This window comes from Hypanus sabinus, chromosome 7, assembly GCF_030144855.1.
Source record: "Hypanus sabinus isolate sHypSab1 chromosome 7, sHypSab1.hap1, whole genome shotgun sequence".
NCBI classification, from domain to species: domain Eukaryota; kingdom Metazoa; phylum Chordata; class Chondrichthyes; order Myliobatiformes; family Dasyatidae; genus Hypanus; species Hypanus sabinus.
Window position 1 is genome coordinate 86,508,957 of NC_082712.1, and position 288,358 is coordinate 86,797,314.

Consider the following 288,358-nt stretch of genomic DNA (forward strand, 5'->3'; position numbering starts at 1 on the left):
GACTTGGCTAGTGTGAGATTGGACTGATGGGTAACTGGTACGGTTGGGGTGATGACCTGGGTAGGGTGAAGAGTCAGGGAGGGATGAGGAGTTGGGGAGGGGTGAGGAGTTGGAGAGGAGTGATGAGTTGGAAAGAGGTGAGGAGTTGGGAAGAGGTGAGGAGTCAGAAGGGTAATGAGCTTGGGAGAGGTGAGGAGTTGGGATGAAGAGTTGGAGAGGAGTGATGAGTTGGGGAGAAGTGAGGAGTTGGGGAGGAGTGATGAGTTGGGGAGAAGTGAGGAGTTGGGGAGGAGTGATGAGTTGGGGAGGAGTGATGAGTTGGGGAGGAGTGATGAGTTGGGGAGGAGTGATGAGTTGGGATGAAGTGAGGAGTTGGGGAGGAGTGATGAGTTGGGGAGAAGTGAGGAGTTGGGGAGGAGTGATGAGTTGGGGAGGAGTGATGAGTTGGGATGAAGTGAGGAGTTGGGGAGGAGTGATGAGTTGGGATGAGGAGTTGGGGAGGAGTGATGAGTTGGGGAGAGAGGAGTTGGGGTGGGATTAAGATTCTGGGATGGGTGAGGAATCAGAGAGGTGAGGGATGAGGATGTACTGTCAAAGGTTACAGGGAGAACACATGACAATGGACGAGAGGGAAAATAAATCAGCCATGATAGAATAGTGGAGCAGACTCAATGGGCTGAATGGCCTAATTCTGTCTTATGGAGCTGAGGGGTGGGGTTTGGGTTAGTGTGAGGGTGGTGGTGTGGGGGGGGGGTGGAAATCGGAAACTCAAATGTGCCAGTTGCCAGAAGAGCAAGTCTGAGGGTGGGAGTCCCACAGCGAGTGACTCACCTCCTGAGCAACCAGAGCTTCTCCCCATCCACAAGGCACCATCAGTAGTGATGAGGATCACTGTCCACTTGCCTAGAGCTCTGCGGCCCCACACAGCCCTGAGGAAATCTTGACACTGTCTGGATGATGAAGCCTGCTCGAATGCAACGGTCAATTCCCATCCAGGCTGCGCCTACAGCACTTGGGAAACCCAAGGTCTCCTAGTCCTTCATGATCACTGGGTCTAAATCCTCAATCGTCTTCCTCAAAGGCACTCGTGAACATGATATGTTGGTGCTGGAATGTGTGGCTGCACTGGCGGCTGTCCCCAGCACATCCTTAGGTTGCGTTGGTTATTAATGCAATGACACAGCAATGTACATGCGATAAATAAAGAATATAAACCTGAAACACAAGGTTGCTGCCGGTCGCTCTTCTTTGATCCTCCTGGCTTCAAACCTCCACTTGACAGATTTTCCATCAGGACTTTGCACTGTAACACAGTGATATATTTATGATTAGTGGATTGTGCTGCTCGTGGTGGGTGCAGAGTATTAACAATAAGCCAATAAGTCATGCCTCCAAGAGGACCGCACCTTGTCGAGGGATTGGGAGCTTGCGAGCCTCAGTGACCCAGAGAGCGATGTTGGCTGGAGTCAGGGCTTTATGCTTTGGCTCTTGGTGGGGTCACCCATGCCAAACAGGTCAAAGGGTAGAGGTCAGACTGAGAGTGGTCCACCGGTCCTCCAGGTTCGGGGGTTCAGCTCTGGGCTAACAACCCTGACTGGTCAAACAAGATTGTTCTGGAAACAGCAATGAAGAATCCTTTTACATCTGAGTGTGACGGTATTCCTGAGTCTCCACCTGGGACTAGCATGACTGACAGTAGTGAAAACCGAGAGGAAGCCCTGAACTCCGCCAGAGATGGAGGACCTCCATTGCTGCCCTAAACGCCAGTCTGGGAGGGATGAGGAGTCAGAGAGGGATGAGAAGACGGGGGGGGGGGGGATGAGGATGTACTGTTAAAAGTTACAGGGAGAAGACAGACTTGAGAGGGAAAATAAATCAGCCATGATTGAATAGTGGAGCAGACTCAATGGGCTGAATGGCCTAATTCTGTCTTATGATGATGACAGGATAAAATGACAAGAGGAAAAGATTCAGGCTATGAGAGGCTCTGGGGAAGTGTACATTACAGTCGTGCTTATAAAAATAGGATTTGGCCCCTCATGAGTATTAGCTCTCAGTCAGTGAGGCTCTCTTGCACCACCTCAAATAGATTCTTGGTTCCTGGAATTCCTGTAACCTAAAAGTTAAGCCAACAACCCTTGTGCGGTGTTGGAGGCGTGGTGGTGGGTACAGAACCACCTCCCTGTTTAACAACAGAGTGTTATGTTTTGTAACTTCAAAATATTACAGAGGACTGAAACACTTGAGTGTAAGAAAGAGGATGTGCTGGGGCTTTGGAAAAACATTAAGTTAGATAAGTCGCTGGGTCCAGATGAGATATACCCTTGGCTACAGTGGGAAGTGAGGGAGGAGATTTCTGAGCCTCTGGTTATGATCTTTACATCATCATCAATAGGGATGGGAGAGGTTCCGGAGGACTGGAGGGTTGCAGATGTTGTCCCTTGTTCAAGAATTAGAGTAGAGATGGCCCAGGAAATTATAGACCAGTGACTTTTACTTCAGTAGTGGGCAAGTTGTTGGAGAAGATCCTGAGAGGCAGGATTTATGAGCATTTAGAGAGACTTAACCTGATTAGGGATAGTTAGCATGGCTTTGTCAAGTGCCTTACGAGCCTGATTGAATTCTTTGAGGATGCAACAGAACACATTAATGAAGGTAGAGCAGTGGGTGTAGTGAATATGGATTTCAGTAAAGCATTTTATAAAGTTCCCTGTGCAAGGCTCATTCAGAAAGTAATGAGGCATGGGATCCAAGAAGACCTTGCTTTGTGGATCCTGAATTGGATTACTCACAGAAGGCAAAGGGTCATTGTAGTTGGGTCATATTCTGCATGGAGGTCGGTGACCAGTGGTGTTCTGAAGGGATCTGTTCTGGAACCATTCCTCTTTGTGATTTTTATAAATGACCTGAATGAGGAAGTAGAAGAGTGGGTTAGTAAGTTTGCTGACGACACAAAAATTGGGGGTGTTGTGGATAGTCTGGAGGGTTGTCAGAGGTTACAAAGTGACAGTGATAGGATGTAGAACTAGGCTCAGAAATGGCAGATGGAGTTCAACCCAGATAAGTGTGAAGTGGTTTATTTTGGTAGGTCAAATTTGAAGACAGAATATAATATTAATGGCAGTGTCAAGGATCAGAGCGATCTTGGGGTCCATGTCCATAGGACACTCAAAGCTGCTGCACAGGTTGTTGCTGCTAAGAAGGCGTATGGTGTGTTGGCCTTCATCAACTGTGGGATTGAGTGCAAGAGTTGTGAGGTAATGTTATAGCTATATAAGACCTCAATAAGGCCTCACTTGGAGCATTGTGTTCAGGGCTGAGAAGTGGCAGATGGAGTTTAACCCGGAGAAGTGTGAGGTGGTACACTTTGGAAGGACAAACTCCAAGGCAGAGTACAAAAGTAAATGGCAGGATACTTGGTAGTGTGGAGGAGCAGAGGGATCTGGGGGTACATAGTCCATAGATCCCTGAAAGTTGCCTCACAGGTAGATAGGGTAGTTAAGAAAGCTTATGGAGTGTTAGCTTTCATAAGTCAAGGGATAGAGTTTAAGAGTCGCAGGGTAATGATGCAACTCTATAAAACTCTGGTTAGGCCACACTTGGAGTACTGTGTCCAGTTCTGGTCGCCTCACTATAGGAAGGATGTGGAAGCATTGGAAAGGGTACAGAGGAGATTTACCAGGATGCTGCCTGGTTTAGAGAGTATGGATTATGATCAGAGACTAAGGGAGCTAAGGCTTTACTCTTTGGAGAGAAGGATGAGAGGATGAGAGGAGACATGATAGAGGTGTACAAGATATTAAGAGGAATAGACAGAGTGGACAGCCAGCGCCTCTTCCCCAGGGCACCACTGCTCAGTACAAGAGGACATGGCTTTAAGGTAAGGGGTGGGAAGTTCAAGGGGGATATTAGAGGAAGGTTTTTCACTCAGAGAGTGGTTGGTGCGTGGAATGCACTGCCTGAGTCAGTGGTGGAGGCAGATACACTAGTGAAGTTTAGGATGACTACTGGACAAGTATATGGAGGAATTTAAGGTGGGGGGGTTATATGGGAGGCAGGGTTTGAAGGTCGGCACAACATTGTGGGCCAAAAGGCCCGTACTGTTCTATGTTCTATGGTAAGAGGCAGCTCTTGGGCGTTCGTCGATGGCGTCGACTTTGGTATGTTAGAACCATGCTTCTAGAAATGAGGAGCTGGACTTGGTGTTGGTCGTGCTGCTGCCTGTGTCACAGAAGCCTCAGGAGGAATCAGTGCAGGAAGGTGATAAGCAGTCTAACAGCGAGTGATCACTGGATCCTGTTCCAGTGTTGTGTGCTGCAAGTCTGATTCACTGATTTATTGGTGGATAACGTGGCCTTGAGTCACAGCAAAGACTAGACCTTACGGCACGGTGTTGGATGTTTATAGACACCCAGGAGAGAGGCGTCAGAGTCGTTGCACATCACCAAATGCAGCATGGCACGGCTGGAGTCGGTCACTCTGCAGAAGACAGGCTGTAATATGTTTAAAACTTGAACTTGACCACGTAATCTCTTGCTAACCCACTGGTTTCTTGAACTTTGCCAGAAGCACATTCCAGTTGTTAAAAAGCAATTTAACACTTCTGTATTTGGCATAGCATGAGAAATCTGGACTGAAGGTTTTGTGGTATTTCCGGGCCCATTATTGCCGCTCACTGTGCAGTACAGTGTTAGCGAGTACAATTTACACTAATCATGCAGTGACACAATGCTTGTGAATTAGGGTATAGTGTTCACTCGGGGTGAAGTTCAGAATTTGCCCTTTTCAATCATCTTAACCTAACTTTTCTTGCCCATGACCAAATCAAAGTATTGCTGCCCCACTTTTTGTACCTTTGGGCAGTCAGTTTTGCCAGAGTTATGATGAAGTCATGACTTACTCCTTTATTTATTGCAGTGCTTGAGGTTGGACATAAACACTGTGTGGTTGACTGTGACATTAATCCGTAATGGAATGGCGGAAGCAGACACAAACAACAAAGTGTAGACAGTATAGTGTGAAGTATCTGAAATATGAATTTACACTGTTACAAAGGTGGAGCAACTCTGAGGGGCCGAAGGGTACAAAGTCACCCCCTCCTTTTTGAGAATCGCAAGATCACTATTATTTCGGGTCTGAGACCCAGGAAATGAGAGAGAGAGACATCCAGAATACACAAGGTTTGGAATGTGTCCTGACACCAGCGGAACGGAACCACTGATAACGGCCATTGTCTCTTGGAGACGGAATTGTGTATTGAGTACTGTACTATTCATTGAAGCCCCTCAGGGGACAACCAGAGTGGGCTGGTTGAGGGATTGCATCATCCCAACCTGATTGACATCTGAGACCCTGTGAGTAAGGATAAAAGAGGGGTCTGGGGAACAACCCCTTCAGACGCACCAGGAGAAATGCTAGAAATCCCGTGACAGCGTTTTATAGCGAAAGCTGATGAGAGCTCGTGTGCATCCTCCCTTGCCTGGGTAGCGGGCTCACCACGGAAGAACGGTTTAGCTAAAGGAGAGGCCACAATTGAACAGCCACGGCAATGAGACACCTGACGGATCGAAATCATAAAGGAAGGTTGGAAAAAAAACCCGTAGCGGTAACTGTTCCCATCCTCTCTCTCTCTCTCCAACCATTGCAACCCAGCGGTCCCCAACGGCTGCAGCCTGCATGAACTGAGTGACTTTTATATTTCCATCGGACACTACATTATCCCCTAGGCAACGATAGAGCTTATTTCTTATTGATTATTATTATACCCGCACTTTTAGATTTAGTATTGATGACGTATATTACCTGTATATTTGCATTGAAATTATTTTTGTGTATTTTTACTAATAAATACTGTTAAAAATAGTATCATCAGACTTCAACGGACCTCTCTATCTTTGTTGGTAAGTGACCCAGTTACAGGGTTCGTAACAACAACAGTCCCAAGCAACCAACAGCAGTCAATGTGCCTGCTGTGTGAAAAAGTTTTTATCAAACGAGGCAATGAACCTGACCAGGCTCCTTAAACATTTGAAGAGAACACACTCTGATAAAGTACACAAGAACTTGGCTTGTTTTCAGTCACTCCATCAAAACTTTCAGCAACGGAAAACACTTAAAAATATATTTGCCAACTCTTCACAACAAAGCAGTGATGGTTTGCATGCTTCGTACAACATTTCACTGCTCGTTGCTAAATCTGGAAAGCCCCGTACAATTGGAGAAGAACAGATTCTGCCAGATGTCAGGGAGGTTTGAGTACAGCTTTGCATAAGTCACCAGACTAAATAAAAAAGAGATTCCACTCAGTGAAATCTTCTTTCAAAAATGAACAGATGTAATGTGGACGATACATTGTGCAATATACTTAGGACAACAGAATTTGCTCTAGATTTGGATGAGTCGACTTTACCAGGCAATGAATCTTTCCTTCTTGGTTATGGTTGCCTCAAATAGATGAAAGCACGGTTCAAGAGTTATTTCAAGGGGAATAGAAACAGATACAAAAGTGGAGGCAATATTTCAGATTGTTGAGCAATTTTTCAAAGAGAATGACTTTGAGGGAAAGTGAAGCAGTGGTAGCCAGGAGCTACAGGGAGGTAGTCATCCCAAGGCTACAAAAGACAGATAAATGGGAGACTATCAGGAGAGGGAAAGGAAAACGACAGATAGTGGAGAGCACCCCTGTGGCCGTCCCCCTCAACAAAGAGTTCTGCATTTTGAATACTGTTGGGGGGAAGACCTACCTGGGGAAGTGACAATGGCCGTGCCTCTGGCACTGAGTCTGGCCCTGTGGCTCAGAAGGGTAGGGAACTGAAGAGGGTAACAGCAGTTATAGGGGACTCTACAGTCAGGGGGATAGATAGGTGATTCTGTGGGTGCAAAAAGGAAATACAGATGATAGTTTGTCTCCCAGGGGCCAGGGTCCAAGAAGTTTCTGGACTCATTCACAATATGAGATTCCTGCTTGTGCCACACAATAGTGAGGATAGGAGTAGAATAAGGTGGTAGATAAATGCATGGCTGAAGAATTGGAGCTGGGGTAGGGATTCAGATTTCTGGATAATTGGGACTTCTTCTGGGTAGATGGGTCCTGTACAAAAGAGACGGGATGTACTTGAATCCAAGGGGGACCAATATCGTTGTGGGCAGGTTTACTAGAGCTGTTGGGAGTGGTTTAAACTAATATGGCAGGGGGATGGGAACTGGTATGATAGAGCTGAGGATGAGCCAGCGGGTTTACAAGTAGATGATGGATGTAACATGAATGTAAGGAAGGACAAGCCAGTGATTGCGTACAAATGATAATAGACAATAGACAATAGGTACAAGAGTAGGCCATTCAGCCCTTCAAGCCAGTTCCACCATTCAATGTGATCATGGCTGATCATTCACAATCAGTAACCCGTTCCTGCCTTCTCCCCATATCCCTTGACTCCGCTATCTTTAAGAGCTCGATCTAACTCTTTCTTGAAAGCATCCAGAGAATTGGCCTCCACTGCCTTCTGAGGCAGAGCATTCCATAGATCCACAGCTCTCTGGGTGAAAAAAGTTTTTCCTGAACTCCGTTCTAAATGGCCTACCCCTTATTCTTAAACTGTGACCTCTGGTTCTGGACTCCCCCAACATCGGGAACATGTTTCCTGCCTCCAGCATGTCCAATCCCTTAATAATCTTACACGTTTCAATCAGATCCCCTCTCATCCTTCTAACTTCCAGTGTATACAAGCCCAAGCAGAGGCAAAATTGAAAAGGGAAAAGAATGTAGGACTGAAAGTACTGTATTTAAATGCGAATAGTATTCAGAATAAGTTGGACAAACTTGTGACATAATTTGAGATTGGTTGGTAATGGCATTGTGGGTATTACAGAGTTGTGGCTGAAAGAAGGCCATAGTTGGGAGTTTAACATCAAGGCATAGGTGGTGGTGTAGTAAGAGATGTAATTGCATCTTTGGATTAGAGAATGTTGAATCTTTGTGGATGGAGTTAAGAAACGGCAAGTGCAAAAAATATTCTGGGAATCATATATAGACCTCCAAATAGTTGCCGAGATATGGGGTTGAGATTGCAAAGGAAACTGGAAAAGGATAATGACACAATTGTAACGTGGATTGGGAAAATCAGATCGCAAGAGAGAGAATTTGTTGAATACCTACAAGATGGCTTTTTAGAGCAGCTTGTGCTTGAGCCTACTCGGGGAAAGGCTATCTCAGATTGGGTGCAGTGTAATATCCCAGATCTTATTAGGGAGCTTAACGTAAAGGAACCCTTATGAGACTGTAATCATAATATGATTGAATTCATACTGCAATTTGAAAGGGAGAAGCATCAACTCAGATATATCAGTATCCATTGCAATAAAGGGAGTTACAGAGGCATGAGGGAGGAACTTGCCCAGGTGGATTGGAGGAGGATACTGGTGGGGATGATGGAAGAGCAGAGATGGCTGAAGTTTCTGGGAATAGTTCACAAGGTGCAGGATAGGCATGTCCCACCGGGGAAGAAGTTCTCAAATAGCAGGAGTAGGCAACCGTGGATGACAAGGGAAATTAACGGCTGCATAAAAGCCAAAGAAAGGGCCTATAAGGTAGCAAAAGTGAGTGGGAAGTTGAATGATTGGGAGGCGTTTAAAATCCAATGAAAGGCTACTAAAAATGCTATAAGAAGGGAAAACATGAAATATGAGGGCACACTAACCAATAATATAAAACAGGACACTAGAAGTTTTTTCATTTACATAAGGAGTAAAAGAGAGGCGAGAGTTGAATATTGAACCACTGGAAAATGATGCTGGTGAGGTAGTAATCTGGGACAAAGAAATGGCTAATGAACTTAATGGGTACTTTGCATCAGTCTTTACTGTGCAAGACATTAGTAGTGTGCCAGAGGTCTGTGAGTGACAGGGAGTAGGAGTGAGTGCCATTGTTATTACAAAGGAAAATGTGCTTGGCATACTCAAAAGGTCTTAAAGTATTAAGTCACCTGGGCCAGATGGACTACATCTGAAGTCCTGAGAGAGGTTGCTGAAGAGATAACAGATGCATTGGTCATGATCTTTCAAGAATCACTTGATTCTGGCATGGTCCCAGAGGACTGGAAGATTTCAAATGTCACTCCACTCTTTAAGAAGGGAAGAAGGCAAAAGAAAGGAAATTAAAGGCCAGTTAGCCTGACTTCAGTGGGTGGGAAAGTGTTGGATTCCATTATTGAGGATGAGGTTTCGGGGTACTTGGAGACTAATGATAAAATAAGTCAAAGTCAGCATGGTTTCTGTAAAGGGAAATCTTATCTGACAAATCTGTTAGAGTTCTTTGAGGAAGTAACAAGCAGGGTGGACAAAGGAGAGGTAGTGGATGTCATTTACTTGGATTTTCAGAAGGCATTTGATAAGGTGCCACACAGGAGGCTGCTTAACAAGGTAAAATCCTATGATGTTACAGGAAAGATTCTGGCATGGATAGCGGATTGGCTGACATGAGGAGGCAGCAAGTGGGAATAAAAGGGGGCTTTTCTGGTCGGCTGCCGTGAGTAGTGGTTTTTCTCAGTGGTCAGTATTGGGACTGCTACTTTTCACAGTGTCTGTCATTGATTTGGATAATGGAATTGATGGCTTTGTGGCAAAGTTTGTAGATGGTATGAAGATAGATGGAGGGGCAGATAGTGCTGATGAAGCAATGCGATTGCAGCAGGACTTAGACAAATTGGAAGAATGGGCAAAAAAATGGCAGATGGAATACAGTGTTGGGAAATGTATGACAATGCACTTTGGTAAAAGAAACAATAGTGCGGACTATTATCTAAGTGGGGAGAAGATTCAAACATCAGAGGTGCAGAGGGACTTAGGAGTCCTCGTGCAAAACTCCCAGAAGGTTAATTTATAAGTTGAGTCTGTGGTAAGGAAGGCAAATGCAATGTTGTTGTTTCTTTCAAGGGGAATCAAATATAAAAGGAAGAAGATATTGCTGAGGCTTTATAAGACACTAGTGAGGTCCCACTTGGAGTATTGTCAACAGTTTTGGGCCCCATATCTCAGAAAGCATGTGTTGTCATTGGAGAGAGACCAGAGGAGGTTCACGAGGATGATTCCAGGAATGAAGGGGTTGATATATGAGGAACATTTGTCAGCTCTGGGCCTGTACTCACAGGAATTTAGAAGAATGCGTGGGGATTTCATTGAAACCTACTGAATGTTGAAAGGACTTGATAAGGTGGGTATGGAAAGCAAGTTTCCTATGGTGGAGGTATCCAGAACTAGAGGGTACAGCCTCAAAATTTAGGGGCGACTCTTTAGAACAGAGATAAAGAGGAATTTTTTTTAGCCAGAGAGTAGTAAATCTCTGTCATAGACTGTGGTGGAGGCTAAGTCCGTGGGTATATTTAAGGTGGAAATTGATAGTTTCCTGATTGGTCAGGGCTTCAAAGGATATGGTGAGAGGGCAGGTATACGGGGTTGAGTGGGATCCAGGATCAGCCACGATGGGATGGCAGAACAGACTTGATGGGCTGAATGGCCTAATTTGCTCCTATGTCTTATGGACATTCTGCTCATCAACATTCTTGCTTATGCAACATGTTGGGCACCATCAATGACAGGACACCACCGTAAGGCTATTACATTCCAGAAAAAATCTTTACCTAACATATTTACCATTCACTGTGTAACTTACAGTGTCTCAGGCAGCGTCTCAGAAACTCGAGTGATTGGTTGCACAAATTATTAACTACTGATATCACAGCAGCAAATGAAACCAAGTCCCATGCTCTCAATTCTTGGCTAATTCAGGAGCTTTGCATGGAGAATGATGAACAGTTTGAATGTTTGCTGTTGCACACAGAGGTCAGGTGGCTCTCAATAGGGATCAGCCTGAGAAACTTCCATGTGCCTTTTGAAACCGTGATGAAAGTATTTGGAGATCAAGTGTTTAATTTAGCAATCAACTCAAGAATATTAGGCATGACACTTTTATTTGTCAGAATTATTCACAAAGTTTCATGAAATCAGTCTACAATTACAAGGAAATGATGTAAGCCTCATCAAAGTCAAATCAATAGTCTCTACATTTCTGTCCAATTGAAATGGGGACACCTCTTTTTCCCTTATTAGGGAGAGAGACAGCCCGTGCTATGTCAGATTACCGGGTGAACAAGTAGTCTTTGGGATACTGCAAGTCTGCGTTTTTATTGATGCTTTGCTGCAGGCTTGAGAGTTCGATGGAGGGTGCCGATGCTTTTGTGCTGGTGGGGAGGGAGTTGTTGCTGCTTATGCATGGGAGGGGGGAACTGGGGTTCCAACATTTAATTGTCATTCATTCTTTGGGGCACTCCTCTGTTTTTGTGGATCTTTGTGAAGAAAAAGAATTTCGGGCAGTATGTTGTTTGCATTTCTCCGACTTTAAATGCACCTATTGAAACCTGCCGAAGTTAACCCTGTTTAAGTGCAGCACTGGCTGTTGTAAAATTTTCCAATTTCTGACCCTCTTTGAGTTGGAAGAGAAAGATGATGATCTTGACGTTTACTGTGCCCACCTAGGTGGGCTGCATAAAGACATGTCAGAGAGGTTGAGGGTCTTCTGTCCATCCAAATTCCAGACTGGGTAATAAATCCATTCCTGGACCCTTGCCGATGAGGAGTTAACAGGAAAGATGGGGGAAGAACTGATCTTGTACAAAATAACTTCGAGCTGAAGCCATGGTTCAGAAATCATTTCAAGTTATTTAGTTCCAGAGAGAAATCTCTGAACACTATCCGACACTGTGGAAAAAGGTCAAAGTGTTCTTTATTGCCTTTCCAAAATCATATTTAGTGGAACACAGCTTACAGTTAATCAATGTCTTTCAAAGCAACATAACAGACTGCAAATTACTGAATGTGGGGATCTGAGACGCCTGAGTGACATTCAGCCTGATGTTGAGGAGTCGCTATCACTGCATCAAGCCCAACCATCTCATTGAAAGGCGGAAAAGCAATGAAGTGCTGATTAATTGGACTATTAACGTACGCTCTAAAATTGTTGATGAGAATTGTTTTTACCGTAATCAAGTAAAGAATTAATTTTATTTGTGGCTTTAAATAAATTTGAGTATTTTTTGCAATTGTTTGCATCTGTTATTGAATTTGCAGTTCAGATTTTTTTTCCACTGTGCATCGCAAATCAAAATTCCTTATGGTTTTTGTGTAATGGCTGGAAAGGGAGGGGGGGCACTGGGGATGTGGCCTGAGAGCCAGGGGGGTAGTAACCCAAAAAGGTTTGGGAACCACTGATTTAGACAGAGAGTTAAATAGTGATAGGCAAAGGTACTGGGAAATTTGGTATAGATGGTACGGATATGGCGATTCAAACTGTCTATGCTATACCACACTCTATGGATAATGTTGCTTGCTGTGGCAGCTTCCTCTACACAAACCAGTCATGTTTTTCACAGAGATTACATTTGGACCACTTTGCGATTCCTGGGATTTGTTTTTTAACTACTGTATTGACCTAGGTAATGCTATACTACTACAGACCTTCAGAGATCTTCCCCCAGGCTAGGGTAGATAAAAAGTACCTGGCTTCATGCCTGGTTAATTGGTGCTGGAGTATGTGACGTAATATGTGATGCAAAAATAACAGGGTTGTTATCATGGGTAACTTTAACTTCCCTAATATTGATTGGCACTTGATTAGTTCCAAGGGTTTAGATGGGGCAGAGTTTGTTAGGTGTGTCCAGGATGGATTCCTGTCACAGTATGTCGACCGGCCGACTAGGGGGAATGCCATACTAGATCTAGTATTAGGTAATGAACCTGGTCAGGTCACAGATCTGTTAGTGGGTGAGCATCTGGGGGACAGTGATCACCACTCCCTGGTCTTTAGCATTATCATGGAAAAGGATAGAATCAGAGAGGACAGGAAATTTTTTAATTGGGGAAGGGCAAATTATGAGGCTATAAGGCTAGAACTTGCTGATGTGAATTGGGATGACGTTTTTGCAGGGAAGTGTACTATGGACATGTGGTCGATGTTTACGGATATCTTGCAGGATGTTAGGGATAAATTTGTCCCGGTGAGGAAGATAAAGAATGGTAGGATGAAGGAACCATGGGTGACGAGTGAGGTGGAGAATCTAGTCAGGTGGAAGAAGGCAGCATACATGAGGTTTAGGAAGCAAGGATCAGATGGGTCTATTGAGGAATATAGGGTAGCAAGAAAGGAGCTTAAGAAGGAGCTGGGGAGAGCAAGAAGGGGTCATGACAAGGCCTATTTACCTAGGGTAAAGGAAAACCTCAAGGCATTCTTCAATTATGTGAAGAACAAAAGAATGACAGGAGTGAAGGTAGGACCGATTAGAGATAAAGGTGGAAAGATGTGCCTGGAGGCTGTGGAAGTGAACGAAGTAATACTTCTCTTCGGTATTCACCACTGAGAGGGAACTTGATGATGGTGAGGACAATATGAGAGAGGTTGATGTTCTGGAGCATGTTGATATTAAGGGAGAGGAGGTGTTGAAGTTGTTAAAATACATTAGGACGGATAAGTCCCCAGGGCATGACGGAATATTCCCCAGGCTGCTCCACAAGGCGAGGGAAGAGATTGCTGAGCCTCTGGCTAGGATCTTTATGTCCTCGTTGTCCACAGGAATGGTACCGGAGGATTGGAAGGAGCGAATGTTGTCCCCTTGTTCAAAAAAGGTAGTAGGGATAGTCCGGGTAATTATAGACCAGTGAGCCTTACGTCTGTGGTGGAAAAGCTGTTGGAAAAGATTCTTAGAGATAGGATCTATGGGCATTTAGAGAATCATAGTCTGATCAGTGACAGTCAGCATGGCTTTGTGAAGGGCAGATGTGTCTAACAAGCCTGATATTTGAGGAGGTGACCAGGCATATAGATGAGGGTAGTGCAGTGGATGTGATCTACATGGATTTTAGTAAGGCGTTTGACAAGGTTCCACATGGTAGGCTTATCCAGGGAAGTTTGGCCAGGTGGATTCAGAATTGGCTTGCCTGCAGAAGGCAGAGGGTCGTGGTGGAGGGAGAACATTCAGATTGGAGGGTTGTAACTAGTGGTGTCCCACGAGGATCTGTTCTGGGACCTCTACTTTTCGTGATTTTTATTAACAACCTGGATGTGGGGGTAGAAGGGTGGGTTGGCAAGTTTGCAGATGACACAAAGATTGGTGGTGTTGTAGATAGTGTAGGGGATTGTCAAAGATTGCAGAGAGACATTGATAGGATGCAAAAGTGGGCTGAGCAGTGGCAGATAGAGTTCAACCTGGAGAAGTGTGAGGTGGTGCACTTTGGAAGGACAAACTCCAAGGCAGAGTGCAAAGTAAATGGCAAGATACTTGGTAGTGTGGAGGAGCAGAGGAATCTGGGGGTACATGTCCACAGATCCCTGAAAGTTGCCTCACAGGTAGATAGGGTGGTTAAGAAAGCTTATGGGGTGTTAACTTTCATAAGTCGAGGGATAGAGTTCAAGAGACGCGATGTAATGATGCAGCTCTATAAAAGTCTAGTTAGGCCACACTTGGAGTACTGTGTCCAGTTCTGGTCACCTCACTATAGGAAGGACATGGAAGCATTGGAAAGGGTACAGAGGTGATTTACCAGGATGCTGCCTGGTTCAAAGAGTATGGATTATGATCAGAGATTAAGGGAGCTGGGGCTTTACTCTTTGTAGAGAAGGAGGATGAGAGGAGACATGATAGAGGTGTACAAGATATTAAGAGGAATAGACAGAGTGGACAGCCAGCACCTCTTCCCCAGGGAACCACTGCTCAGTACAAGAGGACATGGCTTTAAGTTAAGGGGAGGGAAGTTCAAGGAGGATATTAGAGGAAGGTTTTTTCACTCAGAGAGTGGTTGATGCGTGGAATGCACTGCCTGAGTCAGTGGTGGAGGCAGATACACTAGTGAAGTTTAAGTGACTACTAGACAGGTATATGGAGGAATTTAAGGTGGGGGGGGGTTATATGGGAGGCAGGGTTTGAGGGTCGGCACAACATTGTGGGCCAAAGGGCCTGTAATGTGCTGTACTATTCTATGTTCTATGTAATGGAATCAGGTCCCTGCTTTACCTCTGCATTGGAACAGCCTGTATGCTGTCAGAGAGCAGGGTATTTAAACAAGTGTCACTCACCCTCTAGTGAGACACAAATTAACTCATGCTCAGGTGAGAAAAGAACTTCCCGTCCTAATGAGAATGTTAACATCTTTGGCCAATAGAGTGCAAGTGGAGATATGTACTGGCTCTTTGGAAATGCTCTGTGCATGGAGTTTGCATGTTCACCCTCTGGTAGCGTGGGTTCCCCCCCACCTCCGGGTGCTCCAGTTTCCTCCCACATCTCACGGACCTGCAGGGTCGATGGGTTAACTGGCCGCCACAAATTATTTCTAGTGCTACACCACAGCGACCTCTGCTGTACGCAGACAACAAGCGCCACTGATCATAGCCACCACTTACACTTCTTTAAAACAAAACTATAAAAGTTTATTTACAACACATATACACAAAGGTTCAGATGATTAATATTTACAAGACAGTAAGTATACTCAAATTAAAATATGGCTACTATCACTGATAAAACGGTCAATACCATGGGGGGACCACAACTCACAGAAATCCCCCAACACCGCCATGACCACATGCTCCCTCTCCAAGGATAGCCGGGCACAAATATATCCTCGGAAAAGGGGCCTGCAGTCGGCCCAGGCAGTGTCCTCCACTTCCACTGCCTAGAGCTGTGAATGGCCATCTTAGGAGAACATCATACTCAACTCGAGTGATCACACTTCTACTCCCAGTGTGAGTAAGTGGTGGAGTCTGGGGGCTGGGGAGAGTGTAAAGTGTTAGATTAGAGTAAATGAGCGTTGAATGAGCGTAAAGACTAGGTGGGCCGAAGGGCCTGTTCGCTTGTAACCTAATGACTGTAACGAAAGGGTGGAATGTCCGCTGGGTTGACTGGCATGCGAAGTTGACTGTTCTGCAGTGGTAACAGGCATGAATGCCTTCATCTGGGTGTCTGTCCTTTAACTCCTGTTCCCTCACAACCACATCTGTCTGAATGGGCATCCAGCTTTGGTCATGTCCCGAAAATGTGGATGTTTGTAAATCTGATTTATGCACAATCAGTTAATGCACAATTATGTTTTCACCATTGTTGGTAGAGGGTTGCAGGGAAAGTGAAAGCAGGAGCTGCCTATTCATCCTCATTTCACCATGCTACCCCACTGTGCCAATGATACGTCTCGGGAGCCTGTTCCCGACTTCTCAGTACCTTAAATTCAAGTAACAGACAGGACAGGAATGGAGGACTATGGGCTGAGTGCGGGTCGGTGGGACTAGGTGAGAGTAAGCATTTGACATGGACTAGAAGGGCCGAGATGGCCTGTATCCCTGCTGTAATTGTTATAGGGTTTAATAGGTTGGTAGGTTAATTGGTCATTGTAAACTATCCTGTGATTAGGTGAGTGTTAAATAGGTGGGCGAGGTGGAGATGCATTTCTACCAAAGGAGGCATAAGGAGCTCCTTCTTCCACTCGCCCGCTTAGACCTCACCCCCCCCCCCCAATCAGGGTCACGTGAAGCCATGGGGGGGGGCAGGTGGTGGATGGTCGTATGAGCAGCCGGTGCAGATCACAAGTCCTGGTTATGTGACCACTGACACCAGGTAGACAATCTCTGAATAGCACTGATAATGGCTGGGGTGTCTTTTGCCATCCCTATTCTTCTTAAAGGTGGCAAAAGACACCTCTACTGACCAGCACTAAACTGGGCATGACAACCAGCCTCAGAGTATTGCAATGTTACGTTTATCCAGTTATGTTATATGGCTTAGAATGTTGGACAATATCTAGTAACATGAGGAAACTAATAGAAGCAGCAGAGATGTGGTTTTTGAGGAGGATGCAAAGAATATCATGGATGAAACGAATATCGAACGAGGTTGTCATGAACAAAGCAAGCACAAAAAGAGAAATAATGTATGAAATTGTGAAAAGGCAACGTAACTTCATTGGACATGTGATTAGGAAAGAGGAGTTAGAATGCACAGTAATTATGTGAAAGATTGAAGGAAAGAAAGCAAGAGGAACGCAAAGACAAATGATGATGGAGAAAGCAGCCAGAGAACTGGAAATGAATACCAATGAATTGATCCACTTGACCCGGAACAGAAGTGTGTGGGCCATGGCAGCCAAAGCTCAAACTGGGCACGGCACCTGATGATAATGATGATGATGAATAGCTGAGGTCACATGTCTTGTGAAGCCATTACCCAGAAGAAGCCAATGGCAAACCACCCCTGTAGAAAAATTTGCCAAGAACAATCATGGTCATGGAAAGACAGTGATCGTCCACGTCATGCGACACAGCAAATAACAGTGATCATGATGATAGAGGGGACTGAGGCTCGTTGGGCTGGAAGGGCCTGTTCCATGCTGTACTCTAAATAAAAAGTAAGTAAATAAAAGACCTCCCTGGTGCCACCTTCCCTTCAAACAGCAGAGGACTAGAGCCATTTGGCACCAAGACAAAAATACAAATAAAGGATTCAAGGTTGCATTTACTATTGTTCAATTCTTTACTAATTCTTAAGTCTTATTGGCGTTAACACAAAGATTCTATTGACCATCAACACCTGTAGTATTATAGAGCAATAAAGACTTTGAACATACACAAGGTCATCAATTTGATCAATAAAGGCATTCAACTGGTCAATCCTATATGAAAATGCCATCTCCCTGAACAGTTTGGTGACGGAGGCCACACCATTCTCCTTGTGCACAAGTAAATAAAGTGCATTTGAGGAATGAGTTCAAGTTTTCAGAGTCCAGTTAATCGCAATGGCTGTACCCTGGAGGGAACCCGTCATCTTCACCAGGAGGTGACCCCAGACTCTTTCAAAATGATCAACTGGGATCTGGTGTGTGGGAGAGGAGTAGAATCTGGGGGGAGGGGGAGGGGAAGGATGTTGATGGGAATTTTTGATGAATAAAATGTGTGGTTGATAGCATGGACTTGGTAGGCCAAAGGCCCAGTTTCTGTATTCTATCTCTTTCTGATCACTGCTGTGGGCCCTGGGCCCTGGGTACTAGTGTGGGGGGTAAGGCAGTGTTTGGACTATTTAAACACTGGCCCAGATAGACTGAAAAGGCTGTCAGGCCCGGAGGCGAGGGCCGGATTGTTCCCTCTCTGCGGTACTGAGACTGTGAGACTGCTCCAGGCTTCGTATCCGCGAGTTTCATGGTGATTTGCACAGCTGTGTGAGAACCGAGGCTGAGGCTTACGGGCCTGCTCTGGGCTTTGGGTTTACGGACTCAATTTCATTCTGAATGCTGTTGTTTGCTTTTATTGTTTGGACAGTTTTTTTGCTCTCTCTGCACATTGGGTATTGGTCTTTTTTTAAAAATTAGTGGCCACTTTATTAGGTACACTAGCTCTCAAATGCAAATATCTAATCAGTCAATCATATGGCAGCAACTCAATGCATAAAAGCATGCAGAAATGGTCAAGGGGTTCTGTTGTTCAGACCAAACATCAGAACGGGGAAGAAATGTGATCTAAGTGACTCTGACCACGGAATGATTGTTGGTGCCAGACGGGGTGGTTTGAGTATCTCAGAAACTGCCAATCTCCGGGGATTTTCTCTTTATAGTTTACAGGGAATAGTGAAAATAACAAAAATCATCCAGTGAGAGGGGTGGTTCTGTGGGCAAAAATGCTTTGTTAATGAGAGAGGTCAGGGGAGAATGGCCAGACTGGTTCAAGTTGACAGGAAGGCAACACGTTACAACAGTGGTATACAGAAGAGCATCACTGAGCACATAACACACCATGGATGGGTGGGCTACAGCATCAGACCATGAACATACACTCAGTGGCCACTTTATTAGGTACAGGATGTACCCAAGAAAGTGGCCACTGAGTATAGTTTTAAGGTTAGAGGTGAAGGTTAATACAAACCTGAGGAGAAAAATTTTACACAATGGGTGGTAGATATATGGAACCAGCTGCCAGAGGAAGTGGTTGAGGGAGCAACATTAGATACATTTAAGTATGTGGATGACAAGAGTTTACAGAGATACAGGCCAAGTGCCGGTGAAATGGGATTAGCTTGAAGATACATCATGCTGGGTCTTTCTCCATGCTGCTGGCCATGCAGTAATCAAAATATGGAAGAAAACATCGAACTGGATGGGTCAGGTCAGTGGATGCAAACAAACCAATTGTCTTTGTTCTTGCCATGAAGCTGAAGGAATGGAGGCTGCCATTTTGTGAAGCTGCTGTGCATCCTCCATTTTGTGAACTGGTTTTTGCTTGGCTGAATCAGTGTTTTAAAGTAGACACAATAGGTAATCTACTGGACTAGAGATAATATCAAAATAAGAAGTTACTTGTGAGGTGTTCTTTGTTATGATATAACATGCAGGTTTGTGAATGGTGAGCTCTGTGTCTGTCCTGAATGATTCGAGCTGGTGACTGGTTTGGTAACTGATTTAGAACAAAGAGCCATGAACTGCCAGTTCTCACTTGTGGAAGAAGGGGAATAAATGGATGCTGGCTTGGACCAGAGCCACTAAGAAGGTGACATAGATCAGTCAGATGACCTTAAGCCAACAGAAATGTAGCAGATCATTTGAACTGGTAAGTGTTTAGAATAAGGAGCTTCAAATGCAAAGGCACAACTCCGGAGACTAATCATTGCAAGAAGAACCCTGATGCCAGGGTCTGGGAAAAGAAACTATCAATCGTCTGGCCAATGGAGATCCCCTATTTCGGTGTTATACATTGAACAAACTGTCTGAGTGAGTATTGGTACAGAGGAACAGTAGAATTCATGTTTTAAGTTGTTGGCCCAGGATCAACATAGTTACGTTGTTGTTTGAGCAGAGACAATAAAATGTGAGCTTTGATTAATTACGAGTTACGTAGTGGATTTCCTAACCTAGTTCCACTGATGAATGGTTAATAGTGGTGCATAACTCAGAGAGGGAAGAGCAGGGAGGTGATTCTGGTTCAGGAGCAGGGGTGGGTGCAACTCTTCCGACACTCACTGCCTAGCACTAGGCGAGAACAACTTGAGCTGATTCCGATGCACAGACACACAAGAATGTTTCATCCCAATTTATTTAGAATTATAAAAGTCCATTGTCACCTTGTGACCTATACATTTGCATATTCTTCAATCATATTTAAGGCCAATAGTGTTTAATTTATTTCCATCCTCGCGCTGTTTCTTTTTAACCACCTCTCACAGCAGAATTCCCAGTTCAGGCCATGAGATGGTTGGCTTGTATGTTAACTTAAAACCTAGAAAGTATTGTTTTTTTCCTCTTTTTTTCCAAAATAATTTAAAACCAGCTTAAATTTAATATCATCTATAAAATAAAATAAAACTAGTTTTTTATTTGGGTTTCACTTTTGTTCAGTTGCAATAGGCTGATGAAAAAAGTGCAAAGAAGTGAATTAAATATTTTCGGAGAAATAAAGGGGAGGGAGGGCAGGATGGGGGATGGAGGGAGAGGGCAGGGTAGAAGAAAGGGAGGGGGAGAGGTGAAGAGATGACAGGGAATAGAGGGAGAGGAGCTTGAAGGACAGGATTAGGAGGATGGAGGCATGATGAGGAGAAGGGAGGAAAGAATGAGAGATGGAGGAAGAGGAAGAAGGGAAAGAGGGAGCGGGGAAGGGAGGGAAGGATGAGAAGGGCATAGAGGGGATGGTAGCAAGATGAGACAGAGGGGAGGGAGTGGAAGGAGGAGTGCAGGATGAGGATGACAGAGGGGGAGGGTGTGGTAATAGGGGGATGAATAAGAGAGAGTTAGGGCTGGGGGTTAGAAGACAGGAGGGAGAAAATAAGTCAGGGGGATTAAGGGAGAGTGGGGAAATGCTGGGGATTCAGCCCTGTGTAACCTGCAGCTATCCCCATCTCCTGCCATGGATGGGGGCAATGCGGGCAGGAGCCCCGCTGGGACAAGCGCAATGCAGTTGGACCACAGTCCCACTGAATTACAATTGTACACGTTTACCTTTGTAGGGGTGGGGGTACGGTTGTGGCAGGGCGCAGACCCTGTACCATCAAAATGCTTTCACAGTCAACGTTAAGTATTCCTTGGTCAATGCTGCTTTATGAAGAGCTTCACATTGTGGGGGGTGGAGGTGAGGTGAGGAGGGGTGGGGGTCTGAGGTGGCGCATGCTGTACCAAGTAGGGACGAGACAAAGAACAGAAAACAGTATCCTTGTTCCGTCTCTCCAAATCTACTGGGAGGGGAGAATAACCCCTTTCTTTTGTGTAATACGTTTTTCTGTGTGCTCTCTCACACACACAGCAGGCAGTAACTTTGTTTTTATACGTATGAAAACACACTAACTTGTATAAGAGCCAGCTATCACTAGAAAGCTGACAATGTTACAGATTCCTGAGACCTTTGGCCCCGATCCAGAGCGTGGGAGCTGAGGAAGGGAGGCCTCTGCTGGGGATCGGTGTAAACGTTCCTGCGTGACAGTAGGTGGGGAATTGTAGTGGGATTACGGCAGAATGGGAATTTGGGTTGGAAAAGGGGCAGGGATTATGGTGAGGTGGGTGTATCGTGTGTAGGAGTACAGAGGGACAGTGGAGAGTCTGGAGATCACAGAGGGTGAGGATTAGCATGGTTCTAACAACGTTCCACAAGTACGTGCCTGAGGGTATCTGGTTGCCAGCAAGATGCATTGTTCGGAGTTCCTTCTAACAAAATGAGCAGGGTGCAGGGGTTTAATTGAGCTGATCACTCACTAAGGGGGACGAGATGTAATCCAACAATTTTGCTTTGACAACGGGGACCATTCTCTCTGCAGTGACCAGTGTTTTTAATGCCTTTGGATAAAGTGCTGCAGATAGGGATGGAGTTAGAATTTGGGTCAGAGAGGGTTTCGCAGGCTCTGAAAAGGGGATGGCGGCGAACTCTGTTAGTAATTTAAAGTGGAGAATGTAGGAATATTTCCCCAAGGCTCTCAAGCCCACAGAAAAGAAGCTTGGGGACGAACCACAATCTACCTTTCAAAGGGACAAATGGCCTCCTCACTGGGAAGCCTCGACTATACATCTTTACTGGTCTGCTCTGGCCCATACACTGACCCACTCTTCCTCAGGCCATTGATCTGGGGATCTCAGGCCTCAGACAGATTTGCCCGGGGTGTGACAGAGGCTGAGGGATGACCATCCAGGGGTTTGTATAATGGGTGAGGGGTGGCAAATGTAAGGTAGATGGTTGCAGGCTTTTCTTCCCCCACTACCGAGGGTCAGGGAATCTAAAACGAGAGGATATAAGTGTCAGGTGAAAGGGTGAAGACTTAAAGGACAACTTATACACACAGAAGTTGGTCAGTGTATGGAACGAACTGCCAGATGGAGTAGTAGAGGTGGGTATAATTACAATGTTTAAAAGGTATTTGGATAGGTACATGGATAGGAAAGGTTTAGAGCAGGGGTTCCCAAAATTTTTTATGCTATGGACCAATACCATTCACCAAGGGGTTCGTGGACCTCTGGCTTAGCTTGATATGGACCAAATGCAGGCAGATGAGACAGGCTCAGGAAGGCACCCTGCCCAACATGGGCAAGTTGGGTCGAAGTGTCTGTTATTGTACTGCATTAACCCGATGACACCATCTACCCATGGAAACCGGGGGCACGAGGCTGCAGATGCCAGAATCTGGAGCCGAGGACAGACAACTGGAAGGAACTCTGCAGATCAACACAGAGGACGGCTGGTGCCTTGAGTCAGGACCCTGTACCAGGGTGTAGAGAAAAGGAAGTCAGTGTAAAGAGGGAAGGGGGAGACAGGGGCTGTAAGGTGACATGTGCTGGAGGGAGAGAGGGGAGAGTTGAGACCCAGACTGGTAGGTGATAAGGGGAAAAAATTTGGCAGATGGGACCAGCTGGGAGAATAGGCGGGGAAGGTTGAGGCAGTATGATGGGGTGGGGGGGGAGGACCAGACAAAGGAGGGATGATGGCAGACAGAATGAAGGTGGGAGGGGATAGGAAAAGGCGAACAAGGGAGAAGAAATGCGTGGGGGTGTGGGCGACAGGAAGGTAGAGCTGAGTGGACAGGTTGATGGGTTTGCGGAACCAGGGGAGGGGAAAAGGGAGCAAAGGGAGAGGGTACCTATGTCGACTGGTGGGGATGTGGTGGCAAGCAGAGAGGGAGTGGGTTAATGCACCCCCTTTCCCTTGTTCCTTTCCCCATCTCACCAGTCTGCACAGGTTGTCTCTCCCTTTGCTCACTGCTCCCATCAGCTCCCCCCTCCCATGTTACCCAGACCCATCACCCTCCCCCACATGGTTCTGCCTGCCCCACCTACATACCCAGCCTCCCTTGGTTCACCCTTTCTAACCCCCCCACCATCCCTCCTCCCCTATCTGGTTTCATCTGTCACCCTCCATCTCAATATCAGCCCCCCCCCACCTGCCTTTTATTCCCCTTACCATCTGGTTCCACCCATCACCTACCAGCTCCTGCCTCTCCCTCCCAATCTTCAACCATCCCTCTACCTCCACAGACCCCCTCGACCACAAGTCCCTCCAGACAGCTCTGCGGAGGTGAGGGCCAATTGGCCCAGGAGCTTTGGGTAAACCCCCGTGGACTGAGTCAGAAGCCTTACTAAGTCGGGGGGGGGGGGGGGGAAATTGGCCAAATAAACCCAGGAAATGGTGCCTATAGTAAACACCTTTACATGCATAGAAAACCTGAAGACTTGGATTCCTTTGGTAGCAAAGTGCAGTAGGAACCTGTTCCAACTCTGCCACTGATGGGCACAGCTTTGGTTACAGGGAAATCAGACCTGTGATAAACAAGGACCCAGCCTCTTTGTGTAACCTGGGTTCAGAGCATCTCCTAAACCAGTTCTGTTTATAGGTTAGGCTTGACCACTGTCACCTCCCTGTCTCTCGACTCTTTAAACTGTAGTGAGAGCACTTTGGTTCAATATCTGATCAGATTCCCTGGACCCTGCTGACCTCCGCAGCTTGCTGGCTGAGCTGGTTCCAGATTCCTGCCTGCGGGCGCAAAAACCCGGTGGATGATATGTCTTGTGTTTTAAGTGTTAACAGGACAGTGGCTCCAAGATCTGGACCATCCAACTAGCGGGTGGGGGTGAGGGTGTGTGCACGTGTTGTAGGAGGCTGGATCCGGTTGTGAAACAGTTAACCCCAAATCCCACTCCTTGTAAAAATGCCTTGAGCTGGTCTAAGTTATCCCTGCTCTTGGGAGATTAACAACTATATGGGAAAGAGGGAGAGAGGAAGTGAAGAGGGAAAAATAGGGAGAGAACAAGACAGTGATAGAGAGAAAAAGAGTGAAAACTGCACACAACAGAAAGGGAAACTGAGAGAAAGACACATGGCTACAGAGAAATCAGTGAGAGAGGGAGAGGTGGGGGGGGAGAGAGGGAAGAGCGGGGGAGAGAAGGTTGGGAAAGAGAGAGAAAGGGAGAGAGGACAGAGATACACACAGCGAAATACAGCCAGAGAGAATGCATTGAGGGCGAGACACACATACACAGAGGAACGTACTGTATATGTTGGGGGTTCGACAAAGAGCACGAGTGAATCGAGAATCAAAGACTTCCCCAGCAGTTCTTGTTGCTGTACGACACCCCAGTGCTGCTTTCCCAAATGTCCCTCTGTGTTTGATCATTTCGGTTTAAGATGAAATTCAGGCCCTATGTGCCTTTAACGATGAAATAGGAAATCACCAAAAATAGCCAAGCTATGCGGATTTCAGACAACCTGAGTACCCTTCTTCAAGTTGACAAATTGAACAAGATGTGGTTAAAATGGAACAGGGGGAATAAACAGGACACTATCCAGGCGGGCCTGTGTCCCAAGATGCTCCCTGTAGTGACCATTCCACCTGCTGCCGATGGGGAGGATACAGGAGGGGCTGTGGGAGGCAGAGGAAACAACTGCTTTGCTCCAGTGGGAGTGGCCTCAGGCCGAACCCTTCAGCCCGTTAGGTGGGTCAAGATGCGGCTGGTGGAGAAGGGCAGATTCCTATCTCTGACCCGTTCTGACCGGGCCTCAAGAGCTGACATGATTTCATCCTGATGCTGAGTGGAGGGAGGGAGGGAGGGTGATCAGGGCGGATCAGAGGCCTTGAGGGTGGCTCAGCCTCCATCCTGATGCTAGTCTCCCCTGAGTCCGTCTTGGCACCACTCCCCAGACCAAGGGCTCCACCAGCTTCTCTCTCCCTTTCCCCTCTTGACTTCCTTCTGTTTTTCAGTCCCCACTTGTTCCCCATTACAACATACCCTCCCTCACCAGTCAGACAACCTTAGAGAAGGGAGACTGGAATCACTTTATCTGCTGATGCCAGGACCTTGCCTCATCGTGCCCTTGGATCCGTGGCAGCAAGCAGGAGGGGAGGGGTTGGGGAAGGGTTAAAGGCTCCCACGCCCAAGGTCAGCATGATTCCAGATTGATACCGGCCTGAGGAGGTGGCTTCTCCCGGGCAGTGGAGCCACGATACTTGGGGACTTAACAGGGGAAGGGTGACTTGACTGGCTCACCAGCAGTGGTGACCTTGTCTTCAGGCGAGCAGACTTCTCCCCACTAGACCCACTCCTCTTATCTATCAAAAACACTGGAGATGAGAAGCGGAGGTATTGGTGGGCTTGGAGGGGCTTCTCCTGGCCCCCGGGGAACAAACGCTCACACGCAGGAACGGACTGTGTCCCCTTCCCTTCTTCTCAACAGATTGTACACAGGACAGTGGTTCTGCAGCTAATACTCTGGACATTTCAATTTTTATAGAAAACTGTCATGTCAAAGCTTCAGGGTGAGGGGAGGGGAGGGCAAAAACAAAAAAAAAATCTCCAAACTGGACAGGAAACTTTTTTTTTCCTGAAGTCACCAACTGGGATCTAGACTTTCTTAGGGCCCCAGGCTGAGGCCTGGCGTGGAGCGACGACTGTTCCAAACATCGGGAATTCTTCGGCACTGCTCACGTCCGGAGCCTGTAGAGAGAACAGACAAGACAATCTCAGCACCCAATGGTGAACCCACTCTTCTTTTTGTGCTGTTTCAAACTCCTCGTTGTAATTTATAGATGTTCCATGTACTGCAGCAGCAAAGTAACACATTTCACAACATGCCAGTGTTAATTCTCCCTCCTGCCCCTGTGGGCTCACGGCCGCTTGCGTCTCCTGCCCTTCCTTGATACTATACGCTATCAATCCAGTTTAACCTCTGATAAACAGCCCTCCCTCCGTAGACTCTGACTACCTCAGTAAAGAAGCCAGCATAATCAGAGAGCTCCCCACCCACCCCTAAACATTCTCTCTTCCTGGTTGCAGCCCGAACTGTTCAGAAATGAACGAGCTCAGTGTGTGGGAGAGGGTCACAAAAACAGCAAGGACAGGAGAGGGGGCAGTCGTGGGAAGAGCCTCACTGGCCCAGTGACTCTGAGTCTGCTCAGTGCTCCCAGAACCGCCTGGCTCTGCCCTGCTCCCGACCGCTGTACCTCAGGAGAGGCCCAGGTAAAGGCCCTTTCCCGCCCGGCAGAAAATGCCTGCCGCAGCCGGTAACTCTGTCCCTGTCCATCCCACCAGTCTCCGTATGTACCGCATGTCCGTAAGTCATGCTTTGTAAAGAGCAGCTGCATTGGGGGACAGGGAGAGGATTAACCATCACTCTCATTAATAAGTAGGTGCAGGAGGAGGCCACTTTAGTCTGAAGTAGCAGAGGCTGCCAGCTTTCTGCACAAGATCTGGGCTGGTCACTTCTGCCTGCCAGGTCGGATCGCTGCCTCAGAGTTCCAAAGACCCCGGTCTGATCCCAACTTCGGGCACCATTCGTGATGGAGTTTGCACCTTCATGCCATTTCCCCCAAGCATCCTTCCACTTCCCAAAGATGCATGAGCGGATCAAGGGACTGATTTAAATTACTCCCAGCCTGGAGGTAAAGTCATAGCTCAGAATCAGGTTCATTGTTACTGACATAAGACATAGGAACAGAATTAGGCCATTCAGCCCATCAAATCTGCTCTGCCGTCATGCCATCATGGCTGATTTGTTATCACTCTCAACCCCATTCCCCGATTTAGTGCTTGGACAGGGTACATGGATAGACAGACTGGATGAAACTAGAATTGAGGTCATGGGTTAAGGGTGTAAAGTGAAATGATTAAGGGAAATGTGATGGGGAACTTCTTTGCTCAGAGGCTGGTGAGAGTGTGGAATGAGCTGCCAGTGGAAGTGGTGGATGTGGGTTCAGTTTTAACATTTAAGAGAAATCTGAATAGGTACATGGATGGGAGGGGTATGGAGGGCTATGGCCTGGGTGCAGGTTGATGGGATTAGGTAGATTAATAGTTCTAGATGGGCCTGTCCTTGCGCTAAAGAGGTCTATGATTCTGTAGGAAGTGTTTAGAGGGATAATGGTCTAATGCTGGCATTTGGGACTGCTTAGATGGGAGTCTTGGTCAGCATGGATTAGTTGGGCCGAAGGGCCGGTTTCCATGCTGCGTGATTCTGACTCTCTCTACGGTTCAGATCTCTCTTTGGAGGCTCTGGAACCAAACCCCTTCACTCCATGTGGCAAAACCTCTCATGACCATAAGACCATAGGAGCAGAATCAGGCCATTCGGCCCCTCAGTCTTCTGCCATTCCATCATGGTTGATTTATTATCCCTCTAAACCCATTCTCTGCCTTCTTTCCGTAACCTTCAATGGCCTGACTAATCAAGAACCTATCAACCCTCACTTTAAACATGCCCAATGACTTGCCTCCACTGCGACAAAGAGGTCCACAGATTCACCACCCTCTGGCTTAAGAAATTCCTCCTCATCTCTGTTCTAAATGGATGTCCTTCAATTTTGAGGTTGTGTCCTTTGGTCCTAGATACCCCCATTAGAGGAAAGATCCTCTTCATGTCCACTCTATCAAAGCCTTTCAATATTCAGTAGATTTCGATGCGATTTCACCCCCCCCCATTCTTCTAAACTCCAGCAAGTACAAGCTCTACACTCGTGATATTTGTTGTCTTGTGGCAGCAGTAGACAGTGGAGGCATAATGAATTACTATAAACATACAGCATAGTCCAGGCCCTTTGGCCCACAATGTGTGCCAGAATTTTAAGTTACAATAATCAATAAGCAGTGCAAAGGAAGAACAGTGAGTTGGTCTTCATGAACTCATGGACTGTGGGGAGGAACTGACGAGTGGGATGGGTTCGATGGGATTGGTCTGAGAGCTGGCCTGAGCCCAGAGGGGCAAATGGCTTCTTGTATGTCATAATAAAGTAATTCAGTGAATCTGTGTTGTTGCAAACCCATCTCTCCACATTGACTTCATATCCCTTAATACTTAAAGCTAACCTCTATTTTGATACATCTTTTCACCACTCTCTCAATAAGCCATTTCCACTCCATCTCTCCTCAGCAATATCCCAATCATGCAGACTTGCCATCCTCCCCTTCCTCAACCATTATAACCAAACCCCACTCCCTAACGTCCCCAGTTCAACATTCAACCTCTGCTCCCTGATACCCAGCTTTCAAGTCAGCCTAATTTCCCTACCAACCTTCTCTCCCCAACCACCTCCATCACCCTATCACTTCACCAACCTCCTTATGTCCACCCAACCACTGTCCCATCTCCAATACACAACCATCATCTTCCCCAATCACCCTCATCTCGCTCAACCAGGTACCCCATCTCCCAAAACTTTCCCCAACCTGTCACCTCGGTATCCCACTGCTTCATCTCACCGATCTTCCAACTTTCCCGACTGCCTCATGTCTCCCAACCCCTCCTTCAGCCAACCTCTCCAACTGCCCCCAACCAATTGTCCCACCCTCCCCATTACCTCTCAGCCTCTCTGATCAACCTCCCCAACACCCACAAGAGGCAGCAGAGAGGAGATGACTTCAGATTTTCACCACCCTTTGTGTGCAGGTCATGGAGGCCCTTCAACCCACCACATCCATGCTAACCTTCTGTCCACCTACGCTAATCCCATCTTTACGGTTTCTTCTGTGCCTTTCCAATTTAGTTATCTGTCTACAGGCCTCAGAAACGTGGCAATTGTATCTGCTTCCATCATCTTCTCTATCAACCACTATCCAAAACATAGCCAAACTCCTTCCTCTCACCTTAAACCTATGCCTTCTTTTCTCCAGAAACAGCCTGGCTCCATAATCATCCTCCCCTCTGTTCTGGATTTGCTTGTTCCACCTCCATCCACTCCCCAGCCAGGGGAAACAACCATCTGTCCACCTGTCAGATTTTATGTTCACCCCAAGTAATCAATCAATCAATCGATTAGTTCACCTCTTAAGCTGGTTAACTGGCCCCAGTGACCTCTCCTGTCTCCCCAAGGCAGCCTTACCTTTGTGGAACAGGGCACTTTGGGACACAGTCCCAGCCCTCCCAGTTCCTGGCCCAAGTGCTCACCTTGTTGCAGGGGGCATTCCAAGGGGCGTCCCTGACGACAAACCCTTTCGCCGAGCCTCGGGGTTCCTCCTCCACCTTCGAGGGCGGCTTCATGTAGGCCGCCATCGTCTCCGACTCTACGATCGCCATCATCTGCACCACCGCGCCAACGAAAGCAAGAGACACCATTACCACTTCAAGATATCCCAAAGCCCCCTTTTATAGCTGCTGCCTCATGCCTCCAGAGACAAAAGTTCAAGTGTGCGCGCGCGTGTGCGTGAGTATATACACACACGTGTCTGTGTTCGCCTGCAGGTTTGCATGTCCACCCAATTCCCCCCCCCCCCCCCCACCAAATGACCATATGGGTTTCTCTCAAGGGCTTTGGTTCCATAAGACATTATGGCACAGGAGAACAATTAGACCATTTGGCCCATTGTGTCTACTTGCCATTCGATCATGCTGATTTATTATCCCTCACAACCCCATTCTCTTACCTTTTCCCTGTAAATTTTGACGGCCATACTAATCAAAAACCTATCGCCCTTTACTTTAAATATACCCAATGTCTTGGCCTCCACAGCCGTCTGTGGGAATGAAATCCACAGATTCACCACCCGGTGGTTCATATACATGTTACATATATGTTAATATAAAATATATATGTAACCTATGTTACATGTACAGTGGCCACTTTATTGGGTGCAGGTGTGGAACCCAGTAGCCATTCACTTCAAGGTTCGACGTGTTGAGCATTCAGAGATGCTCTTCTGTACACCGCTCTCGTAAAGTGCAGTTCTTTGAGTTACTGCCTCCTTGACTCAGTCTGGCTATTCCCCTCTGACCTCTCTTATTAACGAAGCGTTTTCGCCCACAGGACCGCTCCTCACTGGATGTGGGCTTTTTTTTTGCTTATCACACCATTCTCTGTAAACTCTGGATGTGAAAATCCCAGGAGATCAGCAGTTTCTCAGATACTCAAACCACCCCATCTGGCACCAACAATCATTCCACAGTCAAAGTCAGTTCGATCACATTTCTTCCCCATTCTGATATTTGGTCTGAACAAGGACTGAACTGCTGGACCATGTCTGCATGCTTTTATACATTGAGTTGCTGCCACATGATTGACTGATTAGATATTTGCATTAACGAGCAGGTGTACCTAATAAAGCGGCCACTGAGTGTATATTTTACCTGTAAATAAGGTTGCCACTCTCTGAAGATGCGTGGCGTCAGTGAGTTAATTGCCCCCTGTAAGATGTCTAGGGTGTGGGTGAAGGGTAGAGTCTGGGGGGTGGGGGAGGAGTTGATAGGAATGCAGCACGAACGGGTTACAGGGAAATGGGACTGCTATGAATGGCGGCAGAGTCTCACAGAGTTGGAGTCGCAGTGCACAGAAAAACTGATTCAGCCCATTGTTTTCATGCTAGCCCTTTTGCTCATTTAGATTTATCTCATTTGCTGCATTAGGTCTATATCAAGTCAAGTTTATTGTCATTTAACTGTATACATGGATACTGTCAAACGAGACAATGTTTCTCTGGACCAGGGAGTAAAGCACTAACACACAATAACTTAGGAAAGTAAGAGTTCAATCTACAAATGAATTATGCATAAATAAACAAGTAAAAAGTTGTAGGGTACAGAACAGATTAACCGGTGATACTTCAAATGCAGGAAGTTCAGAAGCTAAGTGGCTTGAAGGAAGAAACTGTTTTCCATCCTGACCATTCTTGTCTTTATGCATCGTAATACTTGAGGGCCTGAGAACACAGCGCTCCTGATAAATGTCCTTAATGGATGATAGGTAGGCCATTCTCACAGTCCTTTGTAGGGACTTCTGGTCCAACACTTGGTTGCTCTCATACCAGATGGAGATGCAGCTCGTCACTTTCAGTAGCGCTCCTGTAAAGTTCAGTTAGATTGGGGTGTGGGTGGGGGGAGGGAGTCTCACTTGCCTCAACCTCCTCAGGAAGTGGAGGCACTGCTGTGCCTTCTTATCTCATGCTGACCTCTCTCTGGCACCATGTTCCGGATAGCAACCTCTCTTTGTGCAAAAAAAAACCTTTCTCCTTCAAATCCCCTTTAAAAATCCCTCCTCTCATCTTAAACCTGTGCCCTCTTGCTTTGGAAAGGGCTTCAGTGTTGTGGAAATACACAGGCTGATGGGGAAGATATATCACAGCCAAACAAGTGGTGCCAGCAACTATATTCCATTTCAACCCTCTCTTTACCTCTCACTATCCTCTCTTCTCTTCCTCTTTACTGACTCTCCTCACTTCAACACTGCTCATAATTAGTTTCACCAGAGCTTCTCTGGAATTATCAGCTACCACACATTCATGGCCCTCTTCTCCGTACGAACACCAGGAAGGAGGTCGGAGACCATGGGAGCAGAATCAGGCCGTTTGGCTCATTGAATGCTCCGCCAATCCATCATGGCTGATCCATTTCCCTCTCAACTTCAGTCTCCTGCCTTCTCCCTATAAACTTTCTAATCAAGAACCCACTAACCTCTAACTTAAATGCACCCAGTGATCTGGCCTCTAAAGCAGCCTGTGACAACAAATCTCACAGATCCACCACTCTCTCCGTTCTAAATGGACGTCTCTCTATTCTGAGGCTGTACCCTCTGGTCCCAGATTCCTTCACTAAAGGAAACATCCTCTTCACATCCACTCTATCTGAGGCATGAGGACAGACACTCAATGTTTTAGGAACAGCTTCTTGTCCTCTGTCATCAGATTTCTGACTGGTCCATCAACACTGCCTCATTATTTTGCTCTCTTGCAGAATATTTTTATATACTTCTTCTCTAACATAGTAATATTTTAAGTATTGCTCTGTACTGCTGCCACAAGATACATCAATGATAACAAACCTGATTTTTTCTCTCTAATATGCCCCTTACGACCTTGCTCCTGGGTGGTTATCTAACCTAACCTCCAAATGTTTGTGTGCACGCTTGTTTCATGCAGTCCTTCTCAGGCTGAGGGTGTGAATGTTACTCAGAAATGTGCATGAAATGTCTGTCTTTAGTCCCATGTCACCAGGTTCAAGAACAGCCTCTTTCCCTTCAATGCTGGCTCTGGTCAGGGTCCAAAGGAAGTTTATGAGAATGATCCTGGGAATGAAAAGGTTAACGCGCGAGGAATATTTGACGATTCCGGGTGTGTATTTGATGGAGTTTAGAAAAATGAGGGGAGGACCTCATTGAAACCTCCCAAATAATGAATGGTCTGAATAGAGTTGGTGTGGAGTGGGAGAGTCTAGGACTAGAGGGCACAACCTCAAAATATGGGGATGAGCAGATATGGGGAGGAATCTCTTTAGCCAAAGGGTGGTGAATGTGTGGAATTTATTTCAACAGACACTGTGGAGACCAAGTCATTGGGTATATTTAAAGCAGAAGTTAACAAGTCAGGGCAGCAAAGGTTATGGTGGGGGTGGGGAGTAAGGCAGTAGAATGGGGTTGAGAGGGAAAATAAATCAGCCATGGCAGAACAGACTCAGTGGGCCGAAAGGCCTAAATCCACCCCTATGTTCATCATACGGTCAACCATTTGCTCCTTGGACCAACCTACACCCTAATCACCACCTCAGTATGGCAAGACCATGACCACTTCAAACTACACCAATGGCTTTCTTGCATTATTGTGTATAATTTATATTGAATTTCAGTTTTTCTTGTGTATGTTGTGCCTGTGGTGCTGCTGCAAGTTGGGTTTTAATGTAACTGTGCACGTGCAAGAAATAGGACTGTAACTACAATATCCGCATTCACAACTCATTTGCACACCCTTGTGTCCCACCCCAGGGCTCTGGTCCTTGGTCTTACCAGGAAATCTCAGCGAGCAAGTGGGGACTTACATATTCTTCCTCCAAGTTGAGGAGGTGATCGATGGCGTTATCGACGTTGTCAGGTAGCCCGGTCACCGTGACGCGGTTTGGGTCATCCGAGCCGGGCGGCGGGAACCGGATGTCCACCTGCAAGGAAACAGCGGGAGCATCGCCAATGAAGCGCTGGGTCAGGGGGTCGCGTGTTAGAGTGGGAAGCAGGGGTGGGTTGCACGGCCCAATGAGTGTCATCCACAATTCAGCGAGACCACGGCTTGACCTTCCCCCCTCAGCTCCATTCGAAAGATCAGCAGCACAGATCAGCCACAGTCCTACGGATGGTGGGGCAGGCTTGAAGGGCCGAGTGTCCTACGCAGACTTCTTATTTTCACAGAGAGCACACAAGAGCAGACTAACAAACTGGATAAGCATTCCAGTTTAGTCAACGTGCAGACCAGCTAAATGAACTGGGTGCCATGGTAGCAACACTATTCTAGCTCGAGGAGCTCCCGAGTTCAATCCTGGCACTGCTCTGGAAGGAGCCTCTCCCTCCTCCACATGGAATGTGTGGTTTTTCCCAGGCGCTCTGGTTTCCTCCTACAGTCCAAAGGCAAACTGGGTAGGTTAACCGGTTGTTGTAAATTGCCCCATGATTAGGTTGGGGTTAACTGGGTTTGACAGGCCGGCATGGCTCGAAGGGCCGGAAGGGCCTACTCACTAAACAAAAATAAAAACTTAAATAGCTTAAAATGATTACTGATTAATATTAATGATGACTTTCAGTAACAATCTCTGGTTCAGATTGCCTGCCTGAGTAACGCAGGCAGCATAATCCACCCATACGGATATTCTCCTTTCACCCTCTCCAGTCGGGCAGGAGGTACAGAAGCCTGAAAGCAGATACCAGTCTTCCCGTCCACCATCAGATTTCTGAATTGACAATGAACCCATGAACACTACCTCAAAGTTTCCCCCTCTCTCTTTTTGCACTATTTAATTTTTAATATATATTTCCTATTGTAATCTATAGTATGCACTGGACCATTGCTGCAAAACAACCAATTCCATGTCATAAGCCAATGATATTAAACTTGATTTTGACTCTGAGACTCTTGAATGGACGTCTTGCATGATAAATTGGACTCCTGGCCTTACAATTTACCTCGTTATGATCTTACACCGCATTGTCTGCCTGCACTGCACTCTCTCTGTAGCTGTTACACTTTATTCTGCATTGTTACTGCTTTACCTTGTTCTACTTTAATGCACTGTGTAATGATCCGATCTGTAGGAACAATATACAAGATTGTACCTCGGTAGATGAGATGAGACGAGGCCTCTGTCGGTCAGGGTCGACGTGAATGTTGTATCCTGGCTGTCTAGATACACAAGTCTGGGCAGTACGATATGAAGAGCAAGCTGTTGCCCATGTAAACAATGCAGAATAAAGCGCAACAACTACAGCGAAAGGGCAATGCAGGTAGACAATAAGGTGCAAGACTGTAATGAGGTAAAGACTCCATTTTATTGCATTAGGGAACCTCCAACATGATAGCATGAATATTGATTTCTCTTTCTGGAAAAACAAAAATCTCCTTTTTCTCTATTCTCCACGCTAACCTTTTACTTCTCAGCTGTCTATTACTTCCCCTGGGTCCCCTCCTCCTTCCCTTTCTCCTATGGTCCACTCTCCTCTCCTATCAGATCCTTTCTTTTCCAGCCTTGACCTTTCCCACCCACCTGGTTTCACCTATCACCTTGCAGCTAGCCTCTTTCCCCTCCCACTAACCTTTTAATTCAGGGAACTCATCTCCTTCCCTCTCTGTCCTGAACAAGGGTCTCGGCCAGAAATGTCAACTGTTTACTCTTTTCCATAGATGCTGCCTGGCCTGCTAAGTTCCTTCAGCATTTTATGTGGTGATGCTTTGGATTTCCAGCATCTCGTCTTTATAATTAACCACCTCCCTTCATCTGCTTCTTATTACCGAGGGATAGAAGCTGGCCTTGAGCCTGGTGGCACATGCTTTCAGACTTCTGTATCTTTTGTGCTTTATATTTCTCTGTAGATCCTTGTATTTTGCATCTTTTAAAGAAAAGATTTCCTTTTCCATAAACCTAAAATGTTTAAGTCTCAGAGTTTAAAACTCAACACTTAAACCTAAAACTCAGGGTCAGAGTCACAGAGAGCAGCTTGCGAGGGGCAGCCATCGCCCCTAGTGAACTGGGAATCTCACCTTGAACTCCTCCATGATTTTGCGGATGGCCTTGCCCCTGCCCCCGATGATGCGGGCATGCACCCGGTGGTCAAGGTTCACGTCCTCACTGACCATCTCCTCCAGGTCGGCGACAATCTTCATGATGGCGTCCCGGGCAGACTCGGTGTTTCTCTCGTAGCCTGTGATGGTGATCAGCTCCTGCCAGGAGAGGAAACTTACTTGGGTCAGCTCAGTTGGAAACACATGGGCAATGTGTCCAGGAATCCAGTCAGGGTCAGAATTAGACTTAACATCACTGACAAATGTGGAATCTGTTGTTTTGCGGTAGCAGGACTGTGCAATACATAAATCATACTAAAAATTACAGAAAAAATCTAGGGTAAAATTAAATAAGTAGTGCAAAAAGAGTCAAAAATAGTGAGGCAGTGTTTGTGGGTCCATTGTCTGTTCAGAAACCTGATGGAGGGGAAGAAACTGGTCCTGAACTATTGAGTATGTGCCTTTAGGCTCCTGTACCTCCTCTTCGATGGTAGCAGTGAGAAGAGAGCATGTCCTGGCTGATGGGGTCAGGATGGCATAAACAGATTAGATTAGTTTATTGTCATATTCCATCGATTGCTGTTATGGGGGGGTGGGGAAGAGGGATCTACTTCACAGGATCCAAAATAAGCTACAGAGAGTTGTAAACTCAGTCAGCCCCATCATGGGCACTAGCCCCTGTAGCATCCAGGACATCTTTAAGGAGCGATGCCTCAGAAAAGTGGCTTCCATCACCCAGGTCATGCCCTATTCTCATTGCTACCTTCAGGAGGGAGGTACAGAAGCCTGAAGACACACACTCAATGATTCAGGAACAGCTTCTTCCCCTCTGTCATTTGATTTCTGAATGGACGTTGAACCCATAAACACTACCTCACTATTTTTTAACTTCTATTTCTGCACTATTTATTTAATTTAATGATTTAATATATAGCATACATACCCACTCTAATGCACATTTTTCCCTCTATTATTACGTATTGCATTGTACTGCTGCGGCAAGGAGAACAAATTTCACGACATATGCCGGTGACATTAAACCTGGTTCAGATTAAGGAAACGACAGCTGGAATTTCTGGGACATGTACTGTGGAAAGAGAAGCTCGAACATCTTGCAAACTTGATAGAAGAAGTTGGGGTCGACAGGGCATGACATTCATGAGTTACATCGAGGTTTGGACAGACAAAGGTTTTGAAGAGCTTATTAGAATTTCTCAGATGAAAGAGGGATGGAAGACCGTGATCGGCCCTGTCATATGACACAGCACGTGATGACGATGGTGATGGTTGTCAGTGAAATTTCTTGTGAAGCTCAGGGAGTAAACCATGTATGTAGCAATAATGAATATAACAAACAGAAAACAATAAAAAATAAAACTACAACAATGAATACAGAAATCAGTGCTAAATAGCAGAGCTTGTAGCTGAGTCTGAGGTAGTGCAAAAGAGAATGGTAAATAACAACAACAGCATAAGTGGGAAAGATAGGGTTCAAAGAACAAGAACACGGCAGTGTCCCTGGGAAGGAGACGTGAAAGGGGTAACTAGTTCAGGAGTCTGATGGCAGTTGAGAAGTTGTCCTTGAGTTTGGGACATCTGGGCTTTCAAGCTCCCATATCGTCTCCAGAAAGTAGGAAAGAAAAACCTGAATGGCCATTTTAATTCCGATTCCCATTCCCCATCCTGACATGCTGATCCACAGCCTCCTCTTGTGCCAGAATTAGGGTGGAGGAGCAATGCCTTATATTCCGTCTGGGTAACATCCAATCTGATGATATGAATATTGATTTTTTCTTCCAGTGATTAAAATCCCTTCCTCTATTCCGCACCCTGACCTCACCTGCCTATCACTTCCTCTTGGGCCTCCCCTCCTTCCCTTTTTCCTATGGTACACACTCATCTCCTATCAGATTCTTTCTCCTCCAGCCCTTTTCCTTTCCCATCCACCTGGCTTCATCTATCACCTTTCAGCCAGTTTCCTTCCCCACCCCCCACAGGCATCTCACCCCCTTCCCTCGCAGTCTCAGCCCAAAGGCCCCGTTTACTCTTTTCCTCAGATGCTGCCTGACCTTCTGAGCTCCTCCAGCACTTTTTGTGTGTTGCAAGGGAACGGTTAGGGTGGGAGGCATCCCTGATGATATTGTTTGCCTCCTCGAAGCAGCACATGGTGAAGCTGGACTGGGTGGAAGGAAATGATAAGTCTGGGATGAATTGGGCAGTGTTTGCCACTCTCTTTAGGTTCAGTCAAGAGCAGAGAGTTCCCATACCACGTGGAGGTGCAGACCTTCAGGATACTTCTAGACTGTAGATGTTTGACAGAATCCTTGTGAACGTGCCAAACCTTCTCAGATGCCTAAGAAAGCAAATATTCTAATGTGCTTTCTTGATCACCACATCAGGAAAGGCTGCTGGTGATGTGATGCCAAGGAACTTGTGCTGTCTAACAACTCTACAGCAACACCACTGAGGAGAACAGGGCTGTGCCCTCCCTGACTACTTCCCACCTCCACCACTTCCTTAGCTCAACAACCAGCTCTTTTGTCCTGCCGAGGTCAAGGGAGGGGTTGCTGCTCTGGCTCTGCGCTCTCCTGGAGGAAGGCAAACCTGTGCGACCAGAGGCACCCCCTGGACTAGAGTGGATGAGAGGTCTGCCCCTGTACATACCGACCCACTGAATGTACAGAATCAGAATTAAGTTTAATATCACTGGCATATGTGGTGACATTTGTCCACTTTGCAGCAGCAATACAATGCTAGATAGAGATATAAATTAATTAACCGCAGTAAGTAGATATATATGTATATTAAATAGTTAAATTAAAAATAGTGCAAAAACAGAAAAAATAGTGAGGTTGTGCTCATGGGTTCAATGTCCATTTAGGAATCGGATTGCAGAGGGGTAGAAGCTGTTCATGAATCACTGAGTGTGTGCCTTCAGGCTCCTGTACCTCCTTCCTGATGGTAAAAAAATCAAAGAGGGCATGTCCTGGGTGACAGGGTCCCTAATGACATTGACTTGCTGAGGCACCGCTCCTTGACAATGTCTTGGAGACTACAGAGGCTAGTGCCCATGATGGAGATGACTAATTTTACAGCTTTCTGTAGCATCTTACGATTCTGCACAGTAGTCCCACCCACCGCCATCCCACTCCCCAGCAGAGGGTGATGCAACCTGTCAGAATGTTCTCCATGGTACATCTGTAGAAGTTTTTGAATCTGCTCAAACTCCTAATAAATATAGCCTTTGTCTTGCCTTCTTTATAGTTACATTGATATGTTGGGTTCAGATTAGATCCTCAGAGATACTGACATGCAGGAACTTGAAATTGCTCACTCTCTCCACTTCTGATTCCTCTGTAAGGAATGTCTATGTTTGTGTGTGAGCTTTGCCTACATTTCTGATTTACGGTAGTCCATCTGCCTGGCCACTAACAGGCTATCTTTAAAAATGTTTGTTTTTATCTTTGACCCTCTGCTCCCTTGTTTCACTCACACAAGGCTGCTGTTCAGGCCTTGTTCGGGGACCCCTGACTGACCCCTTGTCACTTCTCTCCCTCTTCAAACCTCCCTCACGGTCCGAGGAGTGTTCCTAAAACATTTTTTCTCGTTTGCCTCAGATTTCTGAGTGATGTCCCTGTGTTGCTAAGTATCAAATTTTGTTTGCTAACATAGTGGCCTCTTATGACTTTTCTCTTTTAAGAGTACCTTATAAAGTAGCTCAACACCAAAAATATCATCTGTATATAATCCTCATTTCTCAGCTCTGAGTATCTCTCTTGGGTCTAACATATTGGTGCAATCAAAATGGCAGAGACTATGCAACACACACAAAATGCTAAGGCAGCATCTAAGGATCTAGTTGATGCTTCAGGCCGAGACCCTTCATCAGAACTGGAAAGGAAGAGAGAAGTCAGAAGATGGGGGGACGGGAGGAAGAAGTACAAGGTGGCAGGTGATAGGTGGAACCAAGAGAGAGGGAGGGGTGAAGTAAAGAGCTGGGAAGTTGACTGATGAAAGGGATAAAGGGTTGGAGAAGGGGGAATCTGATAGGAGAGGGCAAAAGACCATGGAAGAAAGGGAAGGGTGAGGAGCACCACATGGAGGTGTTGGGCAGGTAAGGAGAAGAGCTGAGAAGGGGAAACTGGAATGGTGAATGGGGGCAATTACTAGAAGTTCAAGAAATCAATGTTCATGCCATTATGTTGGAGACTACCGCCAGTCCATGGCCTCCTCAACTACTACGATGAGGCCACACTCAGGTTGGAGGAGCACTACACTGCCCATCCATCGAGATGTTCCCACAACCAATGATTTCACTTTCAAGGACTCTTTTATCTCACATCATTATATTCTTGTTATGTATTGCTATTTATTTATATTTGCATTTACAGTTCATTGTCTTCTGCACTCTGGTTGATCTTACATTGATCCTGTTATAGTTACCAAGCCCACAGGACAATGAATCTCAGGGCTGTACGTGGTGACATATATATACTTTGGTAATAAAATTTACATTTGAAATTCTACTTTGAACTTTGCAGTACAGTAGAAGCCCAATAATCTGGCTCAATACACAATAAACAATCTGCTAGAGGAACTCACTGGGGGTTGGGGTGGGGGGGGAAGGAGGAGTGGAGAAGGAATAGTCAACATTGTGGGCCGAAACCCTGCACCAGGGCTGAGAGAGGAGAGGAGAGATGGTCAGTATGGGGGGGAAAGAGGAGTGGTGAGACGGGGATTATGGACTAAAGAGGGGTGAAAGATGACAGTCAGGTTATGCCAGGGAGGGGAATGGGATGGATGACGGGTAGATTATAGACAGAGAGAGACATAAATAAGAGAAGCGAGGTAGAAGGTATAGATCTTTCATAATTTTGTGCACTTTTATCCCCTTTTGCTCTGAGAATAACCAACACACCCTCCTCAAAGGTAAGATGTATCTGTATGCAAAAACTCATTCAATCAAGCCTCTGTAGCGATGGGGAAGTGTTACCACCAGTCCAGGGTTACCTGATTTTCATCGCCTTTGTCGGGAAACTGGATGTTGACATCATGGTCTTTCCGAATCTGCGAAATGACAGCTCCTTTCCTTCCAATGATCTTTGGGTGGTACTTGGGATCGACTGAGATGGTCAGCTTAAAGCCCCGTAAAGCCTAGAGGAAATATCGCAATGTTACCAAGAGGGTGGGGGGGGGGGGGGGGGTTGGTTTCAAGTCCCACTCTGGATTAACATACTAGACCCCCAAAATGTTCCATTATGGAACAAACTTAATCTGATTTTCATTAGAATGACCACCAGGCTCCTGAACAGGCATGGATAACTTCACTCACCTCAACACTAAGCTGGCCTATGGACTCACTTTCAAGGATGCTACAACATGTGTTCTTAGTTTTATTTAACATATTGAATTGTTTGTCTTCTTTTACACATTGTCAGTCTTTATGCATAGTTTTTCATTGGTACTATTGTATTGTTTTGTTCTCCTGTGAATGCCTGCAAGTAAATTAATCTCAGGGCAGCAACAGATCGATCTCTAATCTATCTTTCTGCATACAGTGTGGAATCAGCTCTTCTGGCCCTTTGGGCTGCGCCACCTCAATTTAATCACAATTACAATGACCAATCAATCTGATTCAGATTCATTTATTGATCACATACACATCGAAACAGACAGTGAGATGCGTCATTTATGTTAACCACCAACACCACCTAATGATGCGATGGGAGCTGTCCGCGAGTGATGCCACATGTTCCGTCATTTCCTCAAAAGACATTGGAGGCAGAGACTTTGAATACTTTTCAGGCAGAGTTTGTTTGATAGGTGAGACAGGAAGCACTTAGACATAGCTGAACAGGCAAGGAATGGAGGGATTATAATCTATTCACAGGCACTTGTGCAGTTTAAATTGGCATCATACACAGCACAAATATGGTGGGCCAAAGGACCAGCTCCAATGCCATATTATCTGATGTGAGGGATCTCCAGTTCCCTTTGAGCTGGATGACTGATTCTATGCCCAACATCTTCCCCGACAGCAAGGGAACACATAGCAGTAAAACCTTGAGCTACCAGATCCAGACATTATGGAATGCACCTCCCAAACCACTCTATGGGTGTCAGGATGGAGCTATGTCCCTAGCACCCCCAATAAGGGTCACGTGAAGCCATGGGTTCAGGTGGTGGATGGTCGTATGAGCAGCCGGTGCAGATCGCAAGTCCTGGTTATCTAACATCAGGTTATCTAACATCTTATGAGTACTGATAATGGCAGGGGTCACCCGTTTTGTAAAGACACTGCCCAGATGAAAGCAAATGGCAAAGCACTTCTGTAGAAAAATTTGCCAAGTACTATCATGGTCACCGAAAGACCATAATCATCCACGTCACATATGACACCAGCATATAACGAACGAACACAACCTCTTTGCCTCCACCCCTCTCTTCTTCATAACACACATTTGAGGCTGATATTTGAACCAGTCCTTCAACATCTGTGATTCACTATTTATTTTTCCTGATACCAGCTCCTGCACTGCAGGGTCCCTGCGTGCCTCAACATAGACAAATGTACAAATCGCAGACATCCCACCCTGCAAAAACTCATGTCAGGGAGGTAGCACCCCCGCCCCTCGCCGACCTCCAAGTGTGTATGTAATACTTCATTTAGTGATTTTGTCTAATCTGTAAACTAAGTTGGGTATATGCAGAAAATATGACCTAAAAATATGTATTTATATTATATTATCATGGAATTTAAATAACGTTACCTATGCTAATGAACGAATGACACCTGTTAAACTCACCTCAGCATATCTTTTACATTTTAACCCACCATGGCCAATAGAAAAGTCACTGTTGCAAACAGTGCAGCGAGCAACACTGTCATTATTTTTGAGGTTGACTGTAAAGCCCACCCACAGAGAAAACTGATAGGCCTACTTAGCATGAAGACAGACCAATCAGGATGCTCCCTCCCCTGTCAAAAAAATCGATTTCTGGGATAGTTTATATAACTTGTGGGCGTCAGGGAGCCGCTATCAATATGCGGGAAACTCCCAGAACTTCCGGGACAGGTGGGATGTCTGACAAATCAGGAAGAGGAATCAACTATTCAGTTCGATCTTGGATAATCCAGCAGCAGCCTCTGCCACCCTTTACCCACTCTGTCCATCAAGAATCTATTGATCACTGCCTTAAAAAGATTCACAAAACTCTGCTTCCACCCGCTTCTGAGGCGAAGAGTAAGACTGCAGCCATCCGAGAGATAGAAAATTCACGTCAGCTTTTTAAAATGGATGGCCCCTTATTTTCAAGGACCAAGGATCAAATTTATTTGTGGGTGACTCCCTTGGATGTTTCTCTGATGATCACAAGACCCTGTTGGACATTAATAACGTAAAATGCCTCAGGCCTGTTTCCCTTGTTTGGTGGCGCGACAGACAGTGTGGGGAGTTGCCTGGCTTCGATTGTAGTGAGTCCACTAGGCCCCAAGCTGCAGGCTTGCCTACTACTGCAGTCCAGGAGAGGAGATGCTGGAGACAGGGTAGCATGGTGACCGTGGTTGATTGGGGGCAGGCCACCCCTGTTGGTGCTGCCCTCCAGTGTTCAACTGATGGAATGACATGCTGGATTGTGTGCATACCATCAATTTGCCCGACATGTTGCTCAAGTCAAGTACTTTTTATTGTCATTTCGACCATAACTGCTGGTGCAGTACACAGTAAAATCAAGACAATGTTTTTCAGGACCATGGTGTTACATGAAACAATACAAAAACTACACTGAACTACGTAAAACAACACAAAAACTACACTAGACTACAGACCTACCCAAGACTGCATAAAGTGCACAAAACAGTGCAGGCATTACAATAAATAATAAACAAGACAATAGGCACAGTAGAGGGCAGTAAGTTGGTGTTAGTCCAGACTCTGGGTATTAAGGAGTCTGATGGCTTGGGGGAAGAAACTGTTACATAGTCTGGTTGTGAGAGCCCAAATGCTTTGGTGCCTTTTGCCAGATGGCAGGAGGGAGAAGAGTTTGTATGAGGGGTGCATGGGGTACTTCATAATGCCGCTTGCTTTGCAGATGCAGCGTGTGGTGTAAATGTCCGTGATGGCGGGAAGAGAGACCCCGATGATCTTCTCAGCTGACCTCATTATCCACTTCAGGGTCTTGCGATCCCAGATGGTGTAATTTCCAAACCACAGTGACGCAGCTGCTCAGGATGCTCTCAATACAACCTCTGTAGAATGTGGTGAGGATGCTCATATATATACATATATATTTTGGTTTTTTTTAACATGACTGTGTTTTTCAGCTTGCTACTTTGAATGTGCTGCGTATGCTTTGCACCTTGGCCCCAGAAGAACACTGTTTCGATTGTGGTGGTGCATTGGTACAAGAGGTTAAAGTAGAGATATGGAATAAAATGTGAATACATAAGTACTGGCATGTATTTACAATATAAACAGCAATATTAAATGTGGTTTGATGTCTAATTCTAGATTTTAAGGGGAAACTTCCTCTTCATATCCACCCATTGAGACCTCTCAGGACTTTTGAGAGGGAGATGTTCATTTGGCAGTGACGGGCAGAGACTTGTACATTGAATGATGACCAACATGTGGCAGAGTTTTATCTCGCACTCTCCCCACGCACTACAAACCTGGTTAACCTGGAGCAGTTGCGGTGGCTTCTACGCGGCAGCTGGGGGCTTGGGGACTTACCCGGTCCTCCTGCTCCGCCTGCAGCTCTCTGACCCGCTCCAGGACCCCGGCCCGAGCTCGCTCCAGGTTGGCCGTCAAGCCCGTGATCTTGATGACATCGGACTGTTGGTCTGGAGGGGGTACTGCGATATTCACCTGCAAAAGGTGGGGCAGAAGGTGTTTGCTAGATTATTGAGTAAATTTAGAGTAACACTACCTTCATGGGCCTAAAGACCCACACTCAGTGCATTAGGAATAGCTTTACCCCCTTGGCTATCAGATTTCTCAACGGTCTACATCACTATTTTGCTTCTACACCATTTATTTTTGTAACTTATAGTCATTTTTATGCCTTGCAAGGTACTGCTGATGCACAGCAACAAACTTCATGACACAGTAAACCTGATTCAGATACAGTACAGAAGCAGGTTTCTCGGACCACCACAACACCCATGCCAAGCCCTCTCTGCTCATCCTATTCTGCATATTTGGTTTATTCTGCCCTTGAGGCAACTGATTGTTTCTAAGCTTTTATTTTGAGTTTCAGACCTGTATTAGGTCACTTCCTGTGCAGCCAGGAAGTAGGAAAGCATTTCGATTGGCAAAAAGCCAGAGGTTTGTGATGGGAGTTAAAGAAGTTTCTACCTGTTGTTTACCCAGCAAAAGCCTTGCTTGTAAGTGGTAACCACGAGGAAATCTGCAGATGCTGGAAATTCAAACAACAATACACACAAAATGCTGGTGGAACACAGCAGGCCAGGCAGCATCTATAGGGAGAAGCACTGTCGACATTTCGGTTAGTCCTGACGAAGGGTCTCGGCCCGAAACGTCGACATCGCTTCTCCCTATAGATGCTGCCTGGCCTGCTGTGTTCTACCAGCATTTTGTGCTTGTAAGTGGTGTTATGTTTAGAAGTTAATCTAAAAATATCAATAAGATTTTGCTAAATATTTTTGAGTTTACTAGACACTAACCCAGATGCTAATGGTTTACACATATTATTTAACTGTAGTACTTACTTGTCAGAATCTTATAATATTTAGCTGGAGGAAACTTAATTACGTTCTTACTTATCTGTGTATATTTACTTGTGTAAATGGAAGAAGCATCGTTGTTTTTCAGTTTCACCCCTTATTCACCAAGTCATGCCACCACTGAGTCTGCAATAAAACCAAGGAGCACGGAGACTACATCCTGACTCTCATGTCATCTTCGAGTGGAGTTTGGCTTACTGTCTAGTTGATGTTACAACACCTCAGTGAGGGCAGTACCAACACAGCATTCTCCGGTGCGTAAGTGCCCATAAGTGGTGTCTAAATTCTGCTTATATATTGTGATTGTATCTGATCCCATAGGTGGCACCTGCCACATGTCAGCCACTTTCTTATCCCTCAGATCCCCTTTAGAACTCCTTCCTCCCACCTTAAACCCCTGTCCTCTTGTTTTAATATAGGTATTGGTTTATTATTGTCACGTGTACAGTGCTGTGGAAAAGTCTTAGGCACATAGTACATAGGGTGCCTAAGACTACTATGCAGTACTGTATTTGTAAATGTGGAGAGGAGAGTGAGTTTCTAAATCTGGCAGGAGCCAAGCTTGTTGGTAACGGTGAGGGTGGAGCGCCACGCGAGGGGTGTGGGACAGGTGGCAGAGGAGTCCCAAGGGCAGGGGATGGGGGTGATACTAGGCAAGGTCATTTGATTCCAAACAAATGGTTTATTATTACAGAATGTCTCTCTAGTGCTTCCCGGCCCCTCTCTTCCCCCCCTCCCCAACCATGATTCCCCTCTCCCTGCCCCCTTCCCACCCTCAGTCCATAACAGAAACCCATGTCAGAATCAGGTTCTTCATCACTCACATGTGTCATGAAATTTGTTATTTTTGGGGGACAGCCGTACAGTGTAATACATAATCTTGTATCAAGATACAGTTAAAAGCTGGCCTTGCATACTGTTCATGCAGATCAAATCATTACACGTTGGATTGAGGTAGAACAAGGTAAAACAACAATGGAATACAGAGTAAAGTGCACAAATCACTGACCAAGTATAGTGCAGGAGAACAATAAGGTGCAAGATTATAACCAGGTAGATTGTGAGGCTGAGAATCTATTTTATTGCACAAGAAGGCCATACAGAGTCTGTTAACAGTGGGGTGGAGCCTGGTGGCATGGGCTTTCAGGCTTGTGTATCTTTTGCCCAGTGGGGGAGGGAAGAGAGAATGCCCAGGGTAGGTGGGGTCTTTGATCATGCTGGCTGCTTTAACGAGGCAGTGAAAGATGTAGAGAGTCCACACTTCTATTGATCCAATCGTTGCCTCTCCTAATCTTATACCCTTCAGGTCACCCCTTAGCCTCCTTTGCTCCAGGGTAAACAAGCCCAGCATGTCCAATCAATCCCCATCACTAAAGTTTCTCCAGTCCAAACAAGACCCTGGTGCTATTATACTGCCTTGTCCTGACAGCACCACCAAGTGGCCTGCAGTCCAACCTGATGTTCAACTTAAAGTTATAGAGAGATATAACACAGAAACAGGCCCTTTGACCCACTGAGACTGTGCTGACCCATCAACCACATCTGTAACCTTTCAACCCTCACCACCTGGAACATACCCTTTTCTCATTACTACCTCAAGAGGGCTTTAAGGACCCTCCCCATCTGGGACATACTCTCTTCTCATTACTACCATCAGGGAGGAGGTACAGAAGCATGAAGCTGCACACTCAACAATTCAGTAACAGCTTCTTCCCCTCTGCCACTGGAACCCACGAACACCAACACATTACTCCATTTTTTGCACAATTTACTTTTACACTGTACTGCTATCAAAAAAAAAACACCAACAGGTTTTACGACATATGTCAGTGATAATAAACCTGATTCTGAGTCTTGGGCAGTGTGAGAAGGATCAGATCTGGAATATAAATGGCTGCAGTATGACCACCAGCCACTTGGTGCTGCTGCTGTGCAGGGCAAGTCAATATCACAGCAAACCTTGTGAGAAAGAGCATCTTCGTGTGATGCAGGCTATTCTGCCCATCAAATCCATGCCAGTTGTCAGCAAAGCAATCCCCCTTTTCTATCTTGGCACCCCTGGAAACCATGCTCCCTCAGATGTTTAAAATCCACTTTAGGGGATTTGTACATACATAACTGGCCCTGCATTTACTGCCCTTGGGAAGGTGGCAGTGAGCTGCCTTCCTGAATGGCTGCTGCACGTTCAGAGATATTCTGGAATTTGGGCACAGAGTAAACATTAACTTCAGCAACCAATCTTTAGACCTGAATGTGGATTGATGATTAAATTTAAAATGCAGCCGTTTCCTGGAGCTGTGGATGCGAACGAGGAGCTGTGAAAGATGTATGAAGTTCAAAGGAAGCATTGTGGATATATTGTAACTATAGATCTTCAAGCATATCAAATATCATGTAATATCGTATCAAACAGGTCTCTTCCTCTGAAAGGGTCTCAATATGACGCCTGTCGCTCATCATTGTTGAAAAAAACACTTCTATATCCAATAGCTTCAGTGTCTCTCTGGTGACTCTGTTCACGTTACAACACCTAGAGTGTAATGGAAGAGACACTCCCACAGTAGGGATCAAGTTCCAGGATTTAGAACTAGCACCAACAAGTGATTCTCTTGAATTTCTACAGGTTTGCTATAGACGGGTTATACTTTGTAAACACGAGATTCTGCAGATGCTGGAAATCCAGAGCAACACACACGAAGTGCTGGAGGAACTCAGCAGGTTAGGCAGGATCTATGGAAATGAATAGACAGTCACTCGTTCAGGTTGAGACCCTTCAATAAGGGACCGATGCCAGAATAAAAAGGTAGGAGGAGGAGAAAGAGAACAAGCTAGGTGATAGGGTGAAGCCAGGTGGGTGGGAGAGGGGAGATGAAGTAAGAAGCTGGGAGGTCATGTGTGGAAAGCCTGCTGTGGTAACAGCTCTGACCGGCTGAACTTGTGGAGAATAGATTGCTCAGCCCATCACATTTCCTTCCATCCAGTCTAAATACAGCGCTTCAAGTGTATTGGGTGCTAGACTCCTCGAGCCTTACTAATTTTTATCGATGCACCATAGAAAATATTCGGTCTGGGCAGATAATGGATTGGTATGACAACTGGTCTGCACATGACTGCAAGAAACTGCTGAGAGCTGAGGACTAGCTCAGCACATCACAGGGAACAACCTCCCCTCCATGGACTCTGTCTATAGGTCTCACCATCTCAGTAAAGCAGTCAGCATAATCAAAGACCCTCTACCCACTCTCCCATCACAGGAGATACAAAAGCACATACCAGCAGGCTCAAGGACAACCTTTAACTGGTTTAAGACTTATTATATATAGCTCACTTGCTCCATAAGATGGACTCTTGAAGTCACATAGTTCAAAGTACATCTATCATCGACGTATGTATCCATTACACAACCTTGAGATTCATCTAACAGGCTGCCACAAAACAAAGAAACTCAAAGGAACTCATATAAAAAAAAAGACCTGCAAGCACCCAACGTACAGAGAGAAGGATGTGCTGAGCTGTGTCCAAAACACACTGAGGTTTCTTGTGGTTATGTGCAGAGCAGTTGCCGTGATTTGATCTGTATGAAAAATGTGCAGATAAGCTTTGCGCTCTATTTTTGGTACATATATAAGTGACAATAATGGTTGGTTTACTGGTTTCCAACCTTATGCATTCTGTACATACCTCGTATTCTTCCATCATTTTGCGAATGCCGCTGCCCTTCTGCCCGATGATGTACCGATGCAGGTCAAATGGAACTTCAAGATCCACAGTGACAGGGACCAGGGCCTGGGCAACACAAGAGCTGAATCAGGCTCAGCCTAAAGGATTGTCCTTCACTCAAAAAACACGCACGCCATATTACTTTGATGCTCAGCAGATAAGCAGTGACAGCCCTCGTCTCTCAAATCAAAACTTCACCCAGGGCAAGGATAGAATGGGTCAGACACAGAGTGAAGCTCCATCTACACTGTCCCATTACACACTCCCAGCATCAGACACAGAGTGAAGCTCCCTCAACACTGTCCCATCACACACTCCCAGGGTCAGACATAGAGTGCAGCTCCCTCTACACTGTCCCATCACACACTCCCAGGGTCAGACACAGAGTGAAGCTCCATCTACACTGTCCCATTACACACTCCCAGGGTCAGACATAGAGTGAAGCTCCCTCTACACTGTCCCATCACACACTCCCGGGGTCAGACACAAAGTGAAACTCCCTCCACATTGTCCCATCACACACTCCCAGGGTCAGACACAGAGTGAAGCTCCCTCCACACTGTCCCATCACACACTCCCAGGGTCAGACACAGACTGAAGCTCCCTCTACTCTGTCCCATCACACACTCCCAGGATCAGACACAGAGTGAAGCTCCCTCTACACTGTCCTTTCACAGTCCCAAAGCACAGCGTAGAGAGGTCTCTACACCCATCACACAACTAGCAAGAGGAGCTTTCAGAGATGATCGTTCTTTATAGGAGACTTCCTCAGCAAGTTTGACAACTGATTTTTGTTGGCTCATGTTGTCATGGACCTTGATGAGTCTGTATTCCGTGTACACAAAGAAGGCAAGAGATTACAGGCTCTCAGTGACTATTTTAGGGACCTACCCTCTAGGTGGCACACTTCACCTCTAAAGCTCCTGGTCTTTGGCAGCTGTTATGGAGGGAGGATAGGTTTGGGAATCTCATCAGTCTGTTCTGAGCCTTGCTGAGTAGGTCCTGTTTGAAAATGACCACATTTTCCAACCTTGTGCTCTGCCTGGCCATCTTCCAAGGTTACGGCCCCATGTGGGTGTCCCTGGGGAATGAGTACAGGGCAGCACAATAGCATACGCTATTACAGCGCCAGTGATCCAGGTTCAATTCTTCTGCTGTCTGTAAGGAATTTGTACGTTTTCCCCGTGACCACAAGATTCCCATCAGGTGCTCTGGTTTCCTCCCACATTCCAAACAGATAGGACGAGTGAGTTGTTGGCATTGGAAGGGTGATGACACTGGCAGGCTGCCCCTCACCCACCACCCCCATATTCAGCCTCAGACTATGGTGGTTATTGACACAAATTGTGCATTTCACTACATGTTTTGATGTACATATGACAAATAAAACTAATCTTTATCTCTATTTGATCTTTACATGATGTTTACTGGATTACACAGCGCACACGTGCACACACACACACACAGAGTTAGATGACAATAAACTTGAATTTGAAATTGTGGCTGGGTTGGAGGGACGTCAGGAGAGCTGGATTTCCTCTTTTCTGTCCTGGAAGTTCCCCTCCAGACTGGGCCATGATGGACGACGGTACCCCAGGAATCTCAGAATAGCCTGAAAGGTGGCAGACGCCAGCCGCCTAACTCTCAGGCACTGGTGAGATACCGGGACCAGGACAGCAGGCCCTTGGTTGCCTGGCTGACGGTTTGACCTACCAGCAATGCTTCACGAGCTGCCTCGCACTTCTCCTTCCGGCCCGAGATCACGATGACGTTACACTTCCTGGGAGGGTGCTCCGTCTCCCGAAGGTCGGAGCTCAGGTCACCGTTCTCCTGAGGGTGCAGGTCTGGACCTGTTTAACAGATACCAGCACTGGTCAGACTGCCCCCATCACATTAGGCAGAGAGAGACTGGCACGTTAGACTATCCCTGTCTTGGCAGCCTGTGCCTCTGTTTGATTATATGTTTCAGGCTCCTTAAGGTTTTTATAGCCGGGGTGGTAACGGGATCAAGTTCTCCTACCTCTTAAATACTCCCAATGGCGTGTGCCTCAAATAGCGTCTGACAGCCAAGCCCAGCTCCTGGCCTTCACGTGTAGCTTAGCTACTAAGCCCGGTGATTTTATTTCTACTGACAGGAGAAGGGACAAAGGTGGGTTACTAACACCTTAAAGCCAGTTGCTTCGGGCAGATGGGGCTCGTCAGCTGTGGTTGGCAGCTCACCTAGGAGAAGGAAAACTCTGATCTCAAACCTCCGTTGCCTTGCGGCTACACCCACTCACGGGGAAGGTTTCAGGAGTAAGCCCCGAGGGAAAAATCTGGAGCTGGAGTCCCTCAGGCTGTCCTACATTGAGTTCAACATTGACTGGCAACCCCTGATGTCAAACTGTATCGGTATCCGCTGTCCCTCTGGATTCAGCAGCTGCATGGAGAGAGGGAGCTTGCTCTCCATATCGTACTGCCCAGGCTTGCTTATCTACACAGCTAGGACACAACATCCATAGATGACTCTGAGTGACGGTGGCCTCACGTTTACATGCCTGCGTGTCATAAGCCCATCTCTAGGGCCAAAAACAGCCTTCCTCTCCCAGCATTCACAGCTCCCTGGTGCTGACCTGCTGAGTTCCTCCAGGTGGGTGTGTGTTTTAATCTGGTTTCCACTGGTTTTTAATGATGCACCAAACAACATCGAAGGAGGTCCTTTGGACACACCAACCATTCAACACCCGTTTACACTGACCCTACAGTAACTCCGTTGTATTCCGTCAGGTCCGACTCCTCACCTACACACTTGGAGGAAATGTACAACAAGCAATTAACCCACCACCCTGCACATCTTTGGGAGGTAGGGGAAAAGCCAAACTGTCACAGGGAGAGCATATAAATTTGATGTGTTCTCCCCACAGTGTCGGAGGCTGAGGGGAGACCTGCGGAAAAGGAACAGGCCAATTGGCCAAATGTTTTGCCAAACCAGTGAAGCAAATCAAAAACATGTAAACACTAACCCCTCCTACCTACAGCATGTCCACATCCCTCCCCTCATCCTCCTCACATCCAGGAGCCTTTCCAAACGTCACTTAAAAGCCTCCAATATGTTTGCCTCTACCACCATACCGGGCAGAGCATTCCAGACATCCACCCCTCTCCGAGTAAAACACTTACCCCTCACATCCCCTTTGAACCTACCCCCTCTCACCTTCAATGCTTGCCCTCTGGTATTAGACATTCCAACCCTGGGAAACAGATATTCCCTGTCCACTCTATCGATAATCTTATAAACCTCTGTCAGATCTCCCCTCAGCCTCTGCTTCTCCAGAGAAAACAAATTTGTTCAGCCTCGCTGGGGTGAATGGCCTAAGTCTGCTTGTATGTCTTATGGTTGAAACGTCTAATACTAGAGGACATGCATTTAAGGTGAGAGGGGTGTAGGAGCCATGAATTTATTCCATCCGTTGGGGCCATGTATCTATTTTCTGACAGCATTGTAGCTTGTGGTGCGTTTATTATGATAATCTGTCATGTGGGGTGCAGTGGAAGCAAATGAGTATAGTTATATATTCTCATTTTGATAGTTGTCTAGTTTAATCTAGTGGAGAGTAAGCCAATGACATTGTTTTTTTTTTGTTGACTGTTAATTGTAACTTATTAGACAGTTTAAATACACTAACTTCGTTACTTTGCTACCAGATTGCTAATTGGGAAGTTATTAGAATGCTTAGCTATGCTAATTTGAACTCTACACCACCAATTTAGTTTTATTTAAATTGCTACAAGATTGTTCCTCTTTGCTGGTTTCCATGAGGATCATAAAATATTGGAGAAGCATTAGGCTGTCTGCTGCACCATTTCATCCTGGCTGATCCATTTTCTGTCTCAGCCCCAATCTCCTGCCTTCTCTCCATATCCTTTCAAACCCTGACTAATCAAGGATCAATCAACCTCTGCCTTAAATAACATAAAGACTGGGTTTCCACAGCTGCCTGTGGCAATGAATTCCACAGATTCACCACTGTCTGGTGAATTCCTTCTTATCTCTTTTCTAAATGGATGTCTCTCGATCCAGAGGCTGACCCTCTGCTCTTAGACTCCTCACCACAGGAAACACCCTCTCTGCCATGGTTTCACTATAAAGGATCGAACGTACTTCTTATCGATTTGGAAGTGGGTCGTATAGAGCCGAGTACCCTGGCTCAGTCTCTCAGGTCTTTTTTTTTGTTTTCAAGTAACTACGACAAGGGGGAAAAGTTTAAAGGAGATGTGCGGGGGTAGCGGTGGAAGTTGATATGACAGGTTTTAAGAGGCATGTGAATATGCAGGGAATGGAGGGATAGGGACTGTGTGCAGGCAGAAGCAATTTAGATCAACATGGTTTCATGTTTGGAACAGACAGGATGACGCAAAAGGCCTGTTTCTATGATGAACTGTCTTGTGTTCTTAACCATGCTCCCCTAAACCTCCACTGAGCAGACAACCCACGGACGACACAATCTCAACTAACCAGGCCTGATATCCATTTAACTACACACTCTCCCATCTCCAAAACTAGACCTGTCCCCAGTTAGCTCCAATCTTCCCCTGAACTACACCCTCCTCTCCCAATCAAAATCAGCATCAGGTTTAATATCACTAGCATATGTCGTGAAGTTTGTTGTCTTTGCGACAGCAGCACAATGCAATTCATAATGACACAGAAAAAAAAACTGAATTACAGTAAGTATATATATTAAATAGTTAAATTAAATAAGTAGTGCAAAATAAAAAGAAATTTAAAAAAGTAGTTAGGTAGTGTTCATGGGTTCAATGTCCATTCAGAAATCGGATAGTAGAGGGGACGAAGCCATTCCTGAACTGTTAAGTGTTTGCTCCTGTATCTCCTCCTCGATGGTAGCAATGAGAACAGAGCATGTCCTGGGTGATGGGGGGGGGGGGGGGGTGGTCCGTAATGACAGATGCCGCCTTTTTAAGGCACCGCTCCTTGAAGATGTCTTGAATACTACGGAAGCTATGTCCTGGATGAAGGGGGTTCTTAATGATGGAGCTAAATAAGTTTACAACTCTCTGCAAGAATGGAGTAGCATGATTAAACATTTTCACTGTTTAGTGCTGCCACATGCTGGACAACCTGCAGTCAGCGTCCTAACATTACCTCTGCGTCCTCAGCGTCCCAGCAGATGAACCAATGGACGATTCATCAAGGGAAGAGAAGATTCCCAGTCCACTGACCTCGACATCAGCTAACCAGCAAGGCACAGAGACAGAAGCTACGCGCCCCCCCCCCCCCACCATGGAAGCCCACAAAGGAGCACCAACCAGTTGGCTGGTACCAAGCTGGTGCTGGAGAAGAGTCTGTGTGGCCTATTGTTGATGTCAGCTCGCTGTGCCTGGATTGTAGGCCTCAGCGTTCGCTTGGTGTCTCTCTCTTTTGATGATGCTGGAGGATGTTACCGAGGTTCTACGTTTATGGATTGGACCGTAGACATTTTCCAGTCTTATGATTTTTATATTTTGTTTCTGCCCATTCTTTGTTTGTTTAGTGTGGGTGGAGGAGGTTGGGGTGGGTTGATGATCATGCTGCCATTTTTTTTTTGTGTGTGGGGGGTGGGTTTGATGTTTCTCTTTGAACAGCTTCCATGGTTTTTCCTTGTTTGGCAGCTATCTGGAGAAGACAAATCTCATACTTGTGTATGGCATACATATTTGGTAATAAATGAACCTCTGAGACAATTCATAACTTTTCTCAGATTACTCATTTATTTTCTTCCTCTGGGGTCCCCATCTACAAGGGAGAAGTTTGAACTGTATCGGATCAATTGGGCCTCTCACGTGTGGAGGGCTCTCTCTAGGATTTTGAGTGTGCATGCTTTCTCATCGTTGGGTCTGGTTTGTAGCTCCCGCACAGTGAATTGCACAGCATGTACTGTGGCTAACATGATGCAGATAAATGTCAAATCATAACACTCTGTTGTCACCACCCTTGCTCCACACATATCTAACACTGCCAGCCTTTACTATGAGTTTCACGGGAGGAAGACATTTCATTACATCCTGATGTGCACAAGAAGAAACCGAATCTGAACGTCAATTGCCTCAACTTCCTCCACACTCCTCTAATCCCCTCCTCGAACACTCAGCACTCTGTTCCAATCCCAACCCAGAGGGAGATGCTGCTCAACACATGGCCGAACGATCAGTATTTTTAAAAATTGTTTTTTAAATTAAAAAGACAACAACAAAAAAAATTGGCATAGTAGTGTAGTGGTTAGCGTAACGCCTGTGGTAACATTGGGGTATTTATGTAAGCTTCTATTTATTTATTGATTGGTTGATGGATTGTCTGAGTGACTGACATACAGTGTTGATATGGCCCTTCCAGCCCTTTGAGCCATGCTCCTATCAATCCCCTAGTTTAATCCTAGTCCAATCACGAGACAACCTACAATGATCAACTAATCTACAACTGGTATGTCTTTGCGATGTGGGAGGAAACCAGTCATGGGGAGAACGTACAAGCTCCTTACAGGCAGCAGTGGGAAATGAACCCTGGTTGCTGGTACTGTAAAGCGTTATACTAACCACTATACCATCGTCTCCTCTGGGTGCTCCGGTTTGCTCCTACAGTCCACAGACATATGGGTGAGAATTCGAGTAAGTAGTGGGCATGCTATGTTGGCACTGGAAGTGTAGCAACACTTGCGGGTTCCCCCTCGGCACAATCCTCACTGATTTGATTTGATGCAAATGACACATTTCACTGAAGGCTTTGATGTGCAAGTGACAAATAAAACTGATTCTTATCTTTACCTCTCTCCAGCAGATCTAAAATAACGAGTGAGTCGAGTCAAAGTTCACAGAGACACAACTAGATGACGAAATCGCAACGGGTCAGGCAGCATCTGTTGTGTTAATGTTTGGGATCGAGACCCTTCATCTGGCCTTGACCCAAACGTTCACCGTCCACTCCCCTCCACACATGCTGCCTGACCTGCCGTGTTCCTCAGCTGATTCGAACAACACACACAAAATGCTGGTGGAACACAGCAGGCCAGGCAGCATCTATAAGGAGAAGCACTGTCGACATTTTGGGCTCAGACCCTTCATCAGGTCTCACTGAAAGGAAAGGTAGTATCATCTGATTGTTGTGTTGCTCTGGGATGTGAATCATGCTGATGCTTCCCAGGCTACTGAGGCCGCAGGACAGCCATCGGAAACGTACCTTGGTTATCATCTCGCTCAGGGAATTTGATCAGTACGTCGCAATCCCTAGTGATCTGCTGCACCTTGGAGCCCTTTAGACCCATGACCGCTCGGTGGAATCGCTGTGGGATCACACACTCCAGGGTCACCTGTGCCTCCTGTGAAGACATGGTCAAAGAAAACACAGAAATCAGAACAAGTACAGGGCGATGATGAGGGGCCTGAGGAAATGGCCTACATCGATTTTCCATAACGTTAAGCCTCAGCATCTGTGCCTAAGTTAAGAACACTAAGTTCCCTAGGGTGGTTACAGCTGGAGGGGAGGGAATGGTGGGAAGGAAGATAAGTTCCCACTGCCTATGAAATGCTCCCAATGGTGTGCATCTCTGACAACCACGTAGCTACTAAGCCTGGAGGAACCATTTCTACTGACAGGAGAAAGGGAAAAGGTGGTTTACTGGTATTTTATCACTTTAGGCACACAGAGCTTGTCAGCCACGGTTGCCAGTTCACCTACAAGAAGGGAAACTCTGGTCTCAAAACTCACTTACGGGGAAAGCTTTGGGAGTAAATCTCAAGGAAAAATCTGGAGCTAGAGTCTCTAAGGCAGTCTTAAGTCAACTTCAATGCTGACTGGCAACTCCAGCGAAGCCACAGGTGACAAACTGTATCGGTCTCTGCCGTTCCTTTGGATTCATCACCTGCATGGAGAGGGGGAGCCTGCTGCATGGGCAACAGCTCGCTCTCCATATCGTACTGCGCTGGCATGTTTATCAAGGAGACAGCTGGGACGCAACATCCTTGGTCAACTCTGACCCATGGAGGGCCTCTCTCACTTTTTTAAAATCCAAATTCAGTGGGACTAGGTTTTACACCACAACATATAGAAGCAGAATTAGGCCATTTTGGACCACCGAATCTGCTCTGCCATGTGATCATGGCTGATTCATTTCCATCTCAGCCCCAATCTCTCGCCTTCTCCAAGTATCCCTCCATGCCTTGACTAATCAAGAACCTATCAACATCTGCCTTAAATATACCCAATGATTTGGCCTCCACAGCTACCTGTGGCAATGAATTCCACCGATTTACCAGTCTGTGGCTTAAGAAATTTTCTCCCTTTTCCAATAGATATCACACTCTTAAACCAGCCCGCACAACCCTAACATTACCTCAGCACCGGAACTCTAGGGACTGTCATTGTCTCGTCTGTGATTGCATTTTTTTAACTAATGACTTATGTTGCTTTGCAGTATTGTGTAATGTGTGCATAATTTATGTGTAACATATTCTACAGTGTGTTTTGTCTGCTTTTATGTGCCTGTGCTGCTGCTACAAACAAGTTTTGCATGGTACAGGTGGCCCCCGTTTTTCTAACGTTCACTTTACGACAGCTCGCTGTTACGAAAAACCAACATTAGTACCTGTTTTTGCTAACCAAAGAGGATTTTTGCTTTTACGAAAAAAGACGCCCGCTTTATACGTGTGTTTACCCCTAAAAGACTACCATGACTGTGAAGCTTTGTGCGTGTACATGCCGATTTTTTTTCTTCAAATCAATTTTGGCCCGATTTTGATAAGTGAAACTACACCATAAATTCAATATTTCTACTTTATATAGGCTGTATATTTATCATATCATTCCTGCTTTTACTATATGTTTGTGTTATTTTAGGTTTTATGCGTTATTTGGTTTGATTTGGTAGGTTATATTTTTGGGTCTGGGAATGCTCAAAATTTTTTCTCATATAAATTAATGGTAATTGCTTCTTTGCTTTACAACATTTCAGATTACAACAGTTTCATGGGAACATTCTGCCTTCAGATAGCGGGGGAACCTGTATCTGTACCTCACTACTCATGCATATAACAATAAGCAACCACACACCCCCATATTCTGTATCTGTATACACACTAGTCCTCACTGAGGGCTTAGCAGTGGAGAGTGAGCAGCTTCAAGCTCCTGGGTGTCAACATCTAAGGATCTGTCCTGGGCCCAACCCACTGATGCAATCACGAAGAAGGCATGCCAACGGCCCTACTTCGTTAGAGGATTGAGATTTTTGTCACCAAAGACTCTTGTAAGTTTCTAGAGATATTCAGTGGAGAGTTTTTTGACTGGCTGCATTATCACCTAATATAGGTGGGATGGGTAGAGTGGAGAGATGTCTCTACCACAGGAGGTTTAATCTGCTCCTTCCCTCTACTAGCCTGCAGGTCACCCTTGGGCAAGGTGTAGCACCTGCTTAGCAACCCCCCCACCTTCTCCCATCTCCTTCACCCCCACCCCCAGATCAGAGTCATGTGAAGCCATGGGAGCAGGCGATGGGTAGTCGTATGAGCAGCCGGTGGATATCACAAGTCCTGGCTATGCAACCAGTGACGCCAGGCAGCCTATCTTGAAGATACTGGTAATGACTGGGGTCACCCATCTTGTAAAGACACCACCCAGAAGAAAGCAACGGCAAACCACTTCTGTAGAAAAATTTGCCAAGAATGATAATGGTCATGGACAGACTGTGATCATCCAAGTCATATGACACGGCACGAAACGATGATGACGACGATGATAGAGCCTACAATGCACAGTATTACAAAGACTGTAGAGGGCTCCATCAATGGCACAACTCTCCCTACCATCAAGGTCATCTTCAAGAGGTAGTACCTCAAGAAGTTAGCTCCTCTAAAAGGCAACACAATTTGGAACATGCTCATTACTCCCAATAGCAAGCAGGTGCAGGAGAATAAAATGCACATTCATCGGTTCAGAAATAACTCCTTGCCCACCTGCCATCAGATTCCTGAATGCTTCATCAACACCTCATTTTTCCTTTAATTTTGTATTATTTAATTTGCTGTGGAGCGCATTCTAATTGGCCGCATCACCGTCTGGCATGGGTGGGGGGGAGCACCGCACTGGATTGAAATGAGCTGCAGAGAGTTGTAAACTTGGTCAGCTCCGTCAAGGGTACTAGCCTCTCCAGCAACCAGGACTTCAGGGATCCCCATCACCCAGGACATGCCCTCTTCTCATTGCTACCATCAAGGAGGAGATATAGAAGCCTGAAGACACACACTCAGCAATTCGGGAACAACTTCTTTCCCTCTGCCATCTGATTTCTGAATGGACATTGAACTCAAGAACACTACCTCACTGCTTTTTTGCACTAGTTATTGAACTTAACTTTTTAATACATATCTTAGTGATTCAGAGTTTTATTATTTCTATTGCAATGTACTGCTGCTGCATAACAACTAATTTCATGACAAAAGCTGGTGATATTAAACCTGATTGTGATTTTATAATTTTACACTGTACAGCAAATTCCACTATCGTATACAACAGTGATAGTAAAACTGAGCCTGTTGTCTCAGATATTTTGGATGGTAATTTATGAATTTCCACATGGGGTCTCAGTCATTGGGTTCTACTGTGCACAGTGGTGACTATGACACAAGATAAATGAATGGGTGGGTGGTTGTGAGCGGTGGTACAGACTGTGTGACGTGCTCACCAGGTCCCCGATGATCTCCTGTATCCGGCGTTTGGCTGCCTCCACGCAATCCTTCGCCCCCTTCAGTGTCACCCTGTCACTCTGCACCCCGGTACGGGGGAAGCTGACGGTCACACCCCCGTACTCCTCGGCGATCTCCCGCAGCACCTGGCCCCGGCGTGCCACAAAGTGCCGGTGGTACTTGGGGTCCACGATCATCAGGTCTTCAATGACATTATCCTGCAGGGTGCGAAGGGTGGGGGAGAGAAGGATGATCAAGATATGAGCTCATCCCGTGTGTGTGTGCCTGGTATTTGTGATACCTTCTCTTTCTATAAACCCCAACATCCAATTTCTGCCTCCCCCCTCCCTAACTCACACCCACTCCCTTTCACCCGTCACCGACCCTGTTCAGTCCAAGTTCAAGCTCAGTTTATGGTCATTCAACCGTACACGTGTACATCGCCAAATGAAACAATTTTCCTGCGGACCAAGGTGCACAACACAGTATATATAACTCGCACACATAATACAAAAGTTAATAAAATAAATTAACAAGTAATAAAACATATTCCAGATTTCTGCTTCAGACCTGAGACCCAATTTCAGAATAGTAACACGCTGGAAAAATTCAGCAAGTCAGTGAGGGAAATGGTCTGTCATTTGCATGATCTAAGTGCTGGATCAGATTGTAAAGGTCAGGGTGTTGGGGCTGGTTCAACTCATTGCTCTGCAAGGTTTACCCGTCTCTGCTCTGAACTGTGGCCTGCAACTAATGGGATTTTGATTTGGCTGCAGTAATGACTGGCTTTGTGGCTGCGGACTCACTTTCGAGAACTTCAGTCACTAGTTTGCCTTTGATGATTGCACGATTTGTTCTTTTTCTGCACATTTGACAGTCTTCTTTTAAAATGGGTTCTATTAGGTTTCTTTGTTTCGTGGCTGCCAGTAAGGAAATGAATTTCAAAGTTGTATGAAGTATACATTGATAATAAATGTACTTCGAACTATTGAACTTTGATACTGATTCTGATTCATGCATGGAGGGAAATAAACAGTCGACTTTTCAGACCAAGTCGTCCTGATGAAGGGTCTTGGCCCGTTTATTCATCCCCGTGGATGATGCCTGACCTGCAGAGTTCCTCTAGCATTGTGTGTGTGTTGCTCCTTCCTATTTCTGTTAATTAGATTCCATGTAATATTATGCACCTCAATTATGTCTCCACAGACTCCTCTGATCTAAAAGAAAAAAAAAATCCAAGCTTAAGGGAGACTGCAGATGCTGAAAATCTGAGTAAATATGCTGGAGGAACTCAGCAGGTCAGGTAGCATCTGTGACTGAAATATACAGTCCAGGACCAGTTCAGATGAATTTCAAGCCAAGCTTACCCTGCTGAGTGCCCCCAGCATTTTGTGTGTCATTTCAACTTTTCTCATAGCTATAATTTTCTAGCCCAGGCAGTGGCTTTGTATGGTGAGAGTCCTTTATGTTAGATGTTGCCCTTTGAAGGTACTATATTGTTGAAGCACTGCCTCTTGAAGATGTCTTTATGGTAGGGAGGGTTATAGCAGCAAAAGAGCCCTTTACAGTTTCTTATAATACTGTGCACTGGAGGCATCATCATCATCACTATGTGCCGTGTTGTATGGCGTAGGCGATCATGGTCTTTGACTACATTTGTTCTTGGCAAATGTTTCTGGAGAAGTGGTTTACCATTGTCTTCTTCTGGGCAGTATCTATACAAGATGGGTGACTCCAGCAATTATCAATATTGTTCAGAGAATTGTCTGCCTGGTGCCAGTGGCCACATAACCAGGATTTGTGCATATTTGTGATATGCACCAGCTGCTCGAATGACCATCCACCACCTGCTCCCGTGGCTAAGCAAATGCCACGCCTCGCCCAAGGGTAACCAGCAGGTTAGCTGAGGGAAGGAGCATCTTACACCTCCTTTGTGTTACTACCCGTTACGCCACTGGCATTTGGGGCAGCAATGAAGCTCCTCCATCTCTGGTGGTGTTGGTAGCTCAGTTTTCACTACTGTGAGTCATTCAAGTCCCATGTGGAGACTCAGGAATACTGGTGCACTCAGATGTAGAAAGATTCTTCGATGCTGTTTCCATAACAGTTTTGTTTTACTAGCCCTGAGATGAAAACCCAAACGTGGAGGACTGGTGCACCACTCTGGCCTCTATCCTATGACCTATTTGGCATAAAGCCCTGACTCCAGCCAGCACAGCTCTCTGGATCATTGAGGCATCAAGCCTCCAAACCCTATGACATGGCTGTGGTCCTCTTGGAGGCTTACACCTCCTTTGGTAGAGATGTATCTTCAATCTGCTACTCGGAGGAAAAGGTACAGGAGCCTGAAGACCCACATTCAACAATTCAGGAACAGTTTGTTCCCTCCTGCGATCAGATTACTAAATAGTCCACAAACACTACCTCATTATTCCCTTACTTTTTGCACTATTTGTAATTTATGGTAATTTTATACCTTTGCTTGGTACTGCTGCAAAACAACAAATGTCATGACAGGCAAGTCAGCAATAATAATCCTGAATCTGATACAAGATCTTTCTTGCAACACAGTGGAGAGAGGGGGTGAGATGATGAGGGTACTCACCAAGTTCTTGATGAGAATCTCTAGCTCTTTGTGTGCCTGCTTAATGGCTTCCTCTTTGCCGACAATGGTGATCAGCTCCTGGTCCCTGTCATCGGCTGCTGGGAAGATGATCCTGGCCCCGGTACGGTCGCGCACCTTGCGGATGTTGCCCCCGCCGCGGCCGATGAGGAACTTGTGGTACTCTGGTTTGGCGTGCAGCTCCACGGTGCAATTGTTGATTTGCTGTAGCGTTTGGGGGGTGGGGGGGAGAAGGGAATCTGTGAACAGAACTGGAGGTCATAGCTTAAGGGTGAAGGGTGAAATATTTAAGGGAACCTGAGGCAGAACTTCTTCACTCAGAGGGTGGTGCAAGTGTGGAATAAGGATTCAGATTTGATTACGACAAGCTTGGAGAAGAACATAAGATGGCAGCGATGTGGAGGTAGCTATGGTCCAGGTGCATGGCAATGAGACTATGCAGAATATCATGCACAAAATGCTGGAGGAATTCCCATTCCAACGTGTCGTTCCATGGCCTCCTCTTGTGCCAAGATGAAGCCACCCTCAGGGTGGAGGAGCAACACCTTATATTTCGTCTGGGTATACTCCAAAAAAAGATGGCACGGATATCTATTTCTCCTTCTGGTAAACAAATCCTCCCTCCTTCCTCTACTCCCTGCTCTGACCTTTTAACTCCCCTCCTTCCCACTCTCCTCACTTATCAGATTCCGTCTTCTCCAGTCCTTGACCTTTTCCACCTACCTGGCTTCACCTATCACCCTCCAGTTATCCCCCTTCCCCTCTCCCCACCTTTTTATTCTGGCATCTTCCCCCTTCCTTCTCAGTCCTGAAGAAGGGTCTTGGTTCAAATCGTCAACTATCTATTCAATTCCGTAGATGCTGCCTGGCCTGCTGAGTTCCTCAGCGTCTTGTGTGAGTTACTGTGGATTTCCAGAATCTGCACACTTTCTCATGTTTATGGCAGCAGAATAAGTCTAGCATGGTCTAGATGGGCGGAAGTGACTGCTTCAGTCCTGTATGTTGGTTGTCAATGCAAACAAGGCATTTCACTGAACGTTTCTATGTGCATGTGATAAATACCTGAATCTGAGTAGTGCTCTATGACTCTATTAACGTTGAAGCTCCCCCACCACCACCAAATATGGGACAGTGCAGGGGTAACACACACAAAATGCTGGAGGAACTCAATCAGCAGCTCAGGCAGCATCTACGGAAAAGAGTAAACAGTCGGAGTTTTGGGCCAAGACTCTTCGTCAGGACTTCTGATGAAGAGGTAAATTATGTGAGGGGCTGAGGTGCGTCCAGTGTAAAGCAGATGGATCAAACCAGTCAGCCTTTCAGTCCAGTGCTCCAAGGAATCTCTTTGGTAGGACCATCCGAATCATTCCTTGTCTAGTTTCTCATCATATTTCACCTTTCATCCATTTTCTTAAACTTACTATTTTAAAGTAGTTTTAAAGTTTTTAAAGTAGTGGATTTACAAAGCATAATAAGACACAGGAGCAGAATTAGGCCATTCAGCCCATCCAGTTTGCACTGCCATTTGATCATGGCTGATTTATTATCTCTCTCAACCCCATTCTCCTGCCTTCTTCCCATAACCTATGACACGGTTTCTAATCAAGAATTTCTCAACCTCGGCTTTAATATACCCAATGACTTGGCCTCTACAGTCAAACCATCCTCTGGCTGAAGAAATTCTTCCTCATCTCAGTTCTAAAGGCACCTAGTTCCATCCTGACTCCCCCATAGAGCCGTTCAGCCCACCACATCTATGGCACCCGTCTATATGAATCTCATTAGCTAGCACTCAGCCTGCAGCCCTCTTTGCATTGGTGATACAACCTGCTTGTCTAGATAATCTTAAGTGTAGTGAGAATGTCTTCCTCCAACACCCCCTAGGGCTTAGGGGGCAGATTCCAACTACCCTCTGGGTAAATAAAAATTCCTCCTCAGATTCCATGTGAACCTTTTCCACAAGATGGCGCCAGTGAACCACAGCGATGTTCTGCAGCCTGCGGACAACACATCTTTCAAATTACTCTCAGTGCAATCTGCAGCACTTAATTTCCCTCTGAGCTTCTGCACACTGGTTGAACGCCCAAGTTGGGCAGCTATTCATTGATCCTGTTACAGTTATTATTCCTTACACTTATTGAGTATGCCCATAAGATAATGAATCTAAAGGTTGTATATGGTGACATATATGTACTATTGAAATCAGTTTTTTTTGTACTTTTTGTAAGATATTATTTGAATTAATGCAAGATTTTAATAGTTTTAATTGTAGTTTCCTTTTTACTGACATAATTTGTACTTTTAACAATTTGTATCTTAACAAACTCATGTATTTTCAACAATATGTAGTGGCTTGCCTTCTCTTATTGGCAGAATTTGGTATAGCAGTTACATAATGATTTATTGCCCATTTTAATTTTTAATTGGCACATTACCAACGTGTTATAATTGTGCAACCGTTGATAGGGTTATTCTTATTTAATGAATTTCTATGATCTGGAGTATAAAGGTGACAGATTTTTCAAAAGTGCCTTATTGAAGCTATTGAATCTCTTTAATTTTTCATCTTTCATTTGCCCTCTACCACCAGGTTTTTGTTTGCTTAGTATCTGTTCTTCAAAATAAACCTTAAAATAAATGTTTGTGAAGAATTAAAGTTTATCGCCCATTCTTGAGCTCCTAAAAGAACCCAGGGATCGAAAATTACCAAGATCTGACAGTACTTTGATAATAAATTTACTTTTGAAATTTAGTTTGAACTAAACCTGTGTCATCATGTTTAGACACCCCTGCTTTGAGAAGAATTACCATTCCCCTATTTAAGCCTCGTTATTTTCTCCACACAGACTGCACTGGAGGTCAGGATCAAACCATGACCCTGGGGTGTGAGGCGGCAGCTCTACCAGCTGAGTACAATACAAAAGAGGGAGATTCACTGGAATTACTGTAAAAGGTTTAGTCTAATTCCCTTGCCTTTGATCTGGCTCCTTATTAATAGATTCTTGAAATCACATTTAACAGGCCTTTTGGGGAGTCATGAAGAGTAGATTTCATTTTATTTAGTGACGCAGCACGGCTCTTCGAGCAATCCCACAACTCCGATTAACCCTAACCTAATCATGGGATAATTTCCAATGACCAATGAACCTACTCAGAATATCTTTGGACTATGGGAGGAAACCAGAGAACCACAGAAAACACATGCATTTTACGGGGAGGACTCCTTACAAAACAGCACCAGAATTGAAGTCCGAACTCTGGGACGCCGCGAGATGTAATAGCATCGCGTTACCGTGGCGCCTTGCAGTGAGATTGTGAGATGTTGAGACTCTGGCAGATACACAAAAGGATTTCTGTGACACAGTCTCCGTTCTGTATGCACCTCAGCACTCCAAGCTCAAGGTCACTGAGGCGGAGGAGGTGATTTAAGTGCTTGTACAAAAAGTTTCTTTCTCTTGCTCTGTAACTCAGTGAAGAACTAGGAATGTGAAGGCTTTATGGTAGCATAGTGGCTTAAATGGCTTTACAGTGCCAGCGATTGGTGATCGGGGTTCAATTCCCACCATGATCTGTGAGGAGTTAGCACGTTCTCCTTCTGACCGTGTGGGTTTTATGCTGGTGCTCCAGTTTCCTCACATATTCCAAGGACATATAGGTTAGGGTTGATAAGCTACAAACGTGCTATACTGGTGCTACAAGCATGGTGACACTTGGGGGCTCCTCTCAGCTAATCATTAATGCAAATGGCTCAATTGCACCATATGTTTCCATGATTCAAACAACAGCAGTCTTTAGTATGCAGTAATGTCATGCATTGGTGTTGATATTAGGAGGTGGCACGGCAGCGTAGTGGTTAGCATAATGCTTTAACGCACTGTATCCAGAGATACCGGCCATGTGATAGACACACTGCCACCTGGCTGCTCGAAGGACACACCACAAGCCAATCAACATTTGGTCCCTTCCAACTAATCAATGCACACCTAAATTATTGGTCACCTTAATTGGATTATCTCGCCTAGCCCCATGCTATAAAAGGTGAGACATGTACCTGGCTCGGCCTCTCTTACAGACCACCTCATTGAAGGTAAGTGCATTGATTTATGTTTGGGAATGTTTATTGTTGGTCCTGGTAAGGGAGCCGCAGCTATCCAAGGTCAAGGGGGATAGCTGTTGTAGTGCTTTTCCCTTGTTCTCTGTATGTGTAACTGTACTCTGTCCCCACACCTCTTTCTGTGTATTATACAGCCAACCCGACCTTCCCCACACGTGTTAACCCTAAACGTTTTTTTGTTAGAATATTATAGTTGCTTGTGTTGACCTGACTTCCCCTTGTAAATAAATTCCTTCTTGTTAAAACTCTGTGTGTCCAGGCCTCTATTGTTGAGACTCAAATAACCAGTTATTTTCCATCACAACACGCACCAACTGTAAGAGTTGAGGTTCAATTTTCACCACTGTCTGTGAGAAGCTTGTACCGCGTGATATGCTTCAAGTGCTTGTTTGCACCCAGTCATTGTCATTTAACTATATACATGTATACAGTCGACCCTCCTTATCCGCGAGTTCCGCATGTGCGAGTTCAACCAACCGCGAATCGAGAAAACCTGGAAGTGCTCTTCCAGCACTTGTTGTTCGAGCATGTAAAGACTTTTTTTTTCCTTGTCATTATTCCCTAAACAATGCAGTATAACAACTATTTTACATAGCATTTACATTGTATTAAGTATTATAAGTAATCTAGAGATGATTTAAAGTATACGGGAGGATGTGCGTATTTTACTGTGGATCGGGATTGAAAAAATCGGAAGTTCTCTTACTATGTAAGTTGGAACAGGTACATCCAGTATTGTTTAGCGTCAGTTAGTCAAACGTTTGTCTTAGTATATAGTATATATTTTACCTTTCTATACACTTAAGAATGTATGTTTCAGCACTGGGCTCAGGAAGTTCCCGAGTTTGATTCAGTGACAGACCACTTCTGAGCACGCTCTCCTTCCATCCTGGTTGATGTGGAGGATCAAAAACCCAAAACCCAATAATTAAACCACTGCGTTGCTTAGTAATAATTGTAGCTTTCATCAGGGCAGGGCCTTTCTCATTTTATCCTTTAAAATTGTTGACCGACTATAGCCTAACGCTTTTCCAATGACCGATGGTGTTTCACCTCTTTCTGATTGCTTTATTATTTCCACTTTATTTTCAATCGTGTTTGTGATTATTTTCATGAACAGAAACACCGCAGATTCAGGGCTCGGCTGCCAGGTCCTAATGTCCACTGCACTGAGACAGGTTAAATAAGGCCTGGGGTTCTGCTGGGTCCTAAGGTCCACCGCATTGAGCCCCATTGAATAAGGGACTTAAGCATCAGCATTTTTTGGTATCCGCGAGGGGTCCCAGAACCAATCCCTCGCGGATAAGGAGGGCCGACGGTACTGTCAAATGAGACACTTCTTGGGACCAGGGTGTAAAACACTGTAGCACACATAACACAATAATTTAGGAAAGTAAGGGTAAAATCTACAGTGTGCACAAGTTAAATATTGTACAGTACAGAACAGATTAACCGGTCTTACTTCGAATGCAATGCGGCTGGGAGTTCAGAAGCCTAATGGCCTGAGGGAAGGAACTGTTTCCCATCCTGACCGTTCTTGTTTTTATTCATCAGAGTCTCTGCCTGATGGTAGAAAGTCAAAAAGGATGCTGAATGGGTGGGATCCTTGATAATACTAAGGGCCCTGCATATGCAGCACTCCTGATAGATGTCCCCATCGGATGGCAGGGAGACCAAAGATGTACGGGTTAGGGTTGGTAAGTTGTGGACATGCTATGTTGGTGTCGCAAGCATGGCAATGTTTGCAGCTGCCCCCAGCACATCCTTGGATTGTGTTAATCACTGACAGAAACAATACATTACGCTGTATATTTTGACGTAAGTGCGACAAATAAAGCTAATTTTTTTTAAAAATGAAGATGGTTAGTGAAGTAAGTACCTTCTCCTCAGCCAGCTGAAGCAGCTGTTTCTTTGCCTTCTCCACTTCCTCCACAAGACCTCTGATGGTGACCTTGTCGCTGCCTGATCCTTCGGACGGAAAGTGAATGTGCACCCCTCCGCACTCCTCCATCAGTGATCGCACCAGACGTCCCTTGGCCCCAATCAGGGAGTTGTGCAGCTTGGCTGGGATCAAGACATCCACTTCCTTGATGTTTGCCTGAGGTAAATGTGGCAAGGGTTAAACAGAAGAAATCGAAACAGATTTCACTTAACAAGCACAGGGGATTCTGGAGGTAATCTTGAGCAAGATACACAAAATGCGAGAGGAACACAACGGGTCAGACAGCATCCATTGAGGGTGACACTTCAGTCAATGTTTTGGGCTGGAGCTTTCATCAGGACTGGAATGGAAGGAGGCAGAAGCCAGAATAAGAAGGTGGAGGAAGGGAAAGGACTGCAAGCTGACAGGTGAAAAGTGAGGAGATAGGTGGGTGACTGGGCTAAGAGGAGATGAAGTAAGAGGCTGGGAGAGGTGATAGGTGGAAGAGGTAAAGGACCGAAGAAGGAATCTTATGGGAGAGGAGAGTGGACCATGGGAGATAGGGAAGAAGAAGGGGCTCAAGAGAAGGTGATAGGCAGATGAGGAGAAGAGAAGGGGTAAAAGGGGAGCCAGAATGGGGAATGGAAAGAGAAGGGGAGAAAAGTCTTCACTTCCTTGGTAAGTGCACTGAATTTCCCCAGCACTGGAGATTCCTAAAATATGCAGGTTAGAATGAGTTGTGAATTTACAATGATACCAAGTCAACAACTCCTAGGGTTACGGTTGGTCAGGATGGTGGAGGGAGGCGAAAAAGTGCTGGAGGGGGAATAAAACTTAAACACAGGGAAAAGTCTCAGTGACGTAAAACATTCTACAGATGCTGGAAATCTGGAGCAAAACACAAAATTTGTATGTGTATTGGACCATAAGATGTACAGTAGGAGAATTAGGCCATTTGGTCCATCAAGTCTGCACCATCATTTCTCTTTGGCTGATTTATTATCCCTCTCAACCCCATTCTCCTGCCTTCTCCCCTTAACCTTTCATACGCTTACTAATCAAGAACCCATCGACCTCCGCTTTAAATATACCCAATGATTTGGCCTCCACAGCTGTCTGTGGCAATGAATTCCACAGATTCACCACCCTCTGGCTTAAGAAATTCCTCCTCATCTCTGTTTTACAGGTACTACTTCTATTCTGAGGCCACTTTTAGAAGCATCCTCTCCCACATCCACTTATCTAGGCCTTTCAATATTTGATAGGTTTCAAAGATCCCCAATCATTCTTCTAAATTCTAGGAAGGACAGACCCAGAGTCAGTGCTACATCAGCAGGGTGGTCCTGAGCCCAAGTTTGTGAAATGGCCCTGAATTACTTCTGTTGCTTTGTGGAGGCCAAAACCTTGTAAATAATTAAAATATATTTCCGCAGCCTTGTTGTCAGTCAGCCTAGAATTCAGTGACTGCTCTGTACATCTCTCGTGCATCACCAATTCCAGCTGAAGAGTAATACGATATCTGCAGCACCGAGGCTAATGTGCAAATATCCTCATACAGGATCAAAATGACCAACTTCTATAGGTGTGTAGTGGAGACTGTATTGACTGGCTGCATCATGGCCTGCAAAGGAAACACCAATGCCTTTGAATGGAAAATCCAATAAAAGATAGTGGATTCAGCCCAATACATCATGGGTAAAGCCCTTCAAACCATTGAGCACATCTAATGAAATGCTACCATAGGAAAGCAGTACCAACATCAGAGATTCTCACCACCCAGGTCGTGCTCTTTTCGCGTTGCTGCCATCAGGCAGAAGGTACAAGAGCCTCGGGATTCACACCACCAGGTTCAAGAATAGTTGCTACCCTCCAACCATCAGGCTCTTGAATAAAAGGGGATAACTACGCTCACTTTCCCCATCACTCCCCAGGCTGCTGGAGGCCTCTACTCTCTCTCTCTCTCACAATGGTGAGGGAGAGTTTGCTGCCAATTCTCAAGTCAGGGAACTTGAAATTAAAAAAGCGACCCTGCAGACTGTAACATTGGTATAGTGAGCTGTTGATTTGCCTTCTCGTTGTGACAGGAGTGATACCTCTCTCTCCCTTGTCAGTCAGAGAGAGAGAGAGAGAGCGAGCCTGTGGTATGTCCAGCTGTCAGATGAACAGTGATTTTGATGGACTGCAGATCATGGTCTCTTTGCGGGCTTTGCTTTTCCTTGCATGGTGGGTGGGGGGGGGGGAGGCTGATGATTTTTGTTGGAATAAGTGAGGGGAGGGGAGTGGGAGGGTTGATGATTTGCTGCTGCTTCTGCATGGGAGGGGTGGGAAGCTTTGGGGTTCTAACATTTTTCCTTTCATTCATTATTGAGTATGCCCACATGAAGATAACAATCAGGGTTGCAGATATGTACTTTGATAATAAAAATATATTCTGTACTTTGTAAAGAGTATTAGTATAAATACACTTTAAGACAGAAATCAGTTAGTCCAAGTATTCAGGTTTATATGATGCTGTCTTTCTGTGCTTCTTGTAATTACTTCTCACAAACTGCTCTCTTCTCTGAACCAGCCACTACTTAAATGACAGGATGAACTTCAACTAAACCGCAGCTGAGTTGCTGTTGAGACAGGTAAAGGTGAAGGAAAGTGATTATCAATTGAAAAAGATGCTTAAAACCCGAGATAAAAACAGAAAGTCTTCGAAATACTCAACAGGTCAGGCAGCATCTGTGGAAAGAGAAACAGAGTTTACACTTCAGGGTACGTTACCTAAAATATAAACCTAACTCTGAGAGGAATTCTAATTATTTATGAGGCTTCCACAAAGGAATGGAAATAGTTGAGGGACATTTCATGACTTGGCGGCCATCATCACTTGATGCTGTCAATCAGAGGTCCAAATCAAACCCTGTCTGGAAGGCCGATTGGAAGCCCAGAGGTTAAGGAACTGTGCAGGAGCCTGGGTCTGCGAATTTCTGAGAGTCCGCTGGGGAAATTGTGGCCTAGTGCTTGCAAGAGTATGCTGGAGGCTGAAGACGGCCTTGTTCCTGCGGTTAGAAGACTGTGTGGGTGGGTGGGAGAAGGGGATGAATGAGGCTTGTTTTGTTGACATTGCATTGTCACTTGATTATGTTCTGTTTTGTTGTGTTTGTGTTGTTCCTCCCAGCACTGCGGTGTCAGAATATGTGGTGACACTTGGTAGCTGTCCCAAACACAGCTTCAGGTATGTTCGTTGCTAATGCAAATGAAGCACTTGACTGTTTGTTCCAACGTACCAGTGATAAATAAATCTTAATCTGTATTTTGTTTGCACTGCAGTGAAGTAATATTTATTTAAATCCATAATTTGCACATAGCCACTGGGTTATGGTACCACACAAGACTTAAGAGCTACAGACAGAGAGGAAGGAATGTTGGTGATCAGCAGAGCTTATAAAATTTTGGTTAGGCCAGATCTGGAGTACTGCATACAGTTCTGGTCACCCTACTATAAAACAGATGTTGAGACTTTGGAGAGGGTGCAGAAGAGGTTTACTAGGACGCTGACTGGTTTAGAGGGCATGTGCTGTCTGTCACTAGAGGCTGGATAAACTTGGGTCGTTTTCTCTGGAGCAGCAGAGGCTGAGGGGAGATCTGATAGAGGATTATAAGAGTATGAGAGGCATCGATACAGTGCACAGGGGGTATCTGTTTCCCAGGGTAGGGGTGTATTATACCAGAGGGTATGCATTGAAGGTGAAAGGCAGCAAGTTCAATGAGTATGTGAGGGGTAAGTTTTTACTCAGAGTGGTGACTGGCTGGAATGCGCTGCCTGGTAGGGTGCTAGGGGCAAATACAGAGATGTTTGGATAGGCACATGGATGTGAGGAAGATGGTATAGATAGGAAGGATTAGAGTTTGGGTGTTTATGATTTGCTTTTCATTTGTTTTGGTACAACATTGTGGGCTGAATAGCTTGACCTTGTGCTATACTGTTTAAAAGGCAGGATCGGTAGGTTGGATGACCCAGCTCTTGGCAGAACAGGCTTGATGTTACACGGGTTGCTTATTTTTGTAGAATTATGAGTTACGGAAAACTTGTTAAAGGTGCTAACTAGTTAAGTAAGGACACGAGTTGCAATGAAGCTTAAAGAGTGGACAAAAACCTCCCGGTGCGATGTACCAGTTCTCGCTGAATGGACAAGATTCGGTCTCGGGCAGCCTCACAGTTTGCTTTCTTTCCCGTGATGAGGATCACTTCCGAGTTGCTGTTCTCTGTGGGGAGGTCAATCTTTGTGTTTGTTTCCTCGCGAATCTGGCGAAGGAGAGCAGAGGACAGGTCAGAGGGAGGCAAGCTTGCAGCACACGTGGTCCAGACACAAAGGCAACAGACGCTCAACAACTGGAAGCCACAAAGGCAAAACTAACACCAGCATATATTACCATGTAAGAGAGGGAGAGAGGGAAGGAGAGGATAGGACAGATTAGAGGTCAGTGGGAGGGTGGGGGGAGGGAAAGGGAGTGCAGTAGGGTTGAGGGGGGAGGGAAAGGGAGAGCAGTAGGGTTGAAGGGGAGAGGTGGGGGGAGGGGGCAAGGGGGAGGGAGTGGGGATAGGAGGGTAAGGGGAGAGAGGAGAGGGGTGGAAGGGGGAAGGGGGATAGAAGGAGAGCTATAGAGATAGGGGTAGAGAGAGAGAGAAAGAAAGAGAGACTATGTGAAAGATACAAAACAGATACAGATCCTTCTCCCCACTGTCCACCATGACCTCCCAACCCCATTTTGTTCTTCCCACTTTTGAATGGAGGGACTTATGAGACCTTGTAAGTCTATCTGACAGGACGGATAGAGACGTGCATTGTTTGAGAGACGCTCTGTCTGAAAGGTGATGGCCTTCAAGAGTGCAGCACTGCCTCAGATTCAGCACCGACTGTCCGCCAGGGTGATGTGCTATTGCCAAGCATGCAGTCTCCTGGCTCAGAGGCCAGACTACAACCCAGTGGTGCCCCAACTGACACAAACACAAACCTGGACAGTTACATTTCTCTCCAGCTTGTACCTTTTTGATGTTGGCCCCTCCTTTACCGATGATGTTCTTGTGGAACTGCTTGAAGATTGGGATGGAGACAGAGTAGCTGTTCTCAATCTGGGGAGAGCAAAGACCACAACAGCAGATCAGCGGTGGGCATTCAGTAATACCAGTGCTCAACACTTCACATGGCTCATCGTACTCATGGGAGTCAACATTACCAACAGCCTGTCCTGGCCAGGCCCTAATCTTGCTACAGAAGCCTTAGATCCCACACCACCAGGTTCAGGAACAGTCATTACCTGAAAACCACCATGGTCCTGAACCAGAGTGGATAACTTCACTCACCTTACTCTGAACAGACTCCACTCACTTTCGTGGACTCATTATTGAGAGATACAACACAGAACTGCCCCTTCCGGCCTAATGAGCTGCAGTGTCCAGTAACCCACCGATTTAATACTAGGCCAATTATAATCAAATCAAATCATCGGCATATGTAATGAGAATGTCGTCTTTGTGACAGCAGAACAAAGAAATACGTAATCCTGTCAAAAACTACACCACGAAGACAAAAGAACACTCTAAGTGACTTCACGAAAAGGTTATTGAAAAGCACAAGTCAGGAGATGGATACAAGAACATTTTCAAGTCACTGAATGTCCCTTGGATTACAGGTAAGTCAATCATCAAGAAATGGAAAGAATATGGCACAGCTGCAAGTCTGCCCACAGCAGGTCGTCATCAAAAACTGAGTGACCGTGCAAGAAGGGGACTAGTGAGGGAGGCCACCAAGAGACCTATGACAACTAGAGGAGTTACAAGCTTCAGTGGCTGAGACGGGAGAGACTGTGCATACAACTGTTGCCTGAGTGCTTCACCAGTCACAGCTTTATGGGAGAGTGGCAAAGAGAAAACCATTGTTGAAAAAACTCACACAAAATCTCAGCTAGAGTATGCCAGAAGGCATGTGGGAGACTCTGATGTCAGCTGGAAGAAGGTTCTATGGTCTGATGAAACCAAAATTCAGCTTTTCGGCCATCAGACTAAACGCTGTTTGGTGTAAGCCAAACACCATACATCATCAGAAACACACCATCCCTACTGTAAAGCATGGTGGAGGCTCCATCATACTGTGGGAATGGTTCACTGCAGCAGGCCCTGGAAGGCTTGTGAAAGTAGAGAGTAAAATTAATGCAGCAAAATACACGGAAATCCTGGAGGAAAACCTGATTAAGTTCGCAAGAGTACTGTGACTTAGGAGATTTGCTTTCCAGCAAGACATTGACCCCAAGCATAAAGCCAAAGCTACACAGGAATGGCTTAAAAACAACAAAGTTAATGTCCTGGAGTGGCCAAGTCATAGTCCAGACTTCAATCCAACTGAGAATTTGTGGCTGAACTTGAAAAGAGTTGTTCACTCACAATCCCCTTGCAATCTGACAGAATTTGTGCTCTCCCACTCATGGACCCCATTCCTGCGCTCCCTTCCACATGGCAAAATTCTGGTTCCCATGTTCTCTCTCACTTACTGGAAACCCAGTCCTCCAATGCTCCCTTCTGTCTCACCAGAGCTCCAGTTTCCCATACTCTCCCATTCACTGGGCAGAGTCCTGTGCTCCCCTTCTCTTGTCAGGTCCCTGTATGTTCCCATGTTCTCTCTCACTCAGTAGCTCCCTAGATCTCACTCTCCCTTCCAACCCATCAGAGCTCCGGTTTAATTGCTCTTGTCCCGTTTCCTGAGCCAGTTTCTCTGCTACCTTTCACTCACCTTGCTTCATGCACTCTTCAAACTGACAAGCGACCTGTTTCACCATGCTCCCTTTAAGTGAATTAAATATGTGCTGGTGTATTACAACTAACAAATCTGACAGTCTAAGACCACCAAAGTCCCAAGTGTGACAAGTTTTCTCAGTTTTATTTTGGGTTTCTGACGTCTGCGGAATTTGACCTCACCATTGTTATTCTATACAGGATGTTTCAATGTCCCCAAAGAACACTTTGGGAAAGCTGAGGAGCAGGCAGAGGTGGGAATACCTGATGAGGCCTCGGCCTGAAATAGCGACTGTTGAATCCTTTCCATAGACACTGCCTGACCTGCTGAGTTCCACCAACATTTTGTGTGTGTTGGAGGTGGGAAGGAGATAACAGAAAACAGAGGGTAAGGGCTGTAGACTAGGGGTTTGGAAGATGTGATGGGGGCATGGTGAGGGAGATGTGGAGAAGGATGAAGGAGGTGAGGTCAGAGGGTTGGGCTATGATTATATAGAGCTACGGTGGGCAGAGGATGGCAAGGGAATGTGTTTGTAAGGGTTTGCATCACCGGGGAGACCCAGCAAAAGGCTTTTACCCACGAGTCACTGCTTTAAGTTGCAATGGGATGTGGGAACTGTTCAGACTGAAGAGGGCCACTCACCAAATCTGCGATGACTTTCTGAAGGAACTTGCCACATTTCTCCACCTCATTCTTCGGACCACGCAGCTGCACGATGTCACTCTTCTGCGCAGGGTCCGGGAAGTTGATAATCACCTGGGTGGAAAACAGATGATTTTACTTGTTACAGAATAGAGGGGCAAAACCCTTGATTAATAAGAAAGGAACCAGAGGCCATTAAGCTGCACGAGGGGGACTGAGGGATAGCTCAAAGTAAATTTTATTATTGCAGTACATGTATCTCATCATATACAACCCTGAGATTCATTTTCCTGCAGGGATACTCAGCAAATCTATAGAATAGTAACTACAACAGGATCAATGAAAGATCAACCAGAGTGCAGAAGACAACAAACTGTGCAAATGTGAATATAAATAAATAGCAATAAATAAGTAGAACATCAAATAACAAGATAAAGAGTTTGAGATTATTGGTTGTGGGAACAATAGACAATAGGTGCAGGAGTAGGCCATTCGGCCCAGCACCGCCATTCAATGTGATCATGACTGATCATCCACAATCAGTACCCTGTTCCTGCCTTCTCCCCATTTCCCTTGACTCTGCTATCTTTAAGAGCTCTATCTAACTCTTTCTTGAAAGCATCCAGAGAATTGGTCTCCTTTGCCTTCTGAGGCAGAGCATTCCATAGATCCACAACTCTCAATGGATGGGCAAGTGAGTGTAATTATCCCCTTTTATTCAAGGGCCTGAAGGATAGTAACTGTTCTTGAACCTGGTGATGTGAGTCCTGACACTCTTGTACCTTCTACCTAATGGCAGCAGCATGAAAAGAGCGTGACCTAGGTGGTGGGGATCTCTGATGATAGACGCTGCTTTCCTATGACTGCATTTCATGTAGATATGCTCAATGATTGGGAGGGCTGTACCCATGATGTACTGGGCCGAACCTACTACCTTTTTAGGATATTCCGTTCAAAAACGTTGGAGTTCCCATACCAGGCTGTGAAGCACTCAATACACTCTTCCTCAACCCTTTGAGTCTGTTGTAGAGGGAAGTTCTCACCTCACCTCATCCCTTGTAACAAAGGGTCCTGAACCTGAAACATTAGCTGGTTTGCTTTTTCAGAGGCCGCCCGACCTGCCAAGTACTTCCAGCATGTGCAGTTTTATTTTGGATTCATTCATCCCTGCCAGCTTGTTATTTTCATCTTGTAAGCCACTAGGCCCTATGTGTCTATACCAGTTCACATTAGCTCATTTCCCACCCCTTTTCCTTTAAGCTATTCCCTCTTATTTGCCCATCAGCTGCCCCCACCTCCCTGCAGCTCTCTGCTTCTCCTGCCACCATCTGCACTAGGGACAATTTACAGCGAACAATTAACCTGCTCACACGCCATTGGGAACTGGAGCACTCGGGAGAAATCCTCGTGGTCACGGGGAGAACATGCAAACTTCACACAGACAGCACCAGAGCTTGGGATCGACCCTGGGTCACTGGAGTCACACAACACTGGTACTAACTGCTGCACCACTGTGCCGCCCCATGTAGGTCTAGGAAGAGGCCACAGCACTCAGAATCAGGTTTAATACATAATTTAAAAACTATAAATTACAATAAGAAATGTATATTAGAATTAAATAAGTAGTGCTAAAAGAGAGTAAACCAGTGAGCCAGTATACTTCGGTTCATTGTCCATTCAAAAATCTAATGGTGAAGGGGAAGAAGCGGTTCCTGAAACATTGAGTGTGTGTCTTCAGGCTTCTGTATCTCCTCCTTGATGTCAGCAATGAGAAGAGGGTATGTCCTGGGTGATGGGGATCCTTAATGATGAATGCTGCCTTTTTGAGGTATCACCTTTTGCAGACGTCCTTGATGCTGGGGAGGTTAGTGTCCATGATGGAGCTGGTTGAGTTTATCTCTATAGATATTGCTATAATCCAGGTGATCCAAGACCGAGTGGAGAGCCAGTGAGATTGCATCTGCTAAAGACCTACTGTGGCGTGTCCCACCACCCAATGAAATCCTGGTTGATTTGCACTTTAATTTTCTCTGCTCATGTTGGTTCTGAAAACTTTACAATAAGCCAATATCAATATCCTTAAGGAGCTAGATATCCACCAGGAACTTGGTAAAAGAGTGTTCCCTGACTCATTTCCAATGGCTTGACCCTGAGTTAATGTCCTCCCATGTTTTGTATTCCTTCTAGCACCACGAGCCCAATCTAACTGGGTCAGAACTCAGCTGGTAGTTGTATTCACCTTATCTGAACCTGGATCCCTGGCACAGAAAGGTGGGCACCTGCTCCTGCTGCAAGGACTAACTTGAAGATCTGGGATTCCTGCCTCCAAAAGTGATTTGTGCGATCTGGAGAGAAGGATAAGCTTTAGCATTAGCTTAGTGCAGTGATCACAATAAATTTTAGTGCCATTACTAGAAACAGATTTAAAATAATTTGGCAAAGGAACTGCACGGTGAAGGATGATTTGCCATTGTAGGAAACAGGCTTAAGTTTTCATTCATGGATCACTGGATGGCACTTGGTGAAAGAAGACAGCCTGTCCTGTAGTTAGAAGACTATGTGCGGGGGTAGTTGGGTGTTAGAGAGGGAGGAATGGGGCTGTTACTTTGTTGCTTGTTGTGTTCTGTGTTGTCCAAGTTCCTGTCATTTAACCATATACGTGTATATCATCAAATGAAACCATGTTCCTCTGGACCGAGGTGTAGAACACAATACAAATAACTCACACACATAAATACCACAAATAAATAAATAGTAAAATATATTCCTGAAGATTGAAGATTGAAGTACATTTATGACACAAGTTAAAAAGATCTTTTCCTCCCCTCCCCCCACCTTCTTACTCTGTCTTCTCCCCTTCCTTTCCAGTCCTGAAGAAGGGTCTCAGACTGAAGTGTCCATTGTTTACTCTCTTCCATAGATGCTGCCTTACCTGCTGAGTTCCTCCAGCATTTTGTGTGTGTTGCTTAAAAAATGTAGATGGCATCAGAGGGCGACTTTTCCCAGTCCATCAGTGGAACAGTTTAAATTCTTCTTCTAATGCCTCTTTTTTCCCTTTCAAGGTGGTTGGGGTCCTGTTGGAGTCTGTGTTCTACAGCTCGACGCTAACTGCAGTTCTTCATGCTGGCAGCATGTTCCCATTCTAGGAACTCGCTGATCAGCTGCGTTATCTCCAGGAGCGGCCCGGAAAACAAAAGCCTTCAGCGCGCGACCTTGTGTGGCTCTGCGGACCCAGTTTCTAGTCAATATCACAAACTGAAGTGTCATGGGGAACTGGAACATCGAGCTAGTAGGTGTGGACGTCGGAGACTTCTAATTCAGGCAATCTCTCTCTCTCTCTCTCTCTCTCTCTCTCAATGGTGAGTGAGAGCTTGCTGCTGGTTCTCGAGTTGGGGAAAACGAAGTAAAAACAGCACGACAGGCTGTAACATCAAAATAGTGAGCTGTTCGTCCCCCTCTCGCTGTGGAAGGAGTGACATCTCTCTCCCTCATTCGTGAGAGACAGAGAGAGCCTGTGGGATGTTGAACAGTTGGAACAGTAGTTTTTGATGGACAATCTCTCTCTGGGACTGTGATGTTGCTTGCATGGTGGGTGGTGGGAATAAGTGAGGGGAGGGTTGATACTTTTACTGCTGCTTGTGCCTGGAAGTGGGGCAGGGAGCTTTGGGTTGTAATGTTTTTTTCTGTTATTCATTCTTTGGGTCCTTTCTTCTGTTTTGAGGATGTCTGCGGAGAGTAAGAGTTTCCGGTTCTATACTGTATACATGCTTTGTTAGTAAATGGAACCATTGAAGTAAATGGTATATTGCTACCGGTGTAGTGAGACCTGGGTAGTGGCAGGGAGTTCAATAGTCTCGCAGCCTTTGGGGAAGAAGTGTTTCCCAACCTACAGTCCTTGTCCTAATGCTATGATACCTCCTACTTGATACTGGAGGTTCAAAGAGATTGTAGCACGTGGGAGGGGCCCTTCACAATGCTGTGGTCCCTGCGTACGCAATGCTCCTGATAAATATTTCCGATGGGTGGAACAGAGACCTTGATGATCCTGTCAGTGGTCTCCGCAGTCCTTTGTAGGGTCTAGTGGTCAGGTGCAATTTCCCTACAGACGGTGATGCAGCTGGTACGGGCATTCTTAATGATGATGTGGTAAAAAGTGGTTAGAATAACTCACCTCAATCTCTTCAGGAAATGAAGACGCTGCTGTGCTTTCTTGACTAAAGAGGCAGCACTGAGGGATCAGGAGAGATCATCCGTTATGTGCACTCTCAGAAACTTGGTGCTTCTAACTCTCCCTTTATGTGCAGCGAGGAGTGGTCTGTCCACACCTTCTGCTGAACATTGTGAGCATGCCATGCTGGAGTGTTTAGGAACACTTGTGGGCTGCCCCAGGGGCAGCTTCAGGTGTATTGGTTGTTCATGCAAATGACACATTTCACTGCAGGTTTTGATGTACGCATTACAAATTAACTTGAACTTTGACTCAAAGTTCTAAATTCATCTCCCATTCAAGGCACTCAAGTACAAGAATTTCATCTGACAGTCTTGGTGTCATACTAAGGGTGTGCTGCAGCGCTGATGATACCACCCCTTGGTTAATGCTCGGCCCCATCAGTCTCACAAGTGGGCAAAGATACCACAGCCATGAGAAATTCTGCAGATGATGTAAATCTAAAGCAACACTCAAACTGCAGAAGGAACTCAACACATCAGGTAGCATCTATTGAAATGAATAAACAGTCGAGACGTTCTGGGCCGAGGCCCAACTTGGCAGTATGCAAGCATCTTGATGGGTATTCCGGTCAGTTCTTACGAGTATCACTGAGTAGTATATAATCTGGTCATAAATATAGACATGAGAGATTCTGCAGATGTTGGAAATCCAGAGCAACACAGGTAAAATGCTGGAGCAACTCAGCAGGTCAGGCAGCATCTATGGAGGGCAATCAAGAGTTGATGTTTTGGGCTGAGACCCTTCATCAGGACTGGAAAAGAAGGGGAAAAGAAGCAAGAATAAGAAGCTGGGGAGAGGGACAGGAGTATGGGCTAGAAGATACAGAGAAGGCTGTACCAGGTGCACTGGATAGAGTAGATGACCCTGACAGATTTGAAAGTGAAGTATTGCCTCATCTGGAAGGACTATTTGGGTCCCTAAATGGTGGTATGGGATGAGGTGAATGGGCAGGTGTATCACTTGATCTACTTGCAAGGATATGTGCCAGGAGGGAAGTCAATGGGAAGGGACAAATGGATGAGGGTATCACAGAGAGAGCAATCTCTGCAAAAAAAATAGAGTGCGGTAAAGGTGTGTTTGGTGGTAGTATCCCAATGGAGTTGGCAGAAGTTGTGGAAAATGTTGAGCTGGATGCAGAGGGTCATGGGGTGGTAGGTGAGGAGAAGAGGACTCTATCCCTATTAAGTCAGTGGGAAGATGGGGTGAGGGCAGATGTCCAGGAAATGCAGGAGATGTAGGTGAGGCAGCATCAATGTTAGAGCAAGGGAAACCCCATTCTTTGAAGGACACCTCAGATGTTCTGTAAGGGAAGGCCTAATCCTGAATACAGATGCAGTGGAGATGGAGGAAGTGAAAAAAGGGAATAGCATTTTTACAGGTGAAAGGGTGGGAAGAGGTGTAGTCAAGACAACCCTGAGAGTCAGTAAGCTTATAAAAACTATCAGTCTGTCTCCAGGGATGAAGAGAGAGATTGATAAATGGGAGAGAGGTGTCAGATGGATCATAGAGAGCAGGGTGGAACCTGGAGGCTGAGTTGATGAAATTGAGAAGTTTAGCATGGGTGCATGCAGATACAGCAATGCAGTCATCAACATAGTGTAGAAAGAGCTGGGGAACATTACCATTAAAGGCTTGGAACAGAAGTATTGATCCATGTACCTGCTGAAAAGGCCGGCATATATGGGTACTCACAGCTGCACATTGGACTTGGAGAAAGTGGGAGGAGCCAAAAGAAGAATTGCTGGGTGTGAGGACCAGTTCTGCCAGCCAGCGAAGGATGGTGGTGGAGGGGAACTGGCTAGCTCTGCCATCTGGAAGGAGATTTAAGGCCTTCTTGATGGGAGGGAATAGAAGTGTATAGGGATATCCATGGTGAAAATGAGGTGATTAGGGCCTGAGCACTGGAAGTTATTGAAGAGATCGAGAGCACATGAAGTGCCACGGACGTAAGTGGCCTAATACATTGCTTAGGTGTTGCGACGGTTGGCTTCTTGCAAGAGATGCATGCTAGGGTGGTCCAGAAGGATAGATCACATGGCTGAGTTAGTCAATGGGACACAAAATTGGCTTGGTGCCAGGAGGCGAGAGTGTTACTCACAAAATGCCGGAGGAACTCGGCAGTTAGGCTGAGGGGAACAACCGCTTGCCACCCTCAGGTTGGAGGAGCAATGCCTTATATTCCGTCTTGGTAGCCTCCAACCTGATGGCAAGATTCATGTTTTTGAGGGTGTTCCTGCAAGGTTGTTTCTCAAATTGAAAGTCTGTGACCAGTGCTGTGCCACAGGGATTGGTGCTGGGTCCATTGTCATGTATATTAATGATACAGCATGACTACGAAAGTGGCATGATTAGGAACTTCACGGATGACATCAAAATTGGTGGTGCGGTGGATGGTGAAGGAAGGTTATCCAAGGTTATAACAGGATATTGTTCAACCAGGAAAGTGGGCCAAAGAATGGGAGGTAGAATTTCCCATTCCTATTGGTGCTGCCTTCCAGTGGTTGATCGGTGGGATGACAGGCTGGATTGCCAACGTCTGCTCACTGCCGGGAAAACGTACCATCAATTGAGGGACATGTCGCTCTGTCTTGGACTACATATGTTTTTTTTTTGCGTGAATATGTTTCTTTGCCCGCTATTTTGAAGGTGTTGTGTATGCTTGGCACCTTGGCCCCAAGGAACACTGTTTTGTTCAGCTGCATCTATGCATGGTTAAATGATAATTATACTTGATTTGATTTGAAAATTTGAATGTGAATGATGCATTAAACTGACAGACAGACATATTTTATTGATCCCGAGGGAAATTGGGTTTCGTTACAGCCACACCAACCAAGAATAGTGAAGAAATATAGTAATATAAAACCATAAATAATTGATTAAAAATAAGTTAATCATGCCAAGTGGAAATAAGTCCAGGACCAGCCTATTGGCTCAGGGTGTCTGACACTCCGAGGGAGGAGTTGTAAAGTTTGATGGCCACAGGTAGGAATGACTTCCTATGACGCTCAGTGTTACATCTCGGTGGAATGAGTCTCTGGCTGAATGAACAAGAGTAGAGCATGCACAGTGAACAACAGGATAGTGTTGAACAGAGAGACTTGGGGGTAAAAGCACACCGTTCTCTGAAAGTGATGACACAAGTAAACAAGGTGGTCAAGAAGGTATATGGCGCTTCTGTTTTCACTGGGCAGGGGGCTAAGCTGGGACATTATGTTACAGATGACCAAGATGCTGCCAAACTGCACCCGAAATGTTACATTCACTCTGGGTAGTGATATTCTTGGAAGGATGTTATTGAGCTAGAGAATTGCAGAAAAGAGTCACAAGGATTTTGCTGGGTCTGAAGAACTTGAGTTACAATCAGAGATTGAATAAACTGGGACTTTTCCCCGAAGTGAAAGAGTCTGTGAGGGGTTTATAAAACCACGAAGCAGATAAATAAAGTGATACTCACAGCCTTTTTCTCCCCAGAGTAGGGGAGTGTAAAACCACTTCTCCCCAGAGTAGGGGAGTGTAAAACTAAAGGGTGTAGAGCTAAGGCGAGAGGGGAGAGATTTAAGGGGGACCTAAGGGGCATATTTTTCCACACAGGTGGTGATGTATATATGGAACAAGCTGCCAGGAGAAGTGGTAGAGCTGAGTACAATTGCAATGTTTCGGACTGAGACCATTCCCCTCCACAGATGCTGCCTTACTTGTCAAGTTCTTCCTGTACTTTGTGTACATTACTCAATATTTCCAGCATCTGCAGAATTTCTTGTGTTTATAGTACAGTTAGCCATTTTGGGTGGAATGCTTGAAGGGCCTGTTTCAGTGCTGCTTCATTCTATGACCCTATGTTTGGCAATGATTCAGAAAGTACTTCATTGCCTGTAAGGTGCTGTCAAATGACTGAAAGGGATATAGAAAAATGCTATAGGAACATATGCTTTTCTGGCTATTCAGCAGGCAATTACAACTTTGAAAAGGGAATTGGATAAATATTTGTAAGAGAAACTTGTATAAATGTGAGGATGGAGGAAAGGGAGAGTGGGATAAACAAGAGAGATCTTCTCAGCAGCGTGCAGAGACACCTCCGTGTAGAATGAATGACCTCACCTCAGGAAACTTGTCACGGATCTCTTTGATCTTCTCTCCCTTCTGACCAATGATGGATCGGTGCAAACGCTGCTCGATGATCAGGTCCTTGGTCCGCTCGTTTTCCTAGTAATGAGAAAGGAGTTCAAACACAGAGCGGTAAGCCAGATGTACGTACCTGTTCGCATCTGCTTCTCCCCACTGGCCCTTTTAGAAACCCATTTTTATGTTCCCAGATATATCAGTGTAGTTTCCCCATTTATTCATTCTGTAGGAAGAATGCCTGTGAAAAATCTAGCAGAGATTAATACCCAAGCAACCAAATCATCTGCAGTTCCTGCAAACTCAGAATCTGAGTTATTGTGTTATGTAGTCACATAAGACCTTAAGATACAGGAGCAGAATTAGGTCATTTGGTCCATCGAGTCTGCTCCGCCATTTCATCATGGCTGATCCATTTCCCCCTCAGCCCCAGTCTCCTGCCTTCTCCCTGTAAGCCTTCATGCCCTGACAAATCAAGAATTTATCAATCTCTGCCTTAAGATAACCCAAACACTTGGCCACCACATCTGCCTGTGGAAACGAATTCCACAGATTCACCAGTCACTGGCTAAAGATATTCCTCCGCATCTCCATTCTAAATGGTCAACCCTCTATTCTGAGGCCTCCCCCCACCGGAGGAGATATCCTTGCCTCATCCATGTCTGTGCCAGTGGTGTAGTGGTATCCACACCCAGACTTTGGAACAAGTGATCCTGGGTTCGAATCTGGCCTGCTCCTTGCACGTTTTTCATTCGTGCTGAGTTCAGTGTTCATTTAGCAACTCAGCCTTGTAAAACAGATAAATGCTAAAAGAAATGGCCAGGTTGCCACCAAGTGTGCTAAACAAGGCGCAGGGAGGAACTTCTCTCCACGTCCACTCCATCGAGGCCTTTCAACATTCAATAGGTTTCATATTAAAAGCAGAAGGAGTTGATCAAGCCCTTTGAGACTATTCTTCTGCTCAAATGCATCACACCTGACAAAATTCACAAATCACTTCTCCTTTCTATACTTCCTATACCTGGCACCTTTATCTATAGATAATAGCTGATATTATAGCACAATAAAACTCATCTGATCCCTTGCCAGTATTTTGGGGGAGAGTATACCAGATTTATATGACCCATGGCTCCATTAGATCAGTTTATTGTCATATAACCAGGGTGCAATGAAATTGCTTGTTCGCGTGAAACTCGCAGAGTGAACAGGTTACATGGGAATAATAAATATAAGAAATACCACAATGAGTGTTAAACAGTAACATGGTGCAAAGATTGAAGTGCAGAATAAAGTAATGCAAAACATCCAAAGTGGTTGTAATGCAGCCTTAGGATTCACACCACCAGGTCCAGTAATTGTCGTTATTCCTCCATCACAGATGGTTCTTGTCCCATCATTGAACCGTTGTCATTACCTATGAAGACTTTCAAGGACTCTTCATCTCATATTCTTGATATTTCTTGATGATTTGTGTTGGCCAAAGTAAATTGGAAGGAGTTGCTAGCAGGGATGACAGCAGAACAGCAATGGCTTGAGTTTCAGGGTAAAATGATACTATATATATCAAAAACAAATAAATACTGAAATGGGAAAATAGTACAACCGTGGCTGACAAGGCAAGTCAAAGTTAATGCAAAAGCAAAAGGGAGGGCATACAACAAAGCAAACTTTAGCAGAAAGAAAGAGGACTGGGAAGCTTTTAAAAACCTACAGCCTAAAAGAATCATTAGGAGGGAAAAGTTGAAATATGAAAGCAAGGAAGCAAACAATATCACAGTCGATGGGGGAAAAAGCTTTCTCAAGCATATAAAAAGTAAAAGAGAGATGGCAGTGGAAATAGGATTGCTAGAAAACAAGGCTGGAGAAATAATGACGGGACAAGGAGCTGGCAGATGAACTAAATGAGTATTTTGCAACAGTCTTCACTGTGGAAGACACTAGCAGTGTGCCAGGTGTTGAAGGGTGTGAGGGAAGAGAATGAGTGCAGTTACTATTACAAGGGAGAAGGTGCTTAAAAAGCTGAAAGACCTAAGGATCATAAGTTACCCAGAACAGATGAACTGCACCCTAGGGTTCTGAAAGAGGTAGTCGTAGAGATTGTGGAGACATTAGTAAAGATCTTTCAAAAATCACTGGACTCTGGCCTCAGGTATGGGCATAAACAATAAATAACAAGATAAGAGTCCTTAAAGTAAGATCATTGATTGTCTCAATAGATAAGTGTAGTTTCCCCTTTTGTTCAAGAGCCTGATGGTTGAGGGGCAGTAACTGTTCTTGAACCTGGTGGTGCGAGTCCTGAGGCTTCTGTACCTCTTGCCATGGCAGCAGTGAGAAGAGAGCATGACCTGGGTGGTGGGGATCTCTGATGATGCTTTCTTATAACAGTGTTTCACGTAGATGTGCACAATGGTTGGGACGGCTTTACCCGTGACGTATTGGGCAAAATCTACTACCCTTTGTAGGATTTTCTGCACAAAGGCATTGGTGTTCCCATACTATGTCATAATGCAGTCAGTCAATACACTTTCCACTGCACATTTATTGAAGTTTGCCCAGGCTTTTGATGTCATGCAGAAGCTCTGCAGACTCCTGAGGAAGTAAAGGTGCTGTCTTGCTTTCGTTACAATTACATTTATATGATGGGTCCAGGACAGGTCCTCTGAGATGGTGACACCCAGGAATTTAAAGTTACTGACACTCTCCACCTCTGATGCTCCAATGAGGACTGGCTCATGGACCTCTGGTTTCCCTCTCATGAGGTCTATAATCAGTTCCTTGTTCTTGCTGACACTGAGTGAGAGGACGTTGTCATGACGCCACAGCTAAATTTTCAATCTCCCTCCTGTATGCTGATTCATTACCACATTTGATATGACTCACAAAAGTGATGTTATCAGCAAACTTCAACATGGTGTTGGAACTGTGCTTAGCCACACAGTCATAGGTGGAAAATGAATAGAGCAGGGGACTAAGTACACATTTCTGTGGTGCTCCTGGAGATTGTGGAGGAGATGTTTTTACCAACCCAAACGGAGTAGTTTAGCAGGACATCTAGAGACATGCCCAGCTGGATGACATTGGAACAGCGGTCCTCATAAATAAACGGCTTTATTAATATTAAAGAATTGAAAGAAGCACTGCTTAAAAATTGGGATAAAAGGAGAGGGAAGGGAATTGTATAGAAGTGATACAAGGACTCTATGGTGTTACGTACCCTGTAACTGGGTGTCAGACCAGCAAAGATAGAAGTATCCGTTGGAGTCTGGTGGTACCAAACTAAAAGTGTTTATTAGTAAACTACACAATACAATATCAAAAATGCAAATATACATATAAAACAAGTTAGCAGTAATAAACCTAAAAGTGTAGGAATAATAATAATCAATAAACAAGCTCCATCAACGTCTAGGGGTAAATGAATTGTCATAGAAAAGTATAAAGTTCAGTTCATAAATGCTGAAGTAGTTATGGTTGCTATGTTGAAATCGGAGAGAGAGAGAGAGAGGTAACAGCTACAGCAGCCAAACCTTCCTTTGCTTTCTTAATCCGTTGTATCGTTGTGGTCATTCAGTTATGACCCCTCTGGTCTTCAGCTAGACCGTTCTTCTGTGGTGGACTCGTCACTCTGGCATGAGTGGACACACACACACACACAAGTCCCCACTGGCCCTGCTGTAACACTGTGAGCCTTACTGACTGATCTCCTGGTTCGGTCTTCGAAGCCCCCACCTTTCTGTGGGTTCCCAACACTCAGTCAGTGTCCACTGGTGTGTCTGAAGGGTGTCTCTCCAGACCTGTCTTTTATCCCCACTCACGGGGTCTCAGCTATCCATCAACTCTGAATGACTGTGTCCATCAAATCAGGCCACTCCTGCTATCTCCTGAGGAATGTTAACGAGCCAAGTACAGTCCTTGTAGTAGAAAGTAAATAATCCAGGAAGAGTCATAATACAGTTAATCAACAGTCTCTCTCCCCCTCTTATCTGTAGCAAATGTTCTTGCCTGTGTTTCATCTCTCTCTATCATGAGCAGCATAGCAACAGCAATAGTTCATGGTTCTCGGGGGGGGGGGGGGTTGGGAATGGTTAACTCTGCACCCCATTGTCCATCAGGTCTGTTCATCACTCATAACAATGGAAAATTCAAATAATAGCACTGGAAAAAAAATGAGCAAGGACATAGGAAAAAGACTATAATCAAGACTTCTAACCAAGGAGCAATGGGGGGTGGGGTGGGTAACGATTCCCAAGTGTTCTATTAACATAAACTACAGTGGATAAACAACAAATACAAAATGCTGGAGGAACTCAGTAGGTCCGGCAGCATCTATGGAAATGAGTAAACAGTCGACGTTTTGGGCTGAGACTTTTTTTCAGGAGTCAGAAGAAAATTATAAGCCTTAAGGATGATTATACTTCTTTCAAACTCTCCCACTGCAGTAATTTACAGTCTTTAAATGCAAAGTTCAAAATAAATTTTATTATCAGAGTACATATATGTCACCATATACAACCCTGAGATTACTTTTCCTTTGGGCATACTCAGCAAATCTATAGAGTAGTAACTATAAACAGGATCAATGAAAGATCAGCTAAAGCATAGAAGACAATAAAAAGTACAAATACAAATATAAATAATTAGCAATAAATATGAATATGAAATAACAAGATAAAGAGTCCTTAAAGTGATATTATTAGTTATGGGAATATCTCAATAGATGAGTGTAGTTTCCCCTTTTGTTCAAGAGCCTGATGTTTGAGGGGTTATAACTGTTCATGATCCTGGTGGTGTGAATCCTAACGCTCTTGTACCTTCTACCTGATAACAGCAGGGAGAAAAGAGCATGGCCTGGGTGATGGGAGTCTCTGATGATGGCTTCTGCTTTCCTGTGATAGCATTTCATGTAGATATGCTCAATGATTGGAAGGGCTTTACCCATGATGGACTGGGCCAAATCCACTACCTTTTGTAGGATTTTCCATCCAGGGTAGGGGGAAGGTCACTTGTATACTAGAATTTCCAGAAGACATTCAATAAGGATGCATGTAGTTGGGGAAAATGTATTGGCAGGATAGAGGATTGGTTAACTAACAGAAGGTAGAGAGTTGAAATAAATGGCTTTCCCTGGTTGGTAGTCAATGGCAAGTCAGTACTATATATCGTAAACCGCAGTTGTTCATGATACACAATAACGATTTGGAAGAGGGCACCAAGCGGACCAAGAGAAGTGTATCTAGGTTTGCTGATGAGACTAAAAAGTGTGGAAAAAGCAAATTGTACGGAAGATACAGAGAGTCTGCAGAGAGATATAGATAAGTTAAGTGATTGGGGAAGGGAGGACAATGTTGGTAAATGTGTGGTCATCACCTTCGGAAGGGAAAATAGAAGATCGTTATTATTTAAATAGCGAAAGATTGCTGCCTGCTGTTGTACAGTGGGATTTGGCAGAGCTTGTGCATGAATTGCAAAAGATTAATTTGCATGTAGGTGCAACAGGTTATCAAGACGACAAATAGGATGTTGGTTATTGTTAGAGGGATTGAATTTAAGAGCAGGGAGATTATGTTGCAACTACATAGGATATAGAAGAGGCCACACCAGGACAACTGTGTGCAGTTCTGGTCTCCTTACTGTTATCAAGGGAACATGGATCGGGAAGTTTATACCTTGAGATAACGACAGAGCAAAGGGGGTGTTGGATTTCTTTTTCTATTTGCACAATGCGTCTTCTTTTGCACATTGGTTGTTTGTCAGTCTTTATTTACGTGTAGTTTCCATAAATTCCATTGTATTTCTTTATCTCCTCAGGGTAGTAGATGATGTCATAGGTATATGTACTTTGACAGTAAATTTACTTTGACTTTTTTTTGTATTTGCACAGTTTGCCTTCTTTTGCACATCAGTTGTCAGTCTGTGTGTGCAGTTTTTTATTTATTCTACTGCATTTCTTTGTTCTATTGTGATTGTCCACAAGAAAATGAATCTCAGGAAAGTACGTGGTGACATATGTGTACTTTGGTAATAAATTTGCTTTGAACTTGGACTTGGAAGGAGGAAGAGCAGGCTTTCTGTCTCCTTCTAGGCACCAGGAAGTAGTTTGCTCAAAGAGGGGGTTGAGCCCAGGAAGCAGGGAAATTGAGTTCCTGTGAATTGAGTCAAGGATTTGTGGTGAGAGAGTGTCTGAGTGAAATGTCAAGAGAGCTTAAAACAGTTACAAAAAACGGAAGAAGTAATAGGGAAATTGGTAGTAGTAGGCTTGTGTGTGATATAAGCCAGATTGAAAGAAATAGGAAACCACAATTACCATTCTGACCACCATCTCAAGCAGTTCCTTCTTGGCCAGCTGGACACCTTGTGGATCTCCCTCAATCCGAACCAAATTGCTCTTCTCGTTATCTGGTGGGATGCGCACGGACACCTTGTACTGCTCCTTGATACGATTTACTGTGAGAAAAATAGAGAGAGACAGAGGTGGTGTGGCATTAGGGCAGAGGAGTGAGGAAGCTAAAAATCCAAGCCTTTTAACAAGAGTCGGGCAGACATATATAGCTAGGGTGCCTAAGACTTTTGCATAGTAGTCTACTAATTTTATGGATTGCACTTTACTGCTGCCACAAAAAAACACAGTTCATGGCAAATGTGAGTCATGATAAACATAATTCTGATATAGGTCTCTATGGTGGACTGAGAACGGGAAGGGGGCAGGGAGAGGGGAATCATGGTAGGGTAAAGGGAAAGTGAAAGGGGAGGGAGTGGGAAGCACCAGAGAGACATTATAGACAATAGGTGCAGAAGTAGACCATTCGGCCCCTCTAGCCTGCACCGCCATTTTGAGATCATGGCTGATCAACTACTATCAATACCCGGTTCCTGCCTTGTCCCCATATCCCTTGATTCCCCTATCCATAAGATACCTATCTAGCTCCTTCTTGAAAGCATCCAGAGAATTGGCTTCCACTACCTTCCGAGGCAGTGCATTCCAGACCCCCACAACCCTCTGGGAGAAGAAGTTCTTCCTTAACTCTGTCCTAAATGACCTACCCCTTATTCTCAAACCATGCCCTCTGGTACTGGACTCTCCCAGCATCTGGAACATATTTCCTGCCTCTATCTTGTCCAATCCCTTAATAATCTTATATGTTTCAATCAGATCCCCTCTCAATCTCCTTAATTCCAGCATGTACAAGCCCAGTCTCTATAATCTCTCTGTGTAAGACAGTCCGGACATCCCAGGAATTAACCTCGTGAATCTACGCTGCACTTCCTCTGCAGCCAGGATGTCCTTCCTTAACCCTGGAGACCAAAACTGTACACAATACTCCAGGTGTGGTCTCACCAGGGCTTTGTACAAATGCACAATCCTATCACTGCTATCTAGATATGCCACTATTTCATCCTTAATAATGGACTCTAGCATCTTCCCCACCACCGATGTCAGGCTGACAGGTCAATAGTTCTCTGTTTTTTCCCTCCCTCCTTTCTTAAAAAGTGGGATAACATTAGCCATTCTCCAATCCTCAGGAACTGATCCTGAACCTAAGGAACATTGGAAAATGATTACCAATGCATCCGCAATTTCCAGGACCACCTCCTTTAGTACCCTAGGATGCAGATCATCTGGACCTGGGGATTTGTCAGCCTTCAGTCCCATCAGTCTACTCATCACTGTTTCCTTCCTAATGTCAATCTGTTTCATTTCCTCTGTTACCCTATGTCCTTGGCCCATCCATGCATCTGGGAGATTGCTTGTGTCTTCCTTAGTGAAAACAGATCTAAAGTACTCATTAAATTCTTCTGCCATTTCTCTGTTTCCCATAACAATTTCACCCAATTCATTCTTCAAGGGCCCAACATTGTTCTTAACTATCTTCTTTCTCTTCACATACCTAAAAAAGCTTTTGCTATATATTCCTGGCTAGCTTGCGTTTGTACCTCATTTTTTCTCCATGTATTGTCTTTTTAGTCAAGTTCTGTTGTTCCTTAAAAACTTCCCAATCATCTGTCCTCCCACTCACCTTAGCTCTGTCATACTTCCTTTTTTTTAATGCTATGCAATCTCTGACTTTCTTTGTCAACCACTGTGGCCCCTTACCCCCTTTGAATCCTTCCTTCTCTGGGGGATAAACTGATTTTGCACCTTGTGCATTATTCCCAAGAATACCTGCCATTGCTGTTTCACTGTCTTTTCTGCTAGGATATCCGTCCAGTCAACTTTGGCCAGCTCCTTCCTCATGGCTCCATAGTTTCCCCTGTTCAACTACAACACTGCCACCTCCGAGCTGCCCTTATCCTTCTCAAATTGCAGATAAAAACATTCTGTAATGATCAATAAACCAATTGTTTGGAATCATATGACCTTGCCTTGTGTCTCAGAGCTGGGTGTGTCTCCACACCCTCCCCCCCCCACCCAGCACTCTTTCTCTGCCACCTGTCCCACACCCATCCATAATGTTCCACCCTTGCCATTCCCAGTAATTTGTAGGAAAATTAATTAAGAGGGAAAAGGTAAAAAAGTACAAAAGGTAGTTAAGTAAGTAGACCAATCTCATTGTCATTCTACAGACAATTTATTTATTTATTGAGGTATGGTGCAGAAAAGACCCTACCCAGCCCTTTGAGCTGTGCTGCCCAGCAATCCCCCAATTTAATCCCAGTCTAATCACTGAACAACCGGTACATCTTTGGAATGTGGAATAACACTGGACCACCCAGAGGAAACATACAGTCACGGGGGGAAGAAAGTACAAACTCCTTACGAGCAGCAGCAGTACTTTAACCTGGATCACCGGTACTATACAGCTTTGTGTTAACCACTGCACTACCTTGCATGGAATAGAATGTTGTGAAGCAACTAAGAATATCAGATTTGGACAGAAAAACAATCTGAAATAAAGTGGGCTGCGGAACCATAAGGACAATATAAAAAATGAAACAGGTCCTTTCCAAGACCTTTGCCTTACCTTCATCACTGGAAAGTGTGATTAATCTCTTAAAGACCTAATTTTCTAGGATTAGCTGAAAGCACCATCATCACGTACCATGTCCTATGACATAGGTGTTCATGGTCTCATAACCGTGAGTATTATTGGCAAATTTTTTGACAGAAGTGGTTTGCCATTGCCTTCTTCTGGGCAGTGCTTTTACAAGGTGTGAGTTCCCAACCATTATCAATACTCTTCAGAGATTGTGGTCACATAATTGTGGTCTTGTAATCTGCCCCAGCGACTCATAGGACCATCCACCACCTGCTCCCATGGCTTCATGTGACCCTGAGTGGGTGGGGGGGGGGGGTCTAAGCAGGTGCTACACCTCGCCCAAGGGTGACCTGCAGGATAGCGGAGGGAAGGAGTGTCTTACACCTCCTTTGGTAAAGGCATATCTCCACTCCACCACCCAGAGTTGGAAGTAGGGGCCTGTAAACCCATTAATCTGGCAGCAATTATTAATAAGATAAAGCTCAAGGGATCACAGGGTGGCCCTTTTCCTCATCAGGAGAGCAAAGGACCTCTTGAGGATATTCAATGCAACGTGTGGCAAAGGAGGTCTTACCATTGAGGGGGTGAGGGGTAGAATCTAAGGGTAATTAATTGGTTCATTAAGGTTGTTATAGCTGGGGGTGGTAATGGAGACAAGCTCCCACTACCTATTAAATGCTCCTGATGGTGTGAAACCAGGTCCAGCTCCTAGCCTTTACACGTAACTTAGCTACTAAGCCTGGCGGAACTAGTTCTACTGACAGAAGAGGGAAAAGTGGGTTACTGGTGCCTTAAAACCAGTCGCTTCAGGCAGATGGGGCTGGTCAGCCGTGGCTGGCAGCTCACCTAGGAGAAGGGAAACTCGGATCTCTCACCTCCATTGCCTCATGGCTATACTCACTTATGGGGAAGGTTTCGGAAGTAAATCTACAGCCGGAGTCCTACATTGAGGACAACACTGCTACTGCTAAACTCTATCGGTCTCTGCTGTTCCACAGGGTTCATCAGATGCATTTGAGAGGCAAAGCTTGCTACGTGGGCAAGAGCTTGCTCTCCATACTTGACTGGACTGGCCTGTATATCTAGACAGCTAGGACTCCACACCCCTGCTTGACCATGACCACCAGAGGCCTACTAATGTAGATTAGTGTAGATGGGGGGGCGGGGGTGGGAGTGTTGATGGTCACTGCTGACTGTGGGATGAAGGGCATGCTTCTGTCTCTCTCGAATGACTTTCTGAAATGAACTCTATTAGGCTAGTGGATGCCTAGCAGTTGGTGCAATCCTTTACAGTGCCAGTGTGCTTGTGATCATGTGGGTCTCCTCTGGCTGCCCCAGCTTCCCCCCACATTCCAAAGACGTACAGATTAGGGTTAGTGAGTTGTGCAGGCCCTGGAAGCATGGTGATACCTGTGGGCTGCCCCCAGCACATCCTCAGACCGTGTTAATCGTTGATGCAAAATTTCACTGCTCGCTTCAATGTATATGACAAAAATAAAGCTAACGTCTATTCTCTACACGGCCAAGGTATAAATGCCATGAAAGTGAGTTTTTTTTTACAACGGTAGCACAGCACATTACAAACATGCCAAACGCAAGTCAAAATAAATATAAAGGTAATCTTTATAATCTTAAAGCTCAAAGCAAAAACACTATCTTAAAACTTAACTCCCCCAGGCAAATAATCCGACCCCCCACACCTCCCTCTATCTATTGGATCCATAACTTTAGTGTAAACACTTTATAACGCTGTTTACATTGTAAATACATGTTGGCATTTTGGACACTTTATTTCACAACTGTATTTTAGCCTCTAGCTTTATTTTTTATATAATTATTTTATTCTATATAATTGTTGGAAATAGAAATTGTCAAAAGGGCATAAAAAAGAAAAACTGTTTAAATGAGTAACAAATTATGTATTTAAATGAAATACTGAACGGATTAGAACACTACCAATACGTCTACAGTATTATAAAACAGTGTATTCGTTCCCAATAGTTATCGACAGAGGAACTGTGCATGCTGCCAGTTTCTATTGGTTTACTGTAAGTAAACAAAATCTGCGCTGACACCTAGTGCAGATAATAGACTGCTTTCAGACAATTATTTCCTCCAAACCTTTATTTTAGTTGTAAAATTCAAGGTGATTGTTGGTAGCTTAAAATTTTTCCACAGTTCCTAACTTGTTGAAGTTATGAGATAGTTTCAATTTCATTCATGTCTGTTTCTGGTATCTCCAAGTCTGAATGCTTGAAATTACAGTGAGCAAAGCAGTTCTGAGTTTTCTTATTGCTTATTTCTCGTCAACTGTCAGTGACAAAAATCACTGCTTTTTGAATCCAAACACACACAACTGGCGCTATTTAAGAACTGTTCACTCTATGCACGGTGTAGAGTCCAAATGCCACACAAATGCACACAACTGGCACTAGCGCAAAACAGTTGAGTAATTCTCCTGCCCGAGTTAAGTGGCAGAATGACCCAAATAAGGGAGCTCTGGCTATCTTCCTGAAGGCCCAATTAACTCGAGTCCACTTTACATGTGAGAGTATATAAGGGAAATAAAGTTGACCCTTGATCCTTTATAATCTTTCTCAATAGACAGTAGGAGCAGAAGTAGACCATTCGGCCCTTCGAGCCTGCACCGCCATTTTGAGATCATGGCTGATCAACTACTATCAATACCCGGTTCCTGCCTTGTCCCCATATCCCTTAATTCCCCTGTCCATAAGATACCTATCTAGCTCCTTCTTGAAATCATCCAGAGAATTGGCCTCCACTACCTTCTGAGGCAGTGCATTCCAGACCCCCACAACTCTCTGGGAGAAGAAGTTCTTCCTTAACTCTGTCCTAAATGACCTACCCCTTATTCTCAAACCATGCCCTCCAGTACTGGACTCTCCCAGCATCTGGAACATACTTCCTGCCTCTATCTTGTCCAATCCCTTAATAATCTTATATGTTGCAATCAGATCCCCTCTCAATCTCCTTAATTCCAGCGTGTACAAGCCCAGTCTCTCTAACCTCTCTACATAAGACAGTCCAGACATCCCAAGAATTAACCTTGTGAATCTACGCTGCACTTCCTCTACAGCCAGGATGTCCTTCCTTAACCCTGGAGACCAAAACTGTACACAATACTCCAGGTGTGGTCTCACCAGGGCTCTGTACAAATGCAAGAGGATTTCCTTGCTCTTGTACTCAATTCCCTTTGTAATAAAGGCCAACATTCCATTAGCCTTCTTCACTGCCTGCTGCACTTGCTCATTCACCTTCAGTGACTGATGAACAAGGACTCCTAGATCTCTTTGTATTTCTCCCTTACCTAACTCTACACCGTTCAGATAATAATCTGCCTTCCTGTTCTTACTCCCAAAGTGGATAACCTCACACTTATGCACATTAAACGTTATCTGTCCACTCACCCAGCCTATCCAAGTCACCCTGAATTCTCCTAACATCCTCATCATATTTCACACTGCCACCCAGCTTAGTATCATCAGCAAATTTGCTGATGTTATTTTCAATGCCTTCATCTACATCATTGACGCAAATTGTAAACAGCTGTGGTCCCAATACCGAGCCCTGTGGCACCCCACTAGTCACCACCTGCCATTCCGAGAAACATCCATTCACCACTACCCTTTGCTTTCTATCTGCCAACCAGTTTTCTATCCATGTCAATGTCTTCCCCCCGATGCCCTGAGCTTTGATTTTACCCACCAATCTCCTATGTGGGACCTTATCAAATGCCTTCTGAAAATCGAGGTACACTACACCCACTGGATCTCCCCCATCTAACTACCTGGTTACATCCTCGAAAAACTCCAACAGATTAGTCAAGCATGATTTACCCTTGGTAAATCCACGCTGGCTTGGCCCAATCCTATCACTGCTATCTAGATATGCCACTATTTCATCCTTGATAATGGACTCTAGCATCTTTCAGTAAGGAACCATGTAACAGATTGTTCTGAAAGGCAGGATCTGTGATGTGAGTTGGAATTCCCTGCAACAGATGGTATTTCCATCAGGAAAAATGTTGCTGCTAATGATTTACGGATGCACTTGGAATTCACTCACCTAGGATCAGAATATGCTGATTTTCCTTTCATTATATGACAGACATACAGGAGCACTGATGGGAGAGACAGAGAGAACAGCCAGTTGGGAATTGGGGAGGGAGAAGGACATCATCTCACCAGAAGAGAGTGAGAGAGGTTAGGGGAAGTTTTGTTTGTGAACTTTGAGGACAGTCATGTAAAAGAAGGAAATGCCTGGTCAGAAGCAGAATCTTTTGAAAGGGAAGTGGATAAGTATTAGGGAACTATAAAGAGTGTACAAAGAGGCCAGGGCAAAACAGTTAGGGAGAGTATAGATATTGGAGGAGCTCGCAACAATGGGCTAGACGGTGAAGTCCGCGTGCCCGCACTTTGACCAATGGCAAGGACCCACGAAAGGACTTACTGTTCGTTCCGTTCTTCCCAATCAGATGACGGTGGAACTTTTGGTCGACTGTGATCTCTGTGTAGTCCATTCGGCTCAGCTGGAACAGAAAAACAACACAACAGAGTGACTGCGAGCCTGAAGAACTGGCTCTGCTCAGGTCAGCCTTTGGGAAGGGAATAAGAGTTGGTGACTCCATGTCTAACTAGAAATGACTCCAGTGAAGAGGTGAACATTCTGACAGCCCCACTGAGCTTGGATTCTGTGAGACTGGATGGACAGAGTGTGCCATGAGTCTTGGCACAGATATCTCACCGTAGCTCTCATGGGCGCCTATCCAATTCCAATGAAGGAGGGGTGCTTGAGGGAAGAAAGCGATAGCCCTCACAGGCTGGAGGTGGATTTCTCTTTGAAATCTACCAAATGTTGAAAGGACTTGATAGGGTAGATGTGGAGAGGATGTTTCCTATGGTGGGGGTATCCAGAACTAGAGGGCACAGTCTCAAAATTGAGAGGTGACCTTTTAAAACAGAGGTAAGGAGGAATTTTTTAGCCAGAGAGTAGGGAATCTGTGGAATGCTCTGCCACAGACTGCAGTGGAGGCCAACTCCGTGGGTATATTTAAGGCGGAAGTTGATGGTTTCCTGATTGGTCAGGGCAACAAAGGATATGGTGAGAAGGCAGGTGTATGGGGTTGAGCAGGATCCAGGATCAGTCATGATGGGCTGAATGGCCTAATTCTGCTTCTGCGTCTTACGGTTAGAAAAGTGGGTGGTGTGACATGGAAACATTAGAGGTTGCTGATATTTGGAATCACAAACATTCTGCTGGAAGAACTCAGTGGGTCAAGCAACATCTGTGGAAGGAAAAGTACTGTCACGGATTTGGGTCAAAACTCTGCATCAGGAGCTAATGAAACGAATATCCAATATCCATGATGGCACAAAGCACTAATTGACTGTGGAAGGTTGTTTGTCATACCGGAAACCCAAGAAAGATGTGGTGTGTGGAAAATGCAACAAGAATTACATAGGCCAGACAGGACATAAACTCTAAACTCATTTATGGGAACATAAACTGGCAGTATGAAGACAGGAGCCAATACCGCTGTTCTCAGTACATGAAAACCAAGGATGATACCACTTGAACTGGGACACTGTGGAGGTTCTAGTGCAGGGAAACATGAAGCACTCATGGAAACTTTTAGAAGCGTGGTTCTTTTCTGATAACTCCGTAAACAAACATATCAAAACAGACACCACCTACAAACCTCTAAGAGCCAAAGAAATGTGAGCCAATAGAATTCAAAGGCCAACTGAAGGGCTGGCCTATCAGGGCAGAGGAAAGCGAATGAGGGCCTATATAAACGCGAGGACTTCCCCAGGGAGAAACACCAACAACTGTGCACTGAGGATGTCACCTCGACCAGTGATGAAATGTCTGCAAGCTACTTGCCAAGCTCGGTGAACACGGCAACATCAGACAAGTGGTATTTCCTAGTGACCAGTTCTAGACCTATTCCTATTTGTCATCTATGTAAATGATTTGGATAAGAACACACAAGGCACGTTCAGTAACTTTTCAGATGACACTAAAATAGATAGTGTCATTGACAGGGAAGGTGGTCATCAGGATTTGCGGAGATCTTGATAAGTTGAGTAAGTGGGTTGAGAAATGGAAAATGGAGTTTAAGATTTCAACATCTCCAAGAGCAGCTTGGAAGGCATTGCCTTCGGGTGCGGCTCTGCGGCTGAACCGATTCTATGCTGGTGTTGCTAACTGAGGGAATGCGGGAGAAACGGAACATCGTGACAACAGATGCAGCTGTCGGAGCCCTCCGTAGCCGGGCAATCACTCTCTCTCTCGATGGTGCGGAAGAGTTTGCCACCAATTCTTGGGTCAAAGAAACTCAGAATAAAAGTGATGCTGCAGACCATGACATTGTAACAGCGAGCTATTTGTTGGTCTCCCCTCTCACTGTGGAAGGGGGCGACACCCCCTCTGTCCCGTGTGTGTGTGTGGGGGAGGAGGGGGGAGAGAGAGAGAGAGAGAGACACACACACACACACACACACACACACAGTGGTGTCGCAGGTAGACAGGGTGGTGAAGGAGGCCTCTGGCAAGCTGACCTTCATCAGTCAGGGCACTGAGTATAGAAACTGGAATGTTACATATACCGCAGTTGTACAAGTTATTAGCGAGGCCTCTTTTGGAAATGTCGTGTTCAGTACTAGTCACTCTGCTATAGGGAAGATGCCATTAAATGTGTTGAAGGGACTGAACCCGACAGTTAGAAATGAGTTAAGCGCAGGGCCTAAACGGAAAGGTCAAATATAGGCCAAATTGAGGTGTCAGGGTTCTAGGTCCCAGAGTGCATCAAAGCAACTGAACCCAACGTTTGGATGACAACTTAAGCACTGAGCCTTTTTATATAACTGGTTTCACAAAGGGATTAGGTATATAGGAGACTGTTTTGAAGGAGGTATATTAATGTCATTTGGCCAATTAAAGAATAAATATAAAATATCAAATAACACTCTTTTCTGTTATTTCCAATTAAGGGCTTATTTAAGAGATAAACTGGGTCAAACAATGTTATTGCCGAAACCTAATGAAATAGAAACTTTAATTCATAAAGGAAAAACTTAAAAAAATATTTCTGGTATGTATAATTTGATTCAAAAACAGGCAATTAAACAAGGAATTCATAAGTCAAGACAAAAATGGGAAACTGATTTGAATATTAAAATTGGTGAAACAAGTTGGTCAAGATTATGTCTTGACAATATGACAAATACAATAAATGTTCAACTAAGATTAGTACAATATAACTTATTACATCAAATATATATTACACCACAAAAAACAAATAGATAAACTCAAATTTATCTGATCAATGTTTTCGATGTAATCAAGAAATTGGTACTTTTTTACACTCTACTTGGTCTTGTTCTAAAATTCAACGTTTTTGGACAAATTTAAGAGTTTTATTGGAACGAATTATTGGAATACAACTTCCACACAATCCAATATTATTTTTACCAGGCGATATTGAAGGGATAAAATTAAAATCCAAATTGAATAAATATCAGAAAGAATTCATAAAAATTGCATTGGCAGTAGCCTAAAAGGCTATTGCAGTTACTTGGAAATCGGATTCATACTTAAGTATAGATTGTTGGAAGAATGAAATTTTTAGCTGCATTCCACTTGAAAAAATTACTTACAATTTAAGAGATAAATATGAAATATTTCTGAAAATTTGGCACCCTTATTTACAAAAAATAGGATTAAATATATAGGTGCTCCGAAGATAAAATTATTGGTTATCTGGGGAAAGAAATAAATATACATATTAAAGCTATTATGAACTCCATGGAGCATGTGGGGATCTTCCGAAATCCAGGCATTCTTCCTTTCTTTCTTTTTTCTCTCTTTCTTTCTTTTTTCTCTCTTTCTTTCTTCTTCTTTTTTTCTATAGGGATATGTTGGGGGGAGGGGGGAAAGGGTCGATAATTTTCTTTTTTCTTTCTGTAACCTATTTGAAAATTCAATAAAAATTTTTTAAAAAAGCACTGAGCCAGATTGAAAAGGTCAAGGTGTCGGGGCTTGAGACGAGGGTCATGTCGGTTCAGCTCGTTACTTGGCTCTGTGCTGAACTAAGGGTCTGTGGATGGACTCTTGGATTCCAGTTCGCAATGCTACTTGCTTGAGTTTATTGTTTGCATAGTTTGGTTTCCTCTCTCTGCACAATGGGTGTTCAACAGTCTTCTCTTTGTTTTAATGGCTTCTTTTGAGTGTCTTTGTTTCACGGCTCCCTGTTAGGAGACGAATCTCAAGGATGTATACTTCGATAATAAACACACTTTGAAAAGTGCAAAGGAGATTTACAAGGATATTGCTGGAGCTCAAGGGACTGAGTTATGGAGAGAGGCACAGCAGGTTGGGATTGTTTACACTACAGTACAGGAGAATGAGGGTGATCTTACAGAGGTGTATAAAATCATGAGGGGCACAGATGGGGTGAATGTTCAAGGATTTTTCCCTGGATTAGAGAATCAAGAACTAGAGGGCGTAGATTTGAGAATAGAGGGGGAGAGATTTAATAGGAAACCGAAGGGCAATTTATTTTTCACCCATAGGGTAGTCAGTAGCCCAATGACCTGCACTTCACTATCCATGTACCTGAAAATAGTTGAGGCAGGTATAATAACAACACTTACAAGGCATTTGGATGGGTACATGGATAGGAAGGGCTTAGAGCAGGGGTTCCCAACCTGTTTTACGCCTTGGACCAATAGCATGAAGTAAAAGGTCTGTGGATCTGGCATTAAAATCAAAAAAAGTCAGGATGGGATATAGTTTCTTCCCTGAACTCCCTGCCTCATCACATTTGAAATATCACAGGTTAATCTGCTTCATACCTTACAATATTTAATTTATACACTTCAGTTTGTTATTCATGTGTGATCCATCTAGAGGATTTTATCATTACCTTCATAAGTTACCCAGTGTTATGTGTACTACTGTGCTTTGTATCCTGATTCGGAGAAACATAGTCTCATTTCTATGTACATTATATGGTTAGATTTGTTATATACATGTATATAGTTCAATGACAAGAACTTGACTTGACCCCAGATTGGGAACCTCTGCTTTAGAGCGATATGCGCAAAGTGCTTGTAAATGGGACCAGCTTAAATGGGAAGCTTGGTTGACATGGACCAGTCAGCTCGAAGGATCATCTGTGCTGCATGACAGTCAGTGGTGTGCCATGCCTTGCCCTCAGTGCCAAGACAAAAGTGGGCAGGGTCAGACACATGAGACAGTGGAATGCTTGGAGCTGAGCTGTGGGAGAAAGTCTCAGTGCTTCTTGACCAAGATAGAAGTTCAAAGTACACAGTATATGTCACCATATACTACCCTGAGGTTTATCTTTCTGCAGGTATTCACAGTAGAAAAAAGAAATACAACAGAAACAATGAAAAATTACAAAGATTGACCATTACAACAGACAAACTTGCAAATAAATAAATGAACAAACAAATGAATACACGGATAGGTAAATAAATAAATAAGGAGGGCATGAGTTGTAGAGTCCTCATAAGTGAGTCCACAGGTTGTGGAATCAGTTCAGTGTTGTGGTGAGTGAAGTTATCCATGCAGATTCAGGAGCCTGGTGATTGTAGGGTAATAACTGTTCCTGAACCTGGTGGTGTGGGGCCTGAGGCTCCTGTACCTCCTATCCAATGGTAACAGCTAGTAGAGAGCAAGGCCTGGTGGTGGAGATCCTTGACGATAGGAATGGTATATCGGTGATGACAACTTAAGTATCAGGCATGAACAGAGAGGCAAGGGCTCCTTATTCTCTGGATAACACAATATGGTGTCAGCAGCCCAATTAACCAAGGTGGGAAGAGGGTTCTCTTTGTTACAAGTATTTTATAATCAGCATTTTCCCACTGGAAATGGCAACTGTCAAGTAACAATTGGAAGTATTTTGCTATTGCCCCACCCTAATCACAGGGGCTAACGCATAATACAGCAGGCACCCTGGGGCCGGCCCAGTTCTGCAACACACACACACCTACTGTGACATGAGAGGGGGCTACTCTGGAAGACACTGGGTTTTGTTCAATGAAAATCACAAGCCAACGTGGAAGGTGAGGTGTAGAGCAAGAATTGATTGACAGGAGCTGGGAAGTGGCTCTATTTTTAGGGGAAGAAGTGAAGAACAAAGTACTGACCAGATCATCAATGATCTCCTGGATTTGGCTTTGAGCAATTTCCACTTCCTCTGTTGGACCCTCCAGTGTGATTTTCTCATCTCCATCAGTGAACTCAATGTGAACCTGCAGAGACAAGTCACATATATTGCAAAGACACAAGTTACTATTGCTGCATTTCATTACAACATCAACAGAGGGCACTTTGGCCCATCAAGTCCACACCAGTGAAACAGAGACAAAATGCTGGAGGAACTCAGCAGGCCAAGCAGCATCTACAGAAGAGAGTGAACAGTTGACATTTCGTGCTGAGACCCTTCATCAAGACTGGAAAGGATGGGGAGAAGTCATCAAATTGCCAGATTCTACTACTATCTTTGGTAACCTATTCCAGGCATTTACCAGTCTCCTTGTGTAAAAATCTTGCCCCTCACATAACCTTAAGCTTCCCTCCTCTAACTTCAAAAGCATGCCCTCTGCTGCTGGACATTCCCTTCCTGGAGGTAAAGGTTCTGACTATTTATTCTATGCCTCTATCACGTCTCTCCTCAGCCACCAACTTTCTACAGAGAGCAACTCAAGTTTGTCCAACCACACCTTTTGGCTCATACTCTCTAACCTGATGTGGCAGGTTCCAAGGATACAAATCAATAGGGAGCAGAAGGTGGCTGCTTGGCCTCTCTGGTCCACCCCAACATTCAATATGAACATGGCTGATCTATTGACCTCATGACCTCAACTCCCCTTGTGTGCCAGATCTCCAGTGTTCTTAACTCCACAATTTCTAAATGTTTTATCGAGGTCCACCACCAAATTTCATCACACCTCCCTTTTAAATGACTAGCCTCTTTCCTTCTAACTATGTTTCCTTGTACAGGACTCCCACTTGTGTAAAGATCCATGCCCAAAGATGGTGCAGTGCATTGGCCAGAAAGAACTACACTCTACAAATCAGTGAACTCAAATGAATTATGGGCTGTGGAAGTAGACAAACTATTCTTGCCACACGGTTGAAGGAGATGGAGGCAGCCCTTTTGTGAAACCGTCCTTGCACCTCCCCATTTTGTGAACTGTTTAATGAACTGATCCTTGCTCTGGGATAACTTAATCCGAACAACTGAATGTGGTCACAGGGAGTTTTGGCTAATGACCTGCTAAACCCGAGACCATTCTCAGGCAAGTAGCTATGTATCACGTAAGGTGGCAGTCCTTTAGGAGGAGGCTCAGTGTGACTGCTCTAAACCAGTCAGAGCTGAGAAGAACAAAGGCACGAGGCTGAGAGCAGGAACCACAGAACAACACACACAAAAAAAATTGCTGGAGGAACTCAGCAGGCCAGGCAGCATTTATGGAAAAGTGTAAACAGTCAAGGTTTCGGGCTGAGACCCTTCATGAGTCCCACTGAAGGGCTTCAGCTCAAAAGGTTGACTGTTAACTCTTTTCCATAGATGCTGCCTGACCTGCTGATTTTCATCCAGTGTTTTGTGTGCGTTGCTTTGGATTTCCAGCATCTGCAGGTTTTTCCATGTTTCTGATACCATGGAACAATGCTGGTTGTAGCCCTGCACCAGAGCCAATAAGGTGACATAAGCAGGTCAGGTGACCTTGAGCCAATGGGACAGAGATGCATCATTTGAACAGATGAGAAACACAAGAGGAAGAGCTTCAAATGCAGAGGAGCAACAACCTCAGAGACCCATCATCATGGATGTGGAGTACTGCACAGACTCCTTCTCTGGGTATTATCATTTCTAATTTTTGATTGCTCATGGAGAGTCAGGAAACTTAGTAGGTATGTACACAGGCATTCGGTTGTGTAAACTTGTGTGCTTTTTAGTTGAGACAATAAAGGCACCTGCCGGTAAATTCAGATTCTGTCTGTGCCTCTCCGATCATTATTACTAAGGAGTGAATCCTTATAACAAGGTGCTTACCTTGGGCAGCTGCTGGGTGATCCGCCCAATGTTTTGTCCTTTTTTGCCAATGATGAAGCGGTGGAGCCAAGCTGGTGCGGTTACCTCAGCCACCATCACACTCTTTGCCTTAAAGTACACAGGGAAAGAGATCATAGACAAGTAAGTCACGGTACATGCTGGGTAGGGGCAGGACTAACTGAGGTGAAAAAGCACAAGGAGGGAAGACAATATCATTACTGTGAGAACCAATCTTGAACCCATGGAAATAATAGAAGACATGGCAACACACACAAAATGCTGGAGGAACTCAGCAGGTCAGGCAGCGTCTACTGAAAAGAACAAACAATCGACGCTTTGAGCTGTGACCCTTCTTCAGAACTGAGAAGGAAAAGGAAAGATGCCAGAATGCACTGGGGAGGGCCACTGAATTCTGAAAGAAATCTTAATCATAAGATGACCCTTTACATCATCTGGATAGCAAAGCAGCGCAAACTTAGCAGAACCACAGAGAAATACAGCACTTTGTGGGCAAGCTATGTTGACGCCAGAACATGTGATCACACTTGTGGGCTGCCCCCTGCACATCCATAGGTTACACACACAAAATGCTGGAGGAACTCAGAAGGTCAGGCAGCATCTATGGAAAAGAATAAACAGTCGACGTTTCGGTCGAGACCCTTATTCAGGTTGTGTTGGTTATTAGCATAAATGATGCATGTTACTCTATACTGTGATGCACGTGTGATAAATAAATAAATTTGAATCTGAAAATCAGACCCCTCGACCACCAAGTCCACACCAACAACACTGGACAACAAAGATTTTGCTTCCTGAATACTCTTGGGTGTATTTTACAGATTTTGTGCTGTTGATCATAAAACACACATCGAAATTTCCCTATCATGCACCAATTTTATTGAAATCATCTATACTTGTTATTTCAATTCATAATTCAAGTCAGAATAACTGATGCCAAGATTAAGGCAGGCATTTTTGTTGGTCTACAAATCGAACAGGTCATCAATGACCAGTAATTTGAAGAAGTTCTGGTGGGACCAGAGAGAATCACAAGGAAGGTATTCAAGAATGTTGTTGAAAATTTTCTTGGCAACTACAGAATGACAAACTAGTTGACAATATGCTTCAAGCATATAAAACCATGAGATGCAAAATGGCACTAAGGCTTCACTTTCTGCAACCCCATTTAGACTTCTTCCCTGCAAAACCTGGCACTGTCAGTGACAAGCTTGGTGAAAGGTTTCACCAGGACATTGTCGTCATGTTGAAAAGCTATCAAGGCAACTGGAATCCATCAATGCTGGCTGATTATCATTGGACGCTTAGGCGAGAAGCCTCAGACATTGAGAGCAAATGAAAATCATCAGTTTAGTTGAACTTTTGCAAAGCGTCAGCACTGTTATGCAATTAAACACACTATATTCAATAAAAGTTAATTTCTTGTTTCTCAAAATTCCTACATAATAAAAATAGTCTGAAATTATTTTTGTGTTCAGCTTCAAGCAGTCTTTCGTAAACAAAAAAAAAATTCCAAGGAAGCAACACTTCTGAAAAAATTTGTTGTCCAGTGTAATAAATGCCACTCACATTATTCTGGCATTAGTCCCATTTTAATCTCCCACATCCTCATTAACAGCTCCCCAAGATACTACCACTCACCTATTCACAGAGTCAGAGAGTTATGCAGGCCATGCTGACCATTTGCTGGCATTTGGCCTAACCTGCTAAACCTTTCCTATCCAAGTACCGACACTCTTTACTGTCTTAAAAATTGTTATTGTACCTGCCTCAACCACTTCCTCTGGTGGTTCATTCTACTTCGTGCCGAGCTGCCCCTGGAGTTCCTATTAAATCTTTTCCCTCTTTCTTTAAACTTGTAACCACCAGCTCTTGATTTCTACCAACTCTGTGTGCATTGAATTTTAGTCAAACAACATCCACAGTTCCATGAAAGTGCTGTCACAGGTAGCTTGGATCATAAGACAGCTTTTAGCACATTGTCCTTCATAATTCAAAATACTGAGTACAGGAGATGGGATGTTATGTTGAAATTGTATAAGATGTCGGCAAGACGTAATTTGGAGTAATGTGTACAGTTCCAGTAAATAAGGTTGAAACAGTACAGAGAAAATTTACAAGGTTGTTGGCAGGACTGGAAGATCTAAGTTATAAGGAAAGATTGAACTGGCTGGGACTTTATTCCTTGCAACACAGAAGATTTGACAGAAGTATACACAGTCATGAGGGGTATAGATAGGTAAATACAAATAGGCTTTTTCCACTGATGTTGGATGAGACTAGAACTAGCTGTAATAGGTTTAGGGTGAAAGGTGAAATATTTAAGGAAACCTGAGGGGGAACTTCTTCACTCTGAAGGTGGTGCGAGTGTGGAATGAGTTGCCAGCTGAAGTGGTGAATGCAGGGTTGATTCACTCATTCATTTATTTATTTATTGAGATACAGTGCAGAATAGCCACAGCCACACTGGGCAGCAATCCCCCGCTTTAATCCTAGCCTAAGCAAGGGACAATTTACAGTGACCAATTAACTTACCAACCGGAACGTGCAAACTCCTGACAGGCAGCGGCAGGAATTGAACCCGGGTTGCTGGTAGTGTAAAGCATTGTGTAGAGACTGACTATTGTCACAACCAATTTCGCACACTTAATTCACTAATGTCTCTCCTTGGCTTTGCTTCTAATGCTTGTAATGGCTGACTGATTACCCTCTAAGCCCCATTCTCCTGCCTTCTCCCATAACACTTCGTGTCCTGACTCATCAAGAATCTATCAAGCTCTTCGGGTGGCAGGATGGAGATATGCCTCTATCAAAGAAGGTGCTCCTTCCCTCCACTAGCCCACAGGCCACCATTGGGCAAGGGATAGCATCTGCTTACCCCTCCACCTCCGATTAGGGGGATCAGGGTGACGTGAAGCCATGGGTGCAGGTGGTGGATGGTCATATGAGCAGCTGGTGCATATCACAAGTCCTGGTTATGAGACCACAGATGTCAGGCAATCTCTGAAGAGTATTGATAACGGCTGAGGTCACCCGTCTTGTAAAGACACTGCCCAGAAGGAGGCAACAGCAAACCACTTCTGTAGAAAAATTTGCCAAAAAAAGTCGCGGTCACGGAAAGAGCATGATCGCCTATGTCATATAACAGCATATTACAAATTAAACGAGTTAAGAAGGTGTATGATGTGTTGGACTTCATTAGTCAGGGGATGAAACTCAAGAACTGTGAGGTAATGTCGCAGCTCTCTGTGGTTAGACCACACCTGGAATAGGGTGGTTAAGAAGGCATATGGTGAGTTGGCTTTTATTAGTTAGGGGATTGAGTTCAAGGGCTAGGAAGTACTGTTGCAGCTCTATAAAACCCTGGCAAGACCACACTTGAAGTATTGTGTTCAGTTTTAGGCACCTCATTATAGAAAGGATGTGGAAGCTTCAGAGACGGTGCAGAGGAAATTTAACAGGATGCTGCCTGGATTAGCAAGCATGTCTTAAGAGGAAAGGCTGATTTGTTCCCTTTGGAACAAAGGAGGATGTGAGGTGATTTCATAGAGGTGATAAGAGGCAGCCGGTGACTTTTTACCAAGGCGGAAATGCATAATACAAGAGGGTGTAATTTTAATGTGATTAGAGGAAAGTATAGGGGACATCAGAGGTGGGGGAGTGGAATGCGCTGCTAGGGCTGGTGGAAGAGGCAGATACTGTACATTAGGTTCATTTATATGACTTTCGGATAGGCACATGGATGAAAGAAAAACTGAAGGCTATGTGCGAGGGATGGATTAGATTGATCTTGGAGCAGGTTAAAAGGTCAACACGATACTGGGTCAAATCAGAGGATCAGAGGTGGAGAGGGTCAGCAACTTTAAATTTCTCGATGTTATTATTTTGGAGGACCTGTCCTGGGCCCAGCACGAAAGTGCAATTGAGAAGGAAGCATGGCAGCATCTCTACTTCCTTAAGAGTTTACAGAGACTTGGCATGACATCTATAACTTTGATAAACTTCTATAGATGTGTAGCGGAGAGTATATTGACTGGCTGCATCACAGCCTGCTAAGGGAACACCAATCCTCTTGAACAGAATATCCTACAAAAAGAATTGGATATGGCCTAATCTATCAGGGCTAAAGCCCTTCCCAGCATTGAGCACATCTACTGTCATAGGAAAGCAGCATCCAACATCAGGGACCCACAGCACTCAGGACATGCTCCCTTCTCAATGTTGCCATCAGTAAGAGGTAGAAGAGCCTCAGGACTCACACTACCAGGTTTTGGAACAATTATTACCTCTCAACCATCAGGCTCTTGAACCAAAAGGGATATCTTCACTCATCCTTACTTGCCCTATCATTGAAACGTTCCCACAACCTATGGATTCATTTTCAAGGACTCTCATCTCATGTTCTTGATATCTATGTATTTATTTATTATTACTACTACTACTTCCCATACTCCTATGAGCAAGTTGCATTTCTATCCACGGGGAGTTACTGGCACGAGCTGGTAACTGAGCTCCTTTAGAATGGCTGGTGCTGCACACAGACAAGCATTAGGCTTTCTTTGTAGATTCAGTGAGTCAAGGGTCAGTGGCTTAGCCCAGGAGGACCTTTCTTTGACCCATTAAATAGAGTCATTGTGTCACAGAGCGCAGAAACATGCCTTTTGGCCCATCTAGCCTGTGCCAATCATAAATGACCAATTTTACACTCATCCTGCATAATTCCTCTTACACTCTCCCCACATCTCGATCAACTCCCCCCCCCCACCACCAGATTCTGCCACTCACCCACAGCCTAGGGGCAAGTGACAGAGACCAATTATCCCATCGAGCATCTCTTTGAAAACCAAAGCACCCAGGGGAAACCCACACAGTCACAAGGAGAAAGTTCAAGGTACATTTATTATCAAAGTGTGTATGTGTAATATAACATTGAGATTCATCTCCTTACAGGCAGCCACAAAACAAAGAGACCCTAAAGAACCCATTAAAAAAAAGACCGTCAAACACCCAATGTGCTGAGAGAAAAAGAAACACATTTTGCAAGCAAAAAAAGTAAAGAAATAGCTTTCAGAACACAAGTGAGTCCAGACACGAAACCTGGAGCAACCAGAGGAGGCCAGATCCTCTGCCTCAGTTCAGTGCAGAGTCGAGTAAACATCGCGGTGTAGAGAGCAAAACTGGCCCGACCCTCGTCTCTAGTCCCAACACCTTGCCTTTTCAACCACACACCGAATCTTCAACTGAGTACACACAGACACAAGATCAGAGGTCAGGGCCGAACCCGTGTCCCTGGTGCCATGAGACAGCGCCGCTACCAGCTACACCACTATGCCACCCATTCTTGAAGGCCCGGCATTTACACTCATGGATCCACAGGTGACACAATAATTTCTGTGCAGTCAGGGATCTGGCTTACCTTAGCATAGACCTGGGTCAGAGCTGGCCCGAGTTTGTCAGGTTCACCTCGGAGAATGATGGTCTCAGAGCTGCTCTCCAGTGACGGCATTTCCACAGAAACTCCAGTCATGTCCAGTATCTCCTGCAGGGTGTTACCTTTCGGACCTATGATGTACTTATGCTGAGATTTCTTTACCTCGACTGATATCGTTGTGGTCTTGCGTTTCTGTTGAGAGAAAAAAATACCGCTGAGATTCCTCCCAGTTGTTGGACCTCAATGCTAAGCAAGGTTGTAACTATACAACAGAAAATATTTCAGTCTCTTCTTTTCCTTCTTATCTTGAGACTACTAGGTTCCTCTAGGCTAGAGTTTAAATTATCTTTCTTTACAGAACTATCCTCAATGCATGGCGACCTACTTACAGGAAAGATGGAAACAGGGTTGAAAGAGTATAGAGAAAATATACAAGGATGTTGCCGGGTCAGGAGGAACTGAGTTATATGGAAAGACTGAACAGTTTAGAACTTTATTCCTTGGAATGTAGAAGATTGAGGGGAAATTTGATAGAGATATACAAAATTATGAGGAGTATAGGTAGGGTAAATTCAAGGCTTTTTCCACTGAGGTTGGGTGGGACAACAACTTGAGGTCATGATTTAAGGGTGAAAGGTGAAAAGTTTAAGGGGAACATGAGGTGAAACTTCTTCACTCAAAGAGTTATAAGAGTGTGCACTGAGGTGCCAGAGCAAATGGTGCATGCGAGCTTGATATCAACATTTAAGAGAAGTTTGGATAGGTACGTGAATAGTGGGGACATGGAGAGCTGTGGTACCAGTGCAGGTCGATGGGAGTAGGCTGTTTCAATAACTCAGCACAAACTAGATGGGCTGAAGGGCCTGTTTCTGTGCTGTACTTATCTATGACTTTGTGATGATGAGCCTACAGAGTGGAAGAGCGTCACTGGCCATTTAACAGCAAGAAGCATCACAATACAACTTACATTTATTTTATTTCTCTCATCATCACCACTCCCCAGTCCACCTTCCCCCTCAGCTGGTCTCAGACATCACCTGCCGGTTTGTACTCCTCTCCCTCACCCCAACCTTCTTACTCAGGATTCTTCCCCCTTCCTTTGCAGCCCTAATAAAGACTGCTTATTTCCCTCCGTAGATACTACTTAAAGTGCTGAGTCCCTCTAGCACTTTGTGTGTGTTGCTCAGCCCTTGAAATGTTACCGTTGATTCTGCTTCCACCAACCCTATTTATTTATTTATTGAGAAACAGCATAGAATAGGGCCTTCCAGCCCTTTAGCCACACCACACAACATTCCTCCAATTTAACCTCAGCCTAATCACAGGAGAACTTACAATGACCAATTAACCAACCAACCGGTACACCGTTGGACTGTGGGAGGAAACCCAAGGGAAGAACGCACAAACTCCTTACAGGCAGTGGTGGGAATTGAACCCAGGTTACCTGTACTGTAAAATGTTGTGTTAACCATTATGCTGCATATTCCAGATCACAATTAAACTGTACTTCAAGAAAAACTGTACACTTCATCAGTTATTTCAAGATTTAAAATTGATTAGCATAATTTGTCACATCTACTTCAAAACATTACAGTGATTTCCATCAAATCAAGCCACGAAGGATTTTGCTGGGGAATGCTCGCAACTATCAGCACACTTCTGGTGCCAACATAGCATGGCTACAACTTACTAACCCTGACACAAGAAGATGGAAGGAAGCTGAAGCACCCAGAGGAACCCCACGTGGATTGTGTTCTGCATTCTGTTATTGCTTTCCCTTGTACTACCTCAATGTACTGATGCAATGAAATCATCTGAATGGATGACATGTAAAACAAAGATTTTCACTGTACATCCGTTCATGTGACAATAATAAACCTATTTACTAAGTACCCATTTATCCAATTAGCTGCACGGTTCCCAGGAGCATAACACCATTTAAATAGATTTAGACTGCGAACGATTACAGCAGTAATGTGTCACAGGAGAGATGACTGTGTGTATGGGGGGGGGAGAGAGAGAGGAGGAGGGAGAGAGAGGAGGGGGAAGGGAGGGAAGAGTGGGGGAGAGAGAGTGTGAGTGAGAGTGGGGGAGAGATATAGAGCAGAGGGAAAGCAGGGAAAAGGGTGCGAGGGGGGAGGGAAATGGGAACGGGAGGGTTGAGAGAGAGGGGTAATGAAGGAGAGAGTAAAGGGGGAGAGGGAGAAGTGGAGAGCAGGAGAGAGACAAGGGGAAGGGGAGGAGAGGTGCGGGGGCGAGAAGGGGAGGGAGAAGTTGCGGAGGGGGAAAGGATGGAAAGGAGGGGGAGAGTGGAATCTCTCTAATCTATAGAAAAGTAACTGTTATCTGCTTTTATTCAAGAATCTAATGGCTGAGAGGGGTAGTAACTGTTCACGAACCTAGTGGTACTAGTCCTGAGGCTCTAGTACCTTCTACCTGATGGCAGCAACGAGAAAAGAGAATTGGTGGTGAGGATCTTTGATGATGGATTCTGCTTTTCTATGGCAATATTTCATTGTCTGAAGAAAATTTCTATCACAGAGATATCCCTGTGGATCAGTGGGTTCTGTCACAAACACTTCATTCATACTCAGTCTGAGTTAGACCTAGATCTGTTGTCAGAGCACAACAGACAAAACTGCTGGTTTGGTTAAATTCAATTTACACGGTGACAAGAGGCATTTCTTTCCATTGTGCAGCCTTGCGACATGGGACAATGGGACTGAAAATGGCTGTCACTGGGTTGCCGCATCACCTCGGAAAATTGAGCAAATAGTGCAGGCTGGCCCGTAACTCACTGGAGGGCCGTTCAAACATTCTGAACAGGTTAGAGGCACATTGACACTGACTGTATGTTACTTTATAATTTTATGAGTACTGTAGTCTTCTGTTGTTAGTCTGTGCTGTGGGATCTGAAATCAGAATTCCAGCCATGTTGATGGTGAGGAATGTTTGTTGAGGAGACATATTAGGCCCATATTAACTGAGTTGGATTTGGGCTGGGAAATATCCTCTCTGGTACTCTGGAGCTGACACTTAGACCACAAGATCATACGATATAGGATTAGAATTAGGCCATTTGGCCCATTGTCTGCTCTACCATTTCATCATGGCTGATTTATTCTCTCTCTTAAAACAATTCTCCTGTCTTTCACCGTTTACACTCTTTACTAATCAAGAACCTATCAACCTCTGGTTTAAATAGCCGTCTGTGGCAATGAGCTCAGCAAATTGAGCTCACACTCTGACAAAAGAAATCCTCATCTCTGATATTCTGAAGCTGTGCCCTCTGGTCTTACACTCCCCTGACAACTGGAAACATCGTCTCCATGCCCACCCAATCCAGGCCTTTCAATATTTCAGTACGTTCCTCGAGATCTCTCCACTCTGCTCATTCTTCAGCACGTACAGGCGCAGGCTAGCGATTTCATTCATGGGATAATTCTCGTGGACATCCTCTGGACCCTCTCCAATGTCACATGTAGAATTAATAATTCAATTATCAATTGACATCTATGGAAAACAGGTTATACAACAGTGCATAAAAAACCGCCTGGAACATCTGATTCTCATTTTTAGACAGAGCCCCAAACTCCAGGATTCCCAGAACAGCAGCGATAGCTTACCTCTGCCAATTTGATCAGACCTCCTTAATATCTAGAAATTTAAAAATCACCTCATAAGCTAAATTCAAGGCCACACGATCTTAATTTGTTCAATAGTAACTGAAGCCTTGGAATCTAAGTATCGTTCTGTTAAATCTGCTAGGGACTCCTGCCAAAGACAGTTTACCCTTCCTAAGCTGTATTGCGAAAGGCATCCAAGCTCTGACAGGGAGGGCAAGGGATTGATGTGACTGGAGACAGGGCTCGGAGGTGGGTGAAAACAGGGGTCAGACTGGACTGAAGATGGGGGGGGGGGTGGAAGTGACTGTTGGAGGTGATGGGAGATGGGGGTGGGGGTCAGAGGTGAGCGGGGATGGAGGGGGATTCGGAGGTGACAGGAGGCGGGGGTTGGAGCTGATGGGAGACAGAGGTCGGAGGTGGGTGGAGATGGGAGTCAGAAAAGACCAGAGTTTTGAGGGGAGGTGGAAGTGCCCAGAAATGGGAGGCGGAGGTGACTGGAAATAGGGGTCAGAGCTGACAGAAGACAGGGGTCGAAGGTGACCAGAGGTCAGGGGTAGGTTGAGACAGGGGTTGGAGGTGACTTGAGATAGGCGTCAGAGATGACAGGAGACAGGAGTCAGATGGGACCGGAGATAGGGGTCGGAGGCAACTGGAGGTGAAGGGGGGAAAATATTGAAGAATGTATAACCATCAGACTAACAGACACACCTCAGGTGGAAAGTCAGAAGGAACTGGTAGGGTGGTTATTTAGAGTCAGCGAGCAGGTAACAGCAGTTGATGTGCGATGGGGTGTCAGAGGTACAAGGGGAAGCTATCACATCATATTCCGGGAACATGACTGGGAAATTGTGGGAGAGGATTGTGACTTTTTAATTAGCAAGAGTTTGCAAAAACCAGCTGGCACGTTGATCTCTGCAGGGAAAATTGGTTAAATTACATAAGCACAAAAGTGTCTGCAGATGCTGCCTCTGACAATCCACACGATCAATGCCTTCCATCATCTTATACACCTCTATCAGGTCACCTCTCATCCTCCGTCACTCCAAGGAGAAAAGGCCTAGTTCACTCAACCTAATAAGGCATGCTCCCCAATCCAGGCAACATCCTTGTAAATCTCCTCTGCACCCTTTCTATGGTTTCCACATCCTTCCTGTAGTGAGGTGACCAGAACTGAGCACAGTACTCCAAGTGGGGTCTGACCAGGGTCCTATATAGCTGCAACATTACCTCTCGGTTCTTAAACTTAATCCCACGATTGATGAAGGCCGATGTACCATATGCCTTCTTAACCACAGAGTCAACCTGCATAGCAGCTTAGATTGACCAATGGACTTGAACCCCAAGATCCCTCTGATCCTCCAAACTGCCAAGTTACCATTAAAACTATATTCTGCCATCATATTTGACCTACCAAAATGAACTACCTCACACTTATCTGGGTTGAACTCCATCTGCCACTTCTCAGCCCAGTTTTGCATCCTATCAATGTTCCATTGTAACCTCTGACAGCCTCTCCACACTACCCACAACACACCCAACCTTTGTGTCATCAGCAAATTTACTAACCCAACCTTTCACTTTCTCATCCAGGTCATTTATAAAAATCACAAAGAGTAGAGGTCCCAGAAAGATCCCTTAAGGCACACCACTGATCACCGGCCTCCATGCAGAATATACAACCTGTCTACAACCACTCCTTGCCTTCTGTGGGCAAGCCACTTCTAGATCCACAAAGCAAGATCCACTTGGATCCCATGCCTCCTTACATTCTCAATAAGCCTTGCATGGGGTCCTTATCAAATGCCTTGATGAAATCCATCTCCACTACATCTATGGCTCTACCTTCATCAATGTGTTTAGTCACATCCTCAAAAAATTCAATCAGGCTCATAAGGTATGACCTGCCTCTGACAAAGCCATGCTGACTACTCGTTCACCTGGTAATTCGACATACCATCATGTGTATGTGTCTCTCTCCCCCCTTACTTTCTCAATAAGCCTTGCATGGGGTATCTTGTCAAATGCCTTGCTGAAATCCATATACACTACATCTACTGCTCTAGCTTCATCAATGTGCTTAGTCACATCCTCAAAAAATTCACTCAGGCTCGTAAGGTATGACGTGCCTCTGAAAAAGCCATGCTGACTATTCCTAATCATACTATACCTCTCCAATTGTTCATAAATCCTGCCTCTCAGGATCTTCTCCATCAATTTACCAACCACTGAAGTAAGACTTACTGGTCTATAACTTCCTGGGATATCCCTACTCCCTTTCTTGAATAAGGGAACAACATCTGCAACTCTCCAATCTTCCAGAACCTCTCCTGTCCTCATTGGTGATGCAAAGATCATCACCAGAGGCTCAGCAATCTCCTCCTTCACTTCCCACAGTGGCCTAGGGTACATCCCATCCGGTCCCGGTGACTTATCCAACTTGATGCTTTCCAACAGTTCCAGCACATCCTCTTTCTTAATATCTGCATGCTCAAAGTTTTCTGTCCACTGCAAGTCATCCCTACAATTGCCAAGATCCTTTTCCGTAGTGAATACTGAAGCAAAGTATTCATTAAGTACTTCTGCTATTTCCTCTGGTTCCATACACACTTTTCCATTGCACACTTGATTGGTCCTATTCTCTCACGTCTTATCCTCTTGCTCTTGACATACTTGTAGAATGCCTTGGGGTTTTCCTTAATCCTGTCCACCAAGGCCTTCTCATGGCCCCTTCTAGCTCTCCTAATTACATTCTTAAGCTCCTTCCTGCTAGCTTTATAATCTTCCAGATTCATATTATTATCTAGTGTTTTGAACCTTTCGTAAGCTCTTCTTTTCTTGACTAGATTTACACCAGTCTTTGTGCACCAAAGATCTTGTGCACTACCATTCTTTCCATGTCTCACTGGAACGTACCTATGCAGAACCCCTCGCAAATATCCCCTGAACATTTGCCACATTTCTTCGGTACGTTTCCCTGAGAACATCTGTTTCCAATTTATGCTTCCAAGTTCCTGCCTGATAGATCCCCTTATTCCAATTAAACGTTTCCCCAACTTGTCTGTTCCTATCCTCCTCCAATGCTATCTATGATAAAGGAGATAGAATTGTGATCACTATCTCCAAAATGCTCTCTCACTGAGAGACCTGACACCTGACCAGGTTCATTTCCCAATACCAGATCAAGTTCAGCCTCTCCTCTTGTAGGAAACCCAAAGCCACACACACACACAAAATGTTGGAGGAACCCAGCAGGTCAGGAAGCATCTATTGAGGGGATTAACAGTCAACATTTTGGGCTGTGTTACTCGGGTTACATTACATTGCACTTCCATGTGCAGCTGCAAAGAAAGTAAAGCAGCAGTTCTACTTCCTTAGCAGATGCAGAGACTGGCATGACATCTAAAACTCTGACAAGCATCCATAGATGTGCAGTGGACAGTAAATTGACTGGCTGCATCACGGCCTGGTATGGAAACCCCGAGGGCTTTGAACAGAAAATCCTACAAAAGGTCATGGATTCAGTTTGGTATGACACAGGTAAAGCCCTCCAAACCATTGAGCACATCTACATGAAGTGCTGTCGTAAGAAAGCAACATCCATCATCAGAGACACCCACCACTCAGGCTGTGCTCTCTTCTCACTGCTGCTTCTCTGGTAAAAGGCACAATGTGTTGTCTCACCAATGCCCTGCACAACTGCAGTAATATGGGACAACAAAGATTTTGAGCTACTGAGCATGAAAATCATCATGAAATTTCCCTATTACACACCACTTTTTGAAATTGCTTATAATTGTTATTTCAATTCATAATTCAAATCAGAATAACTGATGCCAAGACTAAGGAAGGCAGTTTTTGTTGGTCCACAAATCAAACAGGTCATCAATGACAGGCAACTTGAAGAAGTTCTAGTGGGATCAGAGCAGGCATACAAAGATGTTGCTGAAAAAATTCTGGGAACTACAGAGCACCAAACTACATGCAGTTGGTTGACAACATGCTTCAAGCATACAGAAGCATAAAGTGTGACATGTCACTAAAGATTCATTGTCTGCATTCCCATTTACAGTTCTTCCCCGCAAATCTTGGCACTGTCAGTTACAAGTACGGTGAAAGGTTTCACCAGGACATTGCGGTCATGGAGAAACTGTATCAGGCAACTGGAATCCATCAATACTGGCTGATTATTGTTGGACACTTAAGCATGAAGCCTCAGACACTGAGTACAAATGAAATATTTATGTAATTAAATGCATTATATTCAATAAAAGTTAACTTCTTGTCTCTTCAAATTCCTACATGATACAAGTCGTCTGAAATTATTTTTGTGTTCAGCTTCAAGTGGTCTAATAATCAAAATAAAATTCTGAGGAAGTAACACTTTTGGAAAACATTTGTTAACATAGCAAACCTATGAAATTGCAATTGAAGTGTTGAGGAATCTGAGTGGTGTGTTGAGGTGCGGTATAAATGTAAGGCTTTCGTTGTGATGCAAGGATGCAGGACTAACCTTCTCCTCGTAGATCTTTCTGATGCGGATCCCCGCCTGGGCCACGGGCTCTTTCTCACCGGTGATGAAGATCTCATCCTTATTGATGCTAGGCGGCGGGATATTAATGCGAGCACCAGTCTCCTGCATGATCTCCTGGACCAGCTTGTTGTAGGCACCAGCAATGAAGGGATGGAAGACTTTCTCGAGATTTATTCTCTCCACGGCCCGCTTGTCCTAGGATCAGGGCCAGAACACTTCCGTTTATCTGAGGACAGCCTCTGCACCACTCCCTTCCCAGCCCCTCCAAAACATTCTCCATAAACACAATAGAATAGTTCGGTTAAAGGTGGATAATGAGTGGTTGGGTAAACGCCATTAGTTACTGTCAGATGTGCATACTACATATTGGCAATAAATTCAGTGTATGACTTCATCTTCCTCCTCGACCCATTTCCCTTCCCCTCACCTGGCTTCACCCATCACCTTCTACCTTTCATACTCCTTCCCCATGCCCCACCTTCTTATTCTGACTTCTTCCCACTCCCTTTCCAATCCTGATGAAGGACCTCAGCACAAAATGTCAATTTCCATACATGCAACCTGACCTGCTGAGTTCCCCGGCCATTTTGGATGACACGTTTTCACATAGTCAAGGAAAAGAACAACACAGAAACAGGCCCTTCAGCCCATTTATTCCACACATAACTATTTAAACTGCCTATGCCCATCAACCTGCATTGGGTCCATATCCCTCCATACTTCTACCATGCATATATCTATCCAAACTTCTCTTTAACATTGAAATCGGGCTCACATGCACCACTTGCGCTGGAATCTTGTAAAGAAGACCCTCTGAGTAAAGAAGTTCACCCTAATTTTCACCTTAAACTTTTCATCTTTTACCCTTAACCCATGACCTCTGGTTGCAGTTCCACACAAACTCAGTGGAAAAAGCTTGTCTATATTAATCCTACCTATATCCCTCAAAATTCTGTATACCTCTATCAAATCTCCTCTTAACCTTCTACATTCCAAAGAAAAAAAGTCCTAGCCTATTCAAGCTTTCCTTATAACTCAGGTCCACCAGACCTTTCAACATCTTTGTAAAGTTTCTCTGTATTCTTTCAACCTTATTAACCTCTTTCCTGTAGTTGGGTGACCAAAACTGCATACAATACTCTAAATTAGGCCTCACCAATGTCTTATACAACTTCAACATAACATCCCATCTCCTATACTCAATACTTTTCGTCTGTTAAATAGACTTTTCAGAGCCATTTTATACTATTGCTTCTATGAGAAAATTCTATAAGGACAAACACTTGCAAATCAACTCTCACCAAACTTCAGTGGATGAATCCTAGCCAGAAATACCAGCCAGAGAGGCATCAGAGAGCCACAAAGCAGCCTCTGGACCACCAGGTCCATGCCACTCATCAAATACTGAGGACTCTGTCGGCTTGGGTTGACCATGGATGCTGTGTCCTAGCTGTCTAGATAGAATGGCCAGAGCAGTACAATATGGACAGCAAGTTGTTGCTCCACGCGTCTGATGAACCCAAAGGAATGGCAGGGACTGATACAGTTTGGCCACCAGCAGCACTCCAGGAGCTGAACTAAACACAGGACTGCCTTTGGAACTCTGACTCTGGATTTTTGCCTCAGTTTTTAATCCCGAAGCCTTCCCCATGATTGGCAATAGCCGCCAGGCAGCAGAAGTTTGAGATGAGAGTTTTCCTTCTCCTAGATGAGCTGCCAAGCATGGCTAATGAGCCTCATCTGCCCGAAACGACTGATTTCAAGGCCTTCTTCAAATACCCATCTACATTTATCCCAATTGCCAACTCTTAGTTTACAGCCTTCTGTGCCTTGATTCTAGTGCTTGCCTGGGTAATTTTTTAATACTGGGAGAGCACTTGCCTTCATTAGCCCCTAAGTTAGTGCTGTTTTTAAACACTCACACAAACAGCATCTTTGTCCTGACTCATCATGCCGCTGAAAGAGACTTCCTGAGGTAATCCCATTTGCCTGGATTTTTGCTACACTTCTCTAAACCTTTCCTATCAGTCAACCGGTCTAAATGTCTTAAACATTGTAATCGCACCTGCCTCTACTAGTTCCTCTGACACCTCATTCTATATACCCATCATTCTGAGAAACTTCCCTCGCAGGTCCCCTTTGAATCTTTCCACTCTCACCTAAAACCTATGCCCATTTCTTTTTAGACTCCCCTGCACTGGGGGAAAAATACTGTGACAATCCATTTTCAGCCTTCTCCATTTCTGTGTTTACTTTAGTAAAATTTTCATCCCTGAAATAACCTTGTGAATCTTTCTGCACCCTTTCCAGCTTAATCCCATCCTCTTTGTCGAATGGCAGCCAGACTGTGCACAATATCCCAGGTACGGTCTTGCTTATATCTTGTACGGCTGTAACATGAAATCCTAGCTCTTGTGCTCAAGGAAAGAGTGCAACTACTTGCTTATATTCATCATGTTCAGCTGAGGCTTTCTAAGACACTGGTGAGGCCTCACTTGGAGCATTGTGAGCAGTTTTCGGCCCCTTATCTAAGAAAGGATGTGCTGATTTTGAAGAGGGTTCAGAGGAGGTTCACAAAAATTATTCCAGGAATGAAAGGGTACCATATGAGGTGCGTCTGATGGCTCTGGGTATGTACTCTTTCAAATTTAGAAGAATGGTGGAGGGTTGCGGTTTAAAGGCTTCGAATGTTAAAAGGCTTTGATAGAGTAGCTGTGGAGAGGACAGTTCCTATGATGGGGAGACAAAGACCAGAGAACGCAGGCTCACTGAACCTGTTTTGGTTACTATCCTAGGGATTTGTTGAGTATGCCTGCAGGAAAATGAATCTCAGGGTTGTATATGGTGACATATATGTACTTTGATTATAAAATTTAATTTGACCAATCTTTTCCTGGTGCTTATATGGAGGAAACTCCTCCCCCCTTCCCATTCTATAATGGATGCCAAAAGGATAGTGTATCAGTACCTTAGGAGAATAGCAGCGACAGTTCAGTCCATGAAGAAGTACAGAAAGTGTCAGAACAGACATGAAATATAGTAATCCAACAGGAAATGTGTACCTGCTCTGCAGAGATAAGCAGAATCTCGTGCCGAGACTTCTCAATACCCTCCTTCGTTCCTGTGATCTTGATTTGGTTGCTGGGGTCGTCCGGCCGAGGGATGTTGATTTTGGTCGCTGTCTTCAGTTCTAGCTCCTGCAGCTTTTCGCCGTTCTTGCCGATGACAAACCGATGGTGTTCTTTTGGTATGATAACAGTAGCTGAAGCCTGAAGAGATACAAGACAGCAGTGATGTAGCGGGCAGTGGCTAAATCCTCTGGTCAGAAGACTGTGCTGGTGCAGAAACATTATTTCACTTGCTTTCCACTGAGACATTGGTACTGATAAGATAGCAATTCTAATGGGAAACCCATCTACCAGCTACAGATACATTGCCTGAACTACAGTGCACAGCTCACATCACCCTCGTTTAAGGAAATGTATCTTACGGTAGAGTGTACTGACATATAAACACTTTGATAACACTGGACAACAAACATTTTGCTTCCTGAATACCTTTAGGAGTAGCTTATGGAGCTGGGGCTGCTAAACATGAAATTTCCATATCGTACACATTTTTTTTGTAATTGCCTATATTTCTTATTTCAATTTATAATTCAAGTCAATTAAAATGTTGCCCAATGTAAAATGAAGTTTTCCATCTTGTGCAGGCATGCCTAGGTATGCTTGGGCAGGTTAGTTTCTAGAAAGGCTATATCACGCACACACTGTTTATGCATGATGTTTACATGTATATCGGTTTGCCAACACATTGATGCATATGCCCTAAGTGCATAGCATATTGTGTGTACAGTCTGCCCTCCTTATCCGTGGATCCTGCATGCGCGAATTCAACCAACCGCGAATTGTGAAAACCCGGAAGTGCTCTTCCAGCACTTGTTGTTCGAGCATGTACAGACTTTTTTTGTTATAATTCCCTAAACAATGCAGTATAACAACCACTTTACATAGCATTTACATTGTATTAGGTATTGTAAGTAATCTAGAGATGATTTAAAGTATACGGGAGGATGTACGTAGGTTACCGTGGCTTGGGATTGAAAAAAAATCAGAAGTTCTCTTACTAAGTAAGTCGGAACAGGTACATCCGGTATTATTTAGCGTCAGTTAGTCAAACGTTTGTCTTAGTATATAGTATATATTTTACCTTTCTACACATATAAAACAATTAAGAACATATGTTTCAGCACCAGGCTCCGGAAGATCCTGAGTTCGATCTAGTAACAGACCACTTTCAAGTGCACTCTCCACCATGCTGGGTTGATGTGGAGGATCAAAAGCCCAAAACTCCAAAACCTAATAATTAAACCACTGTGTTGCTTAGTAATAATTGTAGCATTCATTGGGGCAGGGCCTTTCTCACTTTATCCTTTAAAGTTGTTCCGATCGTTCTTTTCCACTGTCTTGATAGCACCAAGTTCCAAGTTGTTACGAGCACAACCAGCTGCAAGATGGGCCTACCTCTCTTTGATAGCAAGTCCCGTCATTATTAGAGATGAGACCAACTACAGTTGAGTCATGTACAGACTATAGAATTTTCACGGATTTGTCTTCTGGTTACAATTGAATAATCAAATCCCAAGGTTACTGATATAATGAGAAATTCAACGTAAAACCCTTTCCAGAAGAGACTGCTTTTTCACAGTTAATACTGTACAACAGCTTTAAAGTTGTAGAGGATTGTGCCAATAATGTGAGCTGTTAAATATGTCAATTCTTTGGAGGGTTTTTATTGTATAGAACTAACTGTGGTTTCAGTTTGTTTCACACTAAATTTTCTATAGATTAAAAACTAATTGATCTTAACTTGGCTCCATTGTAATTATGTAATCTTATACTTAAAAATGGGATATTTTAGCAGGTGCAAAGGAAATTATACTTAGTTTTTCTAATGTTTTTACGAATATTCAGTACATGGCCAAACAAAATCTGGAAAAAAATCATTCCGATTGTTGACCGACGTAGCCTAACGTTTTTCCAATGACCGATGGCGATTCACCTCTTTCTGATCACTTTATTACTTCCACTTTATCTTCAATCGTGATCGTGACTACTTTCGTGAACATAAACACTGCGGATTCAGATCTCTGCTGCCGGGTCCTAATGTTCATCGCACTGAGACAGGTTAAATAAGGTCTGGGGTTCCGCTGAGTCCTAAGTTCCACCACATTGAGAGTGGTTGAATAAGGGATTTGAGTATCTGCAAGGGGTCCCGGAACCAATCCCCCGCAGATAAAGAGGGCAGACTGTACTCATTATAATGAAGTATTTTCAGAACTATTTGTAATATCAAAATGTCTCAACAATGTTGTAAATAGCCAGGATACTTTCTGTTATATTTGTAGCAAATATCTGCTTAAATGTCAAAGACAGAGCAGGACTCCTCTCATTTAAAACACCTATGTGCTCTATTTTGGGTGTAAAATTGGTGACCAAGACAAAGCCTAGGCTCCTTAAATTTGTTGCAAGCCTATTTAGACTTCTTCCCTGCAAATCTTGGTGTTGTCAGTGACGAGCATAGCAAAAGCTTTCACCAGGACATGGAGAAACCGTATCAGGGCAACTGGAATCCATCAATGCTGGCGATTATTGTTGGACACTTAAGCAAGAAGCCTCAGACACTGAGTACAAAAGTAAATCATTAACAAAACATTTTTAGCTTAGTTGGAATATTGCAAAGCGTCAGCACCATTATGCAATTAAATGCATTGTATTCAATAGAAGTCAACTTCTTGTTCCTCTAAACTGCGAAGTGCTACAAGTTGTCCGATACTATATGTGATGAAGCACTCTCATAGCTAAAAAAAAATCTGAGCAAGTAACATTTTCCAAAAAAATCGTTGTCCAGACCAATAAATTTACTTTGACCTTTGAAACCTCTTACCTCCCAGATGCTCACAATTGCTCTAAATGATTAGGAAGAGAGAAGTGAATTCTACACTAAGTTTGTAAACATTACAGAGCCGGGTGGGAGTGTGAGCTGTGAGGTGGATGCAGAGAAGCTCCAGTGTGGCTTATTTATTTGTTTAGAGATCAGGCACAGAACAGGCCCTTCCAGCCCAACGAGTTGTGCCGCCCAGCAAATCACCTGTTTAACCCTAGCCTAATCACAGGATACCTCTCAAAGTCCACCTCGACGTTTTTGTCGTGAGAGGTGGAAATGGGTAAGCCCAGACAACAGGGCTCTGGTGAAGCTGTAAAGGCCAATTCCCTGTACATGGATACACTGGAAACATCGATGAACTCCAACCATACCATCAACTCTGGACGATGGAGACGCGAGGTCATTAACAGCCAATGCTCCATCGAAGCTAAAGGCCCCAAGAAGAAGAATCACGGGACAATTTACAATGATCAATGACAAATTAATTGGGAGGAAAACCAAGTCTTCATGGAGAGAATGTGCAAACCCTTTACAGAGAGCACTGGAATTGTACTCCAACCTCTGATGCTCCAAGCTGGAATACCGTCTCATTAACCAGCTGCAAAATACAGTGGATAAACATGAGGTTTATCTACTTCAGAAATTTGCTTGATGACACTTTATCTGAAAGGTGTTAGATTGGAACTGGGATGTTGTTGGACACCAGTAAGTAAATAAACTCCAAGTTCAGCAGACAGTTCAAAAGGCAGATGGATGGTCCCCTTCACAGCAAGGAGTCCTGAAGATAGGAGCAGAGGTTGCTGCAGTCATACTGGAGCTTGGTGGGACCACATCTTCAGAACTGTGTGCTGTTTTGGTTTCCTTATCCAAGGAAGCATGTTCTTTAAAACAGAAGTTGACAGGTTCTTGATTAGTAAGGGTTATGGGGAGCAGGCAGGAGAATGGGGATGAGAGGGATAATAAATCACCCAAGATGGAATGGCGGAGCAGACTCAATGGGCCGAACATCTTTCTGCTCCTATCACAAACGTGAGAAATTGTCCTGTGTTTAAGCTTGGATTAAATTGGGGGATTGCTGGCATCTCTGTTTTAAATGGACACTCCTCTATCCTGAGGCTGAGGATAGACTCCCCCACCATGGGAAACATCTTTTCCACATCTACTCTGTCTTGGCCTTTCAACATTCCAAAGGTTTCAATGAGATTCCCCCTCATCCTTCTAAACTCCAGCAAGTACAGACCTAGAGCTATCAAATGTTCCTCATATGATAATCCTGGAATCAACCTTGTGAACCTCCTCTGAACCAAAGCTGCTGACAATATTCAAGATGAGGCCTCACTAGTGCCTTATAAAGCTCTAGCATCACATCACATCCCTCTTGAAATGAATGCTAACATTGTATTTGCCTTCCTCACCACTGACACTGCCTGCAAGTTAACCCTTAGGTTGTTCTGCACATGGACTCCCAAGTCCCTTTTCATCCCAGATTTTTGAATTTTCTCCCTGTTTAGAAAATAGTCTGCACATTTATTTCTACTGCCAAAGTGCATGACCATGTATTTACTAACACTGAATTTCATTTGCCTCTTTCTTGCCCATTCTACTAATCTGTCTAAGTCCTTCTGCAGCCTACATGTTTCCTCAACATTACCTGCCCCTCCATGAATGAATGACAGAAAAACATCAGAACCCCAAAGCCCCCTCTCCACCCTCCCCCCTAACTGCTTCAACAAAAGCATCAGCCCTCCCCCCACCATGCAAGGGACATCAAATCCCCCAAAGAGACCATAATCTAGAGTCCATCAAAAACCACTGTTCATCCCAACACTTCAACATGCCAACAAGGGTGGGAGGTATCATTCTTGCTGCAGAGAGAGGGAAGACCAGTGGCTCATGTATCAATGTTAGATGACTGAAGGTATCTCAAAGGAGGGAGAATTTTTTTTTCCAAAACATTGGGAAATTGAGGACCGTAAGGAGATGTCTCAGGAGTTGAGGGCTTGAGCACATCAGCTACAATCATATTGAATGTTGGGGAAGATTTGTGGGACTGAGAGCTCTTATATTTAGTTCTCTTTTACTCCTTTTACAGCCAAGTGCACCCAGTTGGGATTTAAATTCTAAACGTTTACAACCTGCAGTTGTATAAGAAGCATAGAAAACCACAGCTCTTCAGACCATGCTGAACCATTAAACCTGCATAGCCCCATTGACCTGTACCAAGACCATAGACTTCCATATCCCTCCGATCTCTGTACCAATCCAAACTTCTCTTGAAATTTGAAAACAAAATCGCATCCACCACTTTGCACTGGCAGCTCATTCCACACTCTCACTACTCTCTGAGTGAAGAAATTACCCTTTGCGTTCCCCTTAAATGACTCACCTTTCACCCTTAACACTCCAGTTGTAGTCTGACCCCTCGGTGGAAAAAGACTACTTATAGGTATGACAGCAGTTGGTGTATTGTGTGTGGTTGTGGTTGCTCAGCTACAAGGATCTCATAAAGCTAGAAAGTGCAGAAAAGGTTCAGTGCATCTTGCCAGAATCAAACTAGGGTTATTTTCCCAGGCACTCCTCAGTGAGTGACTTTATAAAGGGACACAAAGTCACGAAAGTTCTCGGTCTTCTCCCCAGATAGGGGACTCCAAAACCAGAGGGCATAGAGTGACAGGACTCTAAGGGGGCAAGTTTTCCCCACACAGAGGTGAGATTTCAGGACGATCGGGCAATTTGGCACTTTGCTGTCCCCAAGAGTGTTTCATGAGGTTTCGCCCAAAGTGTGCAGCATAGTGGCCAAGAAGCCAGGAGACAGGGTGTGAGCCCGTGATCGATTCCATCTCTCGCCGATTAAAGTACCCAGGAAGATTGAAATCATTGAAATGAGTGTGAAGAGCGAGATGACTGCTCCTGAGGGAAGATCCTTGCATTTGAGTGATCTCTCTCTCTCTCTCTCTCCCTCGATGCTGTTGGTGCAAGGTTTAATTGATGTGGACTGTAGCTTTACACTCTAATTCAGGATTGTGATACGTTCTGGTCACTCCTTTTTGTTTCTTTCTGGACAATTTTTCCAATTGGGGTGGCCTGCAGATAATGAACACAGAACTGTAATGAATTGAAATAATGTCTTTTGATTTTGAGTCCTATACTCTGCGTTTCTGCTAATTACGTTTGTTGCTGTTTGCGCATGGGGTGGGGGGGGTTGATGATTGATGTTTTTCTTTGAACGGGTTAGTTCCATGGTTCTTCGTGACTGTCTGTGGGGAAGACGAATTTCAGGGTTGTATGCCGTATACATACTTCGATAATAGATGTACTTTGAGGATTCAGATTCATTTATTTATCACGTATGCATCGAAACACACAGTGAAATGTGTTAACAACAACACACACAAAATGCTGGTGGAACACAGCAGGTCAGGCAGCATCTATAGGGAGAAGCGCTGTCGATGTTTCAGGACGAGACTCTTAACAAACCAACACAACCTGAGGATATGCTGGGGCAGCCCACAAGTGTCACCTCAAATTCTGGCACCAACGTAGCACACCCCTAATGCTCAAAATTCAAAGTAAACTTATTATCAAAGTGCATATATACCACCATATCACTGAACAACACAGAATGCAACAACACAGAACACAACTAACAAAGCAACAGCAATCAAGAGCTGTTCTTCCCTCCCACCCACTCACACACACAGACTGTCCCCCAGCCCCAGAAGATATTTTATTTTACTGAGATACTCCAGCTCTTTGAGCCACACCACCCAGCAATCCCCCAATTTAATCCAAGCTTAAACACAGGACAATTTTCAATGACCAAATGGTAGGTCTTTGGGAGGAAACTGGAGCCACATAGTCGGGGAAGAACGGACAGTCCTTACAAGCTGCTGTGGGATTTGAACCTGGGTCCACTGGTACTGCAAAGCATTGTGCTAACCTGATATGTGCCGCCTGATATTTCCAACCCAGGAATATGTGGAATGAGCTGCCAGAATGAGCTACAAGTACAACATTTGAAAGACATTGGATGGGAAAGGTTTAGGGTAGTTGTCACCAACCTTTTTAAGCCCAAGATCCCCTACCTTGGCCATAGTCAAAGGTGAGATCGACCCCCAGATCGTTTAGTTACACGCATGTGCACTGGGGTAGAAGAGACCAGAAGTAAAACCCCGGAACCCAGAAGCAGAAATAATGTATATAACACCAGGGGTACACACCCTTTTTTTGCACCGCGGACCAGTTTAATATTGACAATATTCTTGCCAACCGGCCGGCGGTGGGTGGGGGAGGTGTTAAACTCGACTGGAATATAGCGATACTTGAAGCAGGTTCCTTATGTCCAGTCTGTTCCGCGATGTAGTTTAGCGGTTCTTGGCACTTAGCTTCTGTCCTGCTTGCCTACGTTTTTTCCGCTCAAAAAACTCAGCAGGTTTGTCTTTAAGTGCAGGGTGCTTGGACCCAGGGTACTGAAGCAGTTTTGAGAGCTTAATTGCCTCATTAGACAGCCTCTGCCCGCCCGCCGTCAGGTGCCCTGGCCAGGTGTGGCTGGTTGTGGGTGGAGTGAGAGGACAAGGTCAGGGCCGAAGGTCCCCGTGCCGGAGCCGCGGCGGTTCCAGTCTGGAGAGAGCTACCGAGCGAGGAGTGTGACAGGGCACCCCCCCCCCCGCCCCCATAGGGTCTATTGGCCGACAAAAGTTTATTTCAGTAGATCGCAGTGCAGTAGCTGCTCTGATACTTATGGAACCCTGAGCCCGAATTAGATCGTCTGCGAATATTTTAACACCAGGTTCCCCACAAACATTCAGTGTGGTGAACAGGTTTAGAGGCGGCGCCCATCTGTCCGCGCTCCGGGCCGGTAGAAATGGCACTTCCCGCTGGCCGCGCTCTAGGCCAGAAGCATCGGCGGTTCTTGCCGGCCACCCGAGGCGAACCAGTGATTCCTGGCGCGAGGGTATCACCGCATTTAGGTGACTGATGACCTCGTGTGCATTCAAGTTCAACAGTGGGCAAGACAGGGAATGAGGAAAGGTGTAGCTGACTCATTTTGTTTCCTCGCGGCCCAGTGGTTGGGGACCACTGCATTACACTGTGTAAACACAAAGTACACTTCAGATGCTGTGGTCAAATCAACACATACAAACAAGCTGGATGAACTCAGCAGTCAGCAGGTTGACAGCTCCTTTCAACGGATGCTGTCCGACCTGCTGAGTTCATCCAGCTTGTTTGTACGTGTTGAATTACACCCTGTAGTGCGGGGAGCTACACACACGCACACTGGGCAGAAAGAACGGAACTAAAACCCCACAACCCGGAAACAATCTCTCAACAGTATTTGTGTATTTATTTTTGATTTTTTTTCGGGATCTACTGGGGAAGTCTCAAAGATCGACCAGTCGATCGCGATCGACGGGTTGGCGACCACTAGTGTAGAGGGATATGGGCCAAATGCAGGCAAACAGGATGAGCTCAGGTAAGCACCTCGGTTGGCATGGATGAGTCGGGCTGAAGGGCCTGTTTCTGCACTGTGTAACTCTATGACACTCTCAATTTTACTTCTTGATGTACTTATTGACATACAGTGCAGATTAGTCCCTCTGCCGTCTGGTGTTTTGTTATCTCCAGGAAGCAAACCCTCCCCCCCCCCCAATATTTTTTCTGTTTTGTGGATGCTGCGAAGAGTAAGAATATCAGGTTGTATACTGAATACATTTCCTGAAGTTAAATTGAACCAATAAAGCATTAACCTACCAAATGGCAGGTCTTTAGACTGTGGGAGGAAACCACAGCACCCGGAGGAAATCCAGTCGGTTACGGGGAGAACATACAAACTTAATACCAGCAGTGACTTGAACCCCGGTTGGCGGCACTAAAGCATTGTGCTAACCACTACACTACCGTGCTGCCCCAAATGTTGAATGTTGACACCGAGGGGATAAAAATTACTTCAGCAGAGACTTATGAAGGAGATTATTTATTTATTTGTGCATGAGCGATAATCCTGTGTAGATAGCTGGGAGGGGAATCAGAATGGAATAACAGGCATGTGAATAGCAGTGAGCCCAGCTGACACACAAGGATTGATGTCAGCTTCATCCTAATGACTGACTGTTGCTGAAACCTATTTATCTTCGCTGGCTGCCTCATGTTCCAACCCACTGGCTTGCACTTGCCAATAATCACAATTAATAATATTCTTCTCCTGAGATGGTAATGGGAATTAATAGCAAGGATCAGTTGTCAGATAAGACACTCAAGTGATATTACTGCAGGAAACAAGTGAGTTAGTGAACGGGTTTAAAGGTATGTCAGAGGTAGTGGAGTTTTTAGTCAATCTGAACAGGAATAGGTTACTAACACAATACAAGAAATACTGCATCATACACAAAACACTGGAGGAACTTAGCAGATCTATGGAAATGAATAATCAGTTGATGTTTCGGGCCAAGACCCTTCTTCAGGACAGGAAAGGAAGGAGGAAGACGCCAGAATAAAAAGGCGGGGTAGGGGAAGGAGGATAGCTAGAAGGTGATAGGTGAACCCAGGTGAATGGGAAAGGTAAAGGGCTAGAGAGGAACATATTGATGCAGGTACTAAAAAGGCAACACAGTAGGAGTTTGAAGAAATTTGGTATGTTAGCAAATACACTCAAAAACTTCTATAGTTGTACCGTGGAAAACACTCTGACAAGCTGGATCATTGCCTGGTATGGAGGGGCTACTGCACAGGACCAACTGAAGCTACAGAGGGTTGTAAATTTAGTCAGCTCCATCTTATACAAAGTACTCAGGACATCTTCAGGAGTGGTGTCTCAGAAAGGCAGTGTCCATTATTGAGGACTTCCAGCATCCAGGACATGACCTTTTCTCACTGTTACCATCAGGTAGAAGGTACAGAAGACTGAAGGCACACACTCAGCGATTCAGTAACTGCTTCTTCCCCTCTGCCATCTGATTCCTAAATGGACATTGAACCCTTGAACACTACCTGACTTTTTAATATATATTATTTGTTTTTTGCATGATTTTTAATCAATTCAATATACGCAAACTGTAGTTGATTATTTATTTATTATTACTTTATTTTTACTTTTTATTATTTTTTCTTCTTCTATATTATGTATTGCATTGAACTGCTGCTGCTAAGTTAACAAATTTCACAACACATGCTGCTGACAGTAAACCCAATTCTGATTCTTTCTTGAATTACTTTGCGTAATTTACGTGTATTTTTGTGAATGTTATGTTACTGATGCTGTGTGACATTACTGGAAGGAAGTTTATCATTGCGTTTGGTGTGCTTGTGCATGTGACAATAAACTTGCCTTTGACTTTGACAGAGTGGGAGGGATCTTTGCATTGCTCAGGGAAATGCAACGATTGGAGATGTTGGAACCCACTTTTTTTTTTAAATAATACTTTTTTTAGATAAGATTTCAATTTTTTAACAAACGTAAGTTTCACATGAGTTTGTGGTGGTTTATTACCATTTACTAGCAGAAAACAGTATAGTAGTTAATGGTTTATCACCTTCCTCATTTTTCATTGGCTAAATAGCCTGAAACCCATTTTGTGCTGAGACCCTTCATCAGGACTGGAAAGGAAGAGGGCACAAGCCATGGGATATAATTGCTTTAATTATGTACCCTATTAACTAGTTTATTTCTATCCAAGGAATTTTCCTTAACTGTAAAATTGATGGCTTTTCAGAGGCACCATCTTTTTTCTTCACATTCTTTCCCATTAATTTCCTCTTAGCATTGTTTCTCAGCTCTTTATTTAGTTGGCTTAGTATTTGTATGTTTATTTCTGCATTAAAATAAACGATCATTAGAATTAGAATTAAGATTACAGAATCAGGAAAATAAACAAAGATCAGAGATCACCAATAAAATGTGAGCTTCTTCTTCATGGACATCTGGTAGCAACTTTCAACTGACCTGGGTCTGAAGCCGAGCCACAATTTCCTTCCGTGCTTTCATGACAGAGTCAAGTTTGCCAGTCACCATGATGGAGAGGCCCTGATCCTTGGCTAACGAAAGCTCAATGTGGGCTCCTGTTTTCTGCATGATGTCCAGGCACACCTTCGCCTCTTCACCTTCGCCAAACTGACTGTTGTCTTTGTACCTGCGCTCCTCCAGAGGGACGTGAAATACCTAGGCAGAGAAGAGACAATAAGGCAGAAATGTTAGGTTGTAGATGCTGGAACTCAAAGCAACAATAATCTGCTGGGGGCACTCATCTGGTCAAGTAACATCCATGGGAAGAATGGAATTGTCGGTGGTGCACATTGAAACCCTGAGTCAAGACTGAGGTCGGTCAGATGCTGCTCGAGTAAGTTCCTCCAAAGTCATGAAACACATGTAATACCTGATTTACCTATTGTCCTGGCTGGGGACAATGAGCTAAAGTGAGAGGAAGAGAGTTAGAAGTTTTCTAAGGGGAGGTGGGGATTTATTTTCAACAAGACAGTGGCTAAAATCTGGGACTGACTGCCAGAGGAGATGACAGAGGTAGAGACTCACACAACTTCTTAAGATCCACTAGAATCAGTAAAGAAGACTGCAGATCAAATATGGGTACATAGAATTAACATGGAAAGGTACAAAGATGAGTATAGACACAGCAAACCCAAGGACCCTTCACTGAGCTTGATGACTCTGCATAGTTATGCTAGGTGACCACTTTATTAGGCACTCCAGTACATCTGGAGTATACTGGCCTTCATAACACGGGGAGTTGAGTGTAGGAGCAAAGAAGTCCTTCTGCAGTTGTACAGGGCCCTGGTGAGACCACACCTGGAGTATTGTGTTCAGTTTTTGTCTCCAAATTTGAAGAAGGACATTCTTGCTATTGAGGAAGTGCAGCGTAGGCTTACAAGGTTGATTCCCGGGATGGTGGGACTGTCATATGTTGAACGATTGGAGCGACTGGGCTTGTATACACTGGAATTTAGAAGGATGAGAGGGGATCTGATTGAAACATATAAGATTATTAAGGAATTGGACACGCTAGAGGCAGGAAACATGTTCCCGATGTTGGGGGAGTCCAGAACCAGAGGCCACAGTTTAAGAATAAGTGGTAGGCCATTTAGAATGGAGTTCAGGAAAAACTTTTTTACCCAGCGAATTGTGGATCTATGGAATGCTCTGCCTCAGAAGACGGTGGAGGCCAATTCTCTGGATGCCTTCAAGAAAGAGTTAGATAGAGCTCTTAAAGACAGCGGAGTCAAGAGATATGGGGAGAAGGCAGGAACGGGATACTGATTGTGGATGATCAGTCATGATCACATTGAATGGCGGTGCTGGCTAGAAGGGCCAAATGGCCTACTCCTGCACCTATAGTCTATTGTCTATTTGTTCATTAATGGCAATATCTACTCATGTGGCAGAAGCTCAATGCAGACATGGTTCAGAGGTTCAGTTGTTGGGTTTAGATCAAACATCAGAATGGAGAATAAATGTATTCTAAATGACATTGACCGTGGAATGATTGATGGTGCCAGATGGGGTGCTTTGAGTATCTCAGGAACTGCTTATCTCCCGGGATTTTCCATCTCCAGACTTTACACAGAATGGCATGAAAACAAAAAGTATCGACTGGAAGGCAGTTCTGTGGGTGAAATCACCTTATTAATGAGGAGAACAGCCAGACTGTTTCAGGCTGAAAAGAAGGCAGAAGTAATTCAAATAACCACATGTGCAGGAATGCATCTCTGAATGCACAACATGTCGAACCATCAAGTGGATGGGTTGCAGCAACATTAAGACCATACTGGGTTTCAGTTCTGCATATTACTAAATTTGTTCATTCACTATGTGTTGTGTCTTATGATGTAGGTGATCATGGTCTTTTCTCGACCACAATTGTTCTTGGATTGTTCTCACTGAACTAAATAAAATTACAGGGCTCAGTGACATTTTAGCTATGTTACTTATCTGGAATAGATTGAGGAAGTGGAGCAGCTGGTGGCTTGGTTCGCAAAGAACAACCTAAGCCTGAAGGTGGAGAGGACAAAGTTTGCAGACTTCCAGAAGGCGCAGACAAACCATCCCCCTCGGTAAATACGTGGCTTCTCTGTAGAGAGAGTTAAGTGCACCAAGATCCTGGGAGTTCACATCGTGGATGACCTCACCTGGTCCCTTTATATCATCTCCCTGGACAAGAAGGCACAGCAAGTGCTTCCACTTCCTAAGACGGCTGAGGCAAGCAAGCCTCCCCTCCCCAATTTAACTGCATTTTACAGGAGCACCATTGAGAGTGTCTTGACAAGTTGCATCTTCATCTGGTATGTGAACTGTCAAGCATCGGACTGGCAGTCCTTACAAAGGAAGGTGAGAACAGCTGAGAGGATCATAGGGGTCTCCCTACCATCCAACAGGGACATTTATCAGGAATGCTGAGTACACAGAGCCTTTCTTCTTATCAAGGATGCCACCCATCCATCTAGTATCCTCTTTGACTTTTTACCATCAGGCAGGAGATTACAATGCATAAAAACAAGAATGGTCAGGATGAGAAACAGGTTCTTCCCCCAGGCCATTAGGCTTCTGAACATCCAGTCGCATCGTATTCGAAGTGCCTTTGGTTAATTTGTTCCATACTTCACAATATTTAACATTAATGCACTTTAGTTTGTTATTTACATGTGATTCATCTGTAGATTTTATCCTCACCTTCATATTATTGTGTGTTATGTGTACTTCTGTGCTTTACTCCCTGGTCTGAAGAACTGTTGTTTTGATTCTATATACATTATATGGTTATATACATTACATACCTGTATATAGTTAAATGACAATAAACTTGTCTTGACTTGGAAGCCAGAAACTGGGACCACAGAATGAGACACAAGTGATCAAATTCTACCATGATGCAGGGGAAGTTAAATTTATGATTGAATAAATCTGGAATTAACAGAAGCATGCAACCAAATTGTCATAAAATCAATCCAACTCATTGGTTCTTCAGGGAAGGAAATTTCCCATTTTTATCAAGCTTAGCCAAACTACAGCCCTAAAACAGCTAATATTGTTCACTATTTTCAGAAGTCCTTTAACAAGGTGCCGAACATGAGGCTGCTTAGGAAGATAAGAGCCCATGGAATTACAGGGAAGTTATTAGCATGGGTGGAGCATTGGCTGATCGGCAGAAAACAGAGAGTGGGAATAAAGAGATCCTATTCTGGTTGGCTGCTGGTTACCAATGAAGTTCCACTGGTGTTGGGACTGCTGCTTTTTATGATGTATATCAATGATTTGGACTATGGGGTTAATGGATTTGTGGCTAAATTTGCCAATGATACAAAGATTGGTGAAGGAGCAGGTAGTGTTGAGGAAACAGAGACCCTGCACAGAGACTTAGATAGCTTTGGGGAATGGGCAAAAAGTGGCAAATGAAATACAATGATGGAAAGTGTATGATGTTTAGTGGAAGAAATAAACAGGCAGACTATTATTTAGATGGGGAGAGAATTCAAAATGCAGAGATGCAAAGGGACTTGGGAGTCCTTGTGCAAGATACCCTTAAGATTAACTTCCAGGTTGAGTCGGTGGTGAAGAAGGTGAGTGCAATGTTGGCATTTATTTCTAGAGGTATTGAATATAAGAGCACGGATGTGATGTTGAGGCTCTGTAAGGCACTTGTAAGACCACACTTGGAGTACTGGGTGCAGTTTTGGGCTCCTTATTTTAGAAAGGATTACTGACATTGGAGAGGGTTCAGAGAAGATTCACGAGAATGATTCTAGGAATGAAAGGGTTACTGTATGAGGAACATCTGGCAGCTCTTGGGCTGTATTCCTGAGTTCAGGAGAACGAGGAGGGATCTCATAGAAACATTCCGAATGTTAAAAGGCCTGAACAGATTAGATATGGCAAAGTTATTTCCCATGGTAGGGGAGTCTAGGACAAAACAGCACAACTTCAGGATTAAAAGACGTCCATTTTTAACAGAGATGCAGAGAAATTACTTTAGTCAGAGGGTGGTAAATCTGTGGAATTTGTTGCCATGAGCGGCTCTGGAGGCAGAGATAGATAGATTCTTGATTAGCCATAGCATCAAAGGTGGTGAGAAGGCAGGGGAGTGGAGATGACTGGAAGAATTGGATCAGCAGAGCAGACTTGATGGGCTGAATGGCCAACTTCTGCTCCTATATCTTATGGTCTATGAGCAATCTTCCCAATCAGAAAATAGAGCATAGAACTGTACAGCACAGGAACACAATGTTGTGATGAACGAGTTAAAAGGCAAATCAAAAACCCCAAACACTAATCCCTCCTACCTACACAATGTCCATATCCCACCATCTTCCTCACATCCATGTGCCTATCTAAATATCTCTTAAAAGAGAGATGCCTCTGCCACCATACCAGGCAGCACATTCCAGGCATTTACCACTTGCTCCTCACAGCCCCTTTGAACCCGCCTCCTCTCACCTTCAATGCATGCCCTCTGGTATTAGACATTTCTCCCCGGGGAAACAGATATTCTCTGCCTACTCTATCTAAGCCTATCATAATCTTGTAAACCTCTAACAGATCTCCCCCCAGCCTCTACTGCTTCAAAGTAAACAACCAAAGTTTGTCCAGCCTCTCATGACAGCACATGCCCTCTAAACCAGGCAGCGTCCTGGTAAACCTCTTCTGCACCCTCTCCAAAACCTCAACATCCTATTGTGGGATGACCAGAACTGTATCAATACTCCAGGTGTGGCCTAACCAGAGTTTTATAAAGTTGTAAGATAACCTCCTGACTTTTGAACTCAATGCCTCGACTAATAAAAGCAAGCATTCCATAAGGCTTCTTACCCACCCTAGCGAACTGTGTAGCCACTTACAAGGAGCTATGAACTTGGAACTCAAAATCTCTCTGCTCAGCAACATTTAAGGATTTTGCCCTTATCAGTGTACTGTCTTCTTGCATCTGCCCTACCGAGGTGTATCACTCACATTTAACTAGGTTAAATTCCATCTGCCATTTATCTGGCAATTTGTGACAATTCATAAACACTGTCACCTTTAGCCTCGTCTGCAGCCCATAAACAAATAAAATCCATGGGGAAAGTGGGCTCAAACAGTTCTGCAGAGAGCAACACAGCAGAGAGCAGGCTCTTTGCTCCAACTCAACAAAGATGTCTATATTGAGGTTACTTGAAAATAAACAGAAACTGCTGAGAGAATGAGTACGGGAAACAACACTGTATGACATGCTTCCAAATGACCTAGTACCAAGTCGAAAAAGGTACATACAATCCTTCATTACGAAACCAGCAAAGACGAACAATCTTAGAGCGATATTAGAAATTAGCATAACAACCCTATCAACTAAACCAAACTAACTAGGACAAAGCATGAATACTTGACTATACTCATTTGCTTGTAACCCATAATAAACATGCAACAGAAAATATGATACAAAAAGAAAGTAGATACACAGCTGCTACAGTCTACTTGAGTTACTTCCGTTTTCCTGTGCTTTGGCCCATAGACCTCCAAAAACTTTCTATCAATGTACTTATCCAAGTATTTTAACTGTGGGGATTTTTCCCACCGGACTACCTCTTCCGATGACAACTCACTCCATGTACCCACCATCGTCTACGTGGAAAAACTTCCCCTTCAGATCCTTGGTTGCGGCAGTTAGCACAACGCTCTATAGCAAAGGTAATATAGCAAAGCCAATTCCCACCGCTACCTTTAAGGAGTTTGTTCGTTCTCCCTATGACAGTGTGGGTTTCCTCCAGTTGCCCTGGTTTCCTCCTACATTCCAAAGACTTACTGGTTGGTAGGTTAATTAGTCACTGTAAGTTCTCCCATGATTTGGCTAGGGTTAAATCTGGGGATTGCTGGGTGGCATGGCTTGATTGGCCAGTAAGGCCTACTTTGCGCGCATCTCAATAAATATATAATAAATTTTAAACCTTTCCCCTCTTAACTAAACCCTGTATCTTCTAATCATAAAAGCTGCATAAGATTGTAAGCTCAGCCAGCTCCATCATAAACACTAGCCTCCCCAGCACTGAGGACCTCTTCAAAAGGCGACGTATCAAAAAAGGGTGGCAGCCAACATTAAGGAGCTTCACTACCCAGGACATTTCCTTTCCTCGTTGCTACCATCAGGAAGGAGGTACAGGACCCTGAAGAAGCACACTTAATAAGTCAAGAACACCTTTCCTTCCACCATTAGATTTCTGAACAGACAATGAACTAACCCCTGAACATTAACTCACTATTTTTATTCTCTTTATGCACTGCTTATTTAATTTGGGTGGTGGAGTGGACATACATCTCTACCAAAGAAGGAAAAACAAAACAAGCTTTTATTAATACAACATGATTAAATTAGAATTATTAATCCTCATTAATAGAAAGGACTTCCATCATGTGGGTCATGCTCTCTTTTTCTTGCATCTGTCGGGCAGGCAGTGGGTACAGAAGCCTGAAGTCAAATGCCATCAGGTTGTGACAGGTTGGGCAGCATCTGTGAGGGAAACTCCTTACTTGTGATCTAACTTAGACTGGCAAACCAGTAAACCTCTTAGCTCTCATTGGAAATGATTAAAACTAAAGCAACATCAACTTTTTAATTTCAACAGAAAGAGAATGCAGATTAGAGAAAGGTTGCATCCAACACTATTCAGGGAATCAAGTAAAGTCAAGAGAGGAAATTTCAGCCATTAGAAATGGAGGAAAAATGAAAAAAAAACTCTTGGAGCTTTATACACACGAAGCGCTGGAGGAACTCAGCAGGTCAGGCAGCAACTACGGAGAAGAATAAACAGTTGAGGTTTCGGGCCAAGACCCTTCATCAGGACAGGAAAGGAAGGGAGAAGAAACCAGAATAAGGTGGTGGGTGGAGAGGAAGCTAGCAGGTGATTAGTGACACCAGGGGGAAGGTGGGAAGGTGTGTGGGGGAAGAAGCGAAAGGCTGGGAGGAGATTGGTGAAGCACTGAAGAAAGAGGAATCTGATAGGAGTGTGGACCATGGGAGAAAGGGAAGTAGGAGAGGCACCAGGGGGAGGTGATAGGCTGGTGAGGATAAGAGAAAGAGAAACAATGGGAGCCAGAGCAGGCAATGGAAGAAGAGGGAAGGGGAAAGAGGAAAAATTACCAGAAGTCAGAGAAATTGAACCTTTGTACCAGGGAGCACAGTGAGCTATTCTGCTACTGAGGAGAATGGAAAACTCACTTTTGCTTACTCCTTCCTCATTACTGTTATCACCCAGACTACTCTTGCATCACTAACAGAGCTGAATTTGTACAATAAACAGATCTTACTGCTCATAAGTGGATTGTTTATGAGAATCCTGCCAATTCTGTAACAGCAGAAACCAGATGTAGTGTCTGTCAGTATCTATTGCGAGATGATTAACCTGTTTTTCTCCCCTGCAGCAACTCACAATTTCCAAACAGCTGTAGCTCTGAACTGAGGCGACTACAACAATAGCTGCTCACATCATGCTAGGGTCTTTATTGGCAAATTCGCTATGAATCCAGGGACAACAAGGGACAGCTTAGTCTCTCCTTAAGGTCCGTAAGATTAGCTAACTTTGGCTCCTTGAATTAGAGCTGTTCTTACACTCAGTGGCCACTTTATTAAGTGAAAATATCTAATCAGCCAAACATGTGGCAGCAACTCGGTGCTTAAAAACATGCAGACATAGTGAAGACGTTCAGTTGTTGTTCAGACCAAACATCTGAATGGGGAAGAAATGTGGACTCAGTGACTTTGACTGTGGAATGATTGTAAATGCCAGATGAGGTGGTTAGAGTATTAATTTATTTACTTATTACTGAGATAATAAATTCAGGGTGGAACAAAGTTAAGATGGTACTAAACGGCAACTCCTTTGCTTGCATCTTCAGAAACAACTTTATTCTAACTTTGATAACTCTTTTTTTTCTTCTTGTCAGGTGTGCTGGGTTCTTCTGAAGACCCTGACCTAGAGTTACACACTGAGTTTGGTTCTTTGCAGGAATGGGACCCGCTCTCAGGGCCTCACGACCGGCTGCTTTTTGGTATCCCAAGAATGTGGCCTGGAAAACGAGCATGGAACACTGGGAGCAGAATGTTAGCTGCCGGGGGTTGTGTGCCCGAAGAGTTGTGCCTTTCTGGTGCCAACTCTCCAGGCGCAGAGTTCAGAAAAAGCGATGCAACAGATTTCTAACATCATATGGAGAGGTATAATACGATTAGGAATAGTCAGCATGGCTTTGTCAAAGGCAGGTTGTGCCTTATGAGCCTGATTGAATTTTTTTTGAGGATGTGTCTAAACACATTGATGAAGGAAGAGCATTAGATGTAGCGTATATGGATTTCAGCAAGGCATTTGACAAGGTACCCCATGCAAGGCTTATTGAGAAAGTAAGGGGAGAGAGAGAGGGAGAGAGAGAGAGAGAGAGAGAGAGAGAGAGAGAGAGACACACACACACACACACACACACACACACACACACACACACACACACGATGGCATGTTGAATTATCAGGTGAACGAGTAGTTTTGGGGTACTGCAAGTCTGTGTCTTTGCTGATGCTTTGCTATATGCTTGAGTGCTCGGTGGAGGGTGCCGATGCTTTTCTGCTGGTGGGGGGTGGGAGGGGATGGTCGCCTTGCTGCTGCTTGTGTGTGGGAGGGGGAGTTGGGGTTCTAACTGTCATTCATTCTTTGGGGCACTCCTCTGTTTTTGTAGATGTTTGCGAAGAAAACGAATTTCAGGGTATATATTATATACATTCCTCTGATATTAAATGCACCTATTGAGGTACAGCATGGAATAAGCTTTTTGAGCCACACCACCCAGCAATTCCTAACCTAATCATGGGACAAGTTACAACATCCAATTACCCTACAAACTGGTATGCCCTTGGACTGTGGGCAGAAACCAGAGCACCTGGAGGACACCCACGCGATCACATGAAGAACATTCAAACTCCTTACAGGCAACAGCAGGAATTGAACCTGGGCTGTCTGTACTGTACAGTGTTGTGCCAACCACTATGCTGACTTGCCACCCTCAGTATCTCTGAAACTGCTGATCTGCTGGGATTTTTGCTAGATTGTCGCTAGAGTTTACAGAGAATGGTACAAGAAACAAAAAAACTGTGAGTGAAAATGTCTTGTTAATGAGAGATGTCAGAGAATGACCAGTCTGGTTCAAACTGACAGGAAGGTGACGGTAATTCCAATAACCATGCGTTGCTACAGGGGTGTGCATCTCTGAATGCACATGTTGAACTTTGCAGTGGATGGGCTACAGCAGCAGAAGACCACACTGGGATACACTCCTGCCCCTAATAGTGGCCACAGAGTGTAAATCTTGCTTACTTCTGTTTCTGTCTTTGATTTTAAAGAAAAACCTGTTTTGTGCTATAAGGAGTGTGACTGTAGTAGTGAATGAAAGGATATGCACCCTGATAATCGTATGATGTGTAATGTGATGAATTATCATATCCTCTGCTTCCAAGAGAGACCTTGTGACCTATGGTCAGATCTTGCTTTGTGCTAACCTCTGTACTTCAGTTAGAAAAGTGCACAAGTTTCAAGAAGTTTGACATAGATAGGTCATGAAGCGTAACAACTGAAGATTGAAGAATACATAATTCTTGCCTTAGCAAGGACCTGGACCCACTGCAATTTGCCTGTCACCACAAGAAGTCATCGGGAGATATAATCTCAAGGGCTCTTCACACGGCCTTAGACCACCTGGACAACACAAACACTTATGTCAGGATGTTGTTCATTGACTACAGCTGAACATTTACTAGCATTATTCCCACAATTGTGGTTAAGAAGTTGCAGAACCTGGACCTCTGTACATCCCTCTGCAATTGGATCCTCGACTTCCTAACCAGAAGACCACAATCTGTGCGGATTGTTGATAACATCTCCTCCTTGCTGATGGTCAACACTGGTGCACCTCTGGGGTGTGTGCTTAATCCATTGCTCTACTCTCTCTATACCCATGACTGTGTGACTGGGCATAGCTCAAATACCACCTATAAATCTGCTGATGATACAGCCATTGTTGGTAGAATCTCAGGTGTACGAGAGGGCGTACAGGAGTGAGATATGCCAACTAGTGGAATGGTGCCGCAGCAACAACCTGTCACTCAATGTCATTAAGACAAAAGAGCTGATTGTGGACTTCAGGAAGGGTAAGACGAAGGAACACATACCAATCCTTATAGAGGGATCAGAAGTGGAGAGAGTGAGTAGTTTCAAGTTCCTGGGTGTTAACAGCCCTGAGGACTAAACTTGGTCCCAACATATCGATGCAGCTATAAAGAAGGGAAGAGAGTGACTATACTTCATTAGGAGTTTGAAGAGATTGGCATGTCAACAAACACACTCAAAAACTTCTACAGATGTACCATGGAGAGCATTCTGACAGACTACATCACTGTTTGGTATGGGGGGTGCTACTGCAAAGGACCGAAAGAAGCTGTGGATGTATCTGTGGATAAAGTCAGCAAGACAAAGGTAGACTGGGCCTTAGTTTAACCTTCATGTGTGAGTTGGGGCCTTGAACAATGCAACACTCTTTCATCACTGTACTGGACTGTCAGCCCAACTTGCTCTGAACTAAAAAAAGCAGAACAATATTATGACTTCTCAACAAATGTACTTGCAGGCTGCCCTGCACAATGCACGTTGATATGATTTAACAGAAATGACACATTTCACTGTCTGCTGTGATGTACATATGATAAATAAAGCTAATCTTTCTTTTAACCACTAGCAACTCAGTCACATCTGATGCTTATGGCCTGAGGCATTGGTGGATGATAATGTGGTCATTTCTGCCTGCAGAGAAGAGCTAGTGCTAGACAACATATTGGTGCAATTACAAAGAAAGCATGGTAGCAAATATACTTCATTAGGATTATGAGGAGACTTGCTATGTCACTAAAGACACTCAGAAATTTCTTCAGATGTTCCAACTGGTTGCAACATCTGATATGGAGAGGCCACTGCACAGGATCAGAAAAAACTGCTGGAAGTTGTAAGCTCAGCCAGGTCCATGGACACTAGTTTCCCCAGTGTTGAGGATACTTTAAAAAGGCGGTATCCTTCTTCAAGGACCTCACCAGCCAGGACATGCCCACTTCTCATTGTTACGACTAAGGATGTACTGGAGCCTGAAGACATACACTCAACGTTTCAGGAACAGCTTAGAACATAGAACAGTACCACACAGGCACAAGTCATTCAGCCCACAGTGTTGTATTGTACTGGCTAAAAAGCAAATCAAAAACACCCAAACACTAATCCCTCCTACCTGCACCATGTCCATATTCCTCCATCTTCCTCACATCCATGTGCCTGTCCAAACGTCTCTTAAAAGCCTCTAATGTTTTTGCCTCTACCACTATACCAGGTATCTACCACTCTCTGAGGAAAAAACTTATCCCTTTGAACCTACCCCCTCCCACTTTCAATGCATGGCCTCTGGTATTAGACTTTGCAGCCCTGGGAAACAGATGCTTCCTGTCTACTCTATCTATACCTCAGATAGTCTTGTAAACCTCTATCAGATCTCCCCTCAGCCTCCAGCACTTCAGAGAAAACAGCCCAAGTGTATCCAGCCTCTCATGACAGCATATGCCCTCTAAACCAGGCAGCATCCTGGTAAACCTCTTCTGCACCCTATACACATAAATGTAATTTATAGATTTTTTTAGAAAATTATATTATTTCTGGTTTTCTTCCTATATTATCATGTATGACATTGTACTACTGCTGCTAAGTTAACAAATTTCACACCATGTGCCGGTGATAATAAACTTGATTCTGATTCTACCATGTACTGCTGTCACAAAAACAACAGATCTTACAATGTATGCCAGTGATATAAAACACAATTCTGATGGCGGTTGTAACATTGCTTGGAACTTGAGTAAGGCTGCATTGGTTCTGTGAATGAAAACTGAATGGAAATACCTGGGGATACGAATTGACAATAAACTGGGCTGGTCAAAAGAACACTGAGGTTATCTACAAGAAGGGTCACAGCTGTCTCTACTTCCTCAGGAGACTGAGGTCCTTTAACATCTGCTGAGAATGTTCTACGAGCCTGTTGTAGCCAGTGCTATCATGTTTGCTGTTGTGTGCTGGGACAGCAGGCTGAGGGTAGCAGACACCAACAGAATCAACAAACTCATTCGTAAGGCCAGTGATGTTGTGGGGGTGGAACTGGACTTTCTGACGGTGGTGCCTGAAAAGAGGATGCTGTCCAAGTTGCATGCCATCTTGGACGAGGACTCCCATCTACTCCATAATGTACTGGTTAGGCACAGGAGTACATTCAGCCAGAGACTCATTCCACCGAGATGTAACACTGAGCGTCATAGGAAGTCATTCCTACCTGTGGCCATCAAACTTTACAACTCCTCCCTCGGAGTGTCAGACACCCTGAGCCAATAGGCTGGTCCTGGACTTATTTCCACTTGGCATAATTTACTTATTATTTAATTACTTATGGTTTTATATTGCTATATTTCTACACTATTCTTGGTTGGTGCGACTGTAACGAAACTCAATTTCATCGGGTTCAATAAAGTATGTCTGTCTGAGTGTCTGAAAACACAGTTCAGTAGGAGATACTTCTCCCTTTGAATATGGTCAGAGCTCTAATCCCTTTCCAGTCTTGAGCATGTAATCCAGGTTGACAGTTCCAGTGAGGGAACGCCATGCTGATGGGAGATGCCTAATTCAATTACCTCATGAAAGCAACACTATTTTGTCACTCAGCCAAAGAGTTAATTGTTGACTGCAGGAGGAAGGTCCATGTGCCAGATCTAATTAGAGAACTGGAGATAGACAGGGTCAGTAACTTTAAATTCCTTGGCATTTTTTTGTATCAGAAGATCAATCCTGGGACCAGCATCAATGCTATCACATAAAAAGCGCCTCTGCTTTCTTAGAAGTTTTCATAAATTTAGTATTTCACAACAAACTTTGACAAACCTCTATAGATGCAGGGTGCAATTCTTCTGACGGAACTGTCGTTCACTTGATGTCTTTTGTTTCTCACTCCATTCTCTGTAAACTCTAGAGACTGTTGTGTGAAAATCCCAGGAGTTCAGCAGTTACTGAGATACTCAAACCACCCTGCCTGGCACCAACAATCGTTCCATGATCATAGTCACAGATCACATTTCTTCTCCATTCTAACGTTTGGTCTGAACAACAACTGAAGCTGGTCAGCATATCTGCATGTTTTTATGCATTGAGTTGTTGCCCTGCGATTGGCTGATTAGATATTTACATTATGGTATACCTAATAAAGTGGGTATTAAGTGTATGAACTTTGATAATAAATTTACTTAGACTTTTGTGTAAGATCTCCATGAAATCCATGGTGTCTTGGTCAATGCTTATCAATAGCATTGCTTAATGATGCTTAATCAATAGCAACAGAGACAGGCAATCTAGTCATTAACTGCTTGCGAGACTGCTGTGTGCAATTTTTTTGTTGTTTTACACTTTACAGATATTTGCAAAGTCCTTAAATATTAAAAGTTTTCTACAATAGTTCATGATTCAACTTAATATCAGAGAATTATACAGTATACAACCAGGATTCCTTACTCTTCACAGACATCCACAAAAAAAGACAAAAAAACCCAAAGAATGAATGGCAGAAAAAGGTTAGAACCCCAAAGCTCCCATTACCCCCTCCCATGGGAAACACAACAAAACCATCAACCCTCCCCACAACTGTTCCAGCAAAAAGCACCAGCCCCAACTACCCACCATGCAAGTAACAGCATGCCGATAGACACTATGATCTGGAGTCCATCAAAAATCACTGTCTATCCCAACACTTCGACATCCTCAATAGGCTCTCTCTCTGACTCTGGAGGGAGAGAGATATTGCTCCTGCCGCAGTGAGGGGGGAGGCTAACAGCTCGCTGTTTCAATGTTACAATCTGCTGCATCACTTGTCGGAGTTCCCTGACTCGAAAAGCAGCAGACTCTCTCTCACCATCGAGAAAGACAGAGATTGCTTGAGTGCAGAGGCCTTCTTTAAGGAAGAAAAATTCCAAACCTGTTGCATACCTGTGTGATTACCGAGGACTTGATTGGTCGGATTTTGCTCCATGCTCCAACTGGCTCACCGGACTTGTCCCCTGGCGCTCCCTTCTCAGGGAGGGGAGGGAAAGCTTCCAGATACGTCGGGATATAAGCTTCGTCCTCTGGCACTCCACCTGCAAACAGACAGGTGACAACCATCAACGGGCATGAGCAGCGCAGACAGGCACTGCACTTAAAAGGGAAGAGAAGGGTACGGGGACCATTCTATCTAAAGTGCACTCCCCACCCTCCGTTGTGTGAGTGTGAATTTAAAACTCCTACTTCATTCACACTTGGTGCCTCAATATCCCACACCCTTCTCACAAAGACCCAACTTGAGTTAATTGGGAGCATGTAACTCAGCTTGTTGAGGCTTTGGAGAGGCTGCAGAAGAGGTTTACCAAAATGCTGCCTGGTTTAGAGGGCGTGCTATCATGAAAATCTGGACAAACTTGGATTGTTATCTCTGGAGAGGCAGAAACTGAGGGGAGATATATTAGAGGTTTTTAAGATTATAAAAGGCATAGATAGAGTAGACAGACAGTAATCTTTTTCCCAGGGTTGAAATGCCTAATACTAGAGGCATACATTTAAGGTGAGAGGGGGCTAGCTTAAAGTGAATGTGAGGGGTGAGTTTTTTTTAAACACAGAGAGTGGGGGTGTCTGGAATGTGCTGCCTGGGGCGGTGGTAGAGGCAGATGCGTTAGGGACTTTTAAGAAATGTTTAGATAGGCACAGGAAAATTAAAGAATATGGACATTGTGTAGGCAGAAGGGATTGGTTTAATTGGCCATTAGATTACTAATTTAATTGGTTTGACACAGCATTGTGGGCTGAATGGCCTGTTCCTGTGCTGTACCAGCAAATCTTCCCAAGGACAGGTATAAGAGCACTCTAGGACCGCCCACATTCTCACCATATCTCCTTCACTCCAGAGATAAAGCGGTTCTTTTGGAATTGAGTTTCGAGATCAGAGCGACACACACAGATGCTACTTTACTGCATGTTTGACATGACTGATGTGAATTCAAATTTAAAAGGTGATTGTACAGAAACAGTACAGCCAGTGCAGATTTTGGTGTGCTCTGATCCCATACACATTACAGTGGGATCAGGACCTGTGAGCTGGTATTTATAAGCCATCACTTAGAAGAACTCTAAAGAGATGGAGTCCAGGGCTATGCCACCAGGATTCACCAGTCAGAAGGTTATGGATATAAAGCAACACACAAAAAATGCTGCAGGAACTCATCAATCCAGACAGCATCTATGGAAAAGACTGAACAGACGACGTTTTGGGCCATTACCCTTAATCGGGACTGAAAAGGACGACAGAAGTCAGCATAAGAAGGTGTGGGGAGGGGAGGAAGAAGTACAAGGGGAAAGGTGATAGGTGAAACTGGGAGAGGGGGAGGGGTGAAGCAAAGAGCTGGGAAGTTAATTGGTGAAAGAGATAAAAAGGCTGGAGAAGGGGGCATCTGATAGGAGAGGACAGAAAGCCATGAAAGGGAGAGGAGCACCAGAGGGAGGTGATAGGCAGATAAGGAGATAAGATGAGAGAGGGGAAAAAAGAATGGGGAATGGAGAATCAGATTCTCCCCCTTCTCCAGCCCTTTATCTCTTTCATCAATCAACATCCCAGCTTTTCACTTCACCCCCTCCCCCATCACATGCCACCTTGTACAATCTGTCAACTAACATCACTTGAAAAGTCATCAATACATTGTTTTCCATGGGGCTTTCTATGCACAAACAACGGCATTACTTCCAATACTGCAGACCACACATTAGAATTACTTAGTGGCTTCAAAGGTACTTTAGGACATCCCAAAGATCCACAGGTCTGTAAAGCCCATCCCACACCACTCTGAAGCTCAGGGCCCCATCTCCCAGAACATGCTCTCTTCTCATCGCTACCATCAGGGATGAGGTACAGCAGCATGAAGATCCACACTCAAGGTTTTAGCAAGTTACTTCCTCTCTGCCATCAGGTTTCTGATTAGTTCATGAACACTAGCTCATTATTTTTGCTCTCTTATTACTTATTATTTTGTTACTGCTTATTAGAAAGAGATAAATATGTATAAATAGATATCTGTGTGTATTTGTGCATTTCTTATTATAATTTATAGAATATTTTATGTATTGCACTGTACTGATTCTGCAAAACAACAAATTCCATGACAACACATAAAAAATGCTAGAGGAACTCAGCAGGTCAGGCAGCATCTATGGAAATGAGTAAACACTCGACGTTTCAGGCCAAGACCTTTCTTCAGGACTGGAAAGGAAGGGGGAAGACACCAGAATAAAAGGTGGGGGTAGGGGAAAGAGGAAAAGGGGGCAAGGTGATAGGTGAAGCCAGGTGGGTGGGGAAGGTAAAGGGCTGGAGAGGAAGGAATCTGATTGGAGAGGAGAGTGGGCCATCGGAGAAAGGAGGAGCGATCCAAGGGGAAATGATAGGCAGGTGAAAGAGGTAAGAGTCCAAAGTGGGGAATAGAAGGAGAGGGAAGGAGGAGGGATTTTTTTAACTGATAGGAGAAATCAATATTCATGCCATCAGGTTGGAGGCCACCCAGATGGAATATATGGTGCTACTCCTCCACCCTGAGGACTGGCCTCATCATTGCACAAGAGGAGGCTGTGGGCTGACATATGTCAGTGATGTTAAATCTGACTCTGGTCCTGAATCCAGTCACTAGCCCACACATGGAGCTCCCAACAATATATAAATGATGCTTCATCATGAATGTATTTGTAACGTAAAGCCTTTAAGCATACTTTAGCAGTGGAAGATCCACGCGATCTTCAGCCTCCCTTTCACTTGGAAGCACTGGGGATGAGAATGAGGATGGTGACCAAGTACCAATGTTGCTCACTTTCTTTCTAGAGAGTCCCAGCCACTTACCTCTGGTCTCCTGGTCTCCCAATCCACTACGATGCTCAGCAAAGCTCTCTGGTGTAAGCACAGCGACCGAGCTCATGGTTCCAAACCCAGATTTGACAGATTCCGATATTCCACTGGAATGGAAATTGAAGACCATGGCATCAGCACAGGCCCAGCAGTATTTCACCACTGGAAACAGAACTAAGAAACAATTATTTTCTAACAGTTGGGGAATCGTAAGTTAGACCGCAATGGTTTAAGATGACGGAGATTTTCAGTAGGAATCAGGGGAAACTTCTTCACTCAGAGGATGGTCTGGTAAAGGAACAAGCTGCCAGAGGAAGTGGTTGAGAAGGCTACATTAATAACAACTTGTGACAGCTGCCTTCCTTACCTTTCTCCCATGGTCCTCTTTCCCCTCCATCAGCTTCCTCCTTCTTCAGCTCTGCTTCTTTCCCCCCATCCCGCCACTGTAGGAATTTGTATGCCCTCCCTGTGACTGTGTAGGTTTCCTTTGAGTGCTCTGGTTTCCTCCCACCGTCCAAATATGTACTGGTTGGTGGGTTAATTGGTCATTGTAAATTATCCCATAATTAGGCAGGGATTAAATGGGGGAGGGGGTTGCTGGGTCACAAGGCTCGAAGGGCGGGAATGCCCAATTCCGCGCTGTCTCTCTTTAAATAAAATAACAAGCTTCTCACTTCATCTCTCTCCCCCAGCAACCTACCTTCACCCCACCCGCCCACCTGGCTCACTTTTCACCTTCTAACTCATACTCCTTCCCCACCCCCCCCACCTCCTCTTCTTCCCCCTTCCTTTCCAGTCCTGATGAATAGTCTCAGTCTGAAATGTCGACTCTTTCTTCTCTTCCATCGATGCTGACTGACCTGCTGTGTTCCTCCAACACTTTGTGTATGTTTAAAGACACTTGGACAGGTACAAGGATAGGAACTGTTTAGAGCAGGGGTTCCCAGCCTAGTGTCCACAGACCCCTTGCTTAATGGTACTAAAATGGTTGGGTACCCCGATTTAGAGGGATATGGACCAAATGGGACCAGCTTAGATGGGTTTGCTGGTTGGCATGAATCAGATGGGCCAAAGGGCCTGTTTCCATGCTGTATGACTCCACAGGCAGTATCAATTCTACAGATGTTGGAAATCCAGAGAAATGCAAACAAAATGCTGGAGCTCAGCAGGTTAGGCAGCATCTATGGAGGGGAACAAACAGTTAACATTGCACGTTGAAACTCTAAATCAGGACTGGAAAAGAAGGAGAAAGAAGACCACAATTGCCTACGTCATATGTAGCAGGCACCCTTCGATCCCAGGAATCACGGGTTTGTGCTTCTGGTGGACTGTGTCCTCTCAAGCCTGGGAGGGAAGATTTGAAGAACCGGCTGTTGCCCATGCAGCGGGTTCCCCCCTCCACGTCACTGATGGAGACCAAGGGAAGGGCAAGCACCAATACAGTTTGGCATCAGTGTCATCGCAGAGGTTGCCAGAGTGAAGCTGTAAACAACATCAAACTGCCTTAGGGGCCCTGGCTCCGGATTTCTTCCTCAGGGTTTACTCACGAAGCCTTTCCCATGGGTGGGTATGGCCGCAAGGCAGCGGAGGGTTAAAACCAGAGTTTTCCTTCTCTCAGGCAGGCTGCTGTCCAAGGCTGACAAGCCTCACCTGCCCGAATACGTCATATGTCACAACGTGTAATGGTGATGATCTTACTAACTGTGAGAGAGAGGTGTTAGGTATTGCCAAATCTTGTGTGTGCATGGTGGAGGAGAATGGTCAGGGGGTTTGAGGTTGGGGATTTACTTAGAATTATATGCGTGAGAATGCATGTGTGGTAGAAGTGGAGGGGCTACGAGTTAGGGGTGTTGCTTAGTGTTAGGACGTGTTTAGTGGGGGTTAATTAGGGTTAATGGGGTATTGCTCAGGGCTATAGGGTGTTGCTTAGTGTAAAGGGATTTGTTTAGGATTAGGAGGTGGGTTTAGGATTGGGGCAGTGTTTGGGGCCAGCAGTGTGTGTGTGGCCGGGGGGTGGGGGGGGGAACATGTTTGAGGCTAGGTTAGGTTTACGTAGCTATTAAATGCGCACTCTCTACATTACAAGTGGCTGCGATCATCTTCAGGACGAACTGAGTTTGGTGAAGTCACCAGGTACTCCTTTTTGTCACCAGTTCACCTTCCCAATCATTTTTGCTCTGACTCACTCAATCAACCACACTAAACTTACCTGCAAAATGGTCTAAAGCCAGATAAGTCCGTCCTGAACAAGGCTACCGGTGTCGCTTCAGTGTGACTCTATGTCTTTGGTCCTGCAAGTAGCAAAAAAAAAGCTGTCAGTGCCATAACTCTTCCTCGCTCATAACACGGCTGTGTGGACATATTAAACACTCCTGGCAGATATCTGTGGGGAAGAAAGAAGTCAGGCAGTTCCTACCCCAATAAAATCTGCAGCTTATGTATTGCCTTCAATGTGGTAAGCAAATGTGTTCTGTTCTCAAGGAAGATTTCGCATTACATCGCTATTAAATTGTCCAGCCAATATTTTACAAGAGCAGGCAGTAATCAGCAGCTGAAGCTTCTATGCAGGTTACTAATGGCAACTTGGGTTCTGAATTTCCTCCACCTCCTGCCACCACTTGATTTACTGGCCCCACAAATGACTACGAGCAAAGTGAGCCTGTGATCATTTGCTGTGGATCTCAGTGCAGAACATCACAGATTATAGGTGAGAATGACATTCTGCTCTCAAGAGAACATCACCCTTCAACCAGATCATGGCATCCCCCAAACCGATTTATCCTCCACAGTCCCATTTCTTCTAATGCCCCTATACTAATACATCAGGTGGTGGGGTGTAAGGAGGTGTAAGGCATTCCTTTTCTCCGCTGTCCTGCAAGGTGTAGCACCTGCTTAGCCCCGTGATCAGGGTCACATTAAACCATGGGAACAGGCGGTGGATGGTCGTATGAGCAGCCGATACATATCACAAGTCCTGGTTATGCAACCACTGACACCAGGCAGACAATCTCTGAAGAGTATTGATAATGGCTGGGCTCAGCCATCTTATAAAGACACTGCCCGGAAGAAGGAAATGGCAAACCACTTCTGTAAAAGAAAATTGCCAAGAACAATCACGGTCATGGAAAGACCATGATTACCCACATCATATGACACAGCACACCACAAACAGACAATACTAATACAAAGCTACAACTCAGAACCAACTATGGCCTATCACGACAGTTACTTGAGAAGCTGCTTATCACTCCAGCAATCCCTACCTCCGAGGCTGCACGTGACGAGTTTGGGGGGGGGGGGGCAGTGCTTCTGCTAGTGTAAGTGGGGGAATGGTAGGCTTTGGAGGTTTGATGTTTCTATCATTCATTCTTTGAGGTTTCTGTCTTGTGGTTGCCTGTGAAGAGTTAAGAATTTCAGCTTGTATACTGTATACCTTCTCTGATATTAAATTGAACCACCTGATCCATTTTTGAACCCACATCGAAAGCCATGTGCAGCAGTAGGCTGCTGGGAAGAGCCCCTGGTGTGTAGATGTATGTTAGCATCTGGGGAGAGTTGATGAGAACATGGGGGGTATAGGGAACAGGGAAAATTACTGGGGAATGGGATTGCTCTATGAGTTTTAATAAACAAGTATGGCAGAAATGACACATCTTTGGTTATCTCAGGATGATTTTTGAGCATTTGCTAGGTGATCTGCCATTAAGGCATATGGAAAGACTCATTCACGATAGTGATATAATGCTCTAAATAAGCCTCCTTCTCAGCTGATATTTCATGACTACAGCTCCGCCTTAAGTACCTTAACTCCAAACAAACTCATCACTGAACTGCAGACCCTGGGAGCCAACAGCTCCCTCTGCAACTGGATCTTTGACTTCCTGACTGACAATACGCAGTCAGTAAAGGACAGGCAGTAACACCCCTGCCACAATTATTCCAAACACTGGTGTTCAATCAGATTATGTCCTCAGCCCCGGCTCTACTCCCCGCACATTCAAATTCTGCTCTAACTATCTACGAGTTTGCAGATCACACCACTGTAGTGGACTACATCTCAAATAATGAAGAGTTGGAGTACAGGAAGGTATTAGAGGGCATACTAACGTTGCAATGACAACAACCTTTCCCTCAATGAGGAGATTTGGTATGTCACCAAAGAGACTCGCAAATTTCTACAGATGTACCATGGAGAGCTTTCTAACTGTCTGCATTACCGTCTGGTATGTGGGTGGGGTGGGGGAGACACTGCACAGGATCAAAGTAAGCTGCAGGGAGTTGTAAACTTAGATCCATCAAGCGCATTAGCCTCCGTAGTACCCAGGACATCTTTAAGGAGCGGTGCCTCAAAAAGGCAGCATCCATCATTAAGGACCCCCATCACCCAGGTCATACTTGTTCTCATCGTTACCACCAGGAAGGAGGTACATATTGCTGTCATAAAGACAACAAATTTCATGACATGCGTAGATACATTAAACCTGATTCTGATTGTGAATGTCCACAAAACAAAAGGACTGGTCACTAATTTCACAAGGGTGCATATGCTCCTGTCTACATTCGTAGTCTTGAAGTTTAACAGTTTCAAATCTAAGGCGTGAACATCACCAATAACCTGTTCTGGTCCAACCATGCAGAGGTGATATCTCTACTTCCTCAGGAGCCTAAAGAAAGTCAGCATGTCCCCATGGCCACGCAACAATTTTTAGGTATTGCCTCACAGAAAGCATCCTATCTGGATGTGTAACAGTTTGGGATGGCAATTGCTCTGCACACAATTGCAAGAAACTGCAGAGAGTTGTGGACACAGCTTAGCACATCACAGGAACCAGCCTCCCCTCTATGGACCCGGTCTACAGTTTGCTGCTTCTGTGAAGCGGCCAGCATAATTAAAAACCCCACCCACCCCGACATTCGCTCTCCTTCCCTCTTCCACTGGGCAGAGGACATAAAAGCCTGAAAACATGTATCACCCACCAGGCTTAAGGACAGTGTCTACCCCAATATTACAGAAGACAATTAAACCTTGACCATACTATCTACCTCGTTATGATCTTGCACCCTATTGCCTGCCTACACTGCACTTTCTCTGTAGCTGTTACACTTTATTCTGTTATTGTTTTAACTTGCTCCACCTTGATGCACTGTATAATGATTTGACCTGTAAATAAGATGTGAATAAGGTTGAAAGTGTGTAGAGAAAATTTACAAGGATGTTGCTGGATGTGAAGGACCTGAGTTATAAGGGAAGACTGAATAGGTTAGAACTTTATTCCTTAGAACATAGAAGATTGAGGGGAGATTTGTTACAGGTATACAAAATTATGAGGGGTATAGATAGGGTAAACGCAAGCATGCTTTCCCTACTGAGGTCGGGTGGGACTACAACCAGAAGTCATGAGTTAAGAGCTAAAGGTACAAAGTTTAATGGGGATCTGAAGGAAAACTTCCTTCACTCAGAGTATGAGTGCGTGGAATGAACTGCCAGTGTAAATGGTCCATGCAAGCTCAATTTCAATGTTTAAGAGAAGTTTGAATAGGTACATGGATGGTCCAGGTCAACGACAGTAGGAAGTGTGAATGGTTTTGGCATGGACTAGATGGGCCAAAGGGCCTGCTTCTGTGCTGTACTTCTATATGACTCTTGTGAACAATATGCAAGACAAACTTCTGTCTCTTAGTACGTGTGACAATAATAAAACAATTCCAGTTTTCTATCTCATCTTATTAATAAACCCTTCTTCTTGTTTACTGAGCTTGTAACGTCACCATAAGTAAATCCAATACTGCTCTTTTGGTCATACCAACCCTATTGTGAAGTATTCAAATTTCTGTTACACTCAACAAACTATATCTCATACGAGGAAATCTGCAGATGCTGGAAATTCAAGCCACACACACCGAACTCAAATCATCTACCTGCCTTAGACCTTTCACTCTTAAAAATTTTGCCTATCATTCACATCTTGATGAAAAGTTCAATTGTACCCCCAGCTTCCACACAACCCCTCCACGGTTTGCCGTAGGGTTTGGAGGCTTGCGTTCCTCAGTGACCCAGAGAACTATGTTGGCTGGAGTCAGGGCTTTATGCTTTGGCTCTTGGTAGGGTCACCATGGCAAACAGGTCAAAGGGTAGAGATCAGACTAAGAGTGGTCCACCAGTCCTCCAGGTTCAGGGGTTCAGTTCACGGCTGACAACCCTGACAGGTGAAACAAAACTGTTACAGAAACAGCAATGAAGAACACAGCTACATCTGAGTGCGACGGTATTCCTGAGTCTGTACCTGAAACCTGTGTGACTGACAGTAGAGAAAACGACGAAGGAAGCCTTGAACACCACCAGACATGGAGGAGCTTTGCTGCTGCCCTAAATGCCAGTGGTGTAACAGGCAGTAAGCAAGTATCCCCACAACCATAGAAGACATCGAGAAGCCATCTTTTCCAGATGCATCAAGAAACCGCAGATAGCTACGGACACAGATCGGCATATCACAAAAACCAGCCAACATGTTAAACGGAGGCTGCTTGCACCACTCGCTGCTCTGGGAAAGTCGCCAATGTAATCAAGGACCTCCCATTGTGGACGTTCTCTCTTCTTCCCTCTCCCCCCAGATCAGGGAGAAACTCAAAGTTCAAAGTACATTTATTATCATTATCCATACTACAGTTGGCTCTCCTTATCCGCGAGGGATTGGTTCCGGGACCCCTTGCGGATACCAAAATTCGCAGATGCTCAAGTCCCTTATTCAACCTGTCTCAGTGCAGTGGACATTAGAACCCGGCGGCAGTACTCTGAATCCACAGTGTTTCTGTTCACGAAAATAATCACGATCACGATTGAAAATAAAGTGGAAATAATAAAGCGATCGGAAAGAGGTGAAACACCATTGGTCATTGGAAAAGTGTTAGGCTACGTCGGTCAACGATCAGAATAAAGGATAAAGTGAAAAAGGCTCTGTCCCAAAGGAAGCTACAATTATTACTAAGCAACGCAGTGATTTAATTGTTGGATTTTGGGCTTTTGATCCTCCACGTCAACCCAGCACAGTGGAGAGTACACTTGGGAGCGGTCTGTCACTCGATCGAACTCGGGAAATTCCGTTCCCAAGCCCAGCACTGAAACATACGTTCTTAAGTGTTTTATATGCATAGAAAGGTAAAATATATACTATATACGAAGACAAACATTTGACTAACTGACGCTAAATAATACTGGATGTACCTGTTCCGACTTACATGAGAATGTGAAGAGGGTAAGGGGCACGTGTAGAAGGGGTGGGCGAGGGGTAAGTGTAGCAAAATATGCAGACAGTACCAGGGAGAGGATACGTCATTGGGGAAGTGTAGGAGGACAGGGAAGAGGTAGCTAAAATAAGATGCCAGACAGCATGTGGCAACCACAAAGAAGAGGAACATTGTGACCACAAGACAATGTGTTCGGCAAAGTATTTTAAGCTATATACCTATTTCAAGTGTTTTGCTTGTGTCCATACTCGGTAACCATATTTGCGAATGTAGTACCCTGCTTTTGGATATAAGTATGACCTTTGTAAACCGACAAATTGGGAGTTGGCTACCTTATGCCCGAAGTGCGAGGGGCTGCGAACTCCTCTCTGAATAAAAACCGCTTCAGAGGTAATTTCGTGTCTCTGGTGTTTTTCCTCAACTGAGCAGGTTAACAATTTCAGGTTGACATACATAGTAAGAGAACTTCCGATTTTTTCGATCCCGATCCACAGTAAAATACGCACATCCTCCCGTATACTTTAAATCATCTCTAGATTAATTATAATAGCTAATACAATGTAAATGCTATGTAGAATGGTTGTTATACTGCATTGTTTAGGGAATAATGGCAAGGAAAAAAAGTCTGTACATGCTCGAACAACAAGTGCTGGAAGAGCACTTCGGGGTTTTCACGATTCGCGGTTGGTATAATTCGCGAATAAGACTGTATATACGACCTTCAGATTCATCCACTTGCAGGCAGCCAAAAAACTGTGGCTGGCACAGTAGTATAGTGCTTAGCACAATGCTTTACAATACCAGCAACCCAGGTTCAATTCCCGCCACTGCCTGTAAGGAGTTTGTACGTCCTCCCCTTGATCGCGTGGGTTTCCTCCAGGTGCTCCGGTTTCCTCTCACAGTCCAAAGATGTACCAGTTGGTTGGTAAATTGCCCCGTGATTAGGCTGGGATTAAGTCAGGGGACTGCTGGATGGCGCAGCCCGAAGGGCTGGAAGGGCCTACTCCACACTGCATGTCGATAGATAGGTAGGCAGACAAATAAATAAAATGAAGAAACCCAATAGAAACCATTAAAACAAAACACTGTCGAACAGCCAATGTGCAGAGGGAAAAAAAATGGTGCAAACAATAAAAGAAAGCAAAGAGCATTTAGAACTGAAGTTCACAAAAGTGAATCCACAGACACGAAGCCAGCAGCCGATTCAGGGGCCCGTTGGTTGCAGGCCACATCCTCAGATCAGCGCCAAGACGAGTGGTACTGAACCACCTCCAGCCCTGACACCCTGACCTTTTCAATCACTTGAGGACGGATACCACCAGGCTCAAAAGCAGTTTCATTCTGCTGCCGAGCAGACAAAGGATAAAGATGAACTCTTGATCTCTCAATCCACCTCATTGTGGCCCTTTCACTTTGCGTGTCTGCCTGCACCATTCTTTCGCAGTAACAGTAACTCCATGTCCCGTGCATTGTGTACCTCGATGTACTCATGTACACAACGCTCTATGTGGATGGCATGCAAACAGGAGCTCTTCACTGTATCTCAAGTAATAAACCAATCTATTTTGACATAAGACTCTGAAATGCTCTTGAGCCCACAGCTTTCCCCCTTCTGTCCCTGGTCAGAACTGGTGTCTAATGCTAAGCTGGTTCTTTCTATGGCAGTGCAGAACATCTGATCTTGCGAATGGGAAGGTGAGGGGTGAAATCTGCCTTCATGTCCCCTCCAATATCTGCTCCGAGGCTTGAGTAGGCACTGACACAGGTTATGGTAGCCTTGTCTCAGCTCACCTTTGCACCAACAGCACACTTACATTACCTGAAGCTGGCTAATGGAGAAGGGGCTTCCTGACAAAGCAGACAATACCCATAGGAAACAAACTCATTCCCAGTGTCAAAAGCAAGGAGGACAAAATCAGCACCATGCAAATGTACTAACCATGAATTGTCTCAGCCACCCAAAGTATTCATCAAGTAAGTCTTTTCCAAAAAGCTCATACACTTGTGAGGTCACCTATGACAAGGAGAGAGTCATTGTTACATCCTTCTATTTTCCTGTGTCTCTGTGACCTCAACTGAGAGAGACTGGACATACATAGGGAAAAGGACAAACACAGTAATGGATGAACGAGAGAGCTTTCAAACCAGGGGGCTTCAGGAGCATGTGATACCAACAGTATTTGTTCCACAGTTTTATAAAACATTGGCTAAATCCTCCTTCTTGTTCATAAATACACAGGTATGAATACAGACAATCAATTCATTATAGTCACAACTGGCAGCATCAGTCTTCAAGACATGAGAAATTTACACCATTCGGGCCATTGAGTTTGCTCTGCTATTCCATCATGGATGATTTATTTTCCCTCTCAATCCTATTCTCCTGCCTTCTCCCTGTAACCTTTGACACCCTTACTAATCAAGAACCTATCAATGTCTGCTTTAAATACACCCAATGACTTGGCTTCCACAGTCATCCACAGATTCACCACCCTCTGGCTAAGGAAATTCCTCCTCATCTTTGTTCTAAAGGTATGTCCTTCAACTCTGAGTCTGTGCCCTCTGGTCCTAGACTCATCCACTCAGGGAAGCATCTCCACGTCCATTCTATCTAGGCCTTTCAATATTCGTTAAGTTTCAATGAGATTCTCCTCCGCAGCTCATTCTTCTAAACACACATGAATACAGGCCTAGAACCATCAAGTGTGCCTCGTGAATTAACCCTTTCATTTTTGGGACCATTCTCATGAACTTTCTCTGGACCCTCTCCAGTGCCAGCACATCCTTATGCAGATAAGAGGCCCAAAACTGCTCTGAGTTAGAGGCCGTGGGCTCAACCCTGACTGCAGAAACTTAAGTGTTAAAAATTCAATCTAACAGTACAGAGGGACGGCAATACTATCAGAGACATGTTAGACCATCTCCTATTCGACTGTTGCAAACTATCGAATAAAGCAGCCAGCTTTATCTAAGGCCGCACCCTCTCCAGACGTTCTCTCTTCTCCCATCAGAGAGAAGATAAAGGCCAAAAAGCATGTACCATTAGGCTCAAAGACAGCTTCTATCCCACTGTTATAAGACAGTTGATCAGACCTCTTGTATAAGATGGACTTTGGACTTCACAATCTACATAAACATAGACTTGCACCTTATTGGCTGCCTCCACTGCACTTCCTCTGTAACCGTAACATTAGCCTCAAAATTTGGGGGAGTAAATTTGGGACCAACTTGTGGAGAAACTGCTTTTCCCAAACAGTGATGAATCTGTGGAATTCTCTGCCCAATAAGTAAATGTATTTAAGACAAGCTTGAATAGATTTCTGCATAGTAGGGGAATTAAGGGTTATGGGAAAAGGCAGGTAGATGGAGATGAATCCATGGTTCGATCAGCCATGATCTTATTGAATGGCGGAGCAGGCTTGATGGGCCAGATGGCCGACTCCTGCTCCTATTTCTTATGTTCTTATACAGTACTGTGCAAAAGTCTCAGAGTGAGAGATACTCTGTGTGTGTGTGTATGAGAGAGAGAGAGTGAGGGAGCACACGAGCGAGCACTAGGATGCCTATGACTTTTACACAGTATTGTACTGTATTTGTCAATGTGGAGTGGACAGCAAGTTTGTAAATCTGGCAGTACCAAAGGACTTTTGGAATGGTAAAAGAGGTGTGTCATGGGAGAGGTGTGGGACAGGTGTCAGAGGAGTGCCAGGGAATGGTGCGGGTGTAGACACATCCAGCCCTGAAACACCAAGCAAGCTCATTTTAGATGAAGATGAAAAGCCATCCTCTTTTCATCTTCAGTTTTTTTTTACAGACGATGTGATGTTTGCTTCCAGAATTTGCTGGTATTTAATAGAATTCATTCTTCCCTCTACCAGTGAAATGTTCCCCGTGCCACTGGCTGCAACACAAGCACAATGCATGATCAATCCACCCCCGTGCTTAACATTTGTAGAGGTGTTCCTTTCATGAAATTCTGCACCTTTTTTCCTCCAAACATACCTTTGCTCATTGCGGCCAAAAAGTTCTATTTTAAATTCATCAGTCCACAGGACTTTTTTCCAAAATGTATCAGGCTTGTTTAGATGTTCTTTTGCAAACATCTGATGCTGAATTTTGTGGTGAGGACACAGGAAAGGTTTTCTTCTGATGACTCTTCCATGAAGGTCATATTTGTGCAGGTGTCGCTGCACAGTAGAACAGTGCACCACCACTCCAGAGTCTGCTAAACCTTCCTGAAGGTCTTTTGCAGTCAAACAAGGGCTTTGATTTACCTTTCTAGCAATCCTATGAGCAGTTCTCTCAGAAAGTTTTCTTGGTCTTCCAGACCTCAACTTGACCTCCACCATTCCTGTTAACTGCCATTTCTTAATTACATTACGAACTGAGGAAATGGCTACCTGAAAATGCTTTGCTATCTTCTTATAGCCTTTTCCTGCTTTGTGGGCATCATTTATTTTAATTTTCAGAGTGCTAGGCAGCCGCTTAGAGAAGCCCATGGCTGCTAATTTTTGGGACAAGGTTTGACGAGTCAGGATATTTATAAAGCTTTGAAATTTGCATCACCTGGCCTTTCCTAACGATGACTGTGAACAAGCCATAACCCTAACAAGCTAATTAAGGTCTGAGACCTTGGTAAAAGTTATCTGAGAGCTCAAATCTCTTGGGGTGCCCAAACTTTTGCATGGTGCTCCTTTCCTTTTCTCACTCTAAAATTGTACAAAACAAAAATAATACACTAATCTTGCTTAAAATGTTTAAAAGAATGTTTCATCTTTGACCTTATGACTTTTGGAGATCAGTTCATCTTTTACTCACTAACTATTCACAGTAAAAGAAATTTTGACCGGGGTGCCCAAACTTTTTTTTCTCTTTCGACAATACTTTTATTGATCTTTTTAAATAAAGAGAACATAGTGTAAAGGAGAATTGTGCAGTGCATAACAAATGTACAATTCACATTCATGAAAGAGATGTACCCATAGTACAAACATTATCACCCCACCCCCACCCCAGTCCCCAACTCCAAGCCATTAATGCATTGGCAAAAAGGGTTAAACAGAACCTTTGTCCCCACAGAGCTGCATTGGTATAGAGAAGGTGTATTTTTCTAATACATAGGCTGTTGTACGATAACAAATATGAGTCTGAAGAGTTTTACCAAAAAATGCTAGTGGTCAGGGATTTATGGACTGAGGAAAGGGAGAAAGAATGGACCTTTAGTCTGTCTAGGAGTTTTGAAAATATTCAAGAAAGGGTCCCCACACCTTTTGGAACTTTACTTCCAAATTTTTGCATGCCACTGTATACGCATTTGTGCATAAGACTTCTGAACAATAATGTATTATTGACACCACCTCAATGTACTGATGTGATGGAATGAACTGTCTGAAAGACAGGCAGAACTAAGATTTTCACTCCTACTCAGGGGCTTTAGCTCAGTACATGTGACAATAATAAAACAATTTATAATTTTGTTCCCCAGGTGTACAAAAGGCAATAATTATACCTGAACATTTATAAGGCATAAAACTGATTATGCGGTGGGTATTCCATTGCTCTGTACACTGTAAGATTTCTTGAAGGCCATCATAGTGCTCATTGATACCCCGAGATAATAAATACCACCACACAAAGCAAGTCTATTTTAATCTGGTGAGATAGATGGCATGATAGCATAACGGTTAGGGTAAAGCTTTACAACACGAGCAACCAGAGTTCAATTCTTGCCGCTGTCTGTAAAATGTTTGTACGTTTTCCCCATGAGTGGATGGGCTTTTCCAGGTGCTCCAGTTTCCAAAGATGTATGGGTTAGGGTTAATAAGTTATGAGCATGCTATATTGATGCAGTAAGCAAGCTTCCCCCACACATGCTCGAACTGTGTTGGACATTCACACAAACAACATATTTCATTGTACTTTGATGTATATGTGACAAAAATGGCCATCTTTAATCTAATCTTTTGAAACTTTCTACATTAGGTCAGAAGGAACTGCATGTAAGGTCTAGACCAGGGATTCCCAACCTGGGGTCCACAGACCCTTCAGTTAATGGTTGGGGTCCATGGTATAAAAAAGGTTGAGAACTTCTGGTATAGACTGTGATAAACCAGGACTATGCACTTAGAAATTAAAGTCAAAGTAAATTTATTATCAAAGTAAAAAGATGTCTCCACATACAACTCTGAGATTAATTTTCTTGTGGGCATACTCAGCAAATCTATAGAAGAGTAACTTCAACGAGATCAATGAAAGATCAACCAGAGTACAAAAGACAACAAACTGTGCAGTTGCAAATATAAATAAATAGCATTAAATAACGAGAGCATAAAATAATGAGATAGAGTCATTAAAGTGAGATACACACGCAGATACAAACACAGTGAAGGTGTGCCAGCATCTTTACTTTCTTAGGAGGTTAAGAAAGTTCTGCTTGTCATCAAACACTCAACTTCTACAGAAGTCCAGTTGAAAGTATCCTATGTGGTTGCATTTCTAACGTGCAAAACCATAAGAATCTGGATTGTACTCAGCCTAACACATCCCTCCCCACCACCGGTAGTACCTATAGGAGGTACTGCCTCAAGAATGCAACATCCATCATCAAAGATCCTCACCATCTCGGCCATGTCATCTTTTTACAGCTACCATCTGCCAGGAGGTACAGAAGCCCAAAGTCCCACAACACCAGGTTTGAAAACAGCTACGCAAAACCTTCAAATATTTGGGTTCTTGAACCAATCTAATCACTAATCCTAATCGCTAACTCACAATTGCAACTTTGTGATCACTTTGCACACCAATTTTTTTTGTTCTAATTGTATTCTTTCTTGTAAAACTTTTGCACGAATGTTGCATATTTAATGCTATATGCATGTGGTGTTTGGGGTGTCCGGGTAGGGGTAGCACCTCTGGTAATGGAGCTTGTCTTATCCATTCTGGGGCAGTTCACTCAACTTTGGTCCCCACTGGACAATCAGCTCTCACCTATGGCTCCAAGCAGCTGTTTGCATGTGACAGTGGCACCACCCTGTACATCATTTTGACAGATGGGCTAAACCAAGTGAGGGTAAATGGTGGGTCTCATACCCCGGTGAGATAGGGACATGCATGTCCTAGCAGGCAAAGTCAGCTCTAGTGGACTAGACGGATGAGATCTACAGTGAGATCTAATGACCAGGAAGGTGGCACGGCAATGTGCCATGGAGAGTCAAGGGCATAATAAGGCACACAAGACATCATGGTCATCCACTGCAACCAAGGATGACCCCAGCTTGTGATGCTTGTTTACATCACTAGACCTGGACTTTTGAGGTCAAGAGAGAGTAACTACTCCAGTGCAATGGCTTTTCCCACTTTAAAAGCTCTCAGGCCCAGGTTTCCTGTCATCATCAGACACGATGGACAACCACACCTGTGGTGCTGCTTCAAGTAAGCTTTTCATTACACTTATGCATATGACAATAAACTTGATTTCAATTTTTCACCAGAAAGTTGTGAATCTGTGGAGTTCATTTCCATAGACAGCAGTGGAGGCCAAGCCAATGGGTATACTTAAAGTGGAGGCCGATAGGTTCTTGATTAGTCGGGGTGTCAAAAGCAATGGGAAGAAGGCAAGAGAATGGGAGTAAATAAATCAGCCATGATAGAATAGCAGAGCAGGCTCGACTGATTGAATTACCTAATTCTACTCCTATGTCTTATGATCCTACATCCAAAGTCACCGAATACTGTCCTTCTTTTGCTATTCCCCAAGTTACTCAGCCACGTTACTAACAAGAGTATTCCGTAATATACTTCTCAGTAATACAAACATTGTAGGCAGAATTTCAGATAGTGATGAGAAGGCACAGAGGAGTGAGATATATCAGCTAGTTGAGTGGGGTTGCAGCAACAACCTTGCACTCAACATCAGTAACACCAAAGAACTGATTGTGGACTTCAGAAGAGTAAGATGAAGTCACAGACACCAGTCCAATAGAGGGGTCAGAAGTGGAAAGAGTGAGCAATTCCAAGTTCCTGGGTTCAATATATCTGAGGATCTATCCTGGATCCAACATATCCATACTACTACAGGCATGACAGTGGCTATACTTCATTGAGAGTTTGAGATTTGAGATAGTCACAACATGGAGAGCATTCTAACTGGCTGAATTACTGTCTGGTATGGGGGGGAGGGTGCGGGGAGAGATCACTGCACAGAATCGAAATAAGCTGTGAAGAGTTGTAAACTTAGTCAGCTCCATCATAGACACTAGCCTCCATAGTATTCAAGACATCTTCAAGGAACGGTGCTTCAAAGAAGGCAGCATCTATCATTGAGGACTCCCATCACCTAGGACATGTCTTGTTCTCATTGCTACCATCAAGGAGGAGGTACAGAAGCCTGAAGGCACACACTCAACGATTCAGGAACAGCTTCTTCCTCTCTGTCATCCGATTTCTGAATGAACATCGGACCCATGTTGCACACCTTATTTAACTATTTCATATATATATATCCATATACGATGGGGTGATTGATAAGTTCATGGCCTAAGGCAGAAGGAGTCAACTTTAGAAAACCTAGCACATTTATCTTTCAACATAGTCCCCTCCTATATTTACACACTTAGTCCAGCGGAAGTGGAGTATACGGATCTTGGACCTCCAGAAAGTGTCCACAGATGGGTGACTGATAAGTTCGTGGCCTACGGTAGAAGGAGATGAGTTATACAGCTCTCGTTACATGCACATGCAGTTCAACTCTTTGAGTGATTATGCAGAAAGTTTTAAGTTAATAACTCATCAGGGGTAATTGATAAGTTCATGGCCTAAGGTAGAAAGAGATGAGTTATTACCTTCTTCCTGATGACAGCAGCGAGTAGACAGCATGACCTGGATGGTGGGAGTCCCTGACAATGGATGCTGCTTTCCTGCCACAACGTTTTGTGCAGATGTGCTCAATGGTGGGAGGACTTTACCCGCGATGGACTGGGTTGTATCTACTGCTTTGGATATTGTGTTCAAGGCACCAGGCCGTCATTCAAACAGTGAATATATTCCCCACCGCACATCGATAGAAGTTTGTCAAAGCTTTAGAGTCATCAAAGTTAATATATTATCAATGTACATATACGTTACCATATACAACCCCAAGATTCATTTTCTTGTGTGCAGACACAATAAATCCAATAACCATAATGGAATCATGCCCAATCTTCTCAAATTTCTAAGGAAATAGGGGCGCTGCCCTGCTTTCTTTGTAATTGCACTTGTGTGCTGGGCCAGGACAGTTCCTCTGAGATTATAACACCAAACGATTTAAAGTCACTAATCATCTCTACCTCTGATCCCCTGATAAGGACTGGCTCATGGACCTCCAGTTTCCCCCTCCTCAAGTAAATAATCAGCTCCTTGCTCTTGCAGACATTAAGTGAGAGGTTGTTGCTCCGGCACCAACTCAGCCAGATTTTCAATCTCCCTCTTATATGCTGATTCATCACCACCTTTCATTCGGCCAATGACAGTGGCGTCATCATCATACTGAAATATGGTATTGGACCTCTGCTTAACCACACAGCAAATAGAGCAGAGGGCTAAGCACACAGCCTTGGGGTGCACCTGTGCTCATAACGACAGTGGAGAAGATGTCGTTGCCAATCTGAACTGACTGGGGCCTGCAAGTGAGGAGATTGAGGGTCCAACTGCACAAGGAGATATTAAGGCCAAGAACTTGAAGCGTATTGATTAGTTTTGAGGATATGGCAGTACTGAACGCCAAGATGTAGTCGATAAAGAGCATCCTGGTGTTTGCATCTCTGCTGTCCAGATGTTCCAGGGTTGAGTGAAGAGGAAATAAAATGGGATCTGCTGTGGACCTGTAGGCAAATTGGAGCAGATACAAGTCACTTCTCAGGCAGGAATTGTATGTTTCACTACCACCTCTCAAAGCACTTCATCACAGTGGAAGTAGTGCTACTGGATATTAGTCACTGAGGCAGGCACCAGTATAACTGAAACCTGTTTAAAGCAGGTGGGTACCTCAGACAGCCGAAGCAAGAGGTCAGTGAACACTCCAGCCAGCTGATCAGCTCAAATTTTTGATATTCAGCCAGGCGCCCCAACCAGTCAGATGCTTTCTGTGGGTTCACCCTCCTGAAGGATGGTCTCACATCAGCCACAACGACTGAAATCACGGGGTTATCGGGGGCAGTGGGAGTTTGTGAAGCGAGTAAAGAAGGCAATTTAGCCCATCTGGGAGCAAAGACCTGCTATCATTAATGTATGCTGCTTGATTTCACTTTGTAAGGGGTATCAGCATTCAAGCCCTGCCACCACTGTTGAGCATGCTTTAGTAATTCAAGTTCGGCCCAGAATTGCTACTTCGCTATAAGATGGCTTTCCGGAGATCATACCTGGGCCTCTTGTATTTACTTGGTTGCCAAACCTGCATGCATCTGATCTGGCCCTCAGCAGACTGTGGAACTCGTGATTTATCCAGGGCTTTTGGTTAGGGAACACTGAATGATTTTGTGGGAACTCATCCATGACTATTTTTATAAAGTCCATGACAACCATGATATGTTCATTCAGATCCTCTCATGAGTCTTTGAACACGGCCTAGATTTACCAACTTGAAGCAAACCCATAGCTGCTCCTTTGCCTCCCACGACCACCTCTGTTGTCCTTATCAAAAACAAGAGAAAATCTGCAATGCCTGAAATGTGTGTCTGTTGTCCTCATCTCTGGAGCCTTGCTCTTTAAGTACCTGCCCACATGCAGGGAGGAGAAGGGTAGTCAGGTGATCAGATTTTCTGAAATGCGCTCTGGACAAGGCATTCCTTATCGTAGTATAGCAGTAGTCTTGTGTTTAGGGATCTATGGTGCTACAGGTGACTGGGCAGAGATTTCTTCAAGCAAGCCTGATCGAAGTGCCCGATTATGATTTGAAATGCCCAAGGGTGGACTATCCCTTGTTTGGTGATGGAAGCATGCAGTGTCTCAAGTGAATGATTACAGTTAGCCAATGGTAGTCAGGATCACAGTGGAGGACTTTTTTGGTAAATAGAACAGTCATCACTTTATCAGTAGGTGTCCTAGGTCAGGGTAACAGGAGTATGACAGAATCGCCACATCAGAACATCTCAGGCAGTTTATCATGAAACATACACCCCCCCATCTTCTGCCTTTTCCGAGTTAGAAGTTTGGTCCATCCTGTGAATCGAAAAGCCTTTGAGTGTGATCACTGAAGTTGGCATGCTCGGAGTAGGCCATGTCCCAGTAAAACACAGCGCATAGCAATACCTCAATTCCCTTCGATACAGCAGTCTTACCCTTAGCTCCAAAATAGCCCTTTGGTTATTTTGCATCACCTGGTATGGGGGATGGGGAGGGGTGCTACTGCACAGGATCGAAATAAGCTGCAGAAAGTTGTAAACTTAAGTCAGCTCCATCGTGGGTAATGGCCTCCATAGCATCCAGGACATCTTCAAGGATCAATGCCAAAAAGGTGAAGTCCATCAAGGATCACCATCACCCAGGTCATTCCCTCTTCTCATTACTCCCATCAGGGAGGAGTTACAGAAGCATGAAGGCACACACTCAACAATCCAGGAACAGCTTCCTTCTCTTTGCCACTGGATTTTTGAATGGACATTGAACCCATAAACACTACCTCACTACTTTTTTATTTTCATTTTTTCAGTACTCATTTAACTATTTAGTATAAATACTTTATGTAATTAATGTTTTTTTCTATTATTATGTATTGCATTGTACTACTGCTGCAAAGTCAACAAATATCATGATATATGCCGGTGATATTAAACCTGATTCTGATTCTAAATTGATGTATAATATGTTAATCTAAGTCTAGCTTGTATACATTTGCCATACTGTGCTGCTGCTGCAAAAAGCTAGTTTTCATGAACTTCGCACACAACAACATAAACTAGGATGGCACCATAATGTAGCGGTTAACGCAATCACATTACAGTCCCAACGATCAACGATCAGGGTTTGATTCCCACCACTGTCTGAAAAGAGGTTCTATGTTCTCTTCATGACCATGTGGGTTTCCTCCCATATTCCATATGAGCTTGGGATAGTGAATTGCCATTCTTTGTTAGCACCAGACAGATGCATGCTGTTCCTAGCACAACCCCTCAGAATGTGGTGTTTCACTGCGTATTCTGATGTACTTGTCAAATAAAACTAATTTTAAAAATTAATAAAATATAGGAGCAGAATTAGGCCATTTGACACATCAAATCTGCACCTGATTCATTACCATCTCAGTCTCAATCTCCTATGAACCTGAGTATAATATGGTCGAGAGTATTTCAAAAACCTGAAGGTTGGGACAAACTTAGAGTTGTCCTATCCTCACGGCAGGAGGTGTGGCTGTTGGAGGCATCTGCACTTGAATGGTCGCTGTTTCTCTCTTGATGGTGAGAGCGAATTCAAGTTGGAGAAATAAAGTGATGCTGCAAAATGTAACATTGGATCAACGAGCTGTTGAGTCTCCGTTCTTGCTGTGAAAGGGGAGGGAAAGAGGGGGAGAGGGATGGGGAGGGAGAGGGAGACAGACCATGTAATTTTTGATGGTCTCCAGATCATGGGCTCTTTTGGGACTTTGCTATTGCTCTTGGTGGGTGGTGGGAGGGCCGATGCTTCCTGCTAGAACAAGTAAGGGCGGGGGGGGGGGGGGTTGATGCTTTGCTGCTGCTTGCACATAGGAGGGGGTAGGGGAGCTTTGGGGTTCTAATGTCTTTCTGTCATTCACTCTTTGGGGTTTATCTGTTTTGCAGATGTCTTTGAAGAGCAAGAATTTCAGGTTGTAAACTGTAAACATTCTGATATTAAATGGAACCATTGAACTGATTGAACTTTTCTACACTCTCCTCAGGAATTTACATGCAAGTTAACACTAGTGTATGCAGTCCTACCTCATACTGCACGCAAATCGTTCGTTGTGCTGCTGTGTGTTTGTTGCTGTATTTATTGGTGGATCAAATGGGTGGCATGAGTCAGCAACTTCAAGGTTCAAACCTGCCTCTCAGATTGATAATTCCAGTATCAGCACTGGAGGACTTTCACACTGTATGAGGAGCCCTCCTTCAAATGGGAGATAAACGGAGAATTAGATCTTCTCTCTGTGCTCCTACAGAGGGCAGGGAGTTCATCCACAGTATTCTGAGCAAATGATTGTCCTGACTCATTGTTATGTGCTATGTCGTATAACATAGGCGATCATGGTGGCCATGACGGCTCTAGGCAAATTTTGCTACAGAGCCTTCATAAGATGGGTGACCCCAGCCATTATCAATACTCTTCAGAGATCGTCTGCTTAGCATCAGTGGACACATAACCGGGACTTGTGATCTGCACCAGCTGCTCATACGACCATCCACCACCTGCTCCCATAGCTTCACATGGCCCTGATCATGGGGAGCAGAGGGGGCTAAGCAGGTGATACACCTTGTCCAAGGGTGACCTGCGGGCTAGTAGAGGGAAGGAGCTCCTTACACCTCCTTTGGTAGACGCATATCTCCACCCCACCACCCATTATCAACAAACATCTTTGAAAACTGGGGTACCTGGTTATTTATTCCACTGCTATTTTTTGGGATACCACTGAAGATTAGAAGAATGAGGGGAAATCACACTGAAAGCTATCAAATATTGAAAGGCCTAGATGTGGAGAGGACATTGAAAGGACGTGGAGAGAGTCTAGGACTAGAAGGCATAACCTCAGAATAGGACAGCCTTTTAGAACAGACATGAGGAGCAATTTATTTAGACAGAGGGTGGTGAATCTGTGGAATTCATTGCCACAGAAAGCTATGCAGACCAAATCATTGTGTATCTTTAATGTGAAGGTTGACAGATTCTTGATAAGTAAGGACATCAAAAGTTACAGGAAGAAGGCAGGAGAATGGGGTTTAAAGGCATAATAAATCAGTCATGATGGAATGTCAGAGCACACTCGATGGGCCAAATGGCTGAACTCTGCTTTTATGTCTGATGGTCTAAATTGGTTGTTTCGCTCAGTTATTGACTTCAGAGGAAACCAGATGTCCGTGAGCCAGTCCTTTTTGGAGGACCAGAGTGGCAAAGGTCAGCAACTTTAAGTTCCTTGGTGCTATTATTTCTGTGGTCCTGTCCTGCACCCAGCATGAAAGTGAAATACAAAAAAAAACATAGCATCGCCTCTACTTCCTCAGCAGTTTGCAAAGATTCAGCGTGACATCTGAAATGTTGGCAAAGTTCTATAGATGTGCAGTGGAGATATATTGGCTGGCATAAATTGATTTGTATGGAAACACCAATGTCCTTGAAAGGAAATTCCTACAGAAGGCAGGAAAGGCCCATCCATCTCAGGTAGAGCCCTCCCCACCATTAAACACATCCACATGGAGCACTGCCGAAGGAAAGCAGCATCCATCATCAGGGACCCTTGCCACGCAGGACATGCTCTCTTCTCGCTGCCCTTGATAAGTCACTCGCTCTATCACTGAGTTGTTTCTACAGCTTATGGACTCCCTTTCAACAACTCTTCATCTCATATTCTCGATATTTACTGCTCATTGATTTATTGTTATTATTTATTTCTTTTTGTATTTGCACAATTGTCTCGTTCACACTGGTTGAACTTCCAAGTTGCTTCAGTCTTTCATTGATTCTATTAAGGTTATAACTCTACTATGAATTTACTGAGTACGCCTGCAAAAAAATAAATCTCAGAGTAGTAACTGTTCCTGAACCTGGTAGCATGCATCTTGAGGCTCTTGTACGTTCTTCCTGATGGCACTACTCTTTGTAGGATTTTCCATTCAAGGGCATTTGTATTTCCATCACTGGCCATGATTCAGCCAGTCAATATACTCTCCACTACACATCTACAGAAGTTTGTCAAAAGCTTTGGATGTTATACCAAACCCTAAAAGATAATGTTTAATTGGGGTAGTGGAGAAACACAAGCAGCTTCCCTAACTCTATAAGGGTTCCTTTCTGGAAGCATGCTGAGACTCGGTGGGAGCGCCTGGCTGTGCCGACAACAACAGCAACTCGAGGGCCAGGTACAAAGCAGGTGCCTGCACAATCACACATTGCAGCGTAAACCCTCAGGAGATCTGTAGACATCTGGCCAGAAATAAACATCTTCACATTTATATAGCATCTCTAATTTGGGAAAAACATCCCAAAGCTCTTCACGGCAGAGATTATTAAACAAAAAATTTAGATCACATTGCAGAAACAGAACTTAGCTAAAAAAAATGCAGCTTATAAGGACTGATAACCTAGAGGCTGAAAGAAGTTTAGAAAAGTGAAATGAGAAGCTTATGTTCAGTGACATAAATATGATTACTATACAGTTAAGCATTTCTGTTGAGAACCATCAAACTATTTAAAGTAGCTGGTAAGGTATGAATCAGAGTCAGGTTTAATATCACCAACATACATCCTGAGATTTGCTGGCTTTGTAGCAGCAGTACAATGCAATACATAATAACAGAAAAAAACGAATTACAGTAAATATATATATTAAACAGTTAAATCAGTAGTGAAAAAATTGAAATACAAAAGTAGTGAGATAGTGTTCGTGGGTTCAATGTCCATTCAGAAACTGGATAGTAGAGGGGAAGAAGCTGTTCCTGAATCGTTGAGTGTGTGTCTTCACAGTTGTGTACCTCCTTCCTGATGGTAGCAAGGAGAACAAGGCACGACCTGGGTGATGGATAATGATGGACACCAGCTTTTTGAGGCATCATTCCTTGAAGATGTCCTGGATACTATGGAGACTAGTGCTCATGATGGAGCTGACTGAGATTACAGCTCTATGCAATGACCAGACAATGATGCAGCTAGTTAGAAGGCACTCCACAGCACATCTTTGGAAGTTTTTGATGTTTTAGATGGCACAATGAATCTCCTCAAACTCCAAATTAAATATTGCTGCTGCTGTACTTTCTTTGTAGCTACATCAATATGTTGGACCCTCAGAGATGTTGACACCCAGGAACTTGAAATTGCTCACTCTTTGCACTCCTGATCCTTCTATGAGGATTGATTTGTGTCCCCTCGTCTTTCCCTTTCTGAAGTCCACAATCTGATCTTTGACCTTATGGACGTTGAGTGCAAGGTTGATACTGTGACACTACTCAACTAGCTGATATTGATCCTGCAGTTTTAATGTGCAAGAGTATGACGCAGATTTGCTTCAGTCATTACAATGCAAAAGGACATTTGGCTAATTATGCCAAATGTCATGAAGATGCTACCCAATTAATCCTGCATCCCTCCTCTTGCCCCTTAGCCTTGTAAATCTCCTTTCAAACATATACCAACTGCGTTTTGCACTACTGAACCCACCTTCATCATCTTTTCAGGGCAGTGCATTCCACACCTCAAAAATCTCTGATTTTTTTTTGCCTTAAACCTGAGTCTTCTGGTAGTCACTCATTCTATCATTTTCTCCTTCAATATTCTATCAATTTTGAAATAATTCATTAGATTTGTAGCTCAGATAGTTGGGTTGAGTTGTTCTTCGATCTTGGCAATTCACTTGAACTTAACAATTCGTCACCATCAGAGAAGACATTGTCGGTGCACTATAAATTGCCAAGATTGGAGAACAACTCAACCCAACTACTTGCGTATTTATTTAGACAGACCTTTCCATCCAAACGAGCTACGCATCCAGCAAATTCTAGCCTAATCACAGAACAAATTACAATGACCAATTAATCTACTAACCAGTATGGGAGGAAGCCTTTACCATTTAGTAAGCTTACTTTAAAATTCCCCTTAAGCTTTGTTGCACTAACAGGAGTTACTGTGTGTCCCTTCACACATTCCAGGTTTCTGAAGAACAAAGCCAATCAAGTTAAAGCATTATTGGGCAATTCGGTGGATTATATTTTCACTGCCAATTGCCAGTCAGCATTTAACACAGAACCGCAGAAATGGACCTCAAGATACCGTATTGACAATAAATTTACTTTGAATTCTGACAGTGCCCAGGTTGAGCACAAGAGCTCTAATATTACTCCAGAGTGATACCAATGAGGAAGGCAAATGCAATATTAGCATTCATTTCGAGAGGACTAGAATATAAAAGCAAGGAAGCAATTCTGAGGTTATATAAGGTATTGGTCAGAGTGCACGGAGCATTGCAAGCAGTTTTGGTATTTAAGGAACGATGTGCTGGCAGTGGAGAGGGTTCAGAGGTGGTTCATGAGAATAATCCTAGGAATAAAGGGTTAACATATTAGGAGAGTTTGTTCAAAGTACATTTATAATCAAAGTGTGTATAACATATACTCCTTACAGGTGGCCACAAAAGAAACCCAGTCGAACCGATTTTAAAAAGAGATTGTCAATCGCCCAATGTAGAGAAACAAAAATAGTGCAAACAATAAAAGTAAGCAAATTACATTCAGAACGTGAGTTCACAGCCACGAAGCCAATAATCAGTGCAATCGATTCAGGAGGGTGACTCTCATTGAAACCTATCAAATACTGAAAGCCCTAGATAGAGTGTATGTGAAGAGGATGTTACCTATAATGGGAGTGTCTAGGACTAGAGGGCACAGCCTCAGAATACAAGGACATCCCTTTAGAACAGAGATGAGGAGGAACTTCTTGAGCCAGGGGGCTGTGAATATATGGAACCCATTGCCACAGACAGTTGTGTAGGCCAGGTCATTGGGTATATATAAAACAAAGGTTGATAAGTTCTTGATTAGTAAGGGTGTCAATGGTTGCAGAGAACAGGCAGGAGAATGGGGTTTAGAGCGATAATAAATCAGCCACTATGGGCCAACTGTCGTAATCCTGCTCCTATGTCTTATGGTCAATAAAGCACTTTTTTGAATGAGGCACAGCTCAAACCAGAACCCACCCTTGCACTGCGAAGTTTACCTCTTGATGGTGCTGCGGAATATTCTGCCATGAATTGAGCAGACATGGATCATTAAAGATTAGTTTTATTTGTCACATGTACATCGAAGCATATAGCATCATTTTGCGTCAACGAACAAAGCACAGTGCTGGGGGCAGCCCGCAAGTGGCGCCATGCTTCCAGCACCAACATAGATAGCACGCCCACAACTCACTAACACTAATCTGTCTTTGGAATGTGGGAAGAAACTGAGCACCCAGAGGAAACCCACCTGGTCATGGGGAGAATGTAAAAACTCCTGACAGACAGCAGCATTATGAAGTGTTATACTTGCCCCTTGGCTGCATGGACACCATCTTATTTCGAGAGCCTTGGGCATTGGTTGCTGTACCTTTGTTCAGACTTTTCTACAGAAGTGGTTTGCCATTGCCTTCTTCTGGGCAGGGACTTTACAAGACGGGTGACCCCAGCCGTTATCAATACTCTTCAGAAACTGCCTGGAGTCAGTGGTCACATAACTAGGACTTGTGATATGCATCAGCTGCTCATATGACCATCCACCACCTGCTTGTGACCCTGAACGGGGCTGGGGGGAGGGGGGGTGCTAAGCAAGTGCTACACTTTGCCCAAGGGTGACCTGCAGACTAACAGAAGGAAGGAGCACTTTAGTCCTTCTTTAGTAGAGATACAGCTCAACCCTGCCATCCAGCCCTTCAATGCAAATTTTAAGAAGAGCAGATACTGAAAATTTTAAAAAAAACTGAAAAATGCAGAGGAAAAACACCAGTAGATCAAGTAATAACCATGGAAGGAGTCATCGTTAACATTTCAGGTTGAAGATGCTTTAAAACTTTCCAGCATTCTCTGGTTTTATTACATCCCCTTAAATAGTATTTTAAATGCCAACTTCCTGGCAAAAAATGTCCCAACTGCATTGATATCAAATACATAAATCTAACTCAAGGAACAACTTCTTTTGTTCAATCAGCAGTTTAATATTTCCAAACTAATCTGAACAGTTCCACATGTCTGCAGTTAAAATCTTAGGCTAAAAATTGAACCCACAAGCACAAAAGAATCATAGGTGACTAAATTCTAACTGATCAAATTATTTCAAGGAGAGATTCTGTAAAGTACTGAATACAGGAGATGGGATATAATGTTGAACAAGTATAAGACATTAGTGAGGCCTAATTATGTGCAGTTTTGGTCATCTAACTACGGGAAAGGTTGAAAGAGTACAGAGAAAATTTACAAGAATGTTGCGGGTTTCAGAGGACCTGAGTTATAAGGAAAGATTGAATAGGTTAGGATTTTATTCCTTGGAATGTAGAAAACTGAGGTGAGATTTGATAAAGGTATACAAAATTATGAGGGCTATAGATAGGGTAAATGCAAACAGGCTTATTCCACTTTGGTCATGGGTTAAGGATGATAGGTGAAAAGTTTAAAAGGAACATGAGGGGAAACTTCTTCAATTCAAAGGGTCATGAGACTGTGGAACGAGCTGCCAGCATAAGTGGTGCGTGCAAGCTCAATTTCAATGTTTAAGTGAACATTGGATAGGTACATGGATAGGAGCGATATGAAGAGCTATTGTCCAGGTGCAGGTTGATGCGAGCCAGCGGTTTAAATGGCTTGGCACAGACTAGATGGGCTAAAGAGCCTGTTTCTATGTTAAAATAATAAATACAAAAAGTATAGCTTTATTTTCTGGATAGTGATACAACTTAATAATCAGAGGAAGAAACAGGCCTGTATACACCCATCTACATTGAAACTACCTAGATCACATTGTATTCTTATCAAATACTTCCAGATTCTACTCACCCGCACACCGGCTGTGACCAACAATGGCCAGCTAACCTACCGACCTACACGTCAATGTGGGAGGGAACTGGAGAACTCTCAAGTCACAGGGAGGACTTGCAAACTCCATACAGAGGTCAGGGGTGAACCTGGGTGTCGGGCATTTGTGAAGCACTGGTACTGACAGCCGTGCCACTGTGCCACCAGTCAACTTAATTAACTGACTTTCTTTTGTTTGCTTCATAAATTTATTTATTTATTTGTTCGTTGACATACTGCACAGAATAGTCCCTTCTGACCCTTTAAGCCACACCAAACAGTAATTCCCTGATTTAACCCTAGCCTAATCATTGGACAATTTACAATGACCAATTAACCTACCAACTGGTACCTCTTTGGACTGTGGGAGGAAAGCAGAGCACCCGGAGGAAATCCACGCAATCACGGGGAGAATGCACAGACTCCTTACAGGCAGTGGCAGGGATTGAACCCATGACATATGTACTGTCAAGTGTTCTGCTAACCACTACACTACCATGCTGCCCAAATATCCAAGACTCAAAAGAAACCCAAAAGAACTCATTTAAAAAAAAGAACATCAAACTTCCATTGTGCAGAGAAAATAACAACAAATCATGCAAACAATAAACACAGGCATCACAACTGAGGTTGACAAAGAGAGTCCATTTCCCCCAGACCCTTACTTCAGTGCAGAGTGGCGCAGCAAACTGCGTCCCTCACACAAGACCCAACTCTCTGACCTTTTCAATTTGGCCCGGCACCTAAATCATCATGTAAACACTGGGTTCAGTTGCTTCAGTAGCCACACAGTCATGGGTATAAAGAGAGTAGGGCAGTGGGATACGCACACATCCCAGGGATGACTGTCAATAAGGTGGAGATGTTACTTCAAATCCGCACAGATTGTGGTCTTCCAGTTAGGAAGTTGAGGATCGGGTTGCAAAAGGGTGGTACAGAGGCCTGGGTGCTGTGGCTTTTCAATCAGGACTGTAGGAGTGATGGTGTAGAGCTATGGTCAATAAACGGCATCCAGACATAGCTACTTGTATTGTCCAGGTGACCCAAGGCCGCGTGGAGAGCCAATGAGTTCACGTCTGCTATAGACCTATTGTGGCGATAGGCAAATTGCAAAGGGTCAAGGTCCTTACTAAGACAGGAGTTGATTCTAGCCATGACTAACCTCTCAAAGCAAACGTCTCAGAGATGTTCTATGTACAGGAGTTTGAATGCCTTCATTGATAGATGACCAGTTACCAATCTATATTATGGCTTTAAACCATATTGTCTGCCTGAACTGCACTTTCCTTGTAACACTCTTATTCTGTGAAACCATTGTGGATAACTTCGATCATCACTGTTAGGAATAATTCTGGAGTTATGCAATATAGCAAATATTAATTTCAACAGCAACTGGTCTTCAGACCTGAATGTGGACTGTAAATTGAATTTGAAATGCCAGGTCTTGCTGCTGCTGTAGACTGGGGTTCATTGCAAGGCCATTCACCTGCGGTCTCCATATGCATGAAGGCAGCTAGAGAAACAGATGATTAAGACTCATTTTGGGTGTGGTGTGAAGATCTTGGGATTTGAAATTATGTCCAACTCAAAGGAAGCATTATGAATGCACTATAACTATAGAAATTGTCCTAGTGTTACCTTTGTTCTTTAACATATAAAACGTGATGTAATATTGGGTCAGTAGCCTCTTCTTCCAAGAGAGTCTCCAGAATGATGCCTGCTTGCTTTGCTGAATAAAGGCTTATATATCCACCAGCTTCAGTGCCTATCCGGTGATGTTTTTCACAGTCATAACAACCACTACTCTGAACTGATTCTACAAGCTACAGGCTCACTTTCAAGGGCACCTTACAAATCATGTTGTCAGTATTATTTTCTATTTGCAGTTTGTCTTCTTACATGCACTGGTTGCTTGTTCATCTTTGTTTCATTATAGTTCTTTTGTAAATTCTATTGTATTTCTCTTTCTCCCCCTGCAAAGGTCTGCAAGAAAATTAATCTCAAGGTAGTATGTGGTAACAGATTTACTTTGAACTTTGAGATTCTGCAGATGCTGGAAATCCCAAGCAACGCACACAGTAGGTCTGATGAAAGGTCTCAGCCTGAAAACACCAACTGTTTAATATATTACCTACACAGTAATATAGTGATCAGCATAAGGCCATTACAGCACCAGCAACCCGGGTTCAGTTCCCAATGCTGTCTGTAAGGACTTTGTACCTCCTCTCCGTGACCATGTGGGATTCCTCCTGGTTCTCTAGTTTCCTTCCAAAGGCGTACGGGGTCAGTAGGTTAATTAGTCACATGGGTATAAGTGGGCAGCACAGGCATGTTGGGCTGAAGGGCCTGTTACCATTCTGTCTCTAATTTAAAAATAAATATAACACTTCCCTTCGTAGATGCTAGATGACGTGCAAGTACAATTATGAAGAAAGTACGAGGGTTGATTGATAAGTTCGTGGCCTAGGTAGAAGGAGTCAATTTTAGAAAAGCTAGCACATTTATTTTTCAACATAGTCCCCTCCTACATTTACACACTTAGTCCAGCGGTCGTGGAGCATACGGATCCCTTCTTTGCAGAAGTCAGCGTTTTGGACCTCCAGAAAGTGTCCACTGCAGGGGTGATTGATAAGTTTGTGGCCTAAGGTAGAAGGAGATGAGTTATACAGCTCTTGTTAAATGCACATGCAGTTCAACTCTTTGAGCGATTATACAGAAAGTTTGAAGTTAATAACTAATCTCCTTCTACCTTAAGCCACAAACATCAATCACCCCTTGCTGTGGACCATTTTCTGGAGGTCCAAGACTCCGACTTCTACATAGAAGGGATCTGTATGCTCCACGACCACTGGACTCAGTGTGTAAATGTAGGAGGGGACTTTGTTCAAAAATAAATGTGCTAGGTTTTCTAAAATTGACTCCTTCTACCTTAGGCCACAAACTTAGCAATAACCCCGGTACAGCAGCGCCTCTACGTCCTTAGGAGTTTACAAAGATTCATCATGATATCTAAAACTCTGACAAACTTGTATAGATGTGTAGTGGAGAGTATATTGACTGGCTGCATCACAGCCTGGTATGGAAACAGCAATGCTCATGAACAGAAAATCTTACAAAAAGCTGTGGATATGGCCCAGTCCATTATGGGTAAAGCCCTCCCCACCATTGAAACACTGTCACAAGAAAGCAGCATCCATCATCAAAGATCCCCATCACCCAGGACATGTTCACTTCTCACTGCTGCCATCAGGTAGAAAGTACAGGTGTGTCAGGTCTTACATCACCAGGTTAAGTGACACTTACTACCCCTCAACCATCAGGCTCTTGAACCAAAAAGAGCAACTTCACTCGCCCCATCAATGTAATGTTCCCACAACCAATAGACTCACTTTCAAGGATTCATCATGTTCTCAATATGTATTGCTTATGTACTTATTATTCCTTTCTTTTTGTATTTGCACAGTTTGTTGTCTTTTGCACGCTGGTTGAACACAGAAATTGGTGTGGTCTTTCATTGATCTGCTATGGTTATTAATTAATGGAGTTATTGAGAATGCTTGCAAGCAAATGAATCTCAGGTTTGTTTGTGGTGACATATATGTAACTTTGATAATAAATTTACTTTGAACTTTAAACTTTGAGCCTGATTTCCTGAGTTCCTCCAGCATTTTCTGTGTGTTGCTCACAGTATTCAACTGTCTCATTTTTTTCTTGGTCTCCCTCAATGCTTCATTGTAATGATTCTGTACAGACACAACGCAAAATAGATTTTTCCCACTGTACCTGTGACAATAATAAACCAATGTACCATAGTGGTATTTCACCTAGAGTTTGGGTCAGCTTTTTTAAGGAAACCCTATGGTTTTTGCGGAGGATTCTCGCTCTCGGACTCACCAAGCAGCCTGGCATTTTGATATGCCCAGGTGTACCTTCGGGTTGCGGCCATGGGGATGACCCGATTCCTCGCTACTGAAGTGTCACAAGAGATTTAAACACCGAGGCAACAGGCAATGTAAGCTGTTGCCGTAAGAAGGCCCCTGCACTCAAGCGATCTACTTCTCCCTCTCCCTCGACGGTGAGCGCCTGTTGGTCCTTGAGTTGGGGAACTTGGACAAGCAGCTCGTCAAACTGCAACATCAAAGCTGCAAGCCGTCGGTCTCCTTTCTCGCTTGTTACAGGAGCAACATCTCTCCCTCCCTCGTTAGTCACAGAAAGAGCCTGTCTGAGATGTTGAAGTGTTGGGATGGACAGTAGTTTTTGATGGACTCTGGGGGGCTTTGCTATTGCCTGCATTGTGGGTGATGGGGGTTGATGTTTTTTCTGAAGCAAGTGGAGGGAGGGAAGGGGTGATGATTGTTGTCTTTGTTGCTGCTTATGCATGGAAGTGGGAGGGGTGGCTTAGGGGTTCTAACATATTCTGTCATTCATTCTTTGCTTTTTTTGTTTTGTTAATGTCTGCAAAGAGTAAGAATTTCAGTTGCAGACTGCATATATTCTTTGATTTTAAATGAAAGGATATATTTCCACAGAGGGAAGACTATCTTTTCTCAGGTAAGGTGACCAAAAACAAAAACAAAATGTCACCAGACCGTCATGAGGAGATAGTGGGATTGTACTAGAGAGAAATACAACACAAATACAGGCCAGTTGTCCTAATGAATCCACACCAAATATAAACCACATATGTACACTAATCCTACACTAACCCATGTTATTTTCCCCACAGTCCCTCAACACCCACCAGATTCTAGAATGTACAGCAGTCAATCAACATACAAGCAACCAGCACATTGTTGGGATGTGTGAGGAAACTGGAGAAAGATTAAAGATTTGCTAGATTTCTCACATGTACATTGAAACATACAGTGAATTCCAACCATCAACCCTTCAACTATCAGGCTCCATTACTAGCATGGACAACTTCACTCACCTCAACAACACTGAAGACAACCTACAGACTCATTTTCAAGAACTCTATGACTCATGTTCTCAGTATTATATATATATATATATATATATATATATAGTTATCATTATTAGTTTTGTATTTGCATATTTTGTCTTCTTGTGCATTTTAGTTATTCATCAGTCTGTGTGTGTAGTTTTTCATTGATTCTATTGTATTTCTTTGTCCTACTCTGAATGCCCACAACAAAATGAATCTCGGGGTAGTATTTGATGATATACACATACTTTGATACTAAATTTATTTTGAACCTGACCTTTGAAGTACATTGTTTGCATCAAATCAAATCAGCAAGGGTTGTGCTGGGCAGGTGGGAGAATCTGGGTGAATGCCACACAATCACAAGGAGAATGTGCAAACTCCACATAAATAACAACTAAGGCAACAAATTTACTAACTGTGCCATATTTACTCAAACTTGAAATATGAAATATGAAAGGAATTCTCAATGAAAATTCTACAACCTTCTGACAGACTAGATGTAGACAAATCGGCAACTGGGACAAGCTGGAAATGGAAGCAGCACACACAAATTGCTAAAGGAACCCATCAAGCCAGGCAGCATCTATGGAAAAAAAATACAGTTGACATTTCGGGCCGAGACACTTCAGCAGGACTGGAGAAAAAGAGATTTAAAAGGTGGAGCGAGGGGAGAGAGAAACAAAGGTGAGGTGAAACCAGGAGGTGGGAGGAGGAGAGTAAAGAGCTGTGAAGTTGATTGGTGAAAGAGATAGAGAGTTGGAGGAGGATAGGATAGGACAGAAAGCCAAGGAAGAAAGAAGAGAGGAGCATTAGAGGGAGGCAATGGGCAAGAAAGGAGACAAGGTGAGAGAGGGAAAGGGATGGGGAATGGTGAATGAGGGGGGGAATTGCCAGAAGTTTGAGAAATCAATGTTCATGCAATCAGGTTGGAGGCTATCTGGATGAAATGTAAGATGTTGTTTATCCAACCTGAGTGAGGCCTCATCGCGACAGTAAAGGAGGCCATGGAGTGACAACTCTCAGACATCTCCCCTAACTTACCCTCGAACAGGATCCCACTAAAGAGCACCAGGCCATTGTCTCCCACACCATCGCTGACCTTTTTAGCTCTGGGGATCTCCCATCCACTATCACCAACTTCAGAATTCGCGCACTCCTCACCACCCATTTCTATCTCCTACCCAAGATCCACAAACTCAATTGTCCAGGTAGACCCATTGTTTCAGCTTGTCCCTGCCCCACTGAACTCATATTTGCATACCTCAACTCAGTTTTATCCCCCTAGTTCAGTCCCTTCGTACCTACATCCGTGACACTTCACACACTCAATGATTTCAATGATTTCAATGATTTCAAGTTCCCTGACCCCCATCATCTTATTTTCACTATGTCCATCGCTCACCAGGAAGGCCTCAAAGCTTTCTGGACACCAATCTCAACCAGTTTCCCTCCAACACCACTCTCCTCTGTCTAATGGAACTTGTCCTCACTCTTAATAATTTCTCCTTTGATTCCTCCCACTTTCTTCAAAAAAAAAGGTGAAGCCATGAGTATTCACATGGGTCCCAGCTATCCCTGCCTTTTTTTCAGCTACATGGAACAGTCTTTGTTCCAAGCCTACACTGGTGTCCATCTCCTTACGCTACATCAATGACTGCATTGGTACTGCTTCCTGCACCCATGTGAAGCTTGTCGACTTCATCAATTTTGCCTCCAACTTCCATCCTGCCCTTAAATCTACCTGGTCCATTTCCAACACCTCCCTCCCCTTTCTCAATCTTACTGTCTCTATCTCTGGAGACAGCTTATCTACTGATGTCTATTATAAACCCCCAGACTCTCACAGCTACTAGACTATACCTCTTCCCACCCTGTTACTTGTGAAACTGCCATCCCCTTCTCTCAATTCTCCTGTCTCTGCCGAATCTGCTGTCTGGAAGAGGCTTTTCATTCTAGAATGAAGATGTCCTCCTTTTTCAAAGGGGTTTCCCTTCCTCTGCCATCAACACTGCCCTCAACCACATGTCAGCTCTTACCCTATCTTCCCGCCACTCTACCAGGGATAGGGTTCCTCTTGTCCTCCCCTACCACCCCACCAGCCTCCACATCCAGCACATGATTCTCCAGAACTTCAGTCATCTCCCACAGGATCCCACCTCCACCATCTTTCCCTCACCCTGCAGGCTTTCCACAGGGATCATTCCTAACTCAACTCTATTTTCCATTCATCTCTCCCCACTAATCTCCCTCCTGGCATTTAACCTTGCAAGCAGAATAAGTGTTACACCTGCCCCTACACTTCCTCCCTCAGTACCATTCAGGGCCCCAAACAGTCCTTCCAGGTGAGTTGACACTGCACCTGTGAGTCTGCTGGGGTCATATACTGTGTCTAATGCTCCTGGTGTGGCCTCCTATATATAGGAGAGACCAGAGGTAGATTGGGAGACCGCTTCACCGAGCACCTACACTCCGTCCGCCAGAAGAAGTGGGCCACCCATTTTAATTCTAATTCCCATCTCGGTTTGTCAATCCATGGCCTCCTCTACTGTCGCAATGAGGCCACACTCAGGTTAGAGGAACAACACCGTCTAGGTAGCCTCCAACCTGATGGCATGAACATCAATTTCTCAAGCTTCCGGTAATCCTCTCCCCACCCTCCCCCTCGCCATTCCCTACCCGTTTTTCCCTCTTTCACCTTATCTCCTTGCCTGCCCATCATCTCCCTCTGGAGCTCCTCCCCTTCCCCCCTTTTCTTTCTTCCAACGCCTTCTTTCCTCTCCTATCAGACTCCTGCTTTTCCAGCCCTCTACCTCTTTCACCAATCAACTTCCAAGCTCTTTAATCCATCCTTCCGCCTCCCAGTTTTACTTTGTGTTTTTCTCTCCCCTCCCCCAGCTTATAAACCTTCTCATAATCTTTTATCTCCAGTCCTGCCGAAGGGTCTCAGCCCAAAACATCGAATGCACTTTTTTCCATAGATGTTGCCTGCCCTGCTGAGTTCCTCCAGCATTTTGTTTGTGTTACTGAGTGTATATCCCTGGTCTTCTGCTGCTGTAGCCATCCATTTCAAGGTTTGATGTGCTGTGCATTCAGAGATGTTCCTCTGCACACCACAGTTGTAACGTGTGGTTATCTGAGTTACTGTCACCTTCCTGTCAGCTTGAACCAGCCTGACCATTCTCCTCTGATCTCTCTCATTAACAAAGTGTTTTTGCCCACAGAACTGCTGCTCACTGGATTTTTTTGTTTTTCTAATCATTCTCTGTAAACTCTAGAGACTCATGTTTGAAAATCTCAAGAGATTAGCAGTTTCTGAGATATTCCAACCAGCCCATCTGGTACCAGCACTCATTCCACGGTCAAAGTCACTTAGTTCACATTTCTTCCCCATACTGATGTTTAGTTTGAAAAACAACAACCTCTTGACCATGTCTGCATGCTTTTTTGCATTGAGTTGCTGCCAAATGATTGCCCGATTAGATATTTGCATTAACAGGTGTTCCCAGTAAAGTGGCCGCTCAGTGTAGACAGCAAGACATTTAGAACTGAGATGAGGAGCAAAGTCTTCATTTAGAAGATGCTGAATCTGTATATTTTCCTACCACAGTAAGAAATAACCAGATTCCTGGACACATAAAGCACTAGGAGTATGGGGAGAGTAGAGGAATACTATATTAAGATGCAGGGGTTCCCAACCTGAGGTTCACAGACCCCTTTGCTTAATTGTATTGGTCCATGGTATAAAAAAAGGTTGGGAAACCCTGAAAAAAAGGATTAGCCTTAATCGTACAGGAAAGCAACACTGTCTCAAAGGACTAAATGGTTTATTTCTTCTCCTATTTTTCTAACTTTTATGTTCTGAGTTTCCATTCTTCAAGGTAGCTTTGACTACACTAGATCTTTTCCTCTGTTGATCTGGCAATCTTTTCCCTAGACAGAGCTCAGAGTTCAGTAATAAACAATCTGCTAGAAGAACACAATGGATTGAGCAACATCTCTGGTAAAAAAAAAGGAACTGTTGACATTTTGGGTTGAAATCCTTCATCAGATCTTTAGACCCAAAACATGGACAGTCCAAAAGATTCAAGGTACATTTACTATCAAATAATGTATAAATTATACACCTTGAGATTTGTTTGCTTACAGGCAGCCACAAAGCAAGAGACCCAAAGAACACAGTTAAAAAGTGACTATAACCACTGCACTGAAGAAGAGCAGAAGAACACACACACACACACGTTATGCAAACAAGAGGAACAAATGCCAGCATTCCAAACCAGATCGAGTCCTTCGATCCGCAGCCGGAGTAGGCCCAAGCCTCGACCTTAGTTCAGCATATTAGCGGACAAAAACATCACAAAACTCACAGAGAAGATAGCCGCAGCCTCAGCACCGCAGAGAGAGGAATCAACATCACAGGAGAGCGAGCAAGATCAGCCCAACCCTTGCCTCTGGTCCCGACACTCAGGCTTTCCTCTGTCTGGGACTCTCACACAGACGCTGCTCAAACCGCCGAGTTTCTCCAGCAAATCGCTCAATCTCATTGAAACCTATCGAATACTGAAAGGCATGGATACAGTGGATGATTCCATTCAGGGAGGAGTCTAGGAGCACAGGGCACTGCCCCAGAATGGACATCTCTTTGGAACAGAGATGAGAAGGAATTTCTTTAGCTAGAGTTTGTAGAATTCAGTGAAACAGATGACTGTGGAGGCCAGATCATTAGGTACCTGTAATGTGGAGGTTGATAGCTTCTTGATTAGTCAGGGCATCAAAGGTTATAAAGAAAAAGTAGGAGAATGGGGTTGAGAGTGATAATAAATCAGTCATGATGGAAAGGCGGAACAGACTTGATGGGCTGAATGGCTCAATTCTGCTTCTATATCTTATGGTTGTTGCTTGAGGCTCCAGCGTCTGCAGTCTCTTGTGGTTCAGAATAGACTTGGTTTCAGGAGTCCGTTACGCAAAGGGCATGGAGCCATGAGATGACACCCAGGCTGTCATCTCCAATAGTTAATTAGGTATAACTATGTTGTCTCTGCTAGAGATGTCAGCTTGGGTGAAGACACTGATGTTGCCTCATTTATTCTTCCTGTGGATTTGAAGCATTTCTTGGAAGCAGCATTGGTTATATCTATCCTTGTTTTGAGGTGCCTGGTGCAGGTCATGTCCCTGAAACATACAGGAGGGCTTTCTCCGAGGATCATTACCTTGTGATGGTGGAGGGGCTTGTGAGCTCCCCAACAAGTAGGCTAACCCACGATGGTAAGGTCAAAGGGGAGGTTCCTGACAAAGAGCGATCCAACCAAGATCTCAAGGGTGGAGCTGGCGGAAGGCGATGACACAACACCGTGTCAGTGAAGGCAGGTGAAAGCTGCAGCAATGAAATTGTCTTGCATTCTATGCCACTAGATCCTGATCCTGACCTGTCAAGGACCACGTGATGGCTGCCCATGCATCAGCCTTCCCACTTTAAACAAAGCCATGCGCAGGTATCCTCCATTACAGGAATAACATCATACTAGACTTGAGTGACTACACTACTATGGATTACTGCAGACTGGTAGACCATGAGCGTTGTACCAGCTTTGAAGGGTTGACACAGTCAGTATGCACAGCCAGCTCCACATCACCATTTTGCTCACCCTCTGTTGGATTGGGCTGTAGAACTGTTATTTTTCTAGTAGCTTAACTTTCTTATGCATCTTTGTATTTTAATATAACTAAATTTAGTGTAATATAGATTTAGATTAATTCAATATAGTTAAATATAATAATATTTAATATGATTGCTCAATGTGTATTTCAGTGGTTACAGTTGGTTCTGTATTTTCCGGAAGCTTCTTGATTTCTGGGGCAGGTGTCATATTACTTGAATCTGGCTATCTGATTGGTTAACTGTTAACAATGGAATTTCTGGTATTTCTAGTATGTAAAGACCAGGACTACATTTTAGTCTTTGCTTTCCTTTGACCCTTACGATGCTTCATCTTCTTTGCACTTGTATCATTTAATAAAATTATTGTAAACAGCAAATTGAACGCCTCATTCTTGATTTCCAAAAGGCCGTTGGATGCCAGAAGTATCAGGATCCAACAATACCTACAGTCCGCCCATCTTCATATCTCTCCATAGCATCATCTATTTGCACTTTGTGTAGCCTGCAGCTCTGCAAAGGTACAGCACTACAGAGCTGTAGAATGGACAAACACACACAAAATGCTGGAGGAACTCAGCAAGTCAAGCGACATCGATGCAGGGGAATAAATAGACAATATTTCAGGCCAAGGACTGGAAAGGAAAGTGGAGGGGACAGAAGGTGGGGGACTGGGAAGGAGTACAAGATAACAAATTATAGGTGAGTCCAGGTGACAGAGAAGGTGTGTGAGGGTGGGGAAATGAAGAAGCAGGGAGGGGATAGATGGGCAATGACTGAATGCTAGAGCAGATTCAATGGGCCAAATGGCTGAGCACCAAGGAATCTATTAGGAGAGGACAGAGGACAGTGGACCGTGGAAGGAGAAGGGAAACCAGAGGGAGGTGATGGGCAGGTAAGAAGGGATGAGAGGGTTGAGAGGGTAACCAGAATGGAAACGGGGGGGGGGGGGGGGGGGGGCTAGAAATTACCAGGAATTAGAGAAGTCAATGCTCATGCCATCAGGTTGGAGCCAAGACAAAGAAGTCTAGCCCATCAAGGAAGTAACAAGGCAAGTGAGGGCGCTGTGAAGCATAGCCCTCAAGACGGCTGAAAGCAATTGTAGGCAGTACGTGGAAAAAGACAAGTGGGCATAACCTCTTACATAGTGAAACATTGCAAGATGTTTCAGAGGAACAGTAAAGAATGCACGATGCCAAATTTCTTACACTTGGATGAGTGAACCTTAAGGAAGAAAAGAGAGGTGAAGGTTTGCAGTCAACAGGTGGAAATCCAGGCATTGGGCCCTTGGCAGCTGAAATGACAGCATAGTTATAAACAAGAGCTGGAGAGCCACAAATATCCTGATGGCTTATACAGATGGAGGAAATTGAAGGGAACTAGGCATAGGACTATGGAACAATTTTGTATCAAAGTTGAGAATGTTAAAATTGAGTCAGTGCCTAACCAGAAGCCACTATGAAATTCAAAGTACATTTATTATCAAAGTATGTATACTGTATAGAACCTTGAGATTCTAAAACAAAGAAATCCAATGGAACTCATTAGAAAAAAGACAGTCAAACGCCGAATGTGCAGAAAAAACACAAACCATGCAAACAATAAAAGTAAGCAAGTAACATTTAGAACTGAAATTCAGAAAAGCGAGTCCACAGCCACGAAACCAGTCATCACTGCAAACAATTCAGGAGTCAATTAGTTTGTATGTCACAGCCTCAGTTCAATGCAGGGATGAGTAAATTCTGTGGAGCAGAGCACCCTGACCTTTTCAATCTGGCATGGTGTCTAAATGGTCCAAACATCATCAGGTCTTTCCTCACTCTATTGTGTGATGGATAAATGCAGTTTTGGATGAGTCATTTTATAGAGATGGAAGTCCCTTAATCTTGTCACAGCTAAGTGTTAAAAACCAAATGACTAAGAGGAAGGGCAACCACACGGACGATAACTGGCATTCTAGATCTATTATTTTAATCAACCGGAGTTCAAAACCCAGTTTATCTGCTAATCAGAAGACTGACAGCAGACAATCTGATCACCAGAGTTGCTAGATTTAGACACACTCTTTCTGGCAAACAATCATCGCAAGTAATAGTCTGTAATGTCCCTTTGGCCTTGGAGGCAATTTGATGTGGTGGATCTGAGGCGAGGTGGCAGGCCTGTCATCGAGACCGAGGAAGACTGAAGGTCTGATCAATTTAAGCACCGGGTCAAATTGGAAAGGTTGGCTACAGGCTGAATTGAAGCAGCGGGGTCCACACAGGGCATCTCAAGGCAATTGAACCTGATGTTTAAACATCGATTTAGGTGCCAGGCCAGATTTAAAAGGTCAGGGTTTCAGGCCCAAGACAAGGGACAGGCCGGTTCAACTTGCTGCTCTGCGACGTTTACTCAGCTCTGCGCTAAACGATGAGTCTTGGACTCTCTTTGAGGGCTTCAGCTCAGAATGCTATTCACTTGTGGTTATTGTTAGTACGACTTGTTTTTTTTTCCTTTCAGGATATAGAGTGTTCGACGGTCTTCGTTTTCTTTAATGGGTTCATTTGGGTTTCTTTGTTTCATGGCTGCCTGTTAGGAGACAAATCTCAAGGTGTATAATGTATACATACTTTGATAATAAATGTACTTTGAACTTTCATTAGCTCCCAACTAATGTTCCTAAAGTACAAATCTACATCTAAGAGGGGGACTGAAAATCTGGCTGAGAGGTGTCACAACAGCAATCTCTTACTCAATGTCAGCAAGAACAAGGAGCTGAATATTGACTTCAAGAGGAGGAAATCGCAGGTCAATGAGCCAGCCCTCATCGGAGACCAGAGGTGCACGGGTTAGCAACTTTAAAATCCTCAGTGTTATCATTTCAGAGGACCTGTCCTGGGCCCAGTATGTAAGTGCTGTTGCAAAGAAAGCACAGCAGCACCTCTAATTCCTTAGAAGTTCGCAGAGATCTGCATGACACATAAAACTTTGACAAACTTCTATAGATGTGTGTGCAGAGTATATTGACTGCATCATAGCTTGGTCTGGAAACACCAATGTCCTTTGAATGGAAAATTCTACCAGAAGTGGTGGATAAGCTCTGTCCATCACTGGAAGAGCCTTTCCCACCACTGAGCGCATCTCCATGAAGTGTTGTCGCCAGAAAGCAGCATCCACCATCAGGGACCCCCACCACTCAGGCCATGCTCTCTTCTCACTGCTGCCATCAGGAAGAAGGTACAAGAGCCTCAGGACTCGTACCACTAGGTTCATTAACAGTTACTACCATGTCAATTATCAAACTGTTGAACCAGAAAAGGTAACTTCACTTGCCCCATCACTGAACTGTTCCCACAACCTATAGACAAACGTTCAAAAGCACTCCATCTTATTTTCTCAATATTTATTGCTTTTTCTCCTCTTTTTTGTTTGCATAGTTTGTTGTCTTTTGCATATTGTTTGTTGATCCTGTTGAGTGCAGTCTTTCTATTGTGTTTCTTGGATTTGCTGTATATGCCAGCAAGAAAACAAATCTCAGGATTGTAAATGGTGACATATAAGTACTTTGATTGACTTTACTTGAATGCTCACAAAGCAGCCTACTAACTCCTACTAAGTTAGTTCTCTAACTCAGATCAACAGAGAGTATACGTCACGCTACTTGGAAAGGTCCGCAGATCAGTCAATTATAAAGAAAAAATTACAGAGTAAAGACACCTGTGACAGTAACACCCCAAGTTTTAAGTGGTGCGATATACTTAGTTGCCACTCGGGTACAGGAGTGGAACCAGGAGTGGTCTTCTGCTGTTGTAACCCATCCACTTCAAGGTTCAATGTGTTGTGCTCTTCCGCACACCACTGCTGTGACGCGTGAATATTTGAGCTATTGTTACTCTCCTGTCAGCTCGACCCAGTCTGGCTATTTCCCTCTGACATCTCATTCTCACAGAACTGTCATTCACTGGATGTGTTTTTTTTTGTATCTCGCACCATTCTCTGTAACTCTAGAGACTGGTGTGCGTGAAAATCCCAAGGAGATCAGCAGTTTTTGAGACCTCAAGCAACCCTGCCTGGCACCAACAATCATTCTATGGTCAACATCACAGATCACATTTCTTCCCCGTTCTTATGTTTGGTCTGAACAACAACTGAACCTGTTGACCATGTCTGCATGCTTTTATGCATTGAGTTGCTGCCACATGACTGGCTGATCAGATATTTGTATTAACAAGCAGGTGTTCATGTGCACCTAATAAACTGGCCATTGCGGAGGTCAAGTTCAATGGTTCCCGACCTTTTTTTATGCCATGGACTCCTACCATTTCCCAAGGGGTCCGTGGATTCCCAGGTTGGAAACCCCAAGTCTAACTGCACCTGATACTAAACTAACCTTTCAGAGTCTGGGAGTTCAAAACACAGCTTACCCGCTTATCTGCTAGGCTGCGGACCGACAGCAGACAACTTGATCATGAACAGTGATGGACTAAATTAGCTCCCAACTAATCTTCACAGAGTCACACTACGTGGAAAGGTCCACAGATCAGTCAGTTATACAGCAAAAATTAGCTAGTGAACACAACGGTGACAAGTAACACAGTTAAAACAGTGCAGTATTTCTTTCCCATTCCAGGACGATCTGAGCCATTGGGTCTCAACTTGGGTCCACGGACCCCTCGTTTAATGGTACAGGTCCTTGGCACAAAAAAAAAGATTGGGAGCCTTTTTTATGCCATGGAGCTCTACCATTAACCATCAGGGAGGTACAGAAGCCTGAAGACTCGCACTCAATGATTCTGGAACAACTTCTTCCCCTCTGCCATCTGATTTTTGAATGGGCATTGAACCTATAAACACTACCTCACTACTTTTTATTTCTATTGTTGTATTACTTACTTAATTTAAATAGTTAATATACACAGTATATACTTAATGCAATCACGGCTTATTTTCTACTATTATGTAATGCCTCATGCTGCTGCTGCAAAGACAACAAATTTCACGACATATGCCAGTGATATTAAACCTGATTCTGATCCGGAACTGCTGGCCTAAAGCACAGGAAATCATCTCACAGAATGTGGGTGTACAAGAGATGACAGTTGCTAGAATCTGGAGCGAAAAACAACTACTGGAAGGACTTAGTGGGTCAGGCAGCATCTACGGTGGGAAAAGAACAGTTGTTTCAGGCTGAGACACTTCATGTGGACTGAGAGAAAAAGGGGAGACAAAGTATAGATTGAGTACATACGGAGGATATCAAAGCCAGGATGAATAAGGCCAGAGTAGATTGCAACATCTTGAAGTAAATGAGGACATCCCAACTAATAGCAAGGAAAACCAAAATCAATATTGTCATCTCAACTGTTAACATAGTGCTCCTCTATATGGCTCTAAAATTGGAGAACAACAAAGAAGACACTACAAAAACTGGTTGCCTTTCATCAATCGGTGTCAGAGAAGAATCCTAAACATCAGATGGATGACCGAGTAACCAAACAGACACTGTGGCAAAACACCAACCAGGAATTCATAGAAATACAAATACGCAAACAGAAATGGAGGTGGATTGGCCACACTTTGAGGAAGCCAATCCTCCACAGCATCACCAGGCAGGCATTAAAATGCAATCCTCAAGGAAAGAGGAAAAAGGGACATGCGAAGAACACCTGGACGGGAGACATCAAGACCAAAGCTAGATGATGAGGATACTCCTAGCCCACTCTTAAGAAACTGGCTCAGAACAGATGTCAATAGACGGGAGGTTATTGATGACCTCTGCTCCACTGGAGCTAAGGGCCACAAAAAGACAAGAAGAATGTATAAGGTGATATTTGGGTAGCCTTGGCAAGGCTAGTTTTTATAATTGATCCCCATGTCCAAGTTCTGGTTCCATCCCTTCTCCCCAACTCTGGCTAACTCCCCTCTATCTGTCAGTCCAAATGAAGGGTATCGATCTGAAATGTCAACCATCCATTTCCCTTCCACAGATGCTGCCTGACCTGCTGAGTTCCTCCATCATTTTATCTTTTTTTCTTACGGAATGTGGAACTTGGTATCAGGCGTAACTGTTGAAATGTGGATACCTTTAAGGAGAAGCTGGATAAATCTAGAAAGGGGAAAAAGTTGAGCTCAGGTGAGAGGAACCTTGTATGAAGCATTAATGCCAGCACACTGGGCAATTCCCTCTGGGGTGTGAAATCAATGCAAAGTTCTTTACTCATATCTGAAAATAAAATTCAAAGCATTGCTTTTAAAGTATTTCCAATTTAGTTTAGCCACCATCAATAATTTTGTTCAAAATTTGTTTAAAAATTTTTATTGACTGATAATACCTTAGGTGATTGAAGGAAAAACTGGTTGGTAAAGACTGCAAATCTTTCAGCAAAGAAATGAGATAAACAAAATAATCTGCTGGAGGATCTCAGCAGGTTGAGCAGCATCAAAGTTCAAGTACATATATTATCAAAGTATGAATACTTCAAACAACCGTGAGATCAGTATCCTTACAGGCAGCCACGAAACAAAGAAACCCAAGAGTACTTAGTAAAAAGAAAACATCGTCAAACACCCGGGAGAGGGGGAGCAGAATTCGTGCAAACAATAACATAAGCAATCAGCATTCAGAACTGAAGATCACAATGCCAAGGACCACAGAAGCTAATTGAGAAGGCCTCTGTACTGAGCCGAACAAACCCTACAGAGCTGTGAGCCAAACTGGTCTGTCTCTTCCTCTGATCCCGACACCCCATCCACTTCAATTTGGCCTGGTGCTTAAATCATCCAAACCTCAGGTCATTTCTCACTCTTGGACTCAGTCACCTCAATACGGCTAGTACACAAACTTTCCAATTCAGGTCAGCTGATCAAACCTTGGATCTCTCCTCGTTTCGTCTTGCCTCTGCCTCAATGAATTACCTGACCTTTCCAATTCGGCTTGGCTCTTAAATCGATCAAACCTCGGATCTTTCCATGCCCTCATCTCCGAATCATTGAATTACCTCCAAGTTCACTCCAGCAACTCCAGCCCAGAGTTCTGCAAGTGACCTGCCTCAGTAAGACTCCAGTCACACCACAAAAATGTCAGATTGTACAGGCGATTCCACTCAACTCCAACAGGAAAGCCACCGGTCACTGTTTGCAGCGAGCATTTACAAGGAAAAGTGTGAGTAACAAAGTATTTAGTTTTTTTTTTGTTTCACTGGCCACCAGCAAGTTGTCACTCAAACCAGTAAAGAATGCCAAATTAAACCAGATCATCCAATTGTTCACTTTTTGGTCAACCCAAATCATTGATAATTCCTTTCCTTCCCCCACACGTTGCTCGACCCACTGAGTTCTTCCAATGGATGTTTGTTGCTCTGGATTTCAGCATCTGCAGCCTCTCGTGTCTCTAGGGAAATTAAGTGTCAGAGAATCTCCTGGGACCCCCAGATCATTAGCACAGCACTGACAAGCAGTATTTATGACATTCTCTCCAAGAAAAAAGGGGAAATCTTAAATAGACACCCATTCCTGCCATGTCACAACTCCTCTCTATCTGACAGGTGTATCAGCTGAAGTCATTCCACATAGTGAGATAAAACTGCGAATCATTACAGAGGAGTGAGAGCAAATGACAATCTTCCACGGACAGACTGAACAACAATGAATCATACATAGACTGGTATGAGAAGATCAACCTAAGTCTGAACATGGAGAAGACCAAGGAAGTCATTATGGTCTTCGGGAAGGAGCAGACGAATACATGGCTCATCCATAGAGAGAGTTAAGTATGCCAAGTTCCTGTGAGTTCACACGCCATTGACCTTATCTGGTTACCTTAATATCTCCTCCCTGAATAAGAAGGCACAGCAATGCCTCCACTTCCTGAGGAGATCGAGGAAAGCAAGACTCCCCCCTACTCATCTTAACTATGTTTTACAAAACTCATGGGGGTCTCCCTGCCATCCATCCGGGATATGTGCTGCATACATAGGACCCTTAGTATCATCAAGGATCCCACCCATCCATTCCTCTGACTTTCTACCATCAGACAGAACACTCCGAACAAGAACGGTCAGGATGGGTAACAGTTTTCACAAAGGCTTCTGAACTCCCTGCCACATTGCATTTGAAGTGTCACCAGTTAATCTGTTTCGTACCTTACAATATTTAATTTACGCACTTTAGTTTGTTATTTATGACCAATTCATCTGCAGATTTTATCCTTACTTTCACACATTATCATGTGTTACGTGTGTTATATGTACTACTGTGCTTTACACCCTGGTCAGGAGAAACATCTCATTTTTATATACATTATATGGATATATATGTTAAATACATGGATATAGTTAAATGACAATAGACTTGACTTGAGATTAATTAACTGAACTGCAGTTACAATTACCAGTAACCAGTGTTAATACAGCATCAAATGCTTCCAGGCTGAGTAATCGCCGAACCAGCTACTGACTGTGCATCAGAACTACCTCTGGTTAAAAGTGGCATCCAGTCGCTGAGATGATGTAATACTACAGTGCACTGACACTCCAGAATACTGCAGCACAGATCGGCAGGATACAGGTCTGCAACACTGCCAAGAATGCCTCACCTCCTGACTGCCCTCAGCCTTTCCACCACCTCAGAAGCACTGCCAGGAATCTGCAGCGACATTTTTTACCTGCTTGAGATGTGGGGATTCTTGGAAAGGCTGGCGCCATTAGATTCTTCAGAGTTCAAAGTAAATTTATTATCAAAGAGCTTATACTGAGAGTAACTATGGGAAAACAGTGAATGTAAAAGCACATATGTGACGTTGAGGCTTTATAAAGCACTGGTGAGGTCTCACTTGGAGTATAGTGAGCAGTTTTGTGCCTCTTATCTTATAAAGGATGTACTGACACCGAAGAATGTTCAAAGGATGGTCACGATTCTTGTATTGAAAATTTGATGGTTCTGACCCTGCATTCATCGGAATTCAGAAGGATAAGAGGTGATTTCATTGAAATCTATCGTATGTTGAAATGCCTCAATATAGTGGATGTGGAGAGGATGTTTCCTATAGTGGGGGGATCTAGGAACAGGACACAGCCTCAGAATAGAGGGGGAGCCCTTTCAGAAAGGAGATGAGGTGGAATTTCTTTAGTCAGAGTGTGTTGCACAGGCGGCTGTGGAAATTAAGATATTAAGTATATTTAAGGCAGATGTTGATATATTCTTGATTGGTCAGGGCATGAAGGGGCACAGGGAGAAGGGAGAAAATTGGAGCTGAGAGGAAAAACGGATCAGCCATGATGAAATGGTAAAATGGCCTAATTCTGCTCCTATACCTGATGATCTTATGGAAAACACCAACCAGGAATTCATAGAAATACAAATATGCAAATTGAATGCAGGTGAATTGACCACACCTTGAGGAAGCCAACCAACAACATCACTGGCCAAGCATTAAAATGAAATCCCCGAGGAAAGCGAGAAAAGGGACAGCCAAAGGACACATGGAGGCTGAAATTAGATGATAGGGACACTCCTGGTCCACCCTCAAAAAACTGACTCAGAACAGAAGACAATGGAGACAGCTGGGGGGTGGGGATGGGTCACCTATGGCCAATGCTCCACTGGGAGCTAAAGACAAAAGATGAAGAAGACAGTGTGAATATGTCACCATCTACTACTCTGAGATTCATTTTCTTGCAGGCATTCAAAGTAGAACAAAGAAATACAAAAGGATCAATGAAAGACTACACACAAAGTGTGACAGAAGTGTAAAAGATATACATACACATACACAAAATTATACAAATTTATGTATTATTGCATACAGATTATATAAATACAAAATTATATGTTATTGTTTAATATTCTTTACAATTGTTCAATCAATGTTGTTGTATTTTTGTTGTTTGTCACACCCTGACATGCAACAAAAATTCCTTCAGGAGAAGGAAATTGGAGGTCCATGAGCCTGACCTCATCAGGGGATCCAAGGTCCCTCAGTAACTTTAAATTTCTCACAACTGCAAATATGAAGAAAGCACGGCAGCACCTCAACTCCCTTAGAATCTTGTGCAGATTCTGCACAACATCTAAAACTGTGACAAACTTCTATAGATGTGTGGTTAAGAGTATATTGACTGGCTGCATCACAGCCTGGTAATGGAAACACCAATGCCTTTGAACAGAAAATCCTATGAAAAGTTATGGATATGGCCCAGTACATCATAGGTAAAGCCTCTCCAACTTCGAGCACATCTACATGAAGAGTTTGCACAGGAAGGCAACATCCATAATCAAGGACCCCCCCCCCCCCAAGGTCATACTACAGGAGCCTCAGGAGTCATGCCACATTCAGGAGCAGTTACCACCCCTCAACCACCAGGCTCTTGAATCAGAGGGGATAACCACATTCAACTTCACTTGCCCTACCACTGAAATGTTCCCACAACCTATGGACTCACTTTCAAAGACTCTTCATCTCATGTTCTCGATATTTATTATTTATTGTTATTATGTCTTTTTTTACTTTATTTTCGTATTTGCACAGCTTGTTGTCTTTTGTACACTGATGAACTGCCCTGTTCATGTGGCTTTACATTGTTTCTATTATGGTTATTGAATTTGAATATGCCTGCAAGAAAATTATTTATATAGTGACATATATGTACTTTGATAATACATTCACTTTGAACTCACCACAAAATTACTAATATATGTAAAGTGTAAGCCTAGAACCTTTGTGTTACTGGTCAAAGATTAAGATTAGCTTTTATCACATGTACAGCAAAACATAAGGTGAAAAGCATCGTTTGTGTCAACATGCCCACAAGTAATTAACCCAATTCGTACTACTTTGGAATGTGGGAAGAAATATACACTCTCCTGACAGACAGCAGTGTGAATTAAACCTTAACTGGCACTATTTCTGCTTCCTAAATACTTTTGGGTGTCTGAAATATTGTGGAATATTGGTAGCACGGGTTGGCTATTTTGAAGTTTGGTAGATCGCCGAGCTTCGCAAAATGTTGGCAGATGCTTCAGCTCCAATCGTGAAGCCATCATCAGAGTGCAGTTGAGGGTGTTGTCGCCGGGTTTATACTCCTCTGGGGTCCGCGTGTATACCGATTAGATGTTGTGATCTTGTTGGCTGGTTCAAAACACTGTAAGCAGTTTAGCAATAGAAGATTCTGATCTGCTAGCTTCGAGGGAGATCCATTTTGGGTGTATTTTAAAGATTTTGGGATGCTGATCATGAAAACCACCATGAAATTTCCCTATCGCGCAACATTTTTTGAAATCGCCTATACTTGTTACTTCAGTTCATAATTCAATTCAGAATGCCAAGGTTAAGGAGGGCATTCAAGAATTTTGTTGAAAATTTAATTGGCAACTACAGAGCACAAAACAATATGCATCTGGTTGACGACATTCTTCAAGCATACAAAACCAAGAAGTACATGTCACTAAAGATTCATTTTCTACATTCCCATTTAGATTTCTGCCCTGCTAATCCTGATGTTGTCAGTGACGAGCACGCTGAAAGGTTTCACCAGGACATTGCGGTCACAGAGAAACAGTATCAGGGCAACTAGAATCCATCAATGCTGGCTGATTATTGTTGGGCACAAGTGAGAAGCGTCAGGCATCAAGTACAAAAATCATTAACAAAATATTTTCAGTTTAGTTGAACTATCGCAAAGCATCAGCACCGCTACGCAATTGAACACATTATATTCAATAAAAGTCTTTTTTTCTCCAAATTCCTACATGATACAAGTAGTCTGAAATTATATTTGTGTTCAGCTTCAAGCATTCCATCACTAAAAATATCCGAGGAAGCAGCACTTCCACAAAAATTTGTTATTCACCGTAAACGTTATGTTAACCACAAAGCTACCATGCCACCCTGCAGTACAACAAATAGATGGTGCACACTGACACTACTATGCACTGGTGGGAAAGGAGATTCATTTTTAGGGTGCTCGACCGGCGACCACTGAAGTAGGTTGCTATGTCCTGGATAGTACTGAGTTTCTCGAGTGTTGTTCGAACTGTATATATCCAGGCAAACGGAGGGTGCTCCATCACTGGATTGTAGAAAGGTGATCAGGGATGATTCACTCAGCTCAGGATACCCAGCCTCTTGTAGCCGTTGTAGTCCTGTGGTCGATGGTAATGACACCACCATTAAACAGCAGGGTAGGTGATGAGAAGCTCTTGTATTGGTGCCAGGTGCAGCTACAAAGGCAGGACAATAGCAGCTCTATTTCATTAGGAGTTTGAGGAGATTTGGCATGTCATCTGAGACACTCACAAATTTCTACAGATGTACTGCGGAGAGCATTCTAACTGGCTGCATCACCATCTGGTATGGGGGTCGGGGAGAGGGGGCTACTGCACAGGATCAAAATAAGCTACAGAGAGTAGAAAACTTAGTCAGCTCCATTATGGGCACTAGCCTCTGTAGTATCCAGGACATCTTCAAGGAGCGGTGGCTCAAGAAGACAGTGCCCATCTTCAGGACCCCCATCTCCCAGGACATACCTTGTTTTCATTGCTACCATCAGGGAGGAGGTGCAGAAGCCTGAAGGCACACACTTAATGATTCAGGAACAGCTTCTTTCTCTCTGCTAGCAGATTTCTAAATGGACATTGAACCCATGAACACTACCTCACTACTTATTTAATTTAATATTTTACATACCTATTGTAATTCAGTTTTTTCTATTGTGTACATTCAGCCTTCCCTATCGGCGGGAAAACCCGGAAGTTGATCATTTCTCACATTGCGTCTCGCTCGTTTGTTACTTGTGAGCGAGAGGAAGGAGTTTAAGGCTAGTAAGGGATGGCTGGCTAGCGATGTAAACAGCTCCAGCCTGAAGAATTTAAAGATCACAGGACAGTCGGGATCGGCTGCAGGGTTCCCAGAAGAGCTACGATAGCTGCGTTTGTACTGAACATGTACAGACTTTTTATCTTGTCATTATTCTCTAAACAACACAGTATAACAACTATTTACATAGCATTTTACATTATATTAGGTATAATAAATAATCTACAGATGATTTAAAGTATACGGGAGGATGTGCGTAGGTTATATGCAAATACTACGCCATTTTATATAAGGGACTTGAGCATCCACGTTTTTTTGGTATCCGCAGGGGGTCCCGGAACCAATCCCCTGTGGATAAGGAGGGCCGACTGTATAGTATCATGCTGCTGCTGCAAAGACAACATATTTCATGATATACGCTGGTGATATTAAACCCGATTCTGAAAACACATACTTTACACTCAATGGGAGAGGAATGAAATAGCCAACAGTTCACATGCCCACCGTCAGAGATGAAGCACATTGGCGGAAAAAATGATTGGTTGAAAAAGAATTACTGTGGCAAAATGGCAACCTACTCTGGCTAATTAATTTCACTGTTAATAGACAGTCCTTGTCAAAATTTATTTACTAAGATACATCAAAATTCTATCTCCTTTACCATAGCATTGGAGAGGGATAGGAATAGACAAATTAGAGAAATGTTTAATTGGAGTAAGGGGAAATATGAGGCTATCAGGCAGGAACTTGGAAGCATAAATTGGAAACAGACGTTGTCAGAGAAAGGTATGGAAGAAATGTGGCAAATGTTCAGGGGATATTTGCGTGGGGTCTGGGTACATAAATTCCAATGTGACATGGAAAGGATGGTAGGGGACAAGATCCATGGTGTATAAAGGCTGTTGTAAATCTAGTTAGTCAAGAAGAAGAGTTTACCAATGATTCAAAAAACTAGGTAATGATAGGAAGCTAGAAGATCATAAGGGTAGCAGGAAGGAGCTTAAGAATGAAATTAGGAGAGCCAGAAGAGGCCATGAGAATGTCTTGGTGGACAGGATTAAGGAAACCTCCAAGGGATTCTACAAGTATGTGAAGAGCAGGAGGATAAGACGTGAGAGAATAGGACTAATCAAGTGTGACAGTGGAGAAGAAGTGTGTATGGAACAGGAGGCGATAGTGGAGGTACTTTAATGAATACTTTTCTTCAGTATTCACTATGGAAAAGGATCTTGGCGATTGTAGGGATGACTTGCAATGGACTGAAAAGCTTGAGCATGTAGATATTAAGGAAGAGGATGTGCAGGAGTTTTTGGAAAGCATCAGATAAGTCACCGGGACTGGATGGGATGTACCCCAGGCTACTGTGGGGAGGAGATTGCTGAGCCTCTGTCAATGATCTTTGCATCATCAATGAGGACGAGGCGAGGCTCCGGAGGATTGAAGGGTTGCAGATGTTGTTCCCTTATTCAAGAAAGGGAATAGGGACAGCCCAGGAAATTATAGGCCTGTGAGTCTTACTTCAGTGGTTGGTAAGCTGATGGAGAAGATCCTGAGAGGCAGGGTTTATGAACATTTGGAAAGGCATAATATGATTAGGAATAGTCAGCATGGTTTTGTCAAAGGCAGGTCGTGCATTACGAGCCTGAATGAATTTTTTGAGCATGTAACTAAGCACATTGATGAAGGTAGAGCAGTAGATGTAGTGTATATGGATTTCAGCAGGATATTTGATAAGGTACCCCATGCAAGGCTTATTGAGAAAGTAAGGAGGCACGGGATCCAAGGGGACATTGCTTTGTGGATTCAGAACTGGCTTGCCCACAGAAGGCAAAGAGTGGGTCATATTCTGCATGGAGGTCAGTGACCAGTGATGTTCAGAAGGGATCTGTCCTGGAGCCCTTACTCTTCGTGATTTTTATAAAAGACCTGGATGAGGAAGTGGAGGGATGGGTTAGTAAGTTTGCTGATGACACAAAAGTTGGGGGTGTCGTGGATAGTGTGGAGGGCTGTCAGAGGTTACAACAGGACATTGATAGGATGCAAAACTGGGCAGAGAAGTGGCAGATGGAGTTCAACCTAGATAAGTCTGAGGTGGTTCATTTTGGTAGATCAAATATTATGGCAGAATATAGTATTAATGGTAAGACTCTTGGCAGTGTGGAGGATCAGAGGGATCTTGGGGTCTGAGTCCATAGGATACTCAAAGCTGCTATGCAGGTGGACTGTGTGGTTATGGTGTATTGGCCTTCATCAATTGTGGGATTGAGTTTAAGAGCCGAGAGGTAATGTTGCAGCTATACAGGACCCTGGTCAGACCCCACTTGGAGTACTGTGCTCAATTCTAGTCGCCTCACTACAGGAAGGATGTGGAAACCATAGGAAGGGTGTAGAGGAGATTGCCTTGTTTGGGGAGCATGCCTTATGAGAATAGGTTGAGTGAACTCAGCTTTTTCTCCTTGGAGCGACAGAGGATGAGAGGTGTACAAGATAATGAGAGGCATTGATCGTGTGGATAGTCAGAGGCTTTTTCCCAGGGCTGAAATGGCTAGCACGAGAGGACATAGTCTTAAGGTGCCTGGATGTAGGTACAGAGGCTTTGTGGGCAGAAGGGCCTGCATTGTGCTGTTGGTTATTCTATTTTCCTATACATCATGGAGTTCTAGCCACGCCATCCAGAGATCTCTGATTTAACCCTAGCCTCATTACAGGACAACTTACAATGACCAATTAACCTACCAACCGACATGCCTTTGGACCATGGGAGGAAACCCACAGTCATAGGGAGAATGTGTAAACTCTTTACAGACAGCAGCAGCAATTATATAAGCACTCGCTTAAAGTACGCGTAACTGAACGAAATCTAATGCAAAACAATAAACAATCCAAGCACAAGAGAGGAAAATGTACATTGTACCAGCAAACTACACTAAAAAGACTTTAATTTTTGTCAAATCTTACACACCAGGTGAAGCAGTAAGTGGTTCATTCCAATCACAACTTGTGTCTTTAATGCGGCAATCATCCCAGGAGCTCTTACCAAACACAATTTGACACTAAGTCACATAAGGAGATATTGGACAGGTGAGCCCAAGCTTAACAAAGAGATAGGTTTAAAGGACGTCTTACAGGAGAGCTACAAGGTGTGGAGGCACCGAGTTCAGGGAGGGAATACCAGAGAGATTAGGGCTCAGGTGCATGAAAGCACGTACACTCTTGGTGGAGAGTTTAAATTTAGGGTGAGCCAGCGGCCAGAATAAGAATATCAGAATCATCATACCAGCAGGTTTATTATCACTGACATCTGTCGTGAGATTTGTTGTTTTGAGGCAGCAGTACATTGCAATGCATAAAATACACTATAACACATTTTAAAAGACAGCAAAAATAGTGAAGTAGTGTACATGGATGATTCAGAAACCTGATGGCGGAAGGGAAGAAGCTGTTCCTGTAACCCTTCCTTATTGATAGCAATGAGAAGAGTGTATGCCCTGGGTGGTGAGAATGCTTAATGAGGATGCCACCTTTTTGAAGATGTCCTTGAAAGTAGGGTGGTAGTGCCCACGATAAAGCTGGTTGAGTTTACAATCCACTGCCTCCTGTGCACTGGCCTCTCCATACCAGCTGGTGATGCAACCAAAGGAATGTTCTCCACAGTAAATCCGTAGGAATCTGGTGACATATTGCGCAGAAGGTTGTAAGACTGGGAACAGTTATGGAAATAGGGAGGGGCAGATATGGAGGTGATCAGAACATTAAAAGTGAGTCTTTGCTGGATCCAACGTAAGACAGCGAGCAGCAGGAGAACAGGAACAGACGCTGCAGGAATGGGAAACAGAGCTTTGAGAACAGAAGCTTACCAAAAGTAGGAGATTGGCCAGGACAACATTGAAAGGGCCAGGTCTGCAAATAATAAGGGTAAGAATGAGGGTGTAGGCAGTCAAAGTCCTGAGGCAAGAGACAATTCAACATTACATCAGTGGAGGTAAACCAGTTCTGATTATAGGCGAAGGTTCAGGGTTTAAGGTTCAACTAGGGTTAAATGTCATTGGTCTGCCTCAATATTCAGGGCATTTTGAGAGCCTAAAAACTAATGTAATTGCTTCACATTATTTCCATCAGAGTGTTACATCACAGTACAGGCCCTTTGGCCCACGATGCTATGCCAACCACTTGACCTACTCTAACCCTCCATCCTACACAGCCCTCCATTTTTCTTCCATCCATGTGCCTATCCAAGAGTCTCGTAATTGTTCCCAATGTATCTGCTTCTACCAGCACCCCTGACAGTACATTCCATGTACTCAAAGTTCAAAGTAAATTTATTATCGAAGCATATATATATCACCACATATTATCCTTAAGATATTCCCTCTCCTATACTTTCCTTCAATCAACTTAAAAATGTCCTTTCCTATTAGCTATTTATAAAAGACACTGCACTATCTACACCTCTATCATCTTTCACATCTCTATCACGCCTCTCATCCTCCTTTGCTCCAAATAAGAAAGTCCTAGCTTACTGAAACTACTTCCATAAGAAATTTAATTATTTTTATTTATTTATTGAGATATAGTACAGAATAGGCCCTTCTAGCCCTTCAAGCTGTGCTGCCCTGCAGTCCCCCAATTTAATACCAGCCTCATGAGAACATAAGAAATAGGGACGGGACAAGGGACAATTTACAATGAACAATTAGCCTACCAATTGGTATGTCTTTGGACTGTGGAAGGAAATCCACACGGTCATGGGGAGAAAGTACAGACTCCTGACAGGCAGTAGTGGGAATTGAACCCGGGTTGCTGGTACCATAATAAAGTGTTGTGCTAAACACTACAAAGTTGTGCTGCTCCTCACTTCCAGGCAGCAGCCTAGTAAATCTCCTCTGCACCTTCTCTAATGCTTCCACATTCTTCCTATAATGAGGCAACCAAAATCTGTTCATATATGTTACCCCAAGAAGTCAGTCAGTTCACATATTGTTCATTGCCATACCTAAACCATCTTACTGGTCATTAATAGCTTGGGCCAGGGTCACACGTCCATTTCACAGCTGCCTCTGGGGCCTTGTTCTGTACAAGATAATTAACTGAATGCTAAGAGATTCAGAACCAGACGTGGAAGAGATCATTCCAGCCACACCACCAGTAACACTCGATTTAACACTAGCCAAATCACAGGACAAATTACAATGACCCATTAAATTATAACTGGTTAAGTCACTGGACTGTGGAAGCACCTATGCATTCCATGGAAAGGAGGCACAAACTCCTTACAAAAGATACCAGGACTGAACTCCAAACTCCATGTAATAGCCTTGCGCTAACTGCTATGCTACCATGGTGCCCCAACGATTTAGAAAGTGCTGACTGAAAGGATGGAAACTAAAGTAATGTTTGCTCCATTTATTATGTGCACAGCGTATGACGTGGGCAATCAGTCTTTCCATGACCACGATTGTCCTTGCCAAATTTTTCTACAGAAGTGGTTTGCCATTGCCTTATTCTGGGCAGTGTCTTTACAAGACAGGTGGCCCCAACCATTATCAATACTTTTCGAAGACTGAGTGCCTGGTGTCAGTGGTCACATAACCAGTTCTTGGGATATGCACCAGCTGCCCATACGATCATCCACCACCTGCTCTCCAAGGCTTCACGTGACCCTGATCGGGGGGGGGCTAAGCAGAGGATACACCTTGCCCAAGGGTGACCCGCAGACTAGCGGAGGCAAGGGGCGCCTTACACTTCCCTTAGTAGAGAGGTACCTCCACCCTGCCTCCAATACAATGTTTGGCATTGCATGCAAAAAGCGAAATCACATAGGAGAGTGGGGTTGAACTTAGTGGGGCAACTTTCAAGGGCCTGTTGTGTCACAGTGGCTGCATATCCTCATTCAATGCTGTGTGATCCCTTGGATTTCTCATGTACTCTCGTGTTCTGACTTTAAATGGTCTCTCCTTATTGCTTATCCTTCCACACCACTGCCCAAACTATAAGCCATAGGCAAAGCCTCTGCAAACATTGCTCTGCTTTCAATCTTTCCTCATGAAAAATCCCATAACCTGTGAGTTATACATGCCTTACGAGGGTAAACAAATCATAAGCACAAGAAAATCTGCAGATACTGGAAATCCAAAGTAACACACACAAATTGCTGGAGGAACTCAGCAAGTCGGGCAGCATCTATGGAAGTGAATAGACAGTTGCCGTTTTGGGCCGAGACCTTCTTCAAGAACCAGTTCTGAAGAAGAGTGCAGAGATTAGAACAATGCTTTACAGTACACAGGTGACCTGGTTTCAATATCTGCCACTGCCTGTAAGGAGTATATACATTCCCCGTGACCATGTGGGCTTCCTCCAGATGCTCCAGTTTCCTCCTACAGCCGATAGGTTGATTAGTCATTGTAAATTGTCCTGTGATTAGGCTTGGATTAAATCGGAGTTTTGAGGGGGCAGTGCAACTCGAAGGGCTGCAAGGATCTATTTCATGCTGCATCTTAAGAAATAAATAAATAATGAGGGTCTCGGCCCGAACGTCAACTGTTTACTCATTTCTATAGATGCTGCCTGACCTGCTGAGTTCCTCCACCATTTTGTGTGTGATGCTTATAAGGATAGGTTCAGTGAGTTGAGGCATTTCCCTTTGGAGTGAAGTAAGATGAGAGGTGACTTGATAGAGGTGGACAAGATAAGAGGCCTTGGCCATGTAGGCAGCCAGAGTAATTTCCCCAAGGCAGAAGAGGCTAATACCAGGGGGCATAATTGTAAGGTATTTGGAGGAAAGTATAGGGGGCATGCCAGGGTAAGTTCTTATACACAGAGTGATTAGTGCTTAGAACATCCTAAGTTCCTAACATCCTGGTGGTAGTGTTAGATGCATTAAGAACATTTAAGAAACTGGTATATAGATACGTGGATGGTAGAAAAATGGAGGGCTATGGTTAAGAGGTTGGTACAACATTGTGGGTCGCAGGGCCTGTGGGGTGCTATAGTATTCCATGTATGCAAATGACTGATTGCCTGCAATGCAGTCAAATTTCCCAATCCACAGCTTAGGATTGGGGGAATCACTTAGTGTCCAGAGCTGCACATTATTCCGGAGAATCCAACATCATTTGGGAGGCATCCGCTTCCTCGTCGAGCTGATGGGCTTGAGCTTGCAAAGTGCCTTCCTCAGAGGCAGCAATATGTAGCTAATGCAGTGTGTCAGAAATACCACCTCCCTCACTGTACGCTTGGGAATTTCTCTCCTGAATCCCGCTCGGGGCTGGCTGATAAGCCATGCAGCAGTTGCACCGTGCCGATACAAAGCAGAAGCAATGCATTTCAATTCATCCTGCCTACTGCACTGCGTGTACAAACAGACTGGAGGAATATAAAGGATTCAAACACTTTCACAATCACAGTGGCCCTGAAAATAATACTATCTGTTAATTTCAAAAGAGCATCGAAATACTCCCTGTATTTGCAAGGGGAGAAAAGATGATAATTCAGCCCCTCTAACTCTGGCCTACCACTCAATTTATCATAAATAATCTGCATCTTGCATTCAGTCATCTGAAACTACTTGGAGATTAAAAACATTCACTTTATCCAGTTTCCCTTCAAAGCCCAACTGATTGCCAATACACACACTGGAGGTCACAGGATCAAACCGTCAGTACGAGCAATATAAGTACTGAATCCCTGGATTAGGCGCCTACGTGTTGTTTCAACTCCAAAAACCTAGCCATTAAGACCATAAGACATCAGAGCTCAATTATGTTAATTAAGCTCAATTAATTAATTTGTTAATAAATATTTATTAATGCAGAATTAGGCTATTTGCTCCATTAAGTCTGCTTGTCATTCCATCACGGCTGATTTAATTCCCTCTGAACCCCATTCTCCTGCCTTCACCCCATAGGCTTTGAATGACGTCCTTACCAATCAAGAACCTATCAACCTCTGCAAAGTATGTAGGAGGTTAATTTGCAGGTTGAGTTGGTGGTGAGGAAGGCTCAAAAGCATAGATGTAATGTTGAGGCTTTATAAGGCACTGGTAAGGCCTCACCTGGAGTTACGAGAGCAATTTTGCCCCCCTTATTTAAGAAAGGGCATGCTGACATTCGAGAGGGTTCAGAAGAGGATCAAGAGAATGATTCTGGGAATGAAAGCGTTACCATATGTGGACCATTTGATAGTTCTGGCCTGTACTCACTGGAATTCAAAAGGACAAAGCGGGGGGGGGGGGGGATTCATTAAAATCTATTGAATGTTGAAAAGCCTCAATAGAGTGGATGTGAAGGATAGTGGGAGAGTTTAAGATCAGAGGACACAAGCCTCAGAGTAGAGGGATGTCCATTTCAAGTGGAGATGAGGAGGAATTTCTTTAGGCAGGGGGTGGTGAATCTATGGAATTCGTTGCCACAGGCAGCTGAGGAGGCCAAGTACAATTAAAGCAGAGGTTCAATCATCAGGGCATGAAGGAATATGGTGAGAAGGCAGGAGGTTGTGGCTGAAAGGGAAATGATGAAATGGCAGCGCAGACTCTGGGCCAAATGGCCTTATTGTGTTCCTATACCTTATGCTCTTATGGTCTTAAATACACTCAATGACGTGGCCTCCACAGCCATCCATGGCAATGAATTCCACAGATTTGCCATTTTCTAGTTAAAGAAATTACTCCTCATCTCTGCTCTAAAGGTACGTCTTTCTATTCCGAAACTGTGACCCCTGGTCTTGGACTTCCCCGCTATAGGAAACATCATCACCGTGTCCACTTTATCCAGGTCAGGGGTTCCCAACCTTTCATAAGGCATGGACCCCTACCATTAACCGAGAGGTGCATCAACCCCAGGTTGGGAAGCCTGGATCTTAGTTCTCCAATACTCAGTAGGTTGATATCTGGTAATTCAGCTGGAAACATAGTTTACGCAGCCTCTGTTTGCAGAGAAGGTCTAGTGATACCTATCATGGGCAAAAATGTGTATGAGTAGCCAGGGAGAAAGCACCTGCAATTTCCAGCATCGGGGGTCCATAGTCCAAAGCCTCTGTGTTTGTAATAAGGGAGGCACAAGAACCAACTTCATTTGCCACACACATTTACATGTATGTGTGTTTGTACACCATTCAGCCATTATAAACACAAGTGATTCTGCAGATGCTGGAAATCCAGAACAACACACACAAAATGCTGGAAGAACTCAGCAGGTCAGACAGCACCAGTGGAAATGAACAAACAGTCAACATTTTGGGCCAAGGCACTTCTTCAGGACTGGAAAGGAAGGGGGAAAAGATGCCAGAATAAAAAGCTGGTGGTGGGGGGGAGGAGGATAGCTGAAAACTATCATTTCTACAATTATAAAGAATAATGGATTATAAAGAAATAAAACTGGAGGTTAAGTACAGATAAGGATTGAAGTGTGCATAAATCCCAGCATATATTTGCAATGTAAACAATTATCAACAGTGGTTTAAAGTGTTTGTAGTGCAGTGATTGGGGAGGTTTGGGGGCAAATTAGAAAGGCTGATCAGATTAAGTACCTGGGGGTAGAAACTTTTAGGATGGTGTTTAAGTTTTTGATTTAATAGCCCTACAACATTTTCCAACAACTTCTGTCATTCATTCTTTGGCGTTCCCACCTGTTTTCATGGATTTCTGTGAAGAGTAAGAATTTCAGGCTGTATACTGTATACATTCTCTGATTAAATGGAACCATGGAACTCTGCCATGGATGACTGTGAAAGGAAGAGGGTTAGGCATGGTACTAGCAACCCTGTCCTGTAAAAACCTGGAGTTACAGGAGCTCCAGAGTCTTATCCTCAGGATGGGAAGGATCTTCGCCTAGAAGACATATAGATGGGTCACCCCGGGACAACTTGAAAGACTGGCCCAAGACAGAGGGCTCTGGAGAGCTGTTGTTGGCGACCTAGGCACCAGTAGGGATTGATGGGCTTATAAAGAGGACAGTGTTTTCCATAGGGGAGCTTTTGGAAAAGGTAGGCTGCGAGGTGGGCAGTGTCCATGATGATTTTTCCTGCCTGCTTCGTTGTCCTGGACATACAAGTCCTGCAGTGATGGTAGACAGGAGCCAGTGACCTTTTCTGCAGATCTGACAGTATACTTAAGAAGATAGTAGGTCGGAATAATAATTATGGCTTGCAGAATACAGAATGTGAAAATTCTACTTGTCAGCCATGGCTCAGTAAGCAACCCTTTAACTTCAGATTGCGCTTACATATTGAAAAGATTTTAAATTGAGTCCTCACAAATGATATAAAAGACTCTGATGACAAAACTTCATGAAGCTGTGGCAGTGTGAGGTGGTGCTGAGGGAGGAAACCTTCTCCATGATTAGAAAGCACAGTGGCACTGCAACAGCAGCTTTAGTATTTCTATAGATGTATGGAGGAGAGCATTCTTGCTGGCTACATCACTGCCTGATATGAATTGGAAAATTCCTGCACAGGATTGGAAAAAGCTGCAGAGAATTGTAGACACGAGAAAGTGCACAGATGTTGGAAATCCAAAGTAATACACACAAAATGCTGGAGGAACTCAGCTGCACAGGCAGCTTCTATGGAAGGGCTGGAAAGACAGCAGAATAAAAATGCAGGGGAGGGGAGATGCATGACGAAGCGGAGCTCCTATCTACAACGGGTCTCACCAATGTAGAGGAGGCCACATTGGCAGAAGATGACCCCAGCAGGTTCACAGGTATGGTGGTTCTTCATCTGGAAAGACTGTTTGGAGCCCTGAATGCAGGTGAGGGAGGAGATGAATGGACAGGTGAATCACTTGGGCCACTTGCAGGGACAGGTGCTGGAGGGAAGGGATGAATGGTCAAGGGAATCACAGAGGGAGTGATAGACTCAGCCAGCTCCATCACGGACACTAGACCACCCTACTCCTCCCAACCATAAAGACATCTTCAAAAGGTTGTGCCCTAAAGGCAGCAGCATCCATCATTGGGGACTCACACCATTCAGGATATGCCCTCTTTCCACTTCTACCATCAGGGGCCTGAAAACACACGCTCTATGTTTTTGGAATAGATTCTTCCCTCTGCCATCAGATTTCTGAACGTCCCATGAATCCATGAACACCACCTCACTATTTTGCTAATCATTTGCACAATTTTTAAAAAAATATTCTCATTCTAACTTACAAATATTTTTAATGTATTGTACTGTTACGGAGCCACAAAGGAACAAATTTCACAACACATGTCTGTGGTAATAAACCTATCTAAACTGTCTCTCAGGTTCAAGTGTGACCTTAGGCTTACAAGGGTTTTGCCGGGACTTGAGAAACTGAGTTACAGAGAAAGGTTGAATAGGTTAGGACTTTATTCCCTGGAGCGTAGAAGAATGAGGGGAGATTTGATAGAGGTATATAAAATTATGATAGGAATAGATAGAGTGAATGCAAACAGGCTTTTTCCGCTGAGGCCAGGGGAGAAAAAAACTAGAGGACATGGGTTAAGGGTGAAGGGGGAAAAATTTAAAGGGAACATTGGCGGGGGGGGCTTCTTCACGCAGAGAGTGGTGGGAGTGTGGGATGAATGAGCTGCCAGATGAAGTGGTAACTGCAGGCTCACTTTTAACATTTAAGAAAAACTTGGGACAGGTACATGGATGAGAGGGGTTTGGAGGAATATGGGTCAGGTGCAGGTTAGTGGGACTACGCAGAAAAATTGTTCGGCACAGCCAAGAAGGGCCAAATGGCCTGTTTCTGTGCTGGAATGTTCTATGGTTCTAGGTACTGTCTGTTGTTTAAGAAAAGACTGAAAGGCCTCAGTGGTCAAGCAATGTCTGTGGGGGCAAATGGACAGTCGATGCTTTGGGTCAAGATGCTCCAAACAGACTGAAAGGTAGAGGGGAGATAGTCAGTACAGAGGATTCAGGAGGAGTGGGACAGGAGACAAGTTTTATGCTCTTATTATTTGGTTCTTGATTAGTCTAGGCATGAAAGCTTACAGGGAGAAGGCAGCAGAATGGGGTTGAGGGGGAAATGGACCAGCTATGATGAACTAGCGTAACAGACTCGATGGGCTGAATGGCTTAATTCTGCTCCTATGTCTCATGGTCAAAGTCAGGGGTTCCCAACCTGGGGTCCAGTGACCCCTTGGTTAATAGTAGGGGTCCACGGCATATAAAAGATTGGGAACCCCCAGTCTAAGTAACAGGCGGGTCTAGGTGGGGAAGGGTGATAGGCAGGTGGAAGATGGGGGTAGGTGGGTAAAAGCAACAGGCAGAGGCAGCCAAGGGCCACAGACGGTAGGATCTGATAGGAGAGGAAGCTGGAACAAACTGAGGAAGGGAGGACACACTGAGAGGGGTGAGCGAGTGATAAGCAGATGGAGGAGATTGTAGAAGGGACTGAGTAGACCAGGAAAAGAGAGGAAAAAGGTTAGGGGGGAGCAGATTACTTAAAATTGTAGAATTCTATGTTTAATAGAACCCTCAGTAGGAATATGAGGCGTTTTTTCTCTAGTTAGCTCTGACAGTAGAGGAGGCCGAAGACAGGCAGGTTGGTGTGGGGAGGGTGGGTGAGGAGGAGAATTCAAATGGCCAGCAGGCAGAGCCCAGGTGCTCAGCAAAGTAGTCACCAAGTCTGCATTTGGTCGACATGGCTACATTGAAAGCACAGAATGGAACAGACGAGGTTGGGGGATGAGCGTGTGACTCTCTGCCTTTACACCTGGAAGGGCTGGATAGTGGGGAGGTAGATGTAGGGACAGACGTTACATCTCCTGTGGTTACAGAAGAAAGTACCTGTGGGACTGGAAAGCTGCAGGATGAGCAAAGAGAGTTAGAGAGGTAGAAAGGGGTTGGGAGGCAGAGTCAGGTAGAGTGGACCCTGTCAAAAGGGGTTAAGAGGGGAAAATGTGGCTGTTGTTAGGGTCACGTTAAAGTTCGAGGTCAACCGACTGAACATATATATATAGTGGGAGTGTATGGGGAGTCCAGAAGGGGTAGCACCTCTAGTGAAGGGGCTTGACATGTCCATTCTGTGGCAGCTCATTCACCTTTGATCCTCACCAGACACTCAACTCTCACCTGTGGCTCTAAGCAATTGTTTGTATGCAACACACCCCAGCACAACACCAAGTGAGAGTAGATGAGGGTGGCCAGCGGCCTCATACCCTGGTGAGATAAGGGCATGCCTGTCCTAGTGTGCAAAGTCAGCTCCGGCAGACAGGCCAGATGAGATCCACAGTGACATCCAACAGCTAGGAAGGTGGTTCTACAACATTCCACGGAGAGCGAAAGGCACAACAAGGCACAGAAGGTCATCCACTGCAACCAAGGAAGACCCCAGTTTGTGACGCTTGCTCGTACCACTGGACTGGACTTCTCAGTTGGAGAGTGAGGAGCTGCCCCAATGCAATGGCTTTTCTACTTTAAACACTCTTCCGCACAGGACTGCCGTCACGTCGGTCATAATGGACAATCACCATATCCAACCAAATGAAGCAAAGTCCAGACCACAGTGCACCCACAAAACATAGACCACACGCAGCACATAAACAAAATATTACCATAAGTAACTGAATAAAGTATCATTTAAAATGCATGCAGTGCACAGCGCAGGTAAACAGTAAACAACTCGCTGTCCCAGTGATGAGAACAGTGGTGGCAGGGTATTCATTAGTCTCACAGCCTGAGGGAAGAAGCTGTTATCTAGTCTGATAGTCCTAGCCCTGATGCTTCTGTACCTCCTTCCTGACAGTAATGGGTCAAAGAGATTGTGGGATGGGTGGTAGGGATCGTAGCTAATGCTTCGTCTGAAATGCACCGGGTAAGTGTCACAAATACGGGAGAAGAGATACCCCAATGATCCTCTTGTCATCCGTAGGGTCTTATCAAAAATGATGTGCTGGAAGCATAAGCTAGTTGAGTGAAATATACGGATCTAGGGAATTCCGTCCCCAGTCTGCCTGGTGGGGAGGTGGGCTGTCAGTAAAAGTGAGGGAAATGGAGGAGGTGCGACCAAGAGCTCCGATAACCTCTGCTGTCCTTGTGACCGCGTGGGTTTTCATTTGGTGCTTCAGTGTCCTCCAAATTCCCAAAGATTTACATGCTTTTAGTTAAACTGCACCTCCAGCATAGGTGGAAGTTGGAGAAGTGGGGGGCAGAGAGAATTGATAAATGGGGAAACACATTTGACAGAATTGCTGAGGGTTAGTACAGGTGCTTATATAATAACAAGATGAGAGAGATAAGCCTGTATATACCTTTAACAGCAATTAAAAAAAAAATCTGGTCACTCTCATATTGCTGACTGTAAATGCTCGATGAGCACACACTGGTGTGGGGGGGGGGGGGCGGAGTCCAGGAGGGAAGGTGGGAAAGAGAGAAAGAGTCTGGAGGCAAGTGGGTGGGGGAGATGAAGAGTCCGGGACGTGGCACGGAAGAGTCTGGAAGGGAAAGCGGTGGGGGGGCCAGAGAGAGTCCGGGACGTGGCGTGGAAGAGTCTGGAAGGGAAAGCAGTGGGGGGGCCAGTGAGAGTCCGGGACGTGGCGCGGAAGAGTCTGGAAGGGAAAGCAGTGGGGGGGCCAGTGAGAGTCCGGGACGTGGCGCGGAAGAGTCTGGAAGGGAAAGCGGTGGGGGGGCCAGAGAGAGTCTGGGACGTGGTGCGGAAGAGTCTGGAAGGGAAAGCGGTGGGGGGGCCAGAGAGAGTCCGGGATGTGGCGCGGAAGAGTCTGGAAGGGAAAGCGGTGGGGGGGCCAGAGAGAGTCTGGGACGTGGTGCGGAAGAGTCTGGAAGGGAAAGCAGTGGGGGGGCCAGTGAGAGTCCGGGACGTGGCGCGGAAGAGTCTGGAAGGGAAAGCGGTGGGGGGGCCAGAGAGAGTCTGGGACGTGGTGCGGAAGAGTCTGGAAGGGAAAGCGGTGGGGGGGCCAGAGAGAGTCCAGGAGGGAAGGGAGGGGGAGAGAGATGGGGGGGGGAGTGGGGGGGAGGAAGAGAGGGGGAGAGAGTCCGGGGGGGGGAGGAAGAGAGGGGGAGAGTGTCCGGGGGAAGGGAGGAAGAGAAGGGGAGAGAGTCCGGGGTGGGGGGGAGGAAGAGAGGGGGAGAGAGTCCGGGGGGGGGAGGAAGAGAGGGGGAGAGTGTCCGGGGGAAGGGAGGAAGAGAGGGGGAGAGAGTCCGGGGGAAGGGAGGAAGAGAAGGGGAGAGAGTCCGGGGTGGGGGGGGAGGAAGAGAGGGGGAGAGAGTCCGGGGGAGGGGAGGAAGAGAAGGGGAGAGAGTCCGGGGTGGGGGGGAGGAAGAGAGGGGGAGAGAGTCCGGGGTGGGGGGGAGGAAGAGAGGGGGAGAGAGTCCGGGGTGGGGGGGAGGAAGAGAGGGGGAGAGAGTCCAGGGTGGGGGGGAGGAAGAGAGGGGGAGAGAGTCTGGGGGAAGGGAGGAAGAGAGGGGGAGAGAGTCCGGGGTGGGGGGGAGAGAGGGGGAGAGAGTCTGGGGAAGGGAGGGGGAGAGAGTCCGGGGGGGGGAGGAAGAGAGGGGGAGAGAGACCGGGGGAGGGGAGGAAGAGAGGGGGAGAGAGTCCGGGGGAGGGGAGGAAGAGAAGGGGAGAGAGTCCGGGGTGGGGGGGAGGAAGAGAGGGGGAGAGAGTCCGGGGTGGGGGGGAGGAAGAGAGGGGGAGAGAGTCCGGGGTGGGGGGGAGGAAGAGAGGGGGAGAGAGTCCGGGGTGGGGGGGAGGAAGAGAGGGGGAGAGAGTCCGGGGTGGGGGGGAGGAAGAGAGGGGGAGAGAGTCCGGGGTGGGGGGGAGGAAGAGAGGGGGAGAGAGTCCGGGGTGGGGGGGAGAGAGTCTGGGGGAAGGGAGGGGGAGAGAGTCTGGGGGAAGGGAGGGGGAGAGAGTCCGGGGTGGGGGGGAGAGAGGGGGAGAGAGTCTGGGGGAAGGGAGGGGGAGAGAGTCCGGGGGGGGGGAGGAAGAGAGGGGGAGAGAGACCGGGGGAGGGGAGGAAGAGAGGGGGAGAGAGTCCGGGGGAGGGGAGGAAGAGAAGGGGAGAGAGTCCGGGGTGGGGGGGAGGAAGAGAGGGGGAGAGAGTCCGGGGTGGGGGGGAGGAAGAGAGGGGGAGAGAGTCCGGGGTGGGGGGGAGGAAGAGAGGGGGAGAGAGTCCGGGGTGGGGGGGAGGAAGAGAGGGGGAGAGAGTCCGGGGTGGGGGGGAGGAAGAGAGGGGGAGAGAGTCCGGGGTGGGGGGGAGGAAGAGAGGGGGAGAGAGTCCGGGGTGGGGGGGAGAGAGTCTGGGGGAAGGGAGGGGGAGAGAGTCTGGGGGAAGGGAGGGGGAGAGAGTCCGGGGGGGGGGGAGGAAGAGAGGGGGAGAGAGTCCGGGGTGGGGGGGAGGAAGAGAGGGGGAGAGAGTCCGGGGGAAGGGAGGGGGAGAGAGTCCGGGGGGGGGGGGGGAGGAAGAGAGGGGGAGAGAGTCCGGGGTGGGGGGGAGGAAGAGAGGGGGAGAGAGTCCGGGGTGGGGGGGAGGAAGAGAGGGGGAGAGAGTCCGGGGTGGGGGGGAGGAAGAGAGGGGGAGAGAGTCCGGGGTGGGGGGGAGAGAGGGGGAGAGAGTCTGGGGGAAGGGAGGGGGAGAGAGTCTGGGGGAAGGGAGGGGGAGAGAGTCCGGGGGGGGGGGGAGGAAGAGAGGGGGAGAGAGTCCGGGGTGGGGGGGAGGAAGAGAGGGGGAGAGAGTCCGGGGGAAGGGAGGGGGCAGAGAGAATCCGGGAGGGAAAGGGGTGGGGGGGCAGAGAGAGTCCTGGAGGGAAAGGAGAAAGACATACACACAAACACATTCGGGTTTCCCTGTGATATCAACTTCAACGCCACAGCGTGCCCTGAGGCACTGCACCTACTGCCGACACTCATACTCATTTCGATTGTTGCAGCCTCCAGGCTGACAATCACTGTCACCAATCACCGGCTCTGCGTTAACCAACAACATTTTCCGAGAGAGCCAGCCTGTCAGTGGGACCAGCGACATTCTGGCACTGCAGCAGGCGAAGAGATCATAAATAACAGTGAAAATTAAAATCCCCACGGTCAAATAAATGGCTGCCATGCAAAAATAAATAAGAGCTGATGTCCAGAGGGGCATGAGGGAGGGTTAGCCCGCTGCACAGGCTGTAGGTAGTGGGAGTGGGGGTGTGGAGGGGGAACCCCAGGCCACCTCGACCCTCTGCCCTTCTTCCCCAGGGCCCGAGCTCAGGCTCCGGGGGGAGGCCACAACTCGAGGCCCGCCACCTCCAACATTCATTCCCCCTCGTTCCCCTTTCCCATCCCACTCTGTGAAAAATAAAGGCTGGAAAATGCTGATCACCAGTTAATCCAACCAGGTTAGCGCTGACTAGCACCTAACCAGCATAATTATTATTAACCAGCCAGCCACCTTCAGGTTGGACTGACAGCCACAGTTATATGCACCCCTCCCCTGTCCCGACGCACCTATCTCACTGGTTATGCTAGTTGTGATGGGGTTAACGAGTTAACTAGCGTTCGCCCCCGGTTTAACTCACCGAACACCTCGAGCTGGGGATAAACATCAGCCGCAGAGTCGGGTCGCTCCGCACGCCCGCCGGCACGCCGCCGCCGCGTCGCCACGCACGGTGTGACGTTACACGCAAGGACCCGCCCCCTCCACTCCTCCCGGCCACCGACCGTGTGCACACGCGCAGTGCGTTCAAAGTGGTGAGATGTGCATTCACCTAGCGCCTGTACCTCGTTTGCTAAAACATTCTTAGGACTTTTTTTTTGCAGCACTCATCCTGATCGCAGAGCAGGAAGATTTATAAATGCTGAAACCCACCCAAGTCCTATAAGCAGATGATAATAAGTCCTTCTCAGCGATGACAATAATAACACTAGACAACAGTTTTTTTCAAAAGCGTTGCTTCCTCAGAATTTGTTTTGTTTATGATAGCCCGCTTGAAGCTGAACACAAATATAACTTCAGACCACTTATAGGAATTTGGAGAAATAAGAAATTAACTTTTATTATGTATATGTTTAATTGAATAACACTGCTGGCACTTTACAATAGTTCAATTCAGCTAAAATATTTTGTTGATGATTTTCATTTGTACTCAGTGTCTGAGGCTTCTTGCTTAAGTGTCCAACAATAATCAGCCAGCATTGGTGGATTCCAGTTGCCCCGATACCCTTTCTACATGACCACAATGTCCTGGTGAAACTTTTCACCGTGCTGGTCACTGACAGCACTAAGATTTGCAGGGAAGTGCTGAAAGTGAATCTTTAGTGACACATTGCACTTCATGGTTCTGTAGACTTGAAGCATGTCGTCATCCAGCTCCGTGTAGTTTGGTGCACTGTAGTTGCCAAGAAAACTCCCAACAACATCCTTGAATGCCTTCCATGTGATTTTCTCCGGTCCAACTAGAAGTTCTTTGAATTGCCTGTCATTGATGACCTGTTTGAATTGTGGACCAACAAAAATGTCTTCCTTAATTTCAACATCATTTATTCTGACTTGAACTATGAATTGTAATAGCCAATACAGGCAATTTTTTTAAAAAGGTGCATGATAAGGAAATTTCATGGTGATTTTCATGATCAGCAACCCAAAATCCATAAGATACACCCAAAAGTATTGGGGAAGCCAAATCTTTGTTGTCCAGAGTTACTTGTTCCTTTTTGTAAAAACTGTGATTAATTTCTGCTTTCTGGTGAATGCAATTTATCTGATGCTCTGAGCCTGTGATGCCGCTGCAAATAAAATTTTCATTGCACCTGCACATACATGTACTTATGCAGATGACAATAAACCTGAGTTTAACTGTAATGCCATAAGACATATGATCATAATTAGGCCATTTGACCCTCTGAGTTTGCCTTGTATTTTTCTGTTATCTTGCCTTATATCTGAATGGAAAATCCTACAAAAGGTAATGGATTTGGTTTGGTACATCAAGGGTAAAGGCCCCCCTCAACCATTGAGCACATCTACATGAAATGTTGTCACGGGAAAACAGCATCTATCCTCACCACCCAGGCCATGCTCTTTACTCGCTGCTGCCATCAGGTACAAGGTACAAAAGTTTCAAGACTTGCACGAACAGGTTCAAGAGTAGTTACTGTCCTTCAGCCATGAGGCTTTTAAACAAAATGGGAGAACTACACTCAACATCATTTGCCCTATCATTGAGATGTTCCCGCAACCAATAATCCCATTTTAAGCACTCCTTATCTTGTTTCTCATGGTCTCATTATTTATCGCTATTTATTTATTTTTGCATTTGCACAGTTTGTTGTTTTCTGCACTCTGGTTGATCTTGCATTGACCCTGTTACAGTTACTATTCTATAGATTTGCTGAGTATGTCCACAGGAAAATGAATCTCAGGGTTTTATATGCTGACATATATGTACTTTGATAATAAAATTTTCTTTGAACTTTGTATAAGATGAAACATAAACATGAGATTCCACTGGTGCTATAATTCCAGAGTAACACACTCAAAATTCTGGAGGACCTCAGCGGATCAGGCTGCATCTATGGAGAGGAGTAAAGAGTCGACATTCCAGCCTTCATCAGAGAGTAGAAGGTGAAAGGTTGGAGGTTGAGACGGGATGTGAGGAGGAATCTTTTTTCCCCGTATAAAGAATGGATCTCAGGGTTGTATGTGGTGACATATACGTACTTTGATAATAAAATTTATTTTGAACTTCGAACAGTGGGTTGAGCAGCATCTGTGGGAGGGAAGAGGAGAAAAGAATTGTCAATGTTTCGGGCTGAAGCTGCTCAACATGCTGAGATCTTCCAGTAGTTTGTTCATTGCTCTTTCTCAATGAAGATAGTGAAGAAGTTCAGAATCCGGTTTAACATCACTGGTGTAAGTCATGAAATGGCAGCGGTACAGTCCAGGCGTAACAAATCACTATAAGCTACAATTAACAGAAATAGATAAGTTTGCTGAAGAGGAACAGTGAGGTCACGTTCGCATGTGGACTGATCAAAAATCTAATAGATTAACTTTACTGAAACGTGCATGAAATTCTTTTTTATTGAATCAGCAACCAAACAGTCTGAGGATCTGAACCAGAATTATGTTTAATATCACTGGTAAATATCGTGAAATCTGTTGTTTTGCAGCAGCAGTACATTGCAACACAAAAGATAGAAAAAATCTCTGAATTATAGTATATGTATGTAGTAGTGTAGGCCTCCGTTAGTCTCGATAGACCATGGATTTGCACCTTGGAAAGTTTTTTATGGAAGACCGGCAGTTGCCCAAGCTGCACGTCTCCCCTCTCTACGCCACCAATGTTACCCAAGGGAAGAGCATTAGGACCCTTACAGCTTGGCACCGGTGTCGTCACAGAGCAATGTGTGGTTAAGTGCCTTGCTCAAGGACACACACGCAGCCTCAGCCAAGGTTCGAACTAGCGACCTTCAGATAACTAGACAAACGCCTTAACCACTTGGTAATACACACACACACACACACACACACACACACACACACACACATATATATATATATATATATATATATATATATATATATATATACACACACACACACACTAAATAGTTAAATTAAGTAAGTAGAAATTAAAAAATACCTGCCTGATGGTAGCAATGAGAACAAGGCATGACCTGGGTGTTGGGGGTCCATAATGATGGACGCCTTTTTAAGGCATCACTCCTTGAAGGTGTCCTGGATACTACGGAGGCTAGTGCCCCTGATGGAACTGACTGAGTTTACAACTCTGCAGCTTATTTCAATCCTGTGCAGTAACCACCCACCCCCGCTCCCCCCATCCATACCAGACGGTGATATAGCCAGTTAGAATGCTCTTCACGGCCCATCTATCGAAATTTGTGACTTTGGTGACATACTAAATCTCCTCAAACCCCAATGAAATATAGTCGCTGTCGTGCCTTCTTTGTAACTGCGTTGTGAGGATTGTGCTGGAGGCAGCCCGCAAATATCTCCCCGCTTTCAGTGATAGCATGCAGACAATTCACTAACCCCAACCCTAAACGGAACATTTTTGGAGTGTGGGAGAAAACCAGAGCCCCTTAGGGAAACCCACACAGTCACGCAGAGAACATACAAGCTCCTTACAGACAGAAAGAATCTCGATCCTCCAATTCCTGGCACTGGAAAGCGATTGTGATAACTGCTACATGATCATGCCGCCCAGATGGTGGAGGGAAGAAGCTGTCAGCGCAACACAAGCAAGGACAAATCCAACACCCCATTCAGTATCTCTTTTAAAATAATATTCAGTGTTGTGGGCCAAATACTAGAAAATAGAAATTTGTATTAGTCGTTATATAGCACATCCTTTCTTAGACAAGCAGCTCAGAACTGCTCACAATACTCTGAGTGAGGCCTCTCCAGTGCTTTGTAAAGTCTCAACATCACGTCTGTGCTTTTATATTCCAGTCCTCCCAAAACGAATGCCAACATTTCATTTGCTTTCCTTGCCACCGACTCAGCCTACACGTCAACCTCTAGGGAATCCGGCACGAGGACACGCAAATCTGTCTTCTCTGTTGTGGGCCAAAGTGCTTTACGGGTCTGTGAGTTTTCTCTTTAACAGAAACCAGAGGGATCTTCAGATAGCAGTTTGTAAAAGCCTACGTTCCTATAAAAAACATAGAATACATTTCAACAGGCACAAAATGTCTCTGCTCCCAGGGTGAGGCTTTCCTTTCCAGAGTGTCAGTGATGTCTTCCTTCTTCAAAGAACGGGATTTGCCTTCCCCCACCGTCGATGCTGCCCTCACCACATCTCCTCTATTTCCCAAATATCCATTCTCACCCTAAATTGCTGCTTCCTTAACAGGGATGGAGATCCTCTTGTCCTGACCTACCACCCCGTGAGCCTCCGCGCCTAACACATCATTTTCCGCAACCTCCGCTAGCTTCAACAGGATCCTACCGCCAAACACATTTTTACCTCCCCCTCACCCCCATTCACTGCTTCTGGAGATCACTCCCTCCATTATTCCCTTGCCATTCATCCCTCCTCACTATCTCCCTCCTGACACTTACCCCTGCAAGTGGCAGTGGGCCTATACCTGCCCATTCATTTCCTCCCTTACCTCCATTCGGGGTTCCAAACAGACCTTCCAGGTGAGGCAACACTTCGTCATGTCTCCAACCTGATGGCCTGAGCATCAATTTCTCCTTCCAGTAATTTTTCCCCTCCCCCTTTCCCTCTTCTTCTATTCCCCACTTTGGCCTCTTAACCTCTTCTCCTTACTTGCCTATCACCCCTTCTTCCCTCCCACAGATGCTGATCTCCCTTCAGATTCCTTCCTCTCCAGCCCTTGACCTTCCCCACCCACCTGGCTTCACCTATCACTTTCTAGCTCGCCTCTTTCCCCTCACCCCCATCTTTTTATTCTGGCATCTTCCCCTTTCCTTCTCAGTTCTGAAGAAGGGTTTTGGCCAGAAGCATCAACTGTTTATTCATTTCCATTGATGCTGCCTGACCTTCTGAGTTCCTCCAGTGTTTTGTGTGGGTGGCTCTGGATTCCCAGCATTGGCAGAATCTCTTGTGTTTAGATTTCAACAGTACCTTTCTTGATAAGCACATTTCAATGCCCGATCTACTGAATGAGTCTATGTGTGCAAGGCTTCCTTAATTGTCTATCTCACTTTAGCTTCTCTTTTTTGTCGGGCTTCTTGGAACTTAAATACTGCTCTAATCTCACCACCACACTTCTGAAGGAAAGGAAGATTAGAGGTCACGGGGTAATTCATATCACAACCACAAGAAAATCTGCAGAGCCAACGGTGTCTGTAGCCATGCTGGGATCCTGAAGTTTCTCAGGAGTTTCTGGAGTTTGGCATTCTAGCTTTAACTTGTCGAACTCCAGCTTCTTTGCTACGTGAATCATCTCTTCCATTTGCTTCATTATCCCAACTTCCCTGCTGCAGTCTTCGATGATCTGGGAGGGGAAAAGCAAAGGGATAGCGTTAACTTGAGGAAGTCTGCATTATGAAGGATCCCACGCACCCCTCATACAATCTCTTCTCCCTCCTGCCGTCTGGGAAAAGGCTCCAAAGCATTCAGGCTCTCATGACCAGACTATGTAACAGTTTCTTCCTCCAAGCTATCAGACCACTCAATACCCAGCGCCTGGACTGACATCTTACTGCCCCATTGTCCTGTTTATTATTTATTGTAATGCCTGCACTGTTTTGTGCACTTTATGCAGTCCTGGGTAGGTCTGTAGTCTAGTGTAGTTTTTTTTCTGTGTTGTTTTTTACTCGGTTCAGTCTAGTTTTTGTACTGTGTCATGTAACACCAAGGTCCTGAAAAGCGTTGTCTTGTTTTCACCGTGTACTGTACCAGCAGTTATGGTCGAAATTACAATAAAAAGTGACTTGACTTGACTTGATGTTGGAAGTCCAAAGCAACTCACACAAAACGCTGGAGGAAGTTAGCAGGTCAGGCAGTTTCTGCGGAAGTCGATATTTCTGGCTGAGACCCTTCTTCAGGACTGAGAAGGAAGGGGGAAGACACCAGAATAAAAAGGTGGGGGGGGGGGGGACTGGAAGCATGTTGAAAAGTGATAGGTGAAGCCAGGCAGGTGGGAAAAGTCAAGGGCTGGCGAGGAAGGAATCTGATAGGAGAGCAGAGTGGACCACAGGAGAAAGGGGAGGAGGAGGGGACTCAGAAGGAGGTGATAGGCAGGTGAGAAGAAGTGAAAAGTCTGAGAGGGGAATGGGGAGGGGGCACAGATTTTGTTCACCAGAAGGAGAAATCGATGTTCATTCCATCAGGCTGGAGGGCACCCGGATTGAACATAAGGTGCTGCTCCTCCACCCTGAAGGTGGTCTCCTCACCACAGCTCGTGTGTAAACTTGCTGGGGTCATCTACTGCCAATCATTTTAATTCCCATTCCCATTCCTGTTCCGAGGTGTCGATCCATGGCCGCTGTTCTCTTTTCCATAGATGCTGCCTGACCTGCTGAGTTCCTCCAGCATTTTGGGTGTGGTAATTCATCTCACATTTTGGAGTGAGCATCTTAATGTGTTACAGTTTCTAATGCCTGATTTCATATTCAGAATCAGAATCAGGTTTAATATCACTGGCATATGTCGTGGAATTTGTTAACGTTATACCAGCAGTACAATGCAATACACGATAAATAAATACAGAGGAAAAGAACTGAGTTACATTAACTATGTATTTGTCCATTAAATAGTTAAGTTAAAATAAGTAATGAAAAAAAAGCAGAAATACAAAAGTAGTGAGGTAGTGTTCACTGGTTCAATGTTGGTTTAGAAATCAAATGGCAGAGGAGAAGAAGCTGTTCCTGAATCACTGAGTCTGTTCCTTCAGGCTTCTGAACCTCCTCCCTGACAGTAACAGTGTGAAGAGGGCATGTCCTGGGTGTTGGGGTTCCTTAATGATGGCCACCATTTTCCCAAGGCACCGCTCCTTGAAGATCTCTATGATACTATGGAGGCTGGGTACCCTTGACGGAGCTGACTAATTCTACAAGTTTCTGCAACTTACTTCGATCTTGTGAGGTTACCCCCCCCCCCCCACCTCCAACCCCACACCAGACAGTGATGCAGCCAGTCAGAATGCTCTTCACGATACGTTCATAAAAGTTTTTGAGTGTTTTAGTTGTCAAGCCAAGTCTCCTCAAACTCCTAATAAAATAAAGCCACTGTCTTGCCTTCTTTGTAGCTGCATCAATATCTTGCATCCTGGTTAGGTCCTCAGAGATATTGACACCCAGGAACTTGAAACTGCTCCCTCTCTCCACTTCGGATCCCTCTGTGAGGACTGGTGAGTGTTCCCTGGTCAAACCCTTCCTGAAGTCCACAATCAGCTCTTTGGTCTTACTGACGTTGAGTGCCAGCTTGTAGCTGTGACTCCACTCATCTAGCTGACATATCTCACTCTTGCATGCCCTTTTATCCTCATCTGAAATTCTCCCAAAAATGGTTGTATCATCAGAAAATGTATGGATGGCATTTGAGCTGTACTAGCCACGCAGTGCTAGGTTTTAATGCAGTATTCTTGGGCATTCCCCCAGGACTGAAGGTGCCTTACTTCCAGTCTGTTTCTATTGGTTCTGAAGTGGCTGACAAGACCAATGTGGCAACCATAGATCCTTATCCAGATAAGGCAGGAGCTGACTGAAGGGATGGGCAGACATGTTGTTCGACACCTGGTAGGTCATAGAGCCACACAGCTCGGAAACAGACCCTTTGGCCCATCTCATCAATGCTGACCACATTTCGGCAGCGCCAGTGATCAGAAGATCAGGGGTTAATTCCCGTTGGCATCTATAAGGAGTTGCACGTTCTCTCCTGTGATCGCATGGTTTTCCTCCGGATGTTCTGGTCTTATCCCACATTCCAAACATGTATGGGTTAGGATTAGTGAGTTGCAGGCAGACAATGTTGGTGCCAGAAGTGTAGCAACACTTGTGCGCTACCCCCTGACAAACCATTGCACTGTGTTGGCCATGGATGCATTTCCCTGTACATTTGAAGTTTCGACTTACACATGACAAATAAAGCTAATATTCAGCCCCATTTGCTAGCATTTTGCACATATCGCTCATAACCTTTCCTCTCTTTGTATTTGGCCAAAAACCTTTAGTTAATGTGCCTGCCTCAACCACTTCCTCTGCCAGCGCGATCCATTTACTGACCACACTCTGTAAACTCGAGAGAAACTTGAAAATCCCAGGAGATCAGCAGATACTCTATCTGGCACCAACAGTCATTCCGAGGTCAAAGTCAGTTAAATCATGTTTCTTCCCCATTCTGATGTTTGGTCTGAGGAACAACTGAACCTCTTGACCATGTCTGCATGCTTTTATGCATCGAGTTGCTGCCACATGATTAGCTGATTCGATACATGCATGAACAAGCAGGTGTACTGTGGCCACTAAGCATATAATAAGCATTCCAAAGCACTCCACATGGCATCAGACCAAATCCTGCCTTTTTGCCTTAATCCTTGAATGTCTTTGGAATACAAAATTCTAACAGTTTCAGATTTAAAATTGATGATTAACCTTGTCCACATAGTTTTAATCTGGGTCTACTGGTCTTGTCTGCTGCCTTCTCTATGCGAAAGTGATTCTGATCTCCATAAAATTATTTCAAAAGTACGCTCAGTATCTCTACTTTCTCAAAAGGTGAATGAGGGTTGCAGAGTCACCAAACACTCTTAACAAAGTCTTACTCAACTACACACACCACTGCAAATTCCTAATATATGTAAATGCATATGGAGAATAAAGAATAAAGTTAATCCTTGATCATTGATCCTCAAAATTGTACAGGAAGTATCCTGACTGGTTGTATCATGGTCTGGATTTTGCTTAGACCTCTGTTGGTTTGGGTCAACCATGGACTTTGCATCCTAGCTATCGAGATACACAAGCCGGGGTGGTACATTATGGAGAGCAAGCCATTGTCCATGTAGCAAGCTCCCCATCTCCACGTAAAGGAACGGCAGAAACCACAGTTTTGCACCAGCAGTGTCACAGGAATTGCCAGTCAACATTGAACTCAACATGGAACTGTCTTAGGGAATCCAGATCCAGATTTTTCCTTCGGGGGTTAAAACTGAAACTTTCTCCGTGAGTCAGTTTAGCCGCAAGGAAGCGTAGGTTTGAGATCAGAGTTTTTCCTCTCCTGGATGAGCTGCCAACCATGGCTGATGAGCCCCTCTGCCTGTCGCATATGGTTTTAAGGTGCCAGTAACCCGGTGTTACGTACCCCGTAACTGGGTCACTTACTAGCAAAGATAGAGAGGTCCGTTGAAGTCTGATGGTACTATTTTTAACAGTACTTATTGATAAAAATACACAAAAATAATATCAATACAAACATACAAATAATATACATCGTCAAAACTAAATCTAAAAGCGCGGGTATAATAATAATCAATAAGAAATAGCTCTATCGTTGTCTAGGGGATAATGTATTGTCCGATGGAAATATAAAAGTCACTTTAGTTCATTCAGGCTGCAGCTTTTGGTTGGAGAGAGAGACAGATTTTTAGAACTTGCCCGTTTTCCTTTTTATGATGTCGATCCTTCGAAATGTCGTCGGTGGTGATCTCTTCTTTAGCTAAGCCATCTTCCGTGGTAAGGCCTCAATCCCAGGCAACGGGAAAGGACACACGTGGGCCCTCCACCGGCTGTCGCTATTAAACGCTGTCACGGGATTTCTAGCGTTTCTCCTGGTGTGTCTGAAGGGGTTGTTCCCCAGACCCTCCTTTATCCTGACTCACGGGGTCTCAGATGTCAATCAGGTTGGAATGATGCAATCCCTCAACCAACCCACTTTGGTCATCTCTGAGGGCTTCAAATAAATAGTACAGTACTTAATACACAATTCCGTCTCCAAGAGACAATGGCCGTTTTCCGTGGCTTTGTATCGCTGAGGGGCCAGGACATTCCAAACCCCTTGTAGATTCTGTGTGTCTCTCTCTCATTTCCTGGGTCCCAGACCCGCATTAATAGCGATCTTGCGATTCTCAAAAAGGAGGGGACTACTTTGTACCCTTCGGCCCCTCAGAGTTGGGGCATAGTTGTAACACCCGGTATCGCCCCTTCTGTCAACAGAAGTGGTTCAGCTGGGCTTAGTAGCTAAGTCACACATGCAGGTCAGGAGCTGGACTTGGTTGTCAGAGGCTATTTAAGATGCACGCCATTGGGAGCATTTAATAGGTAGTGGGAGCTGGTCCCCATTACCACCCCCAGCTTGAACAACGTTGATGGTCTGTAAGGCAATTCGAATGCACAGGAACGTAAGAAGCTGCAGAGAATAGCGGACTCTGCCCAATACGTCAGAGGCACATCCCACCCACCGTCGGTTGTATCTACAGGAGGCCTTGCCTCAAGAAGGCAACAGCCATGAATAAAAATCCCCACCATCTGAGCCATGCCATCTTCTCACAGCTACCATCAGGCAGGAGGTACAGAAGCCAGATGCCCTACCCCACCAGGTTCAAGAACAGCTTCTTCAAGAACACTATGACCAAATTATTCTGCTCTTTGGCAGAAGGAATAAAGGCGTGGACTGTTTTGTAAATGGGGAGAAAATTCAAAAGTCAAAGGTGCCAAGAGACTTAGGAGTCCTCGTGCAGGATTCGCTGAAGGTTAACTTGCAGGTTGAGTTGGTGGTGATGAAGAATATTGCAATGTTAGAACACAAAAGCAATGCCTGGGCTTTATGAGCATTGGTCAGAACATGCAGTTTATGAGCAGTTTTGGGCCCTTTATCTAAGAACGGGTGTGCTTGCATTATAGAAAATCCAGAAGGCTTAGGACTAACATAAGGGAGCACTTTGGTCTGCATAGATGAGTTGGGCTGAAGGGTCTCTTTTGCTAATGTATGAATTTATGACACTATTCATGTTCTTTCTTTCTGCCCATTACACCGCTGGCGTTTGGGGCAGCAATGAAGATCCTCCACCCGGCAGTGTTCAGGGCTTCCCTCATCACTTCAGTAGCTTCCTCTCGGTTTTCACTACAGTCAGTCACACAAGTCTTGGGTGAAGACTCAGGAATCCTGTTGCACTCAGATGTAGAATGTTTCTTCATTGCTGTTTCTGTAAGTTTTGTTTTACCAGTCAGGGTTGTTAGCCCCGAGCTGAACCTGGAGGACCAGGGGACCACTCTTAGTCTGACCTCTACCCTTTGACCTGTCTGGCCTGGGCGACCCTACCAAGAGCCAAAGCATAACACCCTGGCTCCGGCCAACATAGCTCTCTGGGTCATTGAGGCATGCAAGTCTCTAAAACACGACAAGATTGTGGTCCTCTTGGAGAACTCATCTTCTGGGTGGAGGAATTTCTTCACACCTGAGCCCTTTGTTTTGAGACCATCACTACAGGTTCAGAGTACCCCAACCAGGGGAAACATTATCCCTGCACCTACCCATATCAGACTTCTAGAAAACTTTGTACAAGGTCACTTCTTATTCTTTTAAACTCCTGAGAGAATGGACATAGCTTGTGTAATCTCTCTGAACAAGACTGCCATCAATCTGGTCAAACTCAGCACGTACCCCAACTCCCAAATATAACTTCCAATGGGGTTAGGGTTTGATGACCTCCCAACTCCATCGTCCAAAGTCAATGGTTTGGTTGGAGTTCATCAACGCTTCTGCACGCCATTGTGTCCACTGTACAGAGGATTGGCCTTTCCAGCTTCACCCTGTTGGCTGGCCTTACCCGTTCCCACCTCTCACAACACTTTCTTAGCCACACACATAAAATGCTGGAGGAATTCAACAGGTTAGGCACCGTCTGTGGAGGGGGAAAAACAGTTGTTGTTTTGGACTGAGACTCATAAATCCTGATGAAGGATCTCAGCCAAAAATGTCTCCACTTATTTGCCTCCATAGACGCTGCCTGACCTGCTGCATCCCTCCAGCATTTTGTGTGTGTTGCTCTGGATTTCCAGCATCTTGAGAATCTCTCGTATTTATATCACAGATATGCCAGACAGTCCACATCTGATCTCACCAGGACTCTATGTAATCACATCGGGATCTCTTGCATTTGAATTCATTTGCAATAAAGATCTATGCTTACCTTCCTTATCGCCTGCTCTATCTAAATGTTAACTTCCTGTAATCCATCTACAATACCTTTCCAAACACAATATCTTTCAATCTCTCAAAATTTATGAAATACTCTCATGAATTTCCACAATAAATTTTATTTTTCACCTTTCCTCCATTCGCTTTAGCCTGTCAGGATTCCCCCAAAATCCCCTCTGCACGTTCCTCAACTTCCTCTCAGCTTACTCCTCTGGAACCTCTCTAATTTCAGCACATCCATTCATAGATCATCATCACCATTATGTGCCGTGTCATGTGACGTGGGTGATCACGGTCTTTCCATGGCAATGATTGTTCTTGGCAATTTTCTTTTACAGAAGTGGTTTGCCATTGCCTTCTTCTGGGCAGTGTCTTTACAAGACAGGTGACCCCAGACATTATCAATACTCTTCAGAGATTGTCTGCCCGGTGTCCGTGGTCGCATAACCAGGACTTGTGATCTGCACCGGCTGCTCATACGACCATCCATCACCTGCCCCCATGGCTTCATGTGACCCTGATCGGTTTGGGGGGGGGGGGGCTAAGCAGGTGCTACACCTTGTCCAAGGGTGATCTGCAGGATAGCAGAGGAAAGGAGCACCTTACACCTCCTTTGGTAGATATGTATCTCCATCCCGCTACTCCTTGATTGGTTAAGGGCTTAACACGGCTCACAGTACTCCAAGTGCAGTCTGACCAATGCCTTATAAAACCTCAACATTACATCCTTACTTCGATAATCAACTCTTCTCAAACCCACTTACACAAATTTTACATCAATCCTATTTATTCCACATTAAACCTACATTCTCCTCAGCTAGTCTCCCAGAATCACCCACACACTGGCCGATTAACCCACCGAACTGCACTCCTTTGGGATGTGGCAGGGAACTGGAGCACCCAGGAGCAACCCATCTGGTCACAGGGACAGGTAAGCATTCAGACATCCTCATGTCAACCAAAACTCCAACAACCTTCAATATTTCTCAGATTCCAAACTCTACAAAGACAGGTCCGGTGGGCAGGATTGAACCAAGGTCATTACTTTCACGCTTAACAAGATACTTCGGTTTTGCATGCCATCCAGACAGATTAATGCATAGATAAAGATTTTAACTTCAAACTTCAAAGTAAATTTTATTATAAAGTACATATATGTCACCATATACAACCCTGAGATTCATTTTCTTGTGGGTATACTCAGCAAATCTAGAGAAATAATAATTGTAACAGAATCAATGAAAAGCCGTCCAACTAGGATGTTCAACCACAGGGCAGAAGACAATAAACTGTGCAAACAAGAAAAGCAATAGTAGTAATAATAATAATAAATATTGAGGGCATGAGTTGAAGGATCTTTAAAAGTCAGCCCACTGGTTGTGGGAACATTTCATGTACTTTGATAATGAATTTTCCTTTGATATTTGCCCATTAGGAACGGTCCCTCTCTAGTTCCACTGATCCAACTATAGGAAGGATGTCATTAAGCTGAAAAGGATGCAAAGAAGATTCACGGGGACATCACTAAGACTGGAGGGCTTGAGTTATAATGCTGGGGCATTTCCCTTGGAGCACAGGAGGCTGAGGGGTCACTTTAAAGAGGTTTGTAAAATCATGAGGGGTGTTGTTGACATTAATAGTTATGATATTTTTCCCAGGGTAGGGATAATCTTAAACTGGGGGACATAGTTTTAAGGTGAGGGGGGAAAGAGGAGCAAGTTTTTCATTCAAAGTGGGGTGTGTTATGTGCTGCCAGAGGAAGTCGTGGAGATGGGTCCAATTATAAAATTTGAAAGAAGTTTGGACAAGTATGCTACTGTTGAAAAGTCTGGGGCTCATATTGTATACATAGCTGGGGTGCCTAAGACTTTTGCACAGCACTGTGTTTGTCAATGTGGAGTAGGGAGTGAGTTTGTAAATCTGACAGGAACAAAGCAGGTTGGGAATGGTTGAGGGTGGAGTGCTGTGGGAGAGTTGTGGGACAGGTGGCTGAGAAAGAGTGCCGGGGCAGGTGTGGAGGGTGGTGCAGGTACAGACACACCCAAACAAATGGTTTATTGATCATTACAGAATGTCCCTCTGGTGCTTCCTACTCCCTCCCCTCTCCCTTCCCCTTTTCCCAACCATGATTCCCCTCTCCCATCTCCTTTTCCCAACCATGATTCCCCTCTCCCTTCCCCTTTTCCAACCATGATTCCCCTCTCCCATCTCCTTTTCCCAACTGTGATTCCCCTCTCCCTGCCCCCTACCCACTCTCAGTCCACAATAGAGACCCATGTCAGAATCAGGTTTATCACTCACGTGTCATGAAATTTATTATTTTTTTGCGGCAGCTGTTCAGGGCAATTCATGAAATTATTACAGTACTGTGCAAAACTCTGACACATCCTAGCTACTTATACGTGCCTAAAACTTTTGCATAATACTGCACATGGATGGGAAAGGTTTAGAGGGAGATGGATCAAACACAGTTAGATGGGATGAGCATAGATGGGCATATTGGTCAGCATGGGCCAAAGGGCCTGTTTCAATGATGTATGACTCAATGAGTAGTTCAGTGCAGATGCACATTACTTTATCTCCCAACAATTCACCAGTTTAATCAGAATCAGCTTTAATGTCACTGGTATATGTCATGAAATTTGTTGTCTTTGTAGCAGCAGTATAATGCGATAAGTAATAATTTTTAAAATCTGTGAATTACAGGAAGAGTATAATAAATTAAATAAGTAGAGTAAAACAAAATTTTAAAAAAAGGTAGTGTTCATGGGTTCAACCTCCATTTAGAAATCAGATGGCAGAGGGGAGGTAGCTGTTCCTGAATCATTGAGTGTGTGTCTTCAGGTTCCTGTACCTCCTTCCTGATGGTAGCAATGAGAAGAGGGCATGTCCTGGGTGATGGAGGACCTTAATGATGGATGCCACCTTTTTGAGGCCTCGTTCCGTTGAGATGTCCTGGATACTATGGTGGCTCACCCTGATGATGGAGCTAACTGAGTTCACAATTCTCTGCAGCTTACTTTAAGAAAACCAGTGCATTAAAGCTCCAGTAATCTGCTGTTGGACTAGTCAAACCCCCAACGGTTCAGCATCTGATGTTTACTCTGTTCCAACTCCACTCACTGGGCCCCAGTTCCCACCGTCCCCCTCCATTCACCGTGAACCCCATTACCATATCCCTTTGAACTTACCTGCTTCACTGGTAAATTTAATTCACTGGAAAAATAAATTAAAATGTGTTCAAGACAAAGTCAAGTTCATTGTCACCTGCACGTCCATTGATGCACGGAAGCAGTGAAGATCTTGCTTGCAGCAACATCACAGGGACATGGAATCAGGTAAGCTGCGTTCGCAGGGCTGTGTGCTTAAGGCCGCGTGGCTAAGCACAGCTCCAATGCCATAGTCAACGTTTCTGATGACACCTCCAACACTGGCCAAATCAAAGGTGGTGATGAATCAGCATATTGGACGGAGATTGAAAATCTGGTTGAGTGTTGCCATAACAACAATCTCTCGCTCAATGTCAGCAAGACCAAGGAGCTGATTACTGACTTCAAGAGGAGGAAACCAGAGGTCCATGAGCCAGTCCTCATCGGGGGTCAGAGGTGGAGAGGGTCAGCAAATTTAAATTCCTCGGGAGTTATCGTTTCAGAGGACCTGTCCTGGGCCAACAGGTAAGTGTAATTACAGAGAAAGCAGACTCTACTTCTTTAAGACTTTGAAAAGACTTGGCAGGATATCTGAAACTTTGACAAACTTCTACAGATGTGTAGTGGAATGTAAACTGATGTGCTATATCACAGCCTAGTTTGGGAACACCAACGCCCTTCAGAGGAATGCCCAGCCCATCATGTGCAGAGCCCTCCCCACCATGAAGCTTTATTGTTGTAGGAAAGCAGCATCCATCATCAGGGACCCCACACCCAGGACATGTTCTCTTCTCACTGCTACCATCAGGAAGAAGGTACAGGAACCTCAGGGCTCTCACCCCCAAATTCAGGACAGTTATTAGCCCTCAACCATCAGGCTCTTGAACTAAGGGGATAACTTCACTCGCCCCCATCACTGAACTGTTCCCACAACTAATGGATTCATTTACAAGGACTCTTCATCACATTTTCTCAATACTTATTGCTTATTTACTTATTATTATTGCTTTCTTTTCTATTTGTATGGTTTATTGTTGTTTTTGGACACTGACTGAACACACAAGATTGGTGTAGTCTTTTATTGATTCTATTATGGAGTTATTGAGCATGCCCACAAGAAAATGAATCTCAGGGTTGTATATGGTGACCCTGATAATAAAATTTATTTTGAACTTTGAACTTCACAAGATAAACAAAATTATACACAATTTTTACAATATGGAGCACAATTAAACAAAAAAAAGTCAGTTTCAGTGCAAAGTGACAAAATTGTCATAGTGTTTCCAAACTGTAGTAATTAGGATTGTAACACACACAAAATGCTGTAGGAACTCGGCAGGTCAGGCAGCACCTATGGAGAGGAATAAAGTTCGAAGATTCAAAGTATGATCAAATTCTTCTTCCCCACATACAGTCATGAAACAAAGAAATGCCGTGGGACCTGTTCAAAGAAAAACATCAAACCCGCTTCCCCCACGGGCAAAAAAAATCGCACAAATGGCAACAAAAGAAAAGAGCGGACATACAGAAGGTAAAACAGAAAATCAAAAGGCATATTTCAGTTCAGCTCAGAGTGTTCATTATCTGCAGCCTGCCCTGATTCAAAATTCACCCAAAAGTAATAACAAAAAGTAACTGACCAGAACTAGAACACATCATTAAAAAACCGAATTAGAGTCCAAATCTACAATCCATGTCAATTAAACCTGGTTCCAGCCACATTCGTCAACAGCACTGAGGGAGAGAGGGAGGAGGGGGGAGGGAGGGGGAGAGGGGAGGGGGAGAGGGGAGGGGGAGAGGGGAGGGGGAGAGGGGAGGGGGAGGAGAGAGAGAGGAGAGAGAGAGGAGGGGAGAGAGGAGAGGGGGAGAGAGAGGGGGGAGAGAGAGTGGGGAGAGAGAGGGGGGAGAGAGGGGGAGAGAGGGGGGAGAGAGAGGGGGAGAGGGGGGAGGGGGAGGGATATAGAAACATAGAAAATAGGTGCAGGAGTAGGCCATTCTGCCCGAGCCTGCACCACCATTCAGTATGATCATGGCTGATCATCCAACTCAGAACCCTGTACCTGCTTTCTCTCCATACCCCTGATCCCTTTAGCCACAAGGGCCATATCCAACTTCTTAAATATAGCCAATGAACCGGCCTCAACTGTTTCCTGTGGCAGAGAATTCCATACAATTCCACACATCATTCCAACTCAAGGACTTTTCCTCAGGAGTAGTAGGTGAGAGACAGCCACACACAGACACCCTCTCCGGCAGCAGCAAGCGAGAGGCTGGTAGACAGTGTTGAACACTCACTTGCTCTCTGCACCCGGTTTCAGGCTGAGTACCCCCATCAGGACCCGGGAAAGGAAACGGGGGAAACCAGGGAGAACATGAAAACTCCACAGAGACACACTCAACACAGCGCCGGAGGCTGGGATCGAACCGGTGTCTCTAGAACTGTGAGACAGCTAAACCATCAGAGTTAAGCAGAACTCTAAGAGACTGGCTGCTTTTCCTGTCTCTGACAACAATGAAATAGAACATCTGTCTGCCGAGTAGAGATAGTGCCTGTCACTGCTGTGACAGGGAGAACCGTTCCACAAACAAGAGCAAGTCCAAAACACCGCTGGCTCCTTATCGAACTTGCAAGCAGTCCCAGCGATATGAGATGCTGGGATGTGGAGCAGAAAGACAATCTGCCGCAGGAACTCAGCGGGTCACACAGCATCTGTGACACTAAGTATTTCAGGTCGAGACCCCACTGTTGCAAGACAGCCAGTATAAAGAGGTGAGGGGGAGGGTTGCAGCGGGAGCTGGCAGGTGATAGGTGGATCCAGGTAATGGGGGGTAATTGGCAGCTGGTTCCAGATGCGGCAAGGAGGGGGGAGAGGCTTGGAGGTAGGAAGTGGAGCAACATAGAGTTGTAGGGGAGGGGACGGTGGGAGAGGGAGATGGTGAGAGGAACAGAACAAGGGAGGGGAGGGGAGGCAGGCAGAGGAACAGCACCTCATGTTCTGATCAGCTGCTTCCTCACCCTCCTTGTCTGCTCAGCGTCCCACCCTCAATGAGGGCAGTGAGAGGGAGGGAGAGAGAGAGGGAGGGGAGAGAGAGAGAGAGAGAGAGAGAGAGAGAGAGAGAGAGAGAGAGAGAGAGAGATACCTCTGTTAGGTCATCCCGGCTGACAGTATACACAGTAATGTACTCATTGTTGAGGGGGTTGGCCACAGGGATACTCTGCCACAGGCTCCTTAACCCCTTTCCCCTTCCTGACTGTCACCCAGTTTCCTGTGTCCCGCACTTTGGACGTAACTACCTTTCTATATGCCCTGACTATCAGCCTTTCAGCCTCCCAAATGATCTAGAGTTCATCCAGTTCCAGCTCCAACTCTCTAACGCGGTTTATTAGAAGTTGCAGCTGGATGCACCTGGAGTTGTGGTTGTCATGGTCACCGGAGGTCTCCCTGCCTTCCCCATCCTGCCAAGAGGAGCCTTTCACTTTCCTGCCTGACACCTCTACTGTCCTAGCTGTGCAGATATCAAGAGAAGGAAAATACTTGAGCTTTTCTTTCCTTTGCTTTCTCTGGGTGAAGCTTCTCCTTAAGGAAGCCTCGAAGAGCTAAAGCTTTAAGATCACCACTCTGACTACGCCCACTCGGACAACAGCCACTGTGCTTGCCCTGGCCTTCCCTTAATCTGCTCTTACTAATCAATTCCAGACATCAATTGGTCACTGGTCAAAGTTCTATTATGCTGCTGTGACCCACTCCTGCCTTTTGGAGCCCCCTCCCCTCCAAGCTTCCGATGTCCAGATTGGCTGCTGGTCAAAGCTCAATACACATCTACAGTGTATCCTCCAGCTTCAGTGTCTCTCTGGCGACTTCATTCACAGTCACAACAGTAGTAGTGGGGATAAGCTCCTACTACCTATCAAATGTTCCCAATGGCGTAGGTCTCAAACTGCACCTGACAACCAGGCCCAGCTCCTGGCCTTCGCACGTGGCTTAGCTGCTAAGCCCAGCGGTATCATTTCTACTAGCAGGAGAAGGGGCAAAGGTAGGTTACAGGTGCCTTAAAACCAGTCACTTCAGGCTGATGTCACTCGTCAGCTGTGGTTGGCAGCTCATCGAGGAGAAGGAAAACTCTGATCTCAAACCTCTGCTGCTTTGCGACTGTACCCACTCGTGGGAAGGCTTCGGGAGTAAACCCCAAGGGAAAAACCTAGAGCTGAATTCCTGATGTTGAGTTCAACACTGACTGGCAACTCCTGCGACGCTGCTCGTGGGTTCATCAGATGCACAGGGAGAGGGATCTTGCTACATGCGACAGCCTGCTGCTCTCCATATTGTACAGCCGAAGCCTGTGTATCTAGACAGCAAGGAGGCAAAATCCATGGTCGACTTTGACTGACGGAGGCCTCATATAGAAATTAATTTTCACAGAGGTCGTGGACCTCTGGGACTCTCTGCCACTGAGGATGAAGGAAGCTGGATCAGCAAATGTATTCAAATGGAGGTGAGCACATATTTGACAGATTGAGGAATAGGGAGGTATGGGGAACTGGCAGAGAAGAGGCTTTGAGAACATCATAGATCAGCTGTGATCATGTTCGGCACCAAAGGGCGTCAAGGTGCACAGGGAGTCTGCAGAAGGACTTGGACCAATTTGGGATTGGGCAAAGTGGCAGATGGGATACAGTGTAGAGAAGTATATGGTCATGCACTTCGGTAGAAGGAATAAAGGCACGGACTATTTTCTAAACAGGGTAAAATACCAGAGATCAGTGCTGCAAATGGATTTGGGAGTCCTTGTGCAGGATTCCCTAAAGGTCAACTTGCAGATTGAGTCTGCAGTAAGGAAGGAAAACGTATTGGTGCTGTTCATTTTAGAGGATTAGAATATAAAAGCAAAGATGTAATTCTGAGACTTCATAAGGCATTGGTTAAACCGCATTCGGAATATCGTGAATGACTTTGGGATGTGCTGGCATTGGAGAGGGTTCAGAGAAAGTTCATGAGAATGATCCTGGGAATGAAGGGGACATATGAGGAGTGCTTGATGGCTCTGAGTCTGTACTCACCAGAGTTTAGAAGAACAGGAGGGGGATCTCATTGAAACCTAACGAATATTGAAAGGCCCTGACAGAGTGGAAGGGCAGTTGGTGTTTCCAATGGTGGAAGAGCCTAGTTTAAGAGAGCACGGCCTCAGAACTAAAGGATGTCCCTTTAAAACAGAGATGAGGAGGTGGTGAATCTGTGGAATTCACTGCTACAGACAGCTGTGGAGGCCAAGTCATTGGGTATACTTATGGTGGAAGTTGATAGGTTCTTGATTAGTAAGGGCGACAAATGTTACGAGGAGAAGGCAGAAGAATGGGGTTGAGAGGAAAAACATATCCACCATCCATCCAGACGGTGCTCTCTTCTCTCTGCTAACATCAAACAGCAGTTACAGGATCAGCAGGCTCCTGAACCAGTATGGAGAACTTCACTCAGCACACCTCTGAACTGGTTCCACCGCCAATGGACTCACTTTCAAAGATTCTACAACTCTTATTCTCAGAGTTATTTACTTTTTATTTGTATAATTTATTGTCTTTTGCACATTGGTTGTTTGTCAGTCTATGTTTATGTATAGTTTTTCAAAAATACTATCATATTTCTTTACCTTCCTGTAAGAGCTTACTTAAAAATGAGTCTCAATGTAAAATATGGAAAATATTTGTACTTTGATAATAAATTTATTTTGACTTTAACTTTGAAATGATTGAATGGTAGAGACTTGATGGGCCAAATGGCCTAATTCTGCTGCTATGTCTTATGGGCTTATTTTATTTTATCTTTTTGTATTTAGAGGTACAGCATGGAACAGGCCCTTCTGGCATAATGAGCTGCACTGCCTAGCAACACACCTATTTAACCAACTATAATCCAGGTCAATTTACAAAGACCAATTGTCCAGTACGTCTTTGGACTGTGGGATGAAACCAGAGCACATGGAAGAAACCCATGCGGTCACGGGGAGAATATATAAACTCCTTACAGCTGGAGCCAGAAGCAAACCCTGACGCCCCAATCTGCAATAGCATCACGCTGTCTGCTACACTACCATTGAATGTTGTAGCACGCTTGAGGGGCTAAATGGCCTTCTCCGTGACACTTTGTTGTAATGTAAACAATGTCACCAGAGAGACACTGAAGCTAGTGGATACAGAAGTGTTCTATACAACAAAATGAGACCCTGCCTGAGGAAGAGGCCTCTTCGACCCAGTATTAAATGACAGTATTACATGACAACCTTTAGCACATTTTATATGCTAAAGATCGAAGGTAACAGCAGGACAATTCTATAGTTACAATGTCTCTACAATGCTTCCTTTGAATTACATATAGTTTTCACATCTCCTTCTTCTTTGCAACCACACTCCAGACACCCAAAGTGAATGTTAATCAACTCTGTCTAGTTTTCAACCAACTGGTGTCGTCAGCCCCAGGAATACTGTTTCTCAGAGCTGTGTTCTTAAATTGAATCTACAATCCGTGACTAAGGCAGCTGTGCTGCTCCAAAGAGCACTATATGAGATCAATCTTACCCTCAGCCACTAGGCTCTATAATGAGTCAGCCTATAGCCAGGGAAGTGACGATCCACTCCTGTTAGAGTCTTGGTGGTAACTTACTTATTCTTCTTTCTTCTAATCTAATATTGTACTTGCAATCATCATCACAGCTTGTCACACCAGACAGCCAGTCACTCTGGTGTTGTTTGGTTGATGTTGGGCAGGTCAGTGTCAGCTGAATCGGGCGAGAGGGGGCAGTTGCGCAGAACGTGTCCAATGTTCGGCACCCTTTCACCACACTCACAGGATTTGCTGGTCTTTAAACTCCACTTCACCATATTGTCTCTCGTCTTACAGACTCCTGCTCTCGCTCTGTTGAGAGTGCTCCACTTCCGTCTGTCAAGCAGTGCCCCTGGGGTCTGGCAACGTTTCTGTGGGGTCTTGCACTGTATTGTTTGGTGGGGTTCTGGCTTCTGTTTGTTGCCAGAGGTCAATCCTGTATGTTTGGGGGGACGTTCCGTGCGGTAGTTGCTCCATGTAATGCTACTGTGGGATTTCCTTTGGGATCAATGAACTACCTATGTTCATGTCTGAAGAATGGCTGTTGTTGAATTTAATTATTGGTTATATATCCTAACTCCAGAATATGGCCCAACACACACAAGAACAAAGCTCCTGCTTTCTTTGCTCATCTGTGTGTTGTTTTCACAGGTACATCATAGAGGGATCAGAAGTGGAGACAGTGAGCAATTGCAAGACCTTTGAGGATCTAACGTGGTACCGACATGCAACTACAAAGAAGGCAAGACAATGGCTATATTTCATTAGGAGCTTGAGGAAATTTTGGTTCGTCATCTAACTACAGATGTACTGCGGGAGTGTTCTGACAAGTTGCATTACTCTCTGGAGTGGGGGGGGGGGCGCTGCTGCACAGCATTGAAAGAAGCGACAGAAAGTTGTAAAATCAGTCAGCTCTGTCATAGTATCCAAGATATCTTCAAGTAGCTGTGCCTCAGAAAGGTGGTGTCCGTTATTAAAGATCCCCCACCACCCAGGACATGCCCTCTTCTCATTGTTACCAGTAGGAGGTACAGGAGCCTGAAGCGACACACTCAATGACTCAGAACAGCTTCTTCCCCTCTGCCATCCGATGATAGTAAACCTGATTCAGATTCTGAAGCACGACACAATTATGAAGCAAATTGCATTCAGTACAAGGTAGTAATGCCTTACAGAGTTATTAGTCACGTCTTTCCTTGGAAATCTCAGATAAGCTGTGACATGTTTCCTCTTACTGTGTGGATGCTCCACCTCCTCGACACATTTACTCTCTTCCTCTCTACACTTTGATCATACCTGCTGTCAAATCCCAAACAGCCTCACACCCATTCCCATCAAAAACAAACAATATGATTCATTTTAGTTAGATCAGGTGCTGGGAAATGAGGTTAGCAGAGATGGGTCCTTAATATTTGGCATGGACACAACAGAGCAAAGAATCTATTTCCATACTGTGTACTATTCCTCTTCCCTAATAGAGGATATCAGAATTGAAATCAGCTTTATTATCACTGATACGTCATGAAATTTGTGGTAACAGTACTGCGTAAGATATCTAAAAAATTACTAACACAAGATTCTCATTTCTCTCTCTCACCTGATCTCCTTACCTGCCCATCACCTCTCTCTGGTCCTCCTCTCCCTTCCTTTTCTTCCATGGTCTTCTATCCTCTCCTATCAGAGTCCCCCTTCTGCATCCCTTCATCTCTTTCAACAATCAACTTCCCAGCTCTTTACTTCACCCTCCCCCTTTCCCAGTTCCACCTATCTTCTACCCCTCCCTCCCCCACCTTCTTGTTCTAAAAGGTTTGGGTCCAAAATGTCAACTGTTTACTTTTTTCCATAGACTCTGCCTGGCCTGCTGAGTTCCTCCAGCATTTTGTGTGTGTTGCTTTGGATTTCCAGCATCTGCTGATTTCCTTGTGTTTGGGTTATTTTCGGAGAGTCAATACTGCAAGGAACAGACCCTTAGGCCAATCAAACTTGACCAAGACTCCACACTTATCCCATTTGCTCGCCTGTATTTGACCATCTCTCTCTGAACCTTTCCATCCATGCACCTGTCTAACTGTAGCTGCGAACTAAAAATATTTTCTTAGCCTTTAGCCGTGTGTTTTTTATTGATCAAAAGGAATTAAGAGCAAAGAGATAAATTGGCCTTTAATTGGCTGGTGGGTTTACAAGAGATTCTGCAGATGCTGGACGTCTAGAGTAACACTCCCAACTTGCAGGAGGAACTCAGAAGATCTATCTTTCTGTCTACACTTATTTATCTATTTATTGTAACTTTACATAATGTTATACACAATGCTAGAGGAACTCAACAGATCAGGCAGCATCTATGATGAGGAATAAGTAGTCAACCTTTCAGACCAAGGCTCTCCAGCAAGTTGTGTGTGTTGCTCTGGATTTCCAGCATCTGCAGAATCTCTTGTGTCAGTACAAAGACGAGAAAATCTGCAGACGCTGGAAATCCAAAGCAACACTCACAAAATGCTGGAGGAACTCAGCAGGCCAGGCAGCATCTTTGGAAAAGAGTAAACAGTCGATGTGTCTGGCCCAAGACCCTTCTTCAGGACTGGAATGTGAGGGAGGGGTGGAAGAAGTACAAGGTGGCAGATGATAGGTGAAAACGGGAGAGGTGAACTGAGGAGCTGGGAAGTGGATTGGTGAAAGCGATAAAGGGTTGGAGAAGGGGGAATCTGATAGGAGAGGACATAAGACCATGGAAGAAAGGGAAGGTGGAGGAGGGGCACCAGAGGGAGCTGATGGGCAGGTGAGGAGATAAGGTGAGAGGGGGAAATGGTGAAGGATGGTGGGGGCATTACCAGATGTCCGAGAAATCAATGTCCATGCCATCAGGTTGGAGGCTACCCAGGTGGAATATCAGGTGTTGCTCCTCCAACCTGAGTGTGGCCTCAGTCTGGGGTAGAGGAGGCCAGGGACTGGCATGTTGGAATGGGAAGGAGAATTGAAATGGGTGACCACCAGAAAATCCTGCTTTTGTGTCGGATGGAGTGAAGGTGCTCAGCGAAGCGGTCTCCCAATTTGCATTGGGTCACACTAACACACCGGAGGCCACACCAGGAGCACAGGAGAGAGCAGGTAACCCCAGCAGATTGGGAGATGAAGTCTTGACTTATCTGGAAGGACTGTTTGGGGCCCTGAATGGCAGTGAGGGAGGAGGTGTGGGGGCAGCTGTAGCCCATGGTCACTTGTACTACCCCTTTGTCCTCTCCCCCTTCCTTTCCAGTCCTGAAGAAGGGTCTCTGTCCGAAACGTCGCCAGTCTAATCATTTCCATCGGATCCGCCAAACTCCACACCCGCACGCAGCCGGCGCCGAAGGTGGGGTCGGACCGTGGTCGCCGGCGCTGCCGCAGCTCACCTGAACAACCGTGACCTGCTCAAAACTGTGAGCCATCCGACAATAAGTTACTCTCTCAGACAGACATCACATGGTCAGGGTGTGTGCGCTTAACTGGAACACACCTCCCTGTTCCAGAGAGTGGTAACAGGGCTCACTCAAAGCGGGGAGCTTGCGCCATGGACTTCCTCCTGAATTAACGTCCTTCTAAAACACGTTAAAAAAAAAGAACCACACCAGTTCCCACAGAATCTCACTTCCTCCCATTGATAAAGGAAAGGGGATACGCTGGCTTAAGGGGAAATGGTTGTGTTTCTAAAGAAGATTCCGGTCGGTTTCAGACTCCGGGAACGAGTGCGGGGAGGTAGGATGGAATTTTGATTTCGCTTTTCCTTTTCGGGCGGTTTCTCTTTAGGGCGATTTAACGATGGGGTGGGACTGACTAAACTTTCCCCGCCATAGATGGACTGAAGTTGCATCTTTTGTGAGGTTACTTTGTGGGGGGGTTGAGAGCTTTTGCGAAGTGAGTTGCACCTTGGAAGTGCGAGATTAATTGCAAACTGTCTGCCTGAATCTTTGGGCAGGGATTGTTTCTGTCGCGTTTGGGCTTGTCCCAGTTCCAGCAGCGCTCAGTGCCCCGCTTGCCAAAAGGAGTGATTGTTTTCGCCCACAGCCTCGCTGTCCCTATCCCCGCCTTGGGGAAGTCCGGCCCGGCGACCTGGCTCCGCTTTGAGCGATTCCACATTTCGCCGGGAGGTGGGCCGGAAGAAGGTAGGGACGGCGGTCCAAGGAGGTGAAGGCTGTCAGCGAGGGCGAGCTTATTCGGCAGCAGGGGCGGGGAGTCACCGGGGCTCGGGGTCGGTGTTTCCCCAGGCGGGAGGGAGGGAGGGAGTGGGACAGGGGGAGCGCGCGTACTTGAGGAGGTGGAAAGGCGGGTGTGCGCGCTCTTGTGAGGGTTCAGAATGACGAGATGGGAGTTTATGTTGACTTGGATGTTGGGGGTCCCAGCAGAGCTTCGTGCATCCTTCACTGCGATCTAGACTGCACCACCGTTTATTGCCCATCCCTCATCTGCCCCTTGAGAAGGTGGGGGTTGAGAGAGTAAATTCCCTTCTCCAGCCAGCGCAGTTCTTCTGGTGAAGGGGTTCCCTCTGAGCTGTTCCAGGATTCAGACCCATTCATGGGGACAGTGGCGACAGATTTACAGCTCACTAGCGCCAGAAAATCTGCAGATGCAACACACATCAAACGCTGGAGGAGCTCAGCAGGTCAGGCAGCACCTGCGGAAAAGAGTGAACAGTCGGAGTTTCGGGCCGAGACTCTTCATCAGGACGGGAAAGGAAGGAAGGGGTCACAATAAGAAGGCTGGGGGGGGGGAGGAAGTACAAGGTGGCAGGTGATAGGTGAAGCCGGGAGAGGAGGGGGGGGGGTGAAGTAAAGAGCTGCCAAGATGATTGGTGAAGGAGAGAGAGAGAGGGCTGAAGAAGGAGCTGTCTGAAAGGAGAGGGCAGAAGACGATGGAAGGGGTGAAGCACCAGAGGGAGTTGATGGGCAGGTGAGGGAGGGAAACAGGAATGGTGAAGGGGGTGTGGGGCTCTTGCCAGAAGTTTGAGAAATCGATGTTTGTGCCATCAGGCTGGAGGCTACCCAACGGAACATAAGGTGTTGCTCCTCCAACCTGAGTGTGCCCTCATTGCAGCAGTAGGCGAGGCGGTGACTGACAGATTTCTAGGCCAGCAAGGTGATGAACCTGTGGGTGGTGATGCTTCTCTGCTGCACCTGTCCCAGAAGGTGCTGTTAGGTTACCCCAGTGAGTGGCTAGTATGGATATTGTAGGCAGGCACCCTCGTGGTGGAGATGGTGAACATTTAGGTTTGGATATCTGGAAGCAGTTGTATGTATCACCTTGAGCAACACACAAAAATGCTGGAAGAACTCAGCAAGTCAGGCAGCAAGTATGGAGGGGAAACTGAGATCCTTCTTCAGGACTGATGAAGTGTCATCTGTTTATGTCCCTCCATAGATGCTGCCTGACCTACTGAGTTGCTTCAGCATTTTGTTCAAGATTTCCAGCATCTGCAGAATCGTTTGTGTCAGGCTGTGCTTTCTTCTCAGTGTTGTCCTTGCATGGGAGGTACAGGATAGGCCCTTGATTAGTAAAGGCATGAAAAGATACAGGGCGAAGGCAGGAGAATGGGGTTCAGAAGGAAAATATATTTACCATCCAGGCCATGCTCAGTTTTCGCTACTACCATCAGGCAGGGGGGAGAGGAGTCTTGGGTCCCAGCAGGTTCAGAAACAGTTATTACCCTTCAACCATCAGGCTCCTGAATCAACATTGAAAACTTTCACCTCAACTCTGAACTGATGTCACAACCTACAGACTCACTTTCAAGGACTCCATCATCAGAGATCCCCACCAGCCAGGCCATACTCTTTTCTTGCTGCTGCCATCAGATCGGTGGCACAAGAGCCTCTGGACTTGCACCACCAGGTTCATTGACCCCTCAACCATCAGACTCCCGAACAAAGGGGGGTAACTACACCCACTTGCCCATCCACTGAGATGTTTCTCACAACCAATGATCTCTCTATCTAATCTTCTCGTTATTTATTGTTTTTTTTTTAATATTTGTGTTTGCACAGCTTGTTATCTTCTGCACTCTGTGGTTGATCTTTCATTGACCATGTTATAGTTACTATTCTATAGATTTGCTGAGTTACACCCACAGGAAAGTGAATCTCAGGATCGTATATGGTGATATATATGTACTCTGATATCAAAATTTACTTTGAACTTTTCATTGTCTCAGATCTACCTATTGTTTACTAGTCTTTGAGTGTAGTTTATCATTGATCCTATTGCCTTTCTCTTTTCTACTGTGAATGCCTGCAAGAAAATGGATCTCATGGTAGCATATAGTGACAGATAGGTACTTTGATAAATTTACTTTGAACATGCCCTAGAATGGTGTTGGCTCATCCAGCCCACTACCTCATATTCTTTCCCACTTCTGACTCATCGGTTGAAAGTAGCAGAACTGAATAGGAGATGACTCTCTCTCCACAGGATGCCTGAGCCACAAGCTGCTCTTCTGACCACATTGCGCGCGTGTGTGGGGTTCAGATGTGTCAGTGGTGATCTCAGTGGTCATTCAATTTAATCATTCAATCATTCTACTTAATATCAGTGTATGTATACAGTCTACATCCTGAAATTCTTACTCTTCCCAGACATCCATGAAACAGAAGAAAAACCCCAAAGAATGAATGATAGGAAAATGTTGGAGCCCCAAAGCCCCCCTGCCATGCACAAGAAGCAGCAAAAGCAGCAAATGTCCCCCTCCCCCTCCCCCTCCCCCCAGTTGCTCCAGCTTAGCATCGACCCCTCTCCCTCCACCAGCCACCATCCAAGCAACAGCAGGGTCCCCAGAGACCGTGATTAGAGTCCATCAAAAACTACTGTCCATCCCAACATGTCAACATTCCCAGATCTCACTTCTATGGACGGAAGGTCACTGAGGTGATAAAGTCATAAAGCACAACAACACAGAAACAGGCCTTTCAGCCCATCTAGTCCATGCTGGACCATTATTCTGCCTAGTCCCATTGATCTGCACCTGGACCATAACCCTCCATACTCCTGTCCGTGTACCTATCTAGACTTCTTTTAAATGTTGCAATCAACCCACATTCAGCGCTGCTGCTGGCAGCTCGTTCCACTCTCTGAGTGAAGAAGTTTCCCCTCTGATTAGGTGAGACTAGAATTAGAGGTGAAAGGTGAAATACTTAAAGGGGGAATAAGAGGGGTATCTTCTTCACTCAGAGGATGGTGAGAGTGGAATGAGCTACCAGTGGAAATAGTGGATGTGGGTTTGATTGCAACATTTACGAGAAGTTTGGATAAGTACATGGACGAGAGGGGTCTAGGTGTGGGTTCATCAGGACTGGAAAGGAAAGCCAGAATGAGAAGTTGGTAGGAGGGTGAGGATGCTGACAGGTGACATGTGAGACCTGGTGGGGGGGCATCAATTTAATTTAATTGGTGTGCCAAAGGAAGCATTGTTTCTGGATGCAGCGTTGCTGGTCATGCAGCTGCTGTGCCCAAGACTGCAGGAAATTGCGGGGTGCCATCAAGGAGGCGCCTCAAGAAGGCATCACCCATCATTAAGGACCTTCATAACCCAGGACGTGTCCTCTTCTCATTTCTAGGAGGAGGTACAGGAGTCTGAAGACCCTTACTCTACATTTTAGGAACAGGATCTTCCTGTCTGCTATCAGATTTCTGAAAGGTCCATGAGCACTACCTCAGCATTTTGCTCTCTTTGTACTAATTTATTTTTAATACTTATTCTATCTCATGGTAGTGGATGTCTTGCATTGTCCTGCTGCTGCAAAACAACAAATTTAATCACATATGTTAGTGATAATAAGCCTGATTGTGATCTATCCTGGACCCAACATATTGATGCAGCTACAAAGTCACAACAACACCTATATTTCATTAGGACTTTGAGATTTAGTATGGCTCCAAAAACACTTGCAAATTTTCAACAGGGTACTGTGGAGAGCATTCTGACCGGCTGCATCAACATCTGGTATGGGGGTGGGTGGGGGGGAGGTGGTTTGGCGGTGGCTGTGCACGGAATCAAAATAATCAGCAGGGAATTGTAAATTTAGTCAGTTCCATCATGGGCACTCGCCTCTGTAGTATCCAGGACACAAAGGAGTGACACATCAAAACGGCAGAGTCCGTCATTAAGGACCCCCCCCCCCCCCATCGTCCCCCCCATGTTCTCATTGCTACCATCAGGAAGGAGGTCCAGAAGCCTGAAGGCACACACTCAGTGATACAGGAACAGCTTCTTCCCCTCTGCCATCTGATTTCTGATTAGACATTGAACCCATGAACACAACCTCACTACTTTTTTCTATTTTTAAGCTTCTTATTTAACTTTTATATATATGCTTACTGAAATTTTTTTAATGTATTGCATTGTACTGCTGGCACAAAGACAACAAGTTTCACGACCTGTACTGGTGATATTAGACCTGATCCGGACTCTGATCTCAGCATCGGTTCTAACCCTAAACCCTCCATTTTGAGACTCTCCTACCCATCAAACTGAGTGTGACCAATCAGCTCATGAGTCTCTAAACCAGGGGTCGGCAACGTTTACCACTGAAAGAGCCAATATGGACCCATTTCCCACAGAAAAGAAAACACTGGGAGCCACAAAACCCGTTTGGCATTTAAAATGAAATAACACTGCATACAACGGTTTTTTTTGCCTTTATGCTATGTATAAACAAACTATAATGTGTTGCATTTATGAAATTGATGAACTCCTACAGAGAAAACGAAATTACATTTCTGCATGCAACAAAAACATTTTGAACTCCGAAAAAAAGACGTTGGGTTGAAGGTTACTCCATAGTTAGCCTACCTTGGATCGAAGAATTAAAAGAAAGCGCGCACTGGCAGGTGTCAGGCATTGGCAGTGGTGATGTATATTAATAGCGATAAAGAACACGTTGTAGCGGTGTAGCGCTACATGCAGCGCTAAAATAAAGACACTGCAGTCAAAGGTAACTTTATTCGAACTAAACAGCCTTGATTTAAAGCCTCCCTCAACCCGTCCCTGTGAGCGCGGATGCTTCAAAAGACACGTACTTACAAACCCCCGTAGGCTATCTCTCTTAGCCGGAACGGTGGCTAATTGTGAGCCGGTTCGGATGTGCCAGGAAATAGGTTGCCACAACGTTTTTAGATTGTACAAGATCACCATAATCTTCAAATTTCGAATTACATTTCAAAAACTAACAAAATACGGGGAGCCGCAGCACAGAGATCAAAGAGTCGTGTGCGGCTCCGGAGCCGCGGGTTGCCGACCCTTGCTCTAAACCATCCCTCAGCCTCGTGCTCCAGGGAAGAAGCCCCACTCTTGTCAAACTTCAAAGTCAATTCATTATCAAAGTATGTATATGTTGCCAAATGCTACCTTGAGATTAATATTCTTGCAGACGTTCACAGGAAAATAAAGAAATTCTGTAGAATCAGGCAAGAGCACGAGTTGTAGAAAGTGAGGTTGTGGAATCAGTTCAGAGTACTGGTGAGTGAAGTTATCCACCCTGGTTCAGGAGCCTGACCATTGTAGAGTATTAACTGTTCCTGATCCTGGTGGTGTGGGATCTAAGGCTCCTGTACCACTAGCCCGATGGTAGTAGTGAGAAGGGAGCATGGCCTGGATGGTGGGGCGTCCTTGATGATGGATTCTTCTTTCGTGTGGTGGCGCTCCTTGCAGAGGTGCTCAGTGCTGGGGACGGCTTGTCCTGTGGTGGAATGGGCGTATCCATTCCTGGGCATTGCTGTTTCCATACCAGGCCGTGATGCAACCAGTTAGGATACAATCTGCAGAGGGTGACAAAGCTTTAGGTAACACGGTGAATCTGCGCAAACTTGTAAGAAGGTAGAGGTGCTGCCGCGTTTTCTTTGTCACGGCGCTTGTGTGCGGGTTCCAGGACAGATCCACTGCATGCTTTCCACGTCCACTCCATCCTGGCCTTCCAGTATTCGAAAGGCTTTCATGAGACCAACATTCTTCTAAACTCCAGCAAGTACAGGCCCAGGGCCATCAAGCGCTCCTCATGCGTTAACTACCCATTCCCTAGATCACTCTCATGAATCTCCTCTGATGCCAGCGCATCCTTTCTGAGATAAGGGCCCAAGACTGCTCCCCGTATTCCAAGTGCCAGCTGACTAATGCCTTAAAAGCCTTCTTGTGGCTATGCTCCTTACAAGTATGCTCAGTGGTGGGTAGGGCTTTGCTTGTGATGGGCTGGACTGTATCCACCACTTTCTGTGTCTGGACACTGGTGTTTCCATCCCAGGCCGTGGTGCAACCAGTTCAGATACATTCCATTGTCCACTTCGTCAAAGTTTCAGATGATGTGCCAAAAGAGGTTCTGTGTGTCTTCTTTGTAGGCCCAGGCCGGGCCCAGGAGAAAATCAAAGTACATTTATTATCAAAGCATGTGTACTTTATACAACCTTGAGATTTTTTTTAAAAGATCGCCAGACACCTGATGTGCAGAAAAAAAACATTGTGTAAAGAACTGAAATTCACAAAAGTGAGTTCACAGCCATGGAGTCAGTCATCACTGCAGCTGATCCAGGAGCCCATTAGTTGCAACCCACAGCATCAGTTCAGTGCAGAGTCGAGTAAGCTGAACTGGTCCATCCCTCACCTCTAGCCCTGACACCCTGACCTTTTCAATCTGGCCCAGCACAAATTGTCCAATGGGGTCATTTGCTGATAAGATAACACCAAGGAATTTAAAGTTACTGACACTCTCCACCACCAAACCCCTTATGACAACTGGCTTCTTCCTCCAGCCTGTCCTTGTAAGTTAGGCCCGTCAGTCTTGCTAATCTTTCCTGCATCCTTTCCAAAGAATTGACATCCTTCCTGTAACTCAGCAACCAGAACACTGAAGTCCTGCGGTCTCACCAGCATCTTGTATAGTCGTTCCAGCTCTTTACCGTTACATCCTGACGCATGAATAGGTCACCAGGAAAGTTAGTGGTGAATGGTATCTCTGTGAGCTAGCACAGAGACGATGGGACAAATGGCCTTCTCTAAGTTCTAATACACATAATGTACTGTTGAGACTTTAGAAAGAACCGGTGAGGTCTCACTTGGAGTATTGTGAGCTGTTTTGGGCCCCTTAGAAAGGATGAGCTGATCTTGTTGAGGGTTCAAAAGAGATTAAAGAAAACAATTCCAAGATTGAACAGCTTGTCATCTGAAGAGCATTTGATGGCTCTGGGCCTGTATTTACTAGATTTTGGAAGAATGAGGGATGACTTCATTGAATGCTGAAAGGCAAGATCAAGTGGATGTAAAGAGGATGTTCCTATGGTGGGAGAGTCCCAGACCAGAGGACACAGCCTCAGAATAGAGGGGTTTCCTTTTAAAAAGGAGGTGAGGAGGAATTACTTTAGCCAGAGAGTGGTGAATCTGTGGAATTCTTTGCCACAGGCAGCTGTGGATACCAAGTCTTCATGTATATTTAAGGCATAAGTTGATAGATTCTTGATTAGTAAGGGCATGAAGGGGTTTAGGGAGCAGGTAGCAGATTGGGACATGAAGGGGACACGGATCAGTCATGACGAACTGGTGACTTAGAGGGCCAAGTAGCTCAATTTTGCTCTCATATTTTATGGTCTTATGTCTCAACTATCACTTGCATTCGTTCTAATTTAGTAAAGTTTTCTTCAGAGTAGTCTAACAGGTGTTGAGAATCGTTTGAGTGAGGGTCATTGAGACGAAGTTTACCCTCAGGAAGCCTCCTCTGGTTTCAGATTAATTTATTTCTCACATGTGCATCCAAACATGAAATGCATCATATGCATTAACAGTCAACTCCAAGTTCAAAGTAAATTTTATTATCAAAGTATGTGTATGTCACCATATACAACCCCGAGATTCATTTTCTTTTGGGCATGCTCAGCAAATCTATAGAATAGTGACTATAACAGGATCAATGAAAAATCAGCCAGGGTGCAGAAGACAACAAGCTGTCCAAATGCAAATATGAATGCAAATCGCAATCAACAACAAGAACATTAGATAAAGAGTCCTTAAAGTGAGATTATTGCGAATTTTGTAGTGTTCTGTGTTGTCCTGTCGAGCATTGTGGGCATGTAATGTTGGTGCCACAATGGGTGTGTTGATTGTTAATGTAAACGACCCATTTCACTGTATGTTTTGATTTACACGTAATAAATAATCATGAATCTTCCAGTTTAAGATGGTGCTATGAACATGTGCAACAGTTCAAGAGGCTAGCATTGGTACACTGCAGAACCGCCCCAGGTGGTTGGAGCGATTTGGAGAGGAGAAGTTGAGGCAGTGGGGTTTCACTTGCAGAACAACTGGTCCGGCTGCGGGGTAGGATTACTCTGGGTGCCAAGCTGATGTGGGGAAATTGAGAGTGCTTCAGGCTGGGTGGTGAAATCTGAGCCCGGAGCACGTCGCTAGGTGATGTGGACTAGGCTTGGAGCCTTTCACTGTGGCAGTGCCTGGGTCCTGGCACCAGGTATGATATGCTGTTTCGACAATTTAAATGCTGGCCCAGGTCGACTGGATGTCGGGATCTGAGGCGAGAGCCGATTTAGCTCGCTGTCCCCTGATGTTCACTCTCACTCCATGGCGCTGGGCTATGAACACTGCCCTGGTTACTATGCTCCATGCCCGCTAATCTGATGGACTGATACCAGTGCTTCGGCCTACTCTGGCCTGCTCCGGGGTTTGGCTATAAGGACTCTCTTTCGTTCGGAATGTTGTTGCTTGCTTCTATTGTTTGCATGATTTGTTTTTCTCCCCCTTTGTCTGCCTATCGGGTTTTTAATTGGGTTCTTTAGGGTTTCTTGCTTTGTGGCTACCTGTAAGTAGACAAATCTCAAGGTTGTATCATTTATACATTCTTTGATGATAAATGTACAGTCGCCCCTCCTCATCCACGGATTCCGTATGTGCAGTCAACCAACCACGGATCGGGAAAACCTGGAAGTTCTGTCTCCAGCAGTCGTTGCTTGAGCATGTACAGACTAATTTTTCTTGTCATTATTCCCTAAACAATACAGTATAACAGCTATTTACTTAGCATTTACATTGTATTAGGTATTAAAGTACAGGCAGTCCCCGGGTTATGAATGAGTTCCGTTCATATAAAACACTTATGAAACATATGTATTTCAATAATTTAACTACTGCGTTGCTTAGTAATAATTGTAGCTTTCAGCGGGGCAGTGCCTTTCACATTCTCCATGAAAAGTGTTCTGATTGTTGACCGATTGTAGCCTAACGCTTTCCCAATGACCGATGGCGTTTCACCTCTTTCCGATCGTGTTATTACTTCCACCTTATTTTCAATCACGATTGTGATTATTTTCGTGAAAAGAAATACTGCGGATTCAGAGCTGCGCCGCCAGGTCCTAATGTCCACCGCACGGAGACAGGTTGAATAAAGTCCGGGGTTCTGCTGGGTCCTAAAGACCACCGCACTGTTAAATAAGGGACTTGAGCATCCACAAATTTTGATATCCGCGGGGGGTCCTGGAACCAATCCCCCATGGATAAGGAGGGCCAACTGTACTTCAAATCTTGAAAGGAGGGTTTTGGAGATAGAACTGGAGGTGCCAAGTCTTGCAGCTGAAGCCAGTTAATCTCCTCCGGGGCTCAAGAGGCCAGGGGAGGGCAGATAACTCATGTTGTAGGAGACAGTCACAGAGACACGGAGAGATGAAAGCAAGATCAGAAAGCGTGACATTTTCAAATAAAGAAATTTAACGGACTGCATACCAATGAAAATTAACTTGTTGATTGATGTTTAGAGTCTGACGTGAGTTAGCATCAGAATCAGGTTAACATCACTGACAAATGTCCTTTTGTAAATCTGGTGGGAGAAAAGAATGTTGGAAATGGCGAGGACAGAGCACAGTGGGAGGGGTGTGGGACAGGTGGCAGAGAAGGAATGCCAGGTGGGGGTGGCGTGGGTGGGGACATACCCAGTCCTGAGACACCAGGAAAGGTCATTTAATTCCAAACAATGTGGTTTATTGATCATTACAGAACTTTTCTGTGGTGCTTCCCACTCCATCCCCCTCCCTTCCCCTCTCCCAACCATGATTCCCCTCTCTCTGCCCCCCCCCCCCCCCCACTCTCAGTCCACAATAGAGACCCAGATCAGAATCAGGTTTATCATCGCTCACAGATGTCATGAAATTTGTTTCTTTTGCAGCGATACAATGCAATACAAAGCTGCTACAGAACTGTGCAAAGCTCTTAGGCACCCTAGCTATGTATATGTGCCTTAGACTTTTGCATAGTATCGTCTATATTCGTTTAAAAAAGAGAGCGGAAGTAGTGAGGTAGAAATCTGACTGGAGAGGGAAAGAAGCTGCTCTTAAAGCATTGAACGTGTGTCTTCAGGCTGCTGTACCTCCTCCCTGATGGTGGTAATAAGAAGAGGACACGTCCTGGGTGATGCTGGTCTTAATGATGGATGCCGCCTTTATGGAGCATTGCCTTTTTGGAGATGTCCTTATTGCTGGGGAGGTTAGTGCCCATGACGGAGCTGGCTGAGTTTGAAACCCTCTGATCCTGCGGAGTGGCCCTTCCACATTAGATGGTGATGACCAGTTAGAACGCTCCCTGTTGAAATTTGTTAGAGTCTCCTCAAACTCCTAATGAAATATAGCCACCGCTGTTCCTTCTTTGTAATTTCATCAACATGTTGGGCCGTGGATGATCTGCAGAGATGTTGGCGCCCAGGAACCTGAAACTGCTCACCCTTTCCACTGCTTATCCCTCCGTGAGGATTGGTGTGTGTTCCCTCGACTTTCCCTTCCTGAAGTTCACAATCAATCCCTTGGTCTTGCAAATGTAGAGTGCAGAGTTGTTGTTGTTGAGACACCACTCAATCAGCTGATCTACCTCACCCCTGTACGCCACCTTGTCACCCATCTGATTCAAAATTTCAAAGCACATTTATCATTAAACTATTTATGAGATTCTGTCTTACCACACACAGCCATGAAACAAAGACAACCATGGATACCGGTCAAAGAAAAATATCAAAATCCAATGTGCAAAAAAAAGGACGGATCATGCAAATGGCGACAAAAGAGCAAAAAACACAGAATGTAAAACATCCAATCACAAAATCAACAAAACAGTCCAGGAACGCTCAGTTTCAGCTCAGTTCAATTCAATTTAGCGCCATCATTTGTTGACTGCAGGCCGCAGAGGCAGACCGCCCTAATTGAAAATAGCAACAAAAAAAGTTGCAACTACCAACAAAAAACATATCAAAACATGAACTACAGATTCCAATCCGCAAACCGCATCAATTAAACCTCGCCCAAGACCCAAGATTTCGGCAGCAATGAGTGAGAGCGCAAGAGAGACCGGTCAAACACAGGCACCTTCCTCCAGGACTAGAAAGTGAGAGAGAGGCCATTCAAATGCAGACGATGCTGAACACCTTGCGCTCTTGTTGATTTCAATCTTCCTCGAAGCTTTGATTGGCGAGAAATGAAGTCGATCGTGGGCTCTCCAGGCTTCTTGGGTCTAGGCTCCACATTTCGCTTGAAACCTCATCAAACTCCCTGGGAGACGGCAAATCATCAGATTGCACAATCGGCCCAAAAACAAAATGTAGATCATAGGCTCCAATAGAGGACACCTGAAGTTTCTTCAGATACATAAAGTGTAAAAGAGAGGTGAGAGTGGATATCGGACCACTGGATATCGGATAGCTGGAAAACAATGCCTGGGATGAAGTAATGAGGGACAAGGAGATGGTGGACGAATTTAATAAGTATTTTGTATCAGTCTTCACTGTGGAAGGCACTAGCAGTATGGTGGAAGTGCCAGGTGTCAAGGGTCATGAAGTGTCTGAAGGTACCATTACTACAGAGAAGCTTTTTGGGAAACTGAAAGGTCTGAAGATAGATAAGTCACCCAAACTGATGGTGTATATCTCAGAGTTCTGAAAGAGATGACTGAAGAGATCGTGGAGGCATTAGTAATGATCTTTCAAGAATCACTGGATCCTGGAATGGTTCTGGAAAATTGCAAATGTCTCTCCACTCTTCAAGAAAAGACAGAAGCAGAAGAAAGGAAACTATATGCCAGTTAGTTTGACCTCAGTGGTTGGGAAGCTGTTGGAGTCAATCAGTAAGGATGAGGTCTCAGGGTACTTGGAGGCACATGGTAAAACAGGCTGTAGTCAACATGGTTTCCTCAAGGGAAAATGTTGCCTGACAAATCTGTTGGAATTCTTTGAAGAAATAACAAACAGGATAGACAAAAGAGGATCGGTGGATGTTGTGTACTTGGATTTCAGAAGGCCCTTGACAAGGTGCCACACATGAGGCTGCTTAACAGGCTGTGAGCCCATGGTATTAGAAGAAAGATTCTAGCATGGATAAAGCAGTGGCTCATTGGCAGGAGGCAGAGTGGGAATAAAGGGAGCCTTTTCTGGGTGGCTGTCAGTGACTAGTGGTGTTCCACGGGTCCGTATTGGGACCGATTCTGTTTACATTATATATCAATAATTTAGATGATGGAATTAACGATTGTTGCAAAGTTTGCAGACGATATGAAGATAGGTGGAGTAGCAGGTAGTTTTGAGGAAGTAGAGAGGTACTGAAGAATTTAAACAGATTAGGAGAATGGGCAAAGTAATAGAAGATGGAATACAGTGTCTGGAAGTGTATGGTCATGCACTTTGGTAGAAGATAAAGTCTTGACTATTTTCTAAATGGAGAGAAAATGCAAAACAACTGGGGCCCAAAAGGACTTGAGAGTCCTTGTGCAGGATTAATTTTCAGGTTGAGTCTGTGGTGAGGAAGGCAAATGTGATGTTGGCATTCATTTCCACAGGACTAGAAAATAAAAACAAGGATGTAATACTGAAACTTTATAAAACACTGGTGAGGCCTCACTTGGAGTATTGTGAGCGGGTTTGGGCCCCTTATCTTATAAAGGATGTGCTGAAACTGGAGAGGGTTCAAAAGAAGTTCACAAAAATGATTCCAGGATTGAATGGCTTGTCATATGAAGAGCGTTTAATGGCTCTGGCCTGTAATCACCAGAATTCAGAAGAATGAGTGGTGATCTCACTGAAACTTAGCGGATGGTGAAAGGCCTTGATAGGGTGGATATGGAGAGGACGTTTACTGTGGTGGGGGATTCCAAGACCAGAGGACACAGCCTCAGAATAGAGGGGGATCCCTTTAGAAAGGAGATGAGGAGGAATTTCTTTAGCCAGAGAGAGATGAATCTGTAGAATTCTTTGCCACAGGCAGCTGTAGATGCCAAGTCTTTATGTATATTTAAGGCAGAGGTTGATGGGTCAGGGCATGAAAGGTACGGGGAGAAGGTAAGAGAATGTGGCTGAGAGGAAAATTGGATCAGCCATGATGTACCAAACGACCTTGTTCTGCTCCTATATCTTTTTGGTCCTATTGTCAGAGTAACTGAATCATAATTAAAAGAAGAAGTAGTAAGAAGAAGAAAAAGAAGCCACACAGTCATGGGTATGGAGAGAGTAGATTAGTGGGCTAAGCACGTGTCCTTGAGGTGTGCCAGTGTTGATTGTCAGTGAGGAGGTGTTATTTCTGATGTGCACTGAGCATGAGTGAAGACTTCACAATGAGGAAGTCAAGGATCCAGTTGGAGTGAGAGGTACAGAGGCCCAGGTAATCTTTGCAATTGCATCAATATGCGGGGCTCAGATATGTTGAAGCCCGGGAACTTATGGCTGCTCACGCTCTCTGATTGATGAGAACAGCGTGAGTTCCTTTGACTTTCCCTTCCTTGAAGTCCACAATCAATTCCTTTTTTTTAAAACCAGTCCCCTGCATTCAGTCATCAGTGTTGCTTTTAGAGAAGTTCAAGATGGTATTGCAATATTTGTTTTTGTCACCTAATACACTTGAAAAACTTCTACAGATGTACCGTGGAGAGCATTCTGACAGGCTGCATCACTGGTATGGGGGTGAAGGGGGCGGGTGGGTGACGGCCACTGCACAGGACCAAAAAGAAGCTGCAGAAAATTGTAAAACCAGTCAGTTCCATCTTGGTCACTAACCTCCTTAGTATCCAAGACAACTTCAAGGAGTGGTGCCTCAGAATGGCAGCGCCTGACTTTAAGGATCCCTGTCACGCAGGACATGTCCTGTTCTCATTGCTTCAATCAGGAAGAAGATACAGGAGCCTGAAGGCACACACTCAGTGATTCGGGAACAGCTTAATGTGCTGGTGATGTTAAATCTGAATCTGAAGACAACTAGAATGCTGCACGAATTTGAAAGCAAAGCCACAACTGTTGACTTATTCCTGGCAATGAGCCCATTCCCTGTGGGATCTTGGTTTAGGTTGGGAATTTTAGCTGCAAGCTCCAAGTCTGAACATGTTTCGGGACGGATTGCTCAAACATTTGTGCCCGGTGCAATGTAATCTCCACCCAGAATTAAGTGAAAAACCTGAAACAAGAGGGGACAAATCAACTCATCGAGTCTGTTCGGTATGTGTACAAACCTTTTCATCGGCTACACCTGCTTGTTACTTCAAATATCTCATCAGCCAATCATGTGGCAGTCGCTCTTACATCCACAGTGATGAAGTGTTTTGAGAGGCTGGTGATGAAACACATCAGCTCCTGCCTGAGAGGTGACTTGGATCCACTCCAGTTTGCCTACCGGACCAACAGGTCCACAGTCTTCACTCGATCCAGTGAGAACAGGACAGCAAGGATCCATACGTCAGGATGTTCTTCATGACTACAGTGCAGCATTCAGTTCCAAAACTAACCAATAAGCTCCAGGACCTCGGCCTCTCTGCCACCTTGTGCTGTTCGGTCCTGGATTTCCTCACTTGTAGATTCCTGTCCAGAGGGGTCTGTGTTTGGACCACTTTTTACGTTATATATATCAATGGCTTGGGTAAAGGCAGTAATGGCCTTGTGGCAAAGTTTGCTGATGATACAAAGCTGGATGAAGGAGCAGGTAGTTTTGAGGAAGTAGAGAGGCTACAGAAGGGTTTAGATAGATTAGGAGAATGGGCGAAGAAGTGTCAGATAGAATGAAGTGACAGTAATGCACCCTGGTAGAAGAAACAAAAAGGATAGACTATTTTCTAAATGGAGAAAATATTCAAAAATCTGAGGTACAGAAGGAATTGGGAGTCCTCGTGCAGAATTTCCTAAAAGTTAATTTGCAGATTGAGTTGGTGGGGAGGAAGACAAATGTGAAGCTAGCATTCATTTCAAGAGGACTAGAATATAAAAGCAAGGATGTAATGTTGAGGCTTTATAAAACTCTGGTGAGGCCTCACTTGGAGTATTGTGGGCAGTGTTGGTCCCCCTAACTCAGAAAGGGTGTGCAGACCTTGGAGACGGTTCAGAGGAGGTTCTGATTCTGGGATTGAAAGGCTCATCGTGTGAAGGGCAATTGTTGGCTCTGGGCCTGTACTCACTGGAATTCAGAAGAATGGGGGTGACTTCATTGAAACCTATCGATTGTTGAAAGGCCTCGGTAGAGTGGATATGGAGAGGATGTTTCTGTGGTGTGGGAGTCCAAGACCAGAGGACGCAGCCTCAGAATAGAGGGGTGTCCTTTTAGCCAGAGGGTGGTGAATCTATGGGATTCGTTGCCACTGGTGGCAGTGGAGGCTATGCCTTTGGGTGCATTTAAGGCGGAGGTTGACAGGTTCTGGATTAGTCAGGGCATGAAGGGATATGGGGAGAAGGCAGGAGTTTGGGGTGGAGAGAGAAGATTGGATCAGCCATGATAAAATGGTAGAGCAGACACAATGGGCCAAATGGCCTAATTCTGCTCCCATATCTTAATAGTCTTATGGTCTTCGTCAGTTCAGATTGGCAACAGCATCTCCTCCGTGACCTCCATCAGCACAGGTGCACCACAGGGCTGTGTGTTTATCACCCCTTTACCTTGTGTGTCTATGCACAGCTCCAATACCATACTCAAGTTTGCTGATGATACCACAGTCATGGGCTGAATCGAAGGAGTTGATGAATCAGCATGCCGAAGGGAGATTGAAAACTTGGCTGAGTGGTGTCATAACAACTACCTCTCACACAATGTCAGCAAGACCAAGGAACTGATTCTGGACCTCAGGAGAGGTCCATGAGCCAGACCTTGTAGCAGGATCAGAGGTGGAGAGGATTAATGACTTGTGGGTGTTACTATTTTGTGGATCTTTCCAGGACCCAACAAGTAAGTGCAATTGTGAAGAAAGTACGAGAGAGCTCATTAGGAGTCTGCGGAGATTCGGCTTGACATCTTAAATTTTGACAAACTTCTATATATGTGTAGTGGAGAGTGTATTGACTGGCTGCATCACAGCCTGGTACGGGAACACCAATGTCTTTGGACAAAAAAATCCTACAAAAGGTAATGGGTTTGGCCCAGTACATCACGGTTAAAGCACTCCCAAGCATTGAGCACATCTACATGAAACGTCGTCTTAGGAAAGCAGCATCAACCAACAGAGATCCCCACCACCCAGGTTATGCTCTTTTCTCACTGCTACCATCAGGTAGGAGGTACAAGACCCTCAGGACTGACAGTACCAGGTTCAAGAACAGTTGCTACCCCTCAACAATCAGGCTCTTGAGCAAAGGGGATAACTACACTCATTTGCCCATCCATTGAGATGTTCCCACAATCAATTATCTCACTTTAAGGACTCTTTGTCTCATTATCTCATGTTCTCATTATTTATTGCTATTTATTTATATTTGTGCTTGCACAGATTGTTGTCTTCTGCACTCTGGTTGATCTTTCATTGATCCTGTAATACTTAGTATTCTACAGATTTGATGAGTATGCCCGCAGGAAAATGAATCACAGGGTTGTATATGGTGACATATATGTACTTTGATAATAAAATGTACTTTGAACTTTGGCTTTGAGCAACTCAATGCATAAAAACTTGCAGAGATGGTCAAGAGGTTCAGTTGATGGTCAAATCAAGCTTCAGAATGGAGGAGAAAATGTGATTTAAGTGACTTTGACTATGAAGTGATTTTTGTTGCTAGACATGGTTTGAGTATCTGAGAAACTGCTCATCTCCTGTGATTTTCACACACAATAGTCTCAAGAGTAGGGGTTCCCAATCTGGGGTCCACAGACCCCTCAGTTAGTGGCACAAAAAAGGTTGGGAACTCTTGCTGTAGAGTTTACAGTGAAAGGTGTGAAAATCAAAAATAATCCAGTGAGCGGCAGTTCTGACGGTGAAAACGCCTCGTTAATGAGAGAGGTCAGGGGAGAATGGCCAGACTGGTTCAAACTGCCAGGAAGGCGACAGTAACTCAAATAATACAGTCAGCCCTCTATCCGCGGATTCCGCATGCGTGAATTCAACCAACCGTGAATTGCGAAAACCCCGAAGTGCTCTTCCAGCACTTGTTCGAGCATGTACAGATTTTTTTCTTGTCATTATTCCTTAAACAATGTAGTATAACAACTATTGTACGTAGCATTTACATTGTATTAGGTATTATAAGTAATCTAGAGACGATTTAAAGTATATGGGAGGATGTGCTTGGGTTATCGTGGATCGGGATCGGAAAAAATCGGAAGTTCTCTTACTAAGTAAGTCGGAACAGGTACATCCAGTATTATTTAGTGTCAGTTAGTCACAATGATGATGATGAAGTATTATCTAGTGTTACGTACCCCGTAACTGGGTCACTTACCAGCAAAGATAGAGAGGTCCGTTGAAGTCTGATGGTACTATTTTTAACAGTATTTATTGATAAAAATACACAAAAATAATATCAATGCAAACATACAAATAATATACGTCATCAATACTAAATCTAAAAGCGCGGGTATAATAATACTCAATAAGAAATAGTTCTATCGTTGTCTAGGGGATAATGTATTGTCCGATGGAAATATAAAAGTCACTTTAGTTCATTCAAGCTGTAGGCTGCAGCCTTCATTGGTTGGAGAGAAAGACGGAGGTTTAACTTGCCCATTCCTTTTATGATGTCAATTCTTCGAGAGTCGTTGGGGGACTGGTTTCCCCTTTGTGGTTAGCTAAAGCCGTGCTTCCGTGGCAAGACCCACCAATTCCGAGGCAAATGGAAAGAGATGCACGTGGGCTGTTGCCACCGGCTTTCGCTATTACGCTGTTACAGGAGTTCTAGTGTTTCTTCTGGTGCGTCTGAGGGGCTGTTCCCACAGACCCTCTTTTATCCTGACTCACAGGGTCTCAGATGTCAATCAGGTTGAGATGATGCAATCCCTCCACCAACCCCCCCTCCCTCGGTTCATCGCCTGGGGGCTTCGATGCATCATACAGGATTCAATACACAATTCCATCTCCAAGAGACAATAGCCGGTATCAATGGTTCCACCTTTCGGAAGCCAGGACACATTCCAAACTCTTTGTGGATTCTGGATGTCTTTCTCTCATTTCCTGGGTCTCCTGAACTGACTCAATAGTGATCTTGCGATTCTCAAAAAGGAGGGGGCTACTTCGTACCCTTCGGCCCCTCAGAGTTGGGGCACATTCGTAACACTAGTACTAAAGATAAGAAGTGTACAGAGTACTTGCCTTCACGGGGATGAAACAGTAGCATAGTGGGTAAGCTGCTGCCATACAGCTCCAGAGTCGTGGGTTCGATCTGACCTTTGACTTTGTGTGTCCTTCCCTATGTCTACCCCCACAATTTGTCGCTCATTCACATGTTCTCCCTGAGAACACGGGGATTCCCCCCTCCCCTCAGCTGTGCACTCCAGCTTCCTCCCTCATCCCAACGAGTGCAGGGTCGGTGGGTTGATTGGCCACTGTCAGTTGCCCTCGGTGTGTGGGTGAGGGTTAGAAACTGGGGGAGTTGACGAGAATGTGGGGAGAATAATGTAGGATTGGTGTAAGTGGGCGGTGACCTGTTTCCACTCTGCCTCTGTCAGTGGCACAGCTGGGTAAAGCTGCTGGTCACAGTGGCAGAGAAATGGGTTGTATGTTGTCTGCAGAACAGAACCCTGGGATTCGTCATCCCCACAGACAGTCACGAAACAAAGAAACACCGTTCAAAGAGAACATCAAACGCCCAAAGCGCAAAGAAAGAACAAATTGTGCAAACAAGTGAAAAACTCAGAATATAAAACATCAAACCACAGAGTCACCAAAACAGCCCGGGACTGTTCAGTTTAGTTCCATTCTGTTCAATTTAGTGCATTTATTGACCGCAGGCTGCAAAGCCAGTCCGCCCTGATTAAAATCTCACAAGACAGCAACAAAGCAATCAGAAATTAGAAACTCATCATCGTGTGAACCACAGAGTCCAATCTACACACCACATCGATTAAACCTTGCCTAAGACCCAATATTCCAGCACCTTCCTCTGGCAGCAGCGAGCGGGAGGGAAAGAGAGACTAGTTCAAACACTGGGACATTCCTCCGGGAGCAGCGGGGTGGGGGGAGAGAAGGAAAGGGAGGGAGGGGGAGAGAGAGAGAGAGATATTGGTCACACACAGGCACCTGCCTCCAGCAACAGCGAGCAAGAGGGAAAGAGGGAGACTGGTAAAACACAGGCAGACGGTGCTGAACACACGATTCTCTTCTGCTTTTGTCCTCATTGATTTCAATCTTTCTCCATGCTTTAATCAAGAAGATCAGCGAGAAATGGAGCCTCCGGGCCATGCATTCTGCTCGGAACCTCTCTGAACTCCCTCAGAGACAGCGACAAATGGACCCTCCGGACCGTGCACTCCGCTCGGAACCTCTCTGAACTCCCTCAGAGACAGCAAAGAGCCAGTTCACACAATCGGCCCTCAAACACACAATCGGAATGTAAATCACAGGTTCCAGGAGCAGCAGAATCATATTTAAAAGAAGAAGAAGTAAAAGAACCAGTCTTGTGCTGCCTTTGGTCTGTTATTGTAGAGTTTGCACATTCCACTGAGGGGGGTCTACAAACCTTAAGAGTCCATGTTTAAGGGCTGGGGATCTCAAATCTGAATGGGAATACCGGGTGAACAAAATGGGATCAGTCATTTTGTGGTCAGTATGGACTCAAAGGGCTGAAGATCCTGCAGCTGTCATGTATGATAAAGGCCCTTTACTGAGGCATCGCAGAAGAACAGGAAGGATATGGAACAACTTCGTAATATGTCAGTTGGGTTCCAGCCGGAGTACTACGTGCAGTTCTGGCCACCATTCTACAGGAAGGATGTGATCGAGCTGGAGAGTATGCAGAGGACATTCACCAGGACACTGCCTGGGATGGACTACTACTGACGTGGAGGAAGACAACACAGGATGGGTCTTCCTTGGAGCAGAGGAGGGACATGAAAGAGAGAAGCACAGTTAGGGTAGAACCTTTTCAACATCTTAGAACAGTCTAGAACTGTAAGGCAGGAGATAAATTATTGAGAGGGGTTACATGGGAAAGAACTTTCTTCATTCTAAATCTGGAACGTAACAACCTCCACCATGGTCTAACCTCGCTACTGCCATCAGGAAGGAGGGACAGGAGCCTCAGATCGCACACTGCCAGGTTCAGGGACAGTTATTACCCCTCAGCCATCAGGCTGACAAACCAGTGTGGATAACTTCACTCACCTCAACTCTGAACTGATGCCACAACATATGGACTCACTTTCAAAGACACTACAAGTCATGTTCTCAGTATTATTTCATTACTTATTATTAATTTGCTCAGTTTGTCTTCTTTTGCACATTGGTTGTTTATCAGTCTTTGTATGTAGTTTTTCATTGATTCTGTTGTATTTCTGTGAATGCCTGCAAGAAAATGAATCTCAGGGTAGTACATGGTGACATATACATACTTTGATAATAAGTGGTCTTTGCACTTTGAGGTGGTGGAGGCAAAGTTCAAAGTAAATGTATTATAGTTGGACATATATACCACCATGCACAACCCTGAGATCATTTCCTTGTGGGCATACTCAATATATCTAACAAATAATAACCATAACAGAATCAATGAAAGACCGCCCGATTAGGGAGTTCAACCAGAGTGCAGAAGACAACAACCTGTGCAAATACAAAAAGAAATAAATAATAATAATAATAATAATAAATGAACAATGTATTGAGAACGTGCAATGGAGAGTCCTTGAAAGTGAGTCCATTGGTTGTGGAAACATTTCAATAATGGGGCAAGTGAGCTGATCTCCTCTGGTTCAAGAGCCTGATGGTCGAGGGGTAGTAACTGTTCCTGATCCTGGTGGTGCGAGTCCAGAGGCTCCTGCACCTTCTTCCTGATGGCGGCAGTGAGGAGAGAGCACGTCCTGGGTGGTGGGGTCCCTGATGATGGATGCTGCTTTCCTGTGACAGTGTTTTGTGTAGATGTGCTCAGTGGTTGGGAGGGCTTTACCCGTGAGTCTCACAACACTTAACAGCATGATATGAATCCCAAAAGAATGAGAAATGGTGGACCCAGTCCTGGGGGGGTGGGATGTATTGAAGGTTGAAAGGGAATGGTGTTCTATGACAGAGCAGGACACCCTCAGTTCAGAGTTGGCATGCCGGTTGGAATTGTTATGATCAATTGGGAGAATACTTTGAGCCACCTTGGACACAGTGGGAGACAGATCACTGAATAGTTCAATGCCAGGGCACGGTTCTGTGGCGGTTAGCGAAACACTCTACATGACAGTTCTGGAGTTCAAATGACACCGTCTATAAGGAGTTCTCTCTGTGACTACGTGGTTTTTCCTCCCGCTGCTTCGGTTCCCTACCACGTTCCAAAGATGTACGGGTTAGCGTTAACTCTCACAAATTGCTGGAGGAACTCAGCAGGCCAGGCGTCATCTAGGAAAAGAGTAAACAGTTGACATTTCAGTTTTTGTGGTAGTTTTTCATGGATTCTATTGTATTGCTTTGTATCTATTGTGAATGCCTGCAAGAAAATGAATCTCAGGGTAGTATGCGGTGTCATATACTACTTTAATAATGAGTGGCCTTTGGACTTTGAGGTGGTAGAGACAAAGTTCAAAATTCAAAGTAAATTCATTATAGTTGGACATATATGTCGCCATATACAACCCTGAGGGTTCCTGCCGAAAGATTTCGGCCCGAAATGTCAACTGTACTCTTTTCCTAGATGTAGCCTGGTCTGCTGAGTTCCTCCAGCATTTTATGTGTGTTGATCAGATTTCCAGCGTCTACAGATTTTTCCCTTGTTTGTGATTTTCTTTGAAGTTTGCAAAGATTTGGCATGTCATTTAAAACTTCCACAAACTTCTACAGATGCAACAGTGGAGAGTACCCTTCCTGGAATGGAAAAAACAATGGCCAAGAATTGAAAAGCCAACAAAAAGTGCCAAAGCCCCTCCACCATCAATATTTTAAAATTCCCTGACATGTCTAGAAAAACCAAATCATGCAGCAGGAACTAAGAGCTTTGATTCCACCCTGTCAGCTCTTTGTAACATGTTTTTCGAATAGTCCCACTTCCCACTGCCCTCTTCATAGACCTGGACCCCAACAACTTCTAAGGTCTTATGCGTCACAAGTAGGAACCACAGAACATTGGACCTACTCACCAGGGTTACAAGGCTTCCCTGCTAAGAGAAAACGTGCCTCACTCATAGTATTAACTCTGTTCATCTCTCTACAGATGCTGCCTGACCAGTTGAGTTTTCAATTTCTAACTATAACTTGAAGATGCAACTGGGAAACCCCTTTGGCTGGATGAATGAGGATTGAGAGAAACATTTTAAGGTAGGATTCTTTATCGTCATCATCATTATGTGCCGTGTCGTATGACATGGATGATAATGGTCTTTCCATGACCACAATTGTTCTTGGCATATTTTTCTACAGAAGTGGTTTGCCATTGTCTTCTTCTGGGCGGTGTCTTTACAAGACGGGTGACCCCAGCCATTATCAATACTCTTCAGAGATTGTCTGCCTGGCGTCAGTGGTCACATAACCAGGACTTGGGATATGCACCAGCAGCTCATACGACCATCCACCACCTGCTCCCATGTCTTCATGCGGCCCTGATAGGAAGGAGGGCTAAGTAGGTGCTACACCTTGCCCAAGGGTGACCTGCAGGCTAGCGGAGGGAAGGAGCGCCTTACACTTCCTTTGGTAGAGATGCATCTCCACCTCGCCACCCAAATGTAGGATTAGGGAGCTGTTTCATTGGTCAACGGGTCTTCTATGAGTCCGTGAGGTTCATATTGGAGATAACCAGCTTTTACATCTGGCCTTTATGAGTCATAGACTCCCTCAGTAGAACATGCAAACTCCACACACACGGCACCAGAGGTCAGGGGATCAAATCAAATCTCTTCCGCTATGAACAGTAGTTTCAGCTGCCAAGCTGTTGATAGAGATAGCCTGGAAGGAGGCTCTTTAGCCTATTTGAACTACTAGCCATCTACCAATTATTTATACCAAATCCTATGTTATTCCCTTTTCCTTTATTCCACCTGCATTCCCATCAACCCCCCCCCCCCCCCGATTCTACCCTCTCACCCACACATGAGTTGGGCAATTTACTGTGGCCGGTTAACCCAGCGGATGTCCATTTGCATGTGGGGGGGGGGGGGGGGGAGGATCCCACACAGTGCAAGGGAGAACGAGTAAACTCCATACATAGTGCCGGATGTTGGGATCGAACCGGGGTCTCTGGCGCTGTGAGGCATCAACACTACAGTTATGGCCTTCAGGGTATGGGGAAGTAGAAACTTCAAGTTACTTGGAATCTAATAATTTAGCACACGGGAAATTTCTCTAGATTTGCATGTTCCTTTATAGTTGTGTTACCTGAGATTGGTGGCACAGTGATTAGCACAATGCTTTACAGTGCAGGCAACATGGGTTCGATTCCCACTGCTGTCTGTAAGGAGCTTATATGCTCTCCCTGTGAACAAGTGGATTTCCTCCAGGTGCTCTGTTTTCCTCCCACAGTCCAAAGGCGTACATTTGATAGGTTAATTGGTCATTGTAAGTCGTCCCGTGATTAGGGTAGGGTTAAATTGGGGGGATTTCTGGGCTGGAAGGGCCCATTCCACACAGAATCTTGATATGAAAAATAAGTTGCTGAAGTCTCTAGGTGTTATTTTCAAAGTCAAAGTTGACACATTTGTCATGATGCAAAAGTGATATTTAAACATAGGTTAGCTTTATTTGTCACATGTACATTGAAACGTACAGTGAAATGCATCGTGTGTCAAAAATCAAACCAGTGCTGAGCCCCTAAGAGTTGGCATGCTTCCAGTGCCAACGTTGTGTGCCCACAACTCACTAACCCTAACCAGTAGCCTTTGGAATGAGGGAGGAACCCGAAGTGCTCAGAGGAAAGCCACGAGGTCACGGGGAGAACATGCAAACTCCCGATGGTCAGCGGCGGGAATTGAACCCTGATTAGTAAAGTGCCAACCCACAAACACAAGTGCATGACTTTATAAACTTCAATAATTCCAATGTCATTTTATAAATTATTAGTGGAACAATCACAGGTGCAACGAGAAACTTGCTTGCAGCTGTATCACAGCTTTCAAATTTAGAGCTTTATTGTAAAAAAGGACTTTTATTTTTTTTTAAGAATCTTTAATAATTTTGTGATAGCATACACTACTGAGTAGCCACTTTATTGGATTCCTCCTGTACCTATTAATATAGTTACTCAGTTTACGTTCGTGGTCTTCTGCTGCTGTGGCCCATCCACTTCAAGATTCGATGTGTATTGCGTTCAGAGATGCTCTTCCACACACCACTGTTGTAACACGTGGTTATCTGAGTTACTGTCACCTTCCTGTCAGCTTGAACCAGCCTGGCCATTCTCCTCTGACCTCTCTCATCCGCAAGGTGTTTTTGTCCACAGAACTGCCACTCACAGGATGTTTTTGCTTCTTGCTCCATTCTCTATAAACTCAAGAAACTGTTGTGTGTGAAAATCCCAGGAGGTCAGCAGTTTCTGAGATACTCAAACCATCCCATCTGGCACCAGCAATCATTCTGTGGTCAAAGTCATTCAGATCTCAATTTTTCCCCATTCAGATGGTTGGTCTGAGCAACAACTGACACTCTTGAGTATGTCTGAATGCTTTTATGCATTGAGTTGCTGATTAGATATTTGCATTAATGAACAGGTGTACAGTTGTACCCAATAAAGTGGCCATTGAGTAAATTTTGCATAGTCAAACACTACTTTGTTTGGAAGCGTAGTTCATGCAATGATGCTCAAAATTTGGCACATGGTTTATGCACAGTCATCTCCTGCTGACAGCATTGACCAGGGCAACGGAGGCTGTGCAATCAGCATTCTTCAGATTCTTCCAGTGATCAGAATCAGGTTTAGTATCACGGACATCTGTTGTGAAATTTGTTAGCTTTGTGGCCGCAGTACAGCGCAATACATGATAATAAAGAAATAACACAGTGAATTGCAAAAATTGTGAGGTAGTGTTCAAGGACTTAATGTCCATTTCGAAATTGTATGGCAGAGGGGAAGAAGCTGTTCCTGAATTATTGAGTGTGTGTCTTCAGGTTTCTGTACCTCCTTCCTGATGGTAGCAATGAGACCAAGGCATGACCTGGCTGATGGGGGTTCTTAATGATGGACACTGCATTTTTTTGAGGCATCGCTCCTTGAAGATGTCCTGGATATGATGGAGGCTAGTGCCCACGATGGAGCTGATGTTTACAACTCTCTGCAGTAGTATGGTAAAATTGGTAAATTTTGTTCACTGTGTACTGAGGTATAGTGAATACCTTTTTTCTGCAGGCTGTCCGTTCAGCTTATTTCATTACAACGACGTAGTGAGTTAGTACAAAGGCAAGCAATTACAGAACGCAAATAAAGTTCTAGTTACTGAGAGAGTGCAGTGTGGTTAGACAGTAAGGTGGAAGGCTATAATGAGATAGATGGTCAGGGTATAAGACTATCTCAATCATACCAAACAAAACTGCTCGATAGTTTTACACAGCAGGATAGAAGCTGTCCTCCAAGAGGACCACAACCTTGTCATGCATTTGGAGGAATGTGTGCCTCAATGACCCAGTGAGTGACATAGGCTGGAGTCGGGATCTTATGCTTTGGCTCTTGGTAGGGTCATCCATGCCAAACAGGTCAAAGGGTAGAGGTCAGACTAAGAGTGGTCTACCGGTCCTCCAGGTTTGGGGGTTCAGCTCAGGGCTAACAACCCTGACAGGTCAAACAAAATTGTTGCAGAAATAACAATGAAGGTTCCTCCTACATCTGAGTGTGAAGTTATTCCTGAGTCTTCACCTGGAACTTGCATGACTGACAGTAGTGAAAACAGAGAGGAAGCTACTGACACAATGAAAGAAGAAAAGCAGGGGAAGAGAGAATGTTCAGGGTGGCTGGGGTCTTTGATTATTTTGGATGCTTTACCAGGGCAGTGAGAAGTGTAGACAGAGGCTGGTTTCTGTGATATGCTGAACCGTGTCCACAATTGATGGGCCAGTTCAGTTCACTGCTCCTCGAGGTTTACTCACCTCTGTGCTGACCTGAGGCTGTGGCCTGCAACTAACGGGCTCCTGAATCGGCTTCAGTGATGACCCACTTCATGGCTGAGAGTTTCACTTCTAAATATTGATTGCTTACTTGTATTGTTCACTTGATTTGCTTTTTTTCCCTGCACATTGGGTCTTTTTAAAAATACGTTCTGCTGTGCTTTTTTTATTTTGTGGCTGCCTGTAAGGAGACAAATTCTCAAGGTTGTGTATACAAACCCCATTTCCAGAAAAGTTGGGATATTTTCCAAAATGCAATAAAATCAAAAATCTGTGATATGTTAATTCATGTGAACCCTTATTTAACTGACAAAAGTACAAAGAAAAGATTTTCAATAATTTTACTGACCAACTTAATTGTATTTTGTAAATATACACAAATTTAGAATTTGATGGCTGCAACACACTCAACAAAAATTGGGACAGAGTTAAAATAAGATTGAAAAGTGCACAGAATATCCAAGTAACACCGGTTTGGAAGACTCCACATTAAGCAGGCTAATTGGTAGCAGGTGAGGTATCATGACTGGGTATAAAAGTAGCGTCCATCAAAGGCTCAGTCTTTGCAAGCAAGGATGGGTCGTGGCTCACCCTTTGTGCCAAAATTCGTCAGAGAATTGTTAGTCAGTTCAAAAGGAATATTTCCCAATGCAGGATTGCAGAGAATTTAGGTCTTTCAACATCTACAGTACATAATATTGTGAAAAGATTCAGAGAATTCAGAGACATCTCAGTGCGTAAAGGGCAAGGTCGGAAACTGCTGTTGAATGCGCGTGATCTTTGAGCCCTCAGGCAGCACTGCCTAAGAGACCATCATTCTACTGTGACAATTATAGCCACCTGGGCTTGGGAGTACTTCAGAAAACCATTGTCACTTAACACAGTCCGTCACTGCATCCAGCAATACAACTTGAAACTGTATTACACAAGGAGGAGGCCATACATCAACTCTATGCAGAAACGCTGGCGAGTTCTCTGGGCCCGAGCTCATCTCAGATGGACCGAAAGACTATGGAACCGTGTGCTGTGGTCAGATGAGTCCACATTTCAGCTAGTTTTCGGAAAAAACGGGCATCGAGTTCTCCGTGCCAAAGATGAAAACGACCATTCTGATTGTTATCAGCGAAAGGTGCAAAAGCCAGCTTCTGTGATGGTATGGGGGTGCATCAGTCCCCATGGCATGGGTGAGTTGCATGTATGTGAAGGTACCATTGACTCTGAAGCGTATATTAGGATTTTAGAGAGACATATGTTCCCATCGAGGTGACGTCTCTTCCCAGGACGTCCATGCTTATTTCAGCAGGACAATGCCAGACCACATTCTGCATGGGCTACAACAGCGTGGCTTTGTAGACACAGAGTGCGTGTGCTTGAATGGCCTGCTGCTAGTCCAGATCTATCTCCTATTGAAAATGTATGGCGCATCATGAAGAGGAGAATCAGTCAACGGAGACCACGGACTGTTGAGCAGCTGAAGTCTTATATCAAGCAAGAATGGACAAAATTTCCAATTGCAAATCTACTACAATTAGTATCTTCAGTTCCAAAATGGTTAAAAAGTGTTATTAAAAGGAAAGGTGATGTAACACAATGGTAAACATGCCTCTGTCCCAACTTTTGTTGAGTGTGTTGCAGCCATCAAATTCTAAATTTGTGTATATTTACAAAATACAATTAAGTTGGTCAGTAAAACTATTGAAAATCTTTTCTTTGTACTTTTGTCAGTTAAATAAGGGTTCACATGAATGAACATATCACAGATTTTTGCTTTTATTGCATTTTGGAAAATACCCTAACTTTCCTGGAAATGGGGTTTGTAGTATACAGTGCCTATAAAAGGTATTCACCCACACTGGACGTTTTTATGTTTTAGTGTTTTATGATATGGAATCAGAGTGGATTTAATTTGGCTTTTTTAACACTGATTAACAGAAAAAGACTCTTTTTGTCAAAGTGAAAACAGATCTCTGCAAAGTGATCTAAATTAATTACAAATATAAAACACAAAATAATTGATTGCATAAGCAATCACTCCCTTCAAGTTAGTATTTAGTAGATGCACCTTTGGCAGTAATTAAGCCTTGAGTCTGTGTGGACGGGTCTCTATCAGTTTTGTACATCTGAACACTGCAATTTTTCACCATTCTTCTTTACAAAACTGCTCAAGGTCTGTCAGATTGCATAGGGATCATGGGTGAACAGCCCTTTTCAAGTCCAGCCACAAATTCTCAATTGGATTGAGGTCTGGACTCTGACTTGGCCTCTCCAGGACATTAACGTTGTTATTTTTAAGCTATTGCTGTGTGGCTTTGGCTTTATGCTTGGAATCCTTGTCTTGCTGGAAAACAAATTTCCTCCCAAGTTGCAGTTCTCTTGCAAACTGCATTGGGCTTTCCTCCAGGATTTCCTGTATTTTTCTGCATTCATTTGACCCTCTACCCTCACAAGCTGACCAGGGCCTTTTGCAGTGAAGCATCCCCACAGCATGATGCAGCCACCACCATGCTTCATGGTAGAGATGGTGTGTTTTTGATGTGTTTGGCTTATGCCAATAAGCTCAATTTTGGTTTCATCAGACCATAGAACCTTTTTCCAGCTAACTTCAGAGTTTCCCACATCCCTTTTGGCAAACTCTAGCTGAGATTTTATGTGAGTATTTTTGTCAACAGTGGCTTTCTCTTTGCCACTCTCCCATAAAGCTGTGACTGGTGAAGCACTCAGGCAACAGCTGTTGTACGTGCAGTCTCTCCCGTCTCAGCCACTGAAGCTTGTAACTCCTCCAGAGTTGTCACAGGTCTCTTGGTGGCCTCTCTCACTAGTCCCCTTCTTGCACGGTCACTCAGTTTTTGAGGAAGGCCTGCTTTAGGCAGATCTAAAGCTGTGCCATATTCTTTCCATTTCTTGATAATTGGCTTAATTGTACTCCGAGGGAGTGACTTGGAAATTTTCTTGTATCCTTCTGACTTGTGCTTTTCAATCATCTTTTGTCACCTTTTGGAGTGTTCTTTTGTCTTCGTGGCGTAGATTTTGCCAGGATACTGACTCACCAGCAGTTGGACCTTCCAGGTGCAGGTGTATTTTTACTGCAGTCAGTTGAAACACCTTGACTCCACACAGATCTCCAAAAAGAGAACTCCATTTAACTAATTACATGACTTCTAAAACCTATTGGCCACACCAGGGATGATTTGGTGTGTCATATTAAAAGTGGGGGTGGGGGTGAATACATATGAAATCAATTTTTTTGTGTTTTATATTTGTAATTAATTGAGACCACTTTGTAGAGATCAGTTTTCACTTTGACATGAAAGTCTTTTTCTGTGGATCAGTGTCAAAAAGCCAAATTAAATCCATTGTGATTCAACGTAAAACATTAAAACCTGAAAACTTTCAAGGGGGTAATGAACACTATCTATAGGCACTGTACATACTTCGATAATAAATGTACTTTGAAGTTTGAACAACTCTCTGTTGTTTCTTACAGTCTTGGGCACTGCTGTTCCTATACGAAGCCGTAATGCATCCAGACTGGATGCTTTCTATGATGTATTGATTGAAAGTTGGTGAGGAACAAAGGGACCCAAGACAAAGTTCTTTAACTTCCTGAGAAACTGGAGATGCTGGCAGCTTTCTTTGCTGTAGTGGTGATGTGGTTTGGCTGCAATATAATATTGGTGATGTTATAAAGTCATAGAAAAGTACAGCACAGAAATAGGCACTTTGGCTTATCTAATCCGTGCTGAAACATTTAAACTGCCTCCTCCCATTGACCGGCATCCGGACAATAGTCCTCCATATCCCTGTCATCCAAACTTCGCTCAAACGTTGAAAGCAAACTTGCACGCACCACTTGTGCTGGTAGCTCATTCCACACTCTCACGACCCTCTGTGTGAAGAAGTTGCCCTTCATGTTCCCCTTAAACTTTTCACCTTTCTCCTTAACTCTCTAGTTGTGGTCGCACCCAGCCTCAGTGCAAAAAGCCTGCTTTCATTTACCCTATCTATACCCCTCATAATTTTGTATACCTCTATCAAATCTCCCAACCTTCTACGTTCCAAAGAATAAAGTCCTAACCTATTCAACCTTTTATAACTCAGGTCCGTCAGACCCGGCAACCTCCTTGTGAATTTTCTCTGTTCTCTTTCAACCTTATTTACATCTTTCCTATAGGGTGGTGACCAGAACTGCACACAATACTGCAAATTAGGCCTCACATTTGTTATAACTTCAACCATCTCCTGTATTCAGTAGTTTGATTTATGAAGGCTAACATGCCAAAACCTTTCTTTACGACCCTATCTACCTGTGACACCAGTTCAGACTGTGAACTTGAGGACTTCTAAGCCTCTCAATCTCAGTATCATTAATGTAAACAGTACGGTTTGCACCCCCCACCCCCACATCCTAATGTCAGTGACTCACTCTTTTGTTTGGCTGACAGTGAGGGAATGGTGTTGTCTCTATCTCCAACTCTTCATTACCTGAGATATGCTCCACGACAGTGTGGGCATCTGAAAACCTGTAGATGGAATCTGACCATACTATCGTGCGAGTACAGGGAGTAGAGTGGGGGGGAGGGCTGAGGACACCGCCCTGTGGAGTGCCAGTACTGAGAATAATCGTGGCAGAGACGTTGCTGCCTATCTGATTGAAGCCTGTCGGTCAGGAGGTCAAGGATGCAATTGCAAAGGGGGGGTGAGGAAGGGGGTTATTTTCTCCCTAACAGGGCAAGTAGAACCTCAGATTATGTCTCAACCAAAACATAAAGAAGTGCAGGAGTTGATCACATGATCTTGCTTCCAGTAAGATGGTGCCCGAACGCAATGGTCTCTCTAGGGTCAGCCGAAGGTGCTTTTGTCTTTTTCTAAGTGTCTTTTTATATTGCAAGAGCATGCTGGGCATTAACGGTTTCAAGAACTGAAGGTCTACCCTATCAGTGAGTTGCTCGTTGGCGGAGGAGCTGGACTTGGTGCGGACCATGTGGCTGCCCGCTCCAGAAGGGCATTGGAGTTGGTGCGTGAAGGTGGTGCGCAATCTAACAACGAGTGATTGTCATGGACATTTTTCTTAGAACCACAAGACCTTGTGAGACGTTGGTTTGCAGTATTTTACATTACCAGTTCACTGGAATATTGTCGAGACCAACAGCGGGGCAGTAAGGCCTCGGATGTAATGAAAACTAGGCCTCGAGATTCAGGAAGTAAATTTAGGATGGAGACAAGGAGGAACTGCTTTTTCCAAAGAGTGGTGAATCTATGGAATTCTCTACCCAATGAAGCAGTAAATATACTTAGACAAGGTTGGATAGATTTTTGTATAGTAGGGGAATTAAGGGTTATTGGGGAAAAGGCAGATAGGTGGAGTTGAGTCCATGGTCAGATCAGCCATGATCTTATTGAATGGCGGAGAATGGTCGACGGGCAGGATAGCCTACTCCTGCTCCTATTTCTTATGTTCTGATCAGGTTTGCCTGTTGCAGCAGTCCAGAAGGGAAGAGGCTGGAGACGTCCATGTTGAATTGGGTACTGGCTCCTCCCATCGCTGCTGCCCGGCAGTGTACGCTCGGTGGAAGACAAGCTGGATTGCGTGTGTAACCCCCTGGGTCGCCTCAGGCTCGCTCAGCTCGTTTCGTCTAGGGGGAGCAGCCTTCGGCCCCGCCAAACTGGGTAATCAGCTGGTGTGGATGCTGTGTGATGTCCCCGCCTCGCCCAAAAACAGACAGTACACCATATGCGATTAAATGAGTACAATTTATAAAGGTTACTATAACTAAGTGATTAATAACGATACAGTATATATGAAGAAAAAAATAAAGAAAAGGCGCCAAACTTATCAAAGTCCAAACCACTTCGTGCACAACCGTTGGAGCTCAATTACTGAAGTCTTCTGGCCACCATTCGATCCCCTCCGAACTCCTCGACTCGCAGCTCAGGACCCTCCGAGTGGTCAACCAAGCACATCTAGCTTCATCCCCCCTCCTCGGAGTACCTCCCGGCCTCGGACCCCCCTTTGGGGTCCGATCCTTGCCCAGCTTACAGCATTGCGTCCTCTCTCTCGACCCCCTCGCGCCGATCTGCCCAAAAGCCCGTCAACAAAAGCTTACAGACTCAGAAGAAAGAACATTAATCCCCATTTGGTTTACAAAGGAATACCATTCTCGTTATCAGTAAATTAGCATTCCTGCTAGTTAACAAAAAGAAGAAACCCCCTTTACAGGTGTGTATGTTCATCTGCAGACTGCTGAGAACTGCTTGTTCTTGCCGACAGCGCTCATGCACCATCAATTTACAGGGCATGCCACTCAGGGATAGGGGCTATATAGTGCACTTGTGTGTAAATGAGGCATGTGGAACAGAAAATCAACATGCCATTTTATCTCTATATGGTATCTGCACCAAGTTGCTTGCAGTGAGACCGGAACAGTGTGCACACCCTTGTTTTGAAGCCACACACGCACAAAATGCCAGTGGAAATCAGCACGTCAGGTGGCATACTGGAGACGAGCAAGCAGTTGATGTTTCAGGCTGAGACATCCTTCAGCATCTTGTGTACGTCTGTTTCCAGCACCTGCAGAATCACTTGTTTCAAGGCTGTAGTTTTCTATGTAGAGGCTTGAGGAAGACAATTTCAAATATAGCGTTAAAAGAGCTGAGCGTTGCTGAACTTTTGTGACCTTGTGAACATCCTGTGTTTTCCAATTAAGTTGCAAATCTACATAACTAAGATCATTGTGCTGGGCACTAATATCACTCCTGCATAAAGAAGACAGGGCTAGGCAGAGGTGCGATAAGTCATGAGAAGAGATTCTAGGAACTGTCAACTCTTTGACATCCAAAGGTTTCATTCAGTTGGGTGCTACTAGAGATAAACACAAGCTGATGTTCTATAGCTCAGAGTTCCACACATCTGGACTCCCCGTATCATGCTAAAGTAATAGATTCACCACTTGAAGTCTGGTCTCAGGCTTTATTTTTAAAGTTGTCTGATAGCCTTGATGGGCTGAAGAGACTCCTTCCTACCTTCACATAGCTGGGCACCTGTAGTGCTGACGATGTTAAAATTGCATTCTCCGTGCACATCACACACAGGTTTCTCAGCAAGTATAACCAGTTCATCCAAAATTTTCGCCTGCATTTTATAGGTTCCATTTGCATTCTGGTGACACGCTGTGGTAACAGTCCCAATGATCCGTCATTGCCTGTTACACCCATGTGATCAATTAACCTAGCAACCTGTACATCCTTCGAATGAGGGAGGAAACTGGAGCGCATGGAGAATACCGATGTGGTCATGGGGAGAACACGACCCTTCAGACACTGGTGGGAATTGAACTGTGCCGCCCCGGATCCAGTTCAGAAGGATGAGAAGAGGGATCTATGGGAACTTACATTAGGCTGAAAGGCCTGGATAGAGTGGACATGGAGAGGATGTTTCCAGGAGCAGGATCCGGGCCCGAAGTGTATCGATGCGTCCAAGTACTGGGTCCTAGAGCCGGGGATGTGCTGGCGGTTGGACAATTTAAATGCCAGGCCAGATGGACTGAAAAAGCAGGGTGTTGGGACCGGAGCCGAGGGCCAGCCCATCTCTGCTTGCTCTTCCATGACATTTACTTTGCTGTCTGTGGCGCTGAGGTTGTGTCCTGTTCCAGCTCCTCCGCGATGATTTGCCCCACTGTGTGATGAACAGAGGCTGAGGTGATGGGCCTGCGCCAGGCTTCAAGTCACTTTCGCTCTGAATGCTGTTGCTTGCTTCTATAGTTTGCACGATCTGTGCTTTCTTTTCTCCCTGCACATTCGGTGTTGCTCTTTTTTTTAATCGAGTTCTTTTGGGTTTCTTGTTTTGTGGCTGCCTGTAAGCAGGCAAATCTCAAGGTTCTGTAACTTACATATACTTTGATAAGAAATGAACTTTGAGTGTCTCTGATCTGAGGGCACAGCCTCAGAATAAAGGATCAAGGAGAAATCTCTTTTGTTGGATGCTGACGAATCTGTGGAGTCCACTGCCTTGGTGTGGGGGGGTGGGGGTGCCATGGAAACCACGTTATTTGGTGTAGTTAAGGCAAAGATTGATAGGTTTTTGATTGTTGAGGGGGTTGAAGGTTACTGGCTGGTCAGAACAGGATTTAGGAAAAACATTCAGCCATTATTGAATGGCCAAACAGATGCAATGGGCTGAATGGCCTAATTCTGTTCACATAGCTTATGGTGTAAGAATCTGATGGAGGTGGGGAAGAAGCTGTCATTGAACCCTGAATTGTGGGTCTTCACCCTCCTGCACCTCCTGCCTGACAGCAACACCGACCCGGTAGTTTGTGAGTGGCTGTGCTCCCTCTGCCCCCTCCCACAGGGCCTCTGTGTGTAACCAGTGTACAAGCCTCGCACCTCCCAATCCCATAATGAATATTCCTCCACCACTTTGAGAAGCGGTGGCCCAGAGACTGGCAGGAGTCGGGGTGGTGGGAGGGGCCATTGCATTCCTTCAAAGCGGCTTTGAGATCTTCCTTGAATCTTTTCTGTCCGGCATCCTTCCCAAGAGTGTGTGTTCAGGACTGTGGGCTCACGGAGGACATAACCAGTCCAATGTACAAGCTGAGAGTAGGTGCTGAGGTTGCTGGCTTGGAAGAGAACTTCAACGTTGCTTCACTGGCTTGTTGAAGAAAGCTTTATTTGTCTCATGCATCAACACAAACAGAGAAATGTGTTGTTTGAGTCAGTGAACTGCACGGACCAAGGATTGTCCACTAGGATAGGGGCAGCCCACTAGTGGCACCAAAGTTCAAAATACATTTATTATCAAAGTATGTATAAATTATACAGTCTTGCGTTTCGTCTCCGTACAGGCACCTACCAAACAAGAAACCCGAAAGGACCCAATCTTTAAAAAAGACCGACACCCAATGCACAGAGAGAAGGGGAAAAAAACACAAATCATGCAAGCAGCAGCAATCGAAATAGAAATGAGCCTACAGGCACGAAGCCTGGGGAAGCTAGAGTAGGCCCACAGTCTCAGCGTCATTTCATCACACAGTGGGGAAAATCGTCTTGAAGCTCGCAGGCATGAAACCTGGAGCAGGCCCACAGCCTGAGTTCATTGCACAGCGGGGCAAATCATCACGAAGCCTGGAGCAGGCCCACAGCCTGAGTTCATTGCACAGCGGGGCAAATCATCACGAAGCCTGGAGCAGGCCCACAGCCTCAGCCTGAGTTCATCGTATAGCGGGGCAAATCATCACGAAGCCTGGAGCAGGCCCACAGCCTCAGCCTGAGTTCATTGCACAGCGGGGCAAATCATCACGAAGCCTGGAGCAGGCCCACAGCCTCAGCCTGAGTTCATCGCACAGCGGGGCAAATCATCGCAAGGCTCGCAGGCATGAAGCCCAGAGTAGGCTCATAGCCTCAGCCTTGGTGTAGTGAACATTACACGGCAGCGAGCTGAGCCTGCCTGACCCTCGTCTCCGGTCCCGAAGCCCACAACTTAATGTCCCAAACAACTCTTTGCAACGCGGGTGGAAACAGGAACACCCAGAGGAAACCCATGCGGTCACTGGCAGAACTTACAGACTCCTTACAGACAGTGGTAGGAATTGAACCCCGATCAAAATTCCAAGTCCATTTATTATCAAAGTATGTATACTTCATACAACCTTGAGATTTTTTGTCTTGTTACAGGCAGCCCTGAAACTAAGAAACACAATAGAAGCCATTTAAAAATCGGTGATAGCTAGTACTGTAAAGTAGTAGTAGTAGTTACTGTTTGGTACGCCACTGGCATTTAGAACAGCAATGAAGGTCCTCCATCTCTGTCTGTCCTTGGCCATCTTCTGTATTGTGCCCCAGGTGCAGTTCAGGGTCCTCATTTCTGCCTTGACAGAACGGAGGCAAGTTGCCTTTGGTCTCTTGTGCCTCCTCTGCCCTTCATGGGTCCAATGAAATGCTGACTTGATGATGGAGCGGGTCTCTCTTCTCATCACGTGTCCAATCCATCTCCATCACTTCCTCGTGATGATTGTGGCCCTGTTCTCTCGATGAGACTAAAGGAGTAGGGTGTGGTTGGAGATCTTTCTTGGCCAAAGAATACGAAGAGTCTTCTGGAGACCCATGTGTGGCATGACGGCAGCCTGGCAAGGTCGTTCTCTGTCATGCACCAGCATACTGACGTGTACAAGACTGTGGACAGAACACTGCTCTGGAACAGCTTCACACTGGTGTGGAACCTGTACTTGGTTAATCCCCATATGCTGCTCAGGTGCTGTAAAGCCTTGTGCTAACTGCTACACCAGCATGTTACTCCTCGGTATACTGTCCAGTCACCATTTCTCTAATTCCTCATGCAGGATACCTGGTCTTTTGCTGTGATAGGTTTCACCCCGAGCAGACTCAGAGAGTCACGGCCAAGTTTAATAATGAAATTGTTGTTCCTTCTGTGCCTGCTTGTTTCAACTTCTCTCGAGTCTTCCTAGGGTTCTGACATCTTTGTCATCAGCTTTAATATTGAGGCATAGAAAGAACTCGAGGCACTGTTTCTCTTCTCAAACACTGATGCAGTGAAAAGCAATAATCTTCAAAAGACAGCCCAGTCATGATAGCGACCATATTGAGAAATCAGAATCAGGTTTAAGATCACCGGCACATGTTGTGAAGTTTGTTGTCTTGGCAGCAGCAGTACAATGCAAAACATAATAATAGAAAAAAACGGTGAATTACACTAAATAGTTAAATAAGTCGTGCAAAAATAGAAATAAAAAAGTAGTGAGGTTGTGTTCATGGGTTCAATGTCTATCAGAAATTGGATGGCAGAGGGGAAGAAACTGTCCCTGAATTGTTGAGTGTGTGTCTTCAGGCTTCTGTGCCTCCTTCCTGAAGGATGTCCTGGGTGCTGGAAGTCTTTATGTTGAAAGATTGGAGCGACTGGGCTTGTATACTCTGGAATTTAGAAGGATGAGAGGAGATCTGATTGAAACATTTAAGATTATTTAGGGATTGGACACACTAGAGGCAGGAAACATGTTCCCAGTGTTGGGGGAGTCCAAAACCAGAGGCCACAGTTTAAGAATAAGGGGTAGGCCATTTAGAACAAAGATGCAGAAAAACTTTTTCACCCAGAGAGTTGAATGCTCTGCCTCAGAAGGCAGTGGAGGCCAATTCTCTGGATGCTTTCAAGAAAGAGTTAGATAGAGCTCTTAAAGATAGCAGAGTCAAGGGATATGGGGAGAAGGCAGGAACGGGTTACTGATTGTGGAAGATCAGCCATGATCACATTGAATGGCAGAGCTGGTTCAAAGGGCCGAATGGCCTACTCCTGCACCTATTGTCTATTGTTTAATGATGGACGCCGCTTTTTTGAGCCACCGATCCTTGAACACGACTTGGATACTACAGAGGCTAGTACCCATGAAGGAGCCGATTGAGTTTACAACTCTTTGCAGCTTACTTTGGTCCTGCACTTTAGCAACACCCCCCTCCCACCCCATACCAGACGGCGATGCAGCCAGTTAGAATGCTGTTCACCTACACCTGTAGAAACTTATCGAGAGTTTTTGGAGACCTATCAAATCTTCTCAAACTCCGAATGAACTATAGCTGCTGTCGTGTCTTTTTTTGTAGCCGCATCGATATGTTGGGACCAGCTTAGATCCTCAGAGATATTGACACCCAGGAACTTGAAATTGCTCACTCTCTCCACTTCTGATCCCTCTATGAGGACTGGTGTGTGTTCTTACCCTTTCTGAAGTCCACAGTCAATTCTCTGGTCTTACTGACGTTGTGTGCAAGGTTGTTGCTGCGACACCACTCAACTAGCTGATATATCTCACTCTTGTACACCCTCTCATCTCCGTCTGGAATTCTGTCAACCACGAGAAAGAGATGACCTTTCCCAGAATTCTGGCTCAAGCACACTACTTGCACTGCAGGTAGTTAAAGAAATGTGGAACTTGCAGTATGTTAGGAAGGGACTTTTTCCCTTTATTTGCATGCACACTCATGAGTCACTTCATTAGATACACCCGCCTGTTAATGCAAATATTTAATCAGCCAATCATGTGGCAGCAACTCAATGCATAAAAGCATGCAGGCATGGTCAAGAGGTTCAGTTGTTCACACTAAACGTCAGAATGGGGAGGAAGTCTGATCTAAGTGACCGTGGAATGATTGTTGGTACCAGACAGGGGAGAATGAGTATCGCAGAAACTGTTGATCTCCTGAGCAGTCTGGAGAGTGTACAGAGAATGGAGCGAGAAACAAAAAAAATCCCGTGAGTGGCAGGTCAGTGGGCAAGGACACCTTCTTAATGAGAGAGGTCAGAGGTGAACGGCCAGTCTGGTTCAAGCTGACAGGAAGGCAACCGTAACTCAAATAACCACGTGTTACCACGGTGGTGTGCAGAAGAGCATCTCTGGAATTCCATGAACGGCGTCTTCCTTTTGCGTTCAGGGATCTGTGCACAGGGAGTGTTAGATCTCACTGTCTCATTGTCCTTTCTGATACTTTTTCAGTTTCTGGATGTCCTAAAGTTCGAAGTATATCAATTATCAAAGCACATCTATGTCACCATATACAACCCTGAGATTCATTTTCCTGCAAGCATACTCAATAAATCTGTAGAATAATAACCATAATGGGATGAATGAAAGACTTCACCCACTTGGGCGTTCAACCAGATGGTAGAAGACAACAAGCTGTACAAATACAAAATGAAATAAATAATAATAAATAAATATTGAGACCATGAGATGAAGAGTCCTTGAAAGTGAGTCCACAGGTTTTGGGAAAATTTCAATGATGGGGGCGAGTGAAGTTGAGTAAAGTTATTTATCCCTTTGGTTCAAGAGCCTGATGGTTGAGGGGTAATAACTGTTCCTGAACCTGAGGTACCCTTATACCTTCTACCTGATGGCAGCAGCAAGAAGAGAGCATGTTCCAGGTGGTGGGGGGTCCCTGATGGTGGATGCTGCTTTCCTGTGACAGTGATGAGCTCAGTGGTTGGGGGGGATTTACCCGTGGTGGCCTGGGCCATATCCACTACCTTTTGTAGGATTTTCCAGTCAAGGGCATTGGTGTTTCCATACCAGTAAGCATACTCTGCACTACACATCTGTACAAGTTTGTCAGAGTTTTAGATATCGTGACGAGTCTTTGTAAACTCCTGAAGAAGTAGAAGGGCTGCTCTACTTTCTTCATAATTGTACTTGCACGTCATCTAGCATCTACGAAGGGAAGTGTTATATTTATTTTTAAATTAGAGATACAGAATGGTAACCCGCCCTTCGGCCCAACATGCCTGTGCTGCCCATTTATACCCATGTGAGTAATTAACCTACTAACCCCATATGCCTTTGGAAGGAAACCAGAGAACCAGGAGGAATCTCACACGGTCACGGAAAGGAGGTACAAAGTCCTTATAGGCAGCAGTGGGAACTGAACCCGGGTTGCTGGTGCTGTAATGGCCTTATGCTGATCACTATATTACTGTGTAGGTAATATATTAAACAGTTGGTGTTTTCAGGCCGAGACCTTTCATCAGACCTACTGTGTGTGTTGCTCAAGATTTCCAGCATCTGCAGAGTCTTAAAGTTGAAAGTAAATTTGTTATCAAAGTACGTATGTGCTACCACATACTACCTTGAGATTAATTTTCTTGCAGACCTTTGCAGGAGAAAACATCTGTAGAGGTTTGTCAAAGTTTTGGATGTCACGCCGAATCTCCACAAAATCCTAAGGAAGTAGAGGCGCTGCCGAGCTTTCTTCACAATTACGTCACGTGCTGGGCCCAGGACAGCTCCTTTGAAATAGTAACAGGCAGGAGTTTAAAGTTGCTGACCCTCTCCACCTCTGATCCTCCAATGAGACACGGCTCATGGACTTCTGGATTCCTCCTCCTGAAATCAATAATCTGCTCCTTGGTCTTGTTGACATTGTGGCACTACTCAACCAGATTTTCAATCTGAATCCCGTATGCTGATCTGTCATCACATCTGGTTCAGTCTACAACAGAGGGCTTACAACTTAGTTGCCTCTCTCCCAATGACTCTGTACAGGGCAGAAGTTGGTGGCGATCATGAGGGTTTCAGTGGTGAGAAATATTGTACTAGTAGTTTCAGTTTAAGGACACTAGGACAGTTGGAGAGGTACGTGGTTAGGAAAGGGATAGGAACCAAACACAGGCAAGTGGAACCAGCTCAGCTGGGAATCTTGGCCAGCATGGAGCAGTGGGCTGAAAGGCCTGCTCTGTGCTTTATCACTCTGTAAGAGGCTTGCAGCTAGATCTGGACCAGCTGGAAAAATGGGCTGAAAAATGCAGATGGAATTTAATGCAGACAAGCACTTCAGTTGGTCCAACCAGGGAAGGTTGTACACAGTAAATGGTAAAGCACTGAGGAGAGTGGTAGAACAAAGGGGTCTCGGAATATAGGTCCATAATTCGTTGAAGGTAAATACGATTGTAAAGAAAGCCTTTGGCACATTAACCTTCATAAGTCACTTTATTGAGTACAGGAGATGGGATGTTATGCTGAAGTTGTATAAAACATTGGTGAGATCTATTTTGGAGTATTGTGTGCAGTTTTGGTCACCTACCTGCACGAAAGATGTAAATGAGGTTGAAAGAGTACAGAGAAAATTTACAAAGATGTTGCCTGGTCTGGAGTTATAAGGAAAGCTTGAATTTTTCAGAACTTTATTCCCCAGAACGTGAAGAATGAAGGGATATATGACAGAGGTATACAAAATGATGAGGGGTATAGATAGGGTAAATGCAAGCAGGCTTTTTCCAATGAGGTTGGGTGGGACTACAACTAGAGGTTGTGGGTTAAGGGTGAAAGCTGAAAAGTTTAGGGGGAACATGAGGGGAAACTGCACTCAGAGGGTGGTGAGAGTCTAGAATGAGCTGCCAGCACAAGTGGTGCATGCAAGGTCGATTTCAATGTTTAAGAGAAGTTTGGATAGGTACGTGGATGGTAGAGAAATGGAGAGCTATGGTCCCAGTGCAGGGTGATAGAGTAGGCAGTTTTAAATCATTCAGCGTTGACTAGATGGGCTGAAGGGTCTGTTTCTGTTATGTATTTTTCTCTGATTCTAAGCGGTTGACTGGCAGTTGAAATCATCCAATCAGGTGAAAAGGAATTTTCCCTTCTTCCAATGGGTGTGTGAGGCTGGGTTGATTAGGTTAGGATGATCAATGGTAGGGAGGGGATCAGGAAGAATGGTAGGGAGAGGGTAATGTGTGGCCTTCGGGCTTGCAAAAAGGGGTGTGCAGGGCCCAATCCCAAAATATCCCAATCTTAAACACAAGAGATGCTGGAAATCTGGAACAATGCACACAAAGAGAGGAGGAACTCAGCAGGGCAGGCAGCATCTGTAAAGAGGAATAAACAGCCAACATTTTAGGCCAAGAACCTTCGTCGGCACAGGTGAGGTAGGGAGAAGAAGCCAGAACTAAACGCTGTTCTTGAACTGAATTCAACTATTCAGTTCTTGAACAAACCAACATGACCCTAATCACCACCTCGGTACAGCAACACTGTGACCACTGTGCACTACGATGGGCTTGTTGCTGGTTGGTCTAATTATTGTTTCTTGTATAATTTGTGCAGGATTCCATAAAGGTTAACCTGCAGGTTGAGTTAGTGGTGAGGAAAGCAAATACAATGCCCGGAGGACAAGAATATAAAAGCAAGGATATAATCCTGAGGCATTAGTCAGACTGCACTTGGGGTATTGGGAACATTTTTTGTCCCCTTACCTAAGAAAGGGTGTGCCAACATTGGAGAGGGTTCAAAGGAGGCTGATGGAAATGTTTGGACGGCTTGTCATCTGAAGAGCATTTGAAGGCTCTGAGCCTCTACTCACTGTAACTCAGCAGAATGAGGGGTGGCCTGATTGAAACCTATCGATAGAGTAGAGGTAGAGAGGATGTTTCCTATGGTGGGGGAGTCTAAAACCAGAGGTCACTTCCTCAGAATAGAGGGGTGTCCATTTAGATCAGGGATGAGGGGGAGTTTTTTTATCCAGAGAATGGTGAATCTGTGGAGTTCGCTGTCTGTGGAGGCCAAGTCATTGGGTATAAAGTGAGCAGTTTGGGCGCATTGTCAAAGAAACAATGTGCTGGCATTGGAGAGGGCCCAGATGAGGTTCACGAAAGAGATCCTGGGAATGGAGGGGCTCGCATATGATCTGGGCCTGTACTCGCTTGGCGGAGTGTGGAAAAATGAGGTGGAGTTCTTACTGAAAACTATCGAATACTGAAAGGCTTAGATAGAGTGGACATGGAGAGAATGTTTCTAAAATTTACATACTCTCTGTTATGCCACTGGCATTTATGGCAGCGATGAAAGTCCTCCATCTCTTGTCTGTCCGTACTGTCACGCATGGTTGTAGAAGTCAACTTTGTTTTACCTGTCAGGGTTGTTAGCCTGAGATGAACCCCAAAACCTGGAGGGACCAGTGGACCACTCTTAGTCTGACCTCTACCCTTTGACCCTACCAAGAGCCAAACCATAAATTCCTGACTCCTTCCACAGTAGCTCTCCAGCAGGATTGTGGTCTGCTTCGAGGATGTTTCCAATAGCAGGAGTTGTTTCTCTTCTCAGTGTTGTGCACCTGAAGCTATGACGCTGCTGCAAGTCAGTTTTTCATTCCACCTGTGCATGGGAGAGTAAGCACGATTCAATTTGAACTAAACTGAAGCCCCTTTGAATGCAGGGAAAGACCAAGCTTTATGGAGTTAGTAATCCCTCTTGAGCCAAGCTTTAAATGATAGAAAATAGAAGAAGGAAGAGTAATTAGAACAAAAGAACAAATAGAGTCCATGGTAGTGTAATGGCTGCTGGTGTAACTCTGTGTGAAGCTGGCAGGTGAACTTCACTGCTACTTTTAATGTCTGAAGGGACTGTTTCTCAACTTTTGGCTACATTTCAGAATCAGGTTTAACACATGTCATGAGATTTGTTAACTTTGCCGCAGTAGTACAATGCAATACATGATAAATATAGAAAACAATGAATTACTGTAAATAGTTATATTAAATAGTTATATTAAAGTAAGTAGTGCAAAAACAGAAATTAAAAAAAAGTAATGAGGGAGTGTTCATGGGTTAGTGGAGGGGAAAAAGCTGTTCCTGAATCGCTGAGAATCCTACAGGCTTCTGTGCCTCCTTTCTGATGATAGCAATGAGAAGAGGGCATGTCCTGGCTGATGGGGGTCCTTAATGATGGAGGTTGCTTTTCTTGGATACTACAGAGGCTAGTACTCATTACGGACTAATTTTACAATTCTCTGCAGCTTACTATGAATCTCAAGCTCCTGATGAAATATAGCTGCTGTCATACCTTCTTTGTAGCTACATCGATATGTTGGGACCAGATTAGATTCTCAGAGATATTGACACCCAGGAACTTGCAATTGCTCAGTCTCTCTCCACTTCTGAACCCTCAATGAGGACTGGTTTGTGTTCCCTCATCTTACCCTTTCTGAAGCATTTCAGCCCCGCGCTCTTGGTACATGGTCACCCCGCTAGGGGGGAGGGCTGGGTCATTTGGAGGATCTACTGGTGAGCTTGATCCTTGGCCCGGCCAAGATGGCTATTCAAAGTTCCAAGTACATTTTATTATCAAAGTGTGCATGCAGAATACAGCCCTGAGATTGGTCTTCCCACAGACAGCCACAAATTGAAGAACCCTTTCAACGAAAAACATCAAACACCCAATGTGGAAAAAAAAGAACAAATCATGCAAACGACAACAAAACGAGTGAACACAGAATAAAAAAAACATCGAACCGCAGAGTATTGAAACAGTCTAGGACTGTTCAGCTCAGTTCAGCTCGTTTCCGTTTGGCATTCTGTCGTTCGCAGGTCCAGGCTTTGCGCAGTCGAGAGCTTTGCCCAAGCCGACTTGCCTGCCCCTCTTCTGCAGGTACATTCCTACCAGGGTGTCCTCAAAGTGTGAGCGTGCAGTGGGGGAGTTCCGTGAGCAGTCACCCCCAGGGAAGTGATTGTTTTGTAGACAGTGGTAGCCATATTTTAATTTGAAATTGTAATTAGCCTTGTCATTCCCTGATCATAGTGTGTTTTGTGGATGACTAGGAAGGAAACTGTGGCACAGTGGGTACAGCCACTGCCTCCCAGCTCCGGAGACGTGGGTTTGATCCTGGCCACCGCTGTTCCGTGTTTCTGTGTGGAAGTTTTGCATGTTTCCCTTGTGACTATTTGGGTTTCCCCTGACCATTCTGCTTTCCTTCCCCTCACGAATGGCATGCAGGGTAAGTAGCCCTCTTGGCGAGCTGATAGAAATTTAGGGAGAGCAAGTGATACAGGGGCCTGTTGTCCCACACCACCAATTCAAATGAATAGTTACTTCCCTTCAACCATTTGGTTAGGCTAAGCCGCAGAACCTTTATCACCGCGCCCACTTCGCACTGCAATGGGCTTCATTGTCTTCTGTGCCGATTATCCTTGTATAATTTTCTGTAATTTGTCATTCTTATGAATGCTGTTTAACTGATGCAATGTGCTGATGAAGCCATTGCCAGTCAGTTTTTCATTATACCTGTGCCC

General features: G+C 44.8%; 3 protein-coding genes across 8 annotated transcripts in view; 2 read left to right on the forward strand and 1 right to left on the reverse strand.

The window, feature by feature from the left end:
• The window catches only part of LOC132396938 (uncharacterized), a 20,429-nt gene extending 19,726 nt beyond the window's left edge, over positions 1-703 (forward strand). For all 3 annotated transcript variants that reach the window (XM_059975065.1, XM_059975066.1, XM_059975067.1), the window contains one exon: positions 1-703. This exon is cut by the window's left edge and continues 659 nt beyond it. The gene's annotated coding sequence lies outside the window, so the exon portion shown is untranslated.
• A 24,363-nt stretch (positions 704-25,066) lies between these two features.
• LOC132396939 (vigilin-like) lies at positions 25,067-217,696 on the reverse strand. Its single transcript, XM_059975068.1, has 28 exons — positions 217,580-217,696; positions 151,937-152,018; positions 149,722-149,834; positions 146,799-146,947; positions 132,673-132,888; positions 121,850-122,056; positions 118,767-118,982; positions 110,616-110,822; positions 105,182-105,289; positions 103,269-103,373; positions 97,540-97,618; positions 90,399-90,538; positions 84,074-84,178; positions 75,742-75,855; positions 73,356-73,442; positions 72,483-72,614; positions 68,279-68,497; positions 62,268-62,489; positions 59,662-59,880; positions 56,166-56,304; positions 50,669-50,805; positions 48,917-49,021; positions 44,223-44,357; positions 40,501-40,644; positions 35,470-35,649; positions 33,269-33,385; positions 29,417-29,548; positions 25,067-25,974 (listed from the first exon to the last, which is right to left on the reverse strand). The coding sequence occupies exons 3-28, from the start codon at positions 149,795-149,797 to the stop codon at positions 25,882-25,884; spliced, it is 3,783 nt and encodes a 1,260-aa protein (XP_059831051.1). The 5' UTR covers positions 149,798-149,834; positions 151,937-152,018; positions 217,580-217,696; the 3' UTR covers positions 25,067-25,881.
• Positions 217,697-242,881: 25,185 nt separating this feature from the next.
• The window catches only part of arhgef15b (Rho guanine nucleotide exchange factor 15b), a 105,015-nt gene continuing 59,538 nt past the window's right edge, over positions 242,882-288,358 (forward strand). For 2 of the 4 annotated variants that reach the window (XM_059975069.1, XM_059975071.1), the window contains exons 1-2: positions 242,887-243,107; positions 265,937-266,040. The gene's annotated coding sequence lies outside the window, so the exon portion shown is untranslated. Of the gene's footprint in view, positions 243,108-243,493; positions 243,515-265,936; positions 266,041-288,358 lie in introns of those variants that run through there. The other 2 variants (XR_009513183.1, XM_059975070.1) reach the window with 2 other exon arrangements.

Coding starts and splice junctions, on each gene's coding strand:
- LOC132396939 (XM_059975068.1), bottom strand. CDS start 149,797: ATGAGCTCGGTCGCTGTGCTTACACCAGAGAGCTTTGCTGAGCATCGT. Junction 90,539..97,539: donor TGGGAAGAACGGAACGAACA/GTAAGTCCTTTC, acceptor TTTTTCTCACAG/TAAATCGTATCAAGGAGCAG. Junction 68,498..72,482: donor TGTCCATTCAGCGAGAACTG/GTACATCGCACC, acceptor CATTTACCTCAG/GCAAACATCAAGGAAGTGGA.